Genomic DNA, 288,358 nt, shown 5'->3' on the forward strand with positions numbered 1-288,358 from the left:
GGGAGTCCAGTTCGGGATGTTCAATGGCAGCTGCATAAGCGGTGGCACGTAGGTTTCTGGCGAGGTCATCGACGCGTACTGGTACCAATGGTCTTCCTGGTCCCATGTGATGTATATTTTCTCATCCTCTGGCCAGGGTTTTGGGCTCCCAATCGATCTGCGTACCCTCTTTGGCCCGTCATCAGCCAAACTTATTATAGTGATTGGTCCTGTCAGCATGACTGGCACACAAATTCCAGTCCAGTTGGCTGGCAATACTGCTTTTACCTGTCTATCTTCCTCACACATCCAGAATATATCTGCTAGGGGATCCGTACCTTTGCTAAGGTCATAAATCCAAATCCATGTGGCGTGAGTGAGATTGCGCCCCATGACGTATGAGGTTTTGGCTGTGCCGCTTACCACCTGGTGACATTGAATCTTAGCTTTTCCTATGGTTTGACACACTTTTGCGATCCAAGTCTGATTGGTTTGCTTATGGGTGGCACTTTCCCACTGGGACCGGATCAATTCTTCCGCCTCGAGCGTGTTGTTGCTGCTGGTGGAATTCTCTAGCCAATATTCAATGTCCCCTCGGGCTACGCAAAAGGGAAATACAATATCTTGTGCCAAATGCACTACTGGTGGTACTTGAAATTCTTTTTTTAATTTGCTCAGGAGCCCCTTTAAGACTTATTGGGCAGATTTCACTATTATTGGCGTAATTGTTTTTCCCTGCCGCCATCCACATAGTACACTGTGCAAAACAGGTGTCTCGTTGTTCACAATCCTCTATACCTGGGAGGGGCCTAACTCTAGGTAGGCCTAATTTTCTGTGGCAGGCTATGCACGAGCTGTTGGTTACCTGTTTGGCGGAGTACTCTAACCACTTCCAAAGTCTTCATCATCGCATGTGTTGCTAGTTACTGCTAGGCCCAACAGAGCTTTGTTGAACATCTCTTGGGTGGTTTGTTTGCCTGCCACATATGTGAGTAGAGCCTTGATGTCCCCCAGCGCCAAGTGTATGCCAGCTGTGGTCTCTTCCAATGCCATTATCCACTTATCAGCTCCATCTGTGAGGACGGGTAGGCACTCCGCTAGATCTATTATGTCCATGAAAGGCCATGGTTCATATTGGGTTCATCCGGAGGCTCTCGTCACCAAGGGGCACATGAAGTCTGCTTTGGGGGTTATGACGTCTGACGAGTCGCTCTCATCTTCAGAAAGGGTGGGCCGTCTGATTGTTTTCCCTCCTTTCAACACCATCCTGAGGGCCTGGTAACCCCATCTCCCTTCTATCATCACGTGCCTTCTTATTGGGTTGCTTGGTCACTGGTTCTGTTTTGCTGGTCTCTAAAGTACCTTTAAGCTGCACTATGATGTGCTCCTTGGAGGCGCTTACTTCCTTGTTGAGCGGCTCTGGAGTCGTTCAGGTACATCTCCAATCGTTCCATGTCGTGAGTCATCTGCTGTATCTTCTGCGCATGTGTGCTCAGTGCCTCGACCCATTCTTGTAGCAGCTCCTGATCCAGTGTCCTTGTCTCTGACGGTTGCGCTGGGGGCTGCCATTCCCTGGCGTCGGTCTCTCCCATCAGTGTGTGTGGCATCCATCATTAAGGGGCCCGTTTAGTAATGAGTTGGGGAGGAGCTTGGTTCGAGCTGCCTCCGCCTCCAGCTGCTCCAGCAGTCTCCATTGTTCTATGTCAGCCCCTCTCTGGCGCCGCATTGACTCGATCCTTTCTTTTTCCCTCCTGTACTGTTCTGCCCAGTTTAGTTCTGTGGTCACCGGGGTGCTAGTATCTCTGCCTAGTCGGGGGGTCTGGTCTCTTGCCTTCAGAATTGGCCTCGACTGTCCATCAGTGGGAGGCGGCTTCTCGCCTTTTTCCTGTTGTTGTGTGGTTCTGTGGTTTCTTCTTTTTCCTGATTTTGACTCTTCTGTCTTGGTTTGGGGTCCCGGTTGACTCCCGTCCTCCGACCCGGATTCCCTTGAACATCATCCTCATTTCACCTCCTCATCACCTTCCTCTCTGTCTTCTTCAGAGCCATCTTCACTGTCTATTGTCCATGCGTCCGCCTCTGTCTCTGCACCGGCACAAGGTGGCGTTTGCATTGTCAGTGTTCTGCGTGTGGGGAGCGTCTTCTTTAGTCTGTTCTTGGCCTTCGTGTCCCCGGCCAAGGTCACTGTGAACCCTCCTCCCACTTGGCCCTCCATTGTTGTTGCTGCTCTTGCCTCCCCTACTGAGCGCAGGGGGTACTGTCCCGTCTCTGATGGTGATGCGTCTTGTGGGTATGGTGGTGGTGGTGCTGGTAGGGGTGGTGCTGTGGGTATCACATCCGTCGGTGCCTGTGGGTCCTGAGGATGCTTGCTGCGCTCTACTTGCACCATTTGCTTCCTACCCCCTACTTGTCTAAACCACCCTAATACCTCCCTTTCTTTAGCCCTTTTGTTCTTTTTCTTATAACTCGCCTTAGTGTCTTTTGCCTCAATGTGTCTTAGTTCTGACTCCACCTCGTCGCAACATGCCAGGTTGAAGGTTTCATCTTTAGGCCAACAATTTTTTCCTGATGTTCTTTTGTGCCATTTGGTCACACAGCGTTGGATTCGGTTTCTCCAACCTGGGTGTTGTGCCATCACTATCTCCATGGGTGTCAGAACCCCTTTTTCCATCTTTCCTTGGTTGGCTCCCATGAAGCCTTGTTTAACTTCACTTGCTCTTGGAATTTGTGGTTGCTCATCGGTTTCTTTTGTGCGTATCAGTACTAGTGTTTTCCCTACTGTGATGGCAGTTTTGTATTTCTTTTCTCTCCAGGGGTTATATTCTAATTTATGTGACCCGTCTCCTAGGGGGACTTTGGTTAAACAGCCAAACTTTTCTGTCTCCCAATCAACTTTTCTAGGCACGACAACAATCTGCAACCTTGGATTAAATTCCATTCCCATTCCGTTCTCTAAATCTTGAAATACTACCTGGTCCAGAGGAAGTGAAGCTATGGGTCCGCTTTTATAATTGTCACACAAATATTGCAGCAATGGATCTAATGAGCGAGGAGTCCACAAATCATTCAAAATCATTCAAAATCATCTCCCACTGTACACCTGGAAATTCTTTCTTCATTTGTTTTCATCAGGTTGAAACACTGTTGGTAACGATATAATAAAAGGAGCTAGAAAGTCCCTATAGGGCGGGTGGGAGGGGTATGGATGGGTCAAGCAAACCACAGAATTCCACACGGAAGGCTGGTGTTTGCTTCCTGAATACCAAACCTCTTGTTTCTCTTGTTTTTTTTTCTAAACCCAACCATGTACTTTGTTAACGTCTCTGCTAGGTAGCACAAGCTAGAACACCAGCAGCAGATGCAGAAGGATACCTAGCACATAATATGTTGACGTGAAAGGCCACTGACAAAGCAGCAACATCAACTTGGGATGGCTGCTCAGTGCGGAAGCAGTGCCAATGATCCGGACAATTTCAGGTGCAAATAGAAAGCTCTAGGTGTTTGCTCAGTATTCTGACATGAAGTGTTGTCTGAAGTTACCTGCTTTATCATGTTTAAAAGTGGCGGCTCCCATACTTGGGGGTGCAGTTACAATCAGTGAGGATGTACAAGCAAATCATGGTGTCAAGTGTTTGAATGGACTGTGAGGTAATGCAAAGCAGATGATGATCCAGCTTCAAGTCACACCCAACACCGCAGGTACAGACTCAAAGGCAGACATATGATGAGACTCAGCTCAGTAAAACATGAGACCTGCTGATCATCAGCCTGGTGTCTTGATTGTGCTCCTATGGATGAGCCATGATTGTTTTCCTCACAAATCCCACCTGAGTGTGACTGACCGAGCTGTTTGTCTCAACTTTTTCCACCTTTAAAAAACTCAGAGGGTTTTCTTTATTTTCAAACACTGAAACATGCTGCTCTGATTAATTACCGCCGAACAAAGGGATGGGTATTAGTTACCTGAGTTGCCTGCATTGCATTCTACAAAGAATTTGAGCTAAAAAAAAAATTCTACAATCAGAAACGGTGGCCTGTGAACTTGATAGCATTTGGAGAATTGAAACACCCACACATACACACAAACACTCACACAGAACACAAAAAGACTCTGCGATCCCCCTCCCCCTCCCTGTCACCACACAGACACACACGCGCGTGCGCACACACACACACAGTTAATAGCTGCTAAGAAATCACATTTGGTAAATTGCATTGTGGCACTAACCTTTTCTCTAGTAATTAAATGAGTGAGGAGAGGAGGCCTGCCTTAATGAAGTCAGCAATTTACTACTACACACATGTGCACACACATACACACACACATCTACCAACAGTCGGCTGAGAAGGATCAGCTTATGAAGTTTTTTAAAACAGGGGTTTTTAATTTCTTGGTAATGAAATTTGCATGTTGTTTCTGTATTTTTTCTTCACCATTAAGCTGATAAACTATGAGTCGTGTTGAGTTTCAAATCATAGACAGTAAGATGGGAGGAACTTTGGGGATTGCAGAATGATTGGGAGCAACAACAATGACAAAAAAAACTTTCTTCTTACTTTAAACTTTGAAAGGAGTCAAGCACATTTTCAGTGGACATGAGCTCCATCACAGTTCTGTCAGCTTTGCATGGACAGAATCTCAAGGCCCAGCTGAGGTGTAGAGAGTATCCTGTCTGGGGACTTATTAATAGCCCCTTTTACACTGCCAGATTTTCCGTGAATGTTGAGCCGATTTGCCGGCCAGCAGCGAGCGTTTATACACACAGAGGTGGAAAGGCGAGTTGATCCGAGGAGCCCAATTTTCCGCCTCATAGGGTAGTCATATTGGTGGAACCCTTTAAGTTTAAACAGACCGAGGTGGCTGTTGAAGACTTGTGGGAGGAGCTGTTGATGATGCCGCATGTGCAAACCACTGGCGGTGGATAAACAGGAAACAGCTGATAGTAGGAATTAGTGAGCAGCTAGTAGCAAGAGGGAAATGCAAACCTGACAGACACTGTAAAGATGAGAAACTGGGGAGATAAGGTATAGCGTGCCCCCCTTGCCCTTGCAAACGAAAAGGCCATTAACCGTCTGATGAAGAACAGGCCGATTTACGAGAGAATAGCCGCCTGACTATTGCCGCCTGACTGTTGCCTATTGCCTATTGCCTGACCTGCTTACATCACACGCTGAGCTACACGTTTTGTTACTTGCTCATGCCCCCCATTGCCCCGAAAAGGCGCATTCTGTATAAACAAAAGTAGCTAGGTGGCAATTTTCCACCCTCCCCGATTTTGTTTTTATACTGCCAATGCTGAAAAAAGACTGATTGGGCTTTCCTGCAAATTTGCACAATTCCTATCTAAAAAGGGCTAACGAGTACGGGGAGAGGAAACGTGAGATAGGCAGATGGATTGATGCCACCGTACTGTCGTGCTGAAGATTTTCAGGTCAGCCTACATTCCAGCTCTCACCTACGGTATGCTTGTGAGCTTTGCGTAATGACCAATAGAGTGGGATCACAGATGCAAGAGACCAAAATGAGATTCCTGTGAAGGGTTGCCTGGAGATAGGGTGAGAAGAGCCCTTGGATTGGAATCTTTATTCTGTCCACCAACTGCAAAGCATCTCCAACACAAGTTCATCCCTCATTAGGTAATACTTAAAAGTGTCCAGAGCCCATTTCACCGCCAAACCTTTTTATGCCTCCGTGCTGGCGATTGCATTGGCCAGAGGCATTATATTTTTGGGTTGTATGTCCATCCCTTTCTCATGAACAGGTTATCTCAAGAAAGCCATGAGGGAATTTCTTCAAATTTGGGCGAAATATCAACACAGACTCAACGATGAACGTATGAGAATTTGGTGGTCAAAGGTCAAAGTCACTGTGACCTCACAAAACATGTTTTTGGCCATAATACAAGAATTCATGTGCTGATTATGACAAAATTCCACACAAATGTCTAAAGGCATAAAACAATGAAGTGTTTACTTTTTTATATCCAAAAAGATTAAGGTCAGCTTCACTTTGACATGAGGCCAGTTCTACGCAGGGGCAAGAGGGGGCAATGCCACCTTAAACAAATGTCTTGCCCCCTCAAATCAAATCCACCGAAAAAGGCACAAAACAGAAAAGTTTTCTCATCTGTCTCCACTCCACTCCGTGTTGTGTGCCAGCTGTGTGTGATCTACAGTCTGCAGTTAGCAGAGACCCTCCCCCCAGTAAACACCCAATCACTGTTTAGTATGCAAATGAGCCAAGATGCATCGGCGTCAGGTTTCTCAGTCTCAGTGAGGCAGAATGCAGCAGTAAAGTGAAGCTCTGTTAAACTTGTTGTAGCATCTCGTGTCGTGAGATACTTAAAATATAGATAACGACAAAAAACAAAAGTAAAAATAGCAGTGTGAGCATAGAGAGTGAGCCTGTCAGTGCGAATGTTTCTTCAATCACACAAGCACAGCGAGAGATGAGTGCCTGCTGCATGTCACATGCTGTGGACAAATGCCCTGTGTGTGCCAGACCCCTACATAAAGCCCCGCCCAGCCTCTAGTTCTGCACGCTGTTTTTTGATAATCACAGCGATTTTTACAAAGCTTTTATTAACTTTTCATTCCTGCAGCTTTCAGCAGCTCAAACAAGAGTGGAGTGAAGAGAAATCTGTTAAATTGCTAACAAAAAACACAAAAAACAACATAAAAACCTGACCAAAAAAACAAAACAAAACAAAAAAATATAAAATGCTCTGCTCTAGCCTTTATCAATCAATCAATCAATCAATTTTATTTATAAAGCCCAATATCACAAATCACAATTTGCCTCACAGGGCTTTACAGCATATGACATCCCTCTGTCCTTATGACCCTCGCAGCGGATAAGGAAAAACTCCCCAAAAAAACCCCTTTAACGGGGGAAAAAAATGGTAGAAACCTCAGGAAGAGCAACTGAGGAGGGATCCCTCTTCCAGGACGGACAGACGTGCAATAGATGTCATACAGAACAGATCAGCATAACAAATTAACAGTAATCCACATGACACAATGAGATACAGAGAGAGAGAGAGAGAGAGGGAGAGAGAGAGAGAGAGATGCAGGTAATGATAGTAGCTTACAACAACATTGTTGAAAGTAATAATATTATAATTATAGTTCTGGCTACTGTGGTACAATATGTTGAAAGTATGTATTAATATCTGGCAGTATACATGTGTGACAATAGTCATATGTGTATAATAACAGTAGAAGTATGACTAATGACTAATGATGGCAGCGGCAGCAGCAGCAGCAGCAGCACAACCACACACGTTCCGCTGTCCAGGCACCGTTGCGATATGAGTTAATCTGAGAGACAGTGGAGCACAAAGGCTCCAGAGAAGAAGCCGAGTTAGTGACATCCAGAATGGCCGAGTTAGCAAGATGCAGTAATAGGATAGAATGTGTTCTGTTAGTTTGAGAAGTTTTTTTTTTTTTTTTTTATAAGACTAGCTTTGGTAAATACTGGCTATAGTGAGGTTATTGTAATTATTAGGTTCAAATTTATTTCATATGCCTAGATGCCTAATGGCCATCCAATAAGATAAATGTTAAGATGTTGGTTGTGCCTGGATGAAGGATATTTTTATTTTATTTTTTCTTAATTTTTATTTTATTTTATTTTTTATTTAATTTTTCAGTTTTCCTTCCTGAGGGGTTGCCACCTTATTGTGATCAGGGGGTTTGTGTGCCTCAGTGAGCCTAAGAGCTAAACCAGCAGGAGCTTAGTCTTCAGGTGGGACACCCAAGTTGGACAGGTCTCAGGGTAGAGGCCTGACAAAGTGCAATCCATTTCTTGCAAAAATGTGCTAGAGCATGATGCCCCCTTCACATTTATGACTGCCCCCTCATATATTCCTGCCTAGAACCGGGCTTGCTTTGACATCATAATGCAAAAACACTTTTCTAGCGATTACTCAACACCATATCTCAGGAACAGAAGAGGAGACATTTGGTCAGATACTGAATATGTGACACTAAGAGCAATTAACTTCAAAAAAGAAAAAAAAGAAAAAATAATTCTTTTTTTCCATGTGTGAGTGATGATGATTCATATATTATCAAATGTACGTTGTTGTACATAAAGACAATATTATGTTAACAGAGTGTAGTTTCCTACTGCCTCTCTGCTCTAAATGTCAGAGCTCCGCTAGTAAGGTGTGCATCCAGCCGTGCAGTGCGCACTGCGCATCCAAGGAGCTAGAAGCAGGTGGAAGGCCTAATAATGTCGCAACAAAGGAAATACCCTTCAGGGGCAGAAAAAAGTAAAAGTAAGAAAGAGAAAGAGGGGAAAAAAAATGACAAGATAAAGGTATGTTTGCATGTCTTGGTAATGTAACATTTGGTGTCAAGGAGATTTTGAAAAGTTTCCTCAAATTAGGAAAGTCCCTAATTATTGTTGATATTTTGTTCCAGCTACGTTAGCCTATAATAGCAAATTAGCTAGCTAACGTTAATTCAAAACTAGAGAAATGTCTCTTTTAACTGATAGGTTAGATAGCTTACTATTCAAGCTAACGTTTTTGTGTTTGTGTAATAGCTTACTTTGAATAAGTTTATTCTCAGTGTATATATATTCTGGGTTGCTTTTTGGCATCAAAACAACGTTTTTGATCACAGCGTTTGATAGCAAATGTTTAATAACAACAACATTACAACATTAATTACAGACGCAGTGACGTTTGCTAGCAAAATGTTTTTGCATTAATGAATTAACTTAGTTAACTTAGTTTGAGATATGTTGTTTGCTGCAGAGCATAGTAATTTATGTGTGTAAATAAACATATTCCTTTTACATCAACTCCCTATTATGCTCATAATTTATATGAAACTTCCCCAGGAGCACTGTTAAAGTATTTTGGAGGAGCCACTGACTCAGCCCAGGGGCAGTCCACCTCCTCAGGCTCAGCCAAGGCTAATGAATCAGGTGAGGGGAAAAACTGTCACCATATATATTTAATTTCTAGTCAAAGTATCTCATTAAGATATGCTAATATAAGATATAATCATATGACAAGGGACATGTTTTTCATCTTAGGTCCATCTCCATCCTCTGTGCCCACTGTCACCTCTGTGTTACAGTTTATTTAAAACAAAAAATAATAAAGCAGATTGCGTTTACAGTAACTTACACTTTATATCACTTTAAATATTAAGTGTAAATCAACCCAGGCTGCTCTTGTAGCTGAATTTTCTACCATTTCAGATTAAAAACCATAAATGGGTAAAACATGCCAGGCTGCTCTTTGAAGTTTTATGTTTTGATTCTCTGTGTGGCCAGTAGGGGGAGTTGCTGACTTTGCCAAATATTAATTGAAAGATTTTTTCAGCAAGTTTGCAAATCTGTTGTCTGCTTCCATGGCCTTAATCACTGTTGATTACAATCTAACTACAACAAAAAGTTCTCACATCTAGTTTTACAAGTGATGACAGAGTAGAACATGAAATAACTTACAGTAGGTGTGTGAATGATCAATAATCAGTATTACTGGCAGTAATAGAGGGCCCCAAAATCAAATTGTGCTTAGGGCTGTTGCTTAAAAGTAAAAGCAGTAAAAATACTCCAAAAAGGGCCTAGGGCCCATAGGGTTAAAATGATTCGGAAGTTACACCTTAAGTTTCGCGAATTACATGGTAAGTGGCCGCGAGTTATGCTGTAAGACTGGAGAAAGTAGGTGGGAAATGACCAGAAGTTCCACTGAAGTCCAGGCAAAGTAGGACGTAAGTGAACAGGAGGTACGCTCTAAGAAGCAGCCTAGTTATACGGTAAGACACAGGGAAATACGTGCGGGAAGTGAGCGGGAGTTACACTGCACATCTGTGGAAGTTGAGGTAAAGTAGGTGGTAAGTGAACGGGAGGTACACACTAAGGACGCGGGCCGTATTATGTAGTTTTACCAAAAATAAAAATATTTATTTTTAATCAACATTTTGTGTTTCTGTTCCAAAATAAACCCCCTTTGACAATGTGTCATTTTACCCAAACATTTTTCAACTCTCATTTTTAATCAGAAAAGCAGACATATAATGAAGAAGACATTCAGTGTTGGATTTATCATTATGGATTTATTGCACTAAGTCTCCAAAAAGACATTGCAGTTCAAGGCTGGATTACAAAGCTTCTAAAAGGGATACAATCACACCAAAGGCTTTTGTTGGAGTGGCAGGATAGCTAACGTTAGCTTCTGGGCTATGATTAGTTAAGTTTCTCTCTTGCATGAAGGTTACAGAGATATTTAACATTATTAACGGTATGTTGTATATGACATGGTCAACCCCAAAGTTAATAGTGTACAGTATGTCAGATTTTTCTCATCAGTCCTGTTGAACACTTAGTGGTGAGACAGACTTCCGCACAGCATATCAGGTAGAAAAGTGTTATATGTGCGCAATTTATTTTTGGACATTGTTACATCAAAGATCACAATTAAATTTCACTCAGGGCATTCCAAGTGCCTGAACATAGAGTTTACTTGCCCTGGGCAAGTGTTAATGTTGAGCCCTGTGACAGGAAAAAAAAAACCCTTTGGTGGACACGCAACGCCACTAGGTAGAGTGCACTTGGTGCACTGTGGCAATTTAGTTAATCTTAAGATAACTTGTGGAGATTTTTTTCCCACATCGACCAACTGATTGGTCAATGAAAAAGGTAGAATTTCAGTAAACCAAGATTTTATTTACAGCTCTAGTTGATTTATACCCTACACCTTAATGAAGGGTGCTTTATTCAGCTGTGAAGGTAACTATTAACAGAGTTACACTGCGTTACGGAGTGGGAGTCGAGAGGGTCCAGTTTGGAGAGGGACCCAGCTGCATACAAGATGGCGGACAAGGGATGGGATGGATATCCACAGTCCATACTGGAAGTCACAGCGGAAGTTTGTCTGTGTCTGCGCCGAAGAAGAAGAAGAAGAAGAAGAAGAAGAAGACGACGACGACAACAGCGACGACGACGGAGAAGACGAAGAGAAGAATACAAACAATACACACACGGGTGAGAGAAAGAGCGGTAGGGGGACAAGTCTTTTTATTATTAGAATTAGACAACTTTATTGTCATTGTACATTGTACAACGAAATTTAGCACTAGCATAGAGTACCAAGCCGCTGTGTTTACACTCGCCGTCATTTTCATTATCTTTTAACACGTGTGTTAGTTCTCTTAGATGCAATTCTATGTAATGTATCGAATTATTAGGGGGACATCTATATGGGGAATCTCTCATACACAAATTACTACCACCGAATGGTGGGTTTAGCTACATTTGTTGTGTAAAAACGAGGGCATGATTGGTATTAACGTTAGCTGCTCAAGGTCTGTTGTGCTCCCTTTCAACAATGTCTGTGTCTAAACAGTGTTAATGTTGGTCAGAGACTATTACTGCCCTCGCATGATGTGTGTGTGCAGTGGGGTTAATATGTGTTCCTCTGCTTTTTGGCGTGCTGTGGTGTAAAACATTTGTGCATACACTCACTGCACACAAACCATTTTTTCCCCCAATTTTTGGTTCGCCTGGTCTCCTTGTGTATTAATGCTTGTATAACCTCAACCCTGTACTGCTCAGTCAAGTTCTATACATCTTTTTTTTTTCCTAGAGATATTCTAAAAATAGTAACTAGAGTCTCTCATGTTGTATACGACATGAGAGACCTACGAGGGTTAACCGGGTCAGATAAATAACGTATACATAGCCCCGGGTGTCTGCAAAAATACATTTGTATTATGTTTTAGTAATGCAGAGCACTAATACACATACACATGTGGATACATAAATAGCTGTAGTGCCTTCTCCACCATGACTCCTTTAGATCGGTAAAATATAGTTGATTCAGTATGTTTTCCAGATATCAATGTTGATTGACTTCTCCTTTTTTTCAGATGCACCCCTCTATTTTGAGTGACGAAGCCAGTCTGGGGCACACAATCCTTTCACCCTTTTGGGTGTCCTCTCTGCCCTAAATTTAAAACCAAAAATGAGAGCGCGATCCAGAGGCACCTGAAAAACCATACGGAAAATGCAGTTCATTTCGATGGTATGTTGATGAGAAGTGTCTGTTTGAGATCATATACTTCTATATGCAACAGTAATGTTTAATGATATTTGTTTGGGACAAAACAGGACATTTTAGGCTGCATCTTGGGATCTTGTGATTTGTGGAACAGTGGTTGACATTTTATACCATTTTCTTACATTTTATAGACCAAATAAATAAATTATTTTACTGTTTTTTCCATTTTATTTTCTTTGTTTTTTCTACTTTTGAGATTGATATGGATATCTGGAATAAAAACTTGTTCACGGAAAAGAGAACTCCCAAGTCTGCTTCTTTATGTTGCCAGTACAATAGTGTAATATTGTGTTTACATGTATTCCTGAAATAGAATACATCTGACAATATGACAATCTAATTATTACATTCATTTAATAGTTAAATAGTTACAATTAACCATACTGATGTAAGAGTAAGTATGACATTTGTTGTGTCCATGGTCTTCAGTTGTTTTGAATGACCTGATAGTAATCTGCATGTTGTAGCCCAACTGTAGCCCAATAAATAAAAGTGCTCACCTTATTTAATCTTTTTTAGAAATTAATACAGCTAAAATTCATGTGTTTGCTGATTTTCTGCATTTTCTTTTATAATATCTATCTATCTATCTATATATATATATATATATATATATATATATATATATATATATATATATATGTACAGTACAGGCCAAAAGTTTGGACACACCTTCTCATTCAATGCGTTTTCTTTATTTTCATGACTATTTACATTGTAGATTCTCACTGAAGGCATCAAAACTATGAATGAACACATGTGGAGTTATGTACTTAACAAAAAAAGGTGAAATAACTGAAAACATGTTTTATATTCTAGTTTCTTCAAAATAGCCACCCTTTGCTCTGAATACTGCTTTGCACACTCTTGGCATTCTCTCCATGAGCTTCAAGAGGTAAAGGGTGGCTATTTTGAAGAAACTAGAATATAAAACATGTTTTCAGTTATTTCACCTTTTTTTGTTACGCTTCGCGTCGGGGTCCTGCATCACCCTGTCGGGGTTTATTTCTCTATAGTGACCGGCTCGCTCTACATTATCCCGCTTATTACACGGCTACTCACTAAAGAAATCAAAAGTTTGACATCAAATGCTTATCTAAATATGATTTTATTGATTTACAAAAGTTTTCATTGCATCCGCTTGAAAAAATAGTCCGTTCCTTTCTACGGTTGAAACAGTAACGGAAAGCAACGGTAACTCTGAAGCGAAGATTAGCTTATTTGTAATTCACATTAAACTGAACGTTTCCATTGATTGTGACGTGGGACAAGGTGAATGGGGCGTCCTTGGGAATATTGATGCTGACGTCTCTGTCCTCATTCATGTCCATATTTCCTCCCTGCTGTGGCCCTGCAGCTGACATACCTAGAAACATCGCCCGAATCGATCAGAAGCGTCCTTAACAACGGTCTGCTATTCATAGCAACGGTCTGCTATTCAGAAATAACAGACCGTAGAATGTTGTAATTGACCAATCAGGATCGAGCATTTGACAATGCCGTGTAATAAATATATATAATTCTTGACTGCTTCAAAGTTTGTAAATGTATTGCTAAAATAAATAATATAAAAAAGACTGACTTCTGGGGGGAAAAAAAAAGAATTCCGGCATGGACTTCCGGTATGTATAGAACTTTCGGTATGGACTTCCAATATGTAAATACGAAGAAGATTAACTTCCAGTATGGACTTCCACTATGGACTTCCAGTATGGATTGGATATATGGTGGCGCCCTTGTCTGCCATCTTGCCTGCAGTTGGGTACTCTTGCCAGTTTGGGCAAGGCCCACAGAGACAAGACAGAGGGAATGTTTACCTCTTAGACAGATTTAAACCATAAACTGTACAGAATAATAGACGTAACCAGTGATTAAAGCCAAAAATAATCTTTTTACTGAAATCTTTTTTATATGCCTCAGCCAAAAAATTGCCAAAATTTGTAAAACATATAACACCAAATTATGAGATTTCAGCGCCATTCCACACTTAACCATTGCTGATGTTCTCTTATGCAGCCATCAAGTTTAAATACTCTGAACCTATTCCATTACACATTCAACTGGGCCAGATTTTAAAACCAGGAAATGTTGATGTGCCAGACATTTTCAGCAGCAAGCAACCTACTGAAAACATTCTTTTTTAGCTTTTGGTAATGACACATTTTAAACAAATGAAAATTCATTTTTATCATTCCACATTTGAAATTCAAGAAAATATTCTTAGTCACATATCTGACTGAAGAACATCACATAATGCAGAAAGAGCGATCAGTGTGCAGTAACTGTGCGTTGATAGCTCACAATAACAGTAACTACAGTACAGTAACACACACACACACACACTCATCTCCTGACATTTTCTGGGTTTAGGAAAATACATAGGACATAGTTTTATAGAGTCTGTGGCAGCAACAGTCAGGTTTGTTTCCAGTGAGATATTATTGAGTTTATATAATGACTTTGCTGTTGTAAACATAACATGTCAATAAAATAAATATTATTCCTGACATCACAGTAATAAGCGTAGTTGTTGTCAAGAGAAATCTTGAAGTTATATTTCCGTCATCTGCACCATGGCCTCTCTGCTGTTGTCTGACTTCACTCTGTCTCTTCTGCGTGTGTGTGTGTGTGTGTGTGTGTGTGTGTGTGTGTGTGTGTGTGTGTGTTTGTTTGTGTGTGTGTGTGTGTGTTTGTTTGTGAAGGAGGTCATACCCAACATGCAGAGAGCAGGACAGAGTCTGAAGCATGATGATACATTAAACCAAAACTTTATCGATAAAAAAGCAGATAACATGAGAGCTTATTAATACTATGGCCTCTTCAATGTTGCCATGGACTGTTTAATACCCAGTCTTGGCACCAATCCCTACGTGGGCCACTCAGAGGTTGCTTCTGGGTGGGATGTGGCCTACGGGACGTCAGTTGAATAGGCCTGGCCTGTATGAACTCTGAATGACAGAATCCGTTGTTGCAACGGCAAGCTTTAATCTCTAAGTAGCCTTCATGATCACAGTTGGGTAAGGGTTACTTTAAAAGTAATCAAAGTACTTTACTGCGTTAGTTTTTAAAAAAAATAACCAGTAACTTTACTGCATTAATCCCTGAGTAAAGTAACTCAAGTACTTTTAAAGTACTTCCATCGTCTCAAAAATTAAAGTTATGGACCACTTGACCTTCACTGAGACCCAATTCTCCCATCACTTTGACCAGTAGAAATACAGAACGATCTGCTGCCATAGACAACTGTATGACAACAACACCCCAGCGTTTTTAATATTTCCTCCAGGGATGTTACCACACAGAGTAAAAGGGGGAAATGATGGTGTGAAACAGCAGAGGCACTTTGTCAACCTGCTGAGTTAACGTTACTGTCATTAGCATCAAGCTAGCAAACAATGGTACATCCTCACGGTCGGACATAAAGTAATAACATTAACAAATAGCGGCCGGGCTTTTACTCACCACAACTGCAGAGGCTCCCAGCTTCATTTGAAACAAACTACATTATAGACGGTCCGTTATTTATTAATCCCTCTGTGTTTTTATATTCTTACTTTTTATCCGCTCCCGTTGTCTTCATAAAATTTACACATTGCGTCATCATTTCAAACTCAACACTTCCTGATTTTCCTTCAAATTAAAAGCCCCTTATAACCTCGGCTGAGAAAATCCCTCCATATTCTAAATAGGCTTTTATTGTGAAACATTTGTAAGAACTTTGTTGTGGAGGATACAGTAGCTTGAATGTTTGCCTATGGTACTTAAAATGAAGCCATCTGCAAACGCTTTTAGGTGACTACAACAACATTTCAGCTGGCACATGAACAGACACTTCATGACTCAAATAATAGTAAAAGTAATAAAAATAGGACAAGAATAACCCGATAACATCACACCTGTCGTGAAAGACGACCGGGGATAACTGGTGAGTACCATCGTGTAGTGTGTCATGTCTGCCAGCCAAGTCACGGCACAATTTTATGGTCACAATCAGTGGTGGCTGGTGAAAAAAAATCTTGGTGGGGCTGGTGTGCCAACAGATTTCCCTGCCTAATCTAGCATAGCCATTCAAATGAACAGTCGGAAAATGACTACAGTTCCACAGTAATAATTTAATTTTATTTTCCAGTTTCACCGAAGAAGTAACAATTACAAATACAAAACAAATTAACAAATACAGCTATATTAGACTTTATGCAATTAAATACTATACAATCAAGGAATGAATTCACAACAAGGGTATGATTTCAGCTGAATCTATACAAATCAACTGTGAGTGAGTGAGTGAGTGAGTGAGTGAGGGGGAGTGTCTAAGGTGAGTGTGGCTTGAGTTATATGAAGAGAGAATGAAACAGAACATTTCCTATTAAAATGTAACATATACAAAGAACTGAGAACCAAGTTATTTTCAAAAATTAAACATAAACAGATGATTTTAATACCCTCTCTAATCAGAAAAAATGCAACAATTACTTGTAGAAAACAGCATCATAGAAGCCATAGAACCAGTTAAATTTGTCATTGCATGTCACAGCCTGAGAGAAACAACAAAGCAGTCTCCACAACTATATTATTATTATATATTGCCTATTGAATGTAAAATAAACTTAAAAGACTCTGTGTGTGTCTGTTCCTCTGTGTGTGTCTGTTCTTCTGTGTCTGTTCCTCTCTGTTCCTCTTTGTGTGTCTGTGTGTCTCTGTTTCTCTGTTCCTCTCTGTTCCTCTGTGTGTCTCTGTTCCTCTCTGTTCCTCTCTGTTCCTCTGTGTGTCTCTGTTCCTCTCTGTTCCTCTGTGTGTCTCTGTTCCTCTCTGTTCCCCTGTGTGTGTCTGTGTGTCTGTTCCTCTGTGTGTGTCTGTTCCTCTCTGTTCCTCTCTGTTCCTCTGTTCCTCTCTGTTCCTCTGTGTGTGTCTGTGTGTCTGTTCCTCTGTGTGTCTGTTCCTCTCTGTTCCTCTGTGTGTGTCTGTTCCTCTCTGTTCCTCTGTGTGTCTGTGTCTGTTCCTCTGTGTGTGTCTGTTCCTCTCTGTTCCTCTGTGTTCCTCTGTGTGTCTCTGTTCCTCTCTGTTCCTCTGTGTGTGTCTGTGTGTCTGTTCCTCTGTGTGTGTCTGTTCCTCTCTGTTCCTCTGTGTGTCTGTTCCTCTCTGTTCCTCTGTGTGTCTGTGTCTGTTCCTCTGTGTGTGTCTGTTTCTGTGTGTCTCTGTTCCTCTGTGTGTCTGTTCCTCTCTGTTCTTCTGTGTTACTCTGTGTGTCTCTGTTCCTCTGTGTGTCTCTGTTCCTCTCTGTTCCTCTGTGTGTCTGTTCCTCTCTGTTCTTCTGTGTTCCTCTGTGTGTCTCTGTTCCTCTGTGTGTCTCTGTGTGTGTCTGTTCCTCTCTGTTCCTCTCGGTTCCTCTGTGTGTCTCTTTTTCTGCATGTGCATGTGTTTGTCTCTCTCTCTCGGCTTTATTTATACAAGAATTTCGCTCGTCTTTCTTTTTGAGAGGCAAATTTTTCAATGACCCTGGTGTTGAAATCAGGAATGTCTTTTGTCATTTTCGTCTCGACTGAGAGCATAGCCAGAGCGTTGAGCCGATCTTGTGACATAGTGTTCCTAAGGAAAGTTTTTACCCTCTTTAATGTAGAGAAGCACATCTCAGACTCTGATGTTGTCATTGGTGTTGTGATGATGATGTTGAGGAGACTTACAGTTTCAGTGAATGTTTCTCCAAGGTTGTTTTCCATCAAAACCTGATAGAGAGCCAGTGCACCTTTGCAACTCCGGAACTCCTCATTCTCGTAGATCAGGGACAGTTCTGTTTTAAGTCTGGCCTTGTCCAAAGAGGGATAGGCTTCCACTGTGGTCTCCAGTGCTGAATCTGGGAACTTTCTGCTGTGTTGTTGGAACAAGTCTCCTTGCAAGAGAGTGGCGCTGATGAGGTGCTTGGTGAAAGAAAACCTCTCCTTGGCATGGCTCATGATGGTGTCACATACCTGTGATAACATACAATTTTAAAAAAAAGTAAAGAATTAGGTCTTCACATGTCTCACTACAATCAATGTTCTGAATAGCTAGCCTATATTGTGTAATAAACCAAAATGGTTAACTGTAATTATTTATAGATATCATATGACAATAAACATTTGAGTCTGGACTACTACATCAAGTGGCAAGCATCTTCATTAGATTTTTTTGATGATGTCTCTGTTCCTCTGTCTGTGACTGTTCCTGTGTGTGTGTCTGTTCCTCAGTGTGTCTCTGTGTGTGTCTCTGTTCCTCTGTGTCTCTGTTTCCGTGTGTCTCTGTGTGTCTGTTCCCGTGTGTCTCTGTGTCTCTGTGTGTCTGTTCCTCTGTGTGTATCTGTTCCTCTGTGTGTATCTGTGTGTCTGTTCCTCTGTGTGTATCTGTTCCTCTGTGTGTCTCTGTCTGTCTGTTCCTCTGTTCCTCTGTGTCTCTGTTCCTCTGTGTCTCTGTGTGTGTCTGTGTCTCTGTGTGTGTCTGTTCCTCTGTGTGTATCTGTTCCTCTGTGTGTATCTGTGTGTCTGTTCCTCTGTGTGTATCTGTTCCTCTGTGTGTCTCTGTCTGTCTGTTCCTCTGTCTCTCTGTGTGTGCCTGTTCCTCTGTGTGTCTCTGTGTCTCTGTTCCTCTGTGTGTGTAAGCAAGTGCTTACCTCCAGTGCCAAATGGTGCTGCGTGTCTTCTCCCAATGTTCTCTGTTTCTTTGCGGGTGGCTCCTGAACAGGTCCCCTGTACTCCTCATCCTCAGCCAGATTAGGAACAGCTTCCCTGATCCAATACATAAGTTTTATGAATCAGTTGTGAAAACTGGTTAGGGATATATTAACCAAACCCAAGGTTGTTATAATTACTAGCAATAATATTTAATCTGAACTTCACAGATACATTAATTATTTGAATAAGATGACATATCAACATTTAAGGCTACACATAATTTATGCAGAGAATTAACAATTAGGCTAGGCTACATATTAATGCATTTAACATACCTGATAGCCTGCATGCGGTTCATGAATGTCTGGGTGATTCCTGCGATGTAGACAGCATCGATGTTTCTCTTCTGGAGCTGATTATACAGCATGTCCACCTGTGGCATGATCTTATGGAACAAGGCTAGGAAAAAACAGAAAGCTTCATCTTCCAGCATTCTCACATAGCCTCCAGCCTCTCTCTTCGTAGGGCCATCAAATGCTTCACTGTTCCGGATGGTCTGAAAACACTTCACCAGATCATTCTTGTGCTCATAGACTGTGTTGACTGCACGACTGTTGAAGTTCCAACGTGTTGACGATGCACTTGGAAGTCGGTGCGCCACCATCTCATCTAGCACTGCAGTTCTCTTGCTCGATTTTGAGAAAAAAGAAGCAAATCCCCCCATGTCAGTAAAAAAGTGACTGATCTGAGGGATGTGGGAGGTTGCCTGCTGCATTACCAGGTTTAACTGATGGGCATAACAGTGAATGTAGTGAGCGTTTGCGTAGATGTCCTGTACCTTTCGCTGCACTCCTCCAGTGGCACCCCTCATTACCGCAGCCCCATCATATGCCTGGGCGATCAACTTTTTTTCTTGTCCCTCGGGAAGGATGCTGTGCAGCCTCTCCAATAAGGCACCGGCTATTGAATCCGCACAGCTGTTGGGTAGCTTGATGAATTCATAGAACCGCTCCTGTATATTGTTGCGTCCATCAATGTACCTTAGTACCAGGACTAGCTGACAGTGTGTGGAGATGTCAGTAGTTTCATCAGCTTGGATAGCTAAAAACTTGGCTGTCTTCACTTCATCTACGATCTGTTCTCTCAGAACTGCCAGCATACAGTCCAGGAGCTCGTTCTGAACTGTCTTCGAGGTGCCTTTAAATACGGTCGCATTTTCAAGGTGCTCCCTCAAGTCCCAATCAATGGATGCCATTAAGTCGACTAAACCTCTGAATATCCCGGCGTTGTCTGAGGAATCAGTTTCATCATGTCCCCGCATTGCTAATTCAAAAGCACCACAAAATTTCACACAGTTGATTATCTTGGATAAAATATTACGGTTTTTATCTACCTCTTCATTGTGCCTTCTCACAGCAATGCGGTGCCCGTCATCTAGCTGCGTTGCTATGCTAATCTTTCCGAGCACAGCTAGCTTCACGCAGTTTTCCATATGAACTTTGGATCTCTCGTGCTTCTTGATCCGTTCAGAGAGGTGCTTTAAGTCAGTTAGTCCAGTCTTTGTCCAAGTCGAATCACATTTGTCACTTTTGAAGAGGATACAGGGGAAACAGAAAAGTGCATTTGCTTCTCCACAACCTGTCAGCCACGTCTTACGGTTGAACCAGCTCCGGCAAAAACTCCGTTTGTACAGTTTATCCTTCTCCTTGGTTTGCTGGGAAATGTTAATTTCAGGCTTGTCGGGTCCCAGCTCCTTAACGAGAAGTTTTTCCTCCGTCGTCCGCCTCGCAAAAGGGTACATTAATATTGATTTCACCGAATTTGGTGGAAGCTGCTCGTGAACACTCGTCATCGCCATCATCTCTCCCTCGTCGCCGTATGTTTTTTTTTTCTCCCGCTGTAGGACAGAGTCTGGATGTCGCACTACGAAAAAAAACTATCGCTGGCTCCTTACGTAGCTCTAGCAATCATAAACCTTCACGCATTTTACGTAGCAGTTGGGGCTACATTTCCAGCGCCCCACGGGCATTAAATTTGGTGACGTTGATAGGCCAATCATTAATAATTTTCCCCTAGCAACCACAACCGGATTGGCTATTGAGCTGCAGGTCAGGGGCACTTTGCCGAGCGCCCTGTGAGAGAATGATACACTGTAGGTCAGTGGAAATTCACTGTTTAATGAGTGTCAGTTGGTGGAAATGTTGTTTGAATGATTTAAATTGCATGTAGGCACACACATAGCCTACTATTAAGTAAAACTGACGCTAAGCAAGCACCCCTCCACAGCTGGTGGGGCAGAGCCCCAGCGCCCCCTATAGGCCAGCCGCCTCTGGGACATAGTGACTATCAGAACGGGCAGAAAAGTCATGTAGTGTGTAACGTTACCATGCATAATGCAAGTCCTCATGAGTCTGACCTGTCTGTTAGAGAGTCCTCCTCCACCTTTTTTTAGACTCCACCGTAGACAATGGCAGCATTTCATCTACCACATAGCTAGCCACAAACTTCATGGCTTCTTTCGGACTGATAGGTTTAACATTATCTCCGTTATTAGAACCAAAAGACAGTCGTTGCTGTTTCGGAGGTGAAGGATCAGTGTTCTAAAAGTAACGGAAGTAACTGATAGCTTGTTTGAAAATGTACTCAAGTATTTGATTACTCAAACAGCAAACTAATGCGTTAGGTTACTCATTACTGCAAAAAGTAATCAAAGTACTCTAACGTTACTTTGTAATGCGTTATACCCAACTCTGTTCATGATGTCGCCCATTAGTTGGTGGATTCCCATTTTGATGCCTCAGCTTCAATATTTTGGTTGACATCATCTTTGTAAGACATCATCAGAGCTAGCCTGGTTCCAGACCATAGACCCCGCCCACTCAACTGAGTAGGCTTGCATTACTGGTCTGGCATACTTCAATGAATTTGCAATTTATCTCGTCCAAACGATGGACGGACCAATGAACGCCGGAGGTCTAGCGATTAGCCAATCAGCGCCACGCTGATGTCAAGCTGTACGCAGGTGGGTAACTGGTGAGGATAGCAACAATGGCGACCGCTACAGATCCTACAGACCACATTAACGATGCTATCGAGGTATTTTGCCACTACTCGCATTAATGGAGGACCAAATTAAGGAAGCTGCTCAACTGGATTTAACGGCGATGCAGCTGGGCGTGCACAACGACGGGCACATTTTAAACGGGCAATGCTCGCTTGTTTTCGGCACCCCCGAGGCCCCCAAAAAAAAAAAAAAAAAAACAGATGAAGATGATGGCAGATTGAGACTGTTACAACGACTGTGTGTGTTGGCACACTCCAGCTCTCCACTTCTCCACTGACTCTGTGTTGTGTCTTCTCTCTCTGGGTCAGTGGGCCTCCAGCTGCTCCAGCAGTCCCTCTGTTGGTGTTCTGTTTGTGTTCAGGGTTCCTGTGTGTGTGCCTTGTGTGTGTGCCGTGTGTGTGTGTGTGTGTGCCGTGTGTGTGTGTGTGTGTGTGTGTGTGTGTGTGTGTGTGTGTGTGTACTGTATTACGAGGGAATAGATGGCATGCTTCAGTTGATGTAGAACAGCTCAGCAGCTTGCCTCTGTCTGTTGTCAGCAGTAGCAACACATTCTCCTTCCTCTCATTCTGGCCCCGGCCCGCAACAAAGCATTACAGGGTTAGGACAACTGAAGTCAAAGAACAGCAAAGTTAGGTGCTTGGCCTTATGGACAATAATACTGGTATAATGTCCGTATGTGAAAGTTCATCCACTGATGAGACCATGCTTCACATGCAGTGCTGTGATAAACTAAATCATTATTGCCATAGATGGATTATTGTACAGGCCTACTGGGCACAGACCCAGGGGCCCAAAGTAAAAGCTTGATTTTAAAAAAAGGATGGACACAAAACTGGCTCAAAGAGACACAAAACAACAACAAAAAAGACAGAAATTGACCACAGAGATACAAAGGACCAAAAAAAACTAAAAGGACCAAAAAAAATCTAAAGGAATTGGCCAAAAAGAAACAAAAAACAACCAAAAAAGACAGAAATTGCATTAAAGAGACACAAAACAATCAAAGAAGACAGAAATTGCTTCAAAGAGACACAGAACAATTTAAAAAAAGACAGAAATTGGCCGCAAAGAGACACACAATTACAAAAGGACACATAATGACAACAACACCAACAAAAAAAAGAGGCAAAACAACCACAAAGTCTGTGTGTCTCACTACTTTGTAGGAAAGGTGGTGGGGCCTTTTTTGCATATCTGTACCCAGGGGCCCATTGCCTCGCAATCAACCCATGGCCTTTTTTTTATTGATATTTTTATTAAAGGTGTAGCACATGGTCAAACAGAGTGGTGTCAGTACAACAATGAGTTTTTTTTCTCAAGCACAATAATTATAGTGATAATAATAATAATATATTTAAAAAAAGTGCTATAAATTCTGATGGACAAGAGTCAGACCAACAACAGACAGACAAATGACTGAAAACAACAAAATATATGTTGTACGTTTGAGAGATGCAATCATACCAATCATGCTAAACCAGAACAAAAGAAAAACAAACAAAAAACTTTAAAGAGAATTAGAAAATAAATAAATAAAACAAATTCAAAACACAAAATCCAAGGAGATTAAAAAAAGTGGGGAGGGGTCCGTCAGTCGGGAGACAGGGATTGAAGAGAGTTAAAATATAAGAAAGGACTGCCACTTATTGTAAAACTGATCTGATTTACCTCTGACTGAGTGATTAACATCTATCTTTAGAAAGGACATGATATCACTGAGCCGCTGAGTGCTGGAGGGAGCTGTAGTAGACTTCCAGTGGAGAAGAAGATGGTGTCTTGCCAGAACTTCTAATTATTGGGAGGTGTATCGGTTATAGTCCTCGGGAAACCCAGAAATGTCAATATGGGGAGAGACATTTATATTTATTGAGAGAATTTCTGACATAGTATGGAAGTCGTTTTGTCAAAAACAGGACAATAATGGACAAGAAAAAAAAAAGTTGGATAAATTACATGGAGGACCACTGCATTATTCGCAATTGTCGGTGATGTTAGGGTAAATTTGAAACAATCGAGCTTTGGACAAGCTTCCTCCCACAGTCCAAAGACATGCAGATTGGGGACTACGTTAATTGATAACTCCAAATTGTCCGTAGGTGTGAATGTGAGCGTGAATGGTTGTTTGTCTCTATGTGTCAGCCCTGCGATAGTCTGGCGACCTGTCCAGGGTGTACCCTGCCTCTCGCCCGATGTCAGCTGGGATAGGCTCCAGCCCCCCCGCGACCCTCAAGAGGATGAAGCAGTTAGAAGATGAATGAATGAATGAGCTTTGGAGAAGTGGATCCTGAAAAGTACCTTAGATTGTATGAGTTTGAGACGAGCGTAAATTGAACTTGTGTGGATTGTGAGGGCAGCATCCCACCAGGAATCCTCCAAGTTCAACTAAGTTGAAGTTCATGTTCCCAGGCGACCCTGACATTGATAACAGGTGTACTGTTATAGGAGAGGAGAATGCCATACACTTTTGAAATAAGTGACTTTTGAAAGGAGTCAAAACAGAGAAACTCGTCCAACAGTTGACTCTGAGGTACAGAGGGAAAGGAAGGAAACAAGGATTTTATGCAAGTATAATTTGAAAGTAGCGGAAGAGATGAGACAGTGGGAGGTGAAACTCACTTGATAAGTCTGCAAAACTACGAAAAAAAACATCCCTATACAGGTCTTTAAAAGCGCTCAGGCCTTTATTGTGCCATGCAGAGAAAGTGGGGTCTGTAAATGTGGGTTGGAATAAATGATTCCTCAGTAAAGGAGTTAGGGAAGATGCTGAGGTGAGTCTAAAGTGCTTCTGGAACTGGTACCAGATTTTGAGGGTGGAAGTTGCAACTTGGTTGTTTGTTAAGCCAGAGGGTTTGGTTGGAATAGCAGAGGTAATCAGAGCTATGACTTAAGATGAAAGACAAGACTGTGCCTCTAATTTAGACCTTAACAGATCTGTTGATTTAAACCAGAACAAGATTTTGTGGATGTGTGCTGCCCAATAATACAGTTGGAAATTTGGGAGAGACAATGCACCATAGAATTTGCATTTTTGGAGTATGGATTTACGAATTCTGGGGGATTTTCCAGCCCATGAAAAGCAGGAAATAGTTTGATCAATAACTTTGAACAAACTATTTGGCAGGAAGAAGGGGAGAGATTGGAACAGAAATAGAAATTTGGGCAGGATATTCATTTTAACTGTGTTAATTCTTCCAATCAGGGATAGAGGTAAGCTTCCCCATCTTTGAAAGTCAGATTTAATTTTTGACAATAAAGGGGAAAAATTAGCAGAATAAAGAGAAGGTAATGTTCTGGTTACATGTATCCCAAGGTACTTAAAGCCAGAGGGGTTCAGTTTAAAGGGGACATCAGACTGTTTAAGTTCTAGCGCTGGAGCATTGATAGGATAACATTCACATTTAGAAATATTTACTTTATAACCAGAGAATCGGCCAAAACACTGAAAAAAAGATAAAACTGCTGGTATGGAGTGATTTGAGTCTGAGACATACAGCAGCAAATCATCGGCGTTGAGTACCAGCTTAAAAAAAGACAAATATCCAAATCTCTGCAGTTCCTTCAGGCCTCTTTCGTTAATAAATGTGGACGCTAAGATCCTAGCTAAAGCTTTAGCCCGTCGTTTAGAAAATATTCTCCCATCCATTATTTCAAATGAACAAACTGTTTTATAATGCCCGTACCCTCTTAAATATTATTTACTCCAAAAACCACACAACAACTCCCGAAGTTGTGATCTCAGTCAACACCGAGAAAGTATTCGACAGGGTCTAATGGGACTATTTGTTTACTGAGCTACATAAATTTGGGCTTAGTAAGGTATTTATTTCATGGATACACCTTCTCTATACTGTTCCACAAGCGAGCACTTTATCTTGTGGCACACGACAGGGATGTCCCCTATCTCCACTACTGTTTGCATTAGCAATAGAGCCTTTGTCAGTCTATCTATCTATCACGATTGGGCTTGGACTCTAAAGGGGTCTCTTTACCTCTCACCAATATGTCTCAGTGAAAATGGGAAATCGAATCGAAAGAGTTCTTACAATAGAAAATCTCTCTCCCACCTCGCTCTCTCAAAAGAACATTATTGTTGTACTAAACCTATTAGTACAAAGCATATATTTTTTTATTCAAATAATGTGAACATTTTCTGCAGCTGGGCCAAATCCTGTTTCCAGTGTAAAACCAGCACTCAATTAAGTTATTTTAGTAACAATGTAATGTGCAATGTGGTAGTGACGCATGTCACGTGACATTTCATTTCATTAGTAAAAACAAACTTATTTTAAGCCAAACCATGATGTTTTATTCTACACCTAACCACATGCTTTTGTTGCCTAAACTTATAAAAGATAAACATGCAAATTAGGTGTTTTACCTGTAAACTTATTTTTGAAAAAAAAAAAACATACAAAAAAACAGATGTATTAACAAGCAGCAATGGAGCAAAAGACACAATGCAAGCAAACTGACATGCAGTCCTAGAACATCCTGACCTAGTAGGGTACGTGATATTATGACGTTTAAACACTATGGCACTCCCACTATGGTGCTACACAGTAGTGCAGAGGCTTTGAGCTCTCTCAGTTGGTTTGCAAAAATCATCAACACACAGCTTCCCACTCTGGCAAACATTTACAATACTCGCTGTATGAATAGAACACTAAACATTCTGAAAGATGCATCTCACCCTGGACATCTTCTGTTTGCAACTCTGCCCTTTCAGAAGTACTACAGAACAATAAAAACCTGCATGACTAGACTAAGGAACACCTTCTACCCAAGTGCTGTTGTGCAGTTGAATCAATTACACACAATCATGTGCGACTGATTCAGAGCCACATCACCCTACCACATTTACCCCCTATATACTGCATTATTTTATTATTAATGTGTTCATTTTGTTATTGTTGTGCCTTACTTTAAAAGAAGACTAATTTATATATTATCTATTTATTTTATGTGTATTATTATTTTATTTATGTATATTGTGCACAGCGGGGAGTTTGCAGTTTCGTTGTATGCTTGCTGATATAATGACAAATAATGTTCTTCATATTTAGGTCCTCTGACAAAGCGGCAGTAGTTGACAAGTTGAGATAAGAATGCATTGGAATGTCTTAAAATTGCTACTTCTCTAGAGAGTTGAGGCTGAAATATCGGACATATCTAAATGCATTGTGAACCTGCAAGGACGTGTGTCAAGACCCTGCCAGCGTGTGGGCTCACAGATATTTTGATGCACACATGAAACATCATTATGAGGTGACACAGGGCTTAGGGCCTCAGTTTTTCTATAACCCTGGCCAAAGCCCTGAGCCTGGGAAGGTACAAAATACATTTGGCTCTTTCTTTTTACACCCAAAGTTCAAAATCAATTTCTTCCTGTTAGGTTTCTACAAAGAAAAAAAAAGTTACTAATATGTTTTAATATCTTCATGGAATACAACAACTACAGTTTACATTGAGCTTTTTTTCTGAAGAAGCTGCAGAGACAGTATGATCTAGTATTCAACGTCATCATCAGCCCCTTCATCAGTTTGCAGTTATTTTGTTGTGATTGATTTTGTTTTGTGGCCAGTCTTTGATATCAGCTCTTTAATCTGATGTACTTAAATTGTTGTAATTAAATATATTACATTTTCGGACCAATCAGAAAGATTTTCTCTCTGCATTTTCATCACCCTCTCTGGCTCTGAAAATCAGACTGTTTGTGAAAGACCATTTCATTAACTATCCATTTAGTTCAAAATGGAAAATCTAATTGGGAAATCCTCATGATATCTGTGCATATGTGTATGTGTATGTGTGTGTGGATATGCATATGCGAGAGCGTGTATGTCCACTGAATAAAAGAAAGCTTTTAATTGCATTGTTCTTTGATCAAGGCATGTTTATTAGTGGGTGAAAGACACATTAACCTTTCCATCGGCCCTGACATTTCCTCTCCTCCTAAATGGAGAATTAAAGACCATTGGAAAGTCATTAGTGAAATTTACTGCTTCTGTTGGCTGGTCAGCCATTAAAGAGGCTGCAGGACCACAGAACACTATTCACAATCTCCTGCCAAGTCACTTTTTATTGTTTAAAGGAGAAGTGCATGTAGACAAAAAGCTTTTCCCTCAACAAGAACACTGATTGCTGTCAGGAAGTTAACAAAGGTGAGAATTACAGTTTGATTTGGCAAAACAACAACTAAAAATTAAGGATGCACCTATTGTTAAATTCTGGCAGTGCTGATTCTCATGCTTCAAATAACAATTTGGCCCATAGCCAAGGCTGATACTGATTTTTGTTGTTGTTGTGGTTGTTGTTGTTGTTTATTTTGTTTTTGTTATTCTTTATGCCTAATAACTGAACTATTTAAAAGACATTTAACCCTTCATTCTTCTGTCTTTGAATGAGTACAAATCCAATCATACACATTTATGAAACAAAAATGATCATACAGTATGCCCCCTCTAATATTAATGATAAAGGGAGTCTCATACTTGGTAAGATGCATGTTTATCTTTACAAAGATAGGTCAGTATCTCTGCCTTGTTGCAGCTTAGTCTTTTTATCTTTTCCTTCATGATGTGAGATGTAGAGCCAAACAGTTGCTCACTGAAAGCAAACATGAAAACAAATCATGCATGGGAATGGCACCCGTTGTCCTCTTATGTCATGCCAGAATCATTTCGAGTCAGCAGCTGGATATTGTTCTCCAAATCCGACCACAGATAACCAACACAATCAGTGCATCCCTACTAAAAATAAAAGTTCATTCTGTGGCTACTGATGTGTGTTTCTGAGGGTTACACTTCAGGGAATTTCTGGTAGACAACCAGCAGCAAAGCTTCACAATATACTACCAATATTAACAGTCCCTGAAGTCCCTGAACTGAATCATCTGGATCAGTAGACTGTGTGTAAAAATGGTAAAAAAAAATATATTTATATTTTTTTTATTTATATATTTTTTTTATTTTTCCTTTACCTCATGTTACATGTGAATGTAAGTAATATCCACCCAATAGGGGAATAATAAAAGAACACGTTTTACTGATGAACCCACACAGACAAATCACCTGAATCTGCAGCTCCCCCTGGTTTTACAGAGCCAGACTCATTCCAAAGAAGTCAAACACTGGCGCTTGGGCAGTGAGTTCCGCATCAGACACCGCTGAAATAGGTTGTCCTTTCTGGTTGGCATAATACATGGCTGGGCTCCAACAGTGTGTAACAGCGTTCAACGGCGTCGGGGGGAAACGCGGCCAGACAACAACGTCGTTAAGGGGGTGAAAAGTCAGAATAGAGCGGGTGGGAGATCTGGTAGATGGGTTTGCATTTGCTGGCTAAACGTAACCATGTGCGTTTGTTGGCTAGACATAAACCATGGACGTTTGTTGGGTAAACATAACCGTGTGTGTGTTGGCTAAACATAACTACATGCATGTGCTGCATAAACAAAGCCACATGTGTGTGTTACGTAATCTTGTGCATTTGCTGGTTATACGTAACCACATATGTTTGTTGGGAAATATAACCACGTACTTTTGTTGGGTAAATGTAACTATGTGTGTTTGTTGGCTAAACATAACCATGTGCGTGTGTTGTTGGAGGAAAAAAACATCAATTCCCAATGTTATACCGACATAGTATGTTTATTTTAAGAGAGAATGTATGCAAACTGTACATTTCCTGTGAAAACAGAAGTGTATTTTGAAAAGACATAATGCATGTAACAGGCTGAGGCTGACACAGCATCCCAGAACGTTAACAGGTGCACCCTGGCTACCTTGCACATCGAGGTGGAAAGTCCAAGATCAAGTGGCATTACTGTATGTGAGTGAGAGTGTGTTGTTTCAGACATGGAATATATTACAGAGCTGGCTTTATCTATCTGTAAAGGCCCAGACACACCAAACCAACATCAAAGAACGAGCGGGATTGAAGGCTGACTGCAGCAGCCAACATGTAGACACAAAAAAGTTACAGTTACTAAATTACAGTGCACAAGTTAACCATTTTACACACAGTGGTCGCAACATTTGGCAGCTATTTAAAAGCCATTTTCTTGTATATGCAAGGTTTTTTTATGGTATTGTTGCATATTAGCCACCACAGTGGACCCTAGTAGAGCATACCACACACTGCCACCCAGGGGCTAGGTGTTGTAAGTACAACACAAATCTTTCAAAACCAAGATGACTGACGGAATGCATGAAATGATCAGAGTAACTGAAACCCCCTCAGTCTGCTGAGGGATAATGACGCGGGGATAATCACGTGGGGACACTTGTTAGCCTGTTCCAATGTGTGTTCACTGAATGCTAGGGAGGACTCTTGCCTTGCCTCTGCAGGATACTTCCTTGGGAGGACCCATGACAGCCACAACATTCAACTAGCTCCACAGCTAAGAAACCTCTCTAACAGTTCACAAGAAGCCATCCTTAACAGCCTTGCCCCAAGCACTCTCTCAGCCTACTTAACTGCCTGGAATTGCTTCAAGGCATATCACGTCACTTAGCAGCTGTCACTTCCCTCTCTGGATGCCATGTCATGTCCATATGCAACTTTATTACCCATGCTCATTAGAATAAAAAAATCCGGTCAACCACCATCCAGACCTACCTAGCTGGTATCAACTTCTTATCAAACTAATCACAGGGCACCATTGTCCCTCTATCTCTCATTCTGGTGTCACAATGCTGATCAAAGGCTCGCATAAACAGGAGCCCACTCTTACAGCTAGATGCTTGCCACTCACCTCTGACCTTCTCAGCCTCTGTATTCATTCTCTACGCTCAAGCTACATATTCCCTGTGGTCAACTTAAACCTAGGAGCCATGTTTCTGATGGCTTTCTTTGGCTTCCTAAGGTGCTCCAAAGTTGCCCCAGCTTCAACTGCCTACAATCTTTACTATCCCAGTCTATCTGACATCACCATTCACACTTCTGACTTCCTCATATTAACACTCCAAAGGAGCAAAATAGACCAACTGGGAGTTGCTTTTCCTATCTACATTTAACGCCTCGACTCCTATCTCAGCCCATACAAGCCACTGACCAAATACATCAGCTCCGGGTATGCAGTCAAACCATCATCTCAACACTCAATCTCTCTCACCTAAACAGGAAAAAAGGCCACTCTATTCTGGTTACAGAAACATCTCACAAAGTCCTCTGCATTTTAGTCATATCTTCAAAATACCACTCAAGCCATTCTATCCACATTGGTGCAGCATTCACAGCAGCCTGCCTGGGCATCTCAGATCAAACAATCCAGATCCTTGGCCACTGGTCATCTCAGGCATATTGCTCCTACATCTGCAACAATCTTAACGATCCATGTTCAACTCAGTTCACTTTAAATCTGACTCTTTTGGAGGCCTGTAATCAGCTCGGGTGGAAAAAACACTTAAGACGGAACCCCCACACTGAGTCTCTATCTCCAGTACATCCTCCCAGATCAACTTCACAGAAGACATCCCTCTTCCACCTTCAACCCCCACTTAAATCCATTCTCCAGTCCTCAACAACTAATACCTCCTGATCTACAATTAAACATTTAAACAACATATTGTTGTGGTATGGTCCTTGCTAGTGAATAGAGCTTCAGAGAATACAAACAGACAGGACAAAAGTGATTGTGAATCAGTTTCACCTGCTTTGGTGCAAATCAAAGTGACAACAGGTGCAATGGAGAGGCAAAATCAAGAAAACCTCCAAAAAGAGAATGGTTTTGTGTGTGGTGGCCACAGAAAGACACATCCATACGTGCGGTCGCAAGAAGGTTTGCCATTACTCCCAGCACAGTCTCAAGAGCATGGAGGAGACACCAGGAGACCGGCTGTTATAAAAGGAGAGCTGGACAGCACCATAGAAGGGCATCAAGCCATTAGGCACGTCGAGGCTGTATACACTACTGAGTGACATTATGAGTTGCTGTGATAAAAATCATGCAATTTGGATTAGCCTGTGATTTCAATTTTTAACTTTGATTTTCAGTGTAATTTTCAATCCAGCCCTCAATGGGTTGATGACTGGTTTCTACTGACTGTTGTTTCATCATTTTGTTCTCAATAAATTATGTAGTGTACATCAGTAAAGATTTTCAACTTAAATAATTCATTCATCAATAACTGATGTGTGATTTAAGTGTGCATTTAATTTTTTAGAGTAGTCTATAATAAAATAATACACTTCATAGTGTCCAGTTATGGCAGAAATCAATATAGTCATTGCAAAAAAGACAAAAAGAGAAAAAAGCCAGTTTCTAACAGTGTGCTGTACAGAACAAAAAAAAAGAGATTATTTTTTCACTAAACATGTAGGTGATATGCAGTGTGTCAGTTTACTCCTATTTGGGGTAATGAACAGTTTGCACCTGGTAAAAATGATGAAGGATTTAGTTTATGGTATAAACATGTCTTTAAATACCTACATTCAAAAAGCTACATGTCATCAAAATTTAAACAAACAATGAGAAAACCACCACCACATAAAAACTGAAGGAAATAACACTCACAAATTTGGAAAGGAATGGCCTTGTATTTAAATATTAAAGCACATTTAGTGGCATATAGTACAGAATCAACTTTAGACAAACTCAATCCCTGGAAAATTTATATAAAAGGAGATATTAATTTGCGAGATTGGAATGTGGCTTGCTTAAAAGCACAAAAACAGACAATTAATACAAGGTTTAAATAAATGATTAATGCAAATGTACATAACTCCTGTCAAACCATTTACTTATATATGTCATAAATCCTTTTTCTTACAGGAACTTTTCCTGATAAAATGAAAATTGCCAAGGAGGTTCCAATCCATAAAAATGGTGATAAGCATATTGTATCAAATTATAGACCTGTGTCTCTGCTACCTCAGTTTTCTAAAATACTTGAAAAACTGTCTGTAAAAAGACTTGACAACTTGAGAAATCAACATCTTTAGCAGTGATGGACTTTCTAGAAAATAAAGCATCAGCAGTAGATAAGAAACAGCATACTAAACGCATTTAAACATGAAGGAATCTTTGAAGCTGAGATGTTCGTGGGTGGGGAAGGTCTTCTCAAGCCCAGGAACTGGCAAAAGCAGAGGGGTTTCCATCTTGATTAATAAGGCAGTTAACTTTAATGAAACAAACGTGGTAACAGACTCAGATGGTCGATATGTAATAGTGTGCGGTCAAGTATTAGATACGCCCATTGCTCTTTGTAATATCTACGCACCTAATTTTGACACACCAGAATTTTTTCACAACTTATCACAGCTTCTCTTGGACCTTGGTGATATTCAGATAATACTAGGTGGAGATTTCAACCAAATATTAGATCAGGATCTCGATAGATCATTACCTAGACGCAATACAGAAAGCAGATCGGCAGCTGCTATCAGACAACTTACCGCTGATTTGGGTCTAAAAGATATTTGGAGATTAATACACCCAGATGGGCGAGATTACTCATTTTTTTCTTCTCCCCACAACGTTTACACAAGGATTGATTATTTTCTAATCTCCCAATCATTAGTTGATTATTCTCTTAGTTCGGATATAGGTAATATAATCATCTCAGATCATGCTCCAGTATTCCTCTGTCTAACAAAATTTTCACAGACACCTAAAAGCCAGAGATGGCGCTTAAATGTATCCCTGCTGAAAGATAATAAATTCCTTGAGATGATACGGAATGAAACATCACTTTTTAAGGAAACAAATAATAAGCAGGACAGCACCATTTCTATCTGGTGGGATACCTTGAAAGCTTATTGGAGGGGGAGAATTATTTCATATGCTTCTTTCAAAAAGAGATTGGCTAATGAGGAATCCAACAAATTAGAGACTGAACTTAAAACGCTTGAAGTCTCATACTCTCGGACCGGGGATAGGACCACATTAAACAAAATAATTGCCACTAAATTTCAATTAAATAAATTATACCATAAAAAAGCTGAATATGCCTTATTTCGAACCAAGCAGACATACTGGGAGATGGGGGAAAGACCTGGTCGCCTATTGGCCTACCGCTTAAAGCAACAGGACAGTATGAACTATATAGCTGGCACGCGGCAGCCAGATGGACGTATCTCTACCTCCTCTAAGCAGTAAATGAGAGTTTTAGATCCTTTTATAATACTCTTTATTCATCACAGGGTGATCTAGATAAACAAAAACTAGATAGTTTTTTTGCTGATCTTAATCTCCCACAATTAACGGACAGAGACAGAGACTTTTTAGAAGTACCAATCAAATTAGAGGAGCTCTCTCAAGCAATCAGAAGCATGCCACCTAATAAATCTCCCGGGCTGGATGGACTGCCTGCTGATTTTTATAGAGCATTTGAAGATATTATAAGTCCTATATTGCTCCAAGTTTACTCCGATGCATTTAAAGCTGGTACCTTACCACAGTCTATGCACACTGCAGTCATATCTTTTATTCACAAAAAGGGGAAAGACGAGTTAGACCCTAGCAGCTATCGACCCATTTCACTACTCAATTGTGATCAAAAGATCTTAGCAAAAATACTAGCAATTCGCTTGTCAAAAGTCACTGGAAGTATAATTCACATGGACCAATCAGGCTTCATCCCAAATCGCTATAGCTCCGATGATATTAGACGGCTAATCAATTTACAGTATTTGCGTTGAATGGAGTTATCTTTTCAAAACACTTGAAAGATTTGGCTTTATGAAAAATTTTATTACATGGATCAAAACTCTATACGATCCCCTCTATGCTTGTGTTCTAACAAATGGTCTCATATCTGATCCATTCCAGCTACATAGGTCCACAAGACAAGGTTGTCCCTTGAGTCCGGGCTTGTTCGTGCTTGCCTCGGAGCCTTTAGCGCAGAAACTGAGGAATAATTTAGATATACATGGGATTACAGTGGGCAGTGTCCATCACAAACTTTTACTGTATGCAGATGACATGTTAGTGCTACTAACTCAACCAGAAAAATCCATACCTACATTATTAAACTGTATTGAAGAGTTCACAGTGTTATCTGGATATCGTATTAATTGGGACAAATCTGAGGCCATGCCAATATCAGGTTATTGCCCATCTACTCTTTTCCATCGATGGAAATTTCGCTGGGCTTCGAAAGGCATCAAATATTTAGGCATTCGAATAACTCCTGATTATAAAGATATGGTCCGAGAGAACATTAACCCATTGCTTCAGAAAATGAAATCAGATTTTAGTAGGTGAACTAAAATCCACCTCTCACTGTGGGGGAAAATACATTCTGTTAAAATGATGACTGCACCTGTGATTTATTACATACTATCCCACAAACGAATTCTAATTGGGGGAAAAACAGTTAACTGGACTGTTTGGCAAAAAGCAGGGATACTTTATATTTTACATTTATTTGATAGCAATACCAAACAATTTTTAAGTTTCAACCAAGTACGGGATAGATACAAATTACCTTATCATCAATACTGGAGGTATGTCCAAATACAAAGTGCCTTGTCTAAATGGTTAGGAGGCCCGCTTACCTGCCCTACAGGCAGTCCAATTGAAGATCTGCTGATTAGATCAAGCTCAGGCAGGGGCATTACCCTTAAGATTAATGGTTTATTACAGGAACAACTATGTGACCCTTTACTCAAGGTTAAGAAGCACTGGGCAGGGGATTTAGAGATATGCATATCTCCTGAGGATTGGGAATCATGCTTAAAGAACATTAATACAATGTACAAAGAAATGGGTAATAGGTTCATTCAATTGAAAATAATACATAGATGGCATCGGACACCGGAACAACTTTATAAATGGAACTTAATACCAGTAGACTCTTGTTGGAGATGCGGTGGAAGCGGTGCCTCTATATTACATATACTCTGGACATGTCCAGCACTTAAAGACTGGTGGAATAACATTCATCATATTATATTTGAAGTCTTGCACAAAAAGTTTCAAATTTCTGCAAAACTGTCCATCTTGGGATCGACCACGGAGCTTCAGGACAAAGACTTTTCATGTTTTGAGAAAAGGTGGATTATTCTGGCTCTCACAACAGCTAAACGGATATTACTAAGACACTGGAGGAAAAAACATCCACCCCCCTATGAAGAATGGACTACAACAATGGCACAACTTGCTGCTTATGAGAGGGTGTCGTACTCTCTACTAGATAGATTGGATCAATATATGTCCACATGGAGCCCCTTTACGGACTGGCTGACCGTGAGCTGATGGTTAACCTGCTGCTGTGATTATGCCAGTGATTTGTACTTGATGTGTAATTGATTGTTGAGCAGTGTCAGTGTGGTGGCTGGTGTGTTTTTGTCTTTGTGTTTCTGTCTGTTTTGTTCTGTCGTTCACTTGTTTGTCGCTTGTATTTGTTTGAAAAATAATAAACTGTTAATTACAAAAAAAAAAGAAACAGCATACTACAGGTGTATTTATTAATTAACATAAAGCGTTTGATACAATTGATCATTCCCTACTTCTTCAAAAATGTGAAAACTAAGAGGTGTTGCACAGCTTTTGTTAAGAAGTTATTCAAATAAAGGGTTTCAGTATGTAAAAATCAATAATACTGAATCACGTCTTAGAAGAGTAAGCTGTGGTGTTCCACAAGGTTTGATATTGGGGCCTAAGTTATTTCTACTTTATTTAAATGATATTTGAACGATATCTAATATGTTGAAATCCGTAACATTTGCTGATGATACAAATTTATTTTGTTCAGGTGATATTTATGAAACATGTAAAGTGAGAACAAATGTAAAATACAGATGTGTTTCAGTTTTGGGAGTCAAACTATGGAATGGACTCAGTGATTTCAAACTGTGTTGCTCTCTGTTGGATTTTAAAAAAGCCTTAAAATGTAAAATAATTGAGGATTATAAGGTACAATATACTGTATTTATATTTAAATCTATTTATTTCCTGTCTTTATTATTGTTGGCATTCTGGGTTTTCTTTTGGTAGATACAAAAATAAGCCTGTTGCTTTTCGGTTGTTGACTGTGAGAAAATTTGTGTGAAATAATCTTTATTTCTCCAGATGTATTTAACTGAAATAAAAAAAAAAATCATACATTCATTCAAACTTCATCATATGTCTGCTAACATTACTGATAATGGTAATAAGTGCTTTAATGAGACAGGTATTCTATTTCGCGGTCAATGGGAATGTCCAAAAATTCAAAACTTCTGGAAAGATGTTATAAAATGTTTGTCAGACATGTGTAATACTAAGATGCCAAACTGCATGTGCTTAAAATATGCCCAGAGGACTTCTTTCAAACATTGAAACACATTAAACGTCTGGACTTTGGACCTCTCCAAACCAGCAGAGATATTGTATTATGTTGGAAGAGCCTCATCAGTGTATTGGTCTGGAAAGACTAACTTACATTTGTGAGGGCAAGCGGAAACACTTTTTTCAGCTCTGGGATCCAGACATTAACATTATGAAAGGATGAAACATAAGCATTACCTCATCGGATATTGTAAAAAAAATGTAGGGAAATATTTTGATATATTGGTATTGCACCTGATATCTATGAAAGCAAAGTGTGTGAGTGTATGACTGTGTAATGTATGTTATTTTAGTTTCAAACTGTTGTATTGTTGTGATGTGTTTCTTTGGTGTTGTCAATAACATAATCAAACATAAGAAAATGACAATAAACATATAGGGGAAAAAAAACTTTGGGTTATAACCAGTAATGAGAAGAGTGATTTACTTTTTTCCAACAGCATTATGATGTGGACAAAAGTACTGAGTTTACAAGAGCCAAAGGAGCAAAGCATATCTTTGTAGATCAGTTAAATCATTCTGCTGTTCTGGACTTTCGATGTGCCCATTCCAGTGTTATAACTTAGCTTCTAATACACGGAGGAATAGTTTACTGTTTGCTACAGTTAGGTTTTGATGATGATTACAGCTGCATTTTTCATTTGCACTAAATTTCTTTCATTTTCCGCCAAGAATTATAACAGTGTAAATCCTTTTACATTCATATTCAATCTCTGCAGCTCACAGCAGCATGGGGTGACTTTGTAATGATAATTCAAATATAAAGTATACCATCTGTAGCCTTATATTAGAAAATTAAACCAACAATTAACTCCAAGAGAATTAGAAATGCATCATTAGGCATTTACTTCTTTCCTCTCTGTTTTGGTTGCAGAAACCTTAGCTTTTAAGTGTTTAATATACCCATCATTTGTACAGCCTCTCATTCTATTCTAGTTGTGTGATTGTACTGACTGAGCTGAACTTATCCAGAGCTTTTGGCTTTGTGTAAAGGAGCTGATAAAGTGAAGTCAATTCCAGCTGCTGTCACAGGACAACACTCAACACATCTTACAGTAAACAGGGCCCCCTGCTGGTGAAAACAGGTCACAAAATGCTTCCACATGCAAGGCAAAGTGAATGATAAAGGCCAAGCAGGTCCTGACTGTGCTGCAGATTACAGTGCAGCACAGATTACTGTGCTGCAGAAAGGGAGAATAAAACTGGACTTTTTCTTCTTTCATTACATTAACTGTATTTATAATTATTTACTCATGTAGGTTTTTTGGTTGGTCGTTTTTTTCATTTGTAGTAGAATTGTGTAGCTCTGTCCTGCATTGCTATATTCCACATTAGGCATTAATGCAGTCAAGATCCAAAATGTAGATGTCACATAGCTTTTTTTTTTACATTGTGCAAATTCAGAGAAATCCATTTATTTATTTAAAGGAGCTATATGTAAGAAATCTAAAGCAAATAGTCATAAAATCCTCCTAATATGTCACAGAGACTAAGGAATAATGTTCATATAACATACTGATCTCACCGACAACAATAGTACAGCCAGAATATTCGCATTTAAAAAAAAAATTTACGGTCCGCAAATCATGTTTATGTTTTGAATTAGTGTTTTGGCCTATTGCTCCACCCACCGCCGTCTACCAGTCACGCAGTCAGTAGAGTCTCAGCATCAGTTACAGTTACGACTGAGCTATAGCAGCACGGCAAGCAGCATTAGCAGTGTCCCAGTACATAGCATTAGCAGCCGGCTCCTCCTCAGCTGTATCCCGGCAGCAGCGTTAGCAACAGAGAAGCCGGACTTGCTCGAATGGTCCGCTGGAAAACCGAAGATCAAGGACACGGCGATGCGGCCCTGCCACGGCAGCCGCCCGTGGGCAAACAAATCAGTCTCCAGCGTGCCGCTGTCCAGCAACCTCGAATCTGTGGGGGACTCGCGGCAGTATTTTGAATTTGAGTGCAGTAACCGTTTTGGCCACATTCTTACATACAGCTCCTTTAATGTTTATTTGTATAGGGACACGTATGTAGCCTACATAAATGCCACACACCACAGCATCTAGCTAAGATACAAAAGACTTCATTGTCCATTTTTGTTTTGTACAGCACATTTAAATGTAGGTGTGTTTCAAATTTCAAGTCAATCGAACTCACGATATGAAGGGTGTGGCCTTTCAAAGTTTTCACCTTTTTGGTTGTTAATAATAGCGCCACCATCAGGCCAATTGGATTAAAGTTGGATGCAAATCGGGACATAACATTTTCCTTTTTTTTTGTCTTTTTTTTTTGACATTGACACACAGTAAAAACAAACAGACTTGATGTGGATCCCTTCGATTATGAGGGGCCAGGCAGGCAGTCCTGCCAGGACCCTCTTGTTTTCCTGCTCGTTCTTTCTTCTTCTTCTTCTTCTTCTTCTTCTTCTTCTTCTTCTTCTTCTTCCAAGGAAATCCTACTTCCCATGTGCAAAAAATCACCAAACTTTGCACAAAGGTCCAGTCCTATGCCAGATTTGCTCACCTCCAAACACAAGTCAGTAGTCCTTATGGTGGTGCTACAGCAAGTGTCTAAAGTTCAAAACTCTAAAATTCACAACAAATCGACCATTTGTGCTAGAACTTCACAACTTTCACCAAAATGTAGCCCCAGTACTGGAGAAAGTTTTGCACATTAAACTTATTGCAAACTACTAAGTCCATCACTGGTTTTTTTTCTCAAAAAACTGTAAAATTTCTTAAACCTATCTCCTCCCTCAATTTTTGCTCAATTGACACCAAACTTGCTACAGAGCATCTTCAGACTGTCCTACACAAAGTATGTTTCTCAGATTTTTGATTTATCAAAAATTGAGCCTACAGTGCATCAAAATGTTTGACTGTAAATGGTACTGTAAACATATACATGCAAATTCTTGCTAAATAAGTTTTCAGTGTTCATGAAAAAAAAAAAAAAAATTTTTGGAGTCATGGTAGATGATATTTGGCGAATATCAGAATTCTATATCAAAAACTGAATTTTTGACAGCATTTTGAATTCTGTCCTCATGTGAACCATTACTGTCAATGGGAATAGAGCATCTTTACACATCAGTTTTTCACTTATGGAGTAAATCAGTCATTGTTAAAAACAAATTAACAACATCTCCATGCTGTCCAGATGCAAGATGTCTATTTTCAGATTTTTGTCTTGATAACTGAATTTATGACAGCAGTTTGAAATCTGCCTTGACAGCTGCTGTCATCCTGGTGGCTGGTTTAGTCTATTTGTGATCCCACAGATTGAGTCATCACTTGCTAATTAGCTCAGTCAGGTAGAAGAATGCTCCTTGGTGTCAGAGGTTGAGAGTTCAAGCCGCAACTGATGCAAAATGTACATTGTTATGGCAGCTTTCTTGTTGTTTTCCTATTCTGCCTCTTGTTGCTCAGAATTGCTTAAATTTGCCTAAAATTGCCCGGCCCCTACCATTGCTGTACAGCAGCTATAATTAGTATTATTGGTATTTAAAGAGTTGTGTCCAAGATACATAGCCTACTGAGTTTTACAGTTTAAAAAACAACTTGTTAGTGTTCTCTGATGGAGGTGGACAAACATATTTGTGATGGTTATACTGTTTCCGGATTACCTCAAACCAAGTTTGGCATTTCTGTAATGCATACTGTTCTTCCATATCAGCCAGCATATACAAAGGTAGTGATATATCTACAATATATTAATATTATTACAACTGGAGCTAGACCTTTAAATTGACTGGGCAGATACATTGGTTTGGCTCTAGTTGTAATGATATTCAAATTTTCCTACTTTAATTATAAATTTTAACAAGATCCAAATGAATATTCCTGTTTTCACAGAATCGTTGAAACATGGCTGTGTCCATAAAAGAATAATTGAGTATAAGACATCAGTGCGTGGATATTATTTTCTCATTTCATGGAAAAAATGCTTTAATTAACAGAACTTAACACACAGCACATGACACACAGATGACCAGGGACTAGGGCTGTAACTAACTATCATTTTCAAATACTGATTGACCTGCTGATTATTTTGTCTACACAATGTCAGCAAATAGGAAAAAATTCCCACCTTTGATCTTAGGGACTGTAAATTACTTATGAGGGGGGAGGGGTGATGCAAAAAGGGGGAGGCATGTCAAATAATTCTTTTAGCACTGGGGAGGGACTTATGTTTGTATTTTGGCTTAGGGGAGGGGCATACAAATTTAAGTGATTGTATTTTGTATTTATTTCACCGAAGATTTTTTAAGAAAACAAACCTGGGCAGGTTTAGAAGATGTGTTTTCTTAAAATTGCCAAAATTACACCATTTATCGTAGCCACAAACTGCAAAACAGAAATTATTATTGTATTTTCACATTTCCAATGGTCGTGGGACACATTAGGTGCAATGAAAGCTTCCATCAGTAATTAAAGCATAACCAAATCTGAGCTTAAAATTATATTTCTTTAGAATTACTTTATCCTATGTCTCATTACAATTCGGCCAAAAATAAACTATTTGCATGAACTAACCAGCCTGCACGACAAGAGTGAAAAACAAAGGCTTTTTTTCAATTCCAGGATTTCATCTTCAACTTTTAACTTTCAAACATCAAAAGGTCAGTTTTAAAAATCTGATAACTAATTTATGGTGGAGGTAGGGTCATGCATTTTCTGCCAGTCATTTATTAATTAAAGTTGTTACCTGGAGAGGTTGGAAAAAGATATACGTTTCTTCCCTGTTCCAAAAACAAAATCAAACCCTGAAATGTGTAGGGTTAGCCATCGAACCACAGGAGGTATAGCCTACTGAATGTATACACATGCTGATTTTGCTTTTTAATGATTATAACACATAAAATAATAATAATAAAGATCAACCTTGCTCCAGAGGGACCAGTAAAAGGAAGCAGGAAAACTTTGCAGATATTAAACTAGGTATGTGGCATCACAGTGTGTGCAGAAGAACGGTGTTTGCCTTCGATAGTTTGGTGGTGGAGGTCCGACCACTGGCGGTGGCACAGGGGGAAGCCACACACTGTTCATCTGCACACACTGTGATGCCACACAGCTGGTTTAGAATCTGCAAAGTTTCCCTTTATATTTATTTTCTTCTGTCCGATCACCAGTGATGTGGTGGTTCACTTTTATACTGTCCTGTTTAAATCTTTTTAACCTGTTTTGGCAGTTGAGTCAGTATGACATCCTGGATATATCCTTCAAACTTATGTTATTGACCCCTCTGTCTGCTTACCCTGGAATTGCTTTTTCGTTTTTCCAAAAATGTGATAATATTTCACCAGGGCGTGCAGTTAGTTACAGTGTGGGCACAATGCTAGCTCCCACAGCCTGACAGACCATCGCAAAGAGGCAGGGCTTTGCAAAGGGTCAATTACACACAGTCCCACAGCAGAAGAGACCCGCTTTCTGGAGTTAATCCCACTGTTTAAACTTCCTTTCTCTCAATTTAACACAACCCTCCTCTCCTCTCTTCAGCTTCGGTCAGTCGAAATCCAGTATGACTGGTGGAAGCTGCGCAGCCGTTGGCCACTATCAGAGTTAAGCTTCACAGATATCAGCACTGATTACCAAAGGGAGAATTTTGTTGTTGTGGCCACAGTCACGTCGACATTTTAACATGTAATATTCACTTCCATTTCAATCAGTGTCTTGTTTCCACCTATACTTTCATAAGGGTGGTGGCACCTATTCTGACATTGTAACTGACTTAACCTTGCCTCTGCAGTCCAGCCAAAAATATTTGTTACTTTGGAGCTGGAGAGAGAGAGAGAGAGAGAGAGAGACTGTGTGTGTGTGTGTGTGTGTGTGTGTGTGTGTGCGTGAGAGAGAGAGAGAGAGATGTTGTAGCAGCGGACAGAGGGAGGGACGGAGTGAAGGAGGGGCTCCAGGCTTGTCAAACAGCGGGCGGAGCGGCAGTTATCGGAGGCAAAAACGGAAACCCCACCGTTCACTGCTCTCTAATCGGTGATTGTGAAAAAATGTCCACTATTCAAACGCTGAGAGCTTTTATTAACCAGCGCCTTACTGTGGCGGTAGAAGACATCTTCGGGTTGCTAGAAAAAACCATCTCAAACTACGAAGAACAGATCGAGCGCCAGCGCAGGCTGTTGGAGGATGTTGTCAAACCTGACATCCACACAAACAAAGCAGGTCCGTAGTTCCTTCAGCCGAATTCACTGCTTTCATGCAGTGACAGCTGTAACATTTTTAACTTAGCTTTACACAGTCCTAGCTTTAAAATGGCTAACAGAATAATGTGAATAACGCGACAGAGTGTAGCATGTGAGGCTGTTAGCCTCCCGCAGCTGTGTTGAATTTTAAGTTACCAGTTCGGAAGTTAATGATTTAGTCCTTCAGAATAAAAGCTCAAAGTAAGATTTAAAGATGGAGTGACATAGAAGAGCATGGCTCAACGTGCAGAAAAGTACTGAATCATATTAAGTTAATTTGGTAGTAGCAAAAGAGTAACAGAATTGTTGATCCAAGTCTTAGTCTTGTATAATGGTAAACAGAATATCTTTAAATTTTGACAAAGACATTTGAAGACGTTGACATCTGCACAAAGTGACTGTTCTTTACTTATCAAAGGAGGGGCTGGCTGAGGAGTGACTTCCTTGTTTGTTTTTTAAACTTTTTTGTTTTTGTTTTTGTTTTTGTTTTTAATTTTATTTTGACCTTCCCCAAAGGTACAAATATTTTTCCTTGAGCCTACCTGAATAATGCATGGCCCAGCATCCACCATAAAATAATTATTAGAAATTTATGGTGGATGCTGGGCCATAGGGCCCTGGATTTCATCTTTAACTTTTAACTTTTAAACATCAAAGGGTAAGTTTTAAATTAGTTATTAGAAATTTAAAACTTACCCTTTGATGTTTAAAAATGTAAAAGTTGAAGATGAAATCCAGGGCCCTATTCCAGAAAACGGGCTCAACAAACTCTGAGCCTAATCCCGATCTCTGAGTTGATTGAGCCCGAGCCCCTATTTTAGAAAGCAGGATAAGTGAAATCGCTAGTATGGTAAGCCTTGAAGCCAGTTTAGCGTAACCCTGAGTCAGTTATTTAACATACTCCGTGATGCAAACCTGCTGGCTCGAAATGTAGTTCACCATTCACAAAAATGTAATATTGGTTAGGCTTTGATTACATCAAAATAGGGCTGAGCGATAAATCGATTTTATCAATTAATTTGAATTTGTAGTTTAGGTCGATTTGTTTTAATGAAAATCAGGTTTCTTTTTAACATCCGCCACCGATGCTCCAGTGTTGCCAACTTAGCTACTTTGTCGCTATATTTAGCAACTTTTCAGACCTCTAGTGACTCTTTTTCAAAAAAGCGACTAGCGACAAATCTAGCGACTTTTTCTGATGTTATTGGAGACTTTTGGAGACTCTGACGTGAAAGCACGTATCGTTCTTATTCTATTATTCTTGTTCTTAACGAGCAGCAGATGCTGCCATGGGCCCCTCCCCCGCCCCAAAGCACTCACAGGCAGCCCAGTCCTCCCTCCCAGCTGCAGTCAGAGCAGGAGCTGTTAACCCCTCCATGTCTAGACTGCAAGTGAATCGCGCATGTGCAGAGCGACCACTGGCTGATCCTGACCTGGCTTACAGTCAGGGCGGGATGTAAATGTAAAATTTTCTTTGTCTAATATAAATCACTGAAAGAAGGTTCATTTGTAGTTCTAAACATATTCAGGGTGTTTTTTACTCAGTTTTTGTCTCTCCCACAATGTTATTCTTCTCTCCTACAGCAGCCATTACAATTACATGCATATGGACAATTATGCAAATTAGTCTTTGACGTCATTTAACGACTTTTAGCAACTTTTAGGACAGCCAATAGCTACTTTACTTACTGAGGCGTTGGTAACAGTGCGACGCTCCCTGCTGGGCTCCCGTAGTTCAGAGTGGGCTCACCCCTCCCCCCCGCGCTTGATGGCACATGGCAGTGAGCGGGAAAGAACTCATTCCCAAGAAAGGGACATGACAAGGTATAGACCTGTTCTATAGGAAAGGTAACCTTAAATGACTTCTGTTGTGATCTGGCGCTATATAGACAATAAAACTTGATCTTCAAGGGGGGGCGGGGGGTCCCTGCTATTACTATCACACATGTCAAGTGGAAAATCACTTTTTTTCTTTTTCTTTTTTTGTATTTTACGGAAAAATTACAAATAACTATTAGTTGCTCTGTCATCAGATCTAAGATGACTGTGTTTTATCTCTGCCTCACTAAACTGATTTACCTCTTGAAATACTTAAGTCTTTCTCATGTTAACTGTTATTAAGGCTAAATATGAAACCTCAACAGTTTTTAGGTTTAATGTTTTGGCTGGTTTCATTCTAGATGTCCGAAAACTGATTGTTAAAGAGGAAGAGCGGCATGAGTGGCGGACCAGTTTGGAGCAGGAGGACCCAATGCCTCTGCACATTAAAGAGGAACAGGAGGAAGTGTGGAGCAGTCAGCAGGGAGAGCAGCTTCAAGGACTGGAGGAAGATGATATCACCAAGTTCCCATTCTTTGCTGTCTCTGTGAAGAGTGAAGATGACGAAGACAATGTTCAGTCCTCACAGCATCATCAAAAACAAAGTGAGGCGAGCAGAGAGGCAGAGCCTCCAGCCTGCAGCTCTGCTCAACAGATGGAAACAACTGACAACAGTCATCAGGTGCTACCTCTATATTGTTGTGAATCAGAGACTGAGGACAGTACTGATGATTGGAAGGAGACAAGAGAGCAGGGGTCAGGTTCAGACACACTGAAAAATGAGAGCGCTTTAAATCACAATAAGCCCCACACCCTCAAAAGGCCATTTGGTTGCACAGTTTGTGATAAAAGATTTGGATGCAAAGGAAATCTGCATGCCCACATGAGAAGCCATACAGGAGAAAAACCTTTCACCTGCACTGTTTGTAACAAAAGCTTCAGTGCAAAGGTCAATTTGAAGACTCATATGAGAAGTCATACAGGAGAGAAACCATTCAGCTGCTCAATGTGCAACAAAAGTTTTAGTCAGAAGAAGACATTGGTTATACACTTGAGAAGTCATACAGGGGAGAAACCATTCAGTTGCTCATTCTGTGGGAAACATTTTAGTGAAAAAGGAACATTGAAGAGACACATCAGAGTTCATACAGGAGAGAAACCATACAGCTGCAGTGTTTGTGGGCGGAACTTTAGTTTGCTGTCACATGTGAAAAGCCATAAGTGTGCTGGTGCCAGCAGTAACAGGTGAATGTGCCTGAAAAACCGCTGCATTCAAATCACAAATGGCATTGCGCTTAAAAAAAAATAAAATAAAATAAAACCAAGAGGCTAAGTATGCGTGTAGAGTTTCTGTTAAAGAGCAAATAACATTAACACAGTAAATATTCTATAACCATGTTGCTCTCATTTGTGCATGTGAAAAGTAAGAAATGTTTATTTTAAGAAGCCTTGCCTATTATGTCACCTGTGCATACATGGCTAATGGTTGTATGAAATGGGTGTGATTGTTTGATTGAGGGTTTGGCAAAGTTACAAAAATAACTAACCGTAGCCACACTTATTCTGATTCTGACAGGCGTGAGATGGGGTTTTAGATACTGTTGAGTGATTAGGCAAGCACCTTGTTTTATGCATTCAGAATGGGTGGGCAATATGGCCCTGAAATAATATCAGGATATTTCAGGGTATTTATGTGATAACGATATTCTTGACAATAGGGCTGGGCGGTATACCGGTTCGTACCGAAAACCGGTATTTATTTTCGTTATGATAGGATTTTTTCATATACCGCAATACCGGTGAATAGCCCAAACAACGTCCGGAATGTGTGCGGTGGTAAAGTGCTTCAGTGGGGACCCATTTCACTGCTGCACACCACAGGTGTGCTTGAGCGGACGAGAGTGAGAGCATATAGAAATATTTAGAGGCGAGAATGGCTGCCGGAGAGAGTCCTGAAAGTGAAGCAACTGCACACGATGACCCAGAAGAACTCATACCTAAAAGAGCAGTGTTTCCCCTATATGCAACTAGCAGCGGCGCACCGCTGTTTACAATTCTCCTCTGCCCTCTGTAACGCGCACGGCGGCGTTTCGCCCCGATGCGCGCGCACACACACACACACACACACAGACAAAGCGCACACACACACACACACACACACACACACACACACACACACACACAGGTGAGCACACTAGAGCACGGCCCAGGCCGCATTTTCCTGACTGAAGACAACCCGTCCCAAGTCCAAGACAGTTATAACCAAGCACAGCACTAATGAAACGGAGCGTATGTTGCGTTCAAGCGTTGTCAGGTAAATTCCAGCACTTGAATAGGCCATAGCACAACACAGCAGCATGTCAAGGTGGCTGAACCTGAGCAACATACCGTGAAACTGATATGATTTTTTTTTATAACCGTGATATGAACATTTTGTCATACCGCTCAGCCCTACTTGACGATATGACAAATTAGTAAAAAATATGTTATTAAAAATGTAGAATTGCAACAAAAGAAGTGATATAGTTTTACATGTTAACCTAATAGTTTGTCTTCAATGAACTCTCATTTTTTTAGTTTGTAAGTAGGATTCAGATTCTGTATACAATATTAATATAAATATATATATATATATATATATATATATATATATATATATATATATACATACACATACATATATGTGTATATATGTATGTATGTATGTGTATATTTATATATATATATATATATATATATATATATACAGTACAGGCCAAAAGTTTGGACACACCTTCTCATTCAATGCGTTTTCTTTATTTTCATGACTATTTACATTGTAGATTCTCACTGAAGGCATCAAAACTATGAATGAACACATGTGGAGTTATGTACTTAACAAAAAAGGTGAAATAACTGAAAACATGTTTTATATTCTAGTTTCTTCAAAATAGCCACCCTTTGCTCTGATTACTGCTTTGCACACTCTTGGCATTCTCTCCATGAGCTTCAAGAGGTAGTCACCTGAAATGGTTTTCCAACAGTCTTGAAGGAGTTCCCAGAGGTGTTTAGCACTTGTTGGCCCTTTGCCTTCACTCTGCGGTCCAGCTCACCCCAAACCATCTCGATTGGGTTCAGGTCCGGTGACTGTGGAGGCCAGGTCATCTGCCGCAGCACTCCATCACTCTCCTTCTGGGTCAGATAGCCCTTACACAGCCTGGAGGTGTGTTTGGGGTCATTGTCCTGTTGAAAAATAAATGATCGTCCAACTAAACGCAAACCGGATAGGATGGCATGTCGCTGCAGGATGCTGTGGTAGCCATGCTGGTTCAGTGTGCCTTCAATTTTGAATAAATCCCCAACCGTGTCACCAGCAAAACACCCCCACACCATCACACCTCCTCCTCCATGCTTCACAGTGGGAACCAGGCATGTGGAATCCATCCGTTCACCTTTTCTGCGTCTCACAAAGACACGGCGGTTGGAACCAAAGATCTCAAATTTGGACTCATCAGACCAAAGCACAGATTTCCACTGGTCTAATGTCCATTCCTTGTGTTTCTTGGCCCAAACAAATCTCTTCTGCTTGTTGCCTCTCCTTAGCAGTGGTTTCCTAGCAGCTATTTGACCATGAAGGCCTGATTCGCGCAGTCTCCTCTTAACAGTTGTTCTAGAGATGGGTCTGCTGCTAGAACTCCGTGTGGCATTCATCTGGTCTCTGATCTGAGCTGCTGTTAACTTGCGATTTCTGAGGCTGGTGACTCGGATGAACTTATCCTCAGAAGCAGAGGTGACTCTTGGTCTTCCTTTCCTGGGTCGGTGCTCATGTGTGCCAGTTTCGTTGTAGCGCTTGGTGGTTTTTGCGACTCCACTTGGGGACACATTTAAAGTTTTTGCAATTTTCCGGACTGACTGACCTTCATTTCTTAAAGTAATGATGGCCACTCGTTTTTCTTTAGTTAGCTGATTGTTTCTTGCCATAATATGAATTTTAACAGTTGTCCAATAGGGCTGTTGGCTGTGCATTAACCTGACTTCTGCACAACACAACTGATGGTCCCAACCCCATTGATAAAGCAAGAAATTCCACTAATTAACCCTGATAAGGCACACCTGTGAAGTGGAAACCATTTCAGGTGACTACCTCTTGAAGCTCATGGAGAGAATGCCAAGAGTGTGCAAAGCAGTAATCAGAGCAAAGGGTGGCTATTTTGAAGAAACTAGAATATAAAACATGTTTTCAGTTATTTCACCTTTTTTGTTAAGTACATAACTCCACATGTGTTCATTCATAGTTTTGATGCCTTCAGTGAGAATCTACAATGTAAATAGTCATGAAAATAAAGAAAACGCATTGAATGAGAAGGTGTGTCCAAACTTTTGGCCTGTACTGTATATATATATATATATATATATATATATATATATATATATATATAAATAAAATCTACAAATTACACATTTAAACGTTCCCAAATACAAAAGAATGTACCCTGGGATTTCTATAAATTAATAGGTGATTTCCTGCTCTTTTAACAAAATCCTAAAATGACTGAGTTGATTTTTTCCACCTGGACCTGTATGGTCCACCATCTCTCCTCTAATCATCACGCTGTAACCTGTGACAGGCTGTTATGCTACCATAACTACTGCACATTAACATATAAGCATCGCATAGGTTGACATTACCAAAGGTTTATGACAAAATCACTTGACGGCGCCGACCTCCATGTGCACATGGCGAGAGAGAAGAGGGAGAGACCCCATGCTGCTGCCAGAGGAGCCGCTGAATGAGTTCCCTCTAAGCTGTAAGTCACTAAAAGGGTCTGAGAAGTCCAAGGCTGTTCATCAAACATTCAGGATGCCACAGTTTATTCCACACTACTGAAGTTGCTCCTCTTTTTGGAACCACCGCAGAGTTGGTAATAAGTTTGCTTCCAGTCATGCTTGTTGTTGCCATGGGTAACAGCATGACATCAATATGTCAACAAGTCGAAATATCGCGAGTACCACCATATGAATTTTTCATATCATATTAAAAATTCTACCGGTATTAGCATGAATGAGATGATATGGCACACCCATAGTGTTTAATTACAAAAAAAAAAACAAAACAAAGTTTATCAGCTTAATCATTAGATATCTTTTCTTTGTATTCTACAGTGAAAAGGAGCTTGATTTGATGGATCCACTGAAGGTTAGTTTTCTTTTTTATACACAAATGAGCTTTATTCTATTGTAGTGCTCTCAGCTTTGAAACAGAAAATGTACCCATAAACTCAGAACATTCCCCTGGGTGCTGTCAGTGTCAACTACAACATACTGTATTTCACCATTCAGTGTATATGGAGCAGCTCCATACTTTATACCGTAGGACAAGGGTCAGCAACCTTTACTATGAAAAGAGACATTTTTGGCCAAATAACTAAAAAAAAATCTGTCTGGAGCTGCAAAACCTATTTGAACCTCATAATAAAGGTAACACAGCTTTTTAGGTTGAATTTATCCTATCAACATTTCTACCAGATATAATGAGCATTCATTAATATTTTTAGCACAAGGTAGCTATTCTGCAGTGGACTATTTTTGATTATTTGGTACCTAAACTTTGCAGTGTTGCCAGCGAAAGCAAACAGATTTGACCACACACTATTGCATTCTAGGGTTGCAGCAATATACTGGTTTCAAGGAATACCATAATATTAAAATCGATGATTATCGCACCATGTGCATTTGTTTATCTACGATATTGCAAACAGTGCAACTTTATTTTAGTTATTTTCAAAAGGGAGAATTTTTACACTTACTTCCACTGAAAATAGTTTTAAGTTTCAATTACAGGAATTAAACAATTATTTAACCAAAAGTAACCCTTCCATTGGATTTCTTTAAAGGTCATTCTGACTGATAATAATAATTCTATAATACCATGATACTGTGAAACCACGATATTTTCTAAGGCGGTTATCGTACTGTGAAAATCTCATACCATTACAGCCCTATTTAATCCTCTATTTTCCCATGAGACTTTTGCCTTTTTAGATTTGGAATCCACTGCTAGCCTAGCCAGGGAGACTCAATACTACTGTAGCCATTGCTAGTGATGGTATTAGATAAAAAGGTGCCAGGCCACAGACATATAACGAACATTTTAGATGATGAAATGTTCCATGAAACATTTTCTTAAAAGTCTAGGCTGCGGTTTACAGTTGTAGAATATTTAGCCCCACAATGAAAATTAAAATGTAAGGGGAAAAAAACTGATTCTTTTCCATATAATTTTGTGTCAAAGCTACTGGGAGCTACTGTAAAGGGGCTAAAGAGTCATATGCAGCTCTGGAGCCTTCCTATGACATCACAGATTTGAGTTTTAGCATGATTTCTTGGATTTGGGAGAGAGCTGTTTATACTGTTTATACATTTTTGGACTGTCTTAAACCATCAGAATACCATGTATGAATTTTGAAATGGACGCAACCCCCCTTTAAACAAATAGGGGTTGTGTTGTAGCCCCAGTATGTCTTAAAATAACCTCAGTGTACAGTGTATTGTTATTAAATTAAATTTAAAAAAAAAAATCCCGCACAGAAGAAATATTTTGAAACATAATCTGTCCACCTGTGCAGACTTAAACGTGTTTCACGAAGTTAACATTACTGAAGATTAAAATTTTATTGTGGAAGATTGGGGCCGGAAGTCGCGCTTGACAAATCACGGAAGGAAGTGGTTTTGTTTTAGCTGCAGACAGAGACAGCGAGTTTGTCTTTAAACATGTCTAAAGTGGAACTGTTGAGATCGTTGGTGTGTGAGCGTCTAACTGCTGCTGCTGAAGAAATATTTGGACTGGTGGAAAGAACCATAGCAGAGTATGAAGAGGAACTTTGTCGGTCAAATCAGGAGAACGAGCGACAGCGGAAACTACTGGACGCTGTTTTAAAACCTCAAGTTCGGGTGCACAGAGCAGGTTAGTCATATTTACACGCTGTTTAGATAACATTGCACCTTCGTTTACTCCAGAGGCATCTGTTCAGATGGAACAACAAAACACGTAGCCAGTGGTTAGAATGTACATAACTGACGATTCAACTTCTCTTCTTAGTAACATTAACGATACATTGGTAGCCACTGTAACTGCAGGCACTGTAGCCAAACCGCATATTCAGGTTTGACGTGTTGATCCCACAGAGCTCACGTGTGTGTACTGTACTGGGTGTACTGCGAAACTGAATTGCCTTGCCTAAAGGATAAATAAAGTTGCCCATGAGGTCTGTCAGCAGTGCTGGACTGAGGACACTTGGCGCCCTGGGCAAGCTTACCCTTTCCCAAGCACCCCCCACCGTGGGGCCCAAGGTGGCTGATTATTGCCCCTTTTACACTGCCTGTTCAAGGTAGGAATATCACGCTATTATCCCACCTCATTCTCCCGTATAAACGATATGTTAGCAAACTGTGGGGACAGTTGCCTTTCCTCTGAGCAGGGAACAGAGGTAGTAACAACACTAGAGCAGCTAATCCAAGAACAAGAACAGCGGTTGAAAACGTCCTTAATTGGGGAAAAATCAAGGTCCAGGAGCTCCTTACTCTCCGAGCAGAGGAAGAGATCAGCTGTCATATAAAAGGGATGGTAAATGGTCGTTATTGTCATGTTAATGCAATTGTTCTTGTTAATAAAGCAATGTCAACACATATGTTATATGTCACACTAGAGGCTGACGCTGTTGTGTTACATGTCACGCCCGTCGCACTTCCTTTGTGTCTGTGATGGCAGCATGCTGTCTAAAATCACACACTTGAGTGGAATGATGCCACCATTGTTTGGTTCTGTGTAAAAATGCAAAGGAGGCATAAAGCGGAGACTTCACAGCAGCTCTGTAGCACCATCTCTGTGTAAAAAGGGCTGATGTCTCCTTTGGGAAGGTCTGCCACTGTCTGTTAGAAGTACCTGCTCCTCCACTTCATGTGATTTTTTTTTTTCTTTTGGCTGATTTACCAGTGAGCCATGTTAAGACTACACACTGATCACTTGTCCATCAAACACATGTAAACTGGGGCGTCAGTGGCTTAGTAGTAGAGCACCCCCCCCCCACACACACACACACACACCTAACTATCCTATCAATTAAAGGCAAAAAATGCCCTAAAAAAAAGAACACATGTAAATTATCTCCCTTTGCTTGTGCATTTCCTTCATTGTTAAGCTAATATTTTCTCTGACGTGGATAACTGTCAACAGGCAGTAAGCTGGTTGACCTCACTGAGTGTTTCAGCTGAATCTAACAGCTGCTCTGCATTCCTCTGAAAGACCTTGGTGAGGTGCTGTTTCTTCTCATTTTGTTTCTTCAGTTTGTTTCCCAATTTCCAGACATTTTTGGCCACTGTTCTTCTTTGAGTTAGCTGCTAACTCTCCCGCAGAGGGTCGCACACATATTACGTTGTCAAAATGTCACACCAGTGCTGCTCATGATCTCATCCTGCCAAGTGGCAGCTTAAAGGTAACAACTCTGTCCTGTTAAAGTCCCGTTTCTACACAACACTTTGAGTATATTACCTTTGGAAGCAAAAGTAACCCTTCAGACATGGTACCCAAACCCTAGATCCGTTCAGCGTTCCCACCACAAACAGTGCTCTTAAATGTAGGCAGGGTTGTTGTCAGTCACTGCTCCGTCCACCACTCGCTGTATTTCCTCATTACCGGTGACACAGATGGAAGTCTGCATCTCATTTATCGTCCACAGCACAGGGCTGCACGCTGACATTTTCAGAACAAAACAGGACAGGCTGCAATGAGAGTTTCTCTCCATGGGATATTTGTGCATTTTAGTGCATTTAGTCCTTCTCAGACAAGCACTGGGGTTTAGTGTTGCTGGAGCCCACAGGAACCACACTCTACGACGCTTTTTTTTTCTCAAAGTGAGGATTAGAATATATGCAGTTTACATAATCCAGTCGAAATTAATATATATTTTAAACACCTAAAGATCCACTCATTACTAAAAGTGTATGTCATCCAAGAGAGAAACACTGCTTCGGTACTGTTACTATCTCAAATGCCAGCTTAAAGGCAAGGCAGCTCTTTCCCCCCAATCCATGATCGTACCGATTATACATAACAGTGAGACAGCATATCAGCGATATTCCCACATTCAGTAGGCAGTGTAAAAGGGGCCTCTCTCTCTCTGTCTCTCTCTCTCTCTCAATAATATGATTAAGTTAAGGCAACTACACCCACGTGGTTAAGGTTAGAGAGTGATTGTGATAATAGTAAATATACTGTAAACACAAATTTTCAGTCTGAGATAACATCATAACACCATTGCTACATTCTGCTATGTTGCACATATAATCACGTTTTTTCCCCAGAAGTCTCTGTATTCATTTGTCTGTTATTCTAGTTGTATCTGCAGACGTTCAGCAGGACCCAGAGTCACCACACATTAAAGAAGATCAGACGCAACTCTGCAGCAGATGGGAGGGAGAGCAGCTTCATGGACCTGTCCCTGTGAAGAGTAAAGATGATGAAGAAGAAGCTCAATCCTCACAGCTTCATCAAAGAGAAATTGATGAGAATGGAGAAGAGGCAGAGGTTTCAGCCTGTAGCTCAGCTCAACAGATGGAAACAGAGAGTGATGGGGAGAACTGTGGAGGACCAGATGCAACCAGGAGCTTAGATCCAGATGGTTCTTTACAACCAGCTAATGATGATGAGACTCCAGACTCTTCCAAACAAGCCGACACTGTGAAATTAAAGGAGGCCCAGACAGGTGTATCTGTCAATCAACAAGCTGTAAATGTCAGAACTTATGACTCTTTTGAGCCTGAGGCTGAAAACAGTGCTGATGACTTGAAGAAAACAAGGAAACTTCAGTCAGAGTTGAGAAAACTGACAAACAAGGGCATTCCTGCAGGGGGTAGAGAATGTAACACTGGCAAGAAGTCTCTCAGCTGCTCTGAGTGTGGTAAAACATTTGAACCCAAGACCTGCGGTCCTCCAGGAGTGAAACCATTTGTTTGCTCAGTTTGTGTCCAAAGATCCACACAGAGTGCACATTTCATCACACAGAAGAGAACTCATTCAAGGGAAAAAACCTTTAAATGTTCGGTCTGTAACAAACAATTTAGCTATAAGTGTGATGCTGTGAGACATATCAGGATTCACACAGGAGAGAAACCCTTTAGCTGCTCAGTCTGTGATAAAAGATTCACACAGAGCACAGGTTTGGACACACACATGAGAATCCACACAGGAGAGAAGCCATTCAGCTGCTCACTCTGTCCCAAACGCTTCACCCGGAGTGGTATCCTGGCCAGACACATGAGAGTTCATACAGGAGAAAAACCATACTGCTGCTCAGTGTGTAATACAAGTTTTAGTCTGAGTCAGTCCTTGTTAAAACACATGAGGATCCATACAGGAGAGAAACCATTCAGCTGCTCAGTTTGTGATAAAACATTTACACAAAAAGGACATCTGACACAACACATGACAATCCACACAGGGGAGAAATCATTCAGTTGCTGTGTTTGTGGTAGAAAATTCACCAGACAGTCGCGTGTGAAAAATCACAAATGTGTCACAAAGAGCTACAGCAGTAAATAAGACTGCGACTGGCCTACTATCTGCCCAAAATGGGTTTAGTCATTGACAGGGCTCGGTACTCAATATCTTTTAGGTATCACCTGAAATAACCCGGTACCAAATAGCATGAAAACATCTCCTTTACGCCCTGGAAGTCGCGACATCCCGCCTCCTCGCCAGATCTGCAGACTTTGTGTTGTAGAGCTCTATAGAGCCTCTATCCCTCCGGTGAATGGTCAGTTTAATGTCTGTCTAGTAGACACGTGCTACATAGCTGCAGCTAATATCTAACACCATGCAAACTGTTGAGTAATAATATTAGCCATGTGATGCTAGCCCTGTGTGTACAGCTAGGTGGACTTTAATAACTTTACCTTGCACAGAGCTCACCCTGAGTTTAGCATAGATGTGCTGTATGTGGGAGCTAGATCAAATGAATGACGCATAATTGGTATGTTACAATTTCAACACAAGTAGCCCAATAGTCATACTGGTTCAAATAAACCATTTTCCCAGTTTGTTGAGCAAGACTTTTGTGTTAAAGGAATCAAAGGCCTGTCCCATACAGACACCTGTCCCAAATATACACTGGTTGAGTTCAGTGATCAAAGCAAAAAATAGCCCGGGCTATTAGTTGAAGTTTTATGGGAAACTACACGCCACTCTGTTCACATTAATGGGTATCACACGATGTACTCTACTGATATTGATATTACTTTAAAGGTACTGGTATTAGTACTGATAATATAGCCAGTCATAGTGGTTGAGGTAGAAACAACGTGAATGTATTTGAAATACGTCCTTACACACTGTTTGTGCTACCAGGGCAAAGGGCAGGAAAGTAGCCTAGTAAATGACTGATGGGGTCTATCTGACTGAAATGGGGCATTTATGATAACAGAAGCTGATTATCAGTGTGTGGATTATTTTTCCAATAAAATATGGTCTTTTTTCTTAGTTGTCATCTCAAAGGTGTCTCATTATTGTGTATACATACGTACGTACGTCCATCTCATTTTTGTGAATGTGGTATCTCAAGAACGCCTCAAGTTAATTTCTTCAAATTTGGCAAAAATGTCCACTTGGGCTCAATGATAAACTGATTAGATTTTGGTGGTCAAAGGTCAGACATCAAGGTTACTTTGACCTTGTCTGTCTCATTCTTGTGAATGTGATATCTCAAAAACACCTTGAGGGAATTTCTATAAATTTTGTTGTCAAAGGTCAAGGTGAATGTGACCTCAAAAAATATGATTTTGGCCATAACTCAAAAATACATGCTAATTATGACAAAGCTGGACACCAGTGTCTAATAGTATATAATGATATGACATTTTATATCTAAAAGGTCAAAGGTCAACTTCACTGTGACATCATAATGTTCTGCAAAAATACTTTTCTGACCATTATTCAATGTCATATCTCAGGAACAGAAGGGGAGATACTTGGTCAGATGCTGAATTGGTGACACTAATCTTGGGTGTCCACCTTGAAACTGTGTTGATAAAGTTGATGCATTCATGTTTTCACAGACATGGAGTTAAACTGTAAGAGAAACTTGACTGGTATGCAGAGGCATACAACCATGCAGTGCTAATTCTAATTTTATTAAAAAAACATTTTTTAAATTTGATCATACAAGAACTTAATAAAACCATTAACTAGTTTTGTAGGGGAAAGAATGATACCACATCAGTGATAGTGAGATTGATCTGTTTTTGTCCTTAACAAGATAGTCCTAGCCAATCCTTACTATCTTTGACACCAAATCAAGTGGGCCACTTCAAAAAATGACTGAACCCAAATGAAAGGAGGCTCGATAAAACTGCAGAGCTTTTAATAAGGTGCGTTTCGACACTACTGCGTCTCCTTCAGAGTCAAACAGGTATTGATAGAACAATGGCAGTAAAATACACACATCCTGAAACCAAACGGTCTCTCATTGGAAAATGAGGATGAGGGGAAATTAACCAATCCTGTTGAGGCACTTATCAGACAGAGGGTGTAAAGAATCAGCAATCCAAAACAGAAAACACACCCAAAAAGAATAATGAAAAAAACAATAAAAATAAGCATTGGATAAGCCTACGGTGGGGTATCTCCTTTATCCAATATCTCTGCCAATATCTCTCTTTCAACGATGCTGCGCTTTAGCCAATCACAATTGAGGGGGCGGGCCGAGACGTGCAGGTGTCCCCAGGAAATGTGTACCTACAGAAACAGCAAGCTCCGCGTCCATGGCGACCGCTCCACCCAAAACACCATCTCGTCAACGTGAAAAAAATATTTTTTCCAGTGGATGTCTGAGTTACAACATGATTGAGCTAACTGGAGTAGTTTCATGTCGTATCCAACAACAGGAGGCCTTTAACAGATGATGTCCTGATGTTAGCTTTGCTGCTGCTGTTAGCTGTCCCGTCAGCTGCAGCCGCTGATGCTTTCTAGACATCGTGATTTCCCAAAACTGAATAAATACCACACATAGCAACACAAAACTGCTTTGCTAGCTCAATCATGTTGTGACTAAGATATCTGCTGGAAAAAATATTTTTTTCACGGAACGTTTATTGAGGTACTGAGTTACTACAGACACCGCTAACAGCTAACGGTTAGCCCAGCTAATCTACGATAACCATGTTATTAATTACAAAACGTGCACACAGAAATGGTAATGTTTGTTCAGTCATTGTGTTTATAGACTTTACAAACACAAACATCACATTAGTCTAAACGGTGATATAGTGACATGAAAAATGTGATATATATATATATATATATATATATATATATATATATATATATATATACATATATTTATAAATGTGTGTGTATATAGCTAAACTCTGCTGGTTTTCTACCTGGAAGAATTTGTAAACAACAAGGCGATTACCTGGGGGTACCACCGAAAGCGATCCCCGAGGCCCCTGCACTTCCGTTAGTCGAAAAACTATGGGCATTGCCTCCAGAGGTAAAGGAAAAAAAAAAAATCCAGCCTTATGTTCAGCTATCCTGGCTTTGAGAGGGCGTTTGGTCTATCCCACATAAACCTTCCGGCATGGACATTTCAGAATGTAAATAACATGGGTAGTGCTGCAGTTGATAAATGAATTAATTATGTACTTTTTCCCCATATGCAGATGACAGAAATATTTAGAGTCAGTTGAGTTTGAACAGTGGGTACAGTGACCACATCTATAAAAACCTAGAGGTGGGGAGGGCAACCACGTAGTCCTGGGAGAGGGGACACTGAAGACCATATGGACCAGTCTGTCTCTTAATGAGCGCACTCTTCTGAAAGAGACAAGAGGGGGTTCAGCACAGATCTGTTTAAGGGCAGGGTTGCTTTGTAAGACTAACTATCTTTGTTTCAATCCTTTTTATACCCCCAAAGTTAGGAATATCTGGCATTAAATGCAAGATAATACAGACACATATCTGGGATGCTGAGACCCCTCTATCTCTCTGCAAAGATAACGCTTGGTTTCTTTGTAACCTTGGTTCTCTGAGTACCGAGCAGTCTTGAGCCTGAGGAGATAACCTCCTCATTCAGAGAACCAAGGTTACAAAGTAACCGAACGTTCTCTATCGTATTGAGATTATCTCCCCACCCAGCTGTTATATCATAACTATGGAAACCCTTTAAGGCACACCGCAAGGGGCCCCAGGAGACAGAGCAGATGCAGGTACACAAGCCCTCCCCTGGTATTCGAATGAGATGTCCCCGCCACCAGGTGCATTAACAATAGAAAATACCCAATAGGTGTGTATATACGGAAAAAAAACAATGAACTTTGGTTCACCCCGTTAAAGGGTTTTTTTCTGGGGGGGAGTTTTTCCTTATCCACTATGAGGGTCCAAAGGACAGAGGGATGTTGTATGCTGTAAAGCTCTGTGAGGCAAATTGTGATTTGTGATATTGGGCTTTATAAATAAAATTGATTGATTGATTGAACTTTAAACAAATGTACAACATGTTGCACATTCAACGGATGCCCAGGCGCCAGACGCAACCATAAGCACAACCAACCAGTAGTATACAACATCACCCTGGCTGGGTGGCCAGTTCGGGGCCACCAGGATCAGCTACACCTCCTCATTCCAAACTCTCTGCAGCAAATACGGGAGGAGAGTTAACAGGGGAGAAGCATACAGCAGGCGTTGAGGTTTGGGTAGCCCAGACCCCCTTGCCTGTTGACATATGCTGCTGTCACTGTGCTGTTGGTTCTTACTAGCACGTGATGGCCTTGCAGACTCAGGAGAAAATGCTGGAGGGCCAGGTGAATGGCTCTCAGTTTTAGAGCATTGATATGCTGGCCCTTCCAGCTGGTGTTCCAGACCCCACTGGTGCCCCTGCCCTCATGAAGTGCACCCCAAGCCCTCCAGGCACGCATCTGTAGAGAGCACCTGGCAAAGCAGTGCTGGACCAAGTATACTCCCCCTCGAGATGTTCGCTCTTCCTACCACCACCCGAGGTCCGCACAAAGCTGCACTGCTGCTTGCAGTTGTTTCTGCAGACAGAGCCCCAGGCTGAAGAGATGCCTTTGGACTGGACGCATGTGTAGAAGAGCCAATAGTACCACTTGTATCGAGGCTGCCATAAGACCTGAGAGGCGGAACCACAGCTACCACGTGACCCTGGCACCCAGCTGAAAATGAGAGAGGCAGGTCCTGATTGTAACCTGCCTCTCATGTGATGGTATCACCAACCCAGCTCTGGCATCCAGCCACATGCCTAGAAACTGGGTGTCCTGTGCAGGCTGGAGACTGCAACAACACAGACAAATGATGGCGGCAGTGCTCCTCTGTCTGTGTACATGTTAGCCAGTCATCCAAATAATTCAGTATCCTGAGACCCTGCTGCCGCAGAGGCCCCAAAACCGCGTCCATGCACCTGGTGAAGGTGCAGGGTGTCAGCAAGATGCCGGAAGGGAGGACACCGAACTTGAAGGTTTTTCCCATGAAGGCACACCTGAGAAACCTCCTGTGCCCCTCTCAGAATGGAATTTAAAAATAGGCATCCTTGAGGTCGATGGTCGCAAACAAGTCACCTAGCTGGACAGTTTGCTTGACCTTAGACAAGGTCAACATTCTGCACCTCAGGGGCATGAAGAACTAATTCAGCCCCATGAGGTCTAAGACAGGCCTGAGTGTCCCATCCCACTTCAGAGCAAGTAAATAGCGGGAATAAGACCCTGCCCTCAGATCTTCTTCCTATACTTACCTGATAGCTGACTTCGCCATGAGAGTGGAGATCTCCCTGTGCTGGTGATCTGCAATAATGGAAAGCACAGCCACCCTCGTCAGAGGAGGAGTGCTCCAGACCCGTAAACAATACCCCTTGGTCATTGTTAAAACAATGCAGAGGTCTTTCTCCAGAGCCTCCCATGCCTGAAGACTGAAATCATGTCTAACAAGTGTATAAAACAGGTCAGGGCCCTGTTTCAGAAAGCAGGTTTAGTGAAAACTCTGACTTTGTTAAAATGAGATGAGAGAAACTTAGAGTTTTCCATTTCAGAGAGGTAACTTAAACTCTGAGCCAGTTACTGTGTTAACTGACACTGTGAACCCAACCTGTCATGTCAGATCTAGACATGCCGTTTCATTTCCTTACTGATTCAGTTTGTATCGAACCGCATTAATTAGTGAAGGTTTACTGTTTGTCAGAATCTAAATCCTGGTTAGATATTAGTTTGTTACTCAGGACTATCACAAAGTATCACCTCTATTCTCTATACACAGATATCTGCATATGTAGACGATCGACGACAGGTTCAAAAATTGAGTCACCCCCAGCTCAGAATCAAACCTTCACATGTCCATCTTTCTGCGAGTGGAAGTTCTTTTTCTTTTTTACAGATGACACTGTGACTCTTTTCACAAGACAGGTGTCAGTTTGTTCGATCCGACACTATAATGTTTAATGTACATAATGTGTAATTTTAGTATTAATTGTAAAAGTCAGTATAAATGAATAAATCTGTCTCTCATGATGTCATTGTTCACACAAATGGAACATAATATATAGAACATGATATATCTATAATATTAAAGATTGTTACTGTTTCTAAGTGAGTAGGATCATAATGCAGCTGCCGAATGAAGGTGAATTTTTTAATTTTTTTTTTCACATTTTCCATCATCAGTTGTTGTCTCCAGATTAAAGCTGGACAAATATATTTAAATTGTAATGTTGACTGTGGCCTAAATGATGAATTAATGGACAAATCTAAATAAATTTTTTTTTAAACTAATTGACATTTTTCCCCACTTTGACTCACAACTCTTTTTTTCTTTTAAGATAAAGGTGCATTATTATTGGCCTGTTGCCATGGTGAAACATTGTATTACAGCTCCAGTGATGAAGGCTCTTTTTCATTCAACACACACAAGCTTAACTCAGAGTGAACATACTTAGAGTTGATTGAATTGACTCTGATCAACTGTTTTCTATCTCAGGCTTCACCAACTCAGAGTTCAGGGTTAGACTCAGCGTTTGTTAACATGCTCTCTGAAACAGGCCCCAGGTCACTCTATTCGGTCAAATCCTGTCTGTTTCAGTTGTCTCAGATCAGTTTTTCTGACACAAGTTAAACATGCATCAGCAGACCTACATCATTTATGCATATCCTGCAAGGAGTATGGGTTCCAGTGAACGCACCCCATTTGGTCATGTTCCATTTGACTGAAAGAACAGCTGCTGTAGTTTATCTACCTGATATCACCAAGGACTGTAGCCAACATGACAGCTCCCAAAAAGTGAAACCAGAACATCTTGATAGCCCCGATATTTTGGCTTCATATTTGCACAGTGTAAGGAAGTCTGATAGTTCATTTTAAAGCCAATGTTGGCCGATACTTTAGGGACAAACACGACTCAAATGGAAACTTTGAGTACCGCTGGTTGTTTTGACTTCCTGTCACCATTCTGTGAATTTACATGAGACAGAGACAAAAAGACTTTGAGAACAGGAGACGACACAAAGCAGCTGCTAGAATCAGAGGCAATGAATTCTGAAAAAAAGAATGATAATTGTTCTCCTGAAGACTCTCCTAAGTCGTACGAACCGATGATGTGCCTATATTATCATGCAAACATTATTATTATCTTACTATATAATGACAAAAACTCTGTCTGTGTGTCTGTTCCACGTTTTTCTCCTCACTGACTTGGTCAATTCATGTGAAATTTGGTACAGTGGTAGAGGGTGATGGGAGGATGCGAATGAAGCAATATTACATCAATTGGCCAAAGGGGGGCGCTATAGCAAGCGATTGAATTTGCAAAATTTGAATGGGCATATCTCGTGCCCTTTATGTCACAGAGACATGAAACTTTGCACAGAGATGCCTCTCCTCATGAGGAACAAATTTGCCTCAAGAACCCATAACTTCCGGTTATATAGATTTTCCGCCATTTTGAATTTTTTGAAAAACACTTAAAATTGATCTCTTCCTAGGAAGTTTGACCGATCTGCATGAAACTCGGTGAACATAATCTAGGGAGCAATATCTAAAGTTCCCTCTTGGCAAAAGTTGGAAAACTGACTAAAACTGAGCTTCTATAAGGCAATGAATATTGTGGAGGGCGTGGCTCATCACATAAAGGTGTATAACATCTCAAGGGTTTCACCAATCACCATGCAACTTTGTAGGCGTATGACCACACATAATCTGAGGGGACCCCTCCATTATTGACCCCATCAAACAAAATGGCGACACTAGAGAGCTAATTTCCTATCTAGGCCTAACCAACATCGATTTTTACTAAACGTGGTAGATATGTAGAACAGGACACCTCAAGGTGACTGGAGAAATTTAACTCTAATTGGCAACTGGGTGGCGCTATAACAACAGAAAAATGCTTAAAAATGGCTAAAATGCGACCGTATCGCTGTGGCTCCCCCTGTGGCCCAATGTTTTTGTTTTTCTAATTTTTGGTATGACTAAGTCATGGTATGGTATGCTGTACATAATCACGGAAACTGTCAGTGTGTCATTCTGTCAGTCAGTCATTCTGTCTGTTCCACGTTTTTCTTCCCCACTTTTAAGTCAATACAGCTTATAAACATCTGCTTTTCAACATGCTACCTCAACTACTAATGACTACTAATGTACACTTTTAGCCCACTAACTATCCCACTATTGGCAATGGTACTACTGTACTTTCAATAAAGCAATCGGACTATCAAATTCACAAAAACTCTGTCTGAATACATTGCTCTTCTTAATGGGTTCACTGACTATTTAATCTGCAATTTCCTATGACCTGTATCCCAAACACACACCATGTGAAACTGTACATGGGCAACTGTGCACTCAGTGGGTATGAGTACTAGTCATAATTATTATCATTATTATTATTATTATTATTATTACAGTCAATTGTATGTACGTTTATTCCAGTAAACAGTGGCATTGATACAATATAATTCTGTGAATTCTGAAAGCCACAGCTACATGAACTGTCACATGCTCACTTATTTCTGTATTTGGTCTACTGAACTGCATTTGAAAGGTGACCATGATCATAAAATAGCAAGTATCAGCATCAGCAACTTACAGTTTTTATATTCAGCAAAGAAGTGGTGTAGTGGAGGGTATACACAGTTATATGGTATATCCCCAACTATTTTTTTGCCCTCATACAATATACCCATTTATCACTGAAATATATCAGAGAGTTTACCCACTGCCCCCTCAGTAACTTACCTATCTACCTGGTAGTACTCCCGTCTTATCAACTATCACTACACCACTACAGCTAAGAGTTTGAAGAAATCCCTGCTTTAAGAACTCCAGAGCAAATTTTGAAGCAGCTTCAAAACTGCTGGCATCATTTTTGTTGAGTAGTGTGCTGCTCTCTGCTGGTGACATCAGTTATTACAACTCACCAATTTCAAGGTAAATCCAAAAACACTTAAAGAGATAGTGCACCCAAAAATGAAAATTCAACTATTATCTACTCACCCATATGTCTACAGAGGCCCTGGTGAAGAGTCCTCACATCCCTTGAGGAGATCAGCAGGGGCAGCGTCTAGCACACCTAATGGCTGACGGCGCCCCAGACTAACGTCCAAGAGCACAAAATTGAATCCACATAGTACCTCCATACTGCTCATCCGTAGTGATCCAAGTGTGCTGCAGCCCCGACATAAAAAGTTGTTTCGAAAAACATCATATGAACTCTGTTTTTAGCCTCACTGTAGCCTGAAGCTCTGACTGCTTCTCTGTGATCTGTGCTCACATGTGAGTGCTTGCGCGCGACCAGCGAAAGCATGAGCTTTGCTCACCCGTGTTTACATCACGTGACACATGCACTGCAGGGGGAGACAGCAGTAACCACAGTAGCTAAAAGATAATTTGCACTACGCTCTTTTAGCAAAGGACAGCCCAACATGTCTGAAGACTTTGAAATTGAGGAGGAACAGCATTTCTTTGTTGAGCCGTATTTCTTTGAGCCCGAGCATACGGACGGAACTCAGGCTACTGGACGAAGCAGCTGCCACAGCTCATGAGCCTAACCCTCAGCCAGCCACAGAATACCGGAGTCGAGCACTGGAAACCTGGTGGTGTAGTTGTTTCAAATGCAAAGCAATGCCAATGGGTGAGGAAAGTCTTTGCTACTCAGACTGGGAATTGGCGATGCCTGCACTTGAGAATCTGGACATCAATACTGACGAGACTGCTGCTCTTCAGAGACCGTGCATCACCGATCACCCTGAGCGCGCACATGTGAACGTGGAGCGCAGAGAAGCAGTCAGAGCTACAGGCTACAGTGAGGCTAAAAACAGAGTTCATATGATGTTTTTCCAAACAACTTTTTATGTCGGGGCTTCAGCACACTTGGATCACTACGGATGAGCATGTTGGAGATAGTTTGTGGTTTCAATTTTGTGTTCTTGGACGTTAGTCTGGGGCGCCATCAGCCATTAGGTGTGCTAGCCGTTCCCCCCGCCGATCTCCACAAGGGATGTGAGGACTCTAAAACTTCACCAGGGCCTCCGTCGGCATATGGGTGAGTAGATAATGGCTGAATTTTCATTTTTGGGTGCACTATCCCTTTAAGACTTTTTTTCCCCCTATTAAATATGAATTTAGTTTGCTTTAGTATTTCTGGAATATTATCAATGAGGCATCTATGAAAAGTACACCAAACACAACATTATTGGCTCTTTCAGCTAGTTTACAGCAGCCTCTCACTCACATAGATACACATACTTCACACTCATCGAATGTGTTCTTCCTGTCTCTTTTCTTTGTCTGTGCACTAAGACGCAACAGCAGAGATTTTCCAAGTTGATCCATGTATCTTTAAATGAATCAGTGTCGGCTAAAATAAATCTGATCAAATGCAGATCTTTACTCTGTTGTGTTTTGTCCACCTCAGCCTGACAGTATAGCTAGCATTGATCTCCTTTATGACACTTACAGAGCAGCATGTCACTGCTTATATAAATGAAAATTACAGTGCTAATGTGAAAATGATTTGGGTGCACTGATGCAGCTGAGTTCTGACAGCCGGAACTTGTAGTATTGAGATCAGACCAGCACTGAGAGGATCAGGAAGAGCGTCTACCCTTGTAGGATACATCAGCTAAGTGAATTATAAGTCAGCTCCCTTCTTCTACTGCATGGTCTGCCCCAAAAACTGTACACATTTATTTTTGTCTGTCTTGAGGTAACTAACTAACAGTAACTGTGTTTGCATTCTTTCACTGTGATAGAGAACAGCGATACCAGTGAGCAGGTTTGCAGCAGAAATGTGTCTGCTGGATGTGTGTTACTTGAAAGGAGAGTAGGCCCTACTGAGCTTTTTTCGACTTCCTTTTTATTGTCCTCTTTATGTACAATCTTTACCGCCATCAGAAGCATGACAGTGAGAAAACACAAGCAGCCCAAGCCACTCGAGTCCTAATGTGTAATTACATTTTTGAGAAGACAGCTACAGGGCAATATGCAGAGTCCACACAGCTCAACCATTAACACTTCCCAGACAACAAAGCTCTGCAGCAGGACACAAAGATCCATCATTATATACTATTAGACATTTCTGTGACATTTGTTTGTCATAATTAGCATACTGATCTTGAGTTATGGCCAAAACCATGTTTTATGAGGTCACAGTGACCTTGACCTTTAAACACCAACTTCTCATCAGTTCATTGTTGAGTTCAAGAGGATGTCTGTGCCAAATTTGAGAAAACTCTCTCAAGGCCCTCTAGACATATTGTGTTCACGATATTGAGATGAACGTAAGGTCACAGTGACTTTTGACCATCGAATTCTACTCAGTTATAGTTGAGTCCAAGTGGATGCTTGTGCCAAATTTGAACAAATACCCTCAAGGTGTTCTGAAAATACTGTGTTTATGAGAATGTGTCGAATGGGGTCACAGTGACCTTAACCTCTGAACACCAAACTCTAATCAATACATTTCTACTGCCCAACTGTACATTTGTGCCAAATTTGAAAAAAATAGCTTTAAGGTGTTCTTGAGATATCGCATTCACAAGTATGAGACAGATGAGGTCACAGTGACTTTGACTTTTGATCTATGACCACCAAAATCTAAGCAGTTTATACTTGATGTGCAAGTGGACATTTGTGCCAGATTTGAAGAAAATCCCTCAAGACATTCTTGAGATATGACGTTCACAAGAATGGGATGGACGGACAACCTGAAACACAATGCCTCTGACCATGGCTATAACTGGTGCGGAGGCATTCAAATTATGGAGAACCTAAGGGTGCTCCTGGAAATAATCAGGAAGACTTTTAAGGATCTGTGGGAAAGATGACACATTTATGGGTTTTTAAATGGTTCTTTTGAAAAAACTTTCTCCCACAAGTCTCACAACCAAATGCCTTCTCTCCTGTGTGCAGTCTAACATGTCTTTTAAGATGTCCTTTGTCATTAAAACATCTCCCACAGATTGAGCAACTGAACGGTTTCTCTGCTGAGTGGCGTTTCTCATGTCTTCTCAGATGTGCTTGATGACCAAACTTTTTTCCACACAGCGAGCAGCTGAAGGGTTTCTCCTCTGCATGACTCCTGGTGTGGACAATCCACACTCCTCTCCTGTGAAAACACTTGTTACACACTGAGCAGCAGTAGGGTTTCTCTCCTGTGTGGGTTCTTATGTGTTCAATCAATGACCGCCGCTGGTTAAATCCTTTTTTACACACTGAGCAGCTGAAGGGCTTACCGTCAATGTGAATTTTCATGTGAGACAGTAATGTTCGCTTGTGAGTAAATGTTTTACCACATACTGGACAAAGAAAGGATTCCAGGTCCATGTGCACAGTCATGTGACTGTATATACTTCTCTTGGAACAAAGTATTTTACCACACACAATGCAAGTGATATTTTTCACACTTTGAGAACTGGTGTTTTTTAAAGCATTTATATGAGACTGAGCTTCTCTGGTCTCACTGCAAATGTCATCACTGTCATCAGTCTCAGCCTCAGAGGAGACTGAGGTGTTGTCACCACAAGCTGAATCTACATTTCTGGTTGCTTCTGATCCTCCACGGTCCTCTCCATCAGCTGCTGTTGTCATCTGGTCATCGGTTTGTCTGTGATGAAGCTGTGAGGACTGTGCTTTGCCTTCATCATCTTCTGTCTTCACAGAGACAGCAGTGAATGGGAGCTTGATATCATCTTCCTCTAGTCGTTGAAGCTTCTCTCCCTCCTGACTGCTCCACACTTCCTCCTGTTCCTTTTTAATGTGTAGGGGCTCTGGGTCCTGCGGCCCACAGAGAACCTCATCTTTACACACCAACAGATGCTCGACATCTACAGGGAAGACAGAAATACAGACATTAGAAAAAATGTGACTTTCTCCCCTGTAGGTAGATTTTAGATTTGATGGGCTATTTTTCATATTTGAAGCAAGATTTTTTTTTTTGTTTGTTTGTTTCAATCTTTTAGTTTTAAAATAACAAAAAAAGGAACACGGCCTGAAGCAAAAGTTTGGGCACCCTGCATGATCAGTACTTAAGGGACAGTGCACCCAAAAATGAAAATTCAGCCATTATCTAGTCACCCATATGCTGATGGAGGCCCTGGTGAAGTTTTAGAGTCCTCACATCCCTTGCGGAGATCAGCGGGGGGGAACGGCTAGCACACCTAATGGCTGACGGCGCCCCAGACTAACATCCAAGAACACAAAATTGAATCCACAAAGTATCTCCATACTACTCATCCGTAGTGATCCAAGTGTGCTGCAGCCCGACATGAAGAGTTGTTTGGAAAAACGTCATATGAACTCTGCTTTTAGCCTCACTGTAGCCTGTAGCTCTGACTGCTTCTCTGTGCCCTGCATTCACGTGTGCGCGCTCAGGGTGATCGGTGATGCACGGTCTCTGAAGAGCAGCAGTCTCGTCAGTACTGATGTCCGGATTCTCAAGTATAGGCATCGCCAATTCCCAGTCTGAGCAGCAAAGACTTTCCTCACCCATTGGCATTGCTTTGCATTTGAAACAACTACACCACCAGGTTTCCAGTGCTCGACTTCGGTATTCTGTGGCTGGCTGAGGGTTAGGCTCATGAGCTGTGGCGGCTGCTTCGTCCAGTAGCCTGAGTTCCGTTTGTATGCTCGGGCTCCAAGAAATACGGCTCAACAAAGAAATGCTGTTCCTCCTCAATTTCAAAGTCTTCAGACATGTTGGGCTGTCCTTTGCTAAAAGAGCGTAGTGCAAATGATCTTTTAGCTACTGTGGTTACTGCTGTCTCCCCCTGCAGTGCACGTGTCACGTGATGTAAACACGGGTGAGCAAAGCTCATGCTTTCGCTGGTCATGTGCAAGTACGCACTCGTGAGCACAGATCACAGAGAAGCAGTCAGAGCTACAGGCTACAGTGAGGCTAAAAACAGAGTTCATGTGACGTTTTTCAAAACAACTTTTTATGTCGGGCTTCAGCACACTTGGATCACTATGGATGAGCAGTATGGAGATACTATGTGGATTCAATTTTGTGTTCTTGGATGTTAGTCTGGGGCGCCATCTGCCATTAGGTGTGCTAGACGCTGCCCCCGCCGATCTCCTCAAGGGATGTGAGTACTCTAAAACTTCACCAGGGCCTCCATCGGCATATGGATGAGTAGATAATGGCTGAATTTTCATTTTTGGGTGCACTATCCTTTTAATAGGTCCCCCTTTGGTGAGTATCACAGCTTCTAAACACTTTTTGTAACCAGCTAAGAGTCTTTCAGTTCTTGTTTGGAGGATTTTCACCCATTTTTCCTGCAAAAAGCTTCTAGCTCTGTGAGATTCTTGGGCCGTCTTGCATGCACTGTTCTTTTGAGGTCTATACAGATGATGCTGGAATTTAACTGAACCCATTCTTCCCTCTAACTGTGAAATGTTCCCTGTGCCACTGGCTGCAACACAAGCCCAAAGCATGATCGATCCACCCCTGTGTTTAACAGTTGGACAGTTGTTCTCTTCATGAAATTCTTCACCTTTTTTCCTCCAAACATGCCTTTGCTCATTGCATCCAAAACATTATATTTTAATTTCATCAGTCCACAGGACCTGTTTCCAAAAAGCATCACGGTTGTTTAGATGTTCCTTTGCAAACTTCTGATGCTGAATTTTGTGGTGAGGACACAGGAAAGGTTTTCTTCTGATGATGTTATACTGCTAGCAAATATCATTACTTCTTGTCTAAAATGATAACTTACATTATAATTATATCATCACTTCCATATACAACCCAGATTCCCAAAAAGTTGAGATGCTGTGATTTTCAAACTGACAACTTTATTGTTTTTTGTTTTGTTTTTTTGTAAATGCACATTTATTCTGAATCTGATGGCTGCAACACATCCCAAAAAAGTTGGGACAGAGTCATGTATACCACTGTGGGACATCACCTTTCTTTTAACAACACTCAGTAAGCATTTGGGAACTGAGGACACTAACTGTTGAAAGTGGAATTCTTTCCCATTCTTGCTTGATATAGAACTTAAGTTGCTCAGCAATCCAGGGTCTTCGTTGTCATATTTTGTGCTTCATAGTGAGTCACACATGTTCATTGGGGAAAAAAATTGAAATTGATTAATTTTGCATTGCACTATAATAGAATCTGCTTGGTATTGAAATTGTTGTGTGGTGTTGTGTTATCACTCAATGTAGGGTGCATTTCCTTAATGAGGTACATCCTTTGTGAGGTTCTGGGTTTAAAACAAACAAACAACTAAAAGACAAACAGAAAAAAACACAACTAACTAAAACTTGACTGTCAATCTTACATGCCAGGAGAGAGACCTGGCTGGCACCCCAGAAATAACAAGACAAACCTACACTGAACAAATTAAAAATAAAATAAACAAAATAAAATGTATACCTCAAATCACCACAACACCTCCATACCATCACAGATGCTGGCTTTGAACTTCGTGCTGTCTACAATCTGGATGGTGCTTTTCTTCTTTAGCTTGGAGGACACAACGTCCATGATGGACTCGTCAGACCACAGCACACTTTTTTTTTAAAGATATTTTTAGGGCATTTTTTGCCTTTAATTGATAGGATAGTGAAGTGTGAAAGGGAGAGAGAGGGGGAGTGACATGCAGCAAAGGGCCACAGGCTGGAGTCGAACCCAGGCCGCTGTGGCAACAGCCTTGTACATAGGGCGCCTGCTCTATCCACTAAGCCACCAACGCCCCCACAGCACACTTTTTGACTTTGTCTCAGTCCATCTCGAATGAGAAGTCAGTAGTGGTGCATTTGAGAGTCTGAACTTGCATTTGTAGATGCAAACCATTGTCAGTAAACTGTGTTTACTGACAATGGTTTTTCAAAGTGTTCCTGAGCCCATGTAGTAAAATCCTTTATACGGTCATGTTGGTTTTTAATGCAGTGCAGCCTGAGGGGTCAAAGGTCACAGGTATTTAATATTTGTTTCCAGCTTTGTCCCTTACATGCAGAGATTTCTTTGGATTTTCTTAATCTTTTGATGATATTACAGATTGTTGATGATGAAATCCATAAATTCTTTACAATTCATTAAGAAAGGTTGTTCTCAAACAGTTGGACTGTTTGCCCACACAGTTTTTCACAAAGTAACCATCCTTCCTTTGAGGATGCCTCTTCGATACCCAGTAATACAAAATAATTTCTTACCAGTTAAGCTGGTTACCTGTGAAACACTTCACAAGAGGTGTTTTTAAGCGTTTCACAACTTTCCCAGTCTTTTGTTGCCCCTGTCCCAACTTTTTTTGGAACATGTTGAAGACATCCATTTTTTTTCTTTTCAAGATGGCGCCGCCCGAGTGGCAGCTGGTTACAGTAGCTCCGACCCCATTCTGTCCTTTAAGTGTGTTTTTTCGTGGTTTTTTTTTTGTTATTTTTTTATTCGCCAATCTCACTCGTTCGTGTTCAACAACGGATGCGCAACTGCTGAGATTTGTTTTATGCTTTTTATTCACTTCTGGACTGTTTAAAGTGACTTCTGGAGAGCCATTCAGCCACGGCTCGATTGTTTAATACCTGTACTCGTGTACTCCCCAACGAGAGACCGGAGATGCCCAAGGAGTTAAGGAGAAGGAGACGGGATGCAGAGCTGGAGTCAATTGTCGGGAGTGGAAAAGATGGTACAAACCATCTATACTGTCCGTTATTATGGGGAATATGAGATCTCTCTCTAATAAGATGAGTAAGATGGAGGAGCTCACGGTGCTGACCAGACTGCAGAGGGAGTACCGGGAGTGTAGCATGATGTGCTTCACGGAGACCTGGCTGAATGAACTCACTCCAGACTCACACGTAACTCTCAACAGATTTCAGGTGTCATGGTGTCACCCGGGGTACATCAGTGTTAAAGAGCGGTGCTGCACCAGGGACATAGAGCTGCTAGCGGTTAGCATTTGACCGTACTGCCTCCCGAGGGACTTATCACAAGTCATCACGATAACGGTGTACATCCCGCCGTCGGCTGATGCTGCAGCAGCCTGTGAGCTCTTACACACTGTTGTGTCTCAGCTCCAAACATAGCACCCCCAGTCCCTCATCCTCTCCTCATGACTTTAATCATGCTTCCCTGTCCTCCACCCTCCCCACGTTCACACAGTATGTGGACTGCCACACCAGGGACTGCAGAACACTGGACTTGCTGTTTGAAAACCTCAAGAATGTATACAGCTCATCCCCCTCCCCGCACTGGGCTGCTCAGACCACAACCTGGTCCATCTGTCCCCTGCTTACATACCCATGGTGAGCAGACAAACCCCCACCATTAGGTATGTGAGGAAATGATTTGAGGAGACCAGCATGGCACTGATGGACTGTTTTGGAACAACTGACTGGGGAGTGCTGTGCAGTCATGGGGAGGACATTGACAGTCTGACTGCATCACAGACTACATAAACTTCTGCGGGGAGAACACCAACCAACACCAACTCCAACAACAAGCCGTGGGTCACCCCTGATCTGAAAGTGCTTCTGATCACCACAACCACACCGTGGCCAGACATCATTCTGTGGCCCACGTCAGCCCGAACAGTGGTAATGGTAGAGCTCACTGTTCCATGGGAGGGAGAGATGCAGGCAGCCTTCGAGAGGAAGAAGGACAAATACATGGAGCTGGCACCTGAGTGCAGAGAAGCAGGGTGGTCAGCCACCATCCACCCTGTTGAAGTCGGCTGCAAAGGTTTCATTGGAACATCTGTCCAGTGCCTTTTGAAGAGTGTGGGAGTGGCCGGTCCAGGGCTAAAGAAAGCCCTCAAGGAGCTGGCAGATGAGGCAGAGCAAGGCAGCTTCTGGCTTTGGATAAGAAGGAAGGATAAGGCGTGGGGAAGGCAAGGGTCCTAGGTCAGCTGCAGGGGACAGTAGGGAGATGGCCCTATCTGTTGCGCCACCGCTGTGAGATGTTCCGGGATTAATGGAGCGAAACATCAATGAAGGGTGGCTCCTGGCTGATGACACTGCAGCTGACCCATTGGCACCATCAGAGGTGCCACAGGCAGCGATGCCCAGTAGGTAGTCCATTACCTGTGCTTACACCTGAACGAGAAGAAGAGGACTTTTAGATCAGGGGACAAAGAAGAGCTGAAGAGGGTCCAGAGGGACCTTAAGAGAGAATTAAAGAGGGGCAAGGACAGCTACAGGAGGAAGTTGGAGTAGCACCTTCAACACAACAACATAAGAGAGGTGTGGAGATTCCTGAACACAATCTCCGTCTGTGATGTGATTGGATCCAAATCCATGTACTTCTGTACTTCCTTGACCAACGGCTGGTTAGCTTTGCCTTACACCCACCTACACTGGAATTGCTGTTCCCCGAATTGTTGTCCGTAGTACAACAGAAAAGGAAGTGTTCAGTGCATCGCAAGAAGAGATTAAAATGGATATAATTTCATTTGATTCAGCTATATTACAGAGCTGCAACGTCCACAAGATTGGAGAAATTAAGGATTTACAGCGACTTTGTCTAAAATTCCTTACGCAGGAGAAGAGAGATGTTTTGGCCTGTTTACCGATGGGATACGGTAAAAGTTTGATTTATCAAGCCTGGCCCACTGTAAGCTGTGCCTATGGCAACGCTGTCATGTGGTTTGGATATCCCCGCCCATTTCTATTACAAAATGAAAGACGAATGTCCCCAGACTACCATTCTGAAATAAGGGAGGCTGGTCATGTGAGACTACACCATAGATATCATAAACAGTAGATACCTCGTTGATGGCTTCGGCCCGTTTCAGCAATGTGTCAACGTCGCTGCCATCTTGGGGAGGTCACAGCCGGCTGGCTAGTACTGTTGTATGGAGATAAGTCTTCAGCAAACTTGCTGTGCTCACTCAAAAGCCTCCAAGTGTAATTGGGTGCCGGTCCAAAAAATTACAGCAAAGCAGAAAAACCCGACAGCACTCACTAATAAGTATAATACTTTTTAATATAGTGGATTGCACAACAGCAGTCGAGTGGACGCGTTTCGGCTCATAGCCGATCTCAGCGTTAAATGGTTTGTGGGCATGTGTCCCTTTTAACAGAAACCAGCTGGTTCAGATTAACATTAAAAACAATATAAATATGGATCATTCATAAATGCAACCTCAATGATACATCGAATAGTCTAAATATAATTAAAAAAATGGAATAATAGAAAATCTTGAAGCACAAAATACAATACAGTATCTACCCATGTCACTGTGTCGAACTGAATGGGATTAGAATACAGTAGAAGAGCCTGAGAACAACTATGATCAGTGGGTACCAACCTGCTCTGTGTAACCGAACTTCAGGCTTTAACACAGCGTCCAGCAGTTTACGCTGACGGTCGATGTCTTCATTTGAGCGAGAAAGTTTCTTCTCATACTCCGTCACTGTTCTTTCAAACAGCTCAACTATCTGTTCAACAGCTGCAGTAAGATGCTGCTTCACCAACAGTCCATCAGCTGTCTGCATCTTCTTTAACTTCAGTCTCGTAAACTGAAGCTGTGGTCCACTCTCCACAGAGACAGCATTGACCGGGAACCCAGTGACATCATCTTCCTCCAGTCCTTGAAGCTGCCCTCCCTCCTGACTGCTCCACACTTCTTCCTGTTCCTCTTTAATGTGTTGGAGCTCTGAGTCCTGCTGCTCAGAGAGAACCTCTTCTTTACACACCAACACCTGCTGGACGACTAACATCAGATAGAGAGAATAATGTTTAACTTAAACGTGTAAAAGAGCTATACTTACAGCATTTATCTTATCTATCACACACACACACACACCCACACACAGGCATAACAGCAACCCTCTTCTCAAGCCTCTGCACTATGATAGGTGCCAGTATTGACTGACAGGCTTCACAGCTTCTAAAACACAGAATCCTCTGGGAGTGAGATGTTCACTGAACTTTTGGAAAACTCAACAACTACCATAACAGACTTTTTGCTGTTGCTGAACACATTCTTAACAGTAACAGAATCCATTCCCATAAAATCACATCACCCTGTCCGTTACACTATCCATCAATCTGTGCAGACCTCCTATTATAAAGAAAGCCACATCAATCAGTGAAATCTGAGCAAAATCAAACCGCCAACAAGTAGCCTGACACTGAACACAATATAGCCTAGCGGGGGCCACCTAATGTCAGTCTGCTGCTGTCATAAGTCAGTCACCATCCAATCCTTTTCATCTAGTGATTGCACATCATGGACATCAAAAAGTTTTTCAAGAAAACACCATCTGTCGTGTCGTTAGCAGCTGATGATCTGCCCAACACTATTTCAGGTTGGTGATTGATTTAAAAGCTGACTTTTTTGGCCTGGCCTGCCCTGGCTCACCATGGTGACTCAAAACCACTGCCCTTGTGTAGGCTAACAAACTGCAAACAAGCTGACAACAAGGCTATAGGCTAGCATAAGTTGTCATAAGATCTTATGAAATATCGCTTGATGTGAAATTGAAACCTCATCTAGCAACATTAGATACTTATTATACCAATTTTGGTTATAATGTCAGAGAAGTCACCATTATAATCCATTTTCTAGCATAGACATCTTTGTCTTACTGTATTGATGTTGCAAATAGTCTACAAAAGCATAACATTACCTGACGTTATGTCCACCAAAGATTTTAGAAAAGTAACTTAACTTATTAAAATAAAATATCCTTGGTTGACATGCTGTTTCAACTCAGATTTTATTTAAGTAGAATAGAAAGGTTATATTTGCTATGTTCTCATTACAAGTTTGTCTGCTTCCATCCTATGCATACCATCTGAAGGTTAGCGTCGTAGCAAGTGGCTTGCGTCACGTTCTGGAAGCCCCTGTTCCACAGCTGATTAAATTTTGACCCCTTTCTTTCTGTCACTCAACCACATCCAACATAAAGATGCAAACAAAGTATTAACAATGCATTGGTTAACAATATGTTTGCATTGTGTGTTGATTTAATAGGCTTCTTTCAACATTATTATTTTCCATAAATCAACCTAGTCCACTGTGCACAATTACAGATTGAATGAAGGCAAAATTTTTCCCACCTATCCACTGAAGCTGATATTTGGTATTAGATGTTAGATAAGATATTATATTAGATTATAAACAATGCACTGCATTAATTTTGACACACAGATGAGTCAGGGGAAGTCAGGGAAGAGGAGGAAGATGATTCATAGCAAGGGGCAGCAGGTAGATTATACGGTAACTTAAATCTACTATAGGCCAGTCTCATATTTTAAGTCTAAATTTTGGCATTATAATTCCCTTAAAAGTCGCCTGAAGCCACCATTTAAGGAGTTGTTTTTCAAAATTTTCTCCCAGGGGAATATGCTCCTGGACCACCCTAGTTAGACTGGGTTTAAGCCCTGGATGTCTACAATGTCTGGCATCGCCCCTGATCATGGCAACTACCGAGAGGAAGACCAAAAAACTAATTCTTGTGTCCCCGAAATCAAGGTGCTTATGGGTGAAATGGAGGTTAGAATGCGCACATTGTTTTGTGGCCAGTGGGGTTAGTTAGCGTACATAAATGGTTGAGGTAAAAATGACTATTGACTATATATTCACACTTATGATCAGAAAATGGAAAGCCAGACATTTCTGAATCCTGTCACTTGCCACAGTCTGGGATCATCCAGCTGCGCACCGTGCTTGCCACTGCTGACAACACGTGTCAGCAGCATACAGTCCGAGTCCGACCCTCTCCTTTGGGAATGTGATGGTGAGACAGCGCTTATGAAATATTGAGCAGTATTTGATTTGAGATTTGAGTTGACATATATTTTACTATCAAAAGGTGCTTATGGAAAAGTTATGGGTCACTGGCACAAACACACTGCTGCATCACATCTTTTGTTGTGGGACTAAATGCATGCTACATACCTGTACCGTCTTCCAGCAGTCTGCACAGACGACCAATCTCTTGTTCATACTCTGTTATGGTTGTTTCAAACAGTCCAAGTATCTGTTCGACAGCTGCAGTCAGCTGCTGCTTCACCAACACTCTCACACTTTGGACTTTACACATTTTTCACACCATGAACGGCTTTGTGCTCCTTTACAGCTTCACGAGTAAACACAACAATTGAAATATAGTCCGGTCTGTTTACTGTCAGCAAGCTAACTGTAGCAACGGCTAGCTTTGTAGGCTAACGCCACTGAGTCCAGATGCTACACTATTAAGAAAAATGGAGGCCAGGTCGAATTTATTTATACTGGTTAACTCCTGCTGTAGGCTTTATCAGATAGCTTTCAACGAAAGTCACAATAAAAACTTCTAAAGCCTCACACTCCTCCCACTTGTTCTTCTTCTTCTTCTTCTTCTTCTTCTTCTTCTTCATCCTCCTCCTCTTGTGGGAATCACAAATCAACTGTAAAGGTGCATACCGCCACCTACTGTGTAGGACTGGGTAGGCTCATGGTATTAATGTATCTGAACAGACTGTGCGTTCCAGTACCCATACTATGGTATACACCAGGAAAAGATTTAGTATGTCGCAATCAGTTACCGCCAAAAAAAACTTCAGTAACGAGTATTGTAATGCACTACTGTCCCTAAATGCAGTAATCACATTACAGTAACTAATCAAACACTTAAGTCGTTACTTGCTCTACATAAATTCATCATCCACTTACTTAAAAGTTAGTGACGACGGGCTTCAGACTGTTGTCAGCGGGTCGTCCTCCGTGTCCAGCCGGTCAGCGGCGAACACAGATGTGGGAATGAGCCAGAGGATGGCAGAGTTTCTGCCGCAAACAAGCACCGAAACCGGAGGACAGACATCTCACTCCGCTACTCTGTGCTGCAACGGAGCACACACTTGCAGTTTATAATTGTAACGTCCGTTATCCTACTAAGTATTGATAACACGCTTAGTGTTTTACAAATTCGAGTTTTTTTTTTTCATTTGATGAATGTGGCGCTGATATGCAAAACGGGACACGAGACGGGACGGGGACGTGAAGCCGGCTCTGGGTATATCCATCTAGTTAACTATACCTACCTTAGGATTGTTACACATGTGTAAGGTTTAATGCTATATCGTAAACTGGCAAATTACATAACAATGCATTTCAGGCAATTTTACAGGGTAACTAGTATTGTACTAATTACTTTCTCCAGGGAGTAATCAAGTAAAATAAGGGATTACTTTTTTCCTAAGTAATATGTAATGTGTAATACATTACTTTTTTGAGTAATGACCCCCAACACTGGTCCCAATACATATGTCAAATGCAGTATGTCCAAAATACCAGGATGTTCTACTACATCCGGTTGAATTCTGCAGTATGCAAGCCGGCATGCAAAAGATATGTCACATCGACTGTCTGAAGCCACAATGAGGGATGACAGCGCATTCAGGTGAATAATGACCAGTCAGTTAGTAATAATTGGAATATTAATTGTCTAATTGAATAAAATAATCATAAATATAACCAACAACAAAAAGGGCATAAATATTAAATAACAATGACAGTGAAATGTAATCTTACTATTGTGAATATATGTTAGAATCTACAATGTAATCATTACTCATTACTTATTCAAAATAACAACATCTGAGCTGTCCCAGTTGACCTCTTTCTCTAGTGAGCTCAGTGAAAAGTTGTTGGGTTTTTTTTTATCTCTATGGTAATGCATTAGACTTGCACTGATTACAATTTTTGGGCTGATACCGATTTCCGATTTTGGCCGATTCCGATTTCATTTTTTTCAAACCACTTTACAGCACACAAGATATTGCAATATTTTAACCAAGATACAACCAGCTTTTCAATCATCATCTCAAACAAACAAACAAAAATAGTGACAGGTTAAGAAACATTTTCCTTTTTGCTCAAATATAACTTCAGGTACAGTATTAAAATTCATTCATCTTCTAACCGCTTCATCCTCTTGAGGGTCGCGGGGGGGGCTGGAGCCTATCCCAGCTGACATCGGGCGAGAGGCAGGGTACACCCTGGACAGGTTGCCAGACTATCGCAGGGCTGACACATAGAGACAAACAACCATTCACGCTCACATTCACACCTACGGGCAATTTAGAGTTATCAATTAACCTAGTCCCCAATCTGCATGTCTTTGGACTGTGGGAGGAAGCCGGAGTGCCCGGAGAGAACCCACGCTGACACGGGGAGAACATGCAAACTCTGCACAGAAGGGCTCCCACGCCCGGGATCGAACCGGCAACCCTCTTGCTGTGAGGCGAGAGTGCTAACCACCACGCCACCGTGCTGCCCCAGTATTAAAATAAACAAGTAAAAAATTCCAAACGAGAAGCCATCATGTAACAGCACCCAGTGTTAACTGCACCTGTTACCTCCTTCCAGGCCTTTGATTTGCCTGTCCCTGTCACACCACCAACAGAAGACGAAGAAAATTAGATGTTTTTCTTTACCCTACTTCACCTATAATAAATTCAGTCTCAGTGCTGGACAAGTTTAACTTTCTCTCTCTCTCTTTTTTTGTTTGCTCCATGTTCGCAGGTCAATAGGATGCACCTATCTTACTATATAATTATGAAAACGCTGTTTGTCTGTGGGTGTGTCTGTCCCACGTTTTTCTCCTCACTGACTTGGTCAATCCATGTGAAATTTGGCACAGTGGTAGAGGGTAATGGGAGGATGCGAATAAAGCAATAATAATATAATAATAAGCCATCAGTTGGCCAAAGGGAGGTGCTATAGCAACCGATAAAATGAATAAAATTGCAAACTTTGAATGGGCATATCTCAATCAATCAATCAATCAATCTTATTTATAAAGCCCAATATCACAAATCACAATTTGCCTCACAGGGCTTTACAGCATACGACAACCCTCTGTCCTTTGGACCCTCACAGCGGATAAGGAAAAACTCCACACAAAAAAAAACCTTTAACGGGGAAAAAAACGATAGAAACCTCAAGAAGAGCAACTGAGGAGCGATCCCTCTTCCAGGACAGACAGACCTGCAATAGATGTCATACAAAACAGATCAACATAATAAATTAACGGTAATCTGTATGACACAATGAGACAGAAAGAGAGAGAGAGAGAGAGAGAGAGAGAGAGAGAGATGCAGGACAGACGGTAATGACAGTAGCTTACAACAACATTAATGAAAGTAATAATTTTATAATTATAATTATAATTATAGTTCTGGCTACTGTGGTACAATATGTTGAAAGTATGTATTAATATCTGACAGTATACATATGTGATAATAGTCATATGTGTATAATAACAGTAGAAGTATGACTAATGACTAATGATGGCAGCAGCAGCAGGAGGCATCTGGCAGGACCACGGCAGCAGCACAACCACGTACGTCACGCTGTCCAGGCACCGCTGCGATATGAGTTAATCTGAGAGACAGTGGAGCACAAAGGCTCTGGAGAAGAGGCCGAGTTAGTGACATCCAGAATGGCCGAGTTAGCAAGATGTAGTAACAGGATAAGAGAGAGAGAGAGAGAGAGAGAAGGTGCCCGGTGTATTATAGGGGGTCCTCCGGCAGACTAGGCCTAAGTCAGCCTAACTAGGGGCTGGTACAGGACAAGCCTGAGCCAGCCCTAACTATAAGCTTTATCAAAGAGGAAAGTCTTAAGTCTAGTCTTAAATGTGGAGACGGTGTCTGCCTCCCGGACCGTAACAGGAAGATGATTCCACAGGAGAGGAGCCTGGCTCCTGATCTACTTTTGGAGACTTTAGGGACCACGAGTAACCCTGCGTTCTCAGAGCGCAGTGTTCTGGTGGGATAATAGGGCACTATAAGCTCTCTAAGACATGACGGAGCTTGACCATTTAGAGCTTTATAAGTTAACAGTAGAATTTTAAATTCAATTCTGGATTTTACAGGGAGCCAGTGCAGAGAAGCTAAAACAGGAGAAATATGATCTCGTTTCTTAGTTCCTGTTAGTACACGTGCTGCTGCATTCTGAATTAGCTGGAGAGTTTTTAAGGACTTACTAGAGCTACCTGATAATAGAGAGTTACAGTAATCCAGCCTTGAGGTAACAAAAGCGTGGACCAATTTTTCTGCATCTTTTCGGGTCAGGATAGGCCTAATTTTCGCAATATTACGCAGATGAAAAAATGCGGTCCGTGAGGTTTGCTTTAAATGAGAATTAAAAGACAACTCTTGATCAAATGTTACTCCGAGGTTTCTTATGGTAGTGCTAGAGGCCAGAGCAATGCCATCTAGAGAAACTATGTCATCAGATAAAGAGTCTCTGAGTTGTTTGGGGCCAAGAACAATAACTTCAGTTTTGTCTGAATTTAACATCAGGAAATTGGTGCTCATCCAGGTGTACTTGGAATTACACAGAGCAGAATAGACTTCAAAACGGTTAAGGGGTCTGAATGAGAAAGAAACATTACCTGAAAATAAGACCCCCTCTTTCTCTGGCAGCGTCATATATGCAATTTAGTTGTTCAAACAGAGAGCCATGCAGATTTGATAAAATGATCATTCAAAATTTCCTTCTTGTCATTCACGATCCTAGAGTCCAGCCAATGGCGGTTTTGGGAGGGGGGGGGGGCGGCAGGGGCCAGTGCCCCCATAACTCTGAGTGCCAGTGGGAGTCCTGGGCTTGATGAGTGTGTTTGAACTCCTATTCTTGCACAAACTGTTTAAACTCCTCACTTGGAAACTGCGGCCCATTATCTGACATTACTTGATAGCCTGTGTCTTGCAAAAATGGATTTAAGAGCTATTATTACATGATTTCTTGTTGTTTGGGACAGTTTGGCAATTTCAGGGTACTTTGAATAGTAATCTACACACAGAAGAAATTCACTTTGGTCAAAATAGAACAGACCTCACCTAGTTTTGCCCATGATCTATCAGGAATGTCATGTCAGCGCAGTGGTTCTTTCACGTTACTTTTCTGAAAAGCGTTACAGATGGCACACTTCAAAACAAAGTTCTGAATTTGTTTTGACATGCTGGGCCAAAACAGTTCTTCTCTAGCTCTTTCTTTGCATATGACGATCCCCACATGAGCTTCATGAATTTTCTTCAGCATCTCTGCTCTCAGTATTCGTGGCACAGCGAGTCTGGAGTTTTTAAAAACAAGTCCTTCTGAGCAACTGAGTTCTTCTCTGAATGTCCAATATTTCCTTATTTCGGTTGGTACTTGGCAAATCTGCTCTGGCAACCCCGATTGAACTGCTTTCGTCACTAACTGCAGATCTGTATCCTCTGCAGTAGCAGTTTTGAACTGATTTTTCTTGTGAGACTGGGAAGTGTGCTGATAGATGACTCACTTCTAACTCCTCCTCATCTGTTCTTGCAGATAAGCTCTGCTGAAGGTATCTGCAATGTGCAACTCTTTTCCAGGCTTGTAGTTCACACACAAGTCAAAAGTCTGTAACCTCATCAGCATCCTCTAGTGTCTGGGAGGTGCTTTGTGTAGTCCCTTCTTGAACACTGACTCAAATAGTTTATGGTCAGACTCCACCTGTACTCATTTTCCATACAGATATTGTTTGAACTTTTCACATACACAATGGCTAGTAGTAGTAGTAGTAGTAGTAGTAGTAGTGGTAGTTCTTTTTCTATTTGTGCATATCTTTTCTGTGTGTCAGTGAGAGACTTGAAGACATATGCCACTGGTTGTGCTACCTGCATTATTACAGCTCCCAATCCTTCAGAGCTTGCATTTACAGACAATGTGACATCTTTGTTAACATCATAATACTTGAGCACTGGGGCACTGCTTACGAGTTTCTTCAGGTGTTCAAAACTCTGTTGCTGCTGTGTTTCCCAATGCCACTAAGCATCCCCTTCCAAAAGCTTTATGAGTGGTGCACTCACATCAGACAGGTTCGGGATGAACTTGCACCATGCCTGCTTTGTCATGGTTATGGCATGTCCTTAATTGCTCTGACCTTTTCTTGGTCTGGTTTCAGGTCCTCTGCACTCAGAATGTGTCCAATGTGTGGTATCTCTGTCATTCTGAACTTGCACTTGTCCTTGTTAAGTTTGAGGTTGATGCTCCTTATTCTGTTAAGAAGCTGTCTCAGTCTTGTGTCATATTGCTCCTTGTCTGCGCCACATAATATGTTGTCCATGACGGTCACAACTCCCTCCAAGTCCTCCAGCCTCTGAGCAATGCACTTCTGAAAAACCTCTGGAGCAGATGAAACACCAAAGGGAAGCAGTTTAAACCGCTATCAACCAAATTGTGTGTTGAATGTACATAGCTTGGCTTTTTTCTCATCCAGTTGTATTTGCCAGAACCCATGGTTTGTATCCAGTACCTAGAAGACTTTTGCATTTGACATTTCTGCCATAACCCCCTGAACTCTATCCCTACTGTCCATATGGGACAGTGTTCCCTCTTTATGGCTTTGTTGAGGTTTGTGGGTCATTGCAGAGTCCTCTTTTTTTTTTTTACTTGGTTTTTGGACAGTGACCATGCTGTTAGCCAAGTCTGTCGGTTCTGTTTGTTTTTCCTCCACACCAAGTTGTTCTTTTCTTTTTAGTTCACATTTCATTTTGTCTTTCAGTGCTACAGGTACCTTTCTGGGTGGATGAACCACTGGAGTCACTGCTGGATCAATGTGAGTGCGATGCAGGCCAGGGACACACCCAAGTCCTGTAAACACATCTTTGTAAGCCTTCACTATGTCTGAATCCTCTCCTTTGTCCACTCTGTACACTCTTTTTATTAGTCCCCTTTCTATACAGGCATCTCCTCCTGAGACTGCTGATATGTTGTCTTTTATTATCTAGAATTCCAACTCATGCACCTCAGTTTTGTACTCACATTTCAGCTTCCCCATGCCCAATGGCGCCATCTAGTGGCAAGTATAGGTCACTTATTTAAAGCTGGACTTCATCAAAAGTGTATGTTTCCCTGCAACTTTTCGAATTATTTTCAGGGGTAGGGCGTTGCAGTTTGCACCTGTGTCTAGTCTGAATGTGTGTTAATGGCCATTCAATTGGGTACTTAAGTCCACTTTTTCTGTTTTGTTTTAACTGTTGCTATTTTTCCCAACCTTAGTTGTTTTGGTCTTTCCTCTCTCTTTTGTATCGATAGTTCCAATGAGCATTTCACTTTCTTCCTTTTCAGTTTGATGTACACTTCTTTTCACTTTTGTTGAATGTTCCTATACTTTGTTCTGCACATGCGGAAGGCAAATTGTGATTTGTGATATTGGGCTTTATAAATAAAATTGAACTGAATTGAATTGAACTTGTGAGGCTCACGTTTATGTCCAAATTTACTGCATTCTCTATTATCACTGGCATGGCTGTCATTTGGCATTTTTGTTACCTTCATTTTAGCTTGTTCACTGCCACTTTGTTTTCTTCATGGAAAGCTTTCATGTGGCTTTTTGTAGCTTCATTTGCTCTGCAAGTATCAACAGCTTTGCTGAATGACAAGTCAGGTTCTCTGAGTAGTCTTGTTCTAACCTGGTCATTTGCAACTACACACACAATGCAGTCCTTTATCAGCGACTTTGTGAGCTGTTCAAACCCGCACCCCTTAGCTGTATTTTTCAGGTCAGTGACGTAGGCATCAGTAGACTCACTTTTTCCTTGTTCCTCCTTGGCTCACAATACTGCTGAAACTTTTCCTTCAATACATCCAAATCATCCACATTATCATCTAACTCCATGGTATTAAATACCTTTATGACTTCATCTCCGGCCATTTTTTCCAAGATGCTGCTGGCTACCAGGTAGAGCTTGAACTTCTGAATCCACGAATGCCAGTTTTCTTTACGGAAACCCCACTGCCAACTAATGTTTTGAAAATGTAACTGCAGAGTGACACAGACACACCACCGCACAAGTACAAATGCTTGCAATGGCGTAGGCCATGTGTGTAGGCTATGCCGTAGTGTGACGGTTTTATGAGTGACTTTATTTTATATTACCTTTTTTTTTTCTGGGGTGCCAGTCAGGTTTCAATTTAATCTAATTTCAAAGTTAGTCGACTCAAGGAAACAAAAAAACAACACAAAGGATGCACAAGGGATTTTTTTTAGCTCGTTACAGTAGGCTCTGTGTAGAGCTGATGCACAAGTATAAATTTGCCTTTAGAGGGTTGTTTTGTGCAGGGTAAAAGGGGCTTCAGTCTGTTTGCACCATTACAGGCGAATCAGTCAGTGTGCTCCAGTCCCTTAAAGGTTGGTTTATTCAGTGGCTTCAGGTGTCTATTTGTAGTGAGCCCACATACATAACTGAAGCAGGGAATCATACTTTCCTGAGTAAAGATGCTAAAGAAATACAATATTTATTCAGAGTATGCATGGAAACTCACATGTTCCTCCTCCTCTCCACGTCATTAAGCAAGAGAACATCACTCACAGTACAATCATGATGTAATGTAAGCAAGCAGTCATAGCAAATCAAATTCAAAAAAGTTGGAAACATTTCTCAAGAAATATGTTTGAAATATGAAAAAATACCAAACTACAGTGGCAGGCAAACCATATATCTAGAATTCAAAGCTACAGTTTATACCTTGATAATGCAATGTATTAAAAAAAGAGCAAATGAAGCAACACTTGCAATAATGAGACATTTTTCAATCATCTATTACATGATAAAGTGCACATGCGCTATACACATCACAATAGCTATAGGCACTGTGCTACACCATGCCCACTCTCTACATGCCTCTGTGTCGCTGCTGTGACACTGCCAGCATGTAGTCATAACATCTGCTGTGGACGTTTGTGTAGAGCCGAATACATAGCAAAATAATTTGCTAATGTGTGAGTAGAGTTGTGAAACTGCTCCTCTTTTTGTACATGTTCAAATTTGTGAATGTGTCCACAACCCTAAAATGACAACTCAGAATTGTGAATAGGTAAACACATTTCTACATATTTGTACATGTATCTAAGATTCAGAAAACATGTACTCATAAACTCATTGTAAATGGCCTTTAATTAATGAGCAAAACACTGAAGTATTTTGCTTCAAGACTGCTCCTGCACCCCTGTCATGATCTGTAAATGTGTGAGGTGATCTGTCTCATGCTAGTGCCAGGAAGTCCAAGTGTTGTATTTCCTCAGTATTCCTGGGTCCACGCCTCTAAATATAACAAACTTCTGGGGGGTTTGGAGTATTAGTAGAACACAGAAATGCAGTGTCCAGTAACGCCATGGACTGGTAGTAAGTGGACATAAAGCATTTTATTGTGCATTATTTTTACAGTAAATAAAAAAGGACCATCCCCTATGTATGTTAGTCTGGGGCCGTTATTGGCCGTTTTGGTAAGGAACCGGAACCAGGGCGAGTGAGACAGGATCCGGAATTCGATGGATGCGCCTTTCCGTCAAAATAAAAGCACCAAGCTAATAAACATGCGGTGAAACTTTAATTTAAAGAATATAATTTACAAGAAAAGCCCCAAGCTATTAAGTTAATCGATTTTCTTACACCCCTCATCACCCCAAATCGATGGTGCGCCAGAATTTAAAGTTTTACTTTGGTGAATTTGGTGAATTCGGCATCTGCTCTCTAGACCGGAACCAGAATCCAGACAAAATTCAGAGTGAATAGAAACCAGGCTCTTCACTTTATGTGAAGAGCCTGGTTTCGAGGCTAATGTATGTTGTATCATGACAGTAACAGAAATAAGGAATGCTATGTACCAGTGCAGAAGAATTTAACAAGAATTACCACCTCAGAGTTGTATGCCTCTGCGAACCAGTCAAGTTTCTTTTATAGTTTACAGCCATGTCTGTGAAAACATGGATGCTTCACACACATCTTTCCCCCAACAGCACAGAAGATCCAGACAATCAGCACAGTTTTATGATTAGTGTCAACAATTCAGTATCTGACCGCATGTCTCCCCTTCTGTTCCTGAGATATTCCGGGGTAATGGCCAGAAAAGTGTTTTATGCAGAACATTATGATGACACAGTGAAGCTGACCTTTGACCTTTTGGATATAAAATGTCATCACTTCATAATTTTATCATATTAAACAATTGAGTGAAATTTTGTCATATAGTGTGTGAATTCTTAAGTTTCTTAAGTCTTATGTTTTGTGGGGTCACAATAACCTCGACTTTTGACCTATGACCACCAAAATCTAATAAGTTCTTCCTTAAGTCCAAGTGGATATTTGTGCCAAATTTGAAAAAATCCCTCAACGCATTCACACATGCGTACATATAGATAGACACTGTGAAAACATAATGCCTCTGGCCACAGCTGGTGCCGGTGCAGAGGCATAAAAAATTGGTGGCCCAAAAATGATGGCATGGTGCAATGATCGAATACATAGTGCATTCCAAGCTGCATTAACAACAAGCAGACATAGGCTTATCTACCTTTTCCACAACTTTCCATTAGAGATCAGACACAAAAGGGACTGCCAGCTTGGCAAAATTGCTACTGCTGTAGCCTGGAGAACTATAATGCTTGAGGCTAGCTAAAAAATACTGACAGAATTTAACAGACAGTGCAGCAATGTAAAGCTGTACCTGATCTGAAAGTGTGAAAGTGAAAAAAAGATTTGAAACTGATTTGAACTGAACTGAAAGATCTGAATCTGAAAAGATATCTAAATATATGAAAGTGAAAAATGAAAATAAATAATTTAATCAAAAGTATTACCAGAGTGAATCATAATTAAATTTAACCTGAAAAAACTTTTTGTACATTTATTTTGAATACATTGATGTATTTTTCAAAATTCAAGATCAAAACCCAATATAGCTCCATACACATGCTGACCTACACATGGTGCACAGACAAGAGGAGAGGCACAGACAGTAGAAATATTCAATTAAATAAGGCAGTGTATAGTTGTTTGTATTTTGGTAAATACTGGCTCTACACTATGTGACATTGCACTATAGATGTCACAGAACCATGTCTGTCTCTGGCACAAAGTCACTCAGCTGCAGCAGGACAGATACAGTGCCAACCATCTAAAATCACCGCTCCCAGCAGGAGAATCTCTGGCTGGCAGCCGGCTGGGATCTAGTTTCCAGACATTTTCAACCACTGAGAGCCATACCTGAGCCTGTGAGCCTCAGCTCAGGGCAAAGACAGCCTGAAAGTTACAGAGATCCCCACATATTCCCCACAATTTCTAAGTATGGCAGGAGTGTAGCAAAAAGCACATGACAAAGAACAAATGAGAAGTGTGTTTGAGGTGGAAATAAAGAATTATCTGCAGTTTCAGCTTTTTAAGCAAAGTATTGAGGGATATATATTTATTTATTTATATATTATTATATTATATATTATTTAAGAATTTACAGTGCTTGTCCTGCAAGCAAGTAATGAAAGAAAGGTGGCACAACTGTAAATGATGTGTTTGGTCTTACGCAGTACATATGTTAAATTAAAGGAATGGTATGTAAGATTTAGGGAGATTAAGTAGTGTCTAGCAGTGAGGACTGCAGATTTCAGCTAGTTGAAACTTCTCCTGATAAGAATTCAGTGTTCATTGTTCAGGAGCTGAACTATCTGCAGTGGTCTCTTCCAGAATCCTGCACCAGGTCAGGTACCCAAGGGTGCCAAGGGGTAACCCGCAAAAAGTTGTGTAACTGTTAAAAATATGTATATAAATAAATTCACGGGTACGAGCAGGGGTAAAAATGAACTACATGTGGGCAGGCAGCAGGTGAGAACATAAATATATTTATATATTTTTTAGAGCAAAACAAATGAAAAAGATGTGCAGTATATGTGTAATATTTTGATATCTAAATCACTATTAGCCACAATTGCTTCATCATCAATGTGAGGACTCCAGCAATGAAACTTTGCAGCCCACATCAGATTTATAACACCCAAGCAGGATCCTTTTGAGGTTTTATGGTGGTGGAAACAGCATGCTAAAATGTCTCCTAACCTGACAGCAGTGTCAGGCTCGTTACTCTAAAAATGTAATATATTACTCATAACTCTTTTCAAACATAATAATATTACTTTACTTATTACTCTCGGCCAACAGTAATTCAATACACTACTCTACTATATTATTTTTCCGTTACACACCATAAAACTGGTAATTGCATATATCCCCAAAATTCAGATATGTGCCTCTGTGGGAATGTCAGGGTCAATAAGTATAGCTCAGGCTAGATAGCCCCTTTTTTACCTGGGGGTTTTCTGTTGCCTGTGACCGGTATTTTCCAAAGGCTCTGCCCGAAAGATGTTGAGTCATTCATTGAGCAACATTTCATCCTCCACATATCCAGCCTCAAGCTTCATCACGTCTTAGTAGCCTACAGCTATCCAAGACTAAAATCCAGCATTGGTTGTTTAGCCAGTGTAGTGCTTCAGCTGACCTCCATGGCCGAGGAGGGCTCACCTTTGGTGGGGTGTATTTCCTGGAGCTTAACGTAGTTGTGTTGGTGGTCGTAGTAGCCAAGTTGTTTCAGACCGGAGGTTTGGGTGCATGTTTTTTGCAGTGAAAAGCGTTTTAGTCCGTTTAATTGCAGCAACAGTGTTTTTGTCATCTCTCCTCCTGACAAAATCAAAGTAATGGGAATATTTCCAGCGGCTATGGTAAGCATTTCCAACTAGCTTGCTGCTTTATGTCCTGTGTGCGCAGCTTGACAATTACGAAAATGAGTCCGCTGATATGACTGTTGTATTTCAAGTCAGTGGTGATGTGATAACTAAAGTAACGTTGTAACGAGTTGTCTGGTTTTGGAGTAATTATAATATTATTACTGAAATTTCATTAGAAAACATTCTGCCCAACACTGCCTGGCAGTGATTGTGCGGTATGTTTTCTCCATTCCATCATCCAGTCAAAGACTTTTCCTCCGCTGGATTTGTAATTCAAGAACGGAGGACCCATCTTAAAGGGGAAGTTCCGTTTTTTACAACCTGGACCTTATTTCTGTCATTAAATATGGTTGTTTACTCACCCAGATAAGTTTGGTGTCATTTGGAATCCTTCGGAAGATATTTTGATCCGCGAGAGCCGCGTACATCCATATAGTGGGAATGATCAGGGCACCGACAATGAGGCTGTAAATAACACATTATCTGCCGCGAAAAAAGCCCACCCTGGATCCAGAGGTGTTAGCCAACTATAGACCAATATCTAATCTTCCCTTTATGTCAAAGATCCTTGAGAAAGTAGTCGCAGACCAGTCGTGTGATTTTCTCCATGATAATAATTTATTTGAGGAATTTCAGTCAGGATTTAGAGTGCATCATAGCACTGAGACAGCTCTAGTTAAAATTACAAATGACCTTCTGATTGCTTCAGACAAAGGACTCATCTCTGTACTTGTTTTATTAGATCCTAGTGCAGCGTTTGACACTATTGACCATCAAATTCTACTGCAGAGACTGGAACACTTAATTGGCTTAAAAGGTTCTGCACTAAGCTGGTTTAAATCTTATTTATCTGATCGTTTTCAGTTTGTTGACGTTCATAATGATCATCCTTACGTACTAAAGTTTGTTTTGGAGTTCCGCAAGGTTCTGTGCTCTGACCAATCCTATTTACTCTATATATGCTTCCTTTAGGCAACATCATTAGAAATCACTCTATAAATTTCCATTGTTATGCGGATCATACTCAGTTGTATTTATCAATGAAGCCAGAAGAAAGTAATCAGTTAACTAAACTCCATAATTGCCTTAAAGACATAAAAACCTGGATGAGCACCAGTTTCCTGATGTTAAATTCAGACAAAACTGAAATTATTGTTCTTGGCCCCAAACAACTCAGAGACTCTTTATCTGATGACATAGTTTCTCTAGATGGCATTGCTCTGGCCTCTAGCACTGCCGTAAGAAACCTCGGAGTAACATTTGATCAAGAGTTGTCTTTTAATTCTCATTTAACGCAAACCTCACGGACTGCATTTTTTCATCTGCGTAATATTGCGAAAATTAGGCCTATCCTGACCCGAAAAGATGCAGAAAAACTGGTCCACGCTTTTGTTACCTCAAGGCTGGATTACTGTAACTCTCTATTATCAGGTAGCTCTAGTAAGTCCTTAAAAACTCTCCAGCTAATTCAGAATGCAGCAGCACGTGTACTAACAGGAACTAAGAAACGCGATCATATCTCTCCTGTTTTAGCTTCTCTGCACTGGCTCCCTGTAAAATCCAGAATTGAATTTAAAATCCTACTGTTAACTTATAAAGCTCTAAATGGTCAAGCTCCGTCATATCTTAGAGAGCTCATAGTGCCTTATTATTCCACCAGAACTCTGCGCTCTGAGAACGCAGGGTTACTCGTGGTCCCTAAAGTCTCCAAAAGTAGACCAGGAGCCAAGGCCTTCAGCTATCAGGCTCCTCTCCTGTGGAATCATCATCCTGTTACGGTCCGGGAGGCAGACACCGTCTCCACATTTAAGACTAGACTTAAGACTTTCCTCTTTGATAAAGCTTATAGTTAGGGCTGGCTCAGGCTTGCCCTGTACCAGCCCATAGTTAGGCTGACTTAGGCCTAGTCTGCCGGAGGACCCCCTATAATACACCGGGCACCTTCTCTCTCTCTCTCTCTCTCGCTCGTATTCTATTATTGCATCTTGCTAACTCGGCCATTCTGGATGTCACTAACTCGGCTTCTTCTCTGGAGCCTTTGTGCTCCACTGTCTCTCAGATTAACTCATATCACAGCGGTGCCTGGACAGCATGACGTGGTTGTGCTGCTGCCGTGGTCCTGCCAGATGCTTCCTGCTGCTGCGGCTGCCATCATTAGTCATTGGTCATACTTCTACTGTTATTATACACATATGATTATTGTCACACATGTATACTGCCAGATATTAATATATACTTTCAACATATTGTATCACAGTAGCCAGAACTATAACGATAATATTATTACTTTCATTAATGTTGTTGTAAGCTACTGTCATTACCGTCTGTCCTGCATCTCTCTCTCTCTCTCTCTCTCTCTTTCTGTCATTGTCTCACTGTCATACGGATTACTGTTAATTTATCATGTTGATCTGTTCTGTACGACATCTATTGCACGTCTGTCTGTCCTGGAAGAGGGATCCCTCCTCAGTTGCTCTTCCTGAGGTTTCTACTGGATGATGTCATCCAGGTGCGCCGCGTGCACCGCATTGGCCAGCATAGTTAGTAACCCCTCTACGAGGAGAGTCAGAAAACACAGTTTTGCAATGTGAAACTGCTTTATTCAGTGTTTAAGTGGTCAATTTGTTTTGGAGGGGACCTCTGCAGATAAGTCAGTTCCTGGTAAAAACCTCCTGAACATCTGGAGCTTACATTATCAGAGAAAAAAGGTGAGTACACATTAGCAGGTGCTGGGCTAGTGGCCCATCTTCAACATGCCAATGAGTAACTGATTTGTAACATGAAACTGCGTTATTCAGTGTTTTTGCCAGTTTTAATCACCTGGTCTGTTTGTTTTCGAGAGGAAGAGACCTCTGTGGATAACTGAGCTCCCAGGAAATGTAAACCATATGTGAAAAGTGAATGCACCTGATTTATCACCACAGACTGACCTCGGCAGCAGAGGTCACTGTGTCCAAAAATTAATGTCTGGGAAAATCAGATTTAAAATCTGCAGTACCTTTATTGGTCACACAGAGGATGAGAGATGAGAAGCAGGTCCAAACAGTGAGCACACAACACATAAGAGCGCCAATGCTACAAACCTGTCACCTTTCTATTTCCAGTTGCCTCCTGCCAGATGAATACACACTTGCAGTTCCAAATGTGTCAACAACAACAAAACTTCTCTGCATTTATTTCTTGGCACTTTGTGCAAATCAGATGAAGTGTAGCTGGGCTCATATACATCTGAAAGCAGGCTCAACAAACTCAGGCCTAATCCTGATCTCTGAATTGGTTGAGCCTGAGCTAGAGTTTTCAGCTCCAGAACAGCTGATCAGAATTAGTTCAATCAACTCTGAGTATGTTTAGCCTGAGGGAAGCATGTTCACAGTGAGCACCACAAGCCATCATCAATGGAGTGCAGATGACATGATTTTCAATGGCAGAAAGTGGAGTTAAAAGCTGAGCTACTTATTTCACCCCAGTTTAGCAGCTGCAGCTAAACAGCGTGAGGTAGCATGGGAAGAGATTGCAGAGCATGTTAATAGGTAATGTTATATGACGTTATGTAATGTGATGCCTTAATGTGTCTAATATACAGAAAATATATTAACATTTTTATATTTTAACAATGTTCATATATATGGGGATGTAAGTCCCATAAATGTGGCCAATTACACTGTGAAATATTTAAAATTCATGAAAAGTATTCATAAATCATTGCATAGTGTATCCACATTGATTTATTATTTGGTTATTATTTACACTGACAACCCTGCAATTCTGTGGAATTCCTCTGAGGATCCTTTCTGATATATGCCCAGGGAAAACAACAGAAACGGGCAAAATTCTTTTCAGAGCCAGAGTCACTTTTCTTATGGCCCGACAAACTGTTGTCTTGCTGATGTGTTCAGTATCTCTGATGTTATAAGGAAAACTGCCGTTGCCGAAGAACCAAAGGGCTATGGTAAAATTTGCTCTGATGATAAAGCAAATCCAAGATGTGTAATATTTGATATATCTGGGTGGAGAAGATTGTTAGATAAATGATAGAGTGTGTGGTGACATAGTTTATTTCATATGGACACTCCTCCGGGAACAATAAGACATCCAAACGGGGTCTAATCACCATCTCCTCATGCAACAGCCTCTGAATAAACTGTGCCTCAACGTCCATGACTTAATTCACCAAAGGACACGCCATGTCTCGCTCAGCGGGCAATCAGCCACAGGCTTGCAAACCTGTCAGCCAGCAGGTTTGCTTCATGGAGTATATTGCCATAGTAACTGACTCAGGGTTATGCTGAACTGGCTTTGTGAAACCGCAAACTCAGTGTTACCCTCATCTCAGGCTCAACATACTCAGTTTTCACTAATCCTGATTTCTGAAATAGAGCCCTGTAGTCTTCGTAAATACCCCACTTAATTTAGTAATTCTGGTGACCGTAATTCATGACAGGCTTAGTAAATAAGCTACCCTACTTGGATTTTTAGCACATTAATAAAAAAGCCATTTACACTGTTTTTTTTTTATACATGTACATTTTATGCACATTTGAAAGACGTGTACTCTTTGCAAATATGAGCACGGATTATTGTTGTACATATTCTCAAATCTGTGTGTGAATTTACAGCTTTGTGTACACATTCACAATATTGGTACACATGCAAAACTTAAAACACATTTACAGATTCCTGTACTCTTTCACAAATCTGAGCACGCACTTACTCGCACCTCATCAGCCAGCTGCTCTCTGTTGGAATGTTCTGAACAAAGACAAAAACACATAGTTAAGGTTGGCCTGAGCGAGTAGGCAGCTAGCAAGACTTGCTAACCAAGAGTTGCTAACGAAGAACTACTCCACTGAACTAAGAATTCATTGTTACTGGCATTAGAGGCTTTGAGTGCTGTTGCTGTGCAGTCCTGAGCGTGGGTGAGCCATTGTGCTGTTGTTGTTGTTGTTGTTGTTGTTGTTGTTGCTCTGGCTGCAGTTCTCCTTACCGCCTGTGGAGGCCCTGCTCTCAAGACTGTGGATCTTGTTCTGCTCCTCTTTCATGAAGAGGTCTACTAACAGAATCTTCTCATTGTGGATCTGGATGCTGATGTCTTTAGGGATGTCTGGAATCATCCAGTCTACAATGTCGCTCATCAGCATTACAACATTCTGGTAGAGAGAAATGGAAGAGAATCATGTCATTTTTTTTCTGTAATTAATTATAAAAGTGAGCTATGTTAAAATTACAGGAAAGATTAGACCAAAACGGAAACGATCAACAACCAAAACTGAAAGTACTACAGCAGTGCTGGCATTATGGACGAGCCGTAGAGGGCCAAGCCCATGCAAACCGATCACTGACACATTATTCCGCATTATTCCATTCGGCTTTACAATAAATTTGATATTTCTGTTTTTTCTTCTTCCTAATACATGTGCAGAAAAATCTAAAATCCTGTTTTCTCTTTGTCATTATGATAATAAAGTAAATGATCATTTAAAAACTGTGTTTTGTTTATACTCAGGTTTTCTTATTCTTTCATTTCATTTAAAGATCTGAAACTGCAAAGCGTTATGAATAAAAAAAAACTGTAAAAAAAAAAAAAAAAGAAGAAGAAGAAGAAATTGGGAAGGGGCAAATATTTTGTCACGGCACTGTGTCCATATCGACATAAAACATACTAACTACATGCTACTTCTCAAATGTGTGGATGGTGATGTAGGAGCAATACCTTAAGAAAATGTTTGCACTCGTAATAAATTTAGGGGCACCACCCTCCTGTGGAGGGAAGCGACTAATCAAATTAATAACTCTGGAAACCAATTATTAATTCATCAGTACACTTACCAATAATGGATCAATCTCAATATCTGGGTTATGAATTCTCTATACAGTGATCTTAGTTCCTGCTCCAAAGAAATATCCACAGACAACGACTTGGCGATAAATGAAGATTTATTTAGGGCTAAATGTTTAACAACTGAGTAAATGAATAGTAAATGAAGATAATATTAAATAACACAAAATAAACAGTATGTATAAATGGATTAAGACAAGAGGTCACTTTTGTCAGTTATTTAGTTTGGCGATAGTGAGAGAGAGTATGTGACTATAGATAAATTGGGGATGCAGGGATGCACAAAACCATTTAACTAATAACATCTAAATTTAGATCAGAATAACTAAGTCTCCTGTTCGACATCAACTCGTATCACAACACAGCGGCTGCATCAGGGGCGGTGGATTTGGCCTACTTTGAGCAGAGTTGCTCTGGCTGACGTTTCTCCGAGGACCCCGGACTGTCACTTTGCGGCTCCCAGACTTCCCAGCAGAATGAAACCGGCTGGGATCCAGTGGTGGAGGAGCAGTTGAGCCTGATTGCGATGTCCTTCAGTTGGCCCGCAAACGTCAGTTCTCTTAGTTTGGCAAAAGAACCCCTGCTCTGCGGACACTTTGGCACGTGTCTGGCAGCCAGCTGGATCTGATGAATCTTTGATGGAGCTGAAGGTTGAACAGTAGCTCATCTATTTAGCTTTGGCTACTCTCTTATAATAAAGTTAGAAACAATCTCGTTGGCCATTCGATATTATTATCATAGTTATTATCAACGCTTCAGGTATAATGATACTGAAGGCACATACAAAAAGAAAGAAACCTCAGGACAGACAAAACAATCCTGGACATGTTGAGCAAAACTTAAAAAATTAAAATAATTTCAATCGTAAGAAAAGAAAGGGTTATGCAGGAACCAAGTTTCAAAGCTAACAGGTTCAGGCATAAAGAGTATAACTAGAAGGAGGGACGGCAAAAGAAAGAAAAAGTAAAATAAAGTAAAGGCACAAAGTAAAGAGTAAAGAAAGTAACAGGAAGGAAAAGTAAGTACGGAGATGCGCCGACCTCAGTAGTTTTATCCGACCAGCTTGAGTGGGCGTGTTTGAGGCAAGGCGGGTCTCTTAGTTTAGACATTACTTTATTTCGGAGGAAACTTAATGAACTTTAATGAAACGTTATTTTGTGAGATTATATACTTTAGCATGTTACACGTGATAGACACATACTCTTCCCATTATGGTCAAAATCGGCTCTTAACATCAAATTAGATTTAATATGATTATTATACCGCATATATCAGCGGAACACAAGTATAAATGTTTTGTGAACAAACACTACAAACTAGTCTGCAATTGCATCAACTAAATGAGAAAGCACATATTAATAAAGACAAGTTGATTAATCGATCCAACTATATTTTAACTAGAAATATAATATGGGAATATAATATGGGATTTCTTACGGGAACCCTTCTTAACTATGGTCACATGATGGCAGTATGACTCCATGTTAAATGAGGGATTAAACACATGAAATTATAACTCACTCATACTATGACTTACGGAAGTGGGACTAACATCATTCAACTAACAAACAGGGATTATGCACAGTTACAATGTTAGAACAGGGATAAAATATATAGTTTACTTTCAAGAGACATTTCAAGTTGGTTACAAGGGAAACTTAGTCTCTGCTCAGGAATGCATACTGAATTTACGACTTACACATCTGTTTTTCTTATCTCATCTTCACCCGGGTGAGAGTCAGATGGAGCTGGGGTAGCTCCCATGGATGTGACAAAAAGGGGAGAGGATGTGTTGAACTTAAAAGCATAGTTAATGACCCCGGGTCTGGCAGTTAATCTGGCTGAGTTGTCAAACGCTGGATTTTTTTCAGGATGTTAATCAGAAACTTGGGATCTGGAGGGTTTCCCATTGACACCTTTACCACTCTTGATGCCAGAATGACGGTGAAAGAGTTCCTTCAGAATGAGGTGAGGCCGGGGGCAGAGTCGTAAATATATGACCCTCAGAGCGGCCTATCTCACCCCTGACCATTTACTTACAATCTAGGTTTTGGGAGAGTTCAGAAGGCTGTTGTCCCTACAGTGAGGATAAAACTTGTCAAATCCTTTACATGCTTAATTTATCCACAGTGTCCCTAACTACGCTTGGAGTGAAGAAATGGCAGCAGAGCTCTTCACTTTGCTATGATGAGTGGTGGAAACTGATCACTAATCCACGTATTCAGTTACTGATGTAATTGTATGACCACACGTATCGATGTGCCATCCTGGAGGAGCTTGGCTACCTGTGCAACCTGTGTAGGCTGCAAGTACCACCTCATGCTACCAGTAGTGACAAGGACACTAGCAGAACACAAAACTATAGAAGAATCAGTCAGGAAGGATAAGGAGAGAGCAACTGTCTGTGGCCACTACATGTAAAACCATTCCCTTTTGGGGGGTTGTCTTGCTTTTGCCTCTCCATTGCACCTGTTCAATCAATCAATCAATCAATCAATCAATCAATCAATCAATCAATTTTATTTTTAAAGCCCAATATCACAAACCACAATTTGCCACAAAGGGCTTTACAGCATACAACATCACTCTGTCCTTAGGCCCCTCGCTGCATTTTGATTTGCACCAAAGCAGGTGAAACTGATTCACAATCACTTGTGCTTCCTCAGGGATGCAAACAGAAAATGGTGAAAAAAGAGAGAAGGCTACGAACCCCCCAAGCGGGTCTGGGGGCATGCTCCCCCGGGAAGAATTTTTTTTGAAATATCAGCTTTAAAGGGTGCATTTATAGTCAACTTCAGCATCAGACCTACAGATACTAAGGAAGCAGTGCTGACAAGAAAAACTTCTTTTCTAAGACATCTAAGGGGCCTACTCAATAAGAGACATAGGTTAAAATGTAAATTGTGTCCTCAAATGTACAATGTCCTCTCCTCAAGACTGAAATAAACATCCCCAGTCTGCCTAATGAGGTCATACCGGCCAAGATTTCCTCTGGATTCAATTAGCAAATAGGCCTACGGGCCTGCCTCCAATATTGGCAGGGGAAAATTGGAAAATTAAAGTGCCACAAGGGGGTGACATTTACCTTGACATTTATCATGATACAGGAAACATTGGATCTTTCTTTTACTTTGAACAGTATGGTAATGTATTTAACAAGAAAAACTTCTATGTGTTAAACAAGAGCCAACCAACGAAAAAGCGAATGTTTTTACCTCAGATGATCTCAACACTTGTACTCTGTGCTCAGAATCAGTTATTTCAGTCATCAGTCATCAAATTGTTTCAGCTGTGTCTTTGCGCGGCTCTATTAAAGCCGTGGATGCCTCAACAATGGCCAATCATAGCGCTTAAATGATACACATGATCAGCACACGATGTGCCCTCGCAACAGATGCTGCTGACAGTTGTTTTTTTCATTTGTATATTTGTTTTGCTCAGTGCAGTTCAGTCATACGAGTGTGGTTCATTCTCACTGCTGCGATGTGGAAATGCGGGACGGATTTGCGGAATATTCGCACAGCGCTCAAACCATACACAAAGGCGCGGTACGGAATTTCGCATTGTTGTGTTCCAAGTCCGCGCTGCGTGAACGGGTGTGGGTGAATATGGATGCGAGTAGCAGCAGCAGCAGCGAGCTAGCAAGCTAACGTTTAACAAGCATCAACATCAACTTTCTTTAGCACTTATCACTCTCACCGTTGCCACCAAGCTGGACAATGGACTGCCAGACCTTGTCCTTGTCCATTAATTTTAACGGAGTGCTGTGAAATGAGGTTTATCAATCTTTCTCCCAAACTGTCCTGACTGGATTTCGGGCTCTCCCAGGTCTGCGCGACTATATACAAACAATTTCATTGGCCCAGCTGTGTAGTTCTGCCGATGAATTCCGCTGGGGGGTCAAAGTCTAGGCGGAAACTTTTTTCATCGCACGAAAGTTTCGCCCCGCTGTGCAAACTTCCATATCAACTTTTATATTTATATTGTATAATCCGCACAGATATTCACCCTCAGTGAGAATGGACACAGAAATACATTTTAGGATTACTCAACCTCGAAGGGCATTATCCTGCTTATACCATGGCACTTACCAAAGAAATAATGAATTTCTATTTTTATTAAGTTTTTCACAGGCAAGTTTTTCACTCAGTTTCCTTGGTAACTCCTGAAGGTTTACCTCATACCTGGAACAATCGCTGCTGCCCTGTAAGGTTCTTATGCAATGGCAACGTTATTCACTACTCCAGTAAATAGGATGAACCTTAGATACGATCTAGCAACAGGAGATATTCTAGTCTGCCAAGTTCATGGAACCCTTTGGCCAAGCTATTAGCCAGAAAGCGAACATTATGTTAACAAGATTTAAAGTCAATAACATTGCATACTGTTGACAAACAGTATATAATGTGACATTATTTTTAACAACAAGACTAGCTAGCTATCCAACCCTGTCATTGTCCCCAGATCAATATCAAAATTTTCACAAACAAACAATACTCCATGTGTAATGTTACTGTTGGCTGCAGCCTGAGGCAGTGAGTGAAATAGTGGATGGGTTGTGAAATGATTGCTCAAGTTCAGAGGGGCAGTGTAGTACCTGCAGGGTGTGTTACAGTTTCCACCCTGTAGTGTTCAGAGGATGAAGCACTGATGGACAACATGATGGAAATTAATTGTAAACACAGGCTTTGACTGCCTCCCTTACTCATATTAGATTTATTTTAATACTATTATATAGTAAGTGCATTAATTTAGAATGGTGAACAGACAGTTGCACTGGAACTATTTATCCATAACCAGTTTTAACAGACACCTTGCAGCCAATCAAGTATTCACTTTACCATGGTATAAGGTTTAGGAAAATAGTGCGTATTTGGATGTCCAACATCAGCAAAGTTGAAAGCTTCATGGAGACCTCCATGTGGATTTGGTTCACCCATGCAAGCCAATCTGCTGTTTGTGGCCATTTTATTGAAATTAGCTGATTTCTGTCTGAACTGCTCTGACCGGACTCTGAATTAACTGCACTCGGTCAGCACTGTTCACTCAAAAATAGTTACTAAATGCCTCGGCATAACAGTACACATTCATTCATCTTCTAAAAGCTTCATCCTCTTGAGGGTCGTGGGGGGGCTGGAGCCTATCGCAGCTGACATCAGGCGAGAGGCAGGGTACACCCTGGACAGGTTGCCAGACTATCGCAGGGCTGACACATAGAGACAACCAACCATTCATGCTCACATTCACACCTACGGACAATTTAGAGTTATCAATTAACCTAGTCCCCAATCTGCATGTCTTTGGACTGTGGGAGGAAGCCGGAGTGCCCAGAGAGAACCCACGCTGACATGGGGAGAACATGCAAACTCCACACAGAAGGGCTCCCACACCCGGGATCGAACCGGCAACCCTCGTGCTGTGAGGCGACAGTGCTAACCACCACATCACCGTGCCGCCCAACAGTACATATTTTCTTATCCAATTTAATATTCGATGACATCTGTTATATTTCAATACAATTTATGATAAATTCATTAGAACAGTCATCTGTTTCCTTCATGTTTCACTTTACCTGGAAAACAATGACAAATGCCAGTCGGACAGCAAGCACCGCCCAGAATTCCTTTGAGATCTCATATGGAGTGTTTGACCAAGGAGGTTCTCTGTAGTCCTTATACCTGGAGAGACAAAAATACATTTTCTATTGGTCTTTAATTCTTTATTGATAATCCAGCAATTGATTGTTCCTTCTTGATGTAATAATTGACTCATTTCCTTTTCCCAACAGCTGCAGAAGAGTTGGAGCTGGCGCTTTTTACACTACTGAGTCACATTCACTCATTCACACACACATTCATACACTGTTGGCCGAGGCTACCATACAAGGTGCCACCTGCTACTCAGTAACCATTCACACGCTCTCACACACGGATGGAACACCCATCAAGCAATCTGGGGTCCAGTATCTTGCCCAAGGATTCTTCAACATGCGGGCTGGAGGAACCGTGGATCGAACCTCTGATCTTCCGATTGGTGAACAACCCGCTCTGCCTCTGAGCAGGCTCTGGTGGTGCAAAAACCAACACTTGACCAAACACAGTTTTTTAGCATTTTTACCCAGGCAATAAGCTACTTTTTTTAATCTCGTAACTGGCTCTAAATGAACATGTTTGTGCTGAGGAGAGGTGCAGCTGAGACTGTATTTATGGTGACTGGGAGGTGAAGTACAATGTTGGTGCTCATTATGGATTAAAATTGCATTTGTGTTAAAATCTGCTCCTAACAACATATACTCAAAAGTCTGATATACTCAAAAGATTGATATGTACATCAAAATACAATTTTAAATGTGACTGAGAAAGATGCTCTGGGGTGGTTTGCAGCCAAGTGTGAAGTGGTCAGGATAAGAGTCAGCACCTCCAAGTGTGAGGCCATGGTTCTCTGCTGGAAACCGGTGGGTTGCCCCCTCTGGGTTGGGAGTGAGTTACTGGCCCAAGCAAAGGAGTTCAAGTATCTCAGGGTTTTGTTCACGAGTGAGGATAGAATGGAGAGTATAGCTGCTGCTCCTTAGCATCGAATGGGGCCAGCTGAGGTGGTTCACGCGTCTGATCAGGATGCCTCCTGGGCACCTCCCATTAGAGGGAAGGATTATATGTCTTGTCTGGCCAGGGAACACCTCAGGATCTCCAAGGAGGAACTGTAAAGTGCTGCTGGGGAAAGGCACGTCTAGAGTACTTTGCTCAGCCTGCTGCCCCAGGGACCTGGGCTTGGATCAGTGGTTGAAAATGGATGGATGGATAGATGGATGGATGGATGGATGGATGGATGGATGCGAAAGATTCGTACTAATACTATCCATGTGGGTGTAATGGACAGAACATCAGCAGCTTCACTGATTATTTAAATCTCCCAAAATGGTGTCAGGGTCTAAAAGTAATTCATGCTCTGTGTTAAGTGAGATGTGAGACTGGAAAGCTCTTACTCACAGATGTCTTTAGGGTAGGGATGTCCCGTTTCAGCTTTTTCACTTCCGATCCGATACCGGTATTACAGCCTTGAGTTTTGGCCGATACCGATACCAATCCGATCCAAGCGCATATTATACATATTCACTTATTTTGTTGTCAGTCATGTTAGAAAAAGTTTGATCAAGCGATATTACTCTAACAAGAACAACTTAATCAAGTTAGTTAGAATGATCCACAACAGTTGGTATGAGAAATTGACCTGTTTATTGTTAACAGGTTTAAATAAACAAACTTTAAACTTGAACATTAACATTAAATAAAAAATATAGCTGGTTTGCTTTGGCTGCTTTGGCCCCTTAATAAATAGAAAATAAATCAACACAAGAAATCTTTAAAATGTCTAACATTGCTTTGGCCCCCTAATAAATTAAAAATAGATTAACACCACAAGACATTGTTGACATTTAATAAACAATGCAGCCTTTCCTTTTCAGTTATTTTTTTAGCGTCAGTGCCAGCCTGGTGCTGCTGTTTCCTGTGAGTCTACATGCTGGGCTGGTGGACTGATAGTAAGTGCTGGAGCGGATTGCTGGAATGGACTGCTTGAATCGCGGAGCACTGGACTGGCCGGAAAACCTGGATTGGATTCTATGAAAAACTCGATCGGAGTTCTTGGATCGACATTTTTCCATGCAGTCCGATCCGATGCCGATGCACGTTTTTTGCTAATATCGGCGGCCGATACCGATCCGAATATCGGATCAGGACATACCTACTTTAGGGTGATTCCTGAAATCCATCAAATCTGTCAGGACATTTTCATTAAAAACCAGAATTCCCGACACTGCTCCTTCCAAGTAATTTGTTCTATCACATCATTGTTACAGTGAGTTTTCTGTTTAGCCCACTGCAGTCATTAGGGATGTCCTGATCCGATATTCGGATCCGTATCGGCCGCCGATACTAACAAAAAACGGGCATCGGATCGGACTGCATGGAAGAATGCAGGTCCAAAAACTCCGATCCAGTTTTTCACGAAATCCGCTCCATTTTCCGGCCAGCCCAGCGCTCCGCAAGTCAAGCAGTCTATTCCAGTGATCCACTCCAGCTCTTACTTTCAATCCACCAGGCCAGCATGCAGACGGCAGACACACATGGAGGATAGGAAGAGTAGCGGACAACTTAGTTAACTGACTATTTGTTTTCTGCTCTGGTTTTTTGAGACTGATATTTTTATTTGGTTTACACTCTTACTGTTTAAGTAAAGAGCACTGATGGCACTGTTTTGGGCACAATTAGTGAAATTGGAGCCATGGATGGACTACAAAAACACTACTAAAATAACTGAAAAGGAAAGGCTGCATTGTTTGTTAATTTGGTGTTAATCTTTTTTTTTATTTATTAGGGGAGCAAAGCACAAGTGTGTGGAGTCTTGCTGCTATTTTAATTTCACTGTTAGACATTTTTAAGATTTCTTGTGTTGATCTATTTTCTATTTATTAAGGGGCCAAAGCAGCCAAAGCAAACCAGCTATATTTTTTATTTAATGTTAATGTTCAAATTTACAGTTTGTTTATTTAACCCTGTTAACAATAAACAGGTCAGTTTCTCATACCAACTGTTGTGGATCATTCTAACTAATCCGATTAAGTAGTTGTTCTTGTTAGAGTAATATTGCTTGATCAAACCTTTTCTAACATGACTGACAACAAAATGAGTGAATATGTATAATACACGCTTGGATCGGATTGGTATCGGTATCAGCCAGAACTCAAGGCTGTAATATCGGTATCGGATCGGAAGTGAAAAAGCTGGATCGGGACATCCCTAGCAGTCATATTTCTAAATATTTGCCGATGTGACTTAAGTGGATGGAAGTACGTGCTCTCCTTATGTAAATTATCACCACAAAGTCCCGCTAGTTTTAGATGTATTGGTCCCAGAGGGATAAATATTCTCACAGCCAGTTCAACATAGTAACATACAGATGTACACACCAACAGATAAACATATAGCAACAGATAGTAACATATGGATAGCAACATGCACATGACAGCATACAGAAATAGACAGGACACAAAATGTTCATTTGTGCATTCATTCAATGATCCCAGCTCACAGTGTCAGTGAGGCAGATTGTTCAGAGCTGCTACAGCTGAAAGGAGCTTTTCTCTTTTTAAGAGTCCTGTATGTCTGGCCAGATGAGAGGAATGCGAAGTGTTGTTTTAGGGGGTGATCAGTGTTATTTGGTATTGTGAGTGGTAGGCGTGTGATGGCTCTGAGGTGGGAGACTGGGTGAGAAAAGGCAGATGATTATGGAGGCAGTGCATGTGATGCTGGTAAATTTGTTTTTGTTGGAGATGGTTAACATGGGGAAGAAACAGTTGGAACAGTACAGCAGGATGGGTTGCATTATTCTTATGTAAAGCATCAACAGTAGTAGGGGATACAAAAAGGCTTGTAAACCTATAAGATCCTTTGCAACATCAATCAATCCATGATCTGTAATCACTTATCCTTTACAGGGGGTGCTGGAGTCGATCCCAGCTGATCCCTGGACAGGTCACCAGACAATCACAGGGCTGACACACAGAGACATACAACCATTCACACTCACATTCACACCTACAGGCAATTTAGAGTCACCAATTAACCTAATCAGCATGTCTTTAGGCTGTGGGAGGAAGCTGGAGAACCTGGAGAAAACACACAGAGAATATGCAAACTCCACACAGAACAGCTCCAGCCAGCCAGAGGGATCAAACCTGTGCAGTGCATTGTGAGGTACCTGAGTGCTGCCCTCCTTTGTAACAGGTAAGGGTAATATTAAAGTGAGGTCATACATCTATGTATGATGAATTGTTTACACTTGAGATTAGGGGGTTGCAGAACACTTTATTTACACATCATTCATTAAAAGTGAGTAACACCGCTCATGGTAGCCCTCAAATAATTTCAGTAAATTCTTAATCCCAATCCCAATTCGTCAAATTCTGCCGCTTTGTCAGTGAACTCAAACATCAAATTACCATGTGCCAGGTATCCTCCTGCATCGGCTTTGGATGATCATGGATGGCATCTCAATTGACACTTGTTAGATGAATTGTGTCTTTTTAAAATATGTTTCAGTTTTCACAAGAAATGTACACTTTCTGCTTGTTCCATGCATACAGTAATGAAATAAACTTACTACATAGGCAAAACTGCTTTCAAGTTTATGTCCTTAAATTTAGGCAACAAAAACACGTGGTTATATTTATAATAGAACACCATGGTTTTAAAATAACTCCACTGACTTTTGGTTTGCCTCCCACCCACCCTATAGCGACTTTCTTGCTCTTTCTCTGCATTTCATACCGTCATGAAGAGTGTCTCGGTGCATCAGTTTCTGACACCGACATCCGCTGACAAAGCAGTGGTATTTGATGAGTTTGGTTTTGGCCAGCGGCATCAGAAATAGACACTACCTGGTGCGAATCATACCGCCGCGGAAGGTTCCTTTGTATGTTGGTATCTGATGCTGAAATTACTGGCAAAGCTGCAGTATTTGACAAGTTGGGATTGAGAATAGGCTGATAATTTAAATTTAACAGGACTTTGTTTCTGCTGAATGGTTTCAACTAGCTGTGATTAACTCAAACATGTTGGTACACAGCAGTATTTATTACCTGAGAAATGATCATTAAGCAGTGGTGATAATATGTGCATCTTTGTAAATGCGCTGAATATTCAATTCTTGTTCTCTAGTCTTATTAAGCAGTCATATTTTACCATTGATCTTCTTACCATTGGTCTCACTGGATTCATTTTACCAAGTAACACATTTCAACAGTGCTGTATCAATGTTAAAAATGCTAAAAATGGTTTTATCATGACATTGACAATTATGAAATGAGACTGATTTCCCACCTGCACATCTCAACAGGGTAGCCGAGGTGCAACGGATCCATGGTTTCTTTGCCTTCCTGGAAGTGGCTGACATTAAAGTAGGACAGCGTATGGTTGACAAATCCATGCATGGAGCCATCGGGACTGTACATGTACTGGTAGACCATTCGAGGGATGAAGTCTGAAGTGAAGGAGATGACAAATGCCTGGGAATCGTGGTTGGGAAGATGGTGGTGGTGGTGGGGGATTCAGAGATTAGGAGCAGAAATGTGAGTTAGAATGAGTGAACAAGACAGTGTGGAATGAAACAACATACAGACAGTACATTTACACGCGCAGTCAAGTCGAGCTATGGTTATATCTGAATTAAAATGATTAATCATTATTATTATTATCTATTATAATAGTTAAATTTGAAGAATTTCCCTCAAGGTGTTCTTGAGATATCATGCTCACAAGAATGACAAGGACGCAAGGTCAAATTAACCTTGACCTTTGACAACTGAAATCAAAAATTCATTTTTGAGTCGAAGTAAACATCTATGCCAAATCTAATAGAAATTTGAATACGAAGTGTTCTTGAGATATTATGTCCACAAAAAATGGCACAGACATAAGTACATATGGACCATCAGAAAACAAAATGCCTCCAGCCATGGATGTTGCTGGTGAAGAGGCATAAAAATTGTTGCTTTTGTATAGGTCTAGTTATTAATGATTAAATGCATCATAGCCCACAGGAGCTCTCAACTTCATTTTGCATTACATCTTAGCAGAATGTAAAACAACAGTAAAATGAAAATGTTCTAATGTAATTCAAGTTCAGCGTCACGCATTGCTGACTCTTCTACTAATGTGTGAATTTAAAATAATCATGCTGAATGTCATTTTTAAAAACAACTTCCAACACACTTTCAAATCCTCAGATTTTCCTGACTTGGCCTTCAACGAAAACAGAACTAGTTCAAACAATAACACCAAATTAAAACGGAGGTCTAAACATAACACTAATCAGAAACCATGCTGCCTGACATTCAGCTGTTTTTCAATCATGACAACAAACAAGCACTAACCCCAAAGAATGCTGAAGTCATGATGTCATGCGCAGGTTAGCCTATGTTCCATTAGCTTCAGTAACCCAATGCAATCCATGACTCGGCATTTTAACCATCGGTGACTTTGAAAAAGTGACTACTGTTCTTATTTTAATAAAACAAAATGGCAGTGAAACAAAGATTACTATATTTGCATGCAACTACAGCTCCCATTAAATGTACTAATGCTCAGTACAGGTATTTGTGTCATCCCAACCTTTCAGCTATATCCTCTGCAATCTTAGAACGTTCTACAATGTTGGACTGTGCGAGCAGCATGACATTATCTGCTGCAATGGTCGGTTGGTCACACCACCATTGTGGCCCAAATTGAAATATCCCAAGAACTGCTGGATGGATTGCCATAAAATTTTATGCAGACCTTCATGCTCCCAATGTGACAAATGGTGAAAGAAGTATACAGATTGTTAATGCAGTAGCAATACTACGATAAAATTATACTCAATCAAAAGTACAACCCCTATTCAAAAACAAAGGTAATAGTACTTAAGTGTTAGCAGCAACAGTACTAAAAATCCAATTAACAAAAATGTAAGCAGCATTTTAATGTTGTCAAGGTAGAGCTGATTATAAAGTTTTTATATGGTTAGGTAGTTTAATATTTAACAATGTATATTCAATAAATTAATTATTTATACATATAAAATTGATTTCAGTGATTTATTTAAGTAACTAGGTCATCAGATAAATGCAGTGCAGTGAAAAGTACAATATTTATCTCTAAAATATAATGGAGTAGAAGCATAGAAGTACTTTTGTCACATGGTGGGAGTAATGGTTTTATTGTTTATAATAATCTATTTATTTTTTATACTGTGCTGTTTATATTGTTTGCTGTGGTTATCTTATATTGCATTGTCTGACATATTGTTTTAAATTATGTTATGTCAGTGTTTGGTCTTATTTGGGGCAGCAGAAGTTCAGTCCCTCTGGACTTGAAATGGGAGGGTCGCTGGCTCAAGTCCCTATCCGGACTAAATATGGAGTATGGACTGGTAGATGGAGAGGTGCCAGTTTGCCTCCTGGGCACTGCCAAGGTGCCCTTGAGCAAGGTACCAACCCTGTCCAGACCCTTATTCTGACATTTCTCCATTTAATGCATGTGTAGATCTTGTTTGTGCATGTGTGTGTATTTCAGGCCTGTGTGTATATGACAACAGAGTGAAAAAACTGAATTACCCCTCTGAGATTAATAAAGTATATCTTTAGGGGCCAGGCAGGCAATCCTGCCAAGACCCTCTTGTTTTCCTGCTCATTCTTTCTTCTTCTTCCGAGGAAATCCTAGTTCCCATGCAGGAAAACCTCCCCAAACTTTGCACAAAAGTTCAGTCCTATGCCAGATTTGCTCAGCTGCAAACACAAGTCAATAGTCCTGATGGTGGCGCTACAGGAAGTGTCTAAAGTTCAAAACTTTGAAAATTCGGACTACTGGTGGAGCAAGACGACAAGATGGCTGCATGATCTTGAGCTCCCGATAGCAAGTTAGAATTAGCCCCCCTAAATTCACTAACTGTTAAGCAATTCATAGTAATTTTACTTTGGAATGAACAAGGGAGTAACAACTAGAAGTCAAACGAACTCCGCTAGAATCTAGAATCCAGGCCCATGAAACCAGGCTGAATGAAGCAGAAGCACGGATCAACAAGACCGAATCGGCTAACGTGGCTATGAAGGAGGCGCTCATTAAGTCCATGGAAAGACAGAAAGCCATGCAGGAGAAGTTGACAGATTTGGAGGGACGATCTAGGCAGAACAACATTCGCATTTATGGCGTACCCGAAGGGAAAGAAGGCAACTCCATGTCTGACTTCGGACACTAGCTTACAGATTCAGCGCGCCCACAGAGCTCTAGCTCACAAACCAGAGCGGAACGAGCCACCCAGGTCCATAGTGGTAAATTTTCTGGAGTTTAATACCAAAGAAGCAGTACTGAAAAAAGCCTGGGGAAGAATATAATGATTGAAGGGCGATGTCTGTCGTTTGACCATGATTATGCCACAGAGGTTATTCAGAAGCGCAAGGCATATACTGGGATAAAGAGACTCCTGAAAGAGAAAGGAATCCGTTTCCAGACTCCACTGGACAAGATGCGCATTCACTGGGACTCGGGAACACGTACTTACGAGAGTGCGCAAGATGCAGCGCAGGAGCTGAGGAAGAGAGGTTACGCAGTGGAGATACCAGGCTGTAGCGCCGCGGAACCAAACTGGGAGATGGAGCAGCTTCTTCAGGCCTCAACATGGCAGCGAGCCGCCGGAGAGAGGAGCACAGAAGACACTGCGTGCCGTGCGAGGGAAAGATTACAGGAATTTGAGCGGAACACCTCCAACTAATCTTAATTCTTTACTTTGTCACGGTATGTGAAATTTACTTGGCCCCTTAGTGAAACCAGCTGTGAGAAGTTAACGTTTAAATGACTATTACATCACTTCTGCCTGTGATGTGAGCCTTAAATCAAGCAATTAATTTAAGCTGGTATATGGGGCCAAAACATTTAAGACCAATGCTGAAGACACATTTGGAACACAAAATAAATGCTATTGGATGACGCTGGACTACTAGGATGTGTGAAATGGCGTGTTTCATCTCTAGTGAGGGGCCCCCCTGGAGGAGGATCTCCCCTCTGCCTACCAACGGGGACTCAGGGTGGCGAAGAATCACCCTAACTTGGGAGTTAACTGTTTTTTCTATGTTTTTTTTCAGTTAGCACATGTTGTCCAGATGTTCAGGTCTGTGCAGTTTTAAATTGTCTGGAGGTTAATGAATGTAACACAGGATTGGATCATTTAAATGCCATATAATAACATAAAACTGGTGTCACTTAATGTAAATGGGATGAATAATCCAGTTAAGAGGAGCAAGGTCCTGGCTAAATTGAAAAAAGAAAAGGCTCAAGTACTATTTTTACGAGAAACTCACCTGCCTCAACAAGAACATGAAAAGCTAAAACGCTTTGGTTTTAGGAATACATTTTACAGTTCCTACAAACCTAGCCAGAAGAGGGGAGTGGCTATCCTTATCACAAATGCAGTTCAATTTGAATGTCTTAAAGAAGTTAGGGACAATGAGGGGAGATTTGTATTAATTAAAGGAAAGCTAGGAAACAGAATGGTGACACTGATCAATGTATACGCCCCCCCAGAGACTACCAAATGTTTTTTCAAAACTCTGTTTGACACTATTGCTATAGAAACTGAAAGTATTTTGATATGTGGGGGAGACTATAATGTGGCCATGAACCATAAATTGGATACAACAAGCCCCAAAAGAAGCAAGATGCATCTAACCAAGTTTATTAATACATCAGTTAAGGAAATGGGACTAATTGATGTGTGGAGAGAACTTCACCCACTAGAAAGGGATTATACACACTATTCAGTACCTCATTCTGTCTACTCCAGAATCGACTACTTTTTAATTAATACAAGTGAAAGTCACAGGGTCACAGAGTGTAAAATCGGGATGGCAGATGTATCAGATCACAGTGGGATCAGCTTGACAATACACTTGAATAATAGGAAAATAAATACTGTATGGAGGCTAAATGTGGACAATAAGGCAAATGTGGATCAGATAAGAAAAGAAATAAAAAGGTACATAGAAGAGAATGATAATGGGGAGGTGAACCCTGCAATATTGTGGGACGGTATGAAGGCAGTTATTCATGGGAAACTAATCGCTTTGACAACATCACAAAAAAAGACTCGGCTAGCTATATATAACAAAGTAGAAATACTGCAAGAACTGGAGAAGAAACATAAAAATCAGTCTGTATTACAACAAATAAAGAAGGCAAGGGAAGAGATAAATGAGATACTCAGGTCAGATGTAGAAAAGAGGGCAAGATTTGTAAAGCAGACCTACTATGAATCAGGCCCAAAAGCAACAAGACTTTTAGCTAGACGCCTGCGGAAACAGCAGGCCATTAACACAATTCATAAAATAAGGAACCCTCAAACCAACCAATTATCACATGAACCAGATAAAATAGAAAGAATATTTGAAGAATATTACAAGAAACTCTATTCTAAACCATTATCAGCTGATGAAAAAACAACAATAATAATAATAATAATAATAATAATAATAATAATAATAATAAGTTTTCTTGACTCACTTGACCTGCCATCTATTGATGAGACACAGAATGACACTATTATGTCACAATTTACAGTTAAGGAGCTGGAAGCTGCAATTAGTAGGTTAAAGGCTAGTAAATCACCAGGTAGTGATGGGTTTCCATTGGAATGGTACAAGGCCTTTCAGAAGGAGCTAACACCTTTGCTTCTGTCCTGTTTTAACTGGACTCTTAACGAGGGCAGGGCCCCCCCATCGTGGAAGGAAGCAATTATTACCGTTCTACTTAAAGAAGGCAAAGACAAAGAAGAATGCAAAAACTATAGACCGATTTCACTTTTAAATGTAGATTACAAACTATTTACATCAATTATTTGCAAAAGATTTGAGGCCCTCATACCAGATCTGATTGATTGAAGTGGTACAAGTACAATTCTGGTTAGTTTGGACGCCGAAAAGGCATTTGATAGTGTTAGTTGGTTATTCTTGTATGAGGTACTAAAGAGATTTGGCTTCAATGAAAATGTAATCCGATGTATTAAAACTATTTATCAAGAGCCCACAACTAAGATCAAAATGGAAGCCTGTCCAATATGATTTGGTTGGAGAGAGGGACAAGACAAGGTTGTTGTCTGTCTGCTACTCTTTTCGCTTTATATGTCGAGCCTTTAGCACAGGCAATAAGGCAGAGTGAGGAACTGCAGGGTGTCAATGTAGGGGGGACGGAACATATCATTGGCCTTTTCGCGGATGATGTCATTATTTTTCTTGAACAACCGGATATATGTTTCCCACACCTAATGTCTCTACTGGAAATGTATGAATATTATTCAGAGTATAAACTGAATATAGCAAAAACACAAATTCTTTCATTAAATTATTCTCCATCCCGACAAATAAGAGATGCATATAATCTGAAATGGAATTCTAAAACCATGAAATATCTTGGTGTAACTCTGACTAAAACACTTACCGACATGTTTGAAAACAATTATAACGAAATTGATAAAAACATTCAAAAAGATATTGAAAGGTGGTCTACCCTTCGGTTAGACTTCTGTACTAGAATACAGACGGTAAAAATGAATATTCTACCTAAATTGCTATATTTATTTCAAGCTCTTCCAATTAATATCCCCCAAAACAAATTTATAGCCTGGGACAAGATGATTTCTAGATTCATTTGGAATAGTAAAAAACCAAGAATAAAATTTACGACACTTCAACTACCTAAAAGTAAGGGTGGAATGGCTTTGCATAACTTTACAGAATATTTTTATGCAGCTCAACTCAGACCTCTGGCCTGTTGGTGTAGACCTGACTATGAGTCTAAATGGAAAAAAATGGAAAGGGAAATACTGGGCTATCAGACCCAGATATTGGTGGGGGATAAACATTTGATTGGTGCTTTGAGACATGCTATGAACCCAATAGTAGCATTTACACTAGAAATATGAAGCGTTGTAGTAAGAAAATACAAACTTAAGAGGGACATACGCATTCTGAGGTGGTTCGCGTACGATACAAAGTTTAAGCCAGGGACGTATGATCCAGTATTTAAAGAATGGGCACAAAAGGGTATGACAGCAATATGTACGGTTTTGGAAGGTGGAGAATTTCTAAGCTTCCAAGATCTAAAGACAAAGTACAGCCTCGAAAACAAAGATTTCTATAGATACATGCAGTTAAGAGATTATTTCACAAAAGAGGTAAGGTCAGTTGAAACTATAAATAAGGTGATAGAAGTTATTATGGATTCATACAAACGGAAGGGGTCTCGGCCCATCTCTGCTTTCTATCGAGCTTTGGGTGAGAGCGGGGGGGATCAACACTCTATATAAAAGCAAAATGGGAAGCAGAACTAAAGATCCAAATACAAGAGGAGGAATGGTACCACATGTGCGAGACACAATGCACATCTACAAATTCACTGATATGGAGGGAGTTCTGCTGGAAAAACCTAACTCGCTATTTTATAACACCAAAAATAAAATCTAGGCAACTCGCTATACAACAAAACTGCTGGAGACTATGTGGGAGTGTGGTGGCAGACCATGCACACATCTTCTGGAACTGTACAATATTGGGATATGAAATCCCAAATACTTGTCCAGTGATGTATCTTGGGAATATTGAGAAGGTCGTAATGAAAGAAGATCTGTACTTGACTAAAATATTACTTGCAGCAAGTAAGAAAGCAGTCACAAGAAACTGGCTCAATGTAAATATCCCAAAACAGGAACAGTGGTTGGAAATTGTCCAGGAAATCTTTGTTATGGAAAAATTGACATACCTTTTGAGAGTCAAAGAGAATGTATTTGAAAAGAACTGGGAAAAATGGAACATTTATATGAGACGTGACACCAACTGAACAAATGCCAAATGGAACAGTGGACTCAATAGTGGCTCATCTCCAGACAGTTTGTAAAGTGCAACACACACCGCCGCTGGTGCGGCGCTGTGGCCGTCAAGGGCCGCCCCCCAACACACACCAGCAGCGGCGCGCAGCGGCACCGTCAACATGTATTTCCCACCCCAGCCCGCTAGGTGGCTGTACCTACACTAGTTGCCAACGGTTGCCAACTGCTAGTAACAGAAGAAGAAGAGGAAAAACTTTGAGGCAACAACAACTTGAATTTCACGGGTGAGTTTCTTATCAAAGTCGTCTTATTAAAAATTTGAAACAACTGGAGTTGATCCTACGAGACAAGACGTACATAAAAGGCTTTTCTTGCAGTGCCGCCGTGAGCGCCGACCGCGCTGGAAATAGAGCAGCGGGCTGAAGCAGAGCGGTGCAGCGCGTCGGCTGGCGCCAGTGTGGGTTGGTTCATAGAATATAATGGAGGCGGGCGTTTTGACGCACAGCGTACGGCGGCGGTGTGTGTTGCACTTTAGTGTTTTTACTATTGTTATTTTAATTTGTACCTTGTTAGCTGCTGCATGTGAAAACTTAATAAAAATTTAAGTTATAAAAAAAAACTTCAAAAATTCACAGCAAATCGAACGTATGTGCTACAGCTTTGCAACTTTTACCAAAATGTAGCCCCAATATTGAAGAAACGTATGTATATTTAAACTTATTGCAAATTATGAAGTCCATCACTGTTTTCTGTTTTTTTTTTTGAGACATGGTAGATGATGTTTGGCAAATATCAAAATTTTATATCAAAAACTGAATTTTTGACAGCATTTTGAATTCTGTCCTCATGTGAACCATTGCTGTCAATGGGAATAGAGTATCTTTACACATCAGTTTTTCAATTATGGAGTAAATCAGTCATTGTTAAAAACAAATTAACAACATATCCATGCTGTCCAGGTGCAAGATGTGTATTTTCAGATTTTTGTCTTGATAACTGAATTTATGACAGCAGTTTGGAATTTGCCTTGACAGCTGCTGTCATCCTGGTGGCTGGCTTAGTCTATTTGTGAAGCCACAATTTAAGTATCACTTGTTACTTAGCTCAGTCAGATAGAGGATGCTCCTTGGTGTTAGAGGTTGAGAGTTCAAGCCTCAACTGATGCAAAATGTACATTGTAATGGCAACCTTCTTGTTGTCTTCCTATTCTGCCTCTTGTTGCTCAGCCTAAAATTGTCTGGCCCCAACCACTGCTGCGCAGCAGCTATAATCTTCTTCTTCCTCTTACATGCTTTTATTGTAAAATTGCATTTGCTTTTTTAATTATGTTTTCGATTCCTACCAGCAGAAGTGACCTGACTAGCGTAAATACCTGCACCTGGGAGCATAACTGCACTATTTTGAATGTTCTGTGGAAAAGAAACAAAGTAGGCCCATGGTTGTTGGATTTGTTACTGCTGCTCCTATATCTCCTGTTTCTCTTACTAGAGCCTTGAGGGACAACGACAGAGAGACAAGGCGGTCGGTAAGGCCCTGCCACAAGGACAGCGTTCCCCAGCACCAATGAATCTGCTCCCCCAAATTAAGTCATTTTGAATTACATGTCATTTGAGACTATTTCAAAGGGGTGGTTTAAACGCAATTTTAGGACATTTTAATTTATTCTAAGTCTTGGTTGATTTTACTCTGGGTTTTATTTTCATTTATCTTTAAATTATTGTACACAGTGAAACTGATTTTAAGTCATCATTATTCCTGCTTTGGTTATCCAGTTTGCTTTCAAGCTGATCAAAAGAATCCTTTTAATTCAAAAGTATTTTAACCCCTTGACCAACCCCCCCTTACACTATAAAATCAAAATAATCAAAGCACAAGTACCTCACAATTGTACTTACGCCTCACAGAGTTGCTAGCATGGCTGTCGACTTTTGTCCTCTCAACTATGTGGCAAAACTGTACAGATATCATTTGCATCTGACAGAGATCTGATCACAGTGTAAACCAAGTACTGCCACCCTGATATGCCTTCAGACTGAGTTCCACACACACTCACACTGTGATTCATGCGACTCCAGTGACCTTCACACAATTTCCATGTGACCTTGTTTACAGATCACATGTCTTAAACTGAGGCATTAGGATAAGTGTTAAAACATCTTGAACTCTACTGCGACACTTTCAGCATGGAACCAGACCTTGGGATAAGTGTGAGTGTCAATATAATCTCAGGTCTAACTGGATCTTTTTGAGCCTTCAACCACACCTTAAAGTCTTCATCTACAAATGGAACTGGCTCAAGTGTCATCCCGTGACTCAAGGGTGGAGCGCTGGTCACATGATAACTTTCAAGTGACGGGCAGTCAGCACCTACCACAAACCAGTTTACAGCTTATGATCTCTGCTGATACAAAGACAGGAGCCCTTAGGAGAAAGACTAGAGAGGTGTGATTGACCAGGAGATGGTGGAGAGTTGGAGAAGGATTGAACGACACAGTCAATCTGATGCCAAACAGAATACTGGGTTAAAGGGTCACCCACACTCATATATAACAAAGCTGCTAACATTGTGTTGAGAATATGTTGTCACATGTACTGCTACAGACTGCTATAGCTTTGAATTCAGCCTGACACTGTGACATTGTGGTTGTGTGTGTGCAGAGCCATCTCAATTATCAGGTTGTAAAATGTCAGGGTGAAATAAAAGAAAATTCCAAGATCATAATAACCTATTGCATACCATCACCTAAGAATTATAAGCTTCTAGCTGACATTTCTGTCACAGTTTAGTTATTCATAAATTCCAATACTGTAACAACTTATTAATGTAGTGTGAGGTGATGTTTAAAGTTATTTGCATTTTAGGACTTTTTATTTAGAAAATAAGTAAAGGTTCATATCATTTATGCAACTTAAAATGCAAAATTTTGACTCAACACCACTCAGAATGTAGATAGAACCAAACAATCTGAAGCTGGTGATTTGTACATAATCAAAGTTACAGTGGCATGCAAAAGTCTGTTTGTTTATTGTGAATAGTTAAGTGAGTAAAAGATGAACTGATCTCCAAAAGGCATGAAGTTAATGATTAAAACCTATAATGTTGAAGATACAACATCTTTTTCAACATTTTAAGTAAGATTAGTGCATTATTTTCTTTCTGTACAATGTATGAGTGAAAATAGGAAAGGAGCAGCAAATGTTTGACATTAGAGCTCTTATACAACTTTTACCAGGGTCGCAGACCATAATTAGCTTCTTAAGACTATGGCTTAAGCTAAGGTCTCCTCTAAACAGCTGCCTAGCACTCTGAAAACTAAAATAACTGAGGCCCACAAAGCAGGCTATAGCAGACTAAGAATATAGCAAAGTGTTTTCAGGTAGCTGTTTCCTCAATTCAGTTATTGCAGTTAACAGGAACTGTGGAGGTCAAACTGAGATCTTGAAGAACAAGAAAACTTTCTTAGAGACCTGCTTGTAGGATTGTAAGAAAGGCAAATCCAACCCCCTGCAGTGACACCTGTACAAATATGACCTTCATGGAAGAGTGATCAGAAGAAAACCTTTCCTGTGTCCTCACCACAAAATTCAGCATCAGAAGTTTACAGGAACATCCAAACAAGACTGATGCTTTTTGGAAATAGGTCCTGTGGGCTGATTTAAACCAGAACTTTTTAGGCTCAATGAATAAATAGCATGTTTGGAGAAAAAAAGGATGCAGAATTTCATGAAAAGAACACCTGTCCAACTGTTAAACACAGGGATGGATCAATCATGGTTTGGGGCTTGTGTTACAGCCAGTGGCAAAGGGAACATTTCACAGGTAGAGGGAAGAATAGATTCAGTTAAATTCCCAAAAATTCGAAAAAATTCTGGAAGCAAACATCACACCATGTGGTTTCTACAACAGGACAATGATCCAAAACACACCTCCAAATCCACAATGGTCTACCTAAAGAGAACCAAGCTGAAGGTTTTGCCATGGCCCTCACAGTCCCCGACCTAAACATAATTAAAAATCTGTGGCTAGACCTCAAAAGAGCAGCGCATGCAAGATGACTCAAGAATCTTACAGAGCTAGAAGCCTTTTGAGGAATGGGTGGGAATCCCCCAAACAAGAACTGAAAGACTCTTAGCTGGTTAAAATGTTCAGAAGCTGTGATACTCACCAAAGGAGGCACCACTAAGTACTGACATTGTAGAATGTCAAAACTTTTGATTCAGGCCCTTTTCCTTTTTTGTTATTTTGAAACTGTGAAAGATTGAAATTCAAATGTAATCTTGCCTAAAATATTAAAGAAAGTTTTAATCATTAACTTCATGCCTTTTGGAGATCAGTTCATCTTCTACTTACTTAACTACTCACAGTAAACGACCAGGTGTGCCCAAACCTTTGCATGCCAGTGTACATAAAAAAGCTAATTTGTGCCATGCAACTAGGGTGACCAGACGTCCCGCATTACATGGGACTGCACAGCATTTCTGTCTCTTTTCACGCGTCACGCAAATTGAGACCATGTCCCGCACGATTGGTTGTCACCCATGCTTGTATTCCCCCCCCCCCGGCCAATGAGAAGAAGCTGCATGCAGTGGCCGGCCCACGTGGGCTCTCTGTTTATTGTCAGAGTACCTCACCCCTCCCGCCTGCCGCCTGTTATAGCAACTATTTCAACCTCCTTGATAGCAACAGGTGACACTCGTTAGCTAATGACACTTGCGCCGCACAACTGTAGGCTTGTTGGAGAATAGACGAGATGAGGCTGCCGCAGCGGGGGGCGGTGACAAAAAGCTGCAGTGAAGTCGGACAGTTTCCCGACAGTTTCCAGCAGCCTTCAGTCCGTACAGGAAATCACAGACACACATACATCCAGTCTGGAATGATGTCAGTTTTTTTAAAAAGTGATCAGACCCATATATCAGTTTGTTCTCAGTCTCCAGTTGTTTTAATTATGATAGATTCATTTATTAAAATGTTTTACAGGTGATCTGTAGTTTATGTTCATGGTTTGTCCTCCATTTGATATGAATTCCCCTGTAAATCAGCATCATATCAGTTTGTCCTGTCCCCTCAACTACACAGGCTGAATAAACTGTGTTTGACTATAAGGTTCATATTTTCAGAGGAAAAAAAAATACAAGACAACAGCTTTCATTGAAGATCAGTCAGATACAGTCAGGGCTTCACATCTGATGTTATTTTAAGAATCTTCACATCCCACTGACCACAAGTCTCTGTGTTGCTAAATACTTCAATAATTAAAACAGTCCAGTGTTAATATACAGTAGACTCTGTATAGTTTATGATGAATGTAGGCCTATTTAGTCTCTGATGACTAAACTTCGCGTTGGGGGCGGGTATCCCACATTGTCCCTCACAAACCTACTCCTTGTCCCACATTTGGTTTATTGGGACCTGGTCACCCTGCATGCAACATTATCAAAACATGCAGATGATCTGTGGGAGTTGCACAGAATAATGAGTCATAAACTATACATTTCACAAAAACAGGAAAATTACAACACAAGATATCAATGATCCTTAATGGGCCTTTCCCAAACCGCACTCTACACCCTCTCCCTACCCATTTTCACTCAGTTTCGGCATTCATGCGAAAGGTCCCAAACCAACTAGTGATGAGTGGAAGTAAGTTATAAAACCCTCTGACAGTGAGCTTGCACTGACCCCTTACTGACTATGTGTAACGCTGTATTAAGTTTGTCATTGAAGATGCTACATACAAATAAAGTCTCACAACTACCCTTACAAATGTTAACTGCTCAAACTAAGAAGACATATATAGGCCTATTGTCATACCGATGTTAACATCTTAAAGGTTATATTGTGTTTAGGATATGTATGTGTATATATACATACGTGTGTGTGTGTGTGCGTGTGTGTGTAAAGAAATGAAATTTGTAAGTGTGTACAAATTATTGGTAGTTTGGATAAAAATGTATACAACCTGTCACTTTGATTATAATTTGTGATACATGAATTAGCCTGACTGGATTAGTTTAAAGATTAAAAAAAACATATGGACAACATAATGACTAAAAGCTGACTAAAATATTGCATTGTTTTCTTTGTTGTTTCCTGTTATAAATAAATAATAAATGTAAATTGTGCATGTGTAGCAGCTGCTAGGTATATATAGATATTTAGACACCTCATTTGTAAGCTAGACAGACATTTCCCTGCTCATTAGAGCACACAAATGTACTATATGTACTTAATCCTCAAGCTCAGGAAACCCCACTGTTGCTGTCAGAGAGAAACTTCCCAGCAGGGTGCACTTTGCATGTGCATATTTTTTATTGTTTCATTTTATTTATTTATTTATTTGCACCAGCACTTCATGCCTGAAAAAAAATAAATAAATAAAATTGGCATGGATCCTTTTTTACCACTTGAGCACCTGCTCTTAAAATTTGAATGTGAGTGTAAACACCCGCAAATTAAAGCGTGTCACTTTTCAAATCCAATGTAATGGAGTACAGGGCCTACAGTACATACAGCACAATCAACTACACACAAGTTTTACTTACATTGATGATGACAGCCACGTTGGCTACCCCTCTTAGTAGGTTGTACCATATACCTGTAAACATAACAATATGTATCAACTGCTGGGTTTTACATGTAAGACTGCTTTCTTCTGTCTACAGTGCAGGGTAAGGTTGTTTCTTGCAGTTAGTTGGTTGTAATGAATATGTTTACTGGAACATTTACAGCAACAGCATTTTAGTAAGATCTCACTGTATTCCTTCACTAGTGGGTCCTTTCATGCATTTTATGCCTTTTAAAAGTATGCCGAATTTAACCCACCAATGTCTTTGGCCCTTGCTGCCACTGGTCTTCGCAACTCAGTCACAAATTTCTTGGCATCAAGTCGTATTTCAATGATGTTGTTGAGCAGGGCAAAGAGTGGAGCCAGGGGGAAGGATGCCACAAACAACGTAACAAAACCAAACTGGATGACTGGACACAGAAGAAGAGAGAATAATACATTACAAAGTCAATGCCACTGCCAACTGTCAGCCTTATATCTGTGATTAGATCCAGTCTACACTGGATCTATACTTCAGTTATTAAAGCCCTTTACAGGAGTAGGATTGTACAGACCAGTCACCTGAATAAAATGTTGACATTTCTGTGAATCTCGAATATATTACATTTGCACGTATCATGTCAACATTTCTAAAGTGTCATTGTACATAAGATCACTTTGTCATCAGGAAGTAGAGGGGATGGTGGATTGTGTGTCACTTAAGCAAGATGCCTGCAAAGCTGCAGACCACTGTTTGCGACCAACAAACAACAAAACAGGTTTAGGCTATTCTCATGAACTGTTTGTACGTTGTACGTGTTTATATGAAAAGTAATTCACCAAAATTCATACGTATACCACATAATGATAATCCAGTAAGTCATTTTGGAAGACTGTGATCACCACATTAAATCGTACTTGTGAATGTTCCTCATCTTTTCTTGTCAAGTGCTGAGGACACAACCTAGTGAGTGTGTGTGGGGATATTGCAAGTGGTACTAACTCATTTCCATATATTCAGGTGTTAACCCAGCAAATGGTTCCAGGAAGTGGTCCGTTTCGTATCTCTGCAGCTTCTTCTGTCTCTCTTCTTCTTGAAAAGCCACTTGTTTTGACCGAATGTAGCGAATCAACTTCTTCAGCTTACTGAGAAACGCACACATACGAAAAGTGAAAACACAAGCATGCACACATTGTCTCGCTCTCCCTGGTGCCTTACAGGTACATAAAGGTGTGTATTCATTTCAATCTACTCCATTTATTATTTTCCTGATTCCCACTGTTGTGGTGGTAGGGCTCCCTCTTAGGGAGGTTGTTAATGTAATATTGGAGCCTTTGCACCTAACTTAACAGGAAATAGTGATTTTGGAAAAATCATTTCAGGTTCAGGCCTTGGGTACTTTATGACAATGGGCCTCATTCACTAACATGTGTGCAGAAATGTTCTTATGCTGCACATAAAATAAGCGAGCACACAAACTCACTGTTGGGTTCATGACACATGCACTGGTCGATTTTGTTCTTTTCAATGTGCCTGTGTTAGTGAATAAGAATCATTCTACACTGACAGGCGTTTGCCCAATATATGCAATAAGCATACTGCCACCACCTGTAATGATGATAATATAATTTCATGGCACTAAAAATTGATGGGAGAAACTATCTTTGGGCGACTGTGGCTCAGAGGTGGAGCAGATCGTCCGCTAATCAGAGGATTAACACTTTGATCCCGGCTCCTCCAGTCCACATGTTGAAGTATCCATGGGCAAGGTACTGAACCCCAAATTGCTCCTAATGGCTGTTCCATCAGTGTGTGAGTGCGTTCGAATGGTTACTGAGTAGCAAGTGGCACCTTGTATAGTAGCCTCGGCCACTAGTGTGGGACTGCGTGTGTGAATGGGTGAACGTAACATGTAGTGTAAAAGCACTTTGAGTGGTTGGAAGACTAGAGGAGCACTATACAAGTGCAGTCCATTTACCATTTACCATCATTACAGGCAGATTCAAGAAAATGAGATGAAAATGAAACCAAAACTGTAGTATAGTACAGTATAAACATTCTCATTTACTCTATAGCAAGCTAGGACTGAGACACTCATTTGAGGCCCTTTTATCCTAATCAATAATGGTCATAATTACTGGCTATAAAAACTAGAAAATTAAGTTTTAAATATTGTCTATTAAAGCCTTTTTAATGAATGCGGTTTTAATATGTTATGCATTTAAGTGGTTACAGTGCGTGTTTACATTTTCGGAGACAGCTGGGCTATCATCATTTGTGCGTATACATGGTAGTTTGCCATACAAAAAAATTTAAAGAAGAAAATATTGATGAATCCCAGATTTGTGCATAATTGTTAGTACGCATGGTTTAAGCAGATGTGTGTGCACACACTGTTTGTTAATGAGGCCCAATATGATTTTAATGAAAAGCAACCGAGTTAAAGTAATGCATACTTACGGTACTCCAATCTCAAAAAGATTGTTCTGAATGAGCTGTTTTCCCAACATGGTGATACTCAGCTGGATACACAGCTCCATCAGACAGCCTCCATGGGCACACTGTAAAACAGTCCAAACTACAGTTCAGGACAGCAAAAAGGCATTTTAACAAGCTGGCCTAAAGCAAAATGACATCATATACATGTAAAAATTTAAAGAAGCAACAGACAGCATTTTTGCCTTTATACAGTACAGGCCAAAAGTTTGGACACACCTTCTCATTCAATGCGTTTTCTTTATTTTCATGACTATTTACATTGTAGATTCTCACTGAAGGCATCAAAACTATGAATGAACACATGTGGAGTTATGTACTTAACAAAAAAAGGTGAAATAACTGAAAACATGTTTTATATTCTAGTTTCTTCAAAATAGCCACCCTTTGCTCTGATTACTGCTTTGCACACTCTTGGCATTCTCTCCATGAGCTTCAAGAGGTAGTCACCTGAAATGGTTTCCACTTCACAGGTGTGCCTTATCAGGGTTAATTAGTGGAATTTCTTGCTTTATCAATGGGGTTGGGACCATCAGTTGTGTTGTGCAGAAGTCAGGTTAATACACAGCCGACAGCCCTATTGGACAACTGTTAAAATTCATATTATGGCAAGAACCAATCAGCTAACTAAAGAAAAACGAGTGGCCATCATTACTTTAAGAAATGAAGGTCAGTCAGTCCGGAAAATTGCAAAAACTTTAAATGTGTCCCCAAGTGGAGTCGCAAAAACCATCAAGCGCTACAAGGAAACTGGCACACATGAGGACCGACCCAGGAAAGGAAGACCAAGAGTCACCTCTGCTTCTGAGGATAAGTTCATCCAAGTCACCAGCCTCAGAACTCGCAAGTTAACAGCAGCTCAGATCAGAGACCAGATGAATGCCACACAGAGTTCTAGCAGCAGACCCATCTCTAGAACAACTGTTAAGAGGAGACTGCGCGAATCAGGTCTTCATGGTCAAATAGCTGCTAGGAAACCACTGCTAAGGAGAGGCAACAAGCAGAAGAGATTTGTTTGGGCCAAGAAACACAAGGAATGGACATTAGACCAGTGGAAATCTGTGCTTTGGTCTGATGAGTCCAAATTTGAGATCTTTGGTTCCAACCGCCGTGTCTTTGTGAGACGCAGAAAAGGTGAACGGATGGATTCCACATGCCTGGTTCCCACTGTGAAGCATGGAGGAGGAGGTGTGATGGTGTGGGGCTGTTTTGCTGGTGACACTGTTGGGGATTTATTCAAAATTGAAGGCACACTGAACCAGCATGGCTACAGCATCCTGCAGTGACATGCCATCCCATCCGGTTTGCGTTTAGTTGGACGATCATTTATTTTTCAACAGGACAATGACCCCAAACACACCTCCAGGCTGTGTAAGGGCTATCTGACCAAGAAGGAGAGTGATGGAGTGCTGCGGCAGATGACCTGGCCTCCACAGTCACCGGACCTGAACCCAATCGAGATGGTTTGGGGTGAGCTGGACCGCAGAGTGAAGGCAAAGGGGCCAACAAGTGCTAAACACCTCTGGGAACTCCTTCAAGACTGTTGGAAAACCATTTCAGGTGACTACCTCTTGAAGCTCATGGAGAGAATGCCAAGAGTGTGCAAAGCAGTAATCAGAGCAAAGGGTGGCTATTTTGAAGAAACTAGAATATAAAACATGTTTTCAGTTATTTCACCTTTTTTTGTTAAGTACATAACTCCACATGTGTTCATTCATAGTTTTGATGCCTTCAGTGAGAATCTACAATGTAAATAGTCATGAAAATAAAGAAAACGCATTGAATGAGAAGGTGTGTCCAAACTTTTGGCCTGTACTGTATATCATTATGAAAATAATGTGGGTTGCACAGGGTAGTATACACAGTAAAATCAGACTGTAAAATGTAAAATCAGTGTTTACATAGGTTACTTAGTGACTTTGCAATAAGCTTCTGCTACAATTTAATAATATTGATGACAGTTGTAACATTTGAATGTTTTAGTAGTGTGCGTGTGAGAATGTGTAGTGAGCCGATGACTGTTGAAAAATAACTCTGCTGCGCGTCGGGGTTCCATTCCCCTGTCGGGAGTTATTTTTCAACAGTCACCGGCTCACTATACATTATCCCTTACGTGTCTACTGTTGTTTGAACTGATTCTGTACATATTGGTATCATTTACTGTGAGTTGTTTGTACTAGTACTGTGCATTCTGGTATAATTATTTGCATTACTATTTGTTTTTTCTTCAGATAAATCTGATAATTGTTGCTCGGTCTCTTTACTCATTTATTTAGGATAGTGTCCACACACCTTCTCATTCTACATATACATAGATGTATACTGGTGGCTTTACAGCCTACATTTTGATTATTTCTGATCCCCACTGTCAATTTGGTCCTTGCGACAGTGCAAGCAACACCGCTGACGCTAGGTGGCGCCAAGCTAAAAAAAAAAACGAATCCTATCTGTTGCCTCTTTAAGGCATTGTGATAGCTTACCAATGACAGCACTTGACCACTCACTGACCTCTGTTCTGAAAAAATAATTGAAACCTAAGTATCACTTAGCTTTTCAGTAGTTCTGGGTATAGCTAGGTAATCTTGAGTTGAGGGGCATTAATATAGACAGTGTGGCAGTGTGGATTCACCAGGGCCCATGAGGTGATTGCATAGTTGGAGGGCCCACTCTCTCTAAAGCAGAGAACAGGCCCTTGCAAGTGATTCAGCCACCTCAGAAATACTCCTGTGTTCAAAGAAGAACACATGTTTAAATACAAATTCTATTTTCTGTTATACCCATCTCAGTCAACTGACCTATACTATAGGGTCATTTTGTATGTCTTACCAGATAAGTAGCAAAAATAAGAAATTAATAGAGGCCATTAAAGAATAGAATCATTACGCAGGAGAACTATTAACACTAATACAGAATAAACACAACTAACTGCAGCAATGAGTCTGTCCAAACTCCCAGTATTGAGTGTACAGTTTGACAATGATACAGCAACAAACCTGTCTGGGCCTGAATCCCCCGATCCACCCAAGGTATGTTTGGTATTCTGTAGTGTACAAGTAAGGATTCTGTGTCTACAGGAAGCACTGAATGCAAGTATGTATGGGAGCAGGTATCACCAGCAGTGGAGTTAAGTTGAGCACATGGGTATTAAACCACCTCATACAGCTATGGCACTCCCAGTGGAACACACATGCCCCCACCCACACTGGTTTGAGGATGATACACATATTATTTATTTGGTTTATTTTTGTAGGGACAGATACAATGTACATAGATAAACCGCAAGCATCCATCCAATGCATATGTCCAGGGCTGCTCCTGACCAAATTGGGGCCCTAAGCAAAATTTTATTTGGTTTTATTTTATTTAATTCATCCCCTCGCGCAAAATGTGGCCCTCCATTGAAGATGTGGCCCTACGCACAGCACGTGAGGGGCGGCCCTACATATATCACAATGTTTATAGAAAATGCTAATTTGCAACATCTGTCCTTAGAAGGGCTTTAAAAAAATGGATCAGAAAAATAAAGAGGTACAGTAGAGATAAACTGTGTATAACAAAGTACAATAAAGCACACATCTAAAAACAAAGCATTTAAAAAAACTAAACATGAGTACAAGCCTGTTGCTCAATCAGCCAGGATTTGGTAGCTCTCTTAAAGATGGTGAAGTTTGCAGCAGATTTCAAGTGACCGAGTAGCAAGTTCCAAGACTTTGCTCCTTTCACAGAAAAAGCTGTCTGAGCAAAGGATGCTTTACTAAATGGAACTTTACAATTTCCACTTGAAGCTGCTCTAGTGGATCTGCTGCAACTTCTGGGGTCCGTTTCACAAAGCAGGTTTAGTGAAAACTCAGAGTCTGTTAACCCTGAAATGAGGGAAACTCTGAGTTTTCCGTTTCAAAAAGGGAGGTAACTCAAACCAGAGAAAGAGGGGTAACTCTAGCCTGTTTCAGAGAGAGAGGTAACTTAAGCTCTCGGTCAGTTACCGTAGTAACAGACTCTATGAACCTAACCTGGTCGGGACCAGGTTTTTCTCAATGAACCTCGAGTTTCTCTCTGTCTCCGCCCTCTTTCAGAGCCACACACTCCATTTGATTTCCTCATTCATTCAGTCAGCAGGTGAGTTTTGGCGTAGCCTAATTCTGCCGTCTGTCATTAAAAAAATCATTAAGAAAATCAGAGTCAGTATATTAGAAGTCCATCAGGCACAGTAGGTGGTGACTTTTTTCACTAACATGACATGTCCTTTTGATAACGATCCCGTGGATGAAGGTGCAGCATTACTGCGCAGAGAATTAAATGTTCGTCGGGAGATGGTTATCAGACCACGCATAGATGTTTTAGCATTTCCACACAATTATCTACATACACAACCTAATCCGTCCTTACATTTGCAACATTACCAATCGTAGTCATGCTCTCACATCCCAGCAGATATTGTGTGTTGCGCTCATAGACTGTATAAAAATGCGCTGCGTTTCTTTGCAAATGGAAGTTTTTTGTACAATGTCGGAGATGCTGAGCACTTGAGTAAGGCAACTGTATGCAGGGCGGTCAGAAAAGTGTGCTCGTTTTACAGGCATCTGCCTTCTTTCTGTTGGCTGAGTAGAAGTCTGTGTTAGTTTAAATAGGCTTAATTATTTAACAGAACATGATATAGATGAGAGAAGACGTGTGTGAAAACAGCATTATGTTGGGGATAAAACAACTGCACAGTCAAACAGCCACTCAATATTTACTTTACAATGTAAAACATGATCAAAATCAGGTACCCCCATGAGATTATGCCGAGGTCTTACCTGTTTGAACAATGTGTTTACATTTCATCCTAAACTGCTGCCAAGTGCGCTTCTCCCCCGCGGGATTGCACCTAAATGAAATAAATTAATAGGCTACCATTCAAGCAGTTTTCCCCTGTAATATTATTGTGATTGCAAAGGATGACATTTAAACTTATGCATTCTCCCACACCGTCTCCCTCTCTTTTGCAGCTGCAGCAGTGTTGCACTTCTTTTTGAAAACATGTGCAAACTCGCCGTATGAGCGCATTAAGATTTCTAATTCTAGTGGAGTGAAAAACGCAGCGCTCCTCTTCCCCGTTGCCATGGTGACTCGTCGAATCGGGGCTCCATTGATGCTGGCTTTTTATAGTTGTGGTGCACGTGCTTAACTCCAGGTGAAACTACTCCGAGTTGATTAAACTGATTCAAATCAGCTGTTCTGGAACCGGAAACTCAGAGTTTCCTATCTCAGAGTAGATCAACTCAGAGTTCAGGATTAGACTCAGAGTTTGTTGAACTTGTTTTGTGAAACGGACCCCTGTAGTCTCTGGATGTATTTACAGAGAGGCTGAGGAGCAAGGCCATTTAAACATTTAAACACAAGCTTTACATAATGAAAATCAACAAAATTTGCAAAGCTTAGGATCTTGTATTTACTTAAAATGTGACAGTAATGGTACCTTATTTGTTTTCTATCCAAGATTTTCAAGGCCTGATTGTAAAGACCCTCTATGGATTTAGCTACAGACTAGTTGGCCTGAGACCAGACCGTTAAACCACAGGACAGATGTGACAATATCGCTGAGTTTAGAAATAACAAGGCACAGTCAAATGTCAAGCAATTTCTTATCATCTTAAAACACCTAAGGTTAGCCTTGACCGTTTTACAGATCTTTTTCACATGGCTTTTAAAATTTAACTGAGAATCATATGCCTTTTTTAGATCCAGGAACACTGCACATACTACATTTCCTTATCAAGTGATTGTTTTATGTTTTCTAATAGTACACAAGTAGCTGACTCGGTGGAATGATTATGTCTAAAACCAAAGTGTAAAGGGTGCAGATAAAGATTTGTCTCCAGATAATGTAGCAACTGTTCTGAGACCACCCTCTCCAGCACTTTAGACAGGACTGAAAGGAGACTGATAGGTCTATAGTTACTCATCTCTTCAGCATTCCCAAATTTTAAAATAGGCATTACCAAGGCATTTTTCCATCCGTCTGGGAATTGCCCAGTTTTGTGTGAGGGGCTGCATATTGATTCACTCAGCCCTTCTCTCTCTGTTGTTTATCATGAGGCTACTGCTGTGACAGTGGGAGCTCTAGGTCTGGTGGGACAGAATCACACACACACAGTGACAGGGCTAGCTGTTGGCATCATACTGCTAACGTTAACAAAAGGTTATTAAAATGGGTTTAACAGCAGAGTTGAGCTGTTTGGTGTCAGTGTAAAATGAATGGCTCAGTGTTGGATGTTGGGATGTTAACCACTGCTGTGGGGCTTTGGCCCACCTAGCAGAACATGGTAGGATGGGATGAGATCATACAAGTAAACAACAATCCCCAAAAAACAGTCTGCAAAATTCTGGAGGGACAGATAATCACCTGAAAATAGGAAGCGTCATGTTTTTGTCACCTTAGAATTTATATCTACATAGGGAGCAGGTTCTTGTCCATGGAGTCCGACATGTTGCACTGCCATGTTTCAAACAGAACACTGTCTCTAGATAGGGTGATTTGCATTGTCGCATCAGCCAGCGTAGTTAACTGCCCCTCAGCAGCATTGGAGAAATACTGATTTTTTTTATTTTTATTTTTTACATGAAACTGCTGTATTCAGTGTTTTTACCAGTTTAAATTACCAGGTCAGTTTGTTTTGGAGAGGATGAGACCTCCCAGTAAAAACCTCCTGAACATCTGGATCTTATGTTATCAAAGAAAAAAGGTGAGCACGCGTCAGCAGGTGCTAGACTAGTGGCCCATCTCCAACGTGCTATGAAACTGCTTTGTTTAGTTTTTTTGCCAGTTTAAGTCACCAGGTCAGTTTGTTTTGGAAAGGAAGAGATCTCTGCGGATAATGGCTCCGGTAAAAACCTCATGAACATCTGGATCAGAAAAAAGATGAGCATCAGCAGGTGCTCGCAGCCTGTCTGTGAAGAGCCAAACAGTGTAGAAGAAACACTGAAACTTGTAACATGACCATGAACATGTGTTTTTACTGGTTTTAATCACCTGGTTTGTTTGTTTTGCAGAAAAAGAGCGCTCTGCAATTAATTCAGCTGCCCGTAAAAACTATCTTGACAATGAACACTAAGAATTCGAAACAGGAGAAGTTTCACCTGATTGCAATCTGTAATCCTCTCTGCCTGAGGTCACTAAATCCCCCTAAATCTTACAGCTAGTAGCTCCATCCCTGGCTGGTTGTTAGTGTGGCTATATACTGTATAGGACTTGACAGTGGGAACTAGAATGTGAGGGTTTTTGTCAGTGTCTGCAAGGCTGTGGCTATTTCCTGGAAGCAGTATGTAACACTCAAAAAATCCAAGGACATCCCAAACTCAAAACAGTATCAGTAGAAAAGATTGGTTCACTATTGTTCACAGTACAGTTTGAATGTTTTATCAAATATATGTTTTATTGAATTGAATTTCCAATGTTGTTTATCAAGGTAAGAGTGAACAATGTAAATGCCAGTACAGTGGAATACAGTAGAGTTTGTGCTCAATACCATGTGACCATGGTCTTGAGTCACATAACAAATGAAATGAAATATAAACAAGGGTGCAAATTGATTGTTAATACCATGTGAAAATGACCTCGACTCTAATTCCTGTATGTGGTTACACAAGGTTTTACTTGCAGATAATTTATAAAAGTATAAACCTTACCTCTTCCATTCTGTAGGATTCAAATACATACAGGTAGCTGCCTGGTCTGCCTACCAGTCTAGAGTGAAAAATAAATTAAAGGGTGAAGAGTAGATAAAGAGTGTTCCTTGTCTTAAAACCTTTATCATGTTTGCTATTTACTAAAATTCTGTGAGTGGCTAAACATATTGGAATGACAGAAAAAGTATTTGAAACCTACAAATTAAAATTTTAAAATACAGTGAAGTTACCAACCTTCCTCTGAAGAAAGCAATGTAGATGATGGGGGTGAAAGCATTGACAAACTTGAGGATGAAGGTCTTGAAGATTAGTCGTTCCTCAAAACTCTTGTCTGTCTTAGGAACCTCTAAAAATGAACAGATAAGTTCCTTAGATTTTTTTGCAATAGGCAATGAAAATGTATGCATAATTAAGGGCATGGCCACTTTGAGTGACAGGTAGAAACCGTTTAAAAGTTGTTACCATGGCAACGTTGGTTGGATCACATAACTATGTTGTAACCCCAGATTCACAGAGTAGCCATAGCTGTCGCTATTTCAGTGGGCTTTCAGTTCACATTTGGTCACCTAAAAAAGTTTGGTTGTACTAAAAGAGCCCCTAAGAAATCATATAGTATATTTAGTTTTTCTGTTAAGTACATTATATCTAATAGTTTGAATTCTGTCTTTTACTAGCAAAAATTAGCATTGACTACAAAGCTAGCAGCTAACATTAGAGTTATCTCCAACCACTTGTCTACATGTGGTCACTTCTGGCTTCAAATAAACAAGATGGTGATGGCCAAAGTGCTAAACTCTGTCTATGGATGTACTCCCAGCTGGGCCTGAAATTGATGGCAAACTGTTGGGCAAAACTGCTGACTCCTGCCTTGCCACACAGTCCAAGCTAGGAGCTAAAGAAACCAAAAACAATAAACTTGAACCAGAAGGTATCTCCACAGATGCTGCACCAAGCAGAGTGAGACACAGAATCAGATGTCATATTCCTGCGATCACTAATGGAGGGGCCTTAGACAAAACTGTGGAACTGCGGGTGGAAGTGATGACCTTGATAGATTGGAAAGACAGATTCGGTTGCCATCATATTTTAACTTAACTTAACCCCTCCATTGCCACTTTTGGATGCTCAGGGACAGTGTGTCAATTTCAACTTGTTACATGCATTGTCTTTTTGCAAATTCACCTCCTGTGTTCACAGGACAGATACAATTCCCACCGCTTAAATGCATACATTTTTGTTTCAAAATACACTTCCAAGGTAAGTTTACTTTGTTTTTAGGTTCACTTCCTTAGGATTAGGCATCAAAAGCAAATGGTTAGGTTTAGAAAAGAACATCATGGGTTGGGTTAAAATACTACCTTACTAACATACATAACATTTTGTATGTCACATCACATCAGTCACATACGTGACATACTGCGCTACATTGTTAAAAAAAAAACTCACTGTAAGCTTTTGGTTTCACACAGGACACAAACAGATGTCTCCTGGGTGAAAGTCCTGTGTTTGTTTGACTCATCCGCCCTACACAAACTTTCTCGCTCTTTATTCTACGGCAGTCGTTCAGACCGTCAGATTATGTGCATAGTGCTCACTAACTGATGCTGAGAGCCCCTAACCTAGTGTCAGTATTTGATGAGTTGGGAGTGATTGTAGGTCCCCTATCCTCACTGATGGGCACACAGGAGGTGTGCACGAATTAGGCACAAAAATCCTCCACCCTCTTGGCCGAGGTAAGGGTTAACAAGTGCTGTCAAATTCAAGGGCTTGATATCAGACGCATTAGCTAAAACAATAATATCAAGAAAAACCTACACATTCTCAATCAGACCTCGTCACATATCATATCATATACGTTTGGTCATGGACTTTCCACGTTGAGTTATGACATGCAAAGTACCCTGGGTGTGTTGGTTGTTGACATTCTGGGATGACATGTCAACTTCAGCCTGTTACATGCATTGTCTGTTTTCAAAACACACTTCTGTTTCACAAGAAATGTACCATTTGCATACATTCTCTTTCAAAATAAGTCTATCACCACCTGAGGCAGCACAGTGCTATAGTGGTTAGTACTGTCGCCTCACAGCAAGAGGGTTCCTGGTTCAATCCCAGGAGGGAGCCCTTCTGTGCGGACCCCTTCTGTACCCTGCCTCTCGCCCAGTGTCAGCTGGGATAGGCTCCTGCCCCCTGCGACCCTCAAGAGGATAAGCGGTTACGAAAATGGATGGATGGTTCAACACTGTTTCCTCCAACAACAAACCCACATGGTTACGTTTTGTTAACACACACATGTGGTTTGGTTTAGGAAAAAAGAACATGGTTTGGCTCTACAATCTTATGGACATCCTGGGTGAAAGTCAATGGTTGTTGGACCCATCCACCAGCCCCTTAACTTTAGTTGTTGTTCCTCCGCGTTTCCCGTGACACCACCGTGCGGCCTTAAACAATAACAGCGACCAGCCTCGTATCATACCGACATGAAAGGATAGCTTGTTTTTCATCTGTGTCTGATGATGGAAGTCACTGACCAAGCACTGGTTTTCGACGACTTCTGAGTGAGACTGGAAAAACAATGCCCGTTAACTGAATGAGAGGGCAACAGAGTGACCCACTATATTTCCTTTGGTAAAAAGTGCCATTGTCCACTATTATCATAGCTGTGACCCATTGACCTGTTAACTGTCTACTCCTAACTTAACTTACCCAGCACAGTGAGCCATCGTGCCACAGCTCCGTACACCTCATCCAGTATGAGGATGACCACCAGGTTGATGATGGCTGCAGTGGTTTTAACCGTCAGTTGAACATGACTCCGTGTAACCGGATTGGAGCTCATATGAAGAGCGGCTTTGGTAGAGATCCGGTAGAGGATCACACCAAATACAATGGCAAACGTAACACCAATCTGCCAATAAAAAAAGGTTGACAAGATTACAAACAGAATACAGCTGTGAGGTTAATAGAAATAACCACTCCACAATGTTTCTCTAAATCATCAATCATACACAGTGTATGCATAGAACCAGGTTTTCTTACCATTAACAGCATCATGACAATGTTAGTCATGTAGGCTGGGAGGCGGTCTTGACATGTGAGCTTTTCAATCTAAAAATCAATTCATAAAACATATATTTACTAGAACAGTGACATGCAACTTTAGTAAAGTGCACTGTAACTGCAGACTTTAAAAAAAGTTTTGTCATATGCAAAGCTGATGGATAGCTGATTCTTCAACTCCTTTAGTTAACCTGATATTTCATGGCCCCAACACTCAACTAATGCCAGGTTAAGATTACAGGACATTTTCGTCTGTTCTGACAGTCACTATGTAAGATTAGGTGATTGATCTGTCAGACATGACAGACTACACATTGGTCCATGACCATTCATCCCTGGTTGTCTTTCACAATGTGCGTGATGTCATCGGATTATCCTTGTCCTGTTTTTATTATTACTATTATTATTATAGTCACTGTGGATGCTCATGTGCCAGCCGAACTGTTAATGTAGTAATGTATAAAGGGCTACCAGATGGCAGGCAGTGCATTAGAGGTACCCCGTGCAAACTAAGCAAGTCACTGAATCCTCCACAACAAGTTCCTGCAAATGTTTCACAATAAAGCCTTTTAAGAAAATGAAGGGATTCTCTCAACTGAAATTATAAAGGGATACAGGAAGTGTTTAGTTCAAAATTAAGGCATGATGCATTAAATTTAACAGGACAAACTGGAGCAGATTATAAGTAAAAATACAAAAATACAGAGGGAATGAGAAATAAAGGCCTGTGTCTAGAAATAAGGGCCTGTAGTCTGTTTCAAATGAAGTTGGTACCCTCTGCAGTTGCAGTATATAAAAGCCCCGCCACTATTTGTGATTTTTATTACTTTACAGCCTTCTCCATTATGAAGAAATAACATTCTTTGCCGGCTTGATGCTAAAATACATGGGTTGCTTAAGTGCCTCTGCTGTTTCATGCCATAATTTTTCCCTTTTTCTCTGTCATGGTAACATCCCTAGAGGAAATATCAAAAAGGCTGAGGTTTTGTTGCTATACAGTTGTCCACGGCTGCAGATCACTCTGTGTTTCTAATGGTCAAAGTGACAGCTGTGATGGGAGAAGTCATGGAAGACAAAAAGAAAATCAAACATGCTACACTTTCTGTCTGGATATCGTGAGGCATCACAGATGCAGTGTCGCTTGTCATCTTCTATGACACACTACATGAGATGAAACGATGGATTACCGCGCATCCAAGCCAACACCATACGATGGTCAGGTTGGGCTATAATCAGGCTGATATCGTGTAGCCTGAATCCAGCATAAAGCAGAGCTCATTGTTGCACATCTGGACTTGGAGCCAGTTGAAGAGGAGCAAAATGCAGTGTTTTTAACAGTATTTAATATATTATCTATTCATTATCTATAACTGAGCCTCGAGGGACTGAAGCCTCTCCAGGTATACAACATATGTAAATGTGTTGATCAGGTATATGCAGTTCATTAACTAGGCATGAAAATAACACACTGTGAAATAATCTAGGGGTGAAAAATAACTTGAAGGCTATAAAAAGTGCTCTAAAATATAAATGACTTTGTAAAGCTATAAACACACTGAGGTTTCAGCTGGTTGCAATCTACAATTCTCACTGCTAGATACAAGTACTCCTCCAAATTCTTACATATTGGACCTTTAAAGATGCATTGTTAAACATGACAGTCTGACCTCTGACATTTCTCTTGGGTTTATGTTGGTACTGTTTTGCTTTGCTAGCATCTTAGATAAAACAAATCTACTAGCACATAAGCTGAGCAGTCTACTGCTGTAGACAGGGCTGCAGCAAAATGTATTTTACTAACCTAAAAAAAGTCACACCTAAAAAATCAATTTCTGTCTAAGTGTACACTATATTTGGAATATTTGCTCTTGCTTTACCTTATCACCCAATCATTCAGCAGTAAACCAGCAACTCCAACGTTCTGCTAAGTAAAATTACTGGGTTTTTTTTCAAAGGAGTCTAGTGGCTTTGAGACAACAACTTCAATTGCCCTTCAGAAAAGGCTGTCTACCTGCAAGGCAAACCAGTGTCAATACTCTAACTATAGCCTGCATTTAAACTAGTAATGATTTTGTAGGTGGCTAAAAACTGACCAATTGAGGCAGCTTAGCGCCATGTGACTTTATGTACGTGACACAGGGGGTTTCTATCCTGATGATGTTTTTTAAACAAACAATGTGATTCGTTCTGTATTTACCTTGTGCTGTGATTTCTGATCTTTGCTCAGAGACTTCTGCATGACCCTGAATTCATATTCGGCCCTGGGGTGGTCCTGTAATGGTGAGACAAACAGAAATGACAGACATAAACAGTGAAAACACATAGAAGAACAGTTAAATCAAAATGGAACAGATGGATATGTACCCCCATGGTGGAGGAAACTAGTCTGTCCGAGAGCTGTTTTAAAAGGCAATACATCAATCCTAAAATACAGATGTGATGTGTAAATCATAAATCAAAATCAATCAAATAACTGTTGGAAACATTAATAAAACAAAACAAACAACAAAAATTTTGGAGCAGAGGGTCTATGCAAGATGTCTGCCTGCAGACAGACTGAAGGGTTCAGAGTTTCCAGAGTGTCTGACAAGACTGAATCATGGCAGCCAATGTAAGAAAAGAAAAGAAGGTACTGCTGCTTTTCTGCTAACTATATCCTTCAAGTTGCAATGGGCATTCCCACTTCCCCTTATCAGAACCCAGCTAAAACAAAAGTAGAACAAAGGGGGGTGTTTGGAATACATTTGTTAATATGTATTTTCTGCATTTTTTACATGAGTAAGATGATGAGGGTTTGTGCCAGTTATTGTGTTTAAAAGATGCCCACAGCGCAGTATGCATTTACATGTATGCATTTGAGTATCTTGAGTGTCCTTTAGAATTTGTTGTACTGTAAATTTGTTGTTCCATAAATTAGTTCAATCAAAGTAAATAACAATGTGTTAATGCCAGTCCTGAACGGTTATGTAGTGACTCCTCTTTTCAACAAAGGTTTATAGGTCAGGCTTATACAGGTCAGCATGCAAAAGTTTGGTCACCCGTGGTCAAAAATTATTTTCTGTGAATAGGTAAGTAAGCAGAAGATTAACTGATCTAGAAAAGGCATGAAGTTGATTATGGAATATGCTTTTCAACATTTTAAGCAAAATTTATGCATTAATTTTGTTTTTGTACAATTTTGGAGTAAGAAAAGGAAAGGAGCACCATCATGCAAAAGTTTCGGCAACCCAAGACATTTAAGCTCTCAGACAACTTTTACCAGGGTCTCAGACTTTAATTAGCTTGTTAGGCCTCAGGCTTGTTCACACTCATCATTGGGAAAGACCAGCTAAATTTCAAAGCTTTTTAAATCCTCTGACTCCTAATACCTTGTACCATCAATCAGCAGCCATGGGCTCCTCTAAGCAGTTGCACTCTGAAAACTAAAATAACTGATGTCCACAAAGCTGTTTCTTTGGTTTGTAATGCAATTAAGAAATAGCATTTAACATGAACTGTGGAGGTCAAGTTGAGGTCTTGAAGACCAAGAAAACTTTCTGAGAGAGCTGCTTGTAGGACTGCTAGAAAGGCAAATAAAACCCCTGTTTGACTGCAAAAGACCTGCAGGAATATTTATCAGACCCTAAAGTGGTGGTGTACTGTTCTACTGTGCAGCAAAACCTTCACAAATATGACCTTCATGGAAGGCTCGTCAGAATAAAACCAGTATTGTGGGCGGATGAAGTTCAAATAGAACTTTTTCGCCGCAGTAAGCAAAGGTATGTTTGGAGAATAAACTGTCCAACTGTTAAACACAGGGGTGGATCAATCATGCTTTGAGCTTGTGTTGCAGTCAGTGTCATGGGGAACTTTTCCGGGTACAGGGAAGAATGGATTTAGTTAAATTCCTGCAAATTCTGGAGGCAAACATCACGCCATCTGTAAAAAAAAAAAAAAAGCATAGATGAATAGAGAATGGCTTCTACAACGGGGTAATGATCCTAAACACATCTTGATATCTACAGTGGACTACCTTTCAATTCAAATAAACACAAGGGGCTCTAGTTTCCCAGCGCGGCGCAGGGTGGCAAACCCAGCGCAGAGCTAGTTTCGAGCAGCGCAACCCCAGGCGCGCTGCGGCACAGCAGGGGGACGTGACGACAGATCCAGCTTGGCGCAGTGACAGTTTCGTGCCAAAAGGCTTCGCCAAAGGTGTGCTAAAAGCTCGCCAGCTGAAACCAGGTCTACTGTCAGCGCAGGTGTAAGTGGAAGTTTGGCTGACCGGCGGATTGTGCGCACATGTCACCAAAACCTCACAGGCAGGTTTCCAGAATGTCAGGCACATTAACGATGCAATAAATAACCACACAAACCACTATTCATTGCAATTATCTGCAATCAGTACATAAATGTATCTATATATCGACAGCCCCGTCACATCTGATGTGAGCTCAAAGGGGATTGGCACCGTTTGGCACGCTTGGCACGCTTGGCAACCATAATGGAAACCCAACCTGATTTGATTAACACAGCTGCAAACTAATGAGTTTACATCCCCCTCAGCCAACCACAAACAGCCACAGCATCAGATAGGGAGTATATATTCAGCATCTGTCATCTTAGAAAAGTCAAAAGAAAAGAAACAGAGTGAGACTGCGAGAGAGAAAGAGAGAGCACACGCACGCACGAGAGAAACGCAACATTGATTTACAATTGTGGTGACCTCCTCCCAGGCTACCTTTGCATCATCAGCCCGTGGAGGTCTGCCCGCAGTTCCGTATATTCAGACACTGTGAGCTTGGACCTCCCGGACCAAAACATCAGTTTCCTCCTGTTAGAAGTTTGACCGTCTTACGCTGCTGCTCTCTTCTGCCATGGCGAATTGAGTAAACTCTCATTACGCCTTCGCGCGGCACATTTAAGGGCGAGGATGGGGCTCATTTGATTGGTGTGATGTGTGTAAAACCCACTCCACGCCCCGCACCAACCCAATAACCTCCTTTACCTTACTTACACATGGCTTTCTCAGCCCAAACAGCACCGCAACCTTAAACCAAACCCAGGCTCCGTACATTCAAGCTCCAGGTAGAAGCAGTGCTGATACTACCTTTCCGAGCACATTCACCATACTCTATTTCACACGCTACATAGCATAACTACAATATAAGCTAATGTTAAAGGAGCTAAATAAACTTGCGGGATCAGCAAACACACACACCTTGCAGCATGGTCTCAAACAAAAGGGATTCAAATAGGCCACTCCCACACTTAAATAACCTTCCTCTTCCTGGATTTCCTCCTGAGAGGAAGTGGATCTCTCCACCTGATCTCAAGGAGTTCTGTACTCTGCTTAGTAGTTCCCCCTGCTGGCCCCCAACTGGCATTATTTCTTCGCTTCCAGATCCATTGGCTACATCTAACTGCTTCATCTGACATTTCCTTCACTGTCTTCCTCAAACTCTGTCCCCGCACTCCGAGTTCCCCCAGGAGTGAGACAGCTGATCTTGGTATAAATCCCCTACACCCCACTTCCACTGGACAAATCCTAGTTTTTCATCGTCGCTGCTCAGCTTCTGCTCCTAAGTCTGCATATCTAAGCTTTTTTCTTTCATAGGCTTCTTCCACTGAGTCTTCCCAAGGAACTGTCAGCTTAATGAAATAAACTATCCGTTGACTCACTGAGCACAACACTATGTCAGGCCTCTGCTTGGTACAAACTATTTCCTGGGGAACAACAAGATTTCCCCCTAAATCTACTTGCATTTCCCAATCACAAGCACTGTCTAGGCGGCCACACCCTTGCCTCCTTACTAACTTATCCCTTCTGTATTTCTCTCCCTCATGGACAAACTGAATTGCTAAACTCCTATCCTTAACACCTTCTGAATTCACCTGTCTTCGTTTCCCTTCAATGCCTGCAGCTAAACATTTCAACACCTGGTTATATCGGCCTTGTGACAAGCTAACTTTACAGCCTGACAAAATATGCTTTAAGGTTGCGGTACCTGAACAGAATGGGCATGACGGGTCCTCATTTACCCACAGTTTTAGGTTCTAGGGGGTTGGACGCACATCGTATGTAGCCCCTACCAGGAATCTAATACGATTCTCCTCCATACTCCACAGGTCCCTCCAACTAAGCTTCCTCTTCTCTACACGTTCCCAATTCAACCACTGTCCCTGTTTAGCCTGGGCCACCACCTTTGCACCCCTTACTATCTCCTCCTGTCTACATATCTGTTCCACGACCAGCTTTCTTTTATCTTTGAGACCTGCTTTATTCCGTACCAGTTTGCCTGAGCCAAGCCCCAGGCCTCCCCGGCCAAACTGAATATTACCTACAATCTCTGCATGCCTAAGAGCTGCCTCCACCTCCTGAACTGCCAATCTTGGGTTCCACTTCCTCCCCTTGGTTGGATTTGGAACCATCAATCAATCAATCAATTTTATTTATAGAGCCAATATCACAGTTTGCCTCACAGGGCTTTACAGCATACGACATCCCTCTGTCCTTAGGACCCTCACAGCGGATAAGGAAAAACTCTTTCTAAAACCCCACTCTTAACTACCATGTCTTTACTCCCAGATAACAAGAGCTCTGTCCTGACCTTGGTACATTTAAATTCCTCTGTTAAACCAGATACTGGCAGCTGAAGTATCGCTTTTCCATACAATGCAACACTACTTAGGCACCTAGGAGCGCCCAACCACTTCCTAATATAGGAGCTAACCGACCTTTCAATTCTCTCCACAATGGATATTGGAATTTCATAAATTGACAATGGCCACATTAACCTAGGATATAGCCCAAATTGCAAACACCACAACTTCAACTCTCCTGGAAGTTCTGATTTATCTATTCTATCCAATCCTTCTGCCACATCTTTTCTAAATTTCACCACCTGTTCCTCATCATTCAACTCCACATTGTGCCACCTACCTAAGCTCTTAACAGACTTTCCCCTAAATGTTGGGATTTCCTCATCATCTATGACAAACTTCCTATCACTTAACTTCCCTCTACGCATCGAGATGCTTCTAGACTTACTAGGCTTGATCTTCATGCTGGCCCACTTGAGGCTCTTACCTTCTCTAGTAGCCTCTTTGTACATGGCATTGTTGTGGTCACCAGTGTCACGTCATCCATGTAAGCCCTAACTGGTGGAAGATGCGACCCATTCTGCCGTCTCTCCGCACCTACCACCCACTTAGAAGTCCTGATGATTACTTCTATCGCCATAGTAAATGCTAATGGTGAAATTGTACAACCTGCCATGATGCCTATTTCTAGCCTCTGCCAACCTGTTGTGAAACCTGCCGTACTTAGACAGAACCTAATATCCTGAAAGTATGCTTGCACTAAGTTGACAACTACATGTGGCACTCTGAAATAGTCAAATGCACTGCAAATGAGGCTATGCGGTACTGAACCAAACACATTTGCAAGATCTAAAAATATTATATGCAGGTCTTTTTCTTAATCTTCGCCACCTGAATCTGGTGCCAGATCATGCTAGTATGCTCTAAATACCCTGAAAAACCTGGTATTCCTGCCTTCTGCACCATGGTATCTATTAAGCTATTCCTTTCTAAGTAGCTAGCTAATCTCTGCTCAACTACACTAAAGAAAATCTTCCCCTCCACATTCAAGAGAGAAATCATCCGGAACTGGCTAAGGTCCACAGACTCCTTCTCCTTAGGAATGAGAACACCCCCTGCCCTACGCCATGCTCTTGGGATAATTTGTTTCTCCCAAATTATTCTTAGCTGTTTCCACATAAATTTAAGGATATCAGGTGCACTTTTATAAACCCGGTAGGGGACTCCATTAGACCCTGGGGCCGAAGAAGCCTTTGCACGCCTGACCACCTCTTGAACTTCCTTCCACCTAGGTGGCCTGACATCCATCTCATGCTCTATCCTTCGTAATGGAGGGATATCGGGTGGGTAACCTACTATCCTATTCTTTTCTAAATCTGAATATGTACTTCTCAAATATTCTTCAACCTCTAGCCTTTCTACTTTGAGCTGCCCTCCCTTTTCCTGGCTGAACAATCCTTCAACAAACTTAAAAGGGTCCCTGAAAAAACCTGTCCTTACATGTTCCTTCTTCCTCCTTTTTTCCTGAGATGCTCTGCCCTTCTAAGAACTGCTAGCCTGCTTCTCAACTCCTCTTGCAACACCTTAATTCCCCTTCTTCTTCTTCTGTAGCCTTTTTCCACTGCTTTCTTAACTGTCTCCTTTCCATGACTAACTTCTCTATTTCTCTTTGCCGCCTAGACTTACCTGACTGTACCCTCTCACTTCTCTTTCTCTCATGCACCCCAAACCTCTCTACACCATATGAGTAAATTATATCTCCCATCTTTTCTAACCTTTCTGTTGCATTTCCTCGGAGCCTGCTTAAGATTACTGACAAATCTCTATTACCTATCTCCCATTCTTTACTGTCATTTGCCCTAGGCCATCTAACTCTAACCTTTTGCTCCATGGTTCTCTCTCTGACTGGCATACTGACCTTAGAGTCACCTGCATCCTCTCTTACTACCCCCTCCTCCTCCTCCTCCTCCTCCTCAGTGGCAGTGTTACTGATATCCTGTGAACTGTGGTTTTCTACCTGCCGCTGGACTTCATCTGACTGACTCGACTGACTTCTTAGGAAGTACTGATCAATGCGGCTACTCTGCCCTTTCTTTGTCACACACTTCTGCACACTTCAAAAAAGCTGTAGATGAACAGAGAATGGCTTCTACAACGGGATAATGATCCTAAACACATCTTGATATCTACAATGGACTACCTTAAGAGGAGCAAGCTTAAGATTTTGCCAAGGACCTCACAGCCCCCTAACCTAAAAATCATTGAAAATCTGTGGATATCTGGAGAAATCTAGAAGAAATCTAGAGAACAGTGCATGCAAGACGGCCCAAGAATCCCACAGAACTAGAATCATTTTGCAGGTAGAATGGGTGAAAATCTCTGAAACAAGAATGGAAAGACTCTTAGCTGGCTACAAAAAGTGTTTAGAAGCTGTGATACTTGCCAAAGGGGACGCTACTAAGTACTGATCATGCAGCATGCCAAAACTTTTGCTTCAGGCTCTTTTTCTCTTTTTGTTATTTTGAAACTGTAAAAGATTGAAATTACAAAGTAATCTTGCTTAAAATATAAAAGAAATGTGTCATCACTGCCTTTTGCCTTTGGAATTCAGGTCATCTTTTACTTGCTTAACAATTCACAGTAAACAAAATTTTGACCAGAGTTGCCCAAACCTTTGCATGCCACTGCATACCCAACATGGAAGCAGAAATATTTATCTATTGAGAAATGCATCCTTTTGTCAACTGATGGGAGATCAATGAATAAGATCTTAATGTCTTTGCTGGTAATGGAAAGGCAATATCCTATGGTGGAAGTATCTGTTAACTTACCTGGAAAATTTGACCCAAATAAACTGCCATTCCTGGTTAGCCAGGTTAGGGCAGTGGAATGGTATGGAGGCCAAAACTGTCATATGCAACCTTCTTAAAACAGCAATGGAAATTGAGACTAAGAAAGCTGAGGTAGTGGTAAACTTCATCCAGGCAGAGAGGTGTGCTAACAGAAGTAAGTAAGTGTTACTAAAAGTAGGCCACAATAACACTGTTGTCCTTTCATGGCAGATTGCCCACATGAAGTGTCCGGTGCCTGCCAGCTTCTGTAGTGATGCAGTTAGAGCAGTTAGATATGGATGATGGTCTTGTGGAAATGCACCCCACTGAAAGACCATTTGTTGAAATCCCTGAAATCTCAGCCACACAGCCTGAGACCGCATCCAATCAGTTGGCAGAATAAATGGAATCAGAGGTAGTGGATGAGGTGGGGACTACAACTCTGATTCCACAGGGTAACTTGATCATAACATCATGCATCTAACACTAAAATTTCTTCCAGAAACTGTTCACATGACCTTTGGGGCACTTATGGAAGTGACTAGTAACTAGTCTATTTTACGACCGGGCCTGCAAGAATTCCATGGAGATGAAGTCACGAAGGTATGAGGTCCCATTTTGACAGTTTAAGCCAGTTTTATGAAATGTATGGCATTTTTAGGGCAAGGCCCTGATAGCAGAGCTTCCTTCAAAGACTCAGTGAAGCCCCAGACGCCTATAAGTTTGAGAAACTGTGAGCTCATTTGTACATTGAATAAAGAACAGTGATCTCTGAGACAAGTACAGGGTCTGAAAAGACCAAAAAAGGAGAGTCTAGAGTTTTAATTTGTTTTGTGATCAGTAAGTCCAATAATTACCAAGACACACTGCTTTGCAGAAATTATAAAGCCTTTCATAAATGGGTGTAGCACCTACACATTTCAGCTCACAGTGAGTGACTTAACTTGAGATCAAAGAATTTATTCATTACACTGTCATAATGGTGTCATGACCAGTGTTGTAGTTCTCAGAAAAAGTAATGCATTACACATTACTAGTTCACAGATGTTGTTAGTTGACAGATGTACCACATCTGTCAATGGTTCAATCTAAACTTTCAAAGCATACCCTGAATGATAAACTCTGCTCCTCAAAAATCTTCAAGGATGACATCAGGATCAGGATAAACTTTATTGTCCCTTGTGGGAAATCTGTTGTAGACAGTCGTGCTACATAAGCTGCAAACAACATAACAATTAAACAGACTCACAAAAATGTCAGACAATAACAACAAAGGAAGGTCAGCAGTCACAATGCCAGTGTTACACAGTATTGCACATTTCCTGGGGAATTGCACTAAAATGATGCTATTACATCAAGAATCATTAGCAACATAAGTAGTCAATGGTCATAGTGGGATTGGGGCAGATCCTGAGTGCTCCTCAACACCACAGTGTCAAACTCAAGCCCACCAAGGAAGAGGTGCTCTCCGACCTCTGTTCTATGACCTCTTAAACATTGGAACATGGATTGACCCCAAAGACAAAGCAGCTGTACAAGATGTTAGAGAAGGAACCCCAGCCTGTGCTGGAGATATTCGAAAGAGGCTGGGGTTTCTACACTACTACCGGGCACATGTGTAGGACTCTGTAAAGTCACTGTACTGTATGAACTCCTACAGGTGAAGGGAAATTCCGCAGCACTACCTCAGTTTAAAACAAGCAAAAGGAAGGGAATCAAGGTATCTTCAAGAACTCCAATACAATGGACTCAGGAACACCAAGGAGTCCTTGACGCATTGATATACATCTTGTCCAATACACCTGTGTTACCCTACCACAACTCTGACATACAATATGGTGTGTGTGTAACATGAATGGCAGCATTCATGTTACACACACACCATATTGTATGTCACAAAGTCAGGAACAGCTTAAAGCAAGCTCAGAAAGAGGACACCGTAATTAGTGAAGTCATAAAACTAAAGGAAACAAACATCAACTAACAAGGGTGACTCTGTAAGGAGACTCCTGCCTGAATTGGGAAGACTCACAGTATGTGAGGCTTCGTGACTGCATGACTGTGTGTCTGATGTGGTAGTCTGCAGCATGGGGGCTCCACAGGGGACAGTCCTCACCCCCTTCCTCTTCACCCTGTACACATCAGACTTCAGATACAACACGGACAGCTGCCACCTCCAGAAGTTCTCTGATGATACAGCTATTGCTGGGCACGTGTCAGAGGGGAATGATCTGGAGTAAAGGGGGGTCATCACAGACTTTGTCAACTGGTGTGCAGTCAAAGGAGTTAGTGATTGACTTCCACAGGAAAGCGCCCCAGACTACTCCAGTGAACATCCAGGGCTTGGACACTGAGGCTGTGGACAAATACCTGGGTGTTCACCTCAACAATAAACTGGACTGGTCCTTGAACATAAACGTCCTGTACAAGAAGGACCAAAGTCGTCTCCACCTGCTGAGGAGGCTGAGGTCCTTTGGAGGGTGCAGGACACTGCTAAGGAATTTCTATGACACTGTGGTAGCATCTGTCATCTTCTATGCAGTGGTCTGCTGGAGCTGTGGAAGCACAGAGAGGGACAGGAAAAGACTGAACAAGCTGGTCAGGAGGGCCAGCTCAGTCGTGGACTGTCCCCTGGAGACCATCGAGGAGGTGGGTGAGAGGAGGATGTTAGCCAAGCTGATATCCATCATGGACAACACCTCTCACCCTCTACATGAGACTGTCCATGCACTGAGCAGCTCATTCAGCAGCAGACTGCTGCACCCACAGTGCAAGACGGAGCGCTACTGCAGGTCATTTATCCCATCAGCTGTCAGACTCTTTAACAGCAACATCTGATGTAATGTAGCATTGTCATGTCTGCTGCATAACATTGTTTAAACCATTGCTGCTAAGACCCTGTGCAATTTACATACTCTGTGCAATATTCCATATCTTTATTAAACTGTGTATATACTGTAAACTGTCTTATGTGTACAGTAATTCAATTTAGTGCCTTACTTTTTTTAAATGTTTTTTATCTATATGCACATATACATATATATACATATATATATATATATATATATGTATATATATATATATATGTACTGTATACACATATTTTGTATTTCTAATCTTTAATTTTCTTTTATTCAAGTAACACTGTCACCCTCCTTTTTCTGTCTGTGCTTTGAGCTGCTGTGACTTGTGAATTTCCCAAGTGTGGGATTAATAAAGGAAACCTGTGTCTCATGTCAGGGCTGTTACCACCAAAGCACCCCTCAAACTGGTCTCTTTTGATTGTATGGGTCTAAAGCCAAACAGTTTTTGATTTCCAAAAAAGAGGACACTCTGCCGGCCACGACATAGCCTACTTAAATGATACTCGCAGTTTACTCAAAGATGCCTTATGATTTTAATATATTTAAAATTTATATGTATGGATAGAAAATTCAGTTATATTACAAAATAATCTCTCTCAAAGACAGAAATTCAGATAGGCCCCAATAGGAGACACATACACACACTAGAGTGGGCAATCTGAGCCCGATGGTACCCGACGGGTCAGGCCGGGTTTGGTCAAAAATGTAGCTATAAATTGTATTCGGGCTCGGGTCGGATTCGGTCAGCTTTCAGTGAAAATGTAGTGTAAAAATAAATAAAATCCTATTGTCTGTCCTGTTTCACTGTTATTTACATGACAACACTTGAACATTACACACACAGACACACATTGGCTGTTTGTTTCTACCTCTCCCCTCTCTGGAAGTCTCGGACCTCCAGCTGCCCGCCTCCGCCTTGATTAAACGCTGAAAATAAAATAAAAGAGGGAGTCAGGTTTTTCCTATTTTGTCTTATTTGGTTATATTTCTCCCTCTCCCCTCACTGGAAGCGTCGGACCTCCCTCCTCCCGCTCCCGTCTCGAACACGGAGGTCTCCCTCTCCGCAGCTGAGCACCCACGGCGCACGCCCGGCCTGTTAAATAGCCTGTAACAACTGTGTGACACAAACTCAGTGCTTTGGTCATTAAATTATGTCAGGCTCGGTTCGGGTTCGGACAGAAATATGCTGCCCGTTCCGCACTCTAACACACACACACAAACACACGGAAAACCGGACATTATCATCAGTTTATAAACACCCCCCAGATGCCCCGGACAGGACATGAAAAGTGGACATGTCCGGGCAAAAGAGGACGTTTGGTCAGCCTTTGCTACCCTCTCTCACCCCCAAAACCCCATTAACCCTCCCCACACCTAAGACGTGACAGCTGTTTTCTCTGACAGCTTCAAGGATGCACAACAGGTTTACACACCATTTTATGAGTACAATGGTCCAGCCATTATATATGTATGGCTTTCATTTTGAATGAAACATTGTGTAACAGAGTGAAATTAGAGTGAGTGAAACACTTACTGCTAGAGTAAAGGTGAACTGAAAAAAAGGTCAGGAAATAATCGCAGTGCTTCAAGAGAAAGAAGAGACGATATTGTACAGGGTGAGAGAAGCAGTTTATGGAACCTGGGAGTGGGATGTAGTATGTAATGAAGCTCCTCATATTCTTTTCCTGAAAATGTGTTATTGCTGGTACAATAATCTGAATTTCAGACATATTGTACAGTTGTGGCTGAACATTAGCATGTTTGCAAAATTTCTGACATTAATAAGTAACATTTCTCTTCTTGACTTTTTGTCAGCGTGTGTGAATCCATACTATGACAATTCATAAAACTGTTGTTTATGTGTTGTGTTGACATAAACATATTTCAAGGTGACCCTATTTGGCTCATTTTTTTCCATTTCCTGTGGTTGAAAATAGTTTTGTGGCACCCATCCCAGGCTCCAAGTGTGACTGTCAGAGAGAAAAGCAACGGTGATAAAGATAGCAAAGTCATAATGATATAAAGCAACCATCAAGCCCTTCATTTTCTAGTATGATTTCTCACACCCAAAATCTAGTCTTTCAAAAAATGAGCTAATGAGCTATGTTTTTAACTTTTTATGTTCTAACTGAAGGGGAGGATTTGGATTTGTGAACTGGCTGCTGCCATGTGTATCATGCACACATTTTTACCCCACATTCTTCTTATGTCTGTGTGTGGGTAATGGTATGCATGGTCTACATTTGTGTACACATCATTGAAACTAGAATTACTGCCCCACACAACAGTCAGGTTTCTCTTACAGTTTACATCTATGTCTGTTAAAAGCATGGATGCTTTATACACACTTCATTTGCAAATACCATTTATAGTAACACACATAAGTCTTGTGTGATGTTTTATGATCATAGGTTGGCGGCAGCAGCAGCAGCAGCAGCAGCAGCAGCAGCAAGGCTACAAAGAGTAGAGAGGAGTTTATCAAGAAATAGGACTTTATCCAAACCTTGAGAGCTTCCTGTGAAAATAAACCAAGAGAGAGAGAGACAGAGAGAGAGAAAGAGAGAAGGTGGACAGGGAGGTGGGGGGTGTTAGTAAAAACAGCCAGGATAACCTTAACTCAGATCAATACATTCATGTCACAACATCTTATAAAAGTGTTGAAGAGGAGTGTAATAGGTTTTAAACATTACTTGTGAATACAAAAAACCCCATTAAAGTCAGTAAGAAGGTTTTTGCCCTTCTTCAGCAACTAAGAACTTTGCTGCATTAGATCAATTTCACTGTGGTGAACTGGTTTCCTTTTCGTTTTAAAGGTTTTCCTGGTTACTATAGACGCTTTTACTGTTATTCAACAGTATGACTTTTATTGGTGGGTGGGGCTTAGCTGGAGGCAAAATAATTCTCCACAGACATTAGCTAGCGCGAGCTAGCAAGTTCTGTTGACTTGTTTTTGACAGTGGAGGAAGATGATACAAGTGTCTCTGAATAGGGTGCGTTCGGAAATATTCATTCCAAGTGCCAGAGCTCTCTCTGCCACAAACTGGAACATTCATAAATTTGGAGCGCTTTCTGAATGTACTGTTCAGTTATTCAGAGCACCACACTCTCAGAGTGGCAGAGCTTACACTGAGCACTCTGTCTGGGAAGATGGGGCAGCAGAGCGCTGAGTGGAGTGAATGTGTGATTGACTGAACCATTCCTTAATTCATATAGAAATAGAATGCTCCATGTCTTCGAACAGCAGGGCTCTCATTTTAGTGTAGAGTGTCAGACTGAATTTACAAACCACCATGTCAGGTAACTCACTCTCTGGGACTGCAAATACTACTTGAAAAAGTAAATTCTGACAAATGGGACCAGACTGGCCAACCCATACGCTCTCACTCAGTGGATGGATGATTTGACAGGATTGCTGAAGGTGGGATGGCAGGCATTGTGGTTGCTAACTATTCCAATCTTACAAAGGATGACAACGCTCAAATGGTTTCCTCCTATTTTTTTGTTGGTTTTTTTTGCTATCGAAGCTGAGGCTAGCTAATGCGCTAAAAAGTTAGCACTACGGAGAATACAATATTCCTCTTAATACCTCCCCAATATCTGATCAGGGGAACATGACAACCCTTAATACACAAAACGTTATTTATCCCTACAACAGCAAATACTTTTTCCCTAACCCGATATGAAGCTGTGCTGCACGTGATAATTTTTTAATGATTGCCTCCATCCAGTCCTTTCATCTTAACCCATTTAAGCATGTTGTCTTTGTTTTTGTTGACAGGCAGTGGCAGCTAGCATGCGATCAAATTTGAGGCTTGAGCCATGACTTCTTCTATTCTGGCATCCAATAACACAACAAGATGACATTATAAGGGTGTTTTCACATAAAGTCCTTTTTAAACAAAGTACACCAAAAAGTGGACTAACAGAAAAGGGATTCAAGTTGTTTTTTGTGTTAAAATGGTCAGTTCGCTTGAAAGAGGATTCAGTTTCTGGTCAACTTCAGCTCTGGTGGGGCCTTAGTCTCTTGCTATTCACATTATAGCCTATATATAATATATACTGATATAGTTTTGTCTTTATTTTGACGTGGCACTGCAGTGCGGTTATGGAGCCCTTTGCTTTCAGATAAACTTGAAATTGGAGATGGACATTGTGATGTCAGCCCTAAAAGGCTCCATTTGGGTGAAAATCCACACCACAACCTTTAAACCATAGATGGGTGTGATCGCAGCGTGAGTTCCCCTATTATCGGTTTTAAAGTTTACAATAAGGTAAGTCTAATTTATTAGATGGAGAAAGCAAAGGTCAACAGTACCAGCTGCCAAAGCAGTGACAGCAGGCCAGAGGTGAGTTCATTTGGTCTTATGGTACAGTGGTAATGGCCACATGCGTTTGCTCAAGTATAAAGCATAGTCAACAAAATGGTTGTCAGATTATGATAAAACCTGACTCCAGATCACACAGTTAACATTACATATTAATATGACATAACATATTCTTTAATCTAAGCATGAAAAAATCCCTCCATTGTGTTTGACAACAATTTAATAATTGAAACCAATATAAGTACCTTAAAAGCAGAAAAAAATATTGCAAGAAGGAATGTACATGTCCTGATTTTAAAACCTGGCAGGGTGGTGGCTTTGTGGAGAGGCCATTCAGTACTTGAAGTTAGGGCTGGACGGTATGACAAAATTTTCATATCATGTTTTTTTTTTTTAAAAAAATCATATTGGTTTCACGGTATTTGACAGTATTTTGTTCGGGTTTCGGCCCACTTTACATGACAACGCCTGAGTGCAACACAGGCTCCGCTCTATTAGTGCCGTGTGTGAATTTTAAACACGCGCCCATGTAGAGACAGAAATGACATGCCGTCATCTAAATAAGATAAATAACATAAGGCTATTTAATTTGTATAATAAAAGGACAAGGTATAGACGTGTTCGATAGGCCTGGATATGAAGCGTCCGTAGCAACAAATAATATAACTGTAGTTTCTAAAGAGCTAAGACAAACAAAAGATAAAAAATAGCTGCTGCTAGTTGCATACAGGGGAAACACTGCTCTTTTTGGAGTTCTTCTGGGTCATCGTGCTCTTCTTCAGCAATGTGTACTTCGCTTTCAGAACTCCCTCCGGCAGCCATTCTCGCCTCTGAGCTTTTCTCTATGCTCTTATTCTCGCCGGTTCTGGCACGCCTGTGCTGTGCAGCGGTGAAATGGATCCCCGCTGAAACACTTTCTCGCTGTGTATGTTCCAGAAGTTGTTGGGGCTATTCACCGGTATTGCGGTATATGAAAAATTCATATCATTATGAAAATAAATACCAGTTTTCGGTACGAACAGGTATACTGCACAGCCTTACTTGAAGTTGAATATTATTTATGAACCAGCTTTAAATTTGTGCTAACTTGTATAACATGTAGCAGAATGTACAGTACAGGCCAAAAGTTTGGACACACCTTCTCATTCAATGCGTTTTCTTTATTTTCATGACTATCTACATTGTAGATTCTCACTGAAGGCATCGAAACTATGAATGAACACATGTGGAGTTATGTACTTAACAAAAAAAGGTGAAATAACTGAAAACATGTTTTATATTCTAGTTTCTTCAAAATAGCCACCCTTTGCTCTGATTACTGCTTTGCACACTCTTGGCATTCTCTCCATGAGCTTCAAGAGGTAGTCACCTGAAATGGTTTCCACTTCACAGGTGTGCCTTATCAGGGTTAATTAGTGGAATTTCTTGCTTTATCAATGGGGTTGGGACCATCAGTTGTGTTGTGCAGAAGTCAGGTTAATACACAACCGACAGCCCTATTGGACAACTGTTAAAATTCATATTATGGCAAGAACCAATCAGCTAACTAAAGAAAAACAAGTGGCCATCATTACTTTAAGAAATGAAGGTCAGTCAGTCCGGAAAATTGCAAAAACTTTAAATGTGTCCCCAAGTGGAGTCGCAAAAACCATCAAGCGCTACAAGGAAACTGGCACACATGAGGACCGACCCAGGAAAGGAAGACCAAGAGTCACCTCTGCTTCTGAGGATAAGTTCATCCGAGTCACCAGCCTCAGAAATCGCATGTTAATAGCAGCTCAGATCAGAGACCAGATGAATGCCACACAGAGTTCTAGCAGCAGACCCATCTCTAGAACAACTGTTAAGAGGAGACTGCGCGAATCAGGCCTTCATGGTCAAATAGCTGCTAGGAAACCACTGCTAAGGAGAGGCAACAAGCAGAAGAGATTTGTTTGGGCCAAGAAACACAAGGAATGGACATTAGACCAGTGGAAATCTGTGCTTTGGTCTGATGAGTCCAAATTTGAGATCTTTGGTTCCAACCGCCGTGTCTTTGTGAAACGCAGAAAAGGTGAACGGATGGATTCCACATGCCTGGTTCCCACTGTGAAGCATGGAGGAGGAGGTGTGATGGTGTGGGGCTGTTTTGCTGGTGACACTGTTGGGGATTTATTCAAAATTGAAGGCACACTAAACCAGCATGGCTACCACAGCATCCTGCAGTGACATGCCATCCCATCCGGTTTGCGTTTAGTTGGACGATCATTTATTTTTCAACAGGACAATGACTCCAAACACACCTCCAGGCTGTGTAAGGGCTATATGACCAAGAAGGAGAGTGATGGAGTGCTGCGGCAGATGACCTGGCCTCCACAGTCACCGGACCTGAACCCAATCGAGATGGTTTGGGGTGAGCTGGACCGCAGAGTGAAGGCAAAGGGGCCAACAAGTGCTAAACACCTCTGGGAACTCCTTCAAGACTGTTGGAAAACCATTTCAGGTGACTACCTCTTGAAGCTCATGGAGAGAATGCCAAGAGTGTGCAAAGCAGTAATCAGAGCAAAGGGTGGCTATTTTGAAGAAACTAGAATATAAAACATGTTTTCAGTTATTTCACCTTTTTTTGTTAAGTACATAACTCCACATGTGTTCATTCATAGTTTTGATGCCTTCAGTGAGAATCTACAATGTAAATAGTCATGAAAATAAAGAAAACGCATTGAATGAGAAGGTGTGTCCAAACTTTTGGCCTGTACTGTATGTAGCCTATAGTACAGCTTAGGGTTGTATGATAATATCAGCACATCACAGGATTTTGCCAATACTGGCTTTATAACAGATCGAAAATGGCCAACATGCTGATAATATTGGTATGTCTTCGGTATTCGCCAATGTTGGCTTTGAAATTAACTATTAGAATCAGCCAACATGCTTTTTCTTATTTTACACAATGAATAATATTACATACATTGAAAGCATTCTATTTCATGTCTCAATCTGCTGTTGGGTCATCACAATAAGAGTATGCATGCATAATATAATAATAATTCCACTTGATGATTTCTAAATTTAAGTAGGGAAAAAAGTGGATATATAGATATAGGTATCAGTTAGCTGTCAACTCAGTTGTACGTATCGGTGTATCAGATCCAATATCGGGCATTCCTCAAACAGCTGATGAGGTTCTTCATACAGGTGAAGCTTACCTCCTTCTTTTCTATCTTATACTATCTGGGCACCACTCACCTCCTCATCTTCAAACCCAGTCAGGTCCCATTCATAGTTTAGTCTCATCTGCCTCCTCTTCCAATGTTCCATGAACATGGCAGCTTTGAACCAGACAGAATACAATTAGACAAACTCACAGAGGCACTGAAATTTATTACAGTTCATGCTTTAGCTTTAAATCTTTGGCACTTGTGTGATCTGGTGCATCGGGTAAGAGAGGTTGCTAGTGGTAAGCACAAAAGGTAAACTGCACATGGTCAGGTGATATGGATGAAGACTAGTTGATTAGGTAAGTAATCTATGAGCTTCACTGATCTATTAGTAAAAAGCTAAATACAGGATTGATAAGCGGTAAAAGTATTGTACACTGGGTAAGGGACATTTGATAAACAGTTGCTTAGGTAAATGGATGGAAAATGCTGTGGAAATATCGTGCCCACTGTCTGATCTCCCTGTAGGTTACTGTGGTCAGTATGTGGCTCAGTTTTGAACCCCCTTTAGCATTGTTCACTATGTTACTACTGCGATAAACCGCATCTCATTGCCGTCACCATCAAAGACAACAAGACAGAGGATCAGCATTGTTCCACTGAAGTTAAGGTTTTTGGCTCAGAATATGAGAAAAGGATAACAGCCTTTATACCATCATTACCAAGAGTGTCTCTCCGTTAGTTTGGTGCTACAGTATTTACATTGAATCATTCAGCATAACGTTTGCCAACCTTTGTTATCGCTGCGATTACAGATAAGTTAATGAAGCTAAGCTCCAGAAGTTAACGTTAGTTTAACCAGAGCCCTTTGGACAACAGCTAACAATGATGCATGATCACCAAAGTACAAAAACTAGAAAAAAAGGGTTAATAATCTCCCAGTAAACATGGTGACATGATGAACAATGCAGCTAGGAGCTAACGTTAGGCTAACGTTTGCTAACATTAACTACAGATGTTAAAGATAACTTTATATTTCTTTGCAGCAAAGTGACAATATGTTGCCTCAAACACAATGTTGACTTACTTTAGAATAGGCGAAGACATCCTTGTTAATCTTATTCACGTTGAGTTGATGTTGTGGTCTACCGCAAAACTTTATCTAGAGGAGACGCTTTTCTCGGTTGAGATGTGGTTTAGGAAAGGGTAAAAAATACACCCCGTCGCCGAGCCTCTCAGGATACCTTGAGTCAGAGTTGCATGTACCCCATGCACACTGTTTGACCATTTTTAAACTTCAAATCTCAGAAAAAGTTCATAAAACCAAATGAAACTGACTTACTGTAATGCATTTCAATGGACGTCCAGACAGAGAGGGCTCTAGTTTCGCAGACCAGGCGAGGTGGGGGCGCAGCACACCTGCGCTTCGCCAACTGGGGGTGGCCAGGTGGATTTTGCAAGTTTGGCACACCGTGCGCTCTGGCGCAGCTACTCCTCTATCCCACCTCCATCCCTCCTATCGGCGCAAGTCGGAAAGAGGGAGGAGAGAAGGCGTGGAGTGGGTTTTACACACATCACACCAATCAAATGAGCCCCTCTCCTCGCCCTTAAATGTGCCACGTGAAGGTGTAATGAGAGTTTACTCAATTCGCCATGGCAGAAGAGAGCAGCAGCGTCAGACGGCCAAACTTCTCCCAGGAGGAAACTGATGTTTTGGTCCGGGAGGTCCAAGCTTGCAGTGTCCGAATATACGGAACTGCGAGCAGACCTCCACGGGCTGATGATGCAAAAGTAGCCTGGGAGGAGGTCACCACAATTGTAAATCAATGTTGCGTTTCTCTCGTGCGTGCGTGTGCTCTCTCTTTCTCTCTCGCAGTCTCACTCTGTTTCTTTTCTTTTGACTTTTCTAAGATGACAGATGCTGAATATATACTCCCTATCTGATGCTGTGGCTGTTTGTGGTTGGCTGAGAGGGATGTGAACTCATTAGTTTGCAGCTGTGTTAATCAAATCAGGTTGGGTTTCCATTCGTACAAACGTACAACGGTGCCAATCCCCTTTGATCTGACATCAGATGTGACGGGACAGTCGATATAAAGATACATTTAGGTGCTGATTGCAGATAGTTGCATTGAATAGTGTTATTTTTGGGTATTTATTGCATCGTTAATGTGCCTGATATTCTGGAAACCTGCCTGTGAGGTTTTGGTGACGTGTGCGCACTGTCCACCGGTCAGCCAAATTTCGGCTTACACTGGCTGCGCTCCCCCTGCGCTGACAGTAGACGTGATTTCAGTTGGCGAACTTTTAGCACACCTTCAGCAAAGCCTTTTGGCACGAAACTGTCACTGCGCCAAGCTGGATCTGTCGACACCTCCCCCTGCTGCACCGCCACACCCATCTCAGCGCACCTCGGTCTGCCAAACTACCAAACCGAGCGCACCTTGGGTTGCGCTGCTCGAAACTGGCTCTGCGCGGGGTTCGCCACCCTGCGCTGCGCCACCCTGCGCTGCGCCGGGATACTAGAGCCCAGAATGTCCGAGTGTATGGGAATGGCTATACGCACTGTGATTGGCTCATCGCTTCTGAGGGCCGGGCTTAGCCATAGGTCAATTGCAAATGAGCAGTGCTGCTAGCTAACTCCCACTCAACCGGGTGTGCAAAGTACCGAGCCACCAAGGCTAGCTAAAGAGTGCAGACCAGAAGGTGGGCTGTGGCACTATGTTTCAGCGTGTTAATGCAGCTGGCCGGCTGTATGTCAGCAGAGCCAACATAAAATAAAATAAAAGGGAAGCCACTGATATCACAAAACATTAAAATTTCACCACCTCTAAATGGATAGTCCTTTGAAATGCAGTGCTCAAGCTCACCGAGTCAATAGAGCACTGAACTAAAAGGAAAGGCCTCACAGTCTTTTGTCATTTTGATTTTGTTTTTCTTTTCTCTTAAAAATCAACTGGTCAGTTACCAGTTAATAGGTGTCTGCTATTTAAAGCAAAGTTAACCAAAACTGAAATCCCTGGTAAGGGTTACCCTAACCCTTGGGCAAGGGAAATACAGAGTTACTCTATCAGTGTTACAGTGGTTGGCAAAAGAGGTACATTGGATAAGGAACATTGGAAGGCTAGCAATACATAGACTGGGCAGACTTTTGGCTGAATTAGGTTAATTAAGTGAGGATGGTAATAAACATTGCACAGTCTGATGGGTAAACAGAGGTAGTAACTAGTTGGTTAACTAGTGGTCCAAGTCTTTGTGCTTTTGCAGTGTTGGCATATTTCTAGAGATGCCAAGTAAGGATAGTGTAAAATACCAGGAACGCTTGACCATTGTATTAAATGTTGTCAGTAGAACAATATGAACATCGATTTTCTAACCGCAGGTCACCAGACTATCACAGGGCTGACATGTGGAGACAGACAACCATTCACACTCACATTCACACCTACGGACAATTTAGAGTCACGAATTAACCCATCCCCAGTCTGCATGTCTTTGGACTGTAGGAGGAAACCGGAGTACCCGGCTAAAACCCACGCTGACACGAGGAGAACATGCAAACTCCACACAGAAGGGCTCCCACACCTGGGATCGAACCAGGAACCCTCTTTGTCTATTATAAACTTACACCATCAACCTATCAGGGACTGCAGTTGAAAATTAGCCAAATCTGGCACATTTACATGACTTAAGTGAACATGTTCATTAATATGCACTGTCCCTTTCTAAATAAAATAAACAAAAACACAAATAGTGCTAGAATGGAAAGTTTGACAGAAGTAGTAACAGTAACCAGTGCGGTTAATGATGGGTTCAATTCAACTGCACCACAAACAAAGCCTCCAAAATGACCACAGGTAGGCTGACCTCATAAAGTGGACAGTGATTGCATGTATGTATTTTTGAATAAGCTGCTGTGTGTTCACTCACCCCACAGAGCCATGAATATAGAGAAGAAAACGGTGGCTGGGTTGTCGAACAGGTGACTGGCCCGGGCCGTTGCACAGGCAGTGCTAAGCTTCCAGTAGCTGCACACTCTGTCACACAGAGGACACATGGTGATGTTGTTCTTTGGGTGGCAGATCTCCATGCTGGAAAACCACACACACACACACACACACACACACACACACACACACACACACACACACACACACACACACACTGGTTGAGCTATTATGCCACAGACCAAACGATCAACAAACAAGTTAGCTACGGTTAGCATCTGATGTACCTTAAGATGCACACTCTGTCACACAAAGGCTCAGACACTTCAGATGTACCAAGTGAATACCTCATGACACTACTGCACAGTAAAAGTCCTGAATTCACATTTTTACTTTAAGTAAAGATTAAAGGAGAGGCATTATCAATAATGTACTTAGATTTAGTTTATGTCTGTTCAAGGTGGAGCTTTCAATTCTAAAATGATGCTGGATATTTCAATGAATAATAATGTAACATATTTTAATTGTTATATTTTGTGAGTAAAATCTGAATCTGCATCGTAACCAGTTACAATTGTCTATCAAATATATGTAGTAGTACAGTGTTTTCCTCTGAAGTAGAACAGTAAGTAGAGTACTGTTTACTTGCATATTTTTGAGGTGCTTTGGAGGCCTTTTGTACACTATTTTGGGGTACATTTAGTTACATTAACAAGAATGAGACAGATGAGGTCACATAGACCTACCACATTTGAAGAGATTCCCTTGTGGCGTTCTTGAGATATGGGGCTCTAGTTTCGCAGACTGGGCGAGGCGGGGCGCAGCACACCTGTGCTTCGCCAACAGGCGGATTTTGCAAGTTTGGCACACCGTGCGCCTGGCGCAGCTACTCCTCTATCCCACCTCCGTCCCTCCTACCTGCCCAAGTCGGGAAGAGGGAGGAGAGAAGGCGTGGAGTGGGTTTTACACACATCACACCAATCAAATGAGCCCCTCTCCTTGCCCTTAAATGCGCCGCGCGAAGGCGTAATGAGAGTTTACTCAATTCGCCATGGCAGAAGAGAGCAGCAGCATCAGACGGCCAAACTTCTCCCAGGAGGAAACTGGTGTTTTGGTCCGGGAGGTCAGGTTGGGTTTCCATTACGCGTACCAAATGTGCCAAACGGTGCCAATCCCCTTTGATCTGACACCAGATGTGACGGGACAGTCGGTATAGAGATACATTTATGTGCTGATTGCAGATAGTTGCACTGAATAGTGGTTTTTGGGTATTTATTGCATCGTTAATGTGCCTGATATTCTGGAAACCTGCCTGTGAGGTTTTGGTGACGTGTGCGCACTGTCCGCCGCTCAGCCAAACTTCGGCTTATGCCGGCTGCGCTCCCCCTGCGCTGACAGTAAACCTGGTTTCAGCTGGCGAGCTTTTAGCGCACCTTCGGCAAAGCCTTTTGGCACGAAACTGTCACTGCGCCAAGCTGGATCTGTCAACACCTCCCCCTGCTGCGCCGCCACACCCATCTCAGTGCACCTCGGTCTGCCAAACTACCAAACCGAGTGCGCCTCAGGTTGCGCTGCTTGAAACTAGCTCTGTGCGGGGTTCGCCACCCTGCGCTGCGCCGGGAAACTAGAACCCATTGTGTTCACAATGATGGGACAGACAGATGAACAACCCAAAAACAATGCCTCTGGCCACGGCTACCACTTGTGTGGAGGCATTCAAACTGAGATGGTTTGGTGTAGGTTTTTTTTTTTTTTTTTTTTTAAATATATATATTTAAAATCTGAAGAAAAAAAATTAATTCCTGTCTTTCAGATCTAAAAATATTGGAAGATTTCTGTTCTCCCTTCATTGTTGCTTTCCATCCTGCAGTCTCATTGAAACAGTCACAAAATGAATGAACACTGTGGGGCCACACTGAAACAGACAGGCAGGCAGACAGACTGGGGGTCTGGATTGTCTCGCTGTGTATTTCGGTGTTCGGGTCAGATTCTGACATTAACACTTAAACTGAGTGTGTGTGGTGTGTGTCTGCGCTGGATGCAAATGTGTGCCGGCAGCATGTGTCATAATATCCTGTGGATGATGAGGTGCAGGTGGAGGAAGGAGAGGAGGTCCTAGTTTCCCCAACTCATCCATCAGACCTTCTCCTGTGTCTCCCTCTCTCTGTATTTGTTCTTCCTCTCATTCCTTGTTTCATTCATTTATCCACTTTGATTTTCTTTAATTCTCACATTATTAAACAGGATACATTCACAACTCATTTTGTCCATTATTGAGTCCTAATATTAAATTTACCAAAAAGCATAGTTGAACCTTTTGGGAATTAAACTTATTTGATTTTTTAACAAACATGAGATCAAAATCCAGATGCACATGTGCACTCCGGCACACTTCTCGGGCATGCATGAGACTGTTTGTGCTGATGTGATTTAAATCATTACGTTTTAGGGAAAGTGCATGTGTTTGGGAAGTACTGAGCATACGACTGGGTAAGTAAGATGTTACTGTTGTCAGACATGGTCTCCAATGACTTCAGTTTATAAAGTCATTGATTTTGTTGAATTCTCCATTTACATGTGGGTAAAACTACATTTCACAAATTCAGGGTAATGCAGTGATTAATTAATATAAAAACTGTCATTTTGCAAGTGAAGTATTCTTTTAGGAGACTGTGAAAATGTGATTGCATCTGTGACTGCATTTGTTTTATCAATACCATGTGTGACCTTTGTTAAAGTGCAACTTGCAGGTTACATTTTTTTTTAAAATATATATAACCTTGTCTGAAAATTACCACATGAGAAGTTAATTCACAATTTATTATGGTTTACACGACATAAGGGTACAAATTCAGAGGAAAAAGTGACTATTTTTAGCTCCTCTTCTAAAAACGCTTTTTTTTTTCAACATCGCCTGATACTACGTCACAAGAGGGACTCTGCGTCGTTGACCCTGCCTCTGTCCAATGTGCAGTAGTAGGTGGTAGTGAGTCAGAGCGGTAGTAAACTTGTGAGTTAGTATTTTTTCGGTTGTTAACAGTGCATTTCACCATTTGTGATTATGCCGAATTATTGTGTTTGTGGAGGTTGCACACTCGAGTCTGTCAGGACATCGAGTCCACCGTTTTCCGGACAGAAAAAGGAGTGGAGTTAGTTTTCGTGCCTGGGTGCGTTTTGTGCGGGTGAAGAGGCGCGATTTCACGGCTTCACCTGTGACCAAAAACACGGTCATGTGCAGCGCTCATTTTGGACAGGAGGATTATGTTCCTGGCGGAGCCCACCCGCCCTCGCACATACCCCCGAGGCTCGGGTCTCGAGGGAGACCCGAGCCTCGGGGGTATGTGCGGAGCCGTGGGCCGCGAGCCTCGGGCCTCCGTGTTTGAGATGGGAGCGGGCAGCGTGAGGGTTGATGGGCAGTGTGAGGCATGTTATGTCTGGTCTGGGGGTCAGATTCTCCACCAGAGTCCAGAAGGCATCCACCTCCCTGCAGCACATACTCTCCACAGCTGAGGACATGGGCTGGCAGTTCCCACACAAGCACCTATCATACAAAAAATTATCACGAAATCTTCGTATCTCTCTCTCTCCCCCTCTCCCCTGCGGACGTCAATACACTATAATGCGGAGTAAGACGCATAGCAAGATACATCTGATACAAGCTGATATTTGCGCATTTGTTTCTGTTATGGGTAAGTAGCATTAGTTATCTAATACTGGCAGAACTATTGGTAGCTTTGTTATAACCTAATGATGGCAAACTTAATGTTGTGATGTGAACGCAGCGTTAGACATCGTTAGCTGTCGTTAGCTAACACTGGTTCTCCTCACACCACAGCTCTATTTCTCTCCTGTGGCCGTTATTTCTCCTAACCCTGATCTGTTCCTGGTCTCTTGGACGCCTAGCAGGCTCATAATTATAAGCCTGTGGGCCGTCGTATGTATATGAATGTACATTTTCAACCTCTTCAGTCTCAAAACTAGTACTGGGATCCATGTTTATTAATGTTACACTCAATCGAACTCAGCCGGACTCCCTTATGCTCCGTCACAGTGTTTTTTTTCACACACACACACACACACACACACACACACACACACACACACACGTAATTGTTGACTTGCACCAAATGGCCATGTGCCTTCTGCTAGTTTCTGGTGATTGCTTTAGGAGTAATCTTGATGGTGTAAATTTAATACTAAAGAAACAGATTACATAGATTAAATAGAGAAGTTCTGTGTGGCAATCTTCCATGCAAATGTAAAGACCTGAATTTAGAAGTAGATACAGTATGTGCTGAAACTATTTTGTGATGGACAAAAAAGTTTCAGTCCACCTAGAGTTTCTGTGCAGCTTCTCTGGCTTACACACAGGTTGCAGCTATGAACAGGTTCCAGTCTCTGTCAGGCTCGATGGTACCAACCCAGGAGACCTCACTGTGACAACAAGACACTGATGCTGATCCAAACAACCTACTCTATCCATAAATCCATCCGGCCATGCGGGTGAGCATATGTGTGAGTGTGTGTGTGTATGTGTGTGTGTGTGTGTGCGTGCGCGCTTACCTCGGTATGTTGTCATCGACTGTTGCGCATCCATACAGAAACACAATAACCCCTACTAGAGAGGCAGGAATCAGCATCTGGGTATACAGACCCAACCAGGCAAAGTACAGACCAATCTTCTCTCCAAAATACTTCCTAAGCAACACAAAAAAGATGCAAATCATTTTGATTATTTTAGTCTCTCTTTCAGTTTTTGTTTTTCTTTTACTGTAACATTGACTCAAAATACAAACATATAAACAAACTACATGCAAGTCTGACAATTACTCAACATACAAGTGAATCCTGGCATTTCTAACCCTCTTCAAACCAAAATATAAATCTAAAACCCACCATATTTTGTCCATTCAGTAAGACCTCTTTATCATTTGTGTAACCTTAAGACATTCTGGATATATTTGTACTTACCTTTTATCCATTTTCACCTATATGTGTCACATATTGGCTACTGCAGCTCTGTACAAACTCAAAGACAGTACTGTCCAGACCTAAGTTAATATTATTAAAGATGATGAGACCCCTGAGGATGTCTTTAGCTAAGTTTCTTAATGATGTTACCCTCAGGAAAAATTGCAACAGAAGGTGGTAGCCTTGGCGGGGATGAAATATTCCACACACTAGACTGTACTCTCCTTAGTATTTAATTAAATTACCACCAAATTAGTAATTTAATTAAATATTAATGGCAGCATGGTCTAGTGTGCAAACACTTTTTTTTTCATCTCTTGTATGATCTCTTGTTCAGCACCTACTTTTTTATTGTCTGGATGTGCATGCTTTTCTAAACTTTTTGTGGTAGCCTGTGGGGGACCAGGCCAAACATGAAGCTGAGCAAAAAACACAGACTGAAGAACATTGTGGTTTGTATTTAATTGTATTTAAGTAATCTTAAATCCTGTGATTTTCAGGAGTCTAGCCATCATCTGAAAGACCTTTTAAAAATAAGACTTAAGACATTGCATGGACTGAAATTCTAAAAATCTAAGAAGACTTTAAGCATCAATGGATACCCTTAACTCTGGAAAGTTATTGTAGTTGCAGAAAAATCTATTTTTCTTTGAAATATTGTGAGGTAACCAGTTGATAATACTCTGTACACAGTTTAATCTACCAGGAATGTGACAAAAAAGTTTGTAGAACTTGGCAGGCAGTCAACCTCCATACCACCAGCTCTTGTCCTGAGGTCTCTGTCTCTCTGGGTTACATTGGTGTTCCTGAATAATTGGTATCATGAAGCTGGTTATCATCATGCAGTGTTAAACATTTGATGCCTCCTTTGAACTCTGATTCACTCTCCTTCCAGTGAAAGCAGCTCCTGCAGTGCATTTTCTTTACTCCTGAGAGGCACAAGTGGGTGGTGGATTGAATGTTGCTACAACAGGATACAATGATGCAGACATGAGGTACAGAGATGTGTAATCCTAGAGATGGCAGGAGAAACTTTGAGAGTGGGCCTAGTCTGAGGACACCAACGGATGTTCAGTACGGGTAAACGCAAAGAGGGGGTGGCTGCATATACAAAATTTTAGAATTTGAGATGTAGGTTGGTAAACAGCATTTATGTGCATTTAGCCTCCACTTTAGCCCTGATCTTTCCCTAATCTTAACCAAAAGCTTATGTTGCCTGAACCAAACCACATGCTTTCATGACTCATTTAGTCATACACAGTTCCATGTATGTTCACTGGTGAGTTTATCCAGTATCTCTGGACATATCAAGCCTCATTCACTTCTGCCCAGTCACCAAGGCAGCAGCAGGAACCTTGTCATTAGCTGAGCCACTTGTACAAGCATTTGACAGAATTGTGTGTAATGTGTACTTAAAAGGGGGCAGATCAAGGCTGAATCAACCTTGGCCAGTACTGGAATGGCTGAACTACAACCATGCCGCATTCAAAGTAAACATCTGTCATTATTATTTGAATGCTCAGTCCTTGGTTTTGACCCCCTGTGTGATACTGTTATTATTAATCAATCAATCATTTATTTGTCACATGAAATCATACAAGGTACTAGGGCAGCAACATTATGAGATTTTCACAGTAAGATAACCATGTCAGAAAATATCAGGATGTCACGATGTAATAGAATTTTTGTTATTATCAGTCGGAATGATCCTTTGAAGGAATGAAAATGGAATAGTCCAGAACCTTATGTATTTTCGTTCAGTTCATTTTTCTATACATTTTTGGAATCATTTGTGGGGCGACAGTAGCTGTGGGGCGTAGCTCAGTCCATAGGGACTTGGGTTGAGAACCGGAGGGTCGCCTGTTCAAGTCCCCGTCCGGACCAAACATGGAGCGTGGACTGGTGGCTGGAGAGGTGCCAATTCACCTCCTGGGCACTGCCAGAGATGCCCTTGAGCAGGGCACCGAAACCCCCAACCACTCGGAGCGCCTGACCAAGGCAGCCCCCTCACTCTGACATCTCTCCACTGTTTGTGCATGTGTGTGTCTTTCGGACCTGTGTGTTAATGAAAAAAATTTATTTCCCCTCAGGGGGATTAATAAATTAAAACAAAAATTAGAACATGAGGAATATGAAAATTAATGTTTCGATTCTTTTTCAAACTCTCTATGGTGGCTATTTTGGTTTTTAAAAATAGTGAATGTTCAAAACTAAGCTATGCAGGTAGGGCAAGCTATGCAGGTAGGGCAAGCAGGAACAATACAGCACCTCACATTCATATTGTCACACCAGTTCTTATTTACCATTAAGCACACACCTCCTCCCTTTCTCTCACCAGAGTCTTCTGCTCTGTCAGATCAATAGAAAGAGTCATCTGGCTGAATGATGCTGTCTGTCTGTGCTTGTCATAGCTGTCAAGTGAGTTCTCAGCTGACAACTGCTAAATAACTTATTGCATTTAACATTAGATTGGTATGTCAACCAGTGTTTAACACTAGCAACTCAGGTTATCTTTGCTGTTGTTTTATGAAAGCCAGCTGCTTACGCTACCTAGCTACTGTACTTGCCAAGTGTAGTAATAAGAGGTACAATAACAACAGCGATTATTTGCCTAATACAACACACATTATAGGCAGATGCAGCATCAGATTCAATTTTTAATGTATTGGAAATGGTCCCGTTTGTTTCTTTGGCTTGAAAAATATGTAATTAACGTATAAACTTAGAACCCATTTGATTTAGGATTAGGAACCCAGGTGGTCACAATTTTGAAAGTCCAAGATGGCTGCCAAAGAGACTTTGAAAAAAATGGAAACATTGGTTTTGGGGGTTGTTAGAACCTGAACTTTCCAAAAATGTATAGTTTATAAAGTCCCCAAAGATTCTGAATGAAAATTGAAGTCATGACATAGTGAGCCTGACTAGAAAGAAGGGTTATGTTTGGTTGAACAAACATTTTATTACTATGAGTGAAACTTAAAACCATTTTGCTAATGAAGGTAAAAAGGTGTAAAAAGTCTCCCCTCTGAAAATAACTAAAACAAAGGGGAGATTTTCCATCCAGTTAAATTTTTTTTCATATCACGGTATACCTTGAAACTGATATACTGCTGCAACCCTACAGGGTACAGCTCCTTTTTTGGCATCTTCTTTCATTGTAGGCTGCTGCTTTATAATTGTCCATGTTTCCACTTGAGCTGCAGTGCATGTGTCTATGGCATCTCAGATGGTTGTGGAAATCCATGCTTTTTGGTTGTGGAATGATGTCACTGTAGTTGTAGTTCAGTTGCTTCTGTTGTTTTACTGATTAAATTTACCACAGACCCAGTAAGTCTATTGAGGTCATCGCTTATGATGACGGTGGTGTCCTGGAACGTGCTCCAGACACTGATCGGCTCCATCTCTTGAGTCACTGGGGGCATACATCAAAGTTTGTTAACATATCTTGACCTCAAGAATATGGTTGTGTGGTTGCTCCCCCTGAACATGGGCAGCCCCTCCGCTCTGCAGCCACCTCTGAACAGCATATAGCAGTGATCTAGTGTGTTGGTTCCCCTTGTGGTGCAGAATGAATGGGAATAGGACAGCACCTCACATTCCCACTGTCACACCAGTCCTTATTTACTGTAAAGCACATGCCTCCTTCCCATTTCTCATCAGAGTCCCCGTTCTATCAGATTGGCACATAGAAAAAGACTCATCTGGCTGAATGGTGCTGTTCAGGATTTATCCATGTTTCAGTTCCTGATAACCAGTTGGAAACTGATGCAGGCACGGATGTCATTGAGTAGTACGGCTGTTCCCATTTTCTTTTCCTCGATTTTTACTGATGTTTACATTTGAATACCCTGACCTGGCCAGCTAGCAGAAGTCCCCAGCAGGAGAATTTACAGAGTGGTGAGTTGTTTTTCTCATCCTGATGAGTGACTTACAGCCACACGCCACCAACGTCCAAAGCAAACCACAAAAGACACCACCAAACTTACAAAATAGACATAAAAGCATAAATTTGGCATAAATTTAGTGGAGCTGACAAAGAGGTGACTGGAAACATCAATCAATGTAATATAGTTCCTAAAGTCTTGGCAGAAATAGTGACAGATATGACAAACTCAGTGTTTTTTATCAAAATCTGCTGGTGACCTAATGTCACATCCAAATACTGCCTCCATTGTTCAAGGTGGACACTGCGTTCACACATACAAAGTAGTAGGCAGTCTCTAGAGTGATTTAGAGTGCATAATTTACATACTCCGCTCCAACTGCACAGTTGCGTTCTGACATTGCTGTCATACTACACACAAGGAAGTTTTTTGCACACTTTTCCAAGTACAGGATCCTTCTTTGTAGCCCTTTTTTTTTAACACTGTGTTAAAAAAAAAATCTGCACTGGGAGCAATTCCCACTTCATTAATGGGGTGGAATAGTAAACAACTGTGCTTGAGGTTCTACCAGCATTAAAACAAGCTTGATTAGCTCTCGCCTGGTCATTACTCGCATTGTGTCAGAGGACATTTGCAAAGCTTTCCCAACTTGCTTTAATTTTGCCCTGTAGTGTCCCTAGGCACCTTTTAAATCTTTGTATGTGGTACTGGGCTGCAATGGCAAGTCCCATTCACAATGCATAGAAACACTATCGCTCTACAGCTTTGGAGTGTGTATGTGCAGGGTTTCCTCCAGGATTTTTTTAAACTGTGGGGGAGGGCTCCGGCGATGACGGAAACTGAATGTTTTTATAAATACACTATTTATTCACTACACAACTGTAGCACAACTATATACACAAATGTAGCCTGGCTGAGAGCACTTTATTTTTCTTGATTTTTTTTGAAAAAGAGCTCATAGGCTCTGTCGTATGAGGTGGCCCATTGATGCCGCCTGTTCCTCAGGTCTATCTTCACCTACAAATAAAAACAATTAAAAGTGTGTTGAATACTGTTGATCTTGAATGTGCTCTTACACTGACCAGTTTGTCTGGAGAGGGGGCGTGGTAAACAGGTAGTAGGTGTCGCAAATTAATAGATGGCCCCCCCTTGATGGTGCCACTGGCAAAAAGAAGGGGACCTCGACACTTAAGAGGCACATGACGAAGGCTTGCCATGCAAAGAAAGGCAAGAGTCAGCATTCAATGTCCACGTTCGTATCCTTAAAAAAATGTCCGGTTTAAACCGGGCTCAGGCTCATAATTACAGCTAAAGGGACGGGCTGGGCAGTAGTGCTGCATGATTTGATAAAAATGTGCGATTACGATTTGAATGGACAATATCGCGATTTGCGATTACAATATAACACATATTGTGTACACACAGTGGAGTGAGTATGTGTTGCGTTCAGGCGTTTTCACGTAAATGACAAATTCCATCACTCCGTAGCACAACACAGCAGCATGTCAAGTGGGCCGAACCCGAGCAAAATTGCTCAATTTTTCATTTGTTATTATATAGTTTGTTACGGAGTCCGTGATTTCCCCCTGACACTTACAAATGTTTGCGTAATTGAGCTTTGTTGTTTTATGAGGCTCTGGTGGCTTTCAGTTATCTCTTTGTCTTTAACGTTACACGGCTCGGCTTTCTCTCACATGCATTCTTCTTACTTTTCTCTGTGCTGTCTCAAGTGCTGATATAGATTGGTCGTGTTACCGCAAGACAACACAACCAACTTTTAAACTTATACAGCATGTCTTTCTGTTAAACGCTGCTGTACCTGAATCCAAAGTATCACCATGTAATAGACGTTGCGTTTTTTCCGCCACCAACTCAGCCTGTTCATGGTCGTGCTCATGCTCTTCTTCAGCGTCTGTGTTGGTCACTCCACACACTACAGGAGTAGTCACGTTCACAGGCACACACGTTTTGGAGTTCCACAAGGTTCTGTGCTCGGACCAATCCTGTTTACTCTATATATGCTTCCTTTAGGTAACATCATTAGAAATCACTCTATAAATTTCCATTGTTATGCGGATGATACACAGTTGTATTTATCGATGAAGCCAGAAGAAAGCAATCAATTAACTAAACTCCATAATTGCCTTAAAGACATAAAAACTTGGATGAGCACCAATTTCCTGATGTTAAATTCAGACAAAACTGAAGTTATTGTTCTTGGCCCCAAACAACTCAGAGACTCTTTATCTGATGACATAGTTTCTCTAGATGGCATTGCTCTGGCCCCTGCCACTACCATAAGAAACCTCGGAGTAACATTTGATCAAGATTTGTCTTTTAATTCTCATTTAAAGCAAACCTCACGGACTGCATTTTTTCATCTGCGTAATATTGTGAAAATTAGGCCTATCCTGACCCGAAAAGATGCAGAAAAATTGGTCCACGCTTTTGTTACCTCAAGGCTGGATTACTGTAACTCTCTGTTATCAGGTAGCTCTAGTAAGTCCTTAAAACTCTCCAGCTAATTCAGAATGCAGCAGCACGTGTACTAACAGGAACTAAGAAACGCGATCATATCTCTCCTGTTTTAGCTTCTCTGCACTGGCTCCCTGTAAAATCCAGAATTGAATTTAAAATCCTACTGTTAACTTATAAAGCTCTAAATGGTCAAGCTCCATCATATCTTAGAGAGCTCATAGTGCCATATTATCCCACCAGAACACTGCGCTCTGAGAACGCAGGGTTACTCGTGGTCCCTAAAGTCTCCAAAAGTAGATCAGGAGCTAGAGCCTTTAGCTATCAGGCTCCTCTCCTGTGGAATCATCTTCCTGTTACGGTCCGGGAGGCAGACACCGTCTCCACATTTAAGACTAGACTTAAGACTTTCCTCTTTGATAAAGCTTATAGTTAGGGCTGGCTCAGGCTTGTCCTGTACCAGCCCTTAGTTAGGCTGACTTAGGCCTAGTCTGCCGGAGGACCCCTCTATAGTACACCGGGTCCCTTCTCTCCTTCTCTCTCTCTCTCTCTCGTATCCTATTACTGCATCTAGCTAACCCGGCCATTCTGGATGTCACTAACTCGGCTTCTTCTCCGGAGCCTTTGTGCTCCACTGTCTCTCAGATTAACTCATATCACAGCGGTGCCTGGACAGCGTGACGTGTGTGGTTGTGCTGCTGCCGTGGTCCCGCCAGATGCCTCCTGCTGCTGCTGCCATCATTAGTCATTAGTCATACTTCTTCTGTTATTATACACATATGATTATTGTCACACATGTATACTGCCAGGTATTAATACATACTTTCAACATATTGTACCGCAGTAACCAGAACTATAACTATAATATTATTACTTCCATTAATGTTGTTGTAAGATACTGTCATTACCTGCATATCTCTCTCTCTCTCTCTCTCTCTCTCTCTCTCTCTCTCTCTCTCTCTGTGTCATATGGATTACTGTTAATTTATCATGTTGATCTGTTCTGTACGACATCTATTGCACGTCTGTCCGTCCTGGAAGAGGGATCCCTCCTCAGTTGCTCTTCCTGAGGTTTCTACCGTTTTTTCCCCGTTAAAGGGTTTTTTTGGGGAGTTTTTCCTTATCCGCTGTGAGGGTCTTAAGGACAGAGGGATGTCGTATGCTGTAAAGCCCTGTGAGGCAAATTGTGATTTGTGATATTGGGCTTTATAAATAAAATTGATTGATTGATTGACACCTTAACATTTATTTACATTAAATCGCAAATCACAGCCTTTTATGTGGTTATGTAATCGCACAGCTGACATCGCGATTGCGATTAGATTAATCGTGCAGCCCTACCGGGCAGGGCTCGGACAGGACATGCACAGGCTCGGGTGGGGTCGGGTTGGATTTTTTGGGCCCAATCTAAGTTCTACACAGCACTACCTATCTTTCACCCCTTTTCTCTCCCTCTACTTTGGACTGTCGATTCTTCTTCAGCCAGACAGGCAGGTGATGACTCCAGTGTTCGTTTTTCAAAATAAAGTTAACTGCAGCGTAGTGTCACATAACATTTCATGATATTTAAATTATCATTTCAAAATCTGATTATGGTAAGTATATGTGCGCAAATATAGGCTACACACACACACACACACACACACACACACACACACACACACATATATATACACATATATATATCCATTCATACAATATACTTTACATTGTTTTAACATCTGAAGAAAAAAAAAATCAGCATTCTGAATGCGTGGCGGCTTTTATTTTGCGATCAATTACAAAAATCAATTACATGTAGCAGAAACCCTGATGTGTGAACAGCCTGTTGGGGCATTTGAAGCGCGCAGCCAGCACTCTGAATAGGAGAGCAGGGTATGTGTTGTAGCCATCATTCGCAAACAAATACGTACTATGTTTGAATTGTTGTAAACATAAACATAAAACTTACCTCTGACCAATTCAGCTGTGTTATTTTTGAGTAAAACATTCCTCCACGCACCACCTGCTCACTACAACCTGTCTTCGGTAAAAAGGTTGTAATTTGAGAATGAGTACTGTTTACACACTCATAAATCAGTACCAAGAAAACATGGACAAATGATTTGCAACAAATTCACCAATGAACAAGAATAGAACAGCAATTGCAACAATTAACGCAAATTCATTTAATCACCATGAGTTCTGCATGACCTTTAAATTTCGTCCGATCACCACAGCTTCACAGCAAATTTTGCCATATAAAAAGGGTAAAATCTCATTTCAGTGAGAGCTGCATGCTGTGTATTGATTTGCTCAGCAGGTCTCTCTCTTTCTTTCTTTCTTTCTTTCTAATCATCATGAGACTACTGCTGCAAGAGTGTGAGCTCTGCACCTGGGAGGACAGAATCACACACACACACTCTGACAGGGCTAACTGTTAGCAATTCAAGGGTAACATTACCCAATGGTTACCAACCGGTTTAACGACAGAGTAGAGCTGTTTCTGTGTCAGTTTGAGATTTATGGTTGGTGTTGGACGTTAAGAGCTACTGTGGGGCTTTGGCCCAAGCAGCATATTATGAGAAGTAGGGATGGGATCACGTTGTGCTGTGTTAAGGTGCTGACACACCAAAATGACATCAAAGAACTAGCGGCAACGAAAGCCAACTGTTGCGTCATCTACATCGCCCTGTGTCAGTTGCATTTGAACACACTACAAAGACTACATCCGACGGCCAAGTAGCACGTACGTTCTGCGCCTGCGTGAGTGGAAATAATGCAAAAGGGGAAACCGGAAATCCAAGGAATGCATGAGATAAACAAAGTAGCGTAGAGAGAGAGTGGTACATCCTGTCAGCCAAGCACCGCAGCACCTCCATGGACTATTACATCCAGACGGTCCCGGTAAAGGAATTCCCTCAAGGTATTCTTGAGATGTCACGTTCACAAGAATGAGACAGATGTCACATATACCTTGACCTTTGACCTCTGATCACCAAAATCTAATTAGTTCATTGTTGAGTCCAAGTGGATATGGTGTCGGCGTCTGTAGCTGCCTGTCTGTGCTCTCCCTAACCCACGATTTTAAACTGATTTATTTTAGCTTTGAAGTGACTTTTAAGCTATCTGCTTGGACATCAGTTGTTTTTATTTATCTCCTTTAATCGGATGTTATCTTTTAATCACTGGACGTCCATGCATTAGGGGTTTTAACAGCCAGACACTGCCTGGCCTGCTTGACAGGTGGGAAAACTTCCGCCAGCTGACAACACAGCGATACATACATGGCACACTAATGTGGACCCCCAGCTTGAAAAAGCAGACAAAAAGATTGCTGACCTGAAAGAGAACATTCACCGGCTCTTTGGTGAGCTAAATGACAAATCCTCCATGCTGACCACCCTCCAGGAGGTGGCTCATGAACAGTTACTCAAGATCACCTCACTCACAGCGGCCCTTCATGACACGGTACACTGGGATCCCACTGCTCGGCCTCCACCGTCCTCAAGCTCAACACCGAGTCGCTGGTGGTCCTGGGTGGAGGTGGTCGGCAGGGTAAGAGAGCCCTTGACTGTGCTGCCTCACTTCCGTGCCTCAGCCTGTCAAACAGCTACAGCGCCTTGGCATCGGGCTCCTTCCCCGCCGGCCGGTGCTGATCCAGACGCCCCCCGCTTGGAGGGGTCTGCCTCGGTGTCTAACGGCGCTGTGGCTCCCTCTCCACCGACCAGTGGTACTCCTGCAGCGCTCTGCACGGATGGATCCGCGTCTTCCTCGCTGGCACCTGTTGAGGACCGGAGACCATGTCGGAGGTTCCTAAAGGAGGCTGTACTGAGACGCTCTGGGGGACTCCTCTCCCACAGCCGGGTGACGATCCTCCTGCCGGGGCCAGGACTGCTGAGTCGCCGTAGCTCCTGCCTCACTGTTTTCCTGGAGCCACGGTCCCTTGACAAACTTCCCGAACTGCTTCATTCAGCCCCTTCCTCCATAAACCGGCTAATTTTTCATTTGGGCTATCTCCCGGCAATCAATCACAGCTGACAAAAATGAATTTTGTTGCTCTTTTTAACCTTTTAAAAAACTGTGGAAAGGTCCCCTGCCAACACTGTCCCGCGGTACAGAATGCTTCAGCAGGCTCCTCGCCCTCAATTCCTGGACCCAGGCTGCCTGTAGCACTTATGGATTTACTTTTATCGACAATTTTAACTTATTTTGGAACCGGCCCCCGGTCAGGGCTGATGGTCCCCACCATGGACCAATAGCAACCCAAAAATCTCAGTTCCTGTCACACCTGCTTCACACTCACTACATTGTGACGATGAGCACACGTTCAGCACAAACATTAACTTGGCCGTGCTGAACGTGCGCTGTCTTTTAAATAAAACTTTTATCATAAATGACTTGATTTTAGATAACAAGTTGGACTGTATTCTTTTAACAGAGACATGGCTTGGCACTGATAGACCAGTTATGCTAACCGAGGCTTGCCCACCAAATTTTAATTTTTTATTTTCTACTAGAAAAAGTAAAACAGGAGGAGGTGGAACTGCTTCAGTCACCAAAAATACACTAAAGTTTCTTTTAACAGCTACACATCATTTGTGTACCATGCCTTTGTTTTTAGCAGTCCTCCTATTCTTTGTATCACCGTTTACAGACCACCCCACCATTCCACCTCTTTTATCAGTGAATTCTCAGAACTATTATCAATCATACACACCACCTATAACAGAATTTTAATAACTGGTGATTTTAATTTACATGTTGATAATACATCTGATCCAGTGTTCAGAGAATTTTTAAACCTTTTAACCTGCATGGATTTTAAACAACCCGCACACAGCCAACTCACAACAGAGGACACACCCTGGACCTGGTCATAACCTATGGCCTGTCCACTGGTGTGTCCTTGATGTATTCTTGAGATATCACGTTCACAAGAATGAGACAGACAAGGTCACAGTTACCTTGACCTTTGACCTATCGCTATCAAAAACTACTCAGTTAATTATTGGGCCCAAGTGAACATTCTTGCAAAACTTGGAAAAATTCCCTCAAGCTGTTCTTGAGATATCGCATTCACAAGAATGGGACGAACGTACGTCCCTACCTATTTATGTGCGGAGGTACAGACGTATGTACAACGGACGGACAACCTGAAAACATAATGCTTCCAGCCACGGCTGTCACCAGCACTGAGTCATAAAAACATTGCAACAGGCATTGCTATTTTTTTAGAGGAGCTGCTGTGAAATCAGACATTTCAGGCCACAACAATCACAAAAACAGCCCATGAATCCTGGAGGGACTGTATGAAGTTTAAAATTCCCTAACCTTCTTATCTAAACCCACTATGTGCAGTATTAGAACATTTCTGAATTTGGTGCCATCTAGGTGCAGTATCAAGGATTACACTGTGTTATATAATTATGGGTATGTTACAAGTTAGTATATGATATACAGGTTTAATATGTAAGGGATAATGTATAATGAGCCGGTGAATACTGGGAAAATAACTCCTGACAGGGGAATAGAACCCGACGGGCTCATTATACATTATCCCGCTTATTACACGGCTAATTATCAGTTAAATAAATAATGTTGTCTGCCTCCGCGAAGTGCATTAAAACCGACCGGATTTGACAACTTTTGGTGAAAGTTTTGTACTCACCCAGGCTTAGTGGACTGAACCGAGGCATAAAACTCGCGTAAAATGTCATTAAGCATGACTGCCGAGTGCGTATTCAAATCCGTGTTCTTTTGTTTTTGGCAGAGAAAGTCCGTATTCTTATTCTTCAGCGGCATTCCATTCCTCAAAATCCTTATAGCTACTCTCCAAATAAGTTAAAAGAAATGTTAAAATCAGCCACTTCACTTCAACGCTGGGCTACATAGCAACTGTGTAATGACCGTTGCTACTAGCAACAGTCATTACACAGTAATATCAGACCGCTGAATGCCGCGACTGACCAATCAGAATACAGCATTCAATAGAGCCGTGTAATAAGTACAATTTAATGAGCTGGAATTACGGTCCTTGAAAATGAAAGTCCTGGCTGTTAAATAGTAGGGGGACTTTGATATCAGAGCTGTAACCAAGGAAGATTGACAGTTAAGAAATATGTCCTTACCGTACAAGTCCAATGGGCTGGTACTTGTAGAAAACACTGTAGTTGGCCCACTCTTCATACAACAGCTGTGGAAGACAGTAAACAGTATTTTGTTGCATTGTTTGTCAAGTTTGGTCATGCCTTCCTTTTTCTGTTTCTGTGAACTGTGTTCAGAACCATGCAAGTTGGATAAGCCACTGGATTTACAGTTCATATGACAAACACAAATGGCCTGGAGAAGGTTCCCTGTCATTTACATCATTTGACTGGGTATACGTCTTTAACTAAAATCACATGCTGAAAACTTTAAACTGTGCTACTGGCTGTTGATTTAATGTAATTATAAATATGTCATAAATAGTGTATTTGTGGGGGACTATTTTCAGCAGTGGATTAATCAACATGTGGTACGCTAGTGAGTATTCTTAGAAGCAGAATGATGTATGTGGGACTGATGTGGATCACTGATGTGTTTATACTGGTGTTTATAATGGAGTTCTGTGGCACAGAGGAAGAAGATATATCAGGCTTTAAATACACACAACACTTGTTAGTAGGATTAATCACTGTTGGTTTGGATGTTTTTCTTTCACATTTTAAGAAAAATATAAAATGTCACCACAGTTATACTGTTATTATTCAACTATTATGGCAGAATATACAGGGATGAAAGTAAGCTGGTACGGTCTGGTACTACCACTTAAAGATTCAGTGGCGGTATACAGTACCAGGAAGAGGAGAGAGCGGCTGCCTGCTAAAGCCCACATTCAGAACCAGTCAAGGCTGCACTTTAGGCCAGAAAATAGATCTGCTAGCAATATATGCAGCTTTAAACACCACTTTGTCTGTTTATTAATTGCTTTTAACTCGTTCTGAATTGCTTCTGAACTGTCCGTGCTGTGTTTTGGTCCATGCTCAACGGAGCCGCGCTGTCCGGTCATCTCCCTCTCTCCCCCAGCCCCTCCACTGGGAGATATGAGCCCAGCCTTCGAGACGTGCAACACTGTTAAATGTCATTCAGTTCATCAAAAAATATCCCAATTAAAATCAGTAGCATAATAAGCAGATATGTTCCAGGTTATTTTGTTTAATTTCAGACCTGCCAACCTTGAAGAAAGGTTACGAGTACCACCTTACCAGACACTCATGCGTGGTCATGAACATATGTGGACACGGCGGCACTTTTTTTTTTTTTTTTTTTTACCCATAAAAGTCAATATGCACATGTGGCAAACAGAAGAAATGAGCGTACATTTACATATTCATATCTATAGGCCTCAGCCCCACATAGGTCCATAGACGCCCAATATTTGTTTTATGGCGCAGATCAAGGTCAATTTCATCAATCTGATGGTAGTATTGATCATCTGCTTAAAAAATACAGTAATATGTCCTGTTGTGACAAAAAGAAAGATTTCAAGTGGGATTCGGGGGGTTCTCCCCCGAGAAGATTTTGAAACATCACATGGCGAAATCCTATTTTCATGCAATTTCATACAGAAATAGATAATAGATCATAGACAAGTGCATTAAATTAGCATTCCTCATCATGTTCTTGTGTAGTACGACACCTATTAGAACTACTCTCTTCTTATTGCCTTGTTTTTTTCTTATAGAAATTCAGCAGACTCATCAAACAAAACGTCTTTTTATCATAAGTGTGTTATAGTTATTCAGGCAGGGCACATGGTTTCATAACACAGTTGAATGTAAATTTGTCTGCAATTTGCTTACCTTGGTACAATTCTCACCAGCAATGTATCGACAACAGGCGACTTTGACACTATTTACTTCAGTGTTTGCCCTACCATTTTATTAGGGGGCACCCGCCCCCCCTTGAAGGTCAAGTTAATTTTATTTAATTTTATTTTCTATATAGTGCCAGATCACAAAGAAGTCACTTAAGGTAACCTTTCCTATAGAACAGGTCTATTCCTTGTCCTTTCATTAAACAAACTAAATAGCCTTATGTTATTTATCTTATTTACAGACAGCGTGTCATTTCTGTCTCTACATGGTCGCGCGTTTACAATCCTCCCCTGCTCTCTGTATCGCGCACGGCGGAGTTTGGCCCCATTGGGTGCGCACACGCACACACACACACACACACACACACACACACACACACACACAAGTGAACACACTAGAGGGCGTGAAAAAATAAATAAAAAAGGACTTGGTGGTGGAGTGAGATTTCTTAAACGGGCATGAGAAGGTGATACCGTCTACCAGACTGAACACGCGGTAACTCCGGTCTGAGCTGACGGTGAGGAGCTAATAAGAGCTAACTGTAATATGCAGCAATCCGATTGGCCGAAATCTTTTCGTTCCGCCTACGCGCCTATATTCACCGGGTATCAACTTGAGTGACATCTTGCATAGACAAATACACTGAAACCGGCGAAATGCGCGATCGAGTGATATGCGTACTTTTAGAGCATCAAATCGTACCAGCGTACATTGATGTCAAAATGCGTGCCTGGTACGCAAAATGCGTACAGGTTGGCAGGTCTGTAATTTCAACAACACAGAGAACAGCTTGAACGTGTGAGCTAACGATCAAGGATTTCACTCTGCGCGTCTACTTCCTGTACTGAGACGTTTGATTTTTCCACAACTGGACCATGGACGTCAAAAAATGCCGTTTGCACCGGGACAGGACAAACAATAAATGAAACCAACGAAATTCCACACATTCTTGTGGTTGGCTCAAACGCTGTCAGCGTGATTTAAATAGTAAATATTTAAATAGTTTATTGCGGACGTTGATCAATGTTTTTTACAACGAAAAATAGGTGAAGAGGAAAAGAGAAAAAGAAAATAATGACATGCATGGTACTAAGTGTTCATTAATGTTTCATACATGCCAGCACCCTAAACATTAAAACAAATATTTTACTCTACACGTGAAGTGTTTTTAATTTCTTTCTACTCCATACAGGTACAGTAAAATATTGAAATGTTTTTATTTGTTTATTTGGTTTTTGAAACACATTTTTATAAACAAATGAAGCGAGGAGAGGTGAACAATATGAAGCAGTGAAGGTTTTGGTAATAGTACCTGCAAGAATTTAAAACTACTTTCACCCCTGAGAATATACCAAAACACCTAGAACAGAATAACCTGGACAATAACAGCATTCATCTTCTCAAAGTTTGAAACATGTTTTTATCCCAATTTGTGTATCATCTGTTAACTGTTAAAAATGTCAGCAAGGAAAATAGACTTGAGTATGGAAATTGATTCTGGAGATGGACGGATATAAAGGTAGCAAAGTAGACCTTTGATTTGCAATTATTTGGTCTCACAAGGCTACGGAGGATTCCACATGTTAGAAGATAAAAGCATTCATAGAGCACTTATGCACGCCAGCAGCAGGTGATCTACATGGGTTAAATAGCAAGAGAAATAAAATCATGCTCAAGCAGGCCCAATTTGTTTGTGTTCCAAGGTGAAAGCTGAAGTGGTGACAAAATAATGTGCATTTGTACATGTGCAAAGCCTGTAAAGAGTCTGTAAAGACTTTTATACTGGTCTCCATTAGAAACAACTGTCTCACCTTTCTGTCATTGGGCTCTGCGCTCTCCTCATTAATATCTCCCTGAAAAAGGAAAGAGAAACACTAAAGCTAGTTACTGTGCACACTGAGACAGGGCTGTAAACCAGATTTAATCATCTGACATGGACTAGTAGGACGAAATGCTGAGCTACAGTAGTTTTCTAGTTTTGACATCTTTTCACTAGGTGTGGGCGATACAACAAGGTTTTGATCCAGTATCAAATAATACAGGGCCAGAATCACCAATATCGATATTGTTATGCTACTTTTTATTGTTTAAAGTGGCTTTTTTATGTGGGAGTGAAAGCAGTGTGTAATAATTTATGAGGTACATAACCAGTCTGCTTAAGTAACAACAACGGATGAGAAATATTACAGTGTGAAAATGTAACATTAACCAGTGATGAAGATCTGATTTGACTAGAATATTTATTTCACTAGGCTACTATATACCTGGACTGCCAGTGAACTCTGTCTCTGTGTCAGAGGTGTGGATGCTGAGATGTTTCCTTCCTACTTCGGTTGCAGCTCCAAGTTCTCTTTCTCATGTTTTTTCCTCTTTCATTAAGTCATCACTGCTACTATGTGTTGGATAAAACTAGTCAGGCTTGGACATACTATTTGCATTGAATGTCCGTGGACAGCTACGGTCATGCAGATGTGCACGCTATTGTATTTGCTGTACAATTACGGGTTCGCGTCAGCCCACAGCAGTAAACGGGAGAGCTGGGAGGTGGTCTTACCATCCTCCTATTGCCAACATTGGGTGAAAGTGAAACTAAAAACTGCTGGATCTCAGGTAAGTTGTTTGAGTGCAGGCAATACAAAATCAGCGGAGAGGCAAAGAGTACATTCACTAGATGTATTCACAACGGAATGTTTTTGCAGTTTTACTATTGAAATACAAATATGTACAACATAGAAGAGAGATGCCCTTTTTTAGTATCTATCCTTTTGACATAAGGATCAATCTTCAAAATTAAATGTAGTATCGAGAGCATTGATATTTCAAGATCAATCAGCCCACCCTTACTTTTCACTTCATCTTCTAGTGATAACACAAATGTGACCGATTGTATAACAGCTTCAAAATACAAGCATATAAACATGACTTAGAACTAGTACCACCTATTATAATAATCTATTAATGCCAGGATTAGTATTACTCACATCATGAAGAGGGTAGGCTGCTGTATAGACACCAGAACCCAGCAGACTGGTGATACCTGCAGAGGGAAAACAAATAGGTGTTGATGTGGTTTCCATTTAGGTCCTTCCTCAGTAGAGTCAATGAGGCTTGTAGCCCTTGGAATTATTTTACATTTAAGTCATGTATGTGTTAAACTTCGTGAGCTTTGATTTTGTTGACCTATTTCAGCTTATTGAAGATAAGTTGGTATCACAATTCATGCCAGCTGATTAGTGTTACAAAATCCAAATGATGGAAAGCCAAAGATGTGTGCTTTAGGATTAAAAACTTAAGCTAGCCACTGCTCTGCACCATCACCAAAGTTCTGGGGTAAAGAAAAGAATACATTATTAACTTACTGCTCTGCAGAGAGGCATTTTACATTCATACTCTGAGCACAGTTGAGCCCTTGGGATGAAGTTAGGTCTTTATTTACGCAATTTTTATTTTATTTATTGCATGTATTTTTATATATTGTATTTAACTCTGTTAACTCTGTAATTGTGCATTTTTGTGGTACATTCAGGGTGTCCTTGAGAAAGAGAGCTCGCTCTCAATGGACCTCCCTGTTAAAATAAAGGTTAAATTAAATGAAATGAAATTTGGTAACTTCTACCTGACTCCCGTAAAGAAAACCTCTGAAAACTGTAGTGGAGGAGGGGGCTCGGCTTAGGCCTGCCTAATGTTACAGCTTAGTCTCGCTCATATTATGTTTAAAACCAAAAAGACCTATACGCACTGCATCATATAGGTTAATAAAGCAGCAAAACACTCACTGCAATGAGTCTGTTTACCAACAATCTTATCAGCAGCAAAAACAACACAACCCACTGGACTATCCAAAATGTTTTGTATTATGGACTGCTATTTGTTGGAAACACCTGTAATGTATACAGGATTTACACTGACAGGGCACAGTCACTGTATATGATCACAAAGAAGGACAAAATCGATACCTGCAGATATCCTCCATCATACAGGATTTACACATAATTGCAACAATGCTTTCCTCGCCAAGCAACAATATCAAGAAATCAGCTTATATTGTTACTCATTAGCATTTGAAAACACAAACTGCTTCGCCTCCACAAGTCCAGATTGTGGATTCAGAATCTTCCATAATTCACACACAAACCCACATACACATACCTGTTAATATGGCTTTTTTGCTCTGTCTCCAAATGATCTTTGTGTCCTGTCTTTGGCTCTCTGAGGGATGTCTCTCTTTTTCTGTCTCCTTCTTCTTTATTATCTCTACTCTCATTTACTGGTAATAAAAAAAGAATACAAAACAGCACGGTGGTGTGGTGGTTAGCACTGTCGCCTCACAGCAAGCGGGTTCCCGGTTCGATCCCGGGTGTGGGAGCCCTTCTGAGCGGATGCATGTTCTCCCCGTGTCAGCGTGGGTACTCTCCGAGCACCCCACCTTGAAATGCAGATTGGGGATTAGGTCAATTGATAACTCTAAATTGTATGTAGATGTGAATGGTTGTCTGCGCCATTTGCCGAAGCAACGCCAGCATGCGGCTACAGTGCTCTGTGTTTTTCTCGTGATCCCGCAGACGTTCGGGGTGTTTCCAGTCAGAGTAGCCACTGACAAACTGGGTTTTCTTCGTTGAAAAGAGCATGCAAGCAAAGCATAAAATATTAAGCTACCTGTGGATGGTGAATAGGTGATCCAGTCACAGAAAAGTTTTTCTCCATTTTGTAGAGGGCTGTACAGCAGATCGTTAGTGAAGGAGCGCACTTTACCGCCCAAACCGCCATCACGAGTTGATGCTGGGTATCTGCTCGTGCGGTTATCGAAGGCTGCAGGTCCACGATCAGTAAGTACAGCTCGTGCGTTTTCACTCACTTCACCCCACAACGCCGGGTCCGACACTTTCTACATCCACTAGCTGCCGGTGCTGTGACTGCAGCTGGCTACCGTTGAAGGTTGTGGCGGGCTTCCTGTGGCATCTTCCTCCGGCTCCGGCTCCGGCTCCCGGTTTGCTAGCTTAGCTTGCACGGTGTTCTCCAACTCCAGAGAATCTTCACCCTGATTCTCCTGGCTTCGTTTGAGGAAGAAAGTTTGGATGGAAGGCACACGTTTTTAAAAAAAGTTGCCTCCCCCTCCTCCTTTTCTTTGCTCCTCTTATGTTTGGTACAACCACTTGTTTTGCTCATCTTTCACCCTCTTATCACCGCTATGGCTGACAACAGTCGTGTAGGGGCAGAGGCGGAGCAGCCTGTTACCATGGTTTCCACACTTGCATTTGACCAATTAAATCATTCTATTTAGGTAAAATATATATATATCTATATACACATATATATATATATATATATATATATATATATATATATATATGTATGTATGTATGTATATATCAGCATGATTTTTATTGGTTATACATGGTGTCATTTATTTGAAATTTGAAGAGGAGGGATTTAGGGGGAAAAACATTACACAGTAGTTTTCTCCCATTCTGGCTGGGCCCATAGCTGTGCCCCTTCCTGTGCCCATAAAGCCCATTGGGTAATCCGGCCATGACTGAAATGCTGAAATTATTTACCAAACTGTCACACAAAGATGACAGGTTAAAGTACAATGACAAAAAAGGCATTACAAAAGACTGTACCCTGCTACACCTAACAGAGTTAGTATATCTAGCAATAAATCTGTACGATGTAGCACAGATGGCCCGTCTTTTGACTAATTTTAAACCAGGTTCATATTTGGTCATTAGAGTAGTATTAAAACAATACAAAAGTGATCTTAAATCTTAAATCCATCTACTGTAGTATGCACTATGGGGTTATATCAAGGCCTTTACAAATAACTTGCTTAAGAGTGTGACCTTGATTATGTGTAGGCCAAGCAATGTGTTGTATGAGCTCAAAGGCCGACAACATGTCAGCGAACTGGTTAGCAAAATAATCATCAGAGTTATCAACATGAATGTTAAAATCATCAGAAATAAAAATTGAGTCATATTCAACAGTAATTTTGGATAAAAGTTCTCCAAATTCAGGTGAAAAGCCTTTATTGAGTCTAGGAGGGCAGTAAACTGTGAGCCTTTGACAGGGATATACAGATCTGATTATTAAAACTACATATTCAAATGTAGAAAAATAACCAAGTGTTATGCTTTTACATGATAAAGTATCTGAAAAAAATAGCAGCAACACCTCCACCCCTTCTTGTTAGACCTGGTACAGTGTGAAAATGAAATTTAGACATTGAACCTTCAATCAGCTCCTAACTACCAGTTTCATCAAGCCAGGTCTCAGTGAGTAAAACACAATCAAGTTGATAAGATTTTATAATATTATTAACTATAATATTATTAACAATGAAGATTCTATTAGTAAGGGATCGGACATTGAGAAGAGTCATGTTTAAAGTGTGTGCTGAGTGAGTGGAACTGTTAATTAAGGTTGACGATTCCACTTACTCAGCACACACTTAGACTATATGAGAGTCAAAGCACTCTGTGGTAGGATTCACACAGTTTATAGTTGATGTGTTAGTGGGAGACACAGAAGACTGGATCGAGTCTTGCCGGAGTGCATATCAGGATGAAAATGCTACTGGATGAAATTTGTGCTGCTTGGTGCCTTTTCTGTTGGTATACACTATCCGCTCTGTACAGGCTTGTTTTAGTCCAGAAGTAATCAAAGTTAGAAGTCATATCCTGCAGCAGAGCAGAAGTTTTTTTTATCCAGTGACGTAGACTAAAGCGTCAACTAAAATGTTCAAAGCTTTTGGAGAGAGTTGGAATGGGGTCGGACAACAGAAAACATTTACCCAGACTCTCAATTGTATGGCACAGAGACTCAAGGTCCGCATGTGATTTGCTGGAATTTCTAGCCATGACATCATTCATTCCCACATTTGTAAAACAATGTTAACAGTGGGATGCAGGTCAGTGAGAGTCTGAATGAGTTCAATTAAATTGACAACCTTGCCACCGGAGGTACAATGGGTAATAGCACCAGGGAGAGTCAAACACCTAATGACAGAATCACCTACAATCAAAATCTCTGGATTGCTGCTTACCACACCACTGTTGTAGAAGGCTAGTTTTGGTGGAAGCTGACAAGCCGTGCTAAACAGGCTAGCCCAGTTAGCATCAGTGCCAGTAATGCTTGGCAGATCCAGTGGTGCAGCCACCTGGCTGGAGGGACGATGGCCAGGCACGCTAGCTGGAGCTCTAGGTGTTGGGGCAGAAGCTCCATTGCAGAGGAGAGACACACTCGAGGGCACTTGTCAGATGGAGAGGCATGCCAGTGCTTGAGTAATTGCACGATGATCTGAGCCATTTGGAATAATACCAGCTTTGCAATTCCCTTCAGCACAACCTCTACTCAGCAGCAGTGAAGGTGACATTGGTACATCAACCAGAGGAGCAAAGAAGTTAGACAGCTCCAAAATGGTGGAATCATCCTGGGAATCATAGAGGGGAAGGGAGCGTCTATTATTGCTGTCAACCACGAGGCCCACATGGAACAGCCAGGTCGAACAAGTGTGTTACCTCAGTTGGTAGACTGGTTAGCTCGGGGTACTCTAACGAGGATAGCCAAGAGCAGAGGTCAGCCTGACACTGGAGAAAGACCGAAATGAGAGATCTGACCTGATCTTAGAGATGAACGAGGAGCTATGCATACTTCAAGAGTTACCCCCACTTTCTCCAGGGATTACACTAGTTAGGAGGTAGGCATCCAGGGATAGTGGGGAGTAAAAGATTAAAATTCCATAAAAGTGCTAGAAGCTTGAAATCCTCAGTGAAGAAGTGACAGGCACAAACTAGTCACCAGGCTAAAAACAAACCAGGCAAACTAGCAGCATCCTAATTCAGTCTCTTAAGTGGAGAGCCCACAACTGGAGTGAGTACTGTCCATACACTCAGCATGGGAATAGGAGAGTAAAATCCAAAGGCAGAATTCCTAAAAATCCTTGACAGAATTGCAATTGGCTAGTCTAACCACCAGGCTAAAAACAAACCTTGCTAAGCTAGCAGCAATCGATCTAGTCCCATTTCCAGCTGACAGCTACTGATCCAAAGACCAAATTATTGGCAGAGCTGCAGGTGGACATAGACAACACCGGCTTATGTACATTAAGGAAGGTTTTAGACATCAAGTAATTTTTCAGCCTTATTGACTTACCATAGCTTAGTAAAGAACAACCTAACATACTTGGTTAACCAGTGACACAGGGTGAACTTTTAATTGCCCCAAATAACAGAGCACCTGGACCCAGTAGTTTCCCTGCTGAGTTCTATAAGCAGTCCATTCTAGCAACAGTATTCAAACACTAATAACGGAAATGAAAGCAAATTCAAGACTTCCAGCAAACATGAACGCAGCCACAATTTCACTCCTCCTAAAGCCTGACAAAGACCCAACTTTGCTATCAAGTTACCTTCCCATTTCTCTCATGAGCGTGGATATAGAAATTAATTCACAGGACAGAAAAAGTCACTACATCCATAATCCATTCAGATCAGACTCAGGTTTATAAAAGGCAGTTACTCCTCTGTAACACACACACAGCATTAATTTAATGCATTGTTCATCACTATAACCAACACATTCTCACTCTGACCTCATTGCATATCGACATTTGGTCATGGACTTTCCACGTAAATATACAATGTGAAACATACCCTGGGTGCGTTTGTTGTTGACGTTCTGGGACGCCATTTCAATTTCTGCTTGTTACATGCATTGTCTGTTTTCAAAATATACTTCTGTTTTCACAGGAAATGTACAGTTTGTATGCAGTCTCTTTCAAAAGAAAAGCACTACGTCGGTACAACACTGCAAACTGACGTTTTTTTTCCTTCAGTGACAAATGCACGTGGTTATGTTTTGCCAACACACCTGTGGATTTGGGCAACAAAAGCATGTGGTTGAGTTTAGGAACATAGAACAGGGTTTGGCTTTAGGATCTTACAGGAAGCAAACATCACACTCCCAGGTGTAGGTGGCTGTTGGACCCCTAATGCTGGAAGTCACTGGCCAAGTGCTAGATTTCAGTGACTTCAGAGTGAGACTGGGTTGCTGTTAAAGTCAGGGACCATCATAGCCACCCTGGATGCCAAAAAAGCCTTTGGTAGAGACAAATTTGGCATTGAGGAATCATTTATCAACTGCATCAAGATTCTGTAGCTACACATCACCTTTAACCACTTTCATCACCAATGGGCAAACACCACAAAGCTTCACGCTGCACAGGGGGCAAGGGTGTTGGATCAACCTACCACTATCCATCATGGACAGAATAGCTACTGTTGAAATAACATAACTTTCTAAATTTATTTTCTGTGATTTCAACTTAACCCACGCCCATCTGGTTCAAATCACTAGACTCGATCATTTTAAAAACAAGACAAGACATTGAGTATTAAAGTGGTCAGTCAACACAAGGCCTCTGAGATAGACAGAGATCCAGACTTACCCATGCTGTACTTGGCCTTGCATTTTGTTCTTTTTAGTATTTCAAAGACCTGAAAGGCAATAAAAAACAGAAGAACTAAACTTAATTTGCAATGCAACAGAAGAAAATATTCATAAAAAACATTCAAGAATGACTTAGGGTGCTTTCACACCTGTAGTTGGGTTAATTTGGTCGCACCAGAGGGAAAAAATGATACATCATTGCATTTCAGTTTTCATTCGGTGTCTGTTTTCACTGACTTTTTACATATGAACCAAGAGGAGTAAACATGAAGTTCTACCGACTAACAGGTAACTCGTTAATTGGACAGTTTTTCCTGCATCATCAGTACCCATGTGTGGCAATTAAACTCTGGTAACTGACAAAGGTTTCTGCAGCAGCACTTTAATGGTTCTAAAGTGTTAATATCTCCGTTTTTTATTTTCACAAAGAGCTCATGGAAAAATAAGTGATTGTAAGCATTATTAATAGGCTATTATTAGACTGCAAATCAGTCACGTTATGAATAATGACTAACGTAGAGACAGGATGAAAAGAAGGTGTCTTGTACAGTAATGATTCAAGGTTTAATACTGTGGCATCACTGTCACACACTTTTTAATGGACATAGTGAACCGACAAGCTAAACAGCCAGAAACAGTGATGGAAGTTATCACAGCCCTTAACCAGGGAAAATACCCTCACTGCTGTGCACAGTGTTACCATGGTTACATGTATGCATTAGCATAAATAGGGTATGGGATATACATGGCCTTTATCAGGATCACTTATGAGATCGCAGACAGATATCAGGATCAGCAGATGGATTTATTATTGGTTTAGTTGTTGAAATCCTGCTAAAATCACATCTGCTATCATAAAATCCTGTGGTTGGTTTGTTTTCTTTCACAACACGAACAACCCGCACCAGAGTCCATTTGGAAGCGGACTGAGATCCACCTTGTTCAGCCTTGTTTTGTTGTTTGGTCCACACCAGGGTTCGACTGACAACTGTAACACCAGTCCAAATGAACTGTACTAACCACGCAAACTGACCTGACTTTGTTTTGGACCAAAGAGGTTAGGTCTGAAAGCACCCTTATAGACACCACAATAAAACAATGATAAAGCACCTATCTGTAATAGCAATAATAAGCTTAACCAAATACATGGTGGTTTCTGTTCAAAACTTGAGTGGTTCAGACAGTTGAGAGTGCATGACCTCTGTGGGACTTAGAGTAAAAGCTAATATTTTACATAAATACCATAAATGCATACATATTCAGGGATGGCTACACAACCTATACAATACCATACTGTCCATTGTGACTGTCTGTGCACTCGTTTGTTGGCTGAAATGTGATAAATGGTGAAGTGTTATGCCATGACAGAGGTGATAACCCCTCCCCTCATCATGAACAACAAAAAGTTGCCATGCGGTGCTCAGTTTCCTTTTGAGCTGTGGTGATTGTTCAACAGCCAGTTTCCCCCAGAACAGTTGTTAGGCCAGGTGGCAAGTATCTTTTGATGGGGCCTGGAGGCCTGACTGCCAATTTTCTTTTCTGCTGGGGGCCAGCAACAGACTTTGTTTTTATTTTGATGCTATTTAATTCGGCCGCTTGTACTCGCGATCTCGTTCTTTCGGTCATGACCCAGAGCTCGTGACCATAGGTGAGGGCTGGAATGTAGATCGATCAAGAGCTTCGCTTTCTGGCTAAGCTCCCATTTCACCACAACGGACCGGTTAAGTGCCCGCATCACTGCTGACGCCGCCCCAATCCACCTGTCAATCTCCTGCTCCATCCTACCCTCACTCGTGAACAAGATCCCGAGATACTTAAACTCTTCCACCTGAGGCAGGACCTCCCCCCCGACCTGGAGTGGGCAATCCACCCTTTTCCGGCTGAGGACCATGGCCTCAGACTTGGAGGTGCTGATTCTCATCCCAGCCGCTTCACACTCGAACTGCGAACCGTCCCAGCAAGAGCTGGAGGTCACTGTTCAATGGAGCTAGGAGGACCACGTCATCCGCAAAGAGCAGGGACGAGATCCTCCCGTCACTGAACCTAACACCCTCCACCACTCGGCTGCGCCTAGAAATTCAGTCCATGAAAGTTATGAACAGAACCGGTGACAAAGGGTAGCCCTGGCGGAATCCAACCCTCACCGGGAACAGGTCCAACTTACCGCCTGCCACGCGAACCAGACTCGTTCTCCTTCGGTACAGGGACTGGATGACCCTTAGCAAAGGGCCACCAACCCCATACTCCCGGAGCACCCCCCACAGGATGCCCCTGGGGACATGGTCGTAAGCCTTCTCCAAATCCACAAAACACATGTGGACTGGTTGGGCGAACTCCCACCCTCCCTCCAGCACCCTGGCGAGGGTAAAGAGCTGGTCCACGGTTCCGCGTCCGGGACGAAAACCACATTGCTCCTCCTCAATCCAAGGTTCAACTATCGACCAGACCCTCTTCTCCAGCACCCTGGCGTAGACCTTACCAGGTAGGCTGAGGAGTGTAATCCCCCTGTAGTTGGAACACACCCTCTGGTCCCCTTTCTTGCAGATGGGGACCACCACCCCGGTCTGCCACTCCAGAGGCACTGCCCCCGATGTCCACGGAATGTTGCAGAGGCGTGTCAGCCAGGACAGCCCTACAACATCCAGAGCCTTGAGATATCCAGGGCGAATCTCGTCCACCCCCGGGGCTCTGCCGCCGCGTAGTTGCTTCACTACCTCGGCGACTTCTGCCCCAGAAATTGGACGACCTGCCCCCGAGACCCCCAGCTCTGTTTCCTCACTGGAATACGTGTTGATGGGATTGAGGAGCTCCTCAAAGTATTCCTTCCACCGCCCAACAATGTTCCCAGTTGACGTCAGCAGCTCCCCGCCCCCACTGTAAACAATGTGAGCAAGTTGCTGCCTTCCCTCCCGAGGCGCCGGACGGTTTGCCAGCACCTCTTTGGAGCCGATCGATAGTCTTTCTCCATGGCCTCACCAAACTCCTCCCACGCCCGAGTTTTTGCCTCCGCGACTGCCGCTGCTGCTCCGCTTGACCCGCCGGTACCCGTCAGCTGCTTCTGGAGATCCACAGACCAACCATGCCCTGTAGGCCTACTTCTTCAGCCTGATGGCTCCCCTCACCTCTGGTGACCCTAGGAGCTTTGCTGTCGGGGGCATTTCGCCCCTGGTAGGGTTTCCCATGGCAGATTGGTTCTGGGCGAAGGGTCAGACAAAGAACGGTTCAAAAGACCCTTCATGATGGAAAATAACAAGAGTTGGCGTACCCAGCCTGGAGGGTTACCAGGGCCCCACCCTGGAGCCAGGCCTGGGGCTGGGGCCCGTGGGTGAGCGTCTGGTGGCCGGGCCTTCGCCCATGGGGTCCAGCCGGGCCCAGCCCGAACCTGCTACATGGGCTCGTCCCCCTGCAGGCCCACCACCCGCAGTGGGATCCAGAAGGGTTCAGTGCAGTGTGGATCGGGCAGCAGACCAAGGCGGGGGCCTTGGTGGTCCGATCCTCGGCTACAGAAGTTGGCTCTTGGGACATGGAATGTCACCTCTCTGGCGGGGAAGGAGCCGGAGCTTGTGGAAGAGGTTGAGCGCTACTGGCTAGATATAGTCGGCCTCACCTCAACACATAGTTCCGGCTCTGGAACCCAAGTCCTTGAGAGGGGTTGGACTCTCTCCTTTGCTGGAGTTGCTCCGGGTGAGAGGCAGAGGGCCGGGGTGGGCTTTCTGATAGCCCCCAGACTCTCTGCCTGTACGTTGGGGTTCACCCCAGTGGACGAAAGGGCTGCGTCCCTGCGCCTTCGGGTTGGGGAACGGGTCCTGATTGTTGTCTGCGCTTATGCGATGAACAGCAGTTCAGAGTACCCGCCCTTTTTGGAGTCCCTGGGACGGGTGCTGGACAGTGCCCCGACCGGGGACTCCATTGTTCTGCTGGGGGATTTCAACGCTCACGTGGGCAATGACAGCAGGACCTGGAGGGGTGTGACTGGGAGGAACGGCATGCCCGATCTGAACCCGAGTGGTGTGCAGTTATTGGACTTCTGTGCGGGTCGCAGTTTGGCCATAACTAACACCATGTTCGAGCATAAGGATGTCCATCGGTGCACGTGGCACCAGAACAGCCTAGGTCGCAGGTCAATGATTGACTTTGTAGTCGTATCATTTGACCTGCGACCATATGTTCTGGACACTTGGGTGAAGAGAGGAGCAGAGCTGTCAACTGACATCGCCCGGCTGGCGTGGGAACGCCTCGGGGTTCCCTCGGAAGAGCTGACGGAGGTGGCTGGGGAGAGGGCTGTCTGGGCTTCTTTGCTGAGGCTGCTGCCCCCGCGACCCGGATAAGCGGAGAACGACAGACGGACGGACGGCTATTTAATTCATTTAAGTTCTTTTTTTTTTTTTAATTGTAAGAAGTAGCATTTGGTCTCATATGCATATGGAACATGATGCAGATGGGGTGCAAGTTCATGAATGATTAAAAACGAAACTAGAATTACCGCCCTGCGGTTGTATGCCTGGTTGTTTCACACACATCTTCCCCCCAGCAGCACAGAAGATCCATACAATCAGCACAACTTCCAATGTGGACACCCAAGATTAGTGTCACCAATTCAGTATCTGACCAGATATTTCACCATCTGTTTCTGAGATATGATGCTGAATAATGGCCAGAAAAGTGTTTTATGCAGAATATTACGATGTCATAGTAAAGCTGACCTTTGACCTATTGGATATAAAATGTCATCACTTAATTATTTTATCCTATAGACCCTCACAATGATGTCAGTTTGTTAGCTGGAGGCAAAACACGACTCACCGCCACAGGGCTGTAGGCCACACAGGAGTCTTAAAATGTCGTCTTGTTGTGTTATTGGGAGCCAGAATAGTAGGAGTCATGGCTTGAAACTTAAATTTTAGTACATACCTCCCGACACTGCCCGTCAACAAAAACAAAGACAACTATGGCTAAATGCATAAGACAAAAGGAGTGGACGGAGGCGATCATCAAAAATGCTCACATGTGCAGCGCACACTTCACATCAGGTTAGGGGGAAAGTATTTCCTGTTGCAGGGATGAATAATGTTATGTGTATTAAGGGTTATCATGTCCACATAATCAGAAATTGGGGAGGTATTAAGAGGAATGTTGGATTTCTCTGTAACGCTAACATTTTAGTGTATTAGCTAACATTAGCTCAATAGCAAAACAAACTGGAGGAAACCGTTGAAGTGCCGTCCTCCTTTGAAAAATTGGCATAGTAATCAACCACAAAATCGGCCATCCCACCTTCAGCAATCCTGTCAAATCATCCATCCACTGTATGAGAGCATACTGGTCGGCCAGTCTGGTCCCGTAGGTCAGTGTTTACTTATTCAAGTAACACTGGTGGTCCCGGAGAGTGAGTAACCTGACATGGTGCGTTTGTAAATTCAGTCTGATGCTCTACACTAAAATGAGGGCCCTGTTGGTCAAAGAAACGGAGCTTCACATTTCTATATGAATTAATTAAATTTATCACACATTCATCCTGCTCAGTGCTCTGCTACTATGTCTCCACAGACAGAGTGCGGTGCTCTGGATAACCGAATGCTACATTAGACCATTGCTACGAACAGTACAGTTATCTCCAGAGTACGCTCCGGCACTTGGATGAGTATGTCTGCACGCACCACTCATATCATCTTCCTTCACTGTCTAACACAAGCCAAAAGAACTCGCTAGCTACCACTAGCTAATGTCTGGAGAATTGTTTTGCCTCCAGGTAAGCCCCGCCCACCAAAAATGTCATAATGTTTACTAACAGTAAAAGGGTCTATTAGACATTTGTGTGAACTTTTGTCATAATTAGCATATGAATTCTTGATGTTTGACCAATGACCACCAAAATCTATTCATTTCATCAATGAGACTTGGTGCCAAATTGGAAGAAATTCCCTCAAGCTGTTCCTGAGATATTGTGGTCATGAGTCACTGTCACAGCAACCTTGACCTTTGACCCTGGGCCAACAAAAACTAATAATTTCATTCGGTTTTTGACTCTGAAGAAGACGCAGTAGCGTCGAAACGTCAGTCTGTTTGCACCTTATTAAAAGCTCTGCAGTTTTATCGAGTGCTCCAGCCTCCTTTCATTTTGGTTCAGTCATTTTTTGAAGTGGCCCGCTTGATGTAGTGTCTACTATTTTGTCCTGTGCTGTGAGCATCGATCCAGTTTTTTTTTTGTTTTGTTTTTTTTTTGGGCTGAAGTGCAAGAGTGCCTTTCTTTAATAATTTCATTGTTGAGTCCACATGGACATTTGTGCCAAAGATGAGGAAACCATTATACTATTATACTAGCGAGCTTACCTCATTAACTCGGGTTGAATTCCTTGTTGCAGCTGTGGCTGTAGTGAGGTCAGAGGCTGGTGGCTTTGTGCTGTGTGTGTGTGTGTGTGTGTGTGTGTGTGTGTGTGTGTGTGTGTGTGTGTGTGTGTGTATGTTTGTGTGTTAATACTGTAATGCTAGCAGGGTGGGGTTTTTTGTAGTTTAAGAAAACATCTCTCATCTCACTTCTCACTGGGTGGGCTGCCACGCTTCCAATACACTGGCGGAACCACTGACAACTGTGAGGTTTTACTGAACTAAACTAGTTTTTGTTAGTATATTTCTGGTCTTTCTGACAAACAACTGGAAGGTTTCATCTCTTGGTATGCATAATATATAAATCAAACTTTATTTATATAGTACTTTTCATACATTAAAAATGTAACACAAAATGCTTCACAAAAAAAAACCAATGAAAAACCGCCCCTCCCACCCCCCACATATAACACACACACACACGCACACACACACACACACACACACACACACACACACACACACACAGAGCACTCACTAACTGTAGTAACATGGCAGGGCACTGAGGCACCAGGTGAGGAAAAAAACACCTATGGGGAGCCATCCACACCGAGAGGCACCCCAGCCTACGGTCACAGTGAGTGCTACCACAGAGACCACCCCAACCCAAATAGACCGGGGTGGACTCCACACATGGTGCAGAGCCCCCCGGTCCTCCGGGCCTGAGGGATCTCCACGTGGGCAGACCGGACACACCTCCCAGTGTGGAGGCCTCCCATGAGGAAACACTGGAGCTAAAACCTAAAAGACTAAAAGACAATAAAGTAAGATAGAAAGAGCTAAAAATTAATAATAAAAGAAGAGTAGAAGAAATCAGTTAAAAGCCAAATTAAAAGGTGAGTCTTGAGCCTCCTTTTAAAAACATCAACAGTCTCTGCAGTCCTGATGCTCTTTGGCAGGCTATTCCATAAGTGTAGGCCATAATGGCTGAATGCAGCCTTCCCGTGGGTTTTTGTTCTAACTTTTGGGATGACTAGAAGACCGGTGCCAGAGGACTTTAGGATCTGCGAGGGTTGATATGATAAAAGCAGGTCAGATAAATAAGATGGCCCAAGACCGTTAAGACATTTAAAAACTATTAAAAGAACCTTAAAATATATGCTGAAACACATGGGGAGCCAATGCAGCGATTTTAAAACTGGTGTAATGTGTGCCCGCCCTCTTGTCTTCGTCAGCACACGTGCAGCTGAGTTTTGAAGTAATTGCAGATTAGAGATGGTCTTTTTGGGAAGACCAGAGAGCAGGGCATTACAATAGTCTAAATGACAAGAGATAAAAGCATGCATCAGCACCTCCGTGTTAGCCTGAGAGAGACATGGGTGGACTCTGGCTATATTCTTAAGATGCTAAAAATCTATCTTTCTTACATTTTTGATGTGTAGAATAAAATTAAGCTCAGAGACAAAAATTACACCCAGGATATGTTATTAGATACAGTATGTTGGTGTATAAATCACAGACAAACTTCAGTGGACTTACTATTGAACTCCTGGTTTTGCTGTCAAAGAAGTAATCTTTGTCTGAGAGGTCAAACCTGTTAATGAAACACACACATGCACGCACACACGCGCGCACATACACAGACACACACAAACAAACACAAAAGCACGCAAACTTGTTACTGTTTGTGCGTTAAAGTTCAGTCATCCTACAGTAGTGTATATCAGAGTAACACAACATTTTTGAAGAGACCTTAGGGTGCTTCTAGTCAGCCATTTTTGGATCACAGTTAAAAACGTTTGTCGATGACATCAAACATTCCCTGCCATGTTCCAAACTAAGCATCTTCCAGCAGCTCAATGGGCATAATCCCTCTTGTGTCAGGCAAACTTTGTTTTTCTTTATCTTTTTTATTAGGGATAGGCAGATGACAGCAATACAGGAACAATCAACATTGTTTCTGCACTGAAAGATAATAGCCATCTTTTTTTTTCTTCTTTTTTTGGGGGAGGGGGGGGGGGGGGGGTTGTGATCGGGACAGTTCAATTTAACATAGTTCCAGTTGAGAGTATGAGACTGATGTGTATATAAATATTGTTGAGTATTTTTCCAAACAAGTCAATAAAATGAAATGTGTACGTAGTCCAGTTGTAAATAAACCATCAAATAAGCTAGGTTTAAAATAAGAAGGAAAGGAAGATAAATAAAATAATAAAATAAAAATCAAAACAGAAAAATAGTTAATAATAAATTCAAAATGAATTAATTTTGGTCTGTGAGGCCATTAAATACATCGCAACATGGATGGAGAATTCTTTTCACTATATTACCAATTCTTTTTGTTCCCTTATTAAAATTTTTTTGTTGGTGGTACCATACTTGAACTACACAACACTGTCTCCACGATCTCTGGTGATACTGCTCCATTTTGTCCTTATCCGTAAGCTTTCAGAAAACGTGCACACATACACATGAAGTGAAAGCAGAGAACAGTCTTTGTAGATGTAATTAACGTTGAGCATAAAGATGTCCTTAAGCTACAAGGGTCCAACTATTTTCCATCAAAGTATAAAAGACGCACTTACAGGTGTTGTTTTTCCCTGGAGAAAGTGTGTGACAGGTGTTTAATGTTCTTGGGTTGATGTTCCTCAACATGAGGATGGAGAGGTTCCACAACTTTACTGATCAGGGAGCCAATCTTCTCCACAACACCACTCGACTGCTTGACTTCATACACCTAGAACACCACAATACACACACACACACGCACACACACACACACACACACACTTCAATCAAGGTTAGTTGAGGTGAGGTCCAGGTTCTTATTCTGTATCAAGTGCACTGCTTACCAGTTAAAGCTTGTTAAAGGAGCTGCATTTAATAAGATAAAAAGATGAAAAATCGATGATAAAGACAGCTGGTCGGCTCTGTGCAATGTTCGCTTATTAGGGCTTCTTAGGGCACTTATTAGCATCAACATTAAAACTAGTGAACACAACAGTATACACACAGTCACTTGGTGATTGCTGATGCAAAACAATTTGCTCTTGGACCATGTCACTATAGCAATGATATGTGGGAACTGCAGTCTGTGAATTTCTAGATCAGTGTTTATTTTGACAGCTATTCTAGATTTTGTCTTAGTCTTAAGATGAAAATGCTTATTAGTTTTTGTCAAATTTTAGTCATTTTTATCCTTCATAGTTTAACTCTAGTTGTAGTCTATGTTCTCTATGTTTTTTTATCTTTAAACTAATCCAGTTAGACTAATTCATGTATTAGAAATTAGAATTGACAGGTTGTATAAAAATTTCATTTAGACTACAAATAATTGCTGCACACTGACAAACTTGTATTCCTCCAGCAGTGATCAGAGATCAGAAATCAGTTGTGAAGTCTGGCAGCTGGTGGCTGCTTGGTCCGCTGCCATTCAGTGGCTAGTGAAACATCCTGGCAGTGGCTATATTGTATGTATCGTCGACGTAGGTTTCAGCATTAAAGGCTTCACAGAGAACTCTGTAGATATTCATGTCGGCTACATCGTGAATTAGTGATTTTCAAGCATTCATGTTCGAATTTTTACATGCTTATTTGCGAAAATAGTACTACAATTGTGCGATGGCTTTCCCATGGAAGCTGCCATCTTCCTGGAAAACTCGCTTGGCTGGATAATTTCGCAATGCATCCTGGGAAATTCTTCCCCTCAGTTGAGATGGGTTCCTAAGTGTGCATCGCCCGGCCCTTCAAATTAAGTGGGGATTTGAATGGATGAAAAGCACTTCCCTAAAGTTTAGGACACCCTAGCCCTTCGCAGGAACGTGCAAAAAACAAGGTCTAGGACCAGTTTTGAGGAGTAGTGTGAGTATGGGGATGCAGTTTTTTTTTGCTCATCATAGTCTCATTGTCGTCATTAAAAAAAGGCTGTAGACGAAAGATTTTCGCCATAGTTTTCATCAACAAAATGAATACTGTTCTAGATAGACTTCAAGTAAAAACAATGGGCTTTTGTTTGAAATGACAGCGCAGTGCATTAAATTCAACAGGACAAACGGGAGCAGATTAAAATTATAGACACAAAATTACAGAAGGGATGGAAAGTAAAAGCCTGTGTCTGGAAATAAAGGCCGGTTTCTACTGTTGCCTGTTTCAAAAAAAGCTGGTACCCTCTGCAGGTGTGGTGAGTAAAGACCCTGCTACTATTTGTGAATTTTATTCCTTTATATCCTCCATTATGAAGAATTAACATTCTTTGTTCACATGATGTTAATGGCAGTACTCACCGGTTGCTAAAGTGCCTCTGCTGTTTCATGCCATCATTTTTCCCTTTTTACTCTGTCGTGGTAGCACATGTAGAGGAAATGTAAAAAAGGTTGGGGTGTTGTTGTCATACAGTTCAGAAGTCTTGAACGACAAAAAGAAAGTCAAACATGCTAGACTTTCTGTCGCATACTATGACACACTACACAAGATAAAATAGATTATCGTATAAACACTCATTGTCGTTCATGATCCAAACCGACACTGTATGACGCTGCATCACGGCGATACTTGGGCTGATATCATGTAGTCCGAACCCAGTATTATGCCCACGTCTGAGACCTGCATTATGCTGGCTTTAAACTACACGATATCAGGCATGATTTAACGATACACAGCAAGATTTTATGACTCCATAATCGCCTAATCTGACAAAAAAATAAATAAATGTTGTGTAGCATAAACAATGAAAAGGTTGCGAGCGGTCTTGTCAGGAGGTAGGTTGGGGCAGTGAATGGGTCACAAAACACAAGACTTTCTCCAGGTGACCTGTGTTCAGAACCGTGTGAACTCTGATTGAACTTTGAGTCATTTTAAGGTACATCCTCACCATGCTTCTATTGTGGTGGAGAATACTCTCCTTAGTGTTGGGTGTGTATATGGTGATTGTGAACGCAGCCTGAGGCTGACTCCTTCCCCCAGCTGACTCCCTAATCAGGCCAGGTTATATGAGGCGCCTGTGTGCCATTGTTCAGCCAGTTGGTCTTCTGCTCTGTCCCTGCTGTGGCTGGTGTCCTGTGCTCCAGGTATGATTAGTGAAGAAACCCTCATAATTCCCATGTTAAGTGGCATTTTTCTTTTAAAGGTTGATTTGTTTATGTTCAGAGTGTTTGCTGCAACTTTGGGAACCCCCTATCTGCTCCCTGCCCTGAAAGTGACTCAATGCCCTAGCTAAAGGTGGTGAGTAGGAGCACAGCTTTAATCAGGGCTCAACAATAAGGATTGCCCGATTGCCCGGGGCAAGTAAAACTCACGGTCGGGCATGTAAACTAACAACTCACTTGCCCGATCGGGCAAGTTGCTAAAAACAGTAAAAGTTAATAAATAATTGATAAAATAAAAAACGTGCTCCTTCGGCTCTGATGCAGCGTCTCTCTGCCTGAAGTCACAGGCACAGCTGTGTAACAATGTCCTGCCCACAACGCCCGTTGATATTATTTTGTGCGACGGACGCTTCATATGATGACATAACAATATACTATTTCATCGTCATCGTGTCATTTCTGTCTCTACATGGTCACGCGTTAACAATTCTCCTCTGCTCTCTGTATCACGCACGGCGGAGTTCCGCCGCACACACAGGTGAGCACGCTAGAGCGTCTCGGGCCGCATTTTCCTGACCAAACCTGACCCTGAGCCCGGTGCAGTTTGTCAGCTGACAAAGTTATTGTTATGGACAGTGTGTAAATAACCAACAGACTGCTGTTACGCACAGACAAACACGCTGCTCGCACAGCAGCTCAATAAGGCACTCATGCTGAGCTTGTGTTGCGTTCAGGCGCTGTCACGTAAATAACAACTTCCAACACTTAAATAGGTCATAGCACAAAACAGCAGCATGTCAAGTGACTTTTTACTTTATTATATTCAATAAAATTGTATGTTCCTAAATCTTGAGACACCTCATATGTAAGCTAGACAGACATTTCACCTGCTCATTACTGTGCACACATGTACTGTATGTACTTAGTCCTAAAGAGCCCTTCTGGTGCCAGTAGATACATAGAAACATCCCAGCAGGCTGTGCTTTGGAAGCATACAAAAAAGTTTCACACATGTGAAAATTATTTTTCATGCGTGTGCTTCACCTCCGCTGCTACAACTCCATCCTAGGGGAAACACTGCTGTGTGTGTTTTGTGCAACAGGTGGATGTGGTAGTCTACTGGTAGAGTAGAGAGAGAGCTAAGTAGCGTTGAAGTAGAGTAGAGCAGGGCAGAGAGATGGAAGCAAAATATATTAAACCCGGTGTTAATACAGCAGAACTGGAGAGAGAGGTGAAAAATAAATAGAGGTGGGCATGGCTCAAGTAGGGCGCAAAATTATAGATGGAGAATGATTGACAAATTTTTCACTTTAAGCCCTGACACTGTCATTTTTGTGTAGGAATTAAGCTACAATACATGACATATGTTGTTTTAATTAATAAATACAGTGTGAATAAAGATTACATAACATAAAAATAACTGCAGTCTTTGTTATTTGATAGCCGCTTATATTAAACAATTTTTATAGGGCAAGTAAAAACTGACTTCGGGCAAGTAGATCTCTGACCAACTTGTCCGACCGGGCAAGTGAAAAAAAAACCTTAGCGTTGAACCCTGGCTTTAATAATTTTTAATGTAATTTGGGCCTGGTTAATAGTTTGTTCCCTTTTCCAGGTTCTCCCACCCTACCTACTGCTGCTTTGTCCCCTTTTGTGTTCATTGAGTCCCTTTAGTTACTTTATTTTTCTTGTTTTGTTAGGGTTTAATTTAGTGGGTTTTATTTGATTTTCTTTAAGGTTCAGTTTCCTGGGTTATCCTCTTTAAATATCTGTTAACAATCAACTGGGTTATATTACATTGTTCATTGGTTTATTTCCTGGTTACTTCATTTCTTAACTCGTTTACTGATTTGTTTGGGTCCTTTGTTTAATTTACTGGGTTATTGTATCCAGTTATCTGAATACTTTAATTCATTTTGGCTATTTTGATTACTTTATTCTATTACTTTATTACATTAATTGTTTAATTGACTACTGGGTTGCCGTATTGTATTTCCTTTGCCTGTTTATTTGGTTGTTTCTGACCTTTTTTTGTATTTAGTCTTTCTTTCAGGAGCAGAGCGCCATATTTTTTGGGGGGGGGGGTGGGGGGCTAAGCACTCGTGCTGAGGTCCCTTCACTTTATGCATGTGAGTAACTGCACAGGGACACCCTAGACTGCACCATTTGTTTGCTGTGAAGATTGCTGTAAAGGTTGTTGTGAGGTTTGCTGTGTTGCACCTGAGGTGAGTAGCGGTAGCACCCTGGACACTCTCCGTGCAGTCTGCCTCTCCACATGTGGCCTCTGCTTAGTTTTCTTTAGTTATATTTAAGTTGATTTGGGTTCTTTTTAACTTTGATATTGAGGCCTTATTTTAGTGAATTGTAAGAAAGGTATTTTATTTCGCTTACCAGCTTTAAGTATTTTCCTTTGTTCATTAACATTCCTTTTTCCCCAGCAGCCCCAGTCCCTGGATGCTTTATTTTTGATTATTATTGTTATTATTATTATTATTATTATTATTATTACATTACAATAAAAACATTTGAGTGATTTGGAAAAAATCACGTCTCAGACTCTTCAGTAACGTTCCTGTGTGCCGCCTTATCCATTCTTTCAACATGATTCAAGTCCTAATTAGTATTTCCTGGGGTATAAGTCCTCAGGTGCCGTTGTCCGGCTTTCTTCTAATTCTCCCTGTAGTGCCCCACGCCACATTATCCCTAAATCTAACCTCCATAACTTTACTTTAATAATGCCATTCAAAGGGTGCTTATTCGTAGGTTTTCTTATGAGCTGTTGAGCGTGCATTTTTGTAGGATATCATACAAACTGTTCTTTGAGGAAACTTTGGGCTCTCGTTTCCCGGCGCAACGCAGGTGGCGCAGGGTGGCGAACCCCACGCAGAGCTAGTTTCGAGCAGCGCAACCCGAGGCACGCTCAGTTTGGTAGTTTGGCAGACCGAGGTGCGCTGAGATGGGTGTGGTGGCGCAGCAGGGGGAGGTGTCGACAGATCCAGCTTGGCGCGGTGACAGTTTCGTGCCAAAAGGCTTCGTCGAAGGTGCGATAAAAGCTCGCCAGCTGAAACCAGGTCTACTGTCAGCGCAGGGGGAGCGCAGCCGGTGTAAGCCGAAGTTTGGCTGACCGGCGGACAGTGAACACACATTACCAAAACCTCACAGGCAGGTTTCCAGAATATCAGGCACATTAACGATGCAATAAATACCCAAAAAAACACTATTCAATGCAACTATCTGCAATCAGCACATAAATGTATCTCTATATTGACTGTCCCGTCACATCTGATGTCAGATCAAAGGGGATTGGCACCGTTTGGCACGTTTGGCACGCGTAATGGAAACCCAACCTGATTTGATTAACACAGCTGCAAACTAATGAGTTCACATCCCTCTCAGCCAACCACAAACAGCCACAGCATCAGATAGGGAGTATATATTCAGCATCTGTCATCTTAGAAAAGTCAAAAGAAAAGAAGCAGAGTGAGACTGCGAGAGAGAAAGAGAGCGCGCGCGCGCACGAGAGAAACGCAACATTGATTTACAATTGTGGTGACCTCCTCCCAGGCTACCTTTGCATCATCAGCCTGTGGAGGTCTGCTCGCAGTTCCGTATATTCGGACACTGCAAGCTTGGACATCCCGGACCAAAACATCAGTTTCCTCCTTGGAGAAGTTTGGCCGTCTGACGCTGCTGCGTTCTGCCATGGTGAATTGAGTAAATTCTCATTACACCTTCGCGCGGCACATGTAATGGTGAGGAGAGGGGCTCATTTGATTGGTGTGATGTGTGTAAAACCCACTCCACACCTTCTCTCCTCCCTCTTTCCGACTTGCGCCGGTAGGAGGGACAGGGGTGGGAAAGAGGAGTAGCTGCGCCAGGGCGCACGGTTTGCCAAACTTACAAAGTCCGCCTGGCCACACCCAGTTGGAGAAGCACAGGTGTGCTGCGCCCCCGCCTCGCCCGGTCTGCGAAACTAGAGCCCATTGAGTTATTATACCTTACTACTTTATTCTTCTTTAAACCATACGTGAACCACAAACAAAAACCTTTCCCTTTTTTTTTTTTCCCCTTCCACACTTGGTTAGTGATGTACAATTCGTGGCTCATAAAACTTAGAAGCACTATGAAAGGGGACTGCTTTTCCTTGTGTACAGTTGTGGAGTAATGAGCTCAACTTGGGATAGGCTAAAACACAACACCAATTGTACTGAGTGAGAAAGCCTGTGTGTCATTTTAGAGCACTGCAGGCGGCCTCTGTGATGATAGTATTGCGCAACACCAGCAAGAAGGCATTGTCTCGAACTTTCAACTGTCTTCTGTGAGCTTGTGACCTTGCGAGTCCATTCTTCCAAGAACAACTAGGAAGAACATTTCAACCAAGATCACAAGGCCATTGTTTGCATTCTCCATGAATTCAAATTTAAGCATTAAAATAGACTATCAAAAACATTCAATGACCAGAGTTGGGTAAGGGTTACTTTAAAAGTAATCAAAGTACTTTACTGTGTTACTCCCTGATTAAAGTAACTCAAGTAATAAAAGTACTTCCAACGTTACTCCCTGAGAAAAGTAACTCAAGCACAGTGAGTTTTGCATAATATGTCCTGTGACTTTTGAGTATTCTACATTTCCTATTGGGCAATGGACCACAGGGCGTGAAGCCTACTTTCTTTTTGTCTCCAAAATTAAAGTTATGGACCACTTGCCCTTCACTGAGATCCAATTCTCCCATCACAGCCGTCACTCTGACCAGTAGAAACACAGAACGATCTGCTGCTGTAGACAACTGTATGACAACAACACCCCAGGGTTTTTTAATATTTCCTCTAGGGATGTTACCACACAGAGTAAAAGGGGGAACTGATGGTGTGAAACAGCAGAGGCATTTTGTCAACCCGCAGAGTTAACGTTACTGTCATTCATAGATATATATACATAGATGCCGCACCCTGGCTTGTGGGATGCGTCAATACCGCTGCCATCTTGCCTAGGTGCTCTGACTGGTTCAGACCCGTGTCAGACTTGGCAAAAATGCCACATTTTTGCTCTGCATTTGGGTGTACGAACGAAAGAAGTGTTAAAACCAAGCAGAAGGGAATAACATTCCACAGGTAAGAAGTTGTTTTACAATATTTTACTATTACGAACATGTTTAATGAGATATATCTCAAAAAGTGATCCTTCTTTTAAGCTAATCAAGTAAATTAACTGTCCTGATCTGGTCCTAATGCCAAATTAAGCTAACGCTATGTCACACAACTTAAAAAAAAGTTAACATTTAACGTTATATAATATTACTTATAAAATTATGATGCTTTGTCAAACAGCTGTGTCGGTGAATGTGTTATTCCAAATTGTCAACTATCTGTTTCATGGCACCAACGTGACATAACGCAGCATAATGTTAGTAGTTAGCTTGTGGCCTGAATTGTAACTACAAATTATGTGGAACGTTTTTCTGACACACTTATTTTGTGTGTAGTTTCCCAAAAAACACAGATAGGAGACGGACATGGGTAGCTGCAGTGAGGAGAAAGGACTTTGTCCCGACTCATCTGCAGCTGTCACTTCAGACCTGAGGTCTTCGACAGGACTGGGCAGACTCCTAAAAATACTAGCTACTGTACACTGTATTTTTTGTAAATATGACCTAATAATGTTCTGTGTCCAGGATCCCATGAGCACTGTGGTGTTATACATATGAGATTAAAGCAAAATTTTGTGTAAACATGCAGCTCTAGTCATTTATTTTCACTTCACTTTTCACAAAACCAACATTTGTTAATCAGAATCTACACTGCAGCTCGGCACAGCCCTGCTGATACACTATTTTTTGCACATTGTGTGAGATGTGAATGAACATTTATAGTCCCCCATCATGGTGGGCATTGTACATCTAGTAAGAAAAAATATTTATTACATGGGGAAAGTTTAGTTTAAATGTGTTGTACAACTATTACTGTTACTTTATCTACATAAGATCAAATATTTTGGTATGAAAAGCTGCATTTTTATTGAACCAAGTATCCTGTATCATAACTACATGTCTGACAATTGTAACAAACCAATCCGCATGAAAATCGGTTGAGAATTCAGCGAGTAATGATGATTTTAATCATAAATAATCTCCTGCTTCAAGACATACGTGCATTAGGCAGCGCGGCTCCACCTGGGCAAGATGGCGGCCGCGTTGACGTATCGCTCCAATGAGGAGCACCGTTGAATGCGGCCTCTACGTATATATATCTATGACTGTCATTAGCATCAAGCGAGCAAACAATGTTACATCCTCACGGTCGGACATAAAGTAATAAAATTAACAAATAGCGGCGGGGGGAAACAGACTACATTATAGACGGTCCGTTATTCATTAATCCCTCTGTTTTTATATTTTTACAGTTCAAACTCAACACTTCCTGAATTCCTTTCAAATTAAAAGCCCCGTATAACTTCGGCTGAGACAAGTAACTGATGGCTTGTTTGAAAATCTACTCAAGTTATAGGCTGACCAAACGTCCTCCTTTGCCCGGACATGTCCACTTTTCACGTCCCGCCGGGGCGTCCGGGGGGTGGGGGGGTGGGGGTGGGGGTTATAAACTGATGATAATGTCCGGTTTTCCGTGTGTGTGTGTGTGTGTGTGTGTGTGTGTGTGTTAGAGTGCGGCACAGGCAGCATATTTCTGTCCAAACCCGAACCGAGCCTGACATAATTTAATGACCAAAGCACTGAGTTTGTGTCACACAGTTGTTACAGGCTATTTAACAGGCCGGGCGTGCGCTGTGCGTGCTCAGCTGCGGAGAGGGAGACCTCGTGTTTGAGACGGGAGCGGGAGATGGGAGGCCCGATCTGCCCAGGGTAGGGTGACCATATTTTGATTTCCAAAAAAGAGGACACTCGGCCGGCCACAACATAGCCTACTTAAATGATACTTGCAGTTTACTCAAAGATGCCTTATGATTTTAATATATTTATAAGTATGGATAGAAAATTCAGTTATATTACAAAATAATATCTCTCAAAGACAGAAATTCAGATAGGCCCCAATAGGAGACACATACACACACTAGAGTGTCGGATTCGGTCAGCTTTCAGTGAAAATGTAGCGTAAAAATAAATAAAATCCTATTGTCTGTCCTGTTTATTGCTTGGGCAATGTTATTTACGTGACAACACTTGAACATAACACACACAGACACACATTGGCTGTTTGTTTCTACCTCTCCCCTCTCTGGAAGTCTCGGACCTCCAGCCGCCCGCCTCCGCCTTGATTAAACTCTGAAAATAAAATAAAAGAGGGAGACAGGTGTAAGGTTGGTCGAGCGGTGAAGGTAAAAGGAAGAGGACTTTAAACTGTTCAACAGTCCAATTTTTTTATTTCCCTTTTCTTTTCCAGCAGTGGGTTAGGTGCAGCAATATGTACAGTGCAGTTCAGCTGGCCAAAACTGAAGAAAAACTAAAACAAAAAACCTCTAATGGTAAAAGACAAACACACACAATGCTTGTCCACCTCCAGGCACTTTCACACACCATCTAGCCGGCAGGTGTCTGGGGTTGGTAATTAGCACAATTAAGGTTGAAACCTGGTAGTTGTAGGTGTGTAGTTGTTTTGGTGCTTCGGTGTCACAGGCACATTTACATGAAGTCAGGAAGAAAAGTCTGACAATACTGTGGTTTTAAATCTCTTTATTTGACTAATTCTTTTGTGTGTCTCACCTCTCCTCTAGACTGCACTTGGCCAACCTCTGGTTTGGACTCAGGAACTGCCAAACCAGACCCCTCCCATTTGGATTCCTTTTATAGTCAAGTTCCTGGGGGAATGTGCCAAGTGTAGTATGGATGAGGGGAATTTTGGGGAGATATTTGTGCAAGTGTTGATTTTGAGCAGTTTAAGAACATTTTTACTCTTTTGGAGTGTGTAGCAATGTTTTTCACTGTTGGCTTATAAAAAGTAGTCTGAAGAGTATGAATTAATCACTGCTGATTGTTGATTGATTTATTAATTGTATTTCCCATGTGTAGGAGGAGCTACTGTCTATATATGCAGGAGTTGGAAGTTTCTCTCGAGTTTTCTGAGATCTGTCTAGCAAGCCGGCCACAGCGGCTGTTACTGCCAGGGGTCCAAACTTAAAGGGGGCATAGTCCGGTGCAGAGTTGATTTTTGTTTTAGTTTTTCTTCAGTTTTGGCCAGCTGAACTGCACTGTACATATTGCTGCACCTAACCCACTGCTGGAAAAGAAAAGGGAAATAAAAAAATTGGACTGTTGAACAGTTTAAAGTCCTCTTCCTTTTACCTTCACCGCTCGACCAACCTTACACCTGTCTCCCTCTTTTATTTTATTTTCAGAGTTTAATCAAGGCGGAGGCGGGCGGCTGGAGGTCCGAGACTTCCAGAGAGGGGAGAGGTAGAAACAAACAGCCAATGTGTGTCTGTGTGTGTTATGTTCAAGTGTTGTCACGTAAATAACATTGCCCAAGCAATAAACAGGACAGACAATAGGATTTTATTTATTTTTACGCTACATTTTCACTGAAAGCTGACTGAATCCGACACTCTAGTGTGTGTATGTGTCTCCTATTGGGGCCTATCTGAATTTCTGTCTTTGAGAGATATTATTTTGTAATATAACTGAATTTTCTATCCATACATATACATTTTAAATATATTAAAATCATAAGGCATCTTTGAGTAAACTGCAAGTATCATTTAAGTAGGCTATGTTGTGGCCGGCCGAGTGTCCTCTTTTTTGGAAATCAAAATATGGTCACCCTACTCAAGTATTTGATTACTCAAACAGCAAACTAACGCATCAGGTTACTCTTTACTGCAAAAATGAGAGTTGGGTGGCGTTACTTTGTAACACGTTATACCCAACTCTGTCAATGACACCCTAAACTAACATCAGTGGATACATCAGCTGTACACCAACATAACACACAACATGCTATTGATGCCAGTCAGTGCAAAGGCTAAGCTGTTTACTCCGACACTGAAATTTTGACACTCTGTTTTACATTGCACACATACTGTACATACAGGTAGTGACAAAGTTGTGTTACTTAAATATTGTTAAAACAAAGTGGCTTCTTCAGTCTTTACCCAGGCAGAAAGGCAGAGAATGGAAAGAGTCAGTGAGTCTTACCCTCTTGGTGGGCATCTTTAGCTTCATGAACTCAGCCTCTCGACACAGAATGTTCCAGGGAGCATGAATCTTCACAAAGCCCACCCCTGCAATCTTAGTCTAAGAGACACACAACAAAGAAATACAACTCATCTGAATACAGCTCACATATGATTTGATGTCATCAGGAATACAGAAAAGAAACTAAAAAAAAAACAACTGAACATTGCATGACAAAAATTAATTTCAAGTAAAACACGCGAAAACAGAAAAAAAAGAAAAATGCAAAGGAGGTGATGACGTCATATGACATATTGATGAGGCCAGATGATCTGCATTAACGGCAGAATAGAGTTATTACTGAGCAGTGTGGTGTGTAGCAGTGTGTGGTTATTGCATTGCAACATGGTGTCATCTTAATGTAATTTAATCAAGTTAAAAAGTGAAAGGATGTGCGTAAGGGCGCTGCACTCTAACAGGGCACTTCTCAAATAAGCAGCTACAGATTTATCCACATATGTGTCCTGCTGCCTTCGGACAGCTCCAGGGATTTTATTTACCGTACTACCATAACAGCAGAGCACAGAACAATAATGTAATACACAGTAGACTGTAGGACAGAGGCCAATTCTTGTTGATAGTATGTATGCTCTCACTTTCAGTTCAACTGAGCAAGGGCTGAGGACAAGCTAATGCAATGTGTTCGGGAAGCACTGAGCTTCTGAGGAGTTGAATTATAAGTAATATACTTTAAAAAGATGTTCTGATATAGTTTTGCTGTTGTTAAACAGGGTCCCTGTTTACTTCAATGCAGGCGCATGCATAGATAGACCCAAGGTGGTGCTCAAACACCTGCCTTTTTGGCCTCTGACTGGATAAGTGCCCTTTTTGCAAGGTGCTTTTTTTCCATTTCTTTTTCTAATTTCATATTTTAGTTTTTAAGTTTGGCCCATGGCATCAGTTCTTAATTAAAAGCATGTTGCATTTGAGTTTCAACTTTGCGAAACCGCAGGGACTCCTGCCTCTCACTCTTTGACTTCCCTTGTTGTCACAGCCATCACATTTAACATACATGTATCGAGCACCCTGCATCACATTTAGGCATCAAGGCACTGAGGCACCAGGTGAGGAAAAAAAATGGGAGCTCATCCACACCGAGAGGCGCCACAGCCTACAGCCACAGGGAGTGCCCCCACAGAAACCACCCCAACCCAGATAGACCAGGGTGGACTCCGCACATGGTGCAGAGCCCCCAGTCCTCCGGGCCTGAGGGATCTCCAGGACAAATTTAAAGATTTAGAAAATGTAAGGATTTAAAAAAAAAAAAAAAATTTAAAAAAAGAGTTTAAAGTAAATAATAATAAAATACATAATGATTTAAAAGTAGATCATTAAGAACAATAGACATTAAATAAATAAATAAAAACAAATAAATAAAATAAAATATAATAAAAGAAGAGTAGAAGAAATCAGTTAAAAGCCAAATTAAAAAGGTGAGTCTTGAGCCTCCTTTTAAAAACATCAACAGTCTCTGCAGTCCTGATGCTCTTTGGCAGGCTAGTCCATAAGTGTAGGCCATAATGGATGAATGCAGCCTCCCCGTGGGTTTTTGTTCTAACTTTTGGGATGACATAAAAACTATAAATGAAAAAATGTTTTCTGCCTCTTGCAAAAAAACTTATACTTAATTCACTCGGCTGACTGCCGGCAACTTATTAAGTGGAACATTAACTTTTAATGTTACTCAATGCATGAGGTGAAGACGTGAATCAATTAACACACCTTAAATATTCCATGTGACAACCTTGACCATCATTTTACTTTTTATATGACATACACTTTTAGTAATGAATGTATCTTAAAGCGTTTATATTAATATTGACTGGATTATGTGTACTACATATATTCTAATCCTCACTCAAAGAAAAAAACAGCATCGTAGAGCGCCATTCCCCTTGGCAACACCAAACCCCCAAGCTTGCCTGAGAAGGACTAAGTGCACAGACCCGCTATTTTTAAATATCCCATGGAGAGAGACTCACTGCACCCTGTTTTATTTTGTTCTGAAAGTGTCGCAGTGCAGCCTTGTTATGCAGACAATAAACGAGGTGCAGACTCCTCTCTGTCACTGGCAATGAGGAAATACAGTGAGTGCTGGAGTGACAACCACCCTGCCCACATTAAAGGGTACTGTTTGCGGTGGTAATGCCAGGGTCTACAGTAGGTACCATGTCTGAAGGGTTACTTTTGGTTCCAAAGGTACCATACCAAAAGTGTTTGGTGGAAACGGGGCTATAGAGACAGACAACCAATCACGCTCATATTCACACCTACCGGCAATTAAGAGTCACCAGTTAGCCTAATCTGCATGTCCTTGGGCTGTAGGAGGAAGACAGAGTACCCCCAGAAAACCTACGCTGGCATGGGGAGAACATGCAAACTCTGCACTGAAGGGCTCCCTGACCCCAGGGACCCTCGATGTACAGTACAGGCCAAAAGTTTGGACACACCTTCTCATTCAATGCGTTTTCTTTATTTTCATGACTATTTACATTGTAGATTCTCACTGAAGGCATCAAAACTATGAATGAACACATGTGGAGTTACATACTTAACAAAAAAAGGTGAAATAACTGAAAACATGTTTTATATTCTAGTTTCTTCAGAATAGCCACCCTTTGCTCTGATTACTGCTTTGCACACTCTTGGCATTCTCTCCATGAGCTTCAAGAGGTAGTCACCTGAAATGGTTTTCCAACAGTCTTGAAGGAGTTCCCAGAGGTGTTTAGCACTTGTTGGCCCCTTTGCCTTCACTCTGCGGTCCAGCTCACCCCAAACCATCTCGACTGGGTTCAGGTCCGGTGACTGTGGAGGCCAGGTCATCTGCCGCAGCACTCCATCACTCTCCTTCTTGGTCAAATAGCCCTTACACAGCCTGGAGGTGTGTTTGGGGTCATTGTCCTGTTGAAAAATAAATGATCGTCCAACTAAACGCAAACCGGATGGGATGGCATGTCGCTGCAGGATGCTGTGGTAGCCATGCTGGTTCAGTGTGCCTTCAATTTTGAATAAATCCCCAACAGTGTCACCAGCAAAACACCCCCACACCATCACACCTCCTCCTCCATGCTTCACAGTGGGAACCAGGCATGTGGAATCCATCCGTTCACCTTTTCTGCGTCTCACAAAGACACGGCGGTTGGAACCAAAGATCTCAAATTTGGACTCATCAGACCAAAGCACAGATTTCCACTGGTCTAATGTCCATTCCTTGTGTTTCTTGGCCCAAACAAATCTCTTCTGCTTGTTGCCTCTCCTTAGCAGTGGTTTCCTAGCAGCTATTTGACCATGAAGGCCTGATTCGCGCAGTCTCCTCTTAACAGTTGTTCTAGAGATGGGTCTGCTGCTAGAACTCTGTGTGGCATTCATCTGGTCTCTGATCTGAGCTGCTGTTAACTTGCGATTTCTGAGGCTGGTGACTCGGATGAACTTATCCTCAGAAGCAGAGGTGACTCTTGGTCTTCCTTTCCTGGGTCGGTCCTCATGTGTGCCAGTTTCCTTGTAGCGCTTGATGGTTTTTGCAACTCCACTTGGGGACACATTTAAAGTTTTTACAATTTTCCGGACTGACTCACCTTCATTTCTTAAAGTAATGATGGCCACTCGTTTTTCTTTAGTTAGCTGATTGGTTCTTGCCATAATATGAATTTTAACAGTTGTCCAATAGGGCTGTCGGCTGTGTATTAACCTGACTTCTGCACAACACAACTGATGGTCCCAACCCCATTGATAAAGCAAGAAATTCCACTAATTAACCCTGATAAGGCACACCTGTGAAGTGGAAACCATTTCAGGTGACTACCTCTTGAAGCTCATGGAGAGAATGCCAAGAGTGTGCAAAGCAGTAATCAGAGCAAAGGGTGGCTATGTTGAAGAAACTAGAATATAAAACATGTTTTCAGTTATTTCACCTTTTTTTGTTAAGTACATAACTCCACATGTGTTCATTCATAGTTTTGATGCCCTCAGTGAGAATCTACAATGTAAATAGTCATGAAAATAAAGAAAATGCATTGAATGAGAAGGTGTGTCCAAACTTTTGGCCTGTACTGTATATTAATATTTGGGGTGTTGTTGTATATCAACACGAGGACCATGTTAATTTTCAACAAAACATCGCAAAACTTTTATTTAAATGGAAACAGTGGTGTATTTAAAGGGACATTGTGTAACATTTTCAGTTGTTTATTGACAAACATTGATGTCTGCATTCATAAATGTCATTATTGGTGTACTATTACCTCCACCAATAATCTTAATTTCGGATTTGTTTGTACATTGTGCGGGTAAGTCATCTGGGGGGCTCCATAACATTTTGCCATCTTGAAAATACATCCGCCAGCAAGGGACATGCAGCCCCGCCTTCGGCGTTTTCGTTGAGAGCCAGGCCAGCGCTGCGTGACTGAGAAGCTGAAGGAGAGGAGCAAGAGGCGCTTCGCTACTACCCCGGCACTACTGCAGCACAACAAAGTCCCACTCTTTGAGCATAATGCAGGATCATGCATATGCAGCATCACAGGAGACGGAATCCTTGTCGCAAAGAAAGAGCAAAAGGGAATCAAAAAGGCAACGTGACCGGCAAATTTAAAAAACAAGGGTCAACATTGCGGCAGCCTTTCCCAGGTGTTAAGAGCTGCTGAAGGAGAAAGGTAATGCAATCACAGGCCAGCGCTGCGAAGTGATACGAGGAGAGGGATGAGGTGTGTGAGGTTGAGCCACTTGTCAGTTGTCAAAAGACAAGACGTGATTGGTTTGTTTCGATTTACACCCGCCCCAACAGTCCTACGTTGTAAACACAGCCAGCATGGTGAGGAGGGGGTTTGTCAACTCGCATTGCGTGTCTGTGTAGGAGCCTGAATGAATACTCCATGAAGTATCAGATGACATGGTTTCATCAATGCTATCAGCCAGCTTTTTGGTACACAACGGCTACCGTCGTTGCAATACGTGTTTGAAACAGAATGCAATATATGATTTCAATGTTAGATGTGAGAAATTCCTACACACTGGCTTTAACACCCTGTTGTGGTACGCAATGGCAATGCCATTTTAATATGGCGGGGTTAATACACATTGCTGCTATATCCATGATTGCGTAACACCTCTAACACAACAACCAAACAAGAGCAAACATCTCTTAAAGCCTGCGGCACACCATTGCACAGCATTTCAAAGAAATATATCATTTAACCCGTAAACCGTAGCAAAAGGATCATAGATTTAAAACAATAACTAGATAGTGGATACCAACAAGGTAGCTATTCACTCCAATGGAGTTGCTCTGCTGGCAAATACACCAAAAAATGTTTCCAGCTTCCAGGTTTACCTTCACAGTATATGGCTCACTGAAAATGTGCAGTAGTGTTTCTGTTGCTGGCTCCACCCACAAGTTCCCACCAGGCCCCCAGGAAGTGTGCCGGGCTTTGAGGCCAATTTTCGTAATGGCCAAAAAGTGGTACTGCAAATTCTGAGGTTCGTCACGTTACACCCTGGAGCCCAACAAAACTTTTTCCCATTGACTAACATGGCAAAAGAGACATCTGTATGTAGCTCACCTATCCCTATGTTAATCATGTGGGGCCCTGAGTTCGTTAATACAGTTAACTTCATGTGTAATAAGGTTTTTTAAAGGTAATTTTATCTTCTCTCACTTTTAATATGTACCTTTAATTTTGTCTTGAGTCACGAGTTTTTAAATGTATTAACCCTTTTTTACCAAACTGTAATCAATTTAAGGCAATTAACACACTTCAATGAAATGAAATACTTTTTTTAACAAGAATATACCAATAATTTACCGTTTATACAAACACACCTTTGGCAGAAGAATAACCAGACTTCACACTGGAATAAAGAGATAATGAATTTCTCTTATTTACTTTTTAAATGTACAAAATCAACACTATAACACTATAAATAATATTTACTTTCTTTGAAAGTTCACTTTTCTCCTTACACCTCTTGAAAAATTACAGTAATTGCTCCTTTAAATTGGCAATAACACAAAAATACTGAAATTCTGGTTACATTTAACTCAAATTTACCTCAATTTCAAGTTTATACCAAACTCAGTGGGCCCCTCATATCAAGCACACTCACACACACAAGCCGGCAACTGCATACTGACCCAGCGTACAGTCCAATAAAAATCCGAGTATGGGCTTGTTAAGTTGGCTTCTAGCACTGTCCAATAAATCTTCAGGGTTTCCAGGTTGAAAACGATGACCTACAAAGCCTATGGCGTAAGCTTTACTGTGGCTACAAGTCTATTCACTTTGCTAATGAATGCTAACATCAACACTAACTAGCTAATAAACACATGATTTATGATAGTTCTCACCTGATACCCTTTCCTGACCTTATGTTCTATTTGTGTTTCAAGATCGTATTATATAGATCTGGGGATGTCTGATTAATGATGGCTCTAGCCTGATTCCTTTCAGAGCCCCATTCACTATGTGATGAAAGAGTAATTTGATATTGTTATAAGGTGCTTCATGATTTTAAATGTTTTTCTGTTTTCACTGTGTTCCACCCTTGTTTTACACTGTGGTACTGTATGACAAGACAAATATGGCGTTCAACTGTATGCCTTTCAGTTTGGCATCCAGTATTGAAAATACTACAACTCCCAGAGGGTGGAGTTCCTACCACCAGGGCTACAACACAGATGTACTGCATACAGCCAGTGATTAGACTGAGATTGGTTACTTTTACCAGCCTGTCCATTGTTGCCTCACGTGTGCTCTGATAAAAGTCGAATAGACTGAAAACTCAGTAAAGTGAAACACTGCATAGATGTAAGTGTGCGGAAATCTTTTTCTACCAATCTGGACTTGCTGATATTTCCTGCACCTTGCCTCCACCTTGTGGAGTGGTAGCTATTCTGCATCAACAAACAGGAAGTGGGTGCTATACCTTTTCCTGCACAGAGAAAACAGAGACTGAAAAAACTCAAACGGTAAAACTAAGCAGCGCTGGTCAAATATAAACCAAGATTCTGTCACTGAGTTGCCTTTTTCTTGCCTCAAAATTTTGAAGAAACATGTTTAAGCTTACTGTTTAACAGTAAGAGATCAAAATTGTTTTTTGCCATCCAGCTGCCATTGTTACAAATGGACGTTTGCATTATGTCACCCACCATTGGTCTGGTGAGGTGTACTGCATTCTGGAAGATGTAGGTTCTCTCTTTCTTGAGCAAAAGTGTCCCTTTTTGCTGTTTTCTCTGGTTCTGTAGCACCAATTTCAAAAGTATTTGCATGTTTTTACTGCATAGACATCTTAGTTTTATTAAAAGGCCATCTTTCCAACATTGCAATACTTCTTTAATACACCCATGGTTTGCACAAATTCATAATAGAAAGAGTCACAATTGACCTTGTTTGCAGTTGGAGGTGTCCTGTTTTACAACCATCTCTCTCATAAAGGTGGCCTATGGAGAAAATGCATTCCAGGCTATAGGGTTTGTTTCTGCAATACCATGAGTGGCCACTGGGAAAAACTGTCTGCAAATCTAAGCAGCATTCCTAGCGGAGCCTGAAAAGGATAAATACTCATATCAGACTGACCATGTCCTGGTTTAAAGGGGATGAGAGGAGCTTACATGATTGGACATCTCCACCTTCCTGTATTCATCAGGCATAGCCTTGTTTGCATTACCACCAGGGGTCATCAAAATATCAACAATGGGTTGGTTATATACGTGTATTTGGGATGGGAGGTTGTATTTGCCCCTGAGCTAGTTTCAGGAAAATAGAAATCAAGCCCTTTTATGATGTACTTGCAACCTCAGGCCAGCCATTTCAAGTCACTGCTGTAGAGTCTTATTTTCTATTTATAAGCTGGCATCAGGACATCTTATACATAGGCAAAATATCAGTTTACACTTTTACACGGCTGATACACAAATATATCTAAGCTGCAACTCTGCAAATAGTTTGACAAAAACTGGCTGCCTCCTAAATTGTGGAAGACATTAAGTAGTGGATGTCTGCTAATTTCCTGTAGTTAAATATAAACAAAGCCAAGGCTACAACCACTCTCAAAAAAAGGCTTAAAACTAAATACTACTTAACAAGTAGGCAGGTAAAAGTGTTTGCTCTCGTAATGTCGTTCCATGATCATCTGATCCACTTCCTTAATTCATACACAGTTGTTGTTGTTGTTGTTGTTGTTGTTGTTGGTGGTGGTGGTGGTGGTGTGCCAAAACATGTGTTATTCTAACAGTACTACTACTCTAACTAAATTACCAGTAATTCATAGAAAGTGTTTGTTTACTCTGACAGACAGAGAGGAGAGATGGATTGGTGATATGGTTGGAAAAGGAGAGAAGACCTCAGGGAGAGACAGATGAGGAGAAAGATGAGAGGAGGCCAAGAGAGGGGAGGAGAGGAGAGAGGATGACACAAGCTTCCAAAAAATTTCCAAACACAGAAAGTCTGGACGGGACCCAAATTGTCCTGACATATCAGGGTTCAAACACTGGTTGTACTTTACTTCAAATGAACTTCAGTATCATTCAATTCAAAGTTTTTAAGCAATGTCTTCCTTTTTGTCAGTACTATGTTCGTTTAAAGGCCCTGGATCAATTCATCTCAATCAACAACTGTTATTAATCCATAGTTACTGTCACCCATGGTATCCCCCAGGGTTCTTTGCTTGGTCCCCATCTCTTCATCCTTTACATGTTACTCCATGGACAGATCCTCTGTCTCCACAGCCTCCAATTTTACTGTTACACGGATGATACACAACTCTACCACTCTTCCAAGACCATCACTGCTGCCACTCACTCCACCCTCACCACCAGCCTAACGGACATTAAAATATGGAAGCAGAAAAAAAAATTCTAAACTGCAGTAAGTCAGAAATGTTAATCACTGGCCCAGACTCCCTTACCCATCCCACCAGGATTTCGCACTAAACACTGATGGCTCCATCACCAACCCCTCCACCCAAGTCCACAACCACAAATTTGACGCAACCCTCTCCTTCCTGCCTCATGTCAACCACATCACCAAAACAGCCGTCTTTCACCTCTGTAACAATGCCTGCCTTCCACCCACTCTATCACCCTCTGCTGCTGAAACACTCATCCATGCACTTGTAACATCCAAGCTTGACTACTGCAACAACATCCTCTATAGCACCACAAACACTGTCCTCAATAAACTTCATTATGCACAGAACTCTATTGCCTGCCTAATTTCATTAAAACTGGCAACCAGTGGTGACAACATGCTTTCATTTCACTGGCACTATACAACATCACAACTGGGGGTGGTCACAAATATGACAGACTCAAGCGCCAACGACCAAGGCTGAGAAGTGCAAAAACTGCAGTTCCACTTGAGGCTGGCTCCAGAGGCCGGTCAATCCCCATAGACTCCCATGTTAAAATGTCCGACATTACAGCAGACATAGATATGTTAACATTAAAAGGTGAACTACAGTGGAAACACAAATGGCCCTATCTAGAGCCAGTGTTAGGTTTGTCTGTTCTTGGCTGCTGTAGAAACACGATGGTGTAACATGGACATCTCCATAGACCAGGCTACCAGAAAATGCACTGGGCTTTGAAGACAATTTTCATAAAGGCCAAACAGTGGAACTACAACTTCCAAGTCTGTCATGTGATGCCTTGCGGCCCCAAAGACTTTTTCCAATTAACTTACATTGTGAAAGAGACATCTGTAAATCAGTGGACAATTTTTGGGGGCATCACAAACCCACAAACTGACTTGATTCACTATCAGGATGCATTTGGTCTGATAATATTTGGAAAGTCTAAAGGAGCTGCAAAATTAATTCATTTCATTCATATTCAAGTTAGTGGACCACTAAACTAGAAGTACTGGTTGGAGACCTCAGAATTGCACCTCTGCTTTTTGCAGATGATGTCGTTCTGTTGGCTTTATCACACCATGACCTCCAGCGGGCACTGGGGCAGTAAAGTGGTCAGAATGAGGGTCAGCACCTCCAAATCTGAGGCAATGGATCTCTGCCAGAAAACACTGGATTGCTCCCTCTGGGTTGGAAGAAAATTACTGCCTCAAGAGATGGAGTTCAAGTTTCTTGGGGTCTTGCTCATTAGGGTAGAATACAATGTGAGATGGATTAACGGTTTGATGTGGCGTCTGCACTGATTTGGGCACTGCGCGGAACCATTGTGGTGAAAAGGAGCTGAGCCAGAAGGCTTTTGAATTACTGGTCCATCTACATCCCAACCCTCACCTATGGTCATGAGCTCTGGGTAATGACCAAAAGAATGAGATCTCAGATACAAGCAGCCATATTGAGTTTCCTCCATAGGGACGCTAGGCTCAGTCTTAGAGATAGGGTGAGGAACCTGAACATCCGGAGGGAGCTTGGAGTAGAGCTGGTGCTACTTTGCGTCGAAAGAGGTCAATTGAGGTAATTTGGGCATCTTATCAGAATGCCTCTTGGGTGCCTCCTGTGAGAGGTGTTCCAGGCATGTCCCACTGGTAGAAGGCCCAGGGGCAGACCTAGAACATACTGGAGGGATTACATATCACATCTGGCCTGGGAACACCTTGGGGTCACAACAACGCCACAAGCATTGCTGGTGGCAGGGACATCTGGGGTGCTTTGCCTGGCCTGCTGCCCCCATGACCAGGCCCTGGATAAATGGATGGAAATGGATGGATGATGGTTAAACAAGTAACCGGCTTGGCCAGTGGAAGTCTCCAGTGCGCCCGTTCTATGGGTCCATGCAGAAGCAGTGCTGATCATCCAGGTAATGTTATACGCAATAGTTGAGTTTTTTTGGCTTCATATGCCTCTCATAAATGTATAATAATAACTAGATACTAGACACCAGATTGCGCCTATTCATTCCAGTGGTGTTCCACTGTATGCATCCTACTGAATATGTGCAGTAGTGATTCTCTTGCTTGCCCCACCATCAGGTTTCCACTCAGCTCACAGACTTTGCATTGTGATGACATCATGGATTTTTAAATTGCTTTTCACGGCTTGAAGAATGTTTTAAAATATAAAATCTCCATGGACCAAAAATTCAAAATAGAAAGATTCATACTGACCTTGTTTGCAGTTGGAGGCATTCTGCCAACAGTTTTATAGATGCCCTCATAATAGTGGTCTATGGGGAAAATACTTTCTGGGCTGCAGGGTATTTTTGTTGCTAAAATACAGTGAGTCAGCACTAGGGAAATTGGAAGCAAGGCTAAACAGTGTTCCTGGGGGCCTGGTACCACTGACAATCTTTCATAGAAATGAACAGGGCCCCACCTCCAACTCTGTATCAAAGTGTCTTTATACATCCATGCCATAGACAAGAACTCACTCCCCATGTAGATATAAATGGCTCATTCTAAGCTAAAAAAAACATGATTCATATTTTAAGGTGATTATAAACTACAGCAAACATACTTGTCAGACTTAATTTCCTACACACTGGACCTTTAAACAGAAACATGTCTGTAAGGTACATTACAGAGACTACCAGAAATACATTTTCTACTGAGTTGAGAGTGTCTGGAATAAATAATGAAAAAATGTGTAAACTCACATCCTCATCTTTCTCCAGCTCCAGCCCCATGTCTCTTAGTTTTCCCTCAAACTCCTCCCTCCTGAACATTTTGTGATCCTCTTGACCATTGAGGGTCTCTCCGGTACAGCCCAGCTCCACATCGGCCACCGGTGACGACGGCAGGGATGATGAGTCTCTCGCCTTTTGTGTTTGGTGATGTCGGAGATTTTCATCACGGCTATGGGGATCACGGCTGTGGGGAGCACGGCGTAGGCTGCGGGCGACAGCATTTTCAGTGAGCAAGTGCGTTGACTGTCGGCTGGAGCGGCCGCTGGACGGCTTCTTTACAGGGTAGGTGAGGACGTAGTCGACACGCCGCTGACCATCCTGGAAGTAGAGTCCGTGCTGGCAGTGGGTGTTTTCCTCTGGGGTTAGAGCCTTCAGAAGCTGACGGCATGCACATGAAGACAGAGAGGGAAGAAAGAGGCAGACGTGTTTGTTTGTCAAAATATTAAAACGTGTTCTAACAAAGTAAAGCAAAACTATGGCAAAAGCAATTGTCATGACAAAATGATTTACAATACATGTTATTATCAGAGTAACATGTCTCTCATTCTATTTATATTATTATATTTATATTATATTTTATAGATTTTTGTATTATTTTGACTTCAGTAAAGTTGACAGTAGAGAGATGGGGAATAACATCCAACAATGGTGTCCAGCTGTCAAACCAGGGATGTTTTCATTCACTATATTAGGCAGCTTAATGAGTTAGTTCATAGCTTTTAACCAACACATTCTCATCCCAAATTGTCAAATATTGCTACTTAGCCAGTGGGCTTTCACATCTAAATATGACGCGCTAGGTATCCTCCTGTGTTGTTGATGTTCAGAGACGCAATGTCATTTACCACTGTCAATTGCATTGTGTCTTTTCAAAATACACTTCCGTTTTCACAGGACATGTACAGTTTGTGCTTGTTAGATACTTACAGTCTTTTTCAAAATAAACTCACATTGGTAAAACCCCTCATATTTAGCTATATATATTTCCTTATGTAAGGTTTGGCTCAACATTCACAAGCAAGCAGAAGGCTCTCAAGTGAAAGTCCAGGGTCTGCTGGACCCATCCAGCGGCGCTTCAAACTGACACCACCTGGCAGCATAATATACAGCTGCAAAACGTTGTTACCAGCAGCGTTTCAAACTGATGCCTCTAGTGCCGTTATAAACTGACACCGCACATGGATGACGGTGCCTTAGAATTCACCTATAATGCCTATGCCAAGGCCCACACTGCAGTCTCATTTTAGTCATTGAAAAAAGGCCATGCTGTTTTCTTTGACATAATTACAATCCTGTCATAACACATCAGTGTTGATCTTGGACAAATTTGTAAGCTTCTTTATAACAATACCAATAAATTTCCACTTTAAACAATATCTACACATGGCAACTATGTTTTGGTTAAAGGTAGGATCTGGAGGATTTTCAAACAAAACAAAATATAGACATATACAAATGAAATCCTGCTTAATCATCACCTATGGGCTTCTACTCATGTGTGGTGGTGACTCTGTTTGCAGAGCTCCTGCCCTTTAACTGTATTTTGATGTTTATGTGAGCTCAGACCACTTCTGGGTGGAGATTTCCCCAGCCAATGAGAGAGCGCAGGTGCCGTGCCCGAGCGTGCACCAGCGTGAGCCTTGTCTGAACCTCTTCTGTGAAGCCTTCTTCCGTACCTCCGGGCTCTGTACAACCGGGAGAGTTGAGCCTGATAGGAGGGGCCAAATTTGAATGTGTGTTTACAAACAGCAACTGGAAAATCCTCCAGACCCTACCTTTAAGGTATGGAAGCGAATTGTGACTAATATTTAAATTAAAATGTATTTGCAGAAATGCTTTTTCATTTTAAGAATGTGGCTGCATTATTTGACTCATAAATAAAATTAATCATCAATCATCCTATTTGCATTTTAATTTTCTTCTTCAAGACTGCTCATTCTTTTATTTAATTAAAATGAAAAAGAAAAAGTCATTTGAGATTTAATTTTCAAAATATGCCCCAGCAAATAGATACCAAAATTCAATTTGAAATGTAAAATTTGAAAATTAAAATGCATTTACAGAAATGCTTTTTCATTTTAAGAATGTGGCTGCATTATTTCACTCATAAATAAAATGAATAATCAATCAGCCTATTGCATTTGCATTTTCTTCTTCAAGACTGCACATTTTATGCCATAATCAAAAAGAAAACAAAGAAGACATTGCTATTTCATTTTTGTGGTCTGCCCTGCAAAATAGTGACCATAATTCGAAAATGATTTGGCAATCTGAGCGGCGCAGGAGAGTGACATCAGGAGCCACTCTTCTTCAGCTGACCATGGTGCTACCCATCTAATACGGTAGGGGGCGGTGTGCACATTTGATATATGGATGCATCACAGATTATGGCGCTCCCTGAGATTGTGCTTTCTAAACATTGGAATTTCCCAAAACTGAATAAATACCACACATAGCAACACAAAACTGCTTTGCTAGCTCAATCATGTTGTAACTAAGATATCTGCTGGAAAAAATAATTTTTTCATGGACTGTTCATTGAGGATACGGAGTTAATACGTCCGCTGGCTTGACAGTCATTTTACTGGTAGCAGCTTATACTTGTACTTATAGCTTATACTTTGTAGACATCGTGATTTCCCAAAACTGAATAAATACCACACAGTCCAGCAACCTTTCCGGGGGAAACCCTGTGATATTGACACGTTAAATAATTTTCTGGTAGCGCACTGAATGAGTGTTAGGTGTGAAGACGACCTTACAAGTGAGCGCATTGTGTTTTCTTATGACAAACGGTAATAACATCTTCGCACCAAACACTCATTCAGTGCGCTATACACACTCTTTTACAGGGCAGATCTAAATTATATTAGGCAGCTTTGTATGTATGAAAATTACTCACTCCGCTAACTTCTCATTACAGCAACATTAGCTGTTCTATTTCAACAATGTTCAGTTGAAAAAAACATGCATGCAGGCTGAAATTCAAATTTGCTGTTCTATCAGGAGATACACTGACTTAACAGCATGAGTGAGTAAGAAAATAATAATGTTACATGTAATTTTTTAAGCTATAAGTAGAGGGAATAAAGTCCACTGGCCGCTAGGTTAATTTATGCAATGTAAACATTCTAAGCTAATAATGGGTGACTCACAAAAAAACAACTGTCCATGAACCTTGACAGTTATTACTGAGCTGAATTTGATACTTTTGTTAAAAGATGTTGTTATCCATGTTTTATGGCTGTTTGGAGAAGTTTGTCTTCAGGGTTTTAAGCCAGATAGACCTGGAGTTCAATGAAAAAGACAATGGTTTGGGTCAAAATTAAAGGATTTTTTCCAGAAAGGTCTCTCTGACAGAAAGCCCTAAAGGTTAATTTATCCCATGTGCTGTTTTATGTGGAGTCAGTGTAAAGTAAACTTTACTGCACCTAACTAGTTACAATTATTTACTTTTTATTTGTTGTATTTTTTTGCCCTAAAATAAAAAAGAAAGGGGTGGCAGCTTCTTCTGTAACAGATTGTGTTTCATGGCCATGTATTATCGTCTAATATCAATCGCAGGTGTCTATATCACATCATATCAAAATTGTGTCGTGGCAGACTTTGTAATATTGTCAAATGTTGTATCTTAGTCTAGTAAATAAATATCGTACCATGATGAAACTGGTCATTTACACTCCTACTAGAGAGTCACATTCATCCACTTCACATACATTCACACAAACTCTGTTTAAACACACAGCCAATCGGGCAATTTGGGGCTCATTACCCTTGATGTGCAAGTCTGTGAGTGAAGTGAACTTCAGACATTTGGATTTAGCTTTAGTTTCAGTCTTGTTTCTGCTTGTGTGAAAGCAGCTGTATGACTTCTGAATTTCTGACACATTTCAGGAATCTGAGAGACCTGGTGAATAAAAGTGATGATTTCAGGAGCCTGGGGGAAGTTGGGTGTCATAGTAGGGGGCAGCTGTTGTGCCTACTGTGGCACTTCCTAGTAAATTCTATATGAGACATAAATAGTGTGTGAATTATGAGCTGTGTCGTGACCTGAGCGTAGAGTATTTCTCCTTATCTGGTCTACTTATAACGTCTGGCTACAGATCTGAGGGAAGGTGTCTACAGATCAAACTACACAGTGAGCACACACCAATATTTAAAGGGGAGCTCCACCCATTTTACACTTGAAGATCAGTTTCCTCGCCATGGGCAAGATACCAAAAGTTGGTTCCATGTTGCATCCAGTTTGAGGTTTTAAAATACCTGGATTACCTAAACTCTACCCTAACAAATCTCTTACTGAACCTTCAAAGAGGATTGCAGATAACATTCTCATAGCAGCTTATTATTTTTATGGCGCACTCAGAGCCAGTTAAAATTACAAACATCACTGTCAGCTGTAGATAATTAATGTCAATTCCATAACAGCTAAAATGAAATGTTGCTGTTGTCTGGTTAATGTGCTCTGCAGCCAGTGTGATTCTTGCACTCAGCCCAAAGTAAGTTGTGAGTAGGGCATTAACGACTTTGATTTTTTTCAGGTCAACTTGTCTGTCAATAAAGTCGAAGTCGAGTTGACAAGTCATTTGATGACGTCATCACATTGACACGGCGGAGGAAAGTGAAGTATCTCCACGCGGACTCAAAGCGGATGTCGGCAAGCCCTGTGCGCGCAAAGCTCAGATTTTACGACTGCGCAGACTCCGCTCACGGACATTTTTACAGGAAACTACAACGCGGAAGTGCGCTCGACTATGAAAGCCTGAATGACTGCGGACATTCCTCGCGGAGTCTGCTCTGCTTATAGTACGCCCAAGCATGGACCTTGGAACGCATCTGAACGGGGGGGGGGGGGCATAATTTCAAGTCACGCGGAGGGGGTGGGGGGGCATATGCATTGAAACAGACAATATTACTGACGTTGGGGAGCACTTTTTTTTATTCCAACGCCACACAGTCACATCTATAGTACACGCATGAACACGAACACATGCTTGCTCAGATTAACCCCTCTGATCCCACCCTAACATCCACACACAACAGGCCAAGCCTATTTACACATAAACGCACAGATGAAACTATAGCAAACAACAAAGTACATCCAGTCCACAACCACAACCAAAACTCATCTTGCTGCCTTGAATCTAAATCAACATCATATTCATTATCATCACAAGTCAGCACTCATATCAGATTGATGTGCAGAGCTGCACACACACACACACACACACACACACACACACACACCCAACAACAAAACAAGCGCAGCTGCGCAGTTACTGAAAAGTAACCAGAACGCTGAATTTCTGACCATTACCGCCCGCAACCGAAATGTGTATGTCCACTCCCGCCCGCTCCCACAAAAGTCTGAGAATTTATGCCCGCACAGTAATAGAGATGCATTGATTTTGTGTCTTCTCCCGTCCCGCAGGAGAAAACATGTCATTTTATCAGCTATTAATAAAGAGATTCATGGGGTTGTTTGTTTTGTTTCCCTGGTCTGCATGTCTTTTGACACACTGGTCAGGAATAGCGCTCCTATTTCGTTGTTTTCATTTAGTTTTTAATGAAATAAAGGCTGTTTCATAATCTATTCTCCTCCTCTGTATTTATTTATTTTTCTACCTTTATATAATCACGCAGTGATTGAGGTTAAGGCAAGCCCGGCGCCAGGATGAAGTTACTGAGGGGGCGGTTAAAAATTACGTGGGGGCAAATCTTTATTATGCAACATAGGTTCACACAGTGACTTATAAAGAGCGCGCAGACGTGCGTAATAGTCGCTCGTAATGACAGCTCGTCGCTGGTGAAACACAATAAACTGCACGTCTTCTTTCATGTTTGTCTCATGACAGATGGAGCTGACAGACAGACAGACAGACAGACAGACAGGTGGAGCAAGCGGCAAATTGGTATGAAAGCTGGTTCAGGGCATATTCGTCCATTTATGAATAAATATGGAGTGGAAACGCTCATGCATGTGCACCAAGTTCCTGTGTTGACATCCTGTCGCTAGGCTACATCTTCTTTTTCTTCTTCTTCTTCTTTTTCTTCTTCTTCTACTGTTTAATGGGGACCTGCGGGACCCGGCAAGACCGAATCCCAATGCAGAGTCAGAGTACAAAAGTTACCCGGGCCTTGGCCCCCCTGGCCCCCTCGGTTCCGCGGTCTATGCGCCCAAGTATGTTCACTTCAAGAATAAAGTATCAGCGTAAGCCAATCAGAGGCAGCATTTGCATTCCGGGGGGGGGGGGGTCGACTTGTGCCACTGACGTCGACACGTCGACAAATCGACTTTTCTGTTAATGCCCTAGTTGTGAGAGAAAAGAAAAATCAGACTGTGGACTGTTGTGGTGCTCAGCAAGACCAACAGAGTGGTTTTCCTCTAAAGAAATGATTTAGCAGATTGAATTGTTCTTCAATTATCCTGGATGCTTTTGTCATTATTAAGATTTCATATATGCTGCAGCTCATCTCATTTTCACGTTGGAGCTACAGGTGGTGAGTATGAAAAGGCTGCACTGTTTCTGACTTGGGGCGGCACGGTGGTGTCTCACAGCAAGAGGGCTCCTGGTTCAATCCCAGGAGGGTGCCCTTCGGAGTTTGCATGTTCTCCCCATGTCAGCATGGGTTTTCTCCAGGTACTCTAGCTTCTGCCCAAAGTCCAAAGACATGCAGGTTGGGGATGTTGGCGTGATTGGTTGTCTGTCTCTATGTGTCAGCCCTGCAATAGTCTGGTGACCTGTCCAGGGTGTACCCTGCATCTCACTCAGTGTCAGCTGGGACTTCTTTGGCACTTCCATGCTGTTTTTTAGTGAGACATAGCTGTGTTTCCAGCATCTTTTAAGTCTCCAAACACCGGTGTTTTTTTTAGCAACGCATCAGTGTGTTTCCATCAGGGATAGTGGCATGAAAAGCGGTTGTTTTTTAGAGAGATAATAGCTGTGTTTTCAGCATCTTTTAAGTCTCCAAACACCGGTGTTTTTTTTAGCAACCCATCAGTGTGTTTCCATCAGGGATAGTGGCATGAAAAGCGGTTGTTTTTTAGAGAGATAATAGCTGTGTTTTCAGCATCTTTTAAGTCTCCAAACAAGGGTGTTTTTTTAGCAACCCATCACTTTGTTTCCACCGGGGATAGTGTCATGTAAAGCAGTTGTTATTTAGTGAGACATCATTGCATTTCCAGCTGGGGTATTGCCACCAAAATGGGTATTTGAAGGCAAATCATTATTTTTCCTAACACTAACCAAGCAGTGTTTGTACCTAAACGCAATCATAGCAATGTTGAAATATAAAGTTTCAATGTATCAGCTACATACTAACATGAAAATGTAATTTATTCTTGGTTTGCAGATAAGTACAATGCCAACATCTATCCTAGTGGCTGGGGTGTTCAATTTTGACCATTCTTTTTTAATCTGTCTGTTAATGGAAGTGCAATAATGAGTTGCTGAAATAATGGTCTCATCCTCACATCATGGCCATGATTCTGAAAGTAGCTCTGGCACCTCAGGTACCATCAGTGGCTTTGGTAAATTCCAAGTCAGGCATACACTCAAACCTTTTGAACATATCACTAAATATGCCTGATTATTGTTGTTGTTGTTGTTTTTAATTATTGTTTTATTGCCAATACAATACCCAAGTTTCAGTACTGGTACTATAACTAATTTTTTTTACGCCTTACATAATAAAGACAACATTTTCTACAAAACTCTTTTTTTCATTTAACAAAGCTAAATTGTTAGATATCTAAACACAGGCAGTAACAATGTCATCAAATCTGTCTTGTCATATTTTCATTCAATTCTGATTGAGATCAAGTATTTGGGTAGGTGTATAATTAAGCAGTAGGGTGACAGGCCTGTGTATCACGTTTGGAAGTGAAAATAGCGATGTTATTTAAAATTAGCAACCAAAGAAAAATCTGTCAGCTGTCTGGCACGGCACAGGACACAAGAGGAAGACCAGGATCACTGTGCAGAGGGTCATGGGAGGATGGGAATGAAGCAATATTACATCAATTGGCCAAAGGGGGGCGCTATAGCAACCGATTGAAATTGCAAACTTTGAATGGACATATCTCATGCCCTGTGTGTCGTAGAGACATGAAACTTTGCACACGTGCCTCTCCTCACGAGGAACAAATTTGCCTCAAGAACCCATAACTTCCGGTTATATAGATTTCCCGCCATTTTGAATTTTTTGAAAAACACTTCAAATCAATCTCTTCCTAGGAAGTTTGACCGATCTGCATGAAACTCAGTGAACATAATCCAGAGACCAATATCTAAAGTTCCCTCTTGGCAAAAGTTGGAAAACTGACTAAAACTGAGCTTCTATAAGGCAATGAATATTGTGGAGGGCGTGGCTCATCACATAAAGGTGTATAACATCTCAAGGGTTTCACTGATGACCACGCAACTTTGTAGGCATATGACCACACATAATCTGAGGGGACCCCTCCATTATTGACCCCATCAAACAAAATGGGGGCGCTAGAGAGCTCATTTCCTATCTAGGCCTAACCAACATCGATTTTTACTAAACTTGGTAGATATGTAGAACAGGACGCCTCAAGGTGACTGGAGAAATTTAACTCTAATTGGCAACTGGGTGGCGCGATAACAACAGAAAAATGCTTAAAAATGGCTAAAATGCGACCGATCTCTGTGGCTCCCCCTGTGGCCGAATGTTTTTGTTTTTCTAATTTTTGGTATCACTAAGTCATGGTATGGTATGCTATGCTGTACTCACGGAAACTGTCAGTGTGTCATTCTGTCAGTCAGTCAGTCATTCTACCAGTGCGCCCCACTTTTAAGTCAATACAGCATAACACTTTAACTATCTGCCTTTCAACGTGCTACCTCAACTACTAATGTATAGTTTTAGCCCACTAGCTACCCCACTATTGGCAATGGTACTACTGTACTTTCAATAAAGCAGTAGTACTATCAAATTCACAAAGCCTCTGTCTGAATACATTGCTCTGGGTTCAGTTGATTATTTAATTTGCAATTTCCTATGACCTGTATCCCAAACACACACTATGTGAAACTGTACGTGGGCAGCTGTGCACTCAGTGGGTATGGACTATTTTTTGTGTAACAGGAGAACAAGCCATTTTGGAAATGTGATGAAAAACTGACAAACCAAACTCTCCGCAAGGTCAGTTTTTCTTAACCCTTAAAGAAAACTTCGTCAAGCTCCAGGACGACTATCAAACAAATTTAGTTGTGAGACATTTGTCAGCTGCTGTTTCTGAGGTAAAGACAGGGACAAAAAAAGTCTCAAAAAAAAGTCTCTCCTAAACAAAATTTATATTTCAGTGTCTACCATTTCATTAAAACTGGTCAACTCCATGTGCCGAAGCCGTTTTAACTTGCTAATATTTAGGAAATAAGTAACCCTGTAGGAACCCATTACGTACTCTTAGTTCGTTCATAGACAAAAGTTAAGATGAAATCTGTATGTGTACATTTCATGGAGGCCCCATGTCCCTTCCTTTCTTGCTGTTCTAATCCAGCTCTTCTTTTATGAGCTCTCTCCTGCCCAGACCACCAGAGAAGAGTCATCCATCAGCTACATTAAGCGTGGTGTGAGTTCTGTTGTCAGTAAACAGAATGAATTTTCCTCTGATTTTCCTTATGGATTGAGGTAGCAGTGATTCAGAATGAGAAAGCATCAACACTGTCCAGGGAAACCTAACACTTTAAGGTTCAATGGTATTCATTATGTCTTTAGTTTCTAACAAAGGCTTTAGTTGTTCTTTTATCTCAGACATATTAGGATGTTGCACACCTTGACATGTTTCGGTGGAAACTTCCGCATTCCGCAGAAGTGTCACGCTTCCCTAATATCAGCTGATTGACAGATCAGCTGATAAAGATGCGTCACAACCATCACCAAGTGACACTTCTGAGGAAGGCAGAAGCTTCCATTTTTGTTTTTTTTTTTTGTTTTGTTTTGTTTTGTTTTGTTTTTCTTGTTTTTTTGGTTGCTCCATTCCATCAAATGAAAAATATCGAATGTCTTCTAGGAGTGTACATTTATGTGGCAAAACATCATGAGTGGGCTCATATGGAATCTGCGTCCACAGAACTCCATAGATTTTTGGCAGATTTTATGAATATAGTAGATGCTGCTTGTAAAAAAAAAAAATGTTGTCAGTGTCTCCTCCACCTCCTGCATGGATGCGATAATCATGTGTTGTATTCAGTTAGTGTTAAAATCAAAGTTAGTGGTGTAGTGAGAAGCACTTACTTATTTACTGTTAGTAGATTGGTAATAGATTGGCAAATTCATTTTTGTTCTACCTGATCAAAATTGAACCTTTCATTTTACTGGTTTTGTGCCCCACATTTTGTTGATTGACTTTTCCGACAAACGTTTTTTCTTTAAGTATTCATGATTAAATCAGATTTCTGATTCAAAGTTTCTATTAAAATCTGCTAAGCAGTTTGTTTAGCCTGCTTGAAGTAATTTTAGGTTTTGATGTATTGTATGAGGTTCAGTTTTGTTCAAAAACAATTGTTTTCACAAATTAATACTGTCTATCACATTGCAAGCAAAAATTATAGCTGCTGCGCAGCAATGGTCGGGGCCGGGCAATTTTAGGCAAAATTAGGCAATTCTGAGCAACACACACACTAAAACAAAGCATATCACAACATAGAAGTTACATCATATAATTATGGCATGCCCTTCAAATTGTGGATGAGTGCCTGAAGTGATCAGACTCATAATATACAAAGAAAAGAAAAAACTCAAGAACAAGAAAGTAAGAATAACATTAACTGCTAGCAATTATGAACAAACTGGCCTGATCTAGCTTAAAGCTAAACATTATCCATGGTGACAAAGATGAAAACATTTTTTAAAACGTAAAAGTAGCTATTGGATAGACTCTGCATATTGACTGATAGCTAAGCCAAATAAACAGGGAAAAGAGACAAGGGATAACAGGGAAAAGTGTTGATAAAGAGTATTTGTCTCTCCACTTAACTGCCTGGATCATAATTATTTTAACCTTAGTAGTCTCTAATCCACATAGCATGATGCCTGAACATAGGACTTTCACATTAGAATGTCTGTTCTGCCTTAGCTGAGGCTTGAACTCACAACTTCTGAGACTGAGGTCTGGCTTCTATCTCACTGAGCTAATTGGCAAGTGACAGTTCATGTATGGCTTCACAAACTGACTAGGCAAAGCATCAGGGTGCCAGACAGTAGCCATCCATGCCATGGAAAAGCAAATTTCAAAGTGAAAGTTCCAAAGCTGTTGCACATATGGTTGATTTGTTATGAATTTTCAAAGTTTTGAAATTTAGAGTCTTGCTGTAGCGCCACCATCAGGACTATTGTCTTGTGTTTCCAGTTGAGGACATCTGGCATGGGACTGGACCTTCATGAAAAGTTTGGGTAGATTTCTCATATGGAAATGTTCCAGAAGCTGAGGCTTGAACTCACAATCTTCAACACCAAGAACCATCCTCTATCTCACTGAGCTAATTGGCAAACAGAAATGTCACATGTAGCTTCACAAATTGACTAAGCCAGTCACCTGTGTGCAAGACAGCAGCTGTTAGTGTGTAAAGGCAGATTTCAAACGGCTGTCAAAAATTCAGTTATTAAGACAAAAATCCAAAAATACACAAATTGCATCTAGACAGCATGGAGATGTTGGTAATTTGTTTGTAACAATGATTTATTGGCTCCGTAAGTGAAAAACTGATGTTTAAAATTCAAAATGCTGTAAAAAAAAAAAAAAAAATCAGTTTTTGAGATAAAATTCTGATATTTTCCAAACATCATCTACCATGACTCCAAAATTTTGTCATTTTTTTAATGAACATTGAAAATGTATTTAGCAAGAATTTGCATGTATATGTTTACAATACCGTTTAAAGTCAAACATTTTGATGCACTGTAGGCTCAGTTTTCGATAAATCAAAAATCTGTGTGGACTGTTTGTGTAGGACAGTCTGAAGATGCACTGTAGCAAGTTTGGTGTCAATTCAGCAAAAATTGTGGGAGGAGATAGGTTTAAGAATTTTTACAGTTTTTGAAAAAAAAAAACAGAGTGATGGACTTCATAATTTTTAATAGGTTTAAATGTACAAAAGTTTCTTCAGTATTGGGGCTACAGTTTGGTGAAAGTTGCAAATCTAAAATTTTGAACTTTAGAGGCTTGCTGTAGCGCCACCATTGGGACTATTGGCTTGAGTTTACAGCTGAGGCAATCTGGCATGGGACTGGACCTTTGTGCAAAGTTTGGTGATTTTTCGTGCATGGGAAGTATGATTTCCTCGGAAGAAGAAGAACATAACAAAACAATAGGGTCCTGGCAGCTTAGGCTGCCTGGCCCCTAATAAAAACATTTTGTGGGTTCCGCAGATTTTCAATTTGAATAACTGCTGAAAACAATTTAAAAATCTGCAGATTCCGCTTAGGCCTGATCATGAGTTTATTTTGACTGAAGTCAATGAGGTTTAAGAGATTGAAAACTTGGTGTACTTTATGTTCCATTGTAAAATGCAACAATTTTGTTAACTCTTAGTTTAAAGTAATCAACATATGTTGGAAGGTGGAATTTTTTTTTTAACTAATACACCCATTCTTGAGAATTAGGACAAATCATGTCCTACAAAAGAACAACAACAAAAAAAACAAACTTAAAATTATAACTCATCAACATAATGAAACATTATTTTTTAAATGACAATAAATATGATTTCTGAAATATTTTTATCTGCTTTCATTTTTTTTTAAATTTTAAGCTTCACAACTTCAAACAATTAAAATAATATGTTAAAAGCCTCCAAACTCTAAAACTAACAGTACGTCCTGATAACATTGGTGTAAAAATGTAGTCCTATAATCATCTTTGTTTTAAAATATTTTTTTTTTTTTATGAAAATGGTGGCCCTTGAAACATGAATCCCAGATTTTTGTCAATTCTGTCAGATTTCTGCAAAAACAGGTTTCTGCAAGATAACAAGGGGTTAGGTTTTTCTGTAGGCCAGGGCGGAAGTTAGCGTCACATTGGTTCCCCCCTCAAAAAGCCTATCCAATTTTCTATTGGATTTTGGATCACTGCAGTAAATAAGCTCTGTGGCAACTAAACATTTATGATACTTAAACATTTTGTTCAGAAAGATAATCTGATATGTGAACATCACTTTTAGGATTATTGAAGTGTAAATGCAATTGCCAACAGGAAAAAAGCTATAGGCTATAAACGATCTACACTGTAGTTGCATGATTTAACATCTCTACCGCAGCTGTAAAGCCATGTTGGATGATGTTTGTAGTCTCATTTAGCCACTTGTTAGCAACTGCCTTTTTAAGAAACATAAAAGCTTCATATTTACTGATGTATTTCATGTCATAGAACAAAGCGTAAAAGTCTATTAAGCTTCTGTTAAATACAGACCTTATTTCAGACATCAAACAAAAAACCCACTGACTTTGAAACAAGGGAACTGGGAGTGCTTAAATGCTCTCTTATATCCGAGTTTTGGGACTCATTCCTGGGGCTCCCTGTATCACAAGGACTCCTGTCTCACTTCCTGGTTTCCAAAAAGGTGTGAATGCTGCTCAGGTACTGGTAAGTTCTCTGTTTGTTTGTTTGTTTGTTTGTGTGTGTGTTTGTTGTTGTTGTTGTTGTTTTATATAAATTCATATAATAATATTGCTATCAGGTGTGTCTCAATCATAACAGGTCATAACTAAATAAGAATTATGGATTAAAAATTAGTATTTTGATTAGCATTAAGAGAATTCTTAGCAATGATAAAATAGACGACGAAATAGCTACTCACTGTGACTGCTGTAAAATTAATAAATATAAAACTTTTTGTCAACTCTGTCAGATCTTAATGACATCCATCATGTATGCTATATAAGAAAAAGTTCAATCATAGGCCCATTACAAGGTTTATTGGTCAAGGCTTTAATAACTGAAGAGTAAAAATCCATTCAGTGGCTCTGTCTTATCCCTCTTTCTGCTCTATCACTGTTAGCCTGCTCTGTTTGTCTTGTGGAGAAACTCACCTTAAACTTGCCATGGAAGATGACATCTTGTAGGAAATGTGGACCCTGTTGCTCAGACCCAGAGGTCTGGGAGAGTTCGACTCCCACTTCTGCGTCCTCTGTCATTGTCCAGTCCCAGCAGGTAGACAGCAGAGTTAAACTGATGTGGCCAAGAGATGTTTCTGAAGAGAATGATCCGGTTTGTGCTTGTCGTCTGTCTCCGTCTGTGTCTCCTGTTTGAAATGTTATGTGATAGCATCTGGTGTTCACGGCCCCTCTCCTACCTCTCCTCTTATTTTCTTGTGACTTACCACTATTCTGTTGGTTTGCTCATTTCCCTTTAAAGCTCTGTGTGGAGCTCTGTTTCTGTCTCAGTGTGGAGTGGCTGGAGTGAGCCTGCAGCCTTGTTACTTGAGAAGCCGTCTGTGAGCCAAGATCTAAACTTAGACAACGATAAAACTCTGATGAACACAAGGTGCCCTCCCTCACTCTATCAGTCACTACTCAACTGTAATCACCACAAGATCAGCCACCCCAATGTACACCCAACGTCTCTCTGGTTCTCTGTCTGCCAGTGGCGACTAATCACTGCAAATGTGATGAATTACATGTGAGAGAAACAACAACATGGCTCACATACTGAAAACATTCCCAAACAACACCCTCATAAGTCAATGCAGGCTTGTGTGTGTGTGTGTGTGTGTGTGTGTGTGTGTGTGTGTGTGTGTGTGTGTGTGTGTGTGTGTGCGCGCGCGTGCGCTACATGATATCAGGCTGCAGACTGAATTAATTAATGCTCAGCTCTGATGGCCCTCAGTGACAGACAGCAGCAGTGGCAGTAGTAGAAAACACAGATGAGGACTGTACCCTCTACTGTAGTCAACAACCTGTAGAACACATCACAGTGTGACAGACAAAGAGACAAGGCAAGGCTACTTCCGCTGGACCACTACCAATTACTGTGCCCCAGTGTTCACCAGACCAGTGACACACAGCTCTTTTCTCAACTCCACTATCTTCACACTCTGACAGGTGAAGTGATTACAGTTGATCATCTCGTTACAGTCCAATGTTCTGGTGGGAAGCCTTGGGTTCTGGCATTCATTGTGGATGCCACTTGACTCCATCCACCAACACAGCATTGCAGACCAAGCGGGAGCAGGACAATGCACCATTAAACATTCAAAAACTCAACAACTCAACACTCAAAAACTGCTCAGGAATGAGGAATGTGACAAAGAGCTCAAGGCTCCAAATTCCCTAGATTCCAATCTGATCGAGGAATCATGGGACATTCCAGTACCCCAGAGGTAACCCTGATCCATGGTGCGGCCTCCTTGGATCAGACTTGGCTCTGACTCTTTGAGTCATGGACACAGGATCCATGGGGGTGTTCTGTGGTGTCTGGCACTGGAGTGTTGGCTGAGAATCCTTTGAGTCCTGTGGGATTTGAGGTGGGGTACCAGCACTGGACTCAAGAACAAGGTTGAGTTCTAGCACTGCTAGAATGTTTTCTTAATTATTTTATTTTTCATGGCAGTAGATAAAATCCTAGCTGAATGTAATGTTCTAAAACTGAGCCCACTGCAACTTCTCTTCTTCCACCACTACAACAACACTGCTGCAGTCTGCTTTTACCCCCAAATTCAACCAGATGTGTGTGGGTTGTGTCTGCGCTCCAGAATGGCAGCGGAGCCAATAAGTTTCAATTCTAGTCAATGTGTGTGCTTCCATCGGCTGTGGCTGTGCTGCGTTCCGGCTCCGTCACAGCTGCGGCGCTCCAGAGCCCTCCACAACAGTACGCAGGACTTCTATTTTTGCCGGACGCCGGAGCACAACGCAGCAATTCAGTACAGAGCAGCCCGTGCGGGGCAGGAAGTTGTGCACAGAAACAAAATAAAACATCTGGTTAATTTTCAAAATAACAGTGTTATATATAACACAGTGTTCATGGCGGATCATATTTCCCTGCACTACACCTTGAAAATGTCATAATGGGCGGAGGCAGGCCTGAAGTCAACAGGTCAGAGGTTTTCAGATGTCATTTCACCCCACTGACACCATGGACGAGGAGATATTAATCATGAAGGTGCACCGAGATGTCTTCCTACTACTCTGGTTTTGTGGTTCTGCTTGTAGAAACTACATCTTGTTATATCGCATGATTATGTGTGAATTCGTGAGATGTTGTGGGTCCTCGTGACTCCCGCTGTCCAGTGGAGCTGCACCGCTCCGCACAGCAAACGCAGCGGATAACTACCGCAGCCGTTCTGCAACAGACACACATCCAGTGGGATTCTGCCATTAGGATTCTCTTTTTATAGGTGTAGGATTTAGTGGCACCTAGTGGTGAGGTTGAAACATTGCAACGAACTGAAATGTGTCAAGCGTGTAGGAGAACTATGGTGGCCAACATGGAAACAAGGATGTCTCTATCTAGAGCCAAACATAAGGGTTTTGAGTACACTTGACACAAAAATAAATGTGTCACATGACCCTTGTCTGACAGGAAACTTATGTCAGTTTAATGTATTTTTTTTTTGTTGTTGGAGCATTTAATTTTATGTCATATGAACATGAAAACATTGAGTACAAGTTTTACAAAAAAAAAAAATTTCATTAAACTGAAGAAAATAAATAAATGAATACTGTAGCAAGTTTAGGGCGGCACGGTGGTGTGGTGGTTAGCACTCTCGCCTCACAGCAAGAGGGTTGCCGGTTCGATCCCGGGCGTGGGAGCCCTTCTGTGCGGAGTTTGCATGTTCTCCCCGTGTCAGCGTGGGTTCTCTCCGGGCACTCCGGCTTCCTCCCACAGTCCAAAGACATGCAGATTGGGGACTAGGTTAATTGGTAACTCTAAATTGTCCATAGGTGTGAATGTGAGCGTGAATGGTTGTTTGTCTCTATGTGTCAGCCCTGCGATAGTCTGGCGACCTGTCCAGGGTGTACCCTGCCTCTCGCCCGATGTCAGCTGGGATAGGCTCCAGCCCCCCCGCGACCCTCAAGAGGATGAAGCGGTTAGAAGATGAATGAATGAATGTAGCAAGTTTAAGTTTTTCAATTGCAAGAATAGGGCAAAGAGATTCATTCTGAACCAAGAAATGTTCTTTATTTCACCTAAGCGCAACTTGGATGTCACTAACTATGTATACATAAGTACTTTTTATCATATAAACTGTAACCCATTAGAACCATCGTGAAATACACAAACATTAATCATTGTGTGATTTTCTTTGGTTAATGGCCTTAAACACATCATCTCATGGCATGCTAGGAAATTCCAACCATTTAGCCCCGACACACCACAATATGTTAAGTGTACAGTGATGTTATTGTTAATTGGCCGTAAACTAATTAGGCAAAATCAGCTTTATAAATTTTAGTCATATTAACTCAAAACTCAAATATTGTTGACTTAAAGGGCCACTGTGTAAAATGGGTTGAAAACCGTTGAAAACAGTGACATCAGTGGTCAAATTCTAGATTGCAGGGCTCACTTGCTCATCCCTCCCGTCGGGTAAATGACGGTGGCCTCGTAGGGACAAAAAGCCTTGCGCAGACAAGAGTTTTCAGGAGTAGGTCTATCTAGCGACGAGGTGAATATTTATTTAGAAATCTAAACCATGTTACGATATTGTAATGAATCACTCACGAGCAGGAGACCAGAGTAGCGTTCGGGAAAAAGGCCCGTTTATTTGAGCAGTCCCTGGGGGTAAAAGACTCCGTCCCAAACTCTGACTCTTCTGGCGTAACACACACACTTCATACACACATACTCACTTACAATACCCAGCGGGGCAGCCCCTCCCCTCTCTGCTCCACCAATCTCCAGCCCACACACTGACTGACAGCGTAGCCTGTAAACAGAGCTCAGCTGTTTATTTAGCCTAGCGATATCTCCGGACTATAGTAGCTGCAATGGACGACTTTGAACACGATTTTGAAGGGTTTCTTGTAGCGGACACAGATCCAGAGCCATACCTGTTTGAGCCGGAGCATACAGATGAGGAACTCCATGTGTTGGATGCTGAGCGGGTGAGAAGAGAGGCTGAATGCACAAAATGGGATTCGGTGCTACTGCTACCATCGTTGGGGAGATATATCACCAGGAGGAAAAGCGCCGCAGAGAGTGCATCTCAAGGAGTGAAGTTGCATCTTCTTTTCCTCGCAGACGACGGTTCGGGTCCATTCTTTCCTGTTGCATGCTAAGTGTGGTCCATTCGCAAACTTTATAACTAAAAAAACTTTTCACTACTCTCTATCGACGAGCTACTAACACTCTCTGCTGTTTCCTCCTCCTTCTTCCTTCCTTCCGCTGTCTTTGTTGGTTTATTTATACACGCGAAACGTGTTCTATGGCTGGTTGGATTGTCCGCTCAGGTTGCCGTACATACATGGCGACCTCTCTAAAGCAAGGCCCTTGCTATATATATATATAAAGGCATAATTATAAGGCTACGAAAACCAAACAAATTTTATTTTATAGCGATTATACACTCATATAAACATATTAATGGGTAGTATATTCAGATTCAGATTCAGATTTGACAATAAACCATGCCAAATATTACACACTGGCCCTTTAACATGAAAAATGATGTCAGGCTCACAAGGAGTGAGATTTTGTGTCAAGTGAACACAGGGTTTTTATGTCATCCTGACACCCTGGAGCATTAGTGTAGAAAAATTTAAATTTTGTGTCATAGATAGATTGGGGTTTACAATGTACATCACAACCTAAATTCATCCAAATATCAATGTTCAAAGACATTTGTGGCCAGCTCTGATGTTGCTGTCATTGACAGCACTTGTGCACAAGAGGGTCATATCAAAAGAAAGAAGCCAAGTTTGCTTAAAAGGAGGGCATGAAAAGCTTCTGATCCTGAGTTTCCTCGGACAAAGCAATTTCTCCGGCTATGCAGAGTATTGGTTTTACTTTCCTGAAACACATGTATTGTTACTGGTTACTCATACCCTGATTGTTTTTCATCTCAACTATGCTCACAGTTCTGTAATAGTTTTTGTGTAAAATGGCTTCAGTGCCAGGGCTGCCACACACTCTCTCCCCCTTCAGTGCCATTTTCCCAAGGAACAATATTAATATGCATTAATGATTAATGTTTTTGCACTGACCATTTATGCTTTATTGTGGTAGAGTACTGGGATGGATATGAGGCTCTGTTACATTTGTAACAAACACAACTGTGTTTTTTAAAGGCAATTTTGAACACTTTTGTACATGTAGTTATTTTTTGATGTATATCATTGTTGTCCTTTGTATGCATATCAACTTTTGGTCTGGATCCTATGCACAGTTATATAAATGAGGACAGTGTAATAAAAGCAAAAAGATCTAGGTCACCGCATGGATATTCCTCAGCCTAAAATGAAGCTGTTTCCTTTGAGCAGAAACCTTTTATATTTGATCTATATTCATTATTAGATCACAAATATAAATAGGTTGACTGAGATAGGATAGGATAGGATAGGATAGGACAGGATAGGATACATTTCTGGGGATGAAGGGACATTCTCTCTAACTGCTCTGATACATTAAACTCTGAAATACAGACTAAATAGAGTTTGAGTAACTGACTTCATTACTGTTAGTGTTAACTTTTAAAGTCCAGCCCAGGAAACCTGTGACATTTTTCCTCAAGTATATTAAAAAGTGACCAAAACACGAAGCTTGAAGTTAATTCTTTGGAGATCTTCCTCTGTGAAGCTGTTCCAGGAAACTGTCCTTTCTTCCATGATTGTTTACTTTGTGAGAACTAAGATCCAGAAACTTTCTGTACAACCTCTTATTCCTGACACTTCAATCCCACAAGCTTATGTAACACAGCAGCAACATCCGCACTCAAGAGTATTTTTAGACTTTAAGAGTTAAAAAAATATACAGAGAATCAAGCAAAAGGAAAGCAGGGACCTTGTAGAGCACATGCCGTCAGCCTCCCAGGGGATATCATGTGTCTGACTCGATGCTGGGAGCAAGATGTAGGGGTCAAAGGTCAGTTCTCACAGGAAACACAAGGAAGTGGTGTTTGTGTTCACATACTGTAACTCAGCTTTTCCAACAACAGTGACCAAAACCTTGTGTACACCAGTGAAATAAAGTTGATTAAGACCAATCTGGTCAGTTTTAGCACCTCTGCAGTGGTCTAGTGTTTGTTGTTTGATCTAATGGGCTGTGCCACTGGACAGCTAGGTAACACTTTACACTAAGGTACACAAAACTGTCACCATTTAGGAATGAATGAGAAACATACGATAATTACTGCAGTTCTTGCTCTAGTTCAGCATTCTCTTGCTAGTTTTGTATGATGATGCTTTCCTCAGTACTCAGTGTGATTTATCACTGTACTTTGGGGTGCATAAATGGATGAACTAACAGGCTGATGACTCATGAAGAAAGTCAGTATGACCATTGAAAGACATTTATAAACTTATGTTTACCTAATGATTCATTAATATCTCTCAGTCTGTTCTCTAGTAACTCATTAGCCCCTTTTATACTGTCTCTTCGAGGTGGGATTTTCACACTGTTATTCTGCCTTGCTGTGCTGAATATAAAGGTCTGATAAAGGGATGGAGGAACAGGGTTATCTCACCTACAAACCGCCATCTGAGGCAGTAAGAGCACTAAAATGTTTTAAAGGGGACAGCGGGCAGGATGGGATCATGGGTAGAATTTATTAGATTTATTAGATTTATTAAGTAGTGCTGGTGGCACTTAGCAGCTAACTCAAAGAAGAACAGCAGCAGAAATTGTCTTCGTATTAGGAGAACAATGAGTTACCAGAGCTCCTTGCACTCCAAGCAGAGAACGAGATCAGCCACCATATAACAAAGATGGTAAATGATTATTATTGCCATGTTATGACACTGCAACCTGAACTCACTTCGAAATCATCAAATACTGGTGTTGGTCAGTGACTTCCAGTGTCAGACACCGACGAAAACAGCTGTCCTTCCACGACGGAATGATACCTTATTGTTTAACGGTGCCTGGCGGCATTAGGGGAAACTCAGCGGGACAAGAGCATAAATTAAGGCAGCAGAAGTCTGAGTAGAGCTGACGGTGGGGTGGTGGATGGGTCCAACAACCACCGACTTTCACCTGGGAGGCTGGTGTTCACTTCCAATGTAATTGTAAAGCCACACCCTGTTCTTTTGTCCTAAACTGAACCAAGTGCATGCATCGGCTAAACGTAACCATGTGCGTGTGTTGTTTAAGGAAAAAAAGTTAATTTGCAGTGTTGTACCAACATAGTGCATTTATGTTGAAAAAGACTGTATGCAAACTGTACATTTCCTGTGAAAACAGAAGGGTATGTTGAAAACAGGTAATGCATATAACAGGCTGAAGTTGACACAATGTCCCAAAATGTCTAACTACTAACTAATGCACCCAGGGTACTAGGTCATATCTGGCCGAGATAAGTCCATGACCAAGGTCGGAGTATTGGCCATTGTTATTGTTTATGAAGTGCTGCTGGCACACTTTATATGTCACACAAGAGGCCGGCGATGATGTTGTGTTAAATGTCATGCCTGTCATGCCACTTTAGCTTTCAAAATGCCAGCATGCTGTCTAAAATCACACACTGGAGCAGAATGATGCTGCTGTCATTTGGTTCTGTGTAAAAATGCAAAGGCGGTGTCAAGATGGACTTTGCAGTAGCTCTATAGCACAATTCCTGTGTAAAGAGGGCTTCTTTTATCTACTACTACTATTGACGATTCTATTTACTATTAGTCAAGTCAAGTCAGTTTTATTTGTATGTTATTATTTGTATCAAAAATCTACCTCAAGGGGCTTTACAGTCTGTACAGCATACACCCTCTGAGAGGGTGCCTGTGGGACACAAACAACAGAGGATTATTGAGATGCAAACTAAACACAGTAAGTAAGATAAGATAAGATAAGATAAGATAAGATAAGATATACCTTTATTTATCCCACAATTGAGAAATTCCAGTGTTACAGCAGTCAAGGAGAAAGCGTCAGATTAAAAATTTCAGAATTTAAACTTAAAAGCTTAAAACTTAAAAATTAGGCATGCAAAATAAAGTACAAAATACAAGAAACAGCGATAAATACTACTAATAATAATAATGAGAAGTGGATAATAATGAGCAGTGAATAAAAATGAGCAGTGGATTAAAGAGAGCATATCTAGTGCAAGTGATTGTATGTGCAAAAAACAGCAAACAGCAACAAGGGGGGACAGTGAGCTTATAATGGTGTTTATAAAGTGTGCATAGTGTCCATAAAGTGTCCATGGTGCAGTTTACTGTGAGCAGTGCTGGTTGTGTTGTCTGACAGCAGCAGGCAGAAAGGACCTGCGATAGCGTTCCTTCACACACTTTGGGTGAAGCAATCTATCGCTCAAGGAGCTCTCCAGAGCTTGTATCTCCTCCTGCAGGGGATGGGAATCTTTAGGCCTCAGAGATGACAGTTTGGCTGTCATCCTCCTTTCTCCCACCACCTGCACAGAGTCCAGAGAGCATCCCAGGACAGAGCTGGCCTTCTTGATGAGCTTGTCCAGTCTCTTCCTATCTGCAGCCCCAGCAGACCACTCCGCAAAAGATGGATGATGCCACCACAGTGTCAAAGAAGGTCTTCAGGAGCGCCCCCTGCACTCCAAAAAACCTGAGCCGCCTCAGCAGGTAGAGTCTGCTTTGGCCTTTCCAGTATAGTCAGTCCATAGTCCATAGTCCATAGTCGGTCCATAGCTAGTTTCATCAGTGCCTGTGGATGGATGTCACTTCCACACAGTTGAGGATACCATCCCAGCAGCTTTTTACAGAGAAAATGGTGCCTCAGCTACACCCAAAGATAAAAGGAAAGGAAGCCTTGAGTCACCAGAGTAATATCTGATGTGTGGACACTCAATGCAGCTGGGACAATTGTCACATTTACTGCTCACTATATCATGGATGATTGCCAGCTCCAGCCTCATATTCTACAAACTAGCCACACAGGTGAAAATGCAGCTGGGTTGTTTCATGCTGTTGGAGATGAGTGGCAACTTTTAAATGGCGGTAGTTGTCACTGAAAATGTGCTAACATGCTAGCTGGACAAGCAGTAGGATGACCATATTTTGATTTCCAAAAAAGAGGACACTCTGCCGACCACGACATAGCCTACTTAAATGATACTCGCAGTTTACTCAAAGATGCCTTATGATTTTAATATATTTAAAATTTATATGTATGGATAGAAAATTCAGTTATATTACAAAATAATATCTCTCAAAGACAGAAATTCAGATAGGCCCCTATAGATAGGGGACACATACACACACTAGACCTCCAGCCGCCTGCCTCCGCCTTGATTAAACGCTGAAAATAAAATAAAAGAGGGAGACAGGTTTTTCCTATTTTATCTTATTTTGTTATATTTCTGGCTCTCCCCTCGCTGGAAGCGTCGGACCTCCCGCCTCCTGCTCCCATCTCAAACACAGAGGTTTCCCTCTCCGCAGCTGAGCACCCATGGCGCACGCCCGGCCTGTTAAATAGCCTGTAACAACTGTGTGACACAAACTCAGTGCTTTGGTCATTAGATTATGTCAGGCTCGGTTCGGGTTCGGACAGAAATATGCTGCCTGTGCCGCACTCTAACACACACACACAAACACACGGAAAACCGGACAAAAGTGGACATGTTGGGGCAAAAGAGGATGTTTGGTCAGCCTACAAGAAGGACATGCTGGACAACATCTAATGCATGAAATAATTGGCACACACACTCGACCTAGCAGATAAGAAAGCTCCTTACCTGTCATGTGTGTCACAACGAGTGTTGGGGGTAACATGTTATAAAAGTAACTCAAGTAACACTTTACAGTAATATATTACATTTTAGCAGTAACAAAGTAATATAACGCATTACCAGCAGGATTTGGGATAATACCATGACATTGACAATGTTACATAACACATTACCATCCAAAAAAAAACCCAGCTTATTGTTTTCATTTTCATACATCCACACGGCTCCACTTGGCAGTGTGACAGAAAAAAACACCCCCCAGAAGTTGCTTTGTATGGAGCCCCTAAAGTCCCCAAAAAAGAAAAAAACTATCTCGTGCGCACGAGATAGTTCCGGGGCTCTGTAGCTTTGTGTTGTCATGTCATTATACATTTCATTATGAGGCGTGCCAGGTCATGGCAAACTGTGCGTTATCATGTTCAGTGTGTTTCCATTAGCACACCTACAAAGTCCACAATGTATCCCGTTCTGCTTTTGCATCCTAAGGCTGCTTGAAAGCAGCGGGGATAAGGAGCTGGCCTCTAGTTTGTTTTTTCCTCATCCCAGTGATCAGCACATCTGGGTGATGTTAGTATATGTTGGATGTGTTTCCATTCACATCCCCTACAGCTGCAGAGCAACACTGGCACACTATCCTGTTCTTACTGTTCTCTATTCTAATGTTTCCAGTGCGGCTGTAGCTGACTGGCACACTGGGAACTGGCAGGTGGGTCTTCCAGCTATTAATTTGCACTTGTCATAGTGACTGACTCACACGCTATTCCGTTTGTTGTTCTAACCTCAACATTTGTTTATTGTGTTTCATATCATAGGCCCACAAATATTTATCCATATCTCATGATTATAAGACTGGCATCCCCTGCCTGACCCTCCCTGTGTCCAAGGCTATTCATTTATTTTAAAAGGTCTGGGGGATTTAATGGTTCTATATAATCACTCTTTATTAATATAAGCAGGGGATTTTAATACAAAGTGGTAACCACTGTGTGTGAATGCATGCATGAATGGGTCAGACCTGCGCAGCACTGGATTTGAAATCAACTGTAAAAAAATTGGATCCTCTGTGCTTTGATTACCTGCTGTGAAACAACATGACTCTCATCCATTAAAAATCAACATTAGTTCTGCTGAGCTCATTTTAATTAAAGTAATGTGTAATAAGGAACTTCTTACTCTACACAGAGAGTAATATTGTAAAGTACCATTACTTTCAAAAGGCAGTTACTGGTAATATGTAATATATTATATTTTGAGATTAACTGGCCCAACACTGGTCACAACTGCTGGGACTGCTGGTATACAGAGGCCTCCACACAGCCCCCAGCTGATGGAGGATTGTTGAGACAGGGAGGTGGTTCCCCACTCGGCACAACTGAGCTGTTACTCCAGGACGGTCTCCAGGACCCAGTTGTTTGTAGAATCATAAATTTGAAGGTCTGGAGCTGGGCCAGAAAGCTCGCGACCTCGTTCCCATCTTCTCGAACGGACTTTCTTTGTTTTCCATTAGATATCAAAAACTCAGAGGTAAAAAATCACTGCAGACACGTAGAATCAGATGCAACTGAGTTTAATGTGCTCACAGGCAACAAACACAAATTTCTTTGTTTGCGCACTTGTTTTTATTGTGAAGATTTTCTGCTGAGTCGTCTCTTTCTTAATCCTTCCCACTTGGCTCTGATTGTAACAATGTCACATTTCTGCTGAGTTTCCACTTTTTTCCTTTCATCCTACCACCATAACGGTGTCATATTTCTGCAGAGCCTTCACTTTTTCTCCTTTCATTCTAAACCCCACCTCTTTACTTGTACTTGTAATGTTTTCCTGGACAATCTAAGACCGCCTCCTCTTACTAGGGTCATCTCAGGACAAGCTGTAATTCCCCTTACTTTCCACCAGTGTTTCTGAGCCCATCCTCATGCTATTTTTAGAAATGATGCCTAGGTACTTCTCCACCACAATACTTAAATGCTCAGTGAGGGTGTGTGTGTGTGTGTGTGTGTGTGTGTCATAGGAATACATGAAATAATAAACTAGTGGGTGTCTTGTCAGTGCACAGAGTACATTGCTTCAACACGTATCTTTAAAAGTCAACTTAAAGGTACAGTATACACACTTCAGTAAACATTACACCACATTCCCCCTTTGGGGCTAATAGGTCCCACTAAATAGTGAGGGAGGAAAATATATATTCCCCCCTTTGGGACCAGAAGGTCCCATACCACAATCTACATGAATCAGCAAGCTTAACAGAGGGAAAAAAAAAATATATTCCCTCCTCTGGGACTGCAAAGTCCCACTCTATCCAAGTGATTAGCCAAACATCAAACACACTACATTCTACTGATTACAGCTTGGTATAGGCACAACAAGGGCAAGGCACTCAATGTGTAATATCACTCTGTTACAGTGGTTAATCTAAAACCTAGAAAGGTGATTGTTAAACAGTGCAACACACAAGATAAGTCACAGTGGGATACATCATTACTCCAGTGTATACATAATTATAGAATGATTACAGTGAGTGGAACACCCTAGTGGTCCTGCAACTGTTGATATAGCACAGTCACTGGTCAGTAGAGTCCATGGAGGCACAGGCCGACGTCCCGGCCCTACGCAGACGGCGGTAAGCTGCAATTTGGTCCTTCAGTACCGCGATCTCAAGCTCCAACTCTCAATAGGTTGCCAGCTGCTTTCGCAGGTCTCGGTTGTCTCTAGTCAGGACGCGAACTCGAGCATGCAGGTTGATCTTCTCCTGTTGATCCCGTTCATGCTCCTCCTTCAGGCCCCAGCGATGTTCCACCATCCTGCGTTAGTAAGTGTAATGGCGCAGCTTGCGCAGGCTATGTCACAGCTCCAGAGGGAGGCTGCACACTAGTCGACGGTAAAAGTTTGCAGGAACATCATAGAGTTGGGTGTGCAGGTCTTCCACGTGCTGCTTGTATCTCTCAGTGGTGGGCATCTTGTTTTGCAGCTTGCGGAGATGTCCTTCCACCGCCTCAGGCCACACGTTATATTGGTGTTGCAGCAGGACTCTGGTGGCTTGGGACAATGGTCTTTGTGGCACAGGTGTGCTTTGTCAGCAGGGTTGAAGGGGTTGATGGGAGTCCAGTTCAGGATGTTCGTCAATGGCGGCTGCATAAGCGGTGGCACGTAGGTTCCTGGCGAGGTCTTCTTCGCATACTGGTACCAATGGGCTTCAATGGGGGTTCCTCCTTGGTGCACATACAGGAATGGGGATCGGTTGGTCAGCCTGGGAGATGGGTTGGAGTGGTCTGGCCGCTCCGGCATGGCTGGGCGCTCTTGGTAGGCCAACCTTGAATTCTGCTGCTTCGGAATCGCCAACTGCTGGCCATGCTCTGCACCTGTCTATGTATTGTAAAGGACACAGTTTAGTTCAATTCACTTCCCTCTTTTCCTCCTTTTCCTCCTAATTGCCCCGTGGTATAAATAACCTATATATGTTATTCAGTTCATTGTTAGTGTGGGTTTGGTAACAGCAAGGTTTTACCTAAATCTATTGCCAATTATTTGTTTTTTTCTTACCCTGAATCGGCTCTCCCTCTATACGACCTCGTATTCCCCGTCCAGATTCCCTTTCATTTATATTGTCAGCCATATTCTCACATACGTCCGTATTGTCAATCATGGTCTCATATAAATCGTTGTTCAATCTTTTGGGTGCATAGGGTCTTACCCACGCTTCATCTAGTTCCCACAATTCGCCTTTCTCGGGGAGCCTTTCCTGCTGTTGTGTCAGCATAACAAATTGTCCAGTGGCTGCTCTCATGGCCCTTCTTACTAGGATCTGTATTAGGGGAAGGACGCAACAGATTATCAAGAGAATTGTCAATAGAACGAGTCCAAATATTACTCCTATAGTCCGTGAGATTTTTCCAACAGAGAACTTTTCTAACCAGTCAAGAATCGATGAGGTTTTAGTGTTCCAATTGGAGTGTTGCACTTGTTGGTCTCTTAGTCTACGTATGTTTTCCAAAGCTTGAGTCAGGTTGCCATCTTCACCTGTATTCATGGGGATGGCTGTACAGCACTCTTCCCCTATTACATCCGACACCTTGGTCTGGGGCTAACGTTGTTTCGATGACAAGTCTGTTCTACACAGTCATTAGGAATGTAGCATGCAACTGTTCACTCACACCTTCCAGTGCTGCTATAGACCAATTTACGAACCTCTGTTGATTGTACCACATATAGTTCACCCGGCGGCTATTGCGTACTATGTATTGGGCGTTCATTATGGCCCCTACAAATGGCAGAGCACCTATTCCTCTACCTGGCCCTATGCAGTCATCTCCTATGGCCTGATGTTCTGACGGGACCCCTTGAGGCACCTGATCCCATGTGATGTATATTTTCTCATCCTCTGGCCAGGGTTTTGGGCCCCCAATCGATCTGCGTACCCTCTTTGGCCCGTCATCATCCAAACTTATTATAGTGATTGGTCCTGTCAGCATGACTGGCGCACAAATTCCAGTCCAATTGGCTGGCAATACTGCTTTTACCTGTCTATCTTCCTCACACATCCAGAATATATCTGCTAGGGGATCCGTACCTTTGCTAAGGTCATAAATCCAAATCCATGTGGCATGAGTGAGATTGCGCCCCATGACGTATGAGGTTTTGGCTGTGCCGCTTACCACCTGGTGACATTGAATCTTAGCTTTTTCTACGGTTCGACACACTTGGGGCGATCCAAGTCTGATTAGTTTGCTTATGGGTGGCATTTTCCTACCGGCACCGGATCAATTGTTCCACCTCAAGCGTGTTGTTGCTGCTGGTGGAATTCTCTAACCAATGTTCGATGTCCCCTCAGGCTACACAAAAGAGAAATACAATATCTTGAGCCAAATGCACTACTGGTCGTACTTGAAATTATTTTTTAATTTGCTCAGGAGCCCCTTCAAGGCTTATTGGGCAAATTTCACTATTATTGGCGTAATTGGTTTTCCACATAGTACACTGTCCAAAACAGGTGTCTCATCGTTCACAATCCTCTATACCTGGGAGGGGCCTAACTCTGGGTAGGCCTAATTTTCTGTGTCAGGCTATGTACGAGCTGTTGGTTACTTGTTTGGCGGAGTACTCTAACCACTGGTAAAACATATTAGATCTCCATGTGGTAGTTCTAATTAGTTCGGTGTCTCTACTGGCACATTTCTGGTTCTTCTGCGGGGTTCTGGTTTTAGTTTGAGCCATTGCTGAGCCAGTTCTACAGATACTGTGTGCCCGGTGTCTACATTGGCACAACTTTCATTATCACACCAGACTCTTGCTGTTACCATCCCCTCTGCACTACATTGTGGTCCTATAGACTGGCCATGCAACCTAATGTTTCCTGTACCTCCCACCAACACATCATCATAAGCATGCGACTTATAGTAGGTCAGCTGCACTATTTCTCCACTAGGCATCTGTCCTTGTTTTACAGCCATGGATCCTAGTGCGAGTAAACAATGGTAAATCTGCCCCTGATCCTGATCACTCTGTTCGGCTCCCTCACTTGGCTTCACCCCTATCATGATAAGCAGTAATGTTAGGAGCACTGCCGCTATTATCCCTGCCTGAATTCCTCCTCCTATACTAGTCTGGCCTCCTACATCTGAACTTCTCTGGCTATATGGCCTGCTGGTCTGCTGTTCCCTGTTCTGAGCCTGCATCTCCTGTGTCTGCACCCCTTGTGTCTGTGTCTCCTGTGTCTGTGTTTGCACTCTCTTGGCTCTCTGCTGCGCCTGTTTCTGTGCTGTGGCCTTCTTCTTCTTCTTCTTCTGCAGCTTCCTCAATTTCCTCTGCTCTTGCTGTCCCTGCGCTCTCATCATCATCCTGCGGCTGTCAGGTGTCGACTCATGAGACTCATCACTAGCCACTGTGGAGGAGGTGCTCCCCTCCGCGGTGCTCTCTGGTGATACCCTCCTTGGCAGCGACCCACTGCTGTCACTCTGGGCCCTGCTCCGATTCCGCCTGGCTGCCAAGCATGAGGATTGCCTTGTCCCTTGCTCCTGCGGGGAGGCATCGTCTGAAGGTCCTCTGGGATCTCGACTCGTCTGTCCTCCGTGGCCCCTTTCACCTGCTGGAAGATGGCCCTATGGATACGGGTTAGACTTTGTAAATAGTCAAACATTTCATTTTGCAGTTGCTCCAACGGGGGCCCTTTGTAGGGACCCCTCAAATATGGTATTGGCATGGGTCATTTCATGCGGTGTTAGATGCGTGATTCTGCTGGCTTTTGAGCACATTGACATTAGTGCAAGCGGTAAAGCATCCACCCAGTTAAGCTTGTCCCTACTATCTACTAACTATTTTAGCTGTTTTTGTTTTCAGAATCCCATTTGGTTTTTCTACTGCCCCCTGTGATTGAGGGTGGTAGACACAGCCAAACTTTTGTTTGATGCCCAGTTGCTTCAGTGTTTCTTGTATTACATTCGATACAAAGTGTTTTCCGTTATGTGATGATATGGTGTCCGGCATCCCAAATCTTGGGAAGACTTCTCGGCAGAGGAATTTTGCAACTGTTCTGTGATCTGATCGGGCTGTGGCTGTTGCTTCTACCCATCGGCTGTGTCTGCATATGACTACCAAGACGTATCTCATTCCTCTTACTCTGGATTGTGCTCCCATGTCTATGTAGTCTAACATGAGGTGTCTGAAAGGACCGTCTGGAGGTGGTATATGCGCCAGTGGGGCTGTAAATACTTTCCTGATGTTGTATCTCGCGCAAGTGTCGCATTCACTTAGTACTCTATCTACTGTGGCTGCCATGAATGGTGACCACCATGTTGCTTGCAATTTCCGTAGGATCTCCCCCCTTGCGCAATGGTCACTACCATGCGCCCAAATTAAAGCATGTCGCAGCAACAGGGTTGGTAGTACAAAATTGCCATGACTATTTCGCCAGAGACCATTTGTTGGCCCCTGTGCTTGTGTTCTGATGGCGCCACGCTTGATCCACAGTCGTTTTTCAGCCTCACTTACTCTGTTTTGCGCGGCTACAAGAGAAGGCATGGTAGTGAGGGGTTCACAGTCTTGTATGGTTAATATGGGTGCCATTACTGCACCTATTGCTGCCTGTTTGGCTGCTACATCAGCTAGGTTATTACCCTTGGCTATCAACGAATCAGTCTTTTGGAGGGCTGGACATTTGATTATGGCTTGGGTTTTGGGGAGGAGCATAGCCTCCAACAGGTCAACAATGGCCTCCCATGTGTGACTGGGATGCCGTCTGCTCTGTGAAACCCTCTCTGTTTCCAAATATTTGCGTGGATGTGGCACACTCCATATGCATATGCTGAATCTGTATATATATTTAGTGACTTTCCCTTTGCTAATCTACATGCTGCTGTTAGAGCTTTTATCTGTGCAAGCTGGGTGGAGCAGGGCTGAGCAAGTTTACATGATCGTATAGTCACAAAATCCTGATTGTTGTTGAGCTGTACAGTTCCATAGCCTGCATGACTACCTGTGGCGTCCCGAAAGCAGGAGTCATCAACAAACAATGTGAGGTCAGCTAAAATGGGCTGATTGTGTAAATCTTCTTGAGCGTGCATAAATTTGTCTGTGTCATGAAGACAGTCATGTGGTGTACCTTCTGTGGGTAGAACCATTTTGGTGGCTGGATTAATGATGGTACAACGTTGAATGTCGAGCTCAGTAGCGGACAGGATGACCTCATATCCTGTGCGTCTGGCCTGTGTCAAAACAAATCTGGGACTTGTCAGCAGGGCATGAAGCTGGTGAGAGGTGTACAAAGTTACAGAATGTCCCATTGTTAACGAGGATGCTTTTTTAAAATGCAAAGACAGCTGCGGCTAGCCCCTGATAACAGGGAGGCAAACTGGCCTCTATGTTATCGAGCTTAGTGCTGTAATATGCTAGTGGTTGTTTACCTGTGAGTGTGTCTTGCATCAGGACGGCACACGTAAACCCAGATTTCTCTGCTACGTAGAGATGAAGAAGCTTGGAGTAGTTAGGAGTGCCCAACGCTGGAGCAGACTGCCTATTTTTAAAGCTTGGAATGCACCTTCTGCTTCCTCCGTCTAGGACAGCTATGCTGTGTTGTTTGTCTGTCCCACTGCTCTTACTAAAGCTCTGACCGGAGCAGTTTTTATAGCATAGTCCCAAATCCATGGCCGACTGTATCCTGTCATGCCGAGAAAAGACAACATTTGGCCCACTGTCTGCGGTTGAGGAGCCTTACTTACTGCCTCTATCTGAGATGGGGCAATGCACTTTTTTTTATCCCCACTCAACTGTTTGCCCAAGTACTCTACAGACTGCTGGCAGAACTGCAATTTGTCTTTACTAACCTTGTGTCCCCCCTTTGCTAATGCTGTGAGTACTGGAAGGGAATCTTTTTGACATTGTTCTTTTGAACAGCTACAGACAAGCAAATCATCTGCATATTGTGATACAGTGCTTGGCACATTCAAATTAGCTAAGTCATATTGCTGACCTTCATAGGTGAATGAAAAAAATATTGAAAGTCTGGGTGTAGCGGTACACTGAAAAAGGCAGAACACAAATCAATGACTGTGTACCACTGTGTGTTGGGTGGTATGTTTGAAAGCAACGTGTGTGAATCTGGCACATGTGGCGTCTCTGTTTCCACCACTGCATTAACTGCTAATCTGAGAAATCTGGTTTCCTGATTTGGAAAAATGGGCGTGTTGCAGGGACTTCTAGTTTTAACCAGAACTCCGGCTTTTACCAAGCCCTCAATTGTGGGTCGGATACCGTCAATGGCATGCTGTTGGAGAGGATACTGCCTCTGGTATGGTAGGCTAGCATGTGGTTTTAGTGTGTTGCGAACAGGTTGCGCTGATTTTATCAAGCCTACGTCTGTTTTATGTGCTGTCCACAGCTGTGGTGGAACTTTACTCAGCAACTGTTCGTGTTCTTCTGTGACTGCCATCTGTGTGGGAGTAGTACCATCTACAAGTATCTTGTCTGCGACTGCTTCATCACCTGTCTTAGTTGAGATTCTGATGTATTGTTTGTCATCTGAAATGTGGATGTATTTGTTCTCGGTGGGTAACCACTCTCACACCTGCAGTGCACGTCTGACCATAGGACCCAAATGATGAGACTCATAACCTTCTACTATCATCAATGTAACATGTGGAGCAGAATTTGGTACCTGAAACCATCCTGCTAATTCTTCTGGAAGGCGGACGGCTGCCGCCACACCTTGAGGTCCTAAATACATGTCTTCATAAGTGATTAGGCATGTTTATTCTTTTTATTGAGCACTGCGTCCCAGCATTCTTGATAATCTACATGAGTCTGGTCTGCGTCATACATGAGCATGCAATGCAGTGGCAGTGTGGGACTATGTGCTGTGTCAAAATGTAACTTGACCCATGGTTCCCACCCAGTCCACGTCTGTTTGAGGTGAGACTCTTCTGGTGTCAGTTGGAGCCAGTAAACCAATGCCTGTGGTGTCTCTGTGGTGTTCACGAGCAGTTGTGGCATCATGCTTTGTGGAGGTTCCTCAGGGAAATCTAAATATAATCCATCTTGAGTGCACACAATCTTAGCTTTGAGAGGGCACAATATGTCTCTGCCTGGAAGGTTTACTGGCGTATGAGCTGAAGAGAGTAGGGGTGCAAATATGACTTTCCTGCGATGAGCATTGGAATGGGCTCTGTCAATGGTATGACTTGTGATTTCCCAGAGAAGCCTATGGTCTTGATGGATGACTTAGAGAGGGGGAGTTTAAAGCCTTCTTTTCCAAGGCATGAATATGCAGCCCCTGTGTCCACCATAAAAGGATATGCTTGTTCGTGGATGACAACAGGTACAGTTGGTTCGTCGTGTGGCTGTAATGAAATGACTAGTGACATTACTTCACCCTCAGGCTTCTCTGGGCAACCCTACCATGGGCACCCTGTCTCCTGTTCGGGCAATTTTCTGCTGGACCTTCCCATGGGTCGACCTGGACACTCCTTACGTCGGTGGCTGGGCTGGTTACAACCCCAGCATAGGTAGTCAGGTGCAGCAGGATTCACTCCTGGATATCCGGTGCTCATTTCCTGGGGGGCCTGATTGCTGATAGGGTGTGGCTTGCTGATAGGTTTGCTGTTGCGGTGGCTGGGGTCCTGGAGGAAAGTTCGGTCCCCCTCTCCATCCTCCTCAGCCTGCTGGTCCTCCCCTTGGTCCGCCTCTGTCTCTGTACCAGCCCAAGGTGGCACTTGCATTGTCAGTGTTCTGTGTGGGGAGCGTCTTCTTTCATCTGCTCTTGGCCTTTGTATCCCTGGCCAAGGTCACTGTGAACCTTCCCTCCACTTGGCCTTCCATTGTTGTTACTGCTCTTGCCTCTCCTACTGAGCACAGTGGGTATTGTCCCGTCTCTGATGGTGATGTGTCTTGTAGGTATGGTGGTGGTGATGCTGGTAGGGGTGGGGCTGTGGATATCACATCCATCAGTGCCTGTGGGTCCTGTGGGTCTTGTGGATGCTTGCTGCACTCCATTGACTCGTTTAAATCTAGGCTCAAAACATATCTCCTCTCAAAAGCATTTGTATCCCCTCTGTCATGATATTTTAATCTCCCACTCTGTGCTTATTTATGCCTTGATTTATGTATTTATGTACATTGCTGCTATGGCTCTGGTTTTTGTGTTTGTGTTCTTCTGTATTTTTTTTTCCATTTTTTATTTTTTATATGTTCAGGACTTTGGTTAACGTGAGTTGTTTTATACATGTGCTTTATAAATAAAGTTGACTTGACTTGATTACTTGCACCATTTACTTCCTACCCCCTGCTTGTCTAAACCACCCTAATACCTCCCTTTCTTTAGCCCTTTTGTTCTTTTTCTTATAACTCGCTTTAGTGTCTTTTGCCTCACTGTGTCTTAGTTCTGACTCCACCTTGTCGCAACATGCCAGGTTGAAGGTTCCATCTTTAGGCCAACGATTTTTTTTTTTTCTAATGTTCTTTTGTGCCATTTAGTCACACAACGTTGGATTCGATTTCTGCGACCTGAGTGTTGTGTCATCGCTATCTCTATGGGTGTCAGAACCCCTTTTTCCATCTTTCCTTGAAGCCTTGTTTAACTTCACTTGCTCTTGGAATTTGTGGTTGCTCGTCTGTCTCTTTTGTGCATATCCGTGCTAGTAATTTCCCTGCTGTGATTGCAGTTTTGTATTATTATCATTATTATTATTATTATTTATTTATTTATTTTTTTTTTCAGCCTGGGGACTTTGGTTAAACAGCCAAATGTTCCTGTCTCCCAAATCAACTTTTCTAGGCACGACAACAATCTGCAATCTTGGATTAACCTCCTGAGACCCGAATTTGTGTTTGGTATGCACTTTTAATTTCTCCTAGCTATTTGGGATCAATAGGACCCAATAAATATAAAAAACAAAATATTGTCAATGATAATTAAGTCCCAATGTCCTCAAAAGAGTACTTCCTTGTTAACAGCGTGTTAGCTTGTTACTGTTGCTAAAATTGGTCAAATTTGTTGCCATATCAAATTACAAACATTATTAATCATAAATACACTAGATTCAACTATTAAATGTGATCAGATTTTGGACCTTGTCCACTTTTGTGTCAGGATCAACTGCACACTGACTTGGCAGAGATGGTGGCCATCTTGTTTTTACATGGATTAGTGTATTGTGCTCTTACTGCCACTAGATGGCACAACAAAGTGTCCACGAATGAGGACAACAGGTCTAAATTAGGTAGACTGAATTATAAGGTCAAGTAACCCAAAATGTGATGTCCTGATGTGGTTTAATCAAATAATATCCTGGGCTACTAGTTGAAGTTTTACAATATATATATATAAACGGAAGTTTATAAATAGTAGCACAGCAGGACAGCCATGTTCTTATCTCTTCATTTTAATTACAGCTTGTAATAAATAATAATTAACCAACAGGCAAAGAGCCATGTTCATAAAATTAAAGTATAATATTTAGTTCTGATTGGTTGAAATCAATTCAAAGTATTGTGAACTGTACATGTGACCACTGTAACAGACAGTTTAAATAAGGTGAAGAAGTATAAGGCACAGCAAACCCACAATGTGGTGTCCTCACATGAGGGCGCAGGGTCTCAGGAGGTTAAATTCCACTCCGTTCTCTAAATCTTGAAATACTACCTGGTTCAGAGGAAGTGAAGCTACGGGTCTGCTTTTATAATTGTCACACAAACATTGCAGCGATGGATCTAATGAGCGGGGAGTCCACAAATCATTTCAGATCGTCTCCCACTGTATACCTGAAATTCTTCCTTCACTTGTTTCAGTTGGTAAATTTATTAATTATCCAAAGTTTTAGTCGCATCTCTTGCTCGTCTTGCCACTGCTCCTCACCCTCTTTGTCTATGTAGGTTCTTTCCAACCTGAAATGTGTTCTTTATGCCTCTAGTATCTACTGAGCCATCAGTCATGCAATATTCTTCAGCCCAAATTTCATCACTACTGCTGTCACCCTTTTCCATCCAACTCTTAGCAGCCTTTTAACCTCTCTTTTTTCCTTTATTTTATTACTTATTTTATTTATTTATAAAGCTATATTTATCACTTGTTTTGTTTATTTATAATTTATTACTTATTTTATTTATTTATAATGCTAAATTTCACCCATTCACCCGAGCAACTGGTTCGATCAGTAAAACATATGGACTTTTGTTGGCACTGTTAGGTTTCCAGTCCCCAGACAATTTGTTGACACCGTTAGGTTACCCTTGTCTGGTTTTGTTTCACTGAGACACTGTTAATAACTACCACCTTTAACAACCCTTTAAAACAAATCACATAAAACAAACACACAGATACCAGATTATGATGAAAACATTCAGGCACCAAAATGTCAAAAGAATTTTCTTTGTAATGACCTTTAACCCAATAGAGATCAGAACCGAAGTATTACATTTTGTTTTACAAAGCTTTGTTTTTTTTCTTGTATAAGCCCACTTCTGTTGGCTGTGTGCACCTTTTATCTACCTCTTACACTCCCCGTCCTCATCCAGTCGTTAGTCTATTATGTCCCCAGTCTCTTTATCTACACACGTATCTACTTCTTACACTCCCCGTCTTCGTCCAGTCGTTAGTCTATTATGTCCTCAGTCTTTCATTTACACACGTCTATTTATCTTTACCTTATTCACAACAACTTCTATCTTCTCCTATAATATTTACAATTTTTACACTTTGATCGATCTGCTACCTGTTCACCATCCCCTTTGGGGTTCCTGGCGATTTTTATCTCTTATCTCTTATCTCTTAACTCTTTAGCATTCTGTCCGTGCAGTCCTGCCTTCCAACACAACATACCTGCCTCTACAAGCTTAAAGGAGTGTTGGTGAGATAGGCAGCGGTAACCACAGATATGCTTTATGTATCTCTTTATCTCTTCTTTATCTTTTTAGCATTCCGTTCGCACAGTCCTGCCTTCCGACACAACATACCTGCCTCTACAAGCTTAAAGGAGTGTTGGTGAGATACCACGGATATGCTTTTATGTATCTTCTCTTCTCTTATTTTTTCTCTTATTCTCTTTTTCTTCACGTGATTTATTCTCTGCCATTCTCTAGCTTTCACACACACACACACACACACACACACACACACATTCTCTGCCTGCTCTTACACACACACACACACACACACACAACCACATTCACTCTGCATGCTTATCTCTCTGGTTTACACACACACACACACACACACACACACACCAAGGTCACACTGTGTTGCACTAGATTCAGTTGTCTCCAGCAATATATCAGCTATATTCCAATGTTGTGTTATTAGTTAGTAATTATTACATTACATTTTAGGTTCTTCAGGAGAGGAATTTGTCAAATGCCTCCGACCTGGGCGGCTCCCAACACTGTACCTCAGACGCACCCGGTTTAGGCAGAAAAAAAGGCTCTGCTTACCTTATCTGGTGGCCACCTGTACGTCTGATGCGCAGCCCAGTGCCCCCAGTCTCAGGATCTGACCTTGCTCGCTGGCTCGCCAAAATGTCGAAACAAAAACTTGAAGGTCTGGAGCTGGGCCAGAAAGCTCACGACCTTGTTCCCATCTTCTCGAATGGACTTTCTTTGTTTTCCATTAGATATCAAAAACTCAAATGCTCAGAGGTAAAAAAAATCACTGGAGACACGTAGAATCAGATGCAACTGAGTTTAATGTGCTCACAGGCAACAAACACATCACAACTCAATGAGTCAAGCTCCGGAGAAAGACTGAAATTTCTTTGTTTGCACACTCGTTTTTATTGTGAAGATTTTCTGCTGAGTCGTCTCTTTCTTAATCCTTCCCACTTGGCTCTGATCGTAACAATGTCACATTTCTGCTGAGTTTCCACTTTTTTCCTTTCATCCTACCACCATAACAGTGTCATATTTCTGCTGAGCCTTCACTTTTTCTCCTTTCATCCTAAACCCCACCTCTTTACTTGTACTCGTAATGTTTTCCTGGACAATCTAAGACCGCCTCCTCTTACCAGGGTCATCTCAGGACAAGCTGTAATTCCCCTAACTTTCCACCAGTGTTTCTGAGCCCATCCTCATGCTATTTTTGGAAATGATGCCTAGGTACTTCTCCACCACAATACTGGTGGGCTTGTCCCCCTGCAGGCCCACCACCCGCAGAGGGATCCAGAAGGGTTCGGTGCATTGTGGATCGGGCAGCAGACCAAGGCGGGGGCCTTGGCGGTCCGATCCTCGGTTACAGAAGTTGGCTCTTGGGACATGGAATGTCACCTCTCTGGCGGGGAAGGAGCCGGAGCTTGTGGAAGAGGTTGAGCGCTACCGGCTAGATATAGTCGGCCTCACCTCAACACATAGTTCCGGGTCTGGAACCCTAGTCCTTGAGAGGGGTTGGACTCTCTCCTTCGCTGGAGTTGCTCCAGGTGAGAGGTGGAGGGCCGGGGTGGGCTTTCTGATAGCCCCAGACTCTCTGCCTGTACGTTGGGGTTTACCCTGGTAGACAAAAGGGTTGCTTCCCTGCGCCTTCGGGTCGGGGAATGGGTCCTGACTGTTGTCTGTGCTTATGCACCAAACAACAGTTCAGAGTACCCACCCTTTTTGGAGTCCCTGGGACGGGTGCTGGACAGTGCCCCGACCGGGGACTCCATTGTTCTGCTGGGGGACTTCAACGCTCACGTGGGCAATGACAGCTGGGCCTGGAGGGGTGTGACTGGGAGGAACGGCCTGCCCGATCTGAACCCGAGTGGTGTTCAGTTATTGGACTTCTGTGCGGGTCGCAGTTTGGCCATAACTAACACCATGTTCGAGCATAAGGATGTCCATTGGTGCACGTGGCACCAGGACAGCCTAGGTCGCAGGTCAGTGATCGACTTTGTAGTCGTATCATTTGACCTGCGGCCATATGTTCTGGACACTCGGGTGAAGAGAGGAGCAGAGCTGTCAACTGATCACCACCTGGTGGTGAGTTGGATCAGGTGGTGGGGGAAGACGCCGCGCAGACCTGGCAGGCCCAAATGAACAGTGAGGGTCTGCTGGGAATGCCTGGCGGAAGAACCTGTCCAGATGATCTTCAACTCCCACCTCCGGGAGAGCTTCGACTGCGTCCCGAGGGCAGAGAGGGACATTGAGTCCGAATGGGCCTTGTTCTGCTCTGCTATTGTCGAGGCGGCGGTTGCGAGCTGTGGCCGCAAGGCAGCTGGGGCCAGTCATGGCGGTAATTGCCGTCAGGCTGAAGAAGGAGGCCTACAGGGCATGGTTGGTCTGGGGGTCTCCGGAAGCAGCTGACGGGTACCGGCGGGTCAAGCGGAGCGCAGCAGTGGCAGTCGTGGAGGCAAAAACTTGGGCGTGGGAGGAGTTCGGTGAGGCCATGGAGGAAGACTATCGATCAGCTCCAAAGAGGTTCTGGCAAACCGTCCGGCGCCTCAGGGGGGGGAGGCAGCAACTTGCTCACACTGTTTACAGTGGGGGCGGGGAGCTGCTGACGTCAACTGGGGACATTGTTGGGCGGTGGAATACTTTGAGGAGCTCCTCAATCCCACCAACACGTATTCCAGTGAGGAAGCAGAGATGGAGGTCTCGGGGGCGGGTCATCCATTTTCTGGGGCAGAAGTTGCTGAGGTAGTGAAACAACTCCGAGGCGGCGGAGCCCCGGGGGTGGATGAGATTCGTCCTGGATATCTCAAGGCTCTGGATGTTGTAGGGCTGTCCTGGCTGACACACCTCTGCAACATTGCGTGGACATCGGGGGCAGTGCCTCTGGAGTGGCAGACCGGGGTGGTGGTCCCCATCTTCAAGAAAGGGGACCAGAGGGTGTGTTCCAAGAGGGTCCGGTCGATAGTTGAACCTCAGATTGAGGAGGAGCAATGTGGTTTTCGTCCCGGACGCGGAACCGTGGACCAGCTCTTTACCCTCGCCAGGGTGCTGGAGGGGGCATGGGAGTTTGCCCAACCAGTCCACATGTGTTTTGTGGATTTGGAGAAGACTTATGGCCGTGTCCCCAGGGGCATCCTGTGGGGGGTGCTCCGGGAGTATGGGGTTGGTGGCCCCTTGCTAAGGACCATCCAGTCCCTGTACCGAAGGAGCATGAGTCTGGTTCGTGTGGCTGGCAGTAAGTCGGACCTGTTCCCAGTGAGGGTTGGACTCCGCCAGGGCTGCCCTTTGTCACCGGTTCTGTTCATAACTTTTATGGACAGAATTTCTAGGTGCAGCCGAGTGGTGGAGGGTGTCAGGTTTGGTGACGGGAGGATCTCGTCCCTGCTTTTTGCGGATGACGTGGTCCTCCTAGCTCCATCGAACAGTGACCTCCAGCTCTCGCTGGGGCGGTTTGCAGCCGAGTGTGAAGCGGCTGGGATGAGAATATTTCCAAACTCAGATCCATGTTCACTTATTCCGAGCTAGAAATGATCATCCATGCTTTTATTTCCTCACGTCTAGATTACTGTAATTCCCTTTTCACCTGTCTCAATAAAACTTCATTAGACCGCCTCCAACTAGTCCAGAACACTGCCACCAGGCTTCTGTCCAGATCTCATAAGTTCACTCACATCACTCCAGTCCTGGCATCCCTGCACTGGCTCCCTGTTAATTTCAGGATCCAGCACAAGATTCTAACTATCACTTACAGAGCACTCCATGGTCAAGCACCTGCATACTTGACGGATCTGGTGTCCTTTCACTGTCCTGTCAGGCCACTGTGGTCCGCTGAAGGCCACCTACTTCCTGTCCCTCACACAAGATTAAAGACGAAAGGTGATAGAGCCGTTAAGGCTGTTGCACCAAAATGGTGGAATGCACTACCTCATGAGCTGAGAGCGGCCTCTTCCGTGGACATTTTTAAAAAGCAGTTAAAAACACATCTGTTTAGGCTTGCGTTCCATTAATTGTCCATTGTATCATCTCTGTATTTCGCTGCACTTTACTTTTTATTTGTTTTTGTGTATTTTGCATTGTTTCTGTTACTGTATTTTTTGTATTTTATCTTGTGAAGCACTTTGTGAGTCCTCTCTGTGAGAAGTGCTATATAAAAAAAATAATAAAAAAAAATATATAAAAAAGCTTTCCATTAGAGACTTGACTTAACTTTATCCTGAACAGGATAAAGTGGTGTTAGGTCGGTATGCCAAGTGCCATAATCTTCTCTGATGCCCTGTCCGTCAGAGCTAGATCAAATTAATGATTCAGATGTGGTATTATTCAAAGCCTAATTTTTATTTAAGCAATAATCATACTGGCCCAAATGAACAATTCGATTGTATTTCCTGAGTGACAGTTTTGTGTGAAAGGAAATAAAGGCCTGTCCCATGTAGACACCTTTTCCAAATATGAGCCTGTTGAGTTCAATGCTTTAAGCAAATAATAGCCCTGTCTACTAATTGAAGTTTTAAAGTATTTGTGCTGTAAAGTTGCACATGTTAACGTGGGGGTCAATGGGGACTGGCTGGCTTCTGTAGCCAGCCTCAAGTGGCTGGTAGAGGAACTGCAGTTTTTGGCACTTAAGTGTTGCAAGGAGGATGCAACTCGATAAAAAGCTACGACTATTTTTTTCTTATTTTTGTTAGAAACCCAAAAGGAACTCAAGCTGCCTGCACAGCTTAAAACTGAGGTCTAAAGAATACTTCCCTCCTCTTGTCACAAGGCTTAGCAACTCATTATTATTTATTCTTAGTTCACAAAAAGTTCACAAGTTTGATCTCAGCCAGCCCAAACAATTAAACTCTTCCAGCAAATGCAATATCAACCCAACAGCGCCTCTGCTTTTAAATATCTGTCTGTACATAATTCCAGCATGGAGAGCTGGAACGGCCAGCAACTGCACACTGAGGGAAATCAGTCCCAGCTTCTGTGGACCGTGGACTTTGGACAGGATCCTTTACACCGTGGACAGGATCCTATTCAACAACATTCCCCACCCTATCATACGTAACACAACTGATGTGCAGGAACAGACCATTCCCAAGTACACCTGTATCTGTACTTAAATATTATTATGGACTGTGACGGATTTGTTTTTTATTCTGCATATCGTAGGCACTCTAAATGAAGGTGTTGCTACAATATTGTGATCAAATAAGGAGCAATAATTGATTCTGAAAATCATACATTGTGTCAGAACTGTGTGCTATCCATGGTGCTGATCCTGCTAATAGGAGCAGCCAGGCAGCTAGCCTGGATACTTAGTCACTTGTAAATTTACACGAAAAAAGTTGCAGATTTAGACTGGAAAATCAGGTGACATGGTAAACACAGCAACAAAGTCCTCGATATCCTGCAGATTAAAAAATATTTTCTGCCATAGTTGACTTACTATTTAAAATTGTTAGGATGTTTGTCCATCTGCTGCTCTGGCAAAAATTGGCATTTTTTTCACTTTTAGATCCTGACTATCCTTTACCTGCCTGTTTCAACAAGGTAAAGTTTTTATTCATCTGCCTTTGGATCAGTAGCTGTCAGCTGGATACTGGACTGCCTCCACCACTGCTAGCTTAGCTTAGCTAGGTTTGTTTTTAGCCAGGTGGCTAAGCTAGCCGGTCGCGTTTCTACCAAGGATTTTAAGGAATTCTGCTTCTGGATTTTACTCTGATATTCCCGATTGAATAGTTTCAGAAGCAGAGGTCTCTGCTGAGTGTACAGACAGTACGCACCCCTTCCAGGCGTGGGTTTTCTTGAGAGACTGGACTGCTAATGTTTGCAGGGTCGCCAACTTTGGTCAGAGGGCCGGAGTGAGATTTTACCTTCTGACGTAATATCTGCTTGTGTGTGCGTGGTCAAGAACATATGTGGACACGGTGGCACATTTTTTTTACCTTAAAGGGACATTGTGTAACATTTTCAAAATGTCTGCATTCATAAATATGTCATCATTGGTATACTATTACCTGCACCAATAATCTGACTTATTCTCATAAAAGGAGAATTTCGGATTTGTTTGTACATTGTGCGGGTAAGTCGTCTGGGGAGTTCCATAACGTTTCGCCATCTTGAGAATACATCTGCCAGCAAGGGACATACAGCCCCGCCTTCGGCGTTTTCGTTGAGAGCCAGGCCAGCGCTGCGTGACTGAGAAGCCAAAGGAGAGAAGCAAGAGGCGCTTTGCTACGACCCCGGCACTACTGCAGCATAACAAAGTCCCACACTTTGAGCATAATGCAGGATATCACGCATATGCAGCATCACAGAAGATGGAATCCTTGTCGCCAAGAAAACGCAAAAGGCAATGTGACCAGCGAATTCAAAAAACCGAGGGTCAACATCAGGGTAGCCTTTCCCAGGTGGAAAGAGTTGCTGAAGGAGAAAGGTAATGCAATCACAGCTAACAGCGCTAACAGCTAACAGTGGCTAACAGTGGCTAGCGGCTAGCGGCTAACAGCTAACAGCGGCACTGGCCACTAATAGCTGTTAACCGCTGTTAGCGGCACTGGCCGCAGTGATGCAAGGAGAGGGATGAGGTGTGTGAGGTTGAGCCACTAGTCAGTTGTCAAAAGACAAGACGTGATTGGTTTGTTTTGATTTATACCCGACCCAACAGTCCTACGTCGTAAACACAGCCAGTATGGTGAGGAGGGGGTTTGTCAACTTGCGTCTCATGTGTCTGTGTAGGAGCCTGAATGAATACTTCATGAATTATGGGATGACATGGTTTCATCAATGTTATCATAGCTTTTTGGTACACAGCGGCTACTGTTGTTGCAATAGGCGTTTGAAACAGTGAGGCTCTAGGGTGCGCTATCCGTTTGAATGCAATATGATTTTAACATTAGATGGGAAATGATAAATTCCTACACACTGTGGCTTTAAAAGAGTTAATATACATACAGTACAGGCCAAAAGTTTGGACACACCTTCTCATTCAATGCGTTTTCTTTATTTTCATGACTATTTACATTGTAGATTCTCACTGAAGGCATCAAAACTATGAATGAACACATGTGGAGTTATGTACTTAACAAAAAAAGGTGAAATAACTGAAAACATCTTTTATATTCTAGTTTCTTCAAAATAGCCACCCTTTGCTCTGATTACTGCTTTGCACACTCTTGGCATTCTCTCCATGAGCTTCAAGAGGTAGTCACCTGAAATGGTTTTCCAACAGTCTTGAAGGAGTTCCCAGAGGTGTTTAGCACTTGTTGGCCCCTTTGCCTTCACTCTGCGGTCCAGCTCACCCCAAACCATCTCGATTGGGTTCAGGTCCGGTGACTGTGGAGGCCAGGTCATCTGCCGCAGCACTCCATCACTCTCCTTCTTGGTCAAATAGCCCTTACACAGCCTGGAGGTGTGTTTGGGGTCATTGTCCTGTTGAAAAATAAATGATCGTCCAACTAAACGCAAACCGGATGGGATGGCATGTCGCTGCAGGATGCTGTGGTAGCCATGCTGGTTCAGTGTGCCTTCAATTTTGAATAAATCCCCAACAGTGTCACCAGCAAAACACCCCCACACCATCACACCTCCTCCTCCATGCTTCACAGTGGGAACCAGGCATGTGGAATCCATGCGTTCACCTTTTCTGCATCTCACAAAGACACGGCGGTTGGAACCAAAGATCTCAAATTTGGACTCATCAGACCAAAGCACAGATTTCCACTGGTCTAATGTCCATTCCTTGTGTTTCTTGGCCCAAACAAATCTCTTCTGCTTGTTGCCTCTCCTTAGCAGTGGTTTCCTAGCAGCTATTTGACCATGAAGGCCTGATTCGCGCAGTCTCCTCTTAACAGGTGTTCTAGAGATGGGTCTGCTGCTAGAACTCTGTGTGGCATTCATCTGGTCTCTGATCTGAGCTGCTGTTAACTTGCGATTTCTGAGGCTGGTGACTCGGATGAACTTATCCTCAGAAGCAGAGGTGACTCTTGGTCTTCCTTTCCTGGGTCGGTCCTCATGTGTGCCAGTTTCGTTGTAGTGCTTGATGGTTTTTGCGACTCCACTTGGGGACACATTTAAAGTTTTTGCAATTTTCCGGACTGACTGACCTTCATTTCTTAAAGTAATGATGGCCACTCGTTTTTCTTTAGTTAGCTGATTGGTTCTTGCCATAATATGAATTTTAACAGTTGTCCAATAGGGCTGTCGGCTGTGTATTAACCTGACTTCTGCACAACACAACTGATGGTCCCAACCCCATTGATAAAGCAAGAAATTCCACTAATTAACCCTGATAAGGCACACCTGTGAAGTGGAAACCATTTCAGGTGACTACCTCTTGAAGCTCATGGAGAGAATGCCAAGAGTGTGCAAAGCAGTAATCAGAGCAAAGGGTGGCTATTTTGAAGAAACTAGAATATAAAACATGTTTTCAGTTATTTCACCTTTTTTTGTTAAGTACATAACTCCACATGTGTTCATTCATAGTTTTGATGCCTTCAGTGAGAATCTACAATGTAAATAGTCATGAAAATAAAGAAAACGCATTGAATGAGAAGGTGTGTCCAAACTTTTGGCCTGTACTGTATGTGGCAAACAGAAGAAATTAGTGTACATTTACATATTCATATCTATAGGCCTTAGCCCCACATACGTCCATAGACGCTCAATATTTGTTTTACGGCACAGATCAAGGTCAATTTCATCAGTCTGATGGTAGTATTAATCATCTGCTTAATATTTCTCCCTCTCCCCTCGCTGGAAGCCTTGGACCTCCCACTGCCCGCTCCCGTCTAAAACACAGAGGTCTCCCTCTCTGCGGAGCACCCACAGCGCACGCCCGGCCTGTTAAATAGCCTGTAACCATAACAACTGTGTGACACAAACTCAGTGCCTTAGTAATTAAATAATGTAGGGCTCGGTTCGGTTTCGGACATAACAAAACAGAATGACTGTCGGGTTCGGACAGGTTCGGGTACTTTTCTCTCGGGCTCGGTCGGGTTCGGACAGAAATATGCGGCCCGTGCCGCGCTCTACTCCCCGTGTCAGCATGGGTTTTCTGTGGGTGCTCCGGCTTCCTCCCACAATCCAAAGACATGCAGGCTAGGTTAACTGGTGACTCTAAATTGCCTATGGACAGGATACGTGCTGACGTATTGCGGTAAGCGAGTTGTGTCATTTCCGGTGTTTCTGTGACAGCGCCTCTGTACTGCTCTGGTGAATTCCACTTGCCTGCTTTCTCACCTCAGTTGCTTTAACGTCTACTTCAAGTCATAACCCACACTGGTTCTGTTTAAGCACCTATAGCTCTCCTCCTTTCTACGACTTTCTCGCTAATCTCTTAGCTGTTGTTTGCACGCTCTTAGCCTTGTTAGCTACATTAGCTTAGCCATGGCTTCTCCTTCTCCTGCTCTCTGTTGCTCGGTGTGTCAAATGTTCAGTTATGCCTCTGCCTCCTTTAGCGACAGTGGTAATTGTAACAAGTGTAGCTTATTTGCTGCGTTGGAGGCGAGGCTTAGTGAATTAGAAGCGCGGCTCCGCACCATGGAAAACCATTCAGCAGCTGCGGTAGTTAGCCAGCCCCCTGTAGCCGGTGCGGAGCCACATAGCCTAGCCTTAGCCTCTGCTAACTGTCCTCCGGTAACTCCCGTTCAGCCGGGAGGTTGGGTTCTGATTCGCCAGAAGCACAGCTCCAAGCCGAAGCCCACGGCTCACCACCAGCCTGTTCACGTTTCCAACCGCTTTTCCCCACTCAGTGACACACCCGCTGAGGATAAAACTCTGGTTATTGGCAGCTCTATTCTGAGAAACGTGAAGTTAGCAACACCAGCGGCCATAGTCAAATGTATCCCTGGGGCCAGAGCGGGCGACATTGAATCAAATTTAAAGCTGCTGGCTAAAGCTAAACGTAGATTCAGTAAGATTGTTATTCACGTCGGCGGCAATGACACCCGGTTACGCCAATCGGAGGTCACTAAAATTAATATTGCTTCGTGTGTGAATATGCAAAAGCGATGACTCCGTAGTTTTCTCCGGACCCCTCCCAAATCTGACCAGTGATGACATGTTTAGCCGCATGTCATCATTTAACCGCTGGCTGTCCAGGTGGTGTCCAGCAAACGATGTGGGTTTTGTTAATAATTGGCAAACTTTCTGGGGAAAACCTGGTCTTATTAGGAGACGGCATTCATCCCACTTTGGATGGAGCTCTCATTTCTAGGAACCTGGCAAACTTTATTAGTAATTTAAATCCCTGACAACCCAGAGTTGAGACCAGGACTCAGAGTCGCAGTCCTAAACGCCTCTCTGAGCTTCTAGTTCAGTTACCCAGCCATAGTTTTAATAGTTTTATACAAACGGTGTCTGTCCCCCGACCGCCTAAATTATCTAAATCTAAAATTAAACAAAGAGGAGTTGTGCATAACAACCTCATAAAAATTAAAACCTCTTCTGTGACAGAAAGACAAAACAGGAGAATTAAATGCGGACTGTTAAATATCAGGTCTCTATCATCTAAAGCAGTGTTAGTAAACGAATTAATATCAGATAATCATATTGATTTACTCAGTCTCACTGAAACCTGGCTGTGTCAAGATGAATATGTCAGTCTAAATGAGTCCACTCCTCCCAGTCATAATAATACCCACATTCCTCGAGGCAGCGGCCGAGGAGGAGTTGCAGCCATTTTTAACTCTAGTCTGTTAATCAGCCCTAAACCTAAACTAGATTATAATTCATTTGAAAGCCTCGTTCTTAGTCTTTTACATCCGACCTGGAAAACCTCGCAGCCACTTTTATTTGTTATAGTGTACCGTGCTCCTGGCCCGTATTCTGAATTTTTATCTGAATTCTCAGAGTTTTTATCCAGTTTAGTTCTTAAATCAGATAAAGTTATTATTGTAGGCGATTTTAACATTCATGTCGACTTGGTAATGACTCCCTGGCTACCGCGTTTATCTCATTATTAGACTCCATTGGCTTCAGTCAGGGTGTACATGAACCTACTCATTGTTTTAACCATACCCTTGATCTAGTTCTGACGTATGGAATTGAAATTGATAACCTAAAAGTCTTTCCACAGAATCCCTCGCTATCAGATCATTATCTGATTACTTTTGATTTCTTTTTACTCGATTACACGCCACTCAGCAACAGTTACTATACTAGATGTTTATCAGATAGTGCTGTCACAAAACTTAAGGAAAAGATTACTTCGTCGTTAAATTCAATACCAATACCTTCAGTAACAGAGGTTTCCATGCCGACTTTAACCTCTCCCGAATTGATCATTTTGTTGATAGCACCGTAGGCTCGCTACACAACGCCGACTCTGTAGCTCCTCTTAAAAAGAGGTTAAAAGAGCAAAGAAAGTTCGCTCCTTGGTATAACTCTCAAACCCGTAAGTTAAAACAAATATCGCGAAAATTTGAAAGGAATTGGCGATTAACCAAACTGGAAGAATCTCGTTTAATCTGGACAGACAGTCTCAAAACTTATAAGAGGGGCCTCCGCAATGCCAGAGCAAACTATTACTCAGAATTAATAGAAGACAATAAGAACAACCCCAGGTTTCTTTTCAGCACTGTAGCCAGGCTTACTGAGAGTCAAAGCTCTATTGAGCCTTGTATTCCTTTAGCCCTTAGCAGTAATGATTTTATGAGCTTTTTAATGACAAAATTCTAACTATTAGAGGCAAAATTCATGACCTCCTGCCCTCAGATAGTACCTATCTAACCTCAAACACAGCTGTAAAATCTAATATATATTTAGATTGCTTCTCCCCAATTTCTCTTCAAGAATTGACTGCAGTGATTTCTTCATCCAAATCATCAACGTGTCTCTTAGACCCCATCCCAACTAGGCTACTTAAGGAGGTCTTTCCTTTAGTTAACACTCATATATTAGATATGATCAATATATCCTTATTAACAGGCTATGTACCACAGTCTTTTAAGGTAGCTGTAATTAAACCTCTACTAAAAAGCCCACCCTGGATCCAGAGGTGTTAGCCAACTATAGACCAATATCTAATCTTCCCTGTATGTCAAAGATCCTTGAGAAAGTAGTCAGACCAGCTGTGTGATTTTCTCCAGGATAATAATTTATTTGAGGAATTTCAGTCAGGATTTAGAGTGCATCATAGCACTGAGACAGCTCTAGTTAAAATTACAAATGACCTTCTGATTGCTTCAGACAAAGGACTGTCTCTGTACTTGTTTTACTAGATCTTAGTGCGGCGTTTGACACAATTGACCATCAAATTCTGCTGCAGAGACTGGATCACTTAATTGGCTTAAAAGGTTCAGCACTAAGCTGGTTTAAATCTTATTTATCTGATCGTTTTCAATTTGTTGACGTTCGCAATGAACCATCCTTACGTACTAAAGTTTGTTTTGGAGTTCATGAGTTCTGTGCCAATCCTGTTTACTCTGTATATGCTTCCTTTAGGTAACATCATTAGAAATCACTCTATAAATTTCCATTGTTATGCGGATGATACTCAGTTGTATTTATCAATGAAGCCAGAAGAAAGCAATCAATTAACTAAACTCCATAACTGCCTTAAAGACATAAAAACTTGGATGAGCACCAATTTCTTGATGTTAAATTCAGACAAAACTGAAGTTATTGTTCTTGGCCCCAAACAACTCAGAGACTCTTTATCTGATGACATAGTTTCTCTAGATGGCATTGCTCTGGCCCCTGCCACTACCGTAAGAAACCTCGGAGTAACATTTGATCAAGATTTGTCTTTTAATTCTCATTTAAAGCAAACCTCACGGACTGCATTTTTTCATCTGCGTAATATTGCGAAAATTAGGCCCATCCTGACCCGAAAAGATGCAGAAAAATTGGTCCACGCTTTTGTTACCTCAAGGCTGGATTATTGTAACTCTCTATTATCAGGTAGCTCTAGTAAGTCCTTAAAAACTCTCCAGCTAATTCAGAATGCAGCAGCACGTGTACTAACAGGAACTAAGAAACGCGATCATATCTCTCCTGTTTTAGCTTCTCTGCACTGGCTCCCTGTAAAATCCAGAATTGAATTTAAAATCCTGCTGTTAACTTATAAAGCTCTAAATGGTCAAGCTCCATCATATCTTAGAGAGCTCATAGTGCCATATTATCCCACCAGAACACTGCGCTCTGTAAAGTCTCCAAAAGTAGATCAGGAGCCAGAGCCTTTAGCTATCAGGCTCCTCTCCTGTGGAATCATCTTCCTGTTACGGTCCGGGAGGCAGACACCGTCTCCACATTTAAGACTAGACTTAAGACTTTCCTCTTTGATAAAGCTTATAGTTAGGGCTGGCTCAGGCTTGTCCTGTACCAGCCCTTAGTTAGGCTGACTTAGGCCTAGTCTGCCGGAGGACCCCTCTATAATACACCGGGCCCCTTCTCTCCTTCTCTCTCTCTCTTTCTCTCTCTCTCGTATTCTATTACTGCATCTTGCTAACTCGGCCATTCTGCATGTCACTAACTCGGCCATTCTGGATGTCACTAACTCGGCTTCTTCTCCGGAGCCTTTGTGCTCCACTGTCTCTCAGATTAACTCATATCACAGCGGTGCCTGGACAGCGTGACGTGTGTGGTTGTGCTGCTGCCGTGGTCCCGCCAGATGCCTCCTGCTGCTGCTGCCATCATTAGTCATACTTCTTCTGTTATTATACACATATGATTATTGTCACACATGTATACTGCCAGGTATTAATACATACTTTCAACATATTGTACCGCAGTAACCAGAACTATAACTATAATATTATTACTTCCATTAATGTTGTTGTAAGATACTGTCATTACCTGCATATCTCTCTCTCTCTCTCCCTCTCTCTCTCTCTCTCTCTCTCTCCCTGTGTCATATGGATTACTGTTAATTTATCATGTTGATCTGTTCTGTACGACATCTATTGCACGTCTGTCCGTCCTGGAAGAGGGATCCCTCCTCAGTTGCTCTTCCTGAGGTTTCTACCGTTTTTTTTCCCCCGTTAAAGGGGTTTTTTGGGGAGTTTTTCCTTATCCGCTGTGAGGGTCTTAAGGACAGAGGGATGTCATATGCTGTAAAGCCCTGTGAGGCAAATTGTGATTTGTGATATTGGGCTTTATAAATAAAATTGATTGATTGATTGATTGATTGATATAGTTTTGAATGTGAGTGTGAATGGTTGTCTATCTGTAAGTGTTAACCCTGCGATAGTCGACCTGGCGACCTGTCCAGGGTGAACCCCGCCTCTCACCCAATGTCAGCTGGGATAGGCTCCAGCCCCGCTGCGACCCCCAACAGGATAATCGGTTATGGAAAATGAATGAATGAATGAACTGAATTAGTGGGGATCTTATACATACTGGAAGATGCAGGAACTACTAATTAATCACAGAACAGTAACAGCAACACACACACACACAAACATGCACGCGAACACACACGATTCATGATTAACCACAATTAAACACTAAGTATTTCTTTAATTTAACAGCAACATGTTGGAAGAAGCAGGGAGAGGGCGGATAGCTTCAAATACCTTGGTGTCCACATCACTGAGAGACTGATCTGGGCGCTGCCTACTGACTCAGTGGTGAAAAAAATAAAGCAGAGTCTGTTTCACCTGAATAAATTCCGGGTTTGCCCTCAAATACTGAGAAATTGCTATTACTGTACCTTAGGATGATAGGGAGCGTCCTGACAGGAAACAGGACTGTAAGGCCCTGCAAAGAGTGATTCATTTAGCTGAACACACCATAGACAGTGCTCTACCCAGCATAAAGGATGTTTATACTAGATAAGGCCAGGACAATCATAATAGATTTCAGCCACTCGAATAACTGCCTTTTAACCCTGCTGAGGGCCCGGGAAATAGAAAGCAATTACACCAGGCAGCACTGAGAGGCTCAGGAGGAGCTTCTACCCAGAGGACAAAAGGATCCTGAAAGAAGACCCTGCCTTAGACTGCTCAACCTTATATTCACTATTACAGTCTTTTTAATGCATCAGCTGATGGAACTGACAAATTTACACTTCACTGGAATTTATGATTTCATGTGACAGATAAATTGATTGATTGACTGATGTGTGCCTCAGTGTACATGCAATGTGGATATAAACAAGCAAATAGACATATAATGACTGATCCAATGTTTCTTTTTACATATCTTATTATAGTAGCATAAATCGTGTTTCATTTGTTGTCTTGCTTGGTCATCCAAAAACTCGATTTCAGTATAAAAGCATTTCTGCCGGTTTGTGACACTGGTGCAATAAAGAGCCTGCAAACCTGTAATGTGTTGAGGCAGAAATGTTTTATGTATTTTATGTTAAGCACTCATGTCTCTCGAGTTCAATCCCACTGTTCCTTCAGTGTGTTTTTTTTAAGCTGGAGAGATTTTTTACAAGAGAGATAGATTGAGTTGGTGTCAGTCTTTATTCCTGGTTTTGTTTTGAAATAGGATGCATGTAGCAGTTCTACAAGAATGTCAGTCTCTAATGACATTTGAAATAAATCCTTCACAGGAAGTCTTGATACAGGACAGCTGTTCCTTGAACAAGTCTCTATTACATAACAACATAAACACCATTTTTAAAGTTTTGACATTGGTCCAGTCTTGAGAGAGAGAAAGAGCTGCATCTGACAGCTGTGAAACAGGCTGCAATGTCACCACTTGGGGCATGTTCACACCATCACTGACTACGTTTACATGCACACCATATTCCTGTAATATCCTCAATATTCCGGTTGCGCACGTGTCATGTAAACACGTGCATAACCCGATTAAGGTCATATTCTGGTTGGAGAATATTCCAGGTGAGACCCCTGGCATGTGCCTGTTTTAACCAGAATATTGTGACATGTGCGTATACACCTTAATCAGAAAATGCCCCGTACCGGAATATTCTGTAACGTCTGCGTATGCTCGATTCGCAAGAAATCCTGGGTTGTCAATGTTGTTATGGTTATGCAGGGAGAACAGCAGAACTGGCTTCATACCTTCATCCACAGACTCCGGGGGGCACTGGTTGCCGTCAACAGCATAAGCTGGAAGGAAAGGTCCATACACTCGTTCGCCTTTTCTTCTCGCACTCGTCTTCCATTGTTGAGGACAAAATGGATCAGCAGGAGTGTGCATGTAAACGTAGTCAATATTTGTCCAGAAGTGTTTGTTTTTGCCACTGACAGGTTCAGATTGTTAATGTAAATGTCTGACAACATTATTAAAAGGATCCTTACAGGGATAGACCATTTTGTTCAAGAGTAAGATCCTTTTTGTTTCACCAGAAACAGTCTCAAAAAACAAAACAAAAAAAAAAAAAACAACAACTCAAGACCCATCTCTTTAAAATGTCTAGTGCTTGTTTCCCTGGTATGTTTCTGTTTGAGGCCTTAGTGGTCCATATGTATTTATGTTTCACTATTTTTGTTGCTTTGTTTTAGATGCTTATCAATAAAGTGAGACACTGCATAGATGTAAGTGTGCGGAAATATTTTTCTACCAAATTGGACTCAGTGATATTTTCAGCACCTTGCCAAGACTGAGCCAGGTGGTGTGGTAGCTATTCTGCATTATCTAGTCTGTTGAGTGAAATGGTGTGATTGACGGTGTCAAATCTAATTGGGTCTAATAAGACTAGCAGTGCCGCACTGTTGAACGTCAGATTCTTACCAACTGCCACTGCCACTGCCAACTTTAGTATGCAGGCCGCAGCTGTAGGAGTGGCTCCAGCAGAGGCAGGATACAGGCATAGCGTCAGACAATAAGACTGGATAGATGGCAGGAGATATTGGAGGCCAGGACTGTGATTCCCTTATTGTTTAGATGTAGATGTATTGTTCACATGCTTATACAGATCAGACTTTTTCCAAAATGAGTCAAAGTATTTAATATAGTCATAACCACATGCTACACATGCAACAGAAATTGCCTTACCACTGGTCAGCCCTGTGGAGACGGCTGAACATCTCGGAGCTCTGTCTGAGGGTGGGGATTAAGCCAGAGAATATGCAAATTTTGCCGAGGCTTTCGATGGTTCCTGCAAAGATATCATAATCATCCTGGAGGTTGACCACTTGTCTCCACCTGAGACCGTTGACACCACAATGTACAAGCACTGTGTGAGCAGTAGGGGGGGACGCTCAGTGATAACAGGATTGTGCATAAGTAAGTCAAGCACTTACGCACCTGAGAAAGAGTATGTGATGCCATTTGGAATGGCGACGGGTCTTACCATAGAGTTGCCCACTAGCATACATTCTGAAAGTGGAAATAGAAGGGTGCTACCATTAGCTGTACTAGCTGCAGTAGCAACAACAGGAGATGGAAGGAGTCGGCGATGAAGCAACTTGTGGACGCTTACCAGGGGGAGAGGCGGTCTGTGAGCTGGATGCACTGCTAGAGGGAGAGGTGCACTTCCTACAGGAGGATGGTCCAGTAGCAGCACACAACCGAGGCCCAGGATGATGAGCTGGGCCAGAGCCGAGTGAGGGAGACTGCAGAGCTGGAATTGGCGGATCGCGAGATCATAATGTCACACGATAATCTGCGGAAATCTCCTCTGAGCCCCTCTTCGTGTTTGACTTCAGGCCTGGGGCCACCCACTTTGACATTATGTTGATGTAGCAATGTGAAATACAATCTGGAGTTTACATGGGTGTTTTATTTTGAAAATTGCCTGACTTCCTGTTTGACTCATTTGATTTGTGCAAATTGATGCGCCGTCGCACTGTGTTCGTCAAAAATAGACCCAGCGCGTATTCCACCGTCGGCAAATCCTTTTTTTTTTTTTTTTTTTTTTTAATGTCCAGCCCATTGTGTGGCTTGACTGGATCGCACACTATTCTCAGAAAGCAAGTTTAGGTCTCGTGGGGCTACCCTGAACTTCATGCTACTTCGTTCTTCCCCTAGTCTCCTACACTGGTTGCCTATTGGCTTACAAAGTAAATAGCGTGGAAGTCGCCTGTGGTCGATACATTGGTGATCGGAATTGTATCAAGGTAAGCATATTGCAGACGGATTTACATTTAACCTAGTTATGAAACCACGTACCCTGCCTGAATAATTAAAACACACTTATGATGAAAAAAACTTTTTGTTAGACGAGTCTGCTGACCTCTTTAAGAAAAAAATGAGGCAAGAGGAAGAGAGTAATTCTAACAGGCGTCCTACTACACAAGAACATGATAAGGTAGGCTAATGTAATGCACTCGTCTATTATCTAATATCTATTTCTGCATGAAATTGCATGAAAATAGGATTTCACCACGTGAAATTTCAAAATTTTCTCGGGGCACAACCCCCCAAACCCTCCTTGAGATCTTTCTTTTTGTCACAACAGGACATATTACTGGATTCTTTAAAAAAATAAGATAAACTAGGAAAAACCTGTCTCCCTCTTTCATTTTCTGCATTTAATCAAGGTGGAGGTGGGCAGCGGGAGGTCCAAGGCTTCCTGCGAGGGGAGAGGTAGAAACAAACAGCCAGTGTGTGTGTGTTCTGTTAAGGTGTTGTCATGTAAATAGCAGTCCCCAAGCAATAAACAGGACAGACAGTAGGATTTTATTTATTTTGACACTACATTTTCACTGAAAGCTGACTGAATCTGTCCCGAGCCCAAATTCAGGGCCTGACCCGTCAGAACCCGACGGGTCCGTTGGGCTCGGATCGGGTAGCCACACTCTCTGGGGCGACGAAAAGGGGATTCTAGGGGCCCATGATTAGGAGGGGCCCAGAGAGGCCTCTAATAAAATTATAAAAAATAATATGACACTAAGTTATTAACTAACTTATAATAACAAATATACTTTATTTACAATGTACTGGTAACAATAACTTTATTTGTTTTGGAAACATTAACGCCCCCTGGTCTATAAGCAGCTTATAGACCAGGGACAAAGTTAATATTCAGAAGAAGGTGGTCATTTTAATTAGGGATGATTTTTTTTTTTTTTTTTTTTTGGCAATTATGGCAAAAAGGTAGTTTCTTGCAACCCTAGAATTAAGATAAAAATATTCACAAATGAAAAAACACTTCTGGTTGCTGATAAGTAGTGTTTAACTTCTGATTTAACACTAAGAATTAAAACCTAAAACCCTTGGCGCGCACTGCAGCGCAAGCAGACAGATGCGCGAGCAGCATGTGCACAAATGGTCTCCATTTATTGTACGTCGGGCTTTCTATTTCCTTGTCGGAGATGGTGTTGCGTTCAAGGTCCCCCCCAAAAAACGGGAGGAAAAAAAAAAGGCCGAATATTCGTTTTTGTTTTTGTTTTTTTCCCACAATCGAATCCCATGCCATCGAACGAAGCTTCGAAGCTTCGAAGCTTTGAAGCTTCGAATTTTTTGGGTCACTCGCACTCTACAGAGCCAGGTCCAGGATCCTCTTCAAGTTTGTCAGGGAGGAATGTGGAAGTGGAGGAAGAGATTGTTCTTTTTTCACAAATTTGGGAATGATAGTCAAAAATACCATCAAAATGCATAGTTTTATATAAAATAGCATCAAAATTTTTCGGCGGCCTTTGTCCAGCTGTGTATAGGGCCCAGTAAAAATTCTTTTCATGGGGCCCAAAATCCCTGGTGGCGCCCCTGCACACTCTAATGGGGAGAACATGCAAACTCCACACAGAACCAGGAACCCTCTTGCTGTGAGGCGACAGCGCTAACCACTACACCAGCCTTCAGTTCAGTTTTATTTATATAGCCCAATATCACACATCTAAATTTGCCTCAGAGGACTGAAAACATAGGACACCCTCTGTTCTTGGTCCCTCACAGCAGATAAGGAACTGAGGAGGGATCTCGCCCCCAGCACCGACAGACATGCAACAGCTACATAATTACTATAACACATGTACAAGTGCGCTGCTACAGTTAAACAACAGCTGCCTATGCTGAGGGCTGCAATATTAACTCTACAGAGCACAGTCAAAACCAATTATGTTCCTTCACAAGCAAACTTTGCAAACTAAATGAGTTCATATCTGCTGGAGTTTGGAAGTGAAAACAATGAATCAGAGACTGAAAGCAGCAGAGTTAGTTGATTATTCCTAAATTTAGCATGCCATGTGGTTGCATTTTTGAAAAAACAAGCAGTGTGTTCTTTATGAGTATAAATCATATTGTTTGTTCTGTCTGTGTAGCACATCTGTCCCCTATATTCGTGAAGTTTTTAGTTGTTTGTATCTCTACAGTTTTTGTAATTTTGTAATGTAACATTGCCTCCCTGCTTGGCACTCAGCATCAGGGGTTGGAATTGGGGGGTTAGATCACCACATGATTCCCAAGCACGGCACCGTTGCTGCTCACCGCTGCTGCTCACCGCTCCCTCAGGGGATGGGTCAAATGCGGAGAACAAATTTCACACACTCAGGTGTGTGACACTCAGTGGAACTTTACCTTTACTTTACCTTAATAAAGGGTAAAACAAGTCTATTCCTTTTTTCCTCTTTCTTATGAATCCAGTACTACCCATCAGGTACATATCCTATATTATTTCACTCCAGGCTATATTCAGGTAAGTAGGCTATTACTTTTCTTGTAAAAACAGGTAAGTAATATAGTAAACCACACTTCAGTCAGTTTAACTATATACAAGTTATTTATATAAAAATATGAATTTGGTAAATCATCAAAATTATTATAATTACATTCAGTACAGGATAGTATTGTTATGTGCGGTACAAATGAAAAGTGAAACCACTTCAATGAATCACTGTAGTTCCAAAATAAGTAACCGTAATAACTTTCTACCATCAGGGAGAATCCCTATCAGGGTCCATGTAAACAAAGCACCACTGTCCAACCCACCCACGTTGCAGGCGATTAAAACAGCAAATGTATTCCTCTGTTATAATTTCCCACCAATGATAATAATAATAATAATAATAATAATAATAATAATAATAACACGATAGTTCGGCTGTACTAGATATTTGATCTGTTCAGTAGATTTACTTTTTTACGACACTATTTGACAACTCTACAACTGGAAGATTCCCCTATTCCAAAAATGCTGTTTCTAGATTACTTGCTAAAATATCTGAAATTAACCAACATCTTTACTTTTTCTTAACACAGTTCATCTAGGTGCAATGTCATTACTAGTTCGGTTTTACCAGATATTTGATTTATTCAGTAGATGTATCTTTTTACAACTCTATTTTACAACAAGCAGCAAATACTACCGTCCCAAAAACGCAGTTTCTAGAGTACTAACTAAAATATCTGAAATTAGCCGACATTTTTACTTTTTCTTACCATAGTTCATCTAGGTGCAGTGTCATTACCGGTTCGGCTTTACTAGATATTAGATATATTCTGTAGATATATCTTTTCACAACCCTATTTAGAACCCTACTTTGCAAATCAGAAGAACTACAACTACATTGCTGATATGTATCAAGCTGCATGGCACGGTCCTAGGGAATTGTAGTTTTTAAAAAATATGTGTTTTTCCCAGATTTGGAAGTTGGAAATACTGAATTGAGAGTACACTGTGGACTTTAGGGGGTGGTAAACACATTGGTGTAATCATATTTTAAATATCTAATTTTCAAATGGGTGAAAATGAATTTTATCCATATTTTACCCATATCTGACAGCACGCCCAGTTGTTGACCACACTCACATGATGGTTGAGGTCAAGAGCTCTCTATAACAGTTGGTCCCATGTCTGTACCCCCTTTCGTTGCTGAGTTATAAGCCCTCAAACATGCACTGAGGTCAAGGTTCAAAGGTCAATGGCTCAAAGCAGAAGCCATGTAGAATCTTCATACTGACATATGTTACTCTCCATGTTGAGACCTTTCCAATGATGTATTTGGTTTAGCTCTATGACAAAGTTTGATTTTTTCATTTTTTGGACACAAGCCATACCAGGTCGGGGGGCTCTGCTTTTAACATGTAAGCACTTTGTGCTACATTTTATTGTATGAAAAGTGCTCTATAAATAAAGATTGATTTACTGATTGGTTGATAATAGTCCGGTCCCGTCCCGTCCCGTCTTTGTCTTGTATTGCCATGGTACAGGATTTGATGCACACACACACACGCACACAAAAAAACCCAATCTTTTCTTAACAGAGACAGTGGCGTTTGGATTCGGTTGCGGCAGACGGACGGCAATTTGAAATGGAATGAAGCCCACAGACGGCAGACAGTAGCTACAAAACAGTAGTCGAACGTGCCCCATCCGCCCACAGTTCATTGCTCTTAAAACCCTACACTATCAAAAGCTGGCAAATACATTTATTTTATTTTATGGCCTTGACATTAACCTGTCATATTGTTGAATTATCATCAAGAACACTTTTGTGTTTTTGTGTACAGAAATGTTAAAGATATCATTGAGGAAAACGAGGTTGACGTGACGTTGTTGAATCAGGGAATCCGTGTGTCCACCATGACAGAGGATCCTAACTGACTTTACATTGGCATTGTTTCCCTGGTACCAGCACGTAATTTTGACTCATTATGTGCTACCACAGAATGCAGTGTCAAGAAGTCGTGGTCATTTCACGTATTTCTGTGAGATCCAGATGACCAGGTAAGACAGCAATCAATCAATCAATCAATTTTATTTATAAAGCCCAATATCACAAATCACAATTTGCCTCACAGGGCTTTACAGCATACGACATCCCTCTGTCCTTAGGACCCTCACAGCGGATAAGGAAAAACTCCCCAAAAAAACCCTTTAACGGGGGAAAAAAAACAGTAGAAACCTCAGAAAGAGCAACTGAGGAGGGATCCCTCTTCCAGGACGGACAGACGTGCAATAGATGTCGTACAGAACAGATCAGCATAATAAATTAACAGTAATCCACATGACACAATGAGACAGAGAGAGAGAGAGAGAGAGAGAGAGAGAGAGAGAGAGAGAGAGAGAGAGATGCAGGTAATGACAGTAGCTTACAACAACATTATTGAAAGTAATAATATTATAGTTATAGTTCTGGCTACTGTGGTACAATATGTTGAGCAGCACACACGGCACACATCTTCCAAACCATGAAACAAGAGCTGCTGCATGGCTGCAGCCTCTCATTCAGCAGCTAACAGCAGCTAACTTTAGCACAAAGCACACACTGATTTGGCCAGAAAGACACAAGGGTACCTTGGCAACAGCTGTCAAAATTGTGTTTATCTGACTGTGGCAGGGGTGGCACGGTGGTGTGGTGGTTAGCACTCTCGCCTCACAGCAAGAGGATTGCCGGTTCGATCCCGGGCGTGGGAGCCCTTCTGTGCGGAGTTTGCATGTTCTCCCCGTGTCAGCGTGGGTTCTCTCCGGGCATTCCGGCTTCCTCCCACAGTCCAAAGACATGCAGATTGGGGACTAGGTTAATTGATAACTCTAAATTGTCCATAGGTGTCAATGTGAGCGTGAATGGTTGTTTGTCTCTATGTGTCAGCCCTGCGATAGTCTGGCGACCTGTCCAGGGTGTACCCTGCCTCTCGCCCGATGTAGCTGTCCAGTCCCCCCGCGACCCTCAAGAGGATGAAGCGTTTAGAAGATGAATGAATGAATGAATGATTGTGGGCCATCATGATAAGAGTATGAGGTTAAAAAACACCAAAGTTGCCCTTTAACTTTAACATAATGATGAAGATGATCCAAACTTACAATTTTCAGGTCTATAGGCCCGTTTCCACTGAAGAAGTTCCTGGTACTATTTGGGGGGCAGGAACTTTACAGGAACGTCCCCTCGCTCGGCCCTCTCAATCGCCGTGTCTCCAATGAGAGAGCGGAGTAGGAGGAAGGTTCCTGTAAAGTTACCGGGCTCTGGATGTGATGTAATCGTTGTGTGACCATTTTGACCGGGGCGACGTAGTGGCGTAGGGACGCTGTTAGCTGTTAGCCGATAGTGGTGTAAATTGCCCGGAAAATTTTTTTTTTTTTCCAGCAGATGTCTTAGTTACAACATGATTGAGCTAAATGGAGTAGTTTCATGTCGTTTCCGACAACGGGAGGCTTTTAACAGATGACGTCCTGATGTTAGCTTTGCTGCTGCTGTTAGCTGTCCCTGTCAGCTGATGCTTTCTAGACATTGTGATTTCCCAAAACTGAATAAATACCCCACATAGCAACACAAAACTGCTTTGCTAGCTCAATCATGTTGTAACTAAGATATCCGCCGTAAAAAATATGTTTTTCATGGACCGGTTATTGAGTTTGTTTACATGGCGGCGGAAGCTATGAACGAGCTAACCCTCGTCTGCTGAGTTTTAAAAACGCCAGCTATTTTGTTGCTTTCTGTTGACGTCACATTCCACCTTGAGTATATCCAATCAGCACCAAGTAACCCCCAAGCCCCAGCAAGGAGTTTTTCGGGGCTGTTCTGAGTACCTACTCCGAGGCAGGGACTTGTTTAGCCCCTGTAAAAGTTCCGGAACTCTGTCCTTCGGGAGTAGTTCCTGCGGTGGAGACACCAACGGCCCCGGCCCCGTAAATTTACCCTGAAGTTCCTGCGGTGGAAACGGGCCTTATATCAAACATGCTCACTCTAAGAGAGACAAATACCTCTTTAGCAGCTCCATTTGTCTTTACTGTCATTTACTGTCATTTGATAGAGTCGTTAATAATCATGCATTTTTTTCCCCAAAGTGCAAAATCTGATGCAGGTCATACCATAATCTAATAAGATTTTCTTTTCTTTCTCTCTTGACTTTTTTTTTTTTTTTTTTTACAATATATTTTCTTATTTATTTTCTGTCTTTTCTACTTTGTCCTCCATTTAAATTGAATAATAACAAGTCTGAGTAGTCTTTCTGGGTTTTTCAAAGATCATCACATTAATTTTGTTTTAGTAGAATCGGAGGCTTATCTCTGTGGCACAAACTGGACCCAGGTTTACGGGTACGGGTGCTGTGTTTGTTAGAGTCTACAGAAAGCTTGACCTAAAGTAGGAAAAAATGAAGTTTTCTGCTTCACTTGGATTGACAGTTTATAAAAACAAATATCTGGACATACTTAAAACCATCATGACATTGAATATTTCATGCTTAATTAACAACAGGAATAATCTTGCTTCCTTTTAAGCACTGTGTGTCAACTTGCTCGAGAACACTTGAGATGTAATGGACTTGAGCACAAGGAGGTTGACATAATGAGATAAGTGCTACATCTCTTTCTCTCCACTGCATCCTAACTCTGAAGATAAGATTTCTCTTCAAACACATTAGGACTGCGCCAGTAACCAGATGATTACAGTGCCTGCCACATAACAGCAACATCCAAGGATCAATTCCAACCATGGAAGTGACTTGTTCTGCAGGTGTAAGTTTAAGTTTAAGTTTAAGTTACGTTTATACACATTTAGATATAAAAGAACAGAGAAAAAGTAAAAAAGTAAAACAGTTTACATGTGCCGGTGAGGTAGAAACCCAAAAAGCACTTTTCATGGTACCTCACCTAAAGTGAAGAATAAAATAAACACAGATTAAAAAAAAAAAAAAAAAAAACGTGATGCAAAGTAAAATGTCAGTAAAGATACTTATCTTCCACACAATCAACTCTAGTGAGAAGAAATAAACAGAACATCAAATAAATCAGTACTATGAATAAACACAGCAGCCACACAACACAGTGATGATCTATACAGTATCAATTCTTTTTGTCATCAAAACACTTCAGTTTCCTTTTTTGTATTGGGACATAGACATAGAGTCAGTGAAATAGAATGTTTATATCAGAAATGGTCAATACATTACATTTCAAGAAAGGAGGAGAAGTTGCAGCACATGACTTGGAGCAAGTTGCAATTCTAATAAAACAGAATTTTGCAGAATGAAAATGTTGTGGAGATATGTGGGGTAAGTGCTTGCCCAGACAATATTACAATATGGATATATTAGACTGTGATATTATATTTAAAAAACAGACGAATGTAACAAAGGGCAAGTTTTTTATTTTGTGACCCCATTGCAAACAAAATTGATGTGATCTTTCTAAGTGAGGTTCTCGTTTATTAGGATTCCAAGAAATCTTGTTGATGTAACTTTAAAAATTTCCTCACCATTAGTATGTTGTTTTGCTAATTCCACATTGTAATTCTTCTTTTCTATGAGTATCATAAAATTATTATTATTATTTTTACATTTAATGCCAATTTAAATATCGAACAGATGCAACCCTCCTCTACCTCATCCACCTTCAGTCTTCAGCTCATCACTGACCAGTCCTGCTCCTCATCCCATCATCCTCATTCTTCAGCCTGCCCTCTCTTCACCTCCACCACTAGTGTCTAGACTCCACTGGGGGAATATTCTTAAATTAACCACGGCTTAAATATCCATGTCTGGATGGGATCTAATCACCAAAGAACTCTTCACATTTATCACATTGTGCATTTTGTATAAATTATTGTTCACTCTAAAATAAGTCTCTTCTGACTGAACTATTATGAGCTACATAGTCAACTCATAAAAACAGATTAGAGATTTCACTAATTTGATGCAGTGCAGCCAAACAGTGGTGCTTACTTCCTCCATATGTCTCCAGCATTCTTGTATTCCAACAGGATGTAGGACTACAAGAATGTATTACAGCATTGCCATGTCAAAGCTAATGATGTTTCATAGCAAACCGACATGACAATTCATTTGTAGTCTTGTGCTGCTCTCTAGTAGAGTGATTGCACTTTCACAAGCCTGTGTCTCCTGCACACTGGGCGTGTGCATTCTGTTGCAGGTTTGATGTTAATAGTCATAATAATAATAATAATAATAATAATAATCATATAAAGAAATGATAACAGACACAGAGCCGACCGGCGTGGCGTGCATCACGTGCTCCTGCGCATATTCATAGGATTTCCAAAAATAAAACTATATAAACTGGTGATCCTAGCACAAGAATTATTGAGGAATATACAGAATAATTTTAAGATAATTGTTTTTGTGTTATTTTATGAAAATAATCAGGACCCTCCCTCTACTATTGTTCCAGCCCACATTGTGTGATGTTCGAACAGCGCGGGTGTGATCTGAAAAAGACAAAATTGCCTATTAAATAACTTGAAGCTTTTACTCTTAAGTACAAAAAGGCAAGTCCATTTTTTTAAGAGAACATTTATTAAACAAACTAACTCAAGGTGAGAACAATTTAGGCAACATAAAATCCTGTAACGGAAACGGGCTCAGCCGTTTGGATTTTTAATTATCAATAAACTTTAAAGGCAGTTTGTTTTTTCTTGTTAGACCAAAAGCAGAAAAACAGAAATACCATGGTTTTCCCGTTTTTTCCCTTTTGGTGTCAGAATCAAAAATGACAAAACCAAATTCAAATAACAGCCCGATTTTTTTTTTTTTTTTTTTTTTTTTTTGCAGATTCATTTCCTCATTTATTGTTTTAGACAAAAAGTACAATGACGGTGACATCAGAGGCGGAAGTAACTTCAAAATAAAAGACAGGAAGATAAGATTGTCTGTAAAACTTATAAATATCCTATAAAACTTCCCCATGTATCTTTTATTTCCACTTACACCTGATGTTTTGCGCATTTTGAAAAGCTGCCTGCCATTGCTGTGAGGAACTTTTTATTCATAAAAATAGAAATAAAATGTTATGATAGCAAATTTTATGGCTACAGTAAAACTTGTTGTTCAACCATAACGTTGCTGTTCAGAGACTAATAAGGGATATCGTCATGCATATTGTTCCCATGAAAGACATATTTGGATTCCCTCAAAGGTTGTGTTTTAATATTCATTTGCCAAATTGTTTGCAATAAAGTAATTGAGGATGTAATAAATTATTGTGTGTGCTGCGTTGTTACTGGTAATACTGGGTTTCTCCATAACGGTTTCTCCATGACGCAGTATGTTGCGTCAGTGAAGTTTCAAGCTGATGTTTGTCCTTTTCACCAGCAGATGGCAGTAGGCCTATGGATTTATTTGATGTCATTGAATGCCTGGTTTTCTCTTAGTTTCTGTTGGATTATACAGACCTGCAATTCTTCAGGTTATTGATACGGACAATTCAAATTATATGCAGCATATATTTACTTGTATTCTTTTATATTGTTGTATCACATAGACCTATGCATTGTTGGCAGAGATAGGCAGCATTTTAATTACGTGTATTTAAAAAAAAATCACCTACTATGACAATAGAAATGTCATACAAAAACACATCATGTGCCTTTTTTCAAAATCTGATTAATCAAATAAAATAATCAATGATTAATTGATTATTTAAAAAAATATATGTTAGTGGCAGCCCTAACTGTATGCCACACATCTGATTTATGTTATTTTAACCTGTTAGTGTTTCTTGCAATGTCCCTCACAAATAAACTAATAAATACATGAATACAAACACCTTAGCTACTATTGAACATTAGAATGTGATGAAGAACCTTTAATGTTCATATGAAGGCAAGTGAAGGAGCTGCTATGTTACGTTCTAATAACCTTTCCTGTTTTAATTTAAACTTTTTTATGTCAACCTCCCAATGAGGTGCAGTTTCCTCATCGCTGCCCTGTGCATCGAGGCCCTCCAGACTGGACTGCTATGGACGGAGTGTAGGGTGGTCCTCCTTACTGCTGGGCCTGTGCCTGGATCACTGGAGATTAAATTACACCTTGACATTAAGAGGGGCCACGTCAAGGGCCTGTAAAGAATCCTTACATTTCTGCCAATTTGAAAGGAGCGAAAAGGTTGCAGGTATATGGACAAAGTGGACCTGTACTGGGATAACATAATCTTGCAACAGTGAGCCTCGACAAATATCCACTTCATGAAAACTGGGATTAAAAAGTACAACTAAGTTATCATTTATGACCTGGATGTGATTGCAAGTCCATAAAATCAAGCAACTGTATTGATGTCTGTGTTGTATTTGTTTAAATAGTCCTATAGAATGATGCTAGCAGCATTGTCACCCTTCATTGTCAGTTTGTTTATATTTTGAATATAACTAATTTAATGATCCAAACTGAATAATATTGAAGTGGCACAGTAGTGACAGATTCAAAATGTAGTGTGTACCAGTTAAAGTTAGTAGTATTAAGGCCAGGCTTGTGTTGACCATAACATGCGTAAAGTGGGGACCACAAGCAGTTTGATAACAAATCTTTAACAAATCTTTACTTTTCATTGAACACAAGAAAAAAAAATTTTGTTTTGTCCTGGCTGGAATTAAAAATGAAACGGTCAGCTGACTCTCGTTGCACTCAGCGTGGCCGGGGACGTGTCTGCCGGGAGGTTTGGACCGGTGATTCTCAGGAGCAGCACATACTGCGCGGAGGCCCCATCTTCATCCTGCCTGAGCCATGATGACTAGGGATGTTAATCTTTGGGTACCTCACGATTCCATTCGATTTCGATTCTTGGGGTCACGATTCGATACAAAATCTACTACTGACTTTAACTGGTACACACTACATTTTGAATCTGTCATTACTGTGCCACTTCAATATTATTCAGTTTGGATCATTAGATTAGTTATATTCAAAGTATAAACAAACTGAGGAATGTAAGGGTGACAATGCTGCTAGCATCATTCTATAGGACTATTTAAACAAATACAACACAGACATCAATACAGTTGCTTGGTTTTATGGACTTGCAATCACATCCAGGTCATGAATGATAACTTAGTTGTACTTTTTAATCCCAGTTTTCATGAAGTGGATATTTGTCGAGGCTCACTGTTGTAAGATTATGTTATCCCATTACAGGTCCACTTTGTCCATATACCTGCAACCCTTTCGCTCTTTTCAAATTGGCAGAAATGTAAGGATTCTTTACAGGCCCTTGACGTGGCCCCTCTTAATGTCAAGGTGTAATTTAATCTCCAGTGATCCAGGCACAGGCCCAGCAGTAAGGAGGACCACCCTACACTCCATCCATAGCAGTCCAGTCTGGAGGGCCTCGATGCACAGGGCAGCAATGAGGAAACTGCACCTCATTGGGAGGTTGACATAAAAAAGTTTAAATTAAAATAGGAAAGGTTATTAGAATGTAACATGGTAGTTCCTTCACTTGCCTTCATATGAACATTAAAGGTTCTTCATCACATTCTAATGTTCAACAGTAGCTAAGGTGTTTGTATTCATGTATTTATTAGTTTATTTGTGAGGGTGTAGTGTAAGATTTAATCTTAAATCAGATAAAAATATTAAACTGCATAAGTTGATTAAGAGTGAAGTTCATATAACCATGTTTTATGTTACAAGTTCCTATAAAGCTGTTTGTTATGCATCCATGTGTGATAAAAACAATGTTACACAAGTTCATATATTCACAGCACAAGGTTATGCATTTATATTGAAGAGCACACATACACGACACCATGTATTGTTTAATAATAACACACACACACTCTTTAATGTCTGTATTGCACGACACACATTCTAAGCTCACATTGTTTGAAAGTACAGGGGACTGCATAGGAAAAGTCCCCAGATTTCATATGTTTTTTAAAAAATAAAGTGAAAGCAGGCCCAGATCTAAGGATGGAGAATTTGGGAAATTCCAGGCCTAAAGTGAAAGTGATTACACAATTAGAAACAGGCCTGTTCAGGATTGGACAAAAGGAAAAAGCTCGCCACCAATAGATTTGGGTCTAAGTGGGAAGGATTAACGAAAAGATGTGGAGATTCTCTTGAACCTCCACCAGCATATAAGAGAGCACACTGAGAGCCAGTCTTCAGTCGTGCCCCGGAGCCTGACTCAGTGAGTTGTATGTGTTGTTGCTTGTGAACACATTAAACTCGATTGCACCTGATTCTACTCGACTCCAGTGTTTCTCTAAGTGTTTGCCAACTGAACCTAAGGTACTAAATCAACATCAGAGGACGATCTGCAGGAGAAGTAGGAGACAAGGTCGGGTGCCATCTGACCCACTTCCAGGCACCGATTTTCGCTTCTACAAGGGACATTTCAAGAAACACTAACAGGTTAAAATAACATGAATCAGATGTGTGGCATACAGTTAGGGCTGCAACTAACTTATATATTTTTTTAAATAATCGATTAATCATTAATTATTTTATTCGATTAATCAGATTTTGAAAAAAGGCACAGGATGTATTTTTGTATGACATTTCTATTGTCATAGTAGGTGATGCATAGGTCTATGTGATACAACAATATAAAAGAATACAAGTAAATATATGCTGCATGTAATATGAATTGTCCCTATCATTATCCTGAAGAATTGCAGGTCTGTATAATCCAACAGAAACTAAGAGAAAACCAGGCATTCAATGACAAATGACAATGACAAATAAATCCATAGGCCTACTGCCATCTGCTGGTGAAAAGGACAAACATCAGCTTGAAACTTCACTGACGCAGCAATGCATTATGGAGAAACCCAGTATTACAGGGATAGTTCGACATTTTGGCAAATTTGCCTATTGCCGTAATCCCTATAGTCATACGGGTAGGTACATTACCTTTAATTGTCAGTGCCTGCTGTTCTGAGATCGGTGGAGCAGAGCTGCCCGCTGCTTAGCGCACAGAATGGAGGTAAACGGTACAGCCCCTTCTCTCCCTCAGAACTAATCAAATACACCATCAAATGACTCCAAAACACTCTTGTGGACAACTTGTAGCTTACACATTTACCACGCTATGAAATAATAATGTAATATTACAAGACAGAGTTGTTTTGAAGCCAAATACACAGCCGGAACTACATTCCAGACATACAGTACTTGCTGGGCGGAGTGATTTCAAACAGCGTATGTTTAGTGCAGTTACTCCCGACATCAAAACAACAAATTTGTTGAGAAGAAGCCAGAATATCTGGAAGAACAGAGAGCAAGAAAAGAAGTTGAGGCTGCCGAGTAACCAGGGGCTGAGGGGAGACCAAGAGCCGGTGGTGTAAATGTGGGGCTGATTGGCCACTTTATTAGGTACACCTGTGCAATATAAATATAGAGTATGCCTCAAAATAATCACCAGAACACGGGGAGAACATGCTAACTCCACTCTCATAAATCACCACAACTCCTGAAGGAACAATAACATAAAATGTTCCCTAGCAGTCTGTTTATTCCCAACAATGAGAAGTAATGCCAGTCACTTCACTATATGCTCTGGGCAAGCACTTATCCATGACATAACCACAACAACATTTGCATTTTAGCCTTATTTACCATGCTTGGGTTGTAGGCTAATGTTACTCAATGTATGAGGCAAGTTTAAGTTTGCTGATTTTCTTATTTTTTCCTTACATTATTCTAATATATACATTTTATATTGAAGCTTTGAGTTTGGAAGTTCAGTAATGGCCTAAATGTCATGTATAAGTATGTTTCATTGAATTTGATTATTTGTTAATCTTTTCTGTCTAGAATTAGCTATTTCAGTGAGTTTTGAAACTTGGGTACTGTAGCTTTAAGGGACTGCAGCCTCACACACAGGCTTCTCGGTGGGCTGTCGAGCTGGGTAATTAGTGGACCCTAGAGTAGCTGTAGAATGCACGGTTTTCATACCATGTCCTCTCCTGTATAGTTTTGATTAAGAAAGGCCAATTCTGTGGATCGTTTTTTGTGACACTTGTGGAATAAAAGTTTTTCGTTTTTTCCAACTTTACATGGACATCGAGTGGATTATTGAAAACTACATCGGCTGGACATGTGTATGCAAAGACACACAGCTACGTCACATTTGGCTGTTACATTAGTATGAAAATCTTTCTCTTTGCTTGTGGACTGAAAGTGCATCGGAGCTACTGGATTTTGGAAAGGATTTGCTTAACTGGAAAAGCACTGCAGGAGCTCAA

The 288,358-nt window shown here is 41.6% G+C and overlaps 5 protein-coding genes across 5 annotated transcripts; 2 read left to right on the forward strand and 3 right to left on the reverse strand.

Annotated features, from left to right (window-relative positions):
- Window positions 1-16,227: 16,227 nt before the first annotated feature.
- On the reverse strand, window positions 16,228-20,820 carry LOC125887532 (zinc finger MYM-type protein 1-like). The gene is made up of 3 exons (XM_049574433.1): window positions 19,036-20,820; window positions 18,700-18,814; window positions 16,228-18,022 (listed from the first exon to the last, which is right to left on the reverse strand). Exons 1-3 carry the CDS (start codon window positions 20,559-20,561, stop codon window positions 17,495-17,497), a joined length of 2,169 nt encoding a protein of 722 aa, XP_049430390.1. The 5' UTR covers window positions 20,562-20,820; the 3' UTR covers window positions 16,228-17,494.
- Window positions 20,821-42,967: 22,147 nt separating this feature from the next.
- On the forward strand, window positions 42,968-46,364 carry LOC125887558 (zinc finger protein 180-like). Its single transcript, XM_049574501.1, has 2 exons — window positions 42,968-43,202; window positions 45,403-46,364. Exons 1-2 carry the CDS (start codon window positions 43,031-43,033, stop codon window positions 46,287-46,289), a joined length of 1,059 nt encoding a protein of 352 aa, XP_049430458.1. The 5' UTR covers window positions 42,968-43,030; the 3' UTR covers window positions 46,290-46,364.
- A 5,370-nt stretch (window positions 46,365-51,734) lies between these two features.
- Window positions 51,735-56,530, forward strand: LOC125887548 (zinc finger protein 135-like). Its single transcript, XM_049574483.1, has 2 exons — window positions 51,735-51,983; window positions 54,412-56,530. Exons 1-2 carry the CDS (start codon window positions 51,791-51,793, stop codon window positions 55,614-55,616), a joined length of 1,398 nt encoding a protein of 465 aa, XP_049430440.1. The 5' UTR covers window positions 51,735-51,790; the 3' UTR covers window positions 55,617-56,530.
- A 9,875-nt stretch (window positions 56,531-66,405) lies between these two features.
- LOC125887542 (zinc finger protein with KRAB and SCAN domains 8-like) lies at window positions 66,406-78,160 on the reverse strand. The gene is made up of 3 exons (XM_049574463.1): window positions 77,417-78,160; window positions 74,819-75,223; window positions 66,406-68,392 (listed from the first exon to the last, which is right to left on the reverse strand). Exons 1-3 carry the CDS (start codon window positions 77,559-77,561, stop codon window positions 67,371-67,373), a joined length of 1,572 nt encoding a protein of 523 aa, XP_049430420.1. The 5' UTR covers window positions 77,562-78,160; the 3' UTR covers window positions 66,406-67,370.
- A 7,577-nt stretch (window positions 78,161-85,737) lies between these two features.
- On the reverse strand, window positions 85,738-232,960 carry LOC125887526 (anoctamin-1-like). Its single transcript, XM_049574418.1, has 24 exons — window positions 232,558-232,960; window positions 218,473-218,880; window positions 206,883-206,981; window positions 195,242-195,393; window positions 194,196-194,250; window positions 186,331-186,379; window positions 179,867-179,922; window positions 178,697-178,738; window positions 175,158-175,222; window positions 162,281-162,415; window positions 157,701-157,861; window positions 153,859-153,941; window positions 136,229-136,303; window positions 134,011-134,079; window positions 133,678-133,879; window positions 131,206-131,317; window positions 130,972-131,029; window positions 123,268-123,368; window positions 121,810-121,952; window positions 121,085-121,237; window positions 120,805-120,857; window positions 106,731-106,915; window positions 101,426-101,531; window positions 85,738-95,164 (listed from the first exon to the last, which is right to left on the reverse strand). Exons 1-24 carry the CDS (start codon window positions 232,660-232,662, stop codon window positions 94,892-94,894), a joined length of 2,940 nt encoding a protein of 979 aa, XP_049430375.1. The 5' UTR covers window positions 232,663-232,960; the 3' UTR covers window positions 85,738-94,891.
- Between the last annotated feature and the right edge of the window lie 55,398 nt (window positions 232,961-288,358).

Source organism: Epinephelus fuscoguttatus, linkage group LG4, assembly GCF_011397635.1.
Source record: "Epinephelus fuscoguttatus linkage group LG4, E.fuscoguttatus.final_Chr_v1".
Taxonomy (NCBI): Eukaryota; Metazoa; Chordata; class Actinopteri; order Perciformes; family Serranidae; genus Epinephelus; species Epinephelus fuscoguttatus.

Excerpts from the sequence above, each read along its gene's own strand:
- LOC125887526 (XM_049574418.1), bottom strand. The coding sequence starts at position 232,662 with ATGACAGAGGACGCAGAAGTGGGAGTCGAACTCTCCCAGACCTCTGGG. Across the intron at positions 131,030-131,205 it reads ATTGCTTTCTTCAGAGGAAG|ACTGGTAGGCAGACCAGGCA; the intron begins GTTGGTAACTTC and ends TTTTCACTCTAG. Across the intron at positions 106,916-120,804 it reads ACGTGGCTGTCATCATCAAT|GCATTTGTCATCTCCTTCAC; the intron begins GTAAGTAAAACT and ends CACGATTCCCAG.
- LOC125887558 (XM_049574501.1), top strand. The coding sequence starts at position 43,031 with ATGTCCACTATTCAAACGCTGAGAGCTTTTATTAACCAGCGCCTTACT. Across the intron at positions 43,203-45,402 it reads CATCCACACAAACAAAGCAG|ATGTCCGAAAACTGATTGTT; the intron begins GTCCGTAGTTCC and ends GTTTCATTCTAG.
- LOC125887532 (XM_049574433.1), bottom strand. The coding sequence starts at position 20,561 with ATGATGGCGATGACGAGTGTTCACGAGCAGCTTCCACCAAATTCGGTG. Across the intron at positions 18,815-19,035 it reads AACCGCATGCAGGCTATCAG|GGAAGCTGTTCCTAATCTGG; the intron begins GTATGTTAAATG and ends GTATTGGATCAG. Across the intron at positions 18,023-18,699 it reads AGCACCATTTGGCACTGGAG|GTATGTGACACCATCATGAG; the intron begins GTAAGCACTTGC and ends ATGTTATCACAG.
- LOC125887542 (XM_049574463.1), bottom strand. The coding sequence starts at position 77,561 with ATGTGTAAAGTCCAAAGTGTGAGAGTGTTGGTGAAGCAGCAGCTGACT. Across the intron at positions 75,224-77,416 it reads ACTGCTGGAAGACGGTACAG|TCGTCCAGCAGGTGTTGGTG; the intron begins GTATGTAGCATG and ends ATCTGATGTTAG. Across the intron at positions 68,393-74,818 it reads AGTTCGGTTACACAGAGCAG|ATGTCGAGCATCTGTTGGTG; the intron begins GTTGGTACCCAC and ends TCTTCCCTGTAG.
- LOC125887548 (XM_049574483.1), top strand. The coding sequence starts at position 51,791 with ATGTCTAAAGTGGAACTGTTGAGATCGTTGGTGTGTGAGCGTCTAACT. Across the intron at positions 51,984-54,411 it reads AGTTCGGGTGCACAGAGCAG|TTGTATCTGCAGACGTTCAG; the intron begins GTTAGTCATATT and ends CTGTTATTCTAG.